The sequence below is a fragment of the Thermobia domestica genome, chromosome 18, assembly GCF_964235325.1.
Source record: "Thermobia domestica chromosome 18, izTheDome1.hap1.1, whole genome shotgun sequence".
Taxonomy (NCBI): domain Eukaryota; kingdom Metazoa; phylum Arthropoda; class Insecta; order Zygentoma; family Lepismatidae; genus Thermobia; species Thermobia domestica.
Window position 1 is genome coordinate 137947275 of NC_137471.1, and position 253022 is coordinate 138200296.

General features: G+C 35.8%; 2 protein-coding genes and 1 long non-coding RNA gene across 7 annotated transcripts; 2 read left to right on the top strand and 1 right to left on the bottom strand.

Moving 5' to 3' along the window:
- Nucleotides 1-7660: 7660 nt before the first annotated feature.
- Nucleotides 7661-155832, bottom strand: LOC145676012 (uncharacterized). 4 transcript variants are annotated; one of them, XR_014129262.1, is made up of 2 exons: nt 155509-155832; nt 7661-7902 (listed from the first exon to the last, which is right to left on the bottom strand). It is a non-coding gene; the product is annotated as an uncharacterized LOC145676012 (long non-coding RNA). The 4 variants fall into 4 exon arrangements; XR_014129265.1 differs by lacking the exon at nt 155509-155832 and adding an exon at nt 116734-116802; XR_014129264.1 differs by lacking the exon at nt 155509-155832 and adding an exon at nt 44082-44141.
- LOC145676011 (uncharacterized) lies at nt 116734-240806 on the top strand. 2 transcript variants are annotated; one of them, XM_081746850.1, is made up of 3 exons: nt 116734-116801; nt 228424-228724; nt 237497-240806. In XM_081746850.1, exons 2-3 carry the CDS (start codon nt 228468-228470, stop codon nt 238299-238301), a joined length of 1062 nt encoding a protein of 353 aa, XP_081602976.1. In that variant the 5' UTR covers nt 116734-116801; nt 228424-228467; the 3' UTR covers nt 238302-240806. The 2 variants fall into 2 exon arrangements, with proteins under 2 accessions (XP_081602976.1, XP_081602975.1); XM_081746849.1 differs by lacking the exon at nt 116734-116801 and having other exon boundaries at nt 227963-228724.
- On the top strand, nt 215520-216107 carry LOC145675270 (zinc finger MYM-type protein 1-like). Its single transcript, XM_081745654.1, has one exon. The coding sequence runs from the start codon at nt 215520-215522 to the stop codon at nt 216105-216107; it is 588 nt and encodes a 195-aa protein (XP_081601780.1).
- Nucleotides 240807-253022: the final 12216 nt, after the last annotated feature.

Below are 253022 nucleotides of genomic sequence, written 5' to 3' on the forward strand. Positions count from 1 at the left end.
TGAATCTGCTCCGAATTTCTTCGACGGAGATATCGAGAACTTCGCAGAATAATCTTTTCAGCTCCTTCACGTCTTCCTTTCCCTTCTCCAAATTTATGCCTTCCAAATCAACAACCGAATCAGCTAAGCGACTGGGCAGTGTGCATTTGCGTTTCAATGGTTGCTGAATCGAAGTGTTTAAGGCATATGCCTTCATTGCATCATGAAGGATATTTTCAAATATTCTTTCGTCTTGCCGGCAAGACCTGAGCTGTTTCGTTACCGATCCTATTAACTTCACAGCGACATCAATGTCCAAATCTCTTCTTTGTAACAGTGCGTTTGTCGGTTTTAGATATCCCTGAACACGAGCTCAGTAAGGGAACAGAAAGTCTTAGTAGAGATCTGATGTAGTAAACCGGTAGCTTCAACTTTCATTGAGGCGTGTTCTTCACGGGAAGTTTGAATTGCCATCAGTGCACTTAATATGTAAAACCTGTCGTCATTAATTACAGTCACTGTGTCAAGATGTCCAGTCCAACGTTGTTCCAACAATCGCTTTAAACTCCTTCCTGCGTAATCTGCTGCAACGCGCCTTTTCTGAAAAAGTAATATAGTTGTTGACAAATATCAAAGAACTCTTTCAGTCCAGGAATTGTGTCAATGGCTCTACAATAACTAAATGTAATTGGTAATTGAAACAGTGAACAAACAAAATGTTCCTCTTCAAATCCTCAGACAAAAGAGTTTGCACTCCATTTTTCTGTCCACTCATGACAGGTGCTCCATTGTAGCACTGTGCTATTATCGTGTCGGTTTTGAATTCTACTTTTCTTAAACAATCTAAAATGGTGTTCTTAATGCTGGCAGCGTCTTGTTTGTCCAACTTCAGTATAGCTACGCATCTTTCTTGCACTTTAAAATTCACAAGGTACCTAATTGCGACAGACAAATCTTCGATTCGTTGCTTGTCTCTGGTTTCCTCTGCAAGTAATGAACAAAATATACTTTCGTTTGCTTCATTTCCTATTTTCCTGTTAACAGATTCTGCCATGAAATGAATTATCTCATTCTGAATATCCCGACTAGTGTATGTTGCATTGGCAGGGATAGTTTTGACAATTTCTGCTAATTTCGGATCTTTACGAATACTAAATTCAAACAAATTGAAGAACAAACCACTTGATTGTTTTCCGAGTTACTCACACCTAGAATCTCTCCTAAAGGACAACTGATTCACAGCTAAGAATTGAATAACTTCCATCACACTTTTCACATAGTACCTATTATTCATAACTACATCACTACCACCTTTTTCACGACCGTTTCGCCCGAGTCCACACGTTTACGTTGCTCCAAGTAGCAAGCCACAGCGAGCCTATGAGTTTCAGAATCGGTGTGACGAGAAAATCCTTATTTTTCTCGGTTGCATACTTCCAGTTTCTGAAACCATTCTGTACAAATGAGGGATCACTGTTTCTTGACGGATATTTCCGGCATAGGAAGCAAAGGACAGCATCTAACATAACAAAATACTCGAGCCAATCCTATGTTTTGTACCATATTGGACGAAATCGTCGAATTGAACCAGAAATGCTGGAACCTGGAAAATTTGCAAGATGCGGCTGAGCGGGTTTTGTATCGCCAAGGTCTGATACATGGTGGAAATCAACATCAACATGGTGGAAATCAGATATTTGACGTTTAGTTTCTTCTTGACCTTCTATACATGTTGATACAGATGACCCTGCTTCTGAATTAGTTTCATTTTCGATAATTTTTGCACCAAAAAACGACTTTATGGATGCCTACTTCATATTTATGGCGTTATAATAGTCAGTAGAGTAATTAGAAACGTCTGGCTAGGTACATTTGCCTGTAGTTCATTTTCTACTGGTTTTGTTTCTTCTGGAAATTCGCTAAGCACTCTGCTACTTATTATTGCGCACGATTATAATGGTGTGTGACAAAATCTTTTTAAAATAATAGGTTCTGTATTCTGCTGCCGTCTTGACTTTTTTCTCTGAGTGCATATAAGGAATTAATGTTCTCTTCGTTCCGTATATTTGTAAACAAATCGTGAAACAAATGGTTCGGGGCCACTCAGAAAACACAAAGTGAGCCGATGCAAACTGCTATTTAGAAACATTTTACAATCATTTATTTATTTTCGTGGGTGCTCCCCGCAAAGACTCAAATCACGTGAAAAACAGCATTGTTGCCGCTTTTACAATAAACAAAACTTCCGAATTCCCCACTGATTTCTTTTGTATCTGACTATTCTAGAGACGCATGTACGTTTTCTCCAGACATCATAGTTTCGGTACCAGTTTCATATATGAGACATGCGTTTTCCTTGCGCTGTAAGGAACATGGACATGTTGCATGTTTTACAAGTTAATTACAGGCACACGTGGGACATGTACAGTCAAGTCGCCAAAACAAACGTTTTTTGCCTGCAATGTTACACATGCACAAGCCAGGCACCCACATTCATGTAACATAGCCTGTTTTTGGGTCAATTTTCATATGAGTATTCTTTGGAAGGGCATGTTGTCCAACGCCTTGAATGATGTCGTGGTTGTGATTCTTCAAACTCTTGGAAAGAGGAAAAGTAATACATGGCAGATTATTGAGTATATCTAGCAATAAGAACAACTGTTGTTTTTCGTAGAAATATACGCCACGTTCAATTTCATTTGTTAGTAGTAGTAAATGCGCGCTAAGTTCAATTTTATTTAGTAAATGAAATCACAAGATTTTCCTATTTGGGATTTGCTGAAACAATTTGAAACTTCTGGACAACGTCCTTTTTAGAGTTGAAAAAAATATTTTAGAGCGGGCAAAAAATATTTTAGAGCGGGCATTGCCCGCTCTAGCCCCTCCCTGGCTACGGGCCTGTTGTGGTAATAAAGAACTAAAACAAACTTCTGGGAACTTTCCCTATCCTCCTCGTACTATATACTGGGTGTATCAAAAATTTGGGGCTATAGGCCAACTCTGTTACGAGCAAAGATTCTACAGCAAAATTGAAAGAGAGAAGTTGTTGGAAATCGATAGTTTTTAACCTAAAGTACTGATGTCTTTTCAATCAGCTAGTCATTTGGACTCCGCGCTGGTAATGCACTTCCCTTGTTAAAGGAGAAAGGAACGTTTCCAGTTCAGCAAACTATTCAAACAGAAAGTAAGAGCACGAAAAAATGATAGACGGAAGTGAACATTGTTATGTGAGAGAACCTACAACACCTCGACACCGTTACGCAACAAGGTTGTATTGTCGGTATGGTGAGAGGCCAAGACGTAAAGACTGCTGAACTGGCAACGTTAATGTTACATTTCACATAGGGTGCCTTACCAGTGTGAAGCACAAATGGCTGGCCATTTTAGATTTGGAAGAATTAGAATATTTTACATTGAAAACCAATTTCCATCACTCTCCTCTTTTCCCATTTTTAGTATCTTTACTTATAACAGAATTGGCCTATGTACCCGGACTTTTCACACACTCTGTATCTTCATGAACAAAAAGAAAATGATCTAACCACCCTATTCTACTCTACTAACCCAGTGAACCTAATAAAATCTGCGTTTTAGTAGGACACTGAGACTAAAAACATAGTATTTAGATCAAGACATAATAAAAATAATATTGTTTTCATCAAGAAACACATGTACGATGCATAGCAGGGGCATACCCACGGGCGCGGGGTCAATCGGGTTCGGACCCCCCTAAAACTTGCTGATTCAATATATATTTGTTCATTTTCTCAATAAAAACTATACTTGTTTAAGAGGAAAACGACTGATGTAGAATGAAAATTTGATTTTACACTTCATCTGTACTCTTTCTCTTATAAAAACAATCTAGTTCTATTATCTTTTTCCTGAAAACAAAGGTGGAAATATTTTACAATTACTTATCGCCTTTTCTGGTGCAGAATAATAACCATTCAATACTACATAGACGTACTGGCTTGTAGTATTCGACCGACCGCACAAAAGCTTGGACCCCACCCAGCAAAAATTTCTGGGTGCGCACCTGGTGCATAGGATGGAGCTTGGAAATCTAATAGGGAAGCAAATTAGGGAGGACAAACAACGAGAAGCTGCAATGGGAAAAATAATTCCAGATTTACAAGGAATTCTCGGATAGCATGCTTTCTAGTGAAAACACATGCCACGACAGGAGTTCGGCGTTCTCGGATGATGGTGTCCATCGTTGGTGACGCACATCAGCAGGTGAAAGCGTAACACCTATCCACCATATTAAATGTGGGTATTTCACCTATTAAAAAGCCAGTCCGAGAAGCCGAACCCCTGTTGTGACATGGAGTTCCCACCAGAAAGCATGTTATCGAAGAACTCTCCGTTAGTATCGGTAGGCTGTCATACCGCATAACCTTAGAAACGGAGGTAAATAACAACTGTGATTTGATTAGTTTCCTACAGGTAAGATCGACTAACGACTCATTTTTTGTTTTTGTAGTGAGTTACACGTACGTATCTGTGGCAGGTTGCCAACTTTTCTTAATTAAAAATCGGGACGGAACAATTGCTGTTGGAGCCCCCCCCCCCCAGAAACGACTACATGTACGGCGAATCGTTGAAAACAATAATCAGCTGAATAACAAGAACCTGAATGAATGCATCACCTTATTTTCCCAACCACTGCTCATCACTAGTTATAAGCAATATATGCAACAAATTCAAACCAAAACAACTGCAATTTATTTAATAAAAACAAAGTTTAGAGAGAAAACTATGTAGATTTTTTTTCATCACAAATGAGCGTATAACACTGTTAAGGAATTACTGACAAAAAGTATTACTAAAATCCAGCGGCGTAGCATAAGGGAACGCCTGTATGCCCGGCATCCCCTGTTAATAAGAAAAAATACATATTTCATTGTATATAAATTGTTTGCTTGTAATTATCACAATTATTTCCACTGCAATCTTCTGGATGTCCTCTCTCACCTTACTTTGACAAATGGAACCTACGCATGCGCGTCACTCAGATGCACATTTTCTGTCTTTCCTCCTGTCGTATGCTATGTTCCTTGGGCATCCAGGCCTACTGCAAGCAACGTAGTTTTCGTCTGCTTTCTGTCGAATGCGCATGCCCAGCTACTACTATCTTCATCCCTTGCAACTCTACATTTTGCTTTAGATATACGCTGGCGTATTCAAGTATTTCCAACTCTATATATCTTGAACTAAGCTATAGTTTCTGTACAGAATGTACGAGCGCTAACATCAAGGAGATAGAACAAAACAAAAATGGTTAATTCAATGCCTTTTTGAAGCATGCCGGTTATGTAAATAATAGTTTAAAAATAGCTATGCTTTAATCGTAATTAAATGCATCGTAAATGTAATCATAATTAAAGGCAAACTATTCATCTTCATCATAAATACATAGTATGTCCAGTGGCGTGACCAGAAACTCTTTGAGGGAGCTCACACACACAAGCATAAATATAAAGCATTCTGTAGAATCACGGTCACCGATCTGGTAGACCAAGAAAGCCAGTACTCCTCGCCCCTCGTAAGGACTGCTTGGGACCTTCAGTCACTGGCACATATCCCAGGCAGATGAGGAGGACATGTCTCCTCCAATCTTGGAACAGGGGGACTGTCCCCCCCAACTATCCGATTTGAAATTGTGATGATTTGTATCCAACAGCCACGAAGAAAAGCAAGATGAAATTGATGTCCCTTGACTTGTTTTATTTTTAAAAAAGATTCGTATTCTTTAATATTTCATTGACATTAATTATTGTTAGTCTATTTGCAGCTACTTGTTTAATTCCTGTAACGATTCCTATAATGCTATTGTGATCATCATAATTTTGCTCAAATAAGAGTATTGTTGCGCCATACATAGTTGATTTTCTTTCATAGTTTTGGGGAAGTCATTATTTATATTATTACAGAGCAAGTGTCCTAAAATTTTAATGTGGATCATTGTGGATGCGTAAATAGAAACATATCAATTATAAATATGCATGTATTCAGATTTCAGAATGTGTTCACGGTACTGATACGTATCACAATTTCATCTACATTGCCTGGTATATAAAATACAACAGATTTACCTCAGAAATCAGATTCATCTATGTTAATATGAATCTCATCTCCCCTCCTCCCGGAATAAGCCTCAAATATGCCCTCCTCCCTCAAATTTGCCTTCCTCCCAATGTTGAAGACAACTCTGCTCCTTTGATTCTCCACAGCATTGTTTTTCAACTTCATAAATATTTTGAACATCGCTTAAAAAAAATGGGAACGGTCTTACACAGAAACAGGCCCCAGAGTTGGTTTAAGTGCTTTCTATTTGCATCTTCAAATGATATACGTATACACTCAGGTCCATATTCACGAGTGGGCGTCTGAGTTCCGGACTCAAGATGACAAATTTCTAGGGGCGACTTTTTAAAGAACGAGATTGAAGTATGGTATGCGGAGAAAGAAGCTGCCCACGAGAAAGAAATAAAGGGAACTATACTAGAAACAATGTTCATACAACAGCGGGGCTGAGTTTTCTTGTCACACGGTAGTGGTAAGAAGGAGCTGAGACAATTGCTTATTGGCTTCTAACGTAATCCACGCATTCGCTTCTGTATACCCCATTAGGCCACTAATTAGGGGGGCCTCCCCCCTAAATTTTTTAATAACCCTATATTTACCATCGGTATAGCTATGTATTGCTGATTTTAGTAGTATTGTATCGAACAAATGACTAACTTTGGCATCCCCATTTCGGAATACCACGCTACGCTACTGCTAAAATCAAGTCTTATTCTTTGACTATTACAACAAATTCAAACCAAAACAATTGTAATTTATTTAAAATAAACAACGTTTAAAAAGAGAACTAAATAGAATGTTTGGTTTTCACCACAAACACAGGAGTTCCTTTAAAGAATGATTGAAACAGACTATCAACTAAATAAGTCTTTTCTTTGGCTATTCCCTTTGGTAAACTATTAAAAATGCAAAACAAAAACTTCGTGTTCTTTTGCAGAATTTATCATTTCTTAAAAATTTACTTTTCGGTTCTCCTAGTAGCCTTGATCAATTTCTTGTTGTTCTTAGAAGATGAGATAAAATCAGCACAAGACATGTCCAAGTTTAGAGCTCCTCCATGGCTAAGCGGTTCGCGTACGCGCCTTTGGTGTGGGAGAGCCGGGTTCGATTCCCGGCGGCAGCTCATGTAATTCGGATTCCACGTTTATCAGTAGGTTCACATCTCATATAGCCTCGCTGCTGAACGGGACGTTAAACCCTAATTCAACTCAACTCACCTCATGTCCGAGTTTAAAGTAATGAGTAGCTCAGCTTGAAGTCGACAGAACAGCGGTTCCGAACATTTGTCCGGAATATGAGTCAAAATGCAAATTTATGGAATTGATTCTATACATAAAAGTATGCGTGGAAGAGAATAAGTTATTTCTTTGTAAAACTGGCCGCGTAAAATATTAGTTAACTTTAAAAATTGATAAATCGGGACAATGTGCTCCCGACGAGTGTCTGGTCGGTTCAGTCCCGACAGAATTGGGACAGTTGGCAAGCCTGATCTGTGGCTTCCTCAACCCATAGTTATAAATTCTGCAACTACGACAACTAAAGTTCAGAACTATGTTTGATAGGCATTAAAAACATGAATCCATGATTACATTTTCAAATTATTTATTCCGGTGTAATGGACGTTAGTACACATTTATGGGGAAACATAATATATACATGGATGGTAATAACAGTTCTCTTATGAAGCCGCAACTCTCCTGTGAATGATGTTAATGCACAGCTTCCAGATGTGTAGACTGCGAAAGACGCAGAACACGACAACGACTCCTTGTATTTCTTTATGTCCCCATTGTGTATACTCACGTTCTCATTACGTGTTTATCCATCACGGTCCTGAAATACAGAGAATGGAAACATTAATTCTAAATCAACTTGTTCACTAACAGTGTTAACAAACATGATTTTTTTAAACTTTAATTAAGAACATTATTAGTGCTTAAGGAAAGAAAATAAAATATTCAAAGACGTACAGAATTGTAACTCAATAAGAAAATAAACATAATAAAATTATGTTATGTATAACTTTAAACGTTTTTGTGTAAAATTTTAATGAATTTTCGTTTTGAATTTGCTTCAAAGAAAGATTTGAATTGTTACAAAATTTTCATCTTTTTAGCTTCCGGCGCAAGCATACAGAAGCTTATAGTTTCATTCCAGGTGCATATAGAGTTTAATTCCGGGAGCTTATATAATACAGAGCAGGATCCAGGATGTGATCAAGGTAGGGGCTAAACCATAGTTTGCCGCTTTATCCAGTGTAAAGCAGGATTGAAGCCCATTTTATCCAGTGTATACCTGAGCGTCAAGGGAGGAGGACTATAGCCCCTATAGCCCCCCTTGGATATGCGCCTGTATATATATATATATATATATATATATATATATATATATATATATATATATATATATATATATATATATATATATGGGGAGTGGTACTTTTTTCTCGGTAACTACTGGGCGGATTTGAACCAAATTTGATGGAAAAGTAGTAGAAGGCCAAATCACTTTTTAAAAAAAATTTTAGTATCCGGGCTCGTCCAGGGACACGCTCGGATAGGATCGGCTCGATTTGCCTTGCATGTAATACTTTTATTTCTCGATAATTGTTGACCGAATATGAACAAAATTTGGTAAGTATTTCATGGCCTAAGAAATAAAAATCGCTAAAAAGAGGGGAAAATGCGCCCGCGATGTACATGAATCGGGAAGTTTGCGCCCCGCGAGATGAAAGAACCTGTTCGAGTTCACCCACTGCCCGGAGGAAGCGGACATTACTGTCTCGTAACTTTAAAATGATGGTTTTTTGTTACTATTTGGAATAAGTGATTATAGGAGATTGCTTATTGTTATACTCGGTAGTAGGATAATATTATTTTGATGCATTTTGATAATTTAATGAAGGTACATAAAGAAAGGTTATGACAATAATATGTAGTACATAAAAAAGGTCATGACAATAATATAGAAGTTACAGATTAACAAAATGTGCCTGTCACGGAGAAGACCTCCATGCACGAACTTCTTATGCGTTGTTTCTCGGCATAATTAATAAGTACTATCAAAAGGTTATAGCGGTACAGGCTGAGGTCCATCCTGATGAGGTTCTAATGGTCGACTCTGTCTGTTCTGACTTACTGCCAATGAATGACCAAAAACTGACCCATTGTTTACAATTTCTTACGTTTATATACTCTGTTTTTGGCTTTTCACCTATATGCAGTTCCTTATTTTGTTTTTATTTATTTGGACATTTTCACTTTCATTTTTAGCTTTCATTTTCTTGAAAGTTCGTTTACGGAACCTCATCCTGTTTGTTTCTTTTATATTTTTAATTTTGGAAGTTTTAATACACATTGAGATGAAATTATATTACATTTCCTCTTCTGGGAAAAAAATTAAATGAACCAAGTGCTTTTTAAAGTCATTGGTTACTAGTATGCTCTCTCCTTACTTTAGATATAAATATATTTTTAATACACATTGGAGTGTTCAACACTATATATCGCCTGCCTGTGGAACACTGTACGAAGCGAGGAGCACTGAAAGTGTACTGTAAGAACAAAATGAAATGCATCTCAATCAACTTCGTACTTGGAGAGGCATGGTTTTTCACCTGTAATGAAAATATATAAAAAAAAGTACACTAAAACAAAACTTCAATACACAACACTATATGCTGGATATCAAACCAGTCCATTTTATTAAGAATGAGTGTTCCTTGAAGAATTTTCCACTGAACCAGTCACTGAAAAAATCTGCGATGGTAAGAACCAATCTTTTCGTGCATGGCAGGGAACAATATCAGTTTTAAGCCTGCTGTCTACTGTCAATTTACACTTCGCACGAACAATGTCTAAGCATCGTAACTATGCTGAGTATGGTAGTCCCAAAAGACAATGGAGGCACAGGGAAGAATGAATCCATGTATGTCCTCGAACCAAGACCATAAGCAGGATCCTGGAAACGCCCGCTGGAAGGTAACAGGTGTCTTCCAGATATGAAGAAAAGGAGCCAGGACTGGAGATGCATACACACAGCAATGCAAGATGGAGACTTCTTACTGGAACGTCGTTTTCTTGTGAGGTCCACATGAATGATGTGCTGGACGACGACCTCAACTATAACTGGAAGTGGTTGTTAAGTACAGCTGTAAGGATGTTACATCTGCTGCGATGAACTTGGGTTTTTTGGTGGTAATGGGGAACTAGACACCATGTTGCAACAATTCCTGAATTGGTGTGTTCTGTGGCGATGAACATCAGCTTAACAACTGGAGTAGTAGTATCTGCTGCGATGAACTTTTACTTGGTGTGTACCTTAGGAACTAGACGGTTACTCAACTGCAGCATGAAGAGGGGTTGCATCTGCGGCCATGAACATTTTCTGGTTATGCGCCTGGTAGACAGGACTGCGGCTTCACTGCAGCTTGAATAGTGGTTGCGTCGGCTGCGATGAACTTTTGCTGGTTGTACACCTGGCGGACAGGACTGCGTCACTGCAGCTTCAAGGTAGTTTCGTCTGCTGCGATGAACTTGGCTGATGTATGGGAATAGGTAGAGATCCCAACGCCTTCTGGAAGCTGGACGTCTGGCTGGCCATAGCGTCTTCTGGTAGCAGGAACGGCATCATAGATGGTATCAGGCAGAGGTTGTAATAAAGGGTAAGGTGTAAGGGATGGAGTGCTATCTTTTGTGGGAGTAAGGACTTTCAAGCTTTATTTAGTTAATATTAGCACTGGTTAGAAAGAGGAAAATTTAAATGGAGATACCTAATATGAAATGTAGTGTTCACAATCCGTGAGATTTTTTTTTATTTTGAATGTTTGTATAAGCAAATAATAAACACAACGTAACTTAGCACACGATGAAGATCTGCTGAAAATTTCGATGTCTTGTAGTAGTGGGATGATTTATTGATTTATTAATATATTTTTGTTATAATATGAAATGTAAACAATTGTACGTTATGCTAACGACGTCACACCGACAGTGTGAAAGTGAAAGTGGTGCTAACCTTTCACTATTCTAGCATCTATGTGAGTAACGGAATGCAGAGCAATGAGTGATCTGAGAGGTAGGGGAGGGGGGGTTGTATGCAAGCAATGAGGGAGTATTTGGGAGTTCCTGCGCGAGGGGAGAGTGGTAGTGTTGTAGCAGCAGAGGAAAGCAGGTCATCGTGCCGTGGTGGGGAGAGAAATGTGAATTATGGAATGCTAGAGTCAGGGTGCTGAATGCAAGAGAGATTGCGTGTGAGCTGTGATGCATGGTTTAGAATCGACAACAAGAAGGGAGGGTTTGGTTATTGCAGGGAGTATTTTAGCGAAAAGTAGGGAGAGCGGACTCTTAAGGATTGCTGCGTTTTTTGTTTTTTGTTTTTTAAGAAAAAGAAAAATAAATGAATTGGGAGTTTGTAAAACGCGAAATGAATTTATTTGGAAATACTTGTCTATTTTAATTATATGGGTATATTGTATTGTCATTTGTTTGTATATGAGAATGCCATTTGACAACGGAATTTCCAAGGATTTTATGATTTAAGAAATCGCTTGTATTTCAGAACGAATTCCGGATCCTGGGGTTCTGGTGGTGGGATATACAATTTTAATCTTTCTTTTGCTATCGGTTTTTGACTATTATCAATTTCCACTAAATAGGAATTTGCATCTAGCTGTTGAATGATTTTATAAGGGCCATGAAAGGCGGGCAAAAGTGTGTCTGACTCTCCTGTTTTCCTATGAATTCTTTTGATTAAAACTAACTGTTGTGGGTAAAAGACAGTAGGAATCTTATAAGACTCAACTTTTTGTTTCATGTTTTCAAAATGTTCGTTTCGTTTATAATTAACCAGGGAACGTAATTCTAGAAGTTCAGCCAGTTGGGTTTGATTGTCTAAGTCTTCACGGGGAATATTGAGTAATTGATCGATGGGGAAGGTGGGGGATAGTCCAAAGACCAGTTGAAATGCTGAGACGCCAAGTTGCGTTAAGGGAGTCTGGTTACAACTGGCGGTGGCCTTTTGAAGATGATCAGTCCAATGGGTTTGATCCGATCGTGTCAAAAACCTAAGCGATTGTTGTAAATTTTGAATTTTTACTTCCACTTTTCCAATGGAGCGATGAGCAGCAGGGAGACAGTACTTAATTTCAATGTTCAATGCTTGTAAAAATTGCTTTGTCTTTAAGGCGGTGTGAGCAGAGACCTGGTCACAATAAATTACTTGGGGAGTTCCCAGTGGAATGATGATGTCGTTCATGAGAAACTCAATGAATGTATTAGCTGTGACATTAGCTACTGCCTTCGTTATGGCAAACGATGTCGCAGCATCAATGGCGACATAAAAGTAATTTTTTCCATCATGACTGGTGGGTAATTTCCCACAAGCATCTATGTAGAAGGCCTGGAATAAAGTTTGAACGGATGTTCGTTTTTGTATAAGCCCGTCGATATCTAGCACAGTCAAGACAACCACGTATTTTTGCATACAACCACGGTTTCAAATTAGGAATAAAATATCTTGAACGTATTAACAAGTACGTCTTCTGAAAACCTGGATGTATTGTAGAAGATGTATGCAATTCTTCAAATATCGTGTCTTTCAATTTACTCGGGATGCATAATAATGCTCGATGACTGTTATTGTAAAAGTAACGACGATGTAAAATGTTATCTTTGAAGAAGAATTGTTTGTTCCACGTGGTGTACTTGGGATGTTGTTTGTCATCTACTTGTAAGACATGAATAATTTTTGAAAAGAACTTATCCTGCCTTTGTAACTCAGCAATATCCGTGTCTTTAGTGAGGACCAACAGTTGAAAGGAGTGGGATTCTGGTTCAACTAGGTGTAAGTCCTGACTATCAAATTCGAGAGGTTGTCGTGACAATAGGTCAGCTATACAATTTTGTGAACTCTTAATTAAGGCTAATTTAAATTGAAATTGAAAAATAAAATCTGTCCATCGTAAAAGTTTTGGGGATAGGTTCGCAGTGTCTCTAAGAGCTAACAAGGCTGAATTATCCGTTAATATTGTGAATGGGGCTCCTAATAAATACTTTCTAAACTTTTGCAAGGAATAGTAAATGGAAAATAACTCTTGTTCATATATAGGTAGTGGTTTAACGCGAGCGGGATGGCGCGCGGATACATAGGCGACGGGGCGCCAAATGGTAGAATCGTTGCGGTTTTGCATTAATACTGAACCGATTCCCAGTGAACTGCTATCAGCCATTAGTAAATGCTCTGTATTTTCAGTTGAAAATATTTCTAATATTGGTTCCTGCGTAATAGCTGTTTTAATTTTCTCATACGCCAATGTCATCTCATCCGTCCAATGGAGTTTTCGTGAATTCCCTTTTAGCGCATTATAAAGGGGTGCTGCCATTAATGACAGGTTTGCGTAAAAGTTTCTGTAGTAATTTACCATTGCCAAGAAGGATTTCAATTGTTTGACCGTAGTCGGACGTGGCAAAGCTAGAATGGCTTTAGTTTTTGCAGGGTTGGGTTTTATTTTACCGTTTGAAATGACACGACCCAAAAATTCGACCTCTTGCACCCCAAAGACAGATTTCTTTAAACTGAAAAGTAATGAATATGTTTCTGCCAGGGTGAGTATTTTGTCTAATGAGTCTAAGAGGTCCTCAAATGTTCGTCCGATACTAAGGAAATCATCGACATACAATACCAATTGCGACTGTGGAATGTGTTGAAAAATGTCTTTTAATACACACCTAAGATTTAAGGTGGAATTGGAGTGTCCTTGTGGCATTTTTGTTAAACAATACTGCGAATGTGGTAAGTCAAGATCTCGAACTGAAAATGCTGTAGCATCTTGATCTTCCTTAGACAAGTTCAATTGAAAGAAGGAAGATACAAGATCCAAAGATGCCATAAAGGATGCATGACTAAGTTGGTCTAGCGTGTCAGTGACACCGCTCATTGCATCAGAAATTCTAGCCGATTTTTTACATGAAACTCTGAGGTCCAAAACTAGCCGAATATTCGTCGCTGTTTGGTTTGGGAACTGCAAGCAAGTTATTTTGGTATGGACTGTCTGACTTACGTATCACCCCATTATTAATAAGCTGTATAACTTTCTCGCGCACCTTGTCTCGCAATTTATGCGGAATGACGAACTGGGGATTTTTAAATGGTACTCTATCTATTAAGTCTAAAGATACTTCGTAAGCATCGATAGAGGAAAAATCAGTATCAATCCACTGAAAGCAAGTGACATGTCTACTAAGAAGATCTAAAAGTCGCTGTTTCTGATGGGGGAGAAGAGCTTCATTGATTCTGAATTTACTTAAGTCTATATATGGTTTTATTTTCTCCAAACGCTCTGTTTTTCTTTTTTCTACCTGCTCTGGTGTTGGGTCGTAAAGTTTCCTAACTGTGTGCACTTTCACTTTGTTTTCGTCTGGTGAGAAGAAAGTGCCCGAAGCTATTACTGTGTTTCGTTTAAATTTAACATAACGGGATGTTAAGTTAACTAATGGAATACACAAGTTTGAGGAATGAAGGATAACATGAGCCGTATAGCATTTTTGAAGTTCTTTAAAATTTGGCTGGTTTATGTAAAAAGTAGTATGCGCGTTCCGAGTAGGGGATAACTAAGGTACAAAACGCATTTCACCCGGTGGAATAACCGTGCTATATCTAGTTTTAAATGCTAATTTAACCCTGTTAACAAGAGTTGGAGATAGAGTAGCAGTTTGCGTACTATTTCGGGGGTGAGAGGGGCAAATGCCAAACTGTGAAGTGTGAGAATTTGTTTGTCATAGTCTATATGAGCCCTATGATCTTGTAAAAACTGACTCGAAAGAAGCAAAGGAATGGATGTTATTGGGGATACTCGAAACAAAAGAGTAAAGGAGTGGTTACCTAACAATACCCTTAATGTTACAGCTTTCGTTAGTTCTAGCTCAATATCAGATATCCCAGTAAGTGTCGTTTTCAGAAAAAATGGTTTTACAGTTGGAGGTAGTAAAGATTCAGAAATGAGATTCACTTCTGAGCCACTGTCAAGGAGTATTGGGTACGTTTTACCTTCTATCTGACCATTTATCATTGGTAAATGTCTATGAAATCTTAATGGAACCTGTACTGTCACCTGTTTAGCAGACAACTTCTGGGAGGAGGGAGAAGTTTGAGAAGGAGAGGAATCTGGGATGGGGGATGAAGAAGAATGAGGAGGGGCATTATCAGGATGGATCCCTGTAGGACAGGTACTCGGAGGTAGAGGTGGGGGAACTGCTCAGGGAAGTGATGTAACCGCTAAAGAATTGTAGGAAGGTGAAGGAACGTTACTCGAAAGAGATTTTATAGGAGTAGGAACTCTAGGGAGATGGGAAGGGACTGGTAAGGTAGGTACTGGAACTTCCGAACTGGAAAGGTTCCGGAACTGAATGTGTAGGTGGCGGTACTGACGGTACTGAAGGAACTGAGGAGAAGGGTTTCAGTTCTGAGGGAAACAATGGTGTAGGTGCCGGTACGAAGGGGACTGAAGGTAAAGGTGCCGGTACTACAGGGTGAGAGGCTGTCGGTGCCGGTACTGAAGGTTGTGAGTCTGTCGGTTCCGCTACTGAAGGGAGTGAGGGGGCTAGGGCCCCCGCTTTTACTCGGTTTTTTTGCTCAAAATTTTGTGAGACATGGGAGGGAACCTGATTCCCATAGAAGGAAGGGGAGGGAAAAGGAGTAAAGGGATAAAACGGAGGGTACTGAGGTAAGAATACTGGGTTCATTGCATAAGGATAAGCTGGGGAAGGTAAATGAAACTGTTGCTGTGAACCACGTTTGTTACGATTTCAACCGCGTGAACCACGATGCGGAGGTTGCTTGTTACGCGATTGTGAATTTGGTGATTGGTTTTGGCTTGTAGAAACACTGGTTACTGTTTGTATCGTGGATTGGGTTCGATCCTGGTATCCACAGGTAGAACATGTATGATTGCACTGACGATTTGCCGACGGTGATCTGTGCCGATTGCTGGATGCCGAAGGAGATCTATGCGGCGTGGAAGACCTCTCACGGTTGTGTGACTTGCTTCTAGACCTTGAAAAAGGGGAGGGTTCACTGGTGGCAAAAGCCACTGTAGGAGTTCTACTCTCAGCATTTTGGATTGTGTTGTGTAAAAGCGTGAGTGAATCTAATTTTGAAATTATTGTCTGTAAAGCGTCTTCCGAAGGTGCTACTGAGCTAACAGGAGATTTAACAGGTGTTTCTAACACAGGGGATTATAACAATTTTGGGCCAAGAGTTCAGCCCTTTGTAAAATTTCTGCCTGCGCCACTAAGGCATCAAATGATGCAATTGAACGCTGAGCGAAATCCACAATATACTTTGGTAACAACCCACTAACAATATCAGAAAGAAGCTCCGTAAAGGTTAATTCGCGAGGAAGTTGCTTACTTAAATATTGCTTCGCATATATGTATGACAAAAGAGATTCGTCCGGTAATTGAACCCTTGACCTATATTTATCTATCACTGTGAGCTGAGGATCTGAACTCGAAAACTGCTCTAAAAAGGCTTTCTTGAGATCTGTCCAATTTAAGTTAAGTGTACATCTTTTGACTTAAACCAGTACAGCGGTGTGTTTGACAAACAAAGAGGAAATATCTGCACCTTTTTCTGATCTGACCAATTTGATAATACACCCAAACGCTCAAATGACTGTATGAATTTTTCAGCAGATTCTCCTGGAAGGCCTGAGAAAATTTCTAATGTTGTAGGAACAGGAGAAACAGTTATAGGTTGATTTGCCATTGCGGTATTTCTAGCCCGTGGCATTATACAAACAAACAAAACAAAACTTAAGAGAAAGCTCGTGAACACTATACACAGTATGATAATAGGAATTAAATGAATGAAATCTACAGAGTGCTAATATTGTTAACCAAATGTAGCTATAAATTACGCAAAGAAAACAAAACACAAGAAGTTCATTTTTGTGCAATTCGCCTAATATTTGGGAGCCATGTCTCGTAACTTTAAAATAATGGTTTTTGTTGCTATTTGGAATAAGTGATTATAGGAGATTGCTTATTGTTATACTCGGTAGTAGGATAATATTATTTTGATGCATTTTGATAATTTAATGAAGGTACATAAAGAAAGGTTATGACAATAATGTGTAGTACATAAAAAAAGGTCATGACAATAATATAGAAGTTACAGATTAACAAAATGTGCCTGTCACGGAGAAGACCTCCATGCACGAACTTCTTATGCGTTGTTTCTCGGCATAATTTATAAGTACTTACAGAAGGTTATAGCGGTACAGGCTGAGGTCCATCCTGATGAGGTTCTAATGGTCGACTCTGTCTGTTCTGACTTACTGCCAATGAATGACCAAAAACTGACCCATTGTTTACAATTTCATACGTTTATATACTCTGTTTTTGGCTTTTCACCTATATGCAGTTCCTTATTTTGTTTTTATTTATTTGGACATTTTCACTTTCATTTTTAGCTTTCATTTTCTTGAAAGTTCGTTTACGGAACCTCATCCTGTTTGTTTCTTTTATATTTTTAATTTTGGAAGTTTTAATACACATTGAGATGAAATTATATTACATTTCCTCTTCTGGGAAAAAAATTAAATGAACCAAGTGCTTTTTAAAGTCATTGGTTACTTGTATGCTCTCTCCTTACTTTAGATATAAATATATTTTTAATACACATTGAGATGAAATTATATTACATTACAGAGTAAAGAATTATCCCCCAGAGCCGTGCCACCTGCGATTTATTTTCATTGGCTGATTGTGATAGCTTGAAACTACATAAGAAGAGAATAAACCTCAATGATAAGCCCAATGAACACAACGGATTAATGCAACGGTGTGTTTGAAGTGAATAACTGCAGCAAGTAAACATACTGTATATAGGACGATTTTCTTGATAATATTACTGTAATAATTTTACATTCACTTTATATTTACTTTTCTATATTTTGTGTCCTAAAAAGCCAAACAACTTACAATGATTGTGGACAGATATCTGGGAAGAGTCAAACAGCCTTATGTAGATTAAATTACACTCACATGTTTAGTTTAGTATACGTATGATATTAACATATGTATATTAATTTATATATATATATATATATATATATATATATATATATATATATATACACTGCCGGTCAAAAGTTTCCGGACAGGCGCTTCAACTTACATTTTTATGAGCTAATCAATATATATTCGATAGGGAAAGCAACCAATTCGAAATATTTTGTTTGTGTAAGTCTGTGTAATGTCTCAGGAGGATAACAGACTTTTTCCGTTTTTCTAACATGTTTACATGTAGTAAAAAAGAAAGATTATTAAATTATTGTAAAGTCGGCTATTATTTTAATTAAAAATAACGTGATCAGGATCATGAAATAACTTTGCCTGATCGAAGTATGGTTAAAAGTTAGAAATTAATTCCTTTTTATAGTTACCCCTGGAGTATAATTCCTTATTATTCACGCCTTATCAGACATAAATAATGTCAGGAATTTACATTATTAGTGAACCATATTATAAGATACCGTACAGTGAAGTTTTGAACAGTGTTTGTGTGGATGATTTTGCCTCTTGTGAGGGTTTGTTGCCGTTATTGTTAGAAATGACGCACAAAGGTAAGATATTAAATGAAGAAGTACACGTTGGCATCATTGCGCCTTATAATATGGGCTTTTCTATTCGTCAAATACCTTTCAAACTGAAATAGACTCCATCTACTTTTAGTGATTCCATAAAGCGTTTTCAGCAAAGACGAAGGAACGTGGACAAAAATTGAACTGGAAGGTGTAGTATTACGTCACGTACGAAAAATCGTATTATTTTATTGTTTGGCAAAAGAAATTTGAAACTTACTGTAGCGGAACTCCAATCAGAATTTCATCGTAGTCACCCTACAAACATTTCAGTTATTACTGTGAATCGACATTTGAGTGTAACTACACTCTGGGTAAGAGTTGGTGTGCAGAAACCATCGCTGATTCAGTGGAAACAAGTAACAGAGGCTCCAATGGACCCTGAAGAACAAAAAATTGACAACAAAGCAGTAGAAACGCATATTATGGAGTGATGAGTCAAAATTTCAAGTTTGTGGCCAACGACATAGAGTTTATGTTCGAAGATCTGTTACAGAAAAGATGTGTCCTAACTCTGTAACCCCGATTATTAAAAATGGAGGAGTTTCTGTGATACTTTCGAGGTGTTTCGCAAGTTCTGGAGTTGGTTGGATTCACAAAATACAAGGAAATCTGGACAAAAATGGTTATCATTCCGTTTCAAGCAGCCATATTATTCCCTCAGAATTTGATTTGATTTATCATCTTCGTAGCTTTTGCCTTCCTGCTGAATAATAAAAGAACACTTACGACTTCCTTTCCAATAAATTAAAGAAGTGTTTACCCGGTTGGTCTCCACAAAATATCATGCTTGACTTTGAAGAGGCGTGTATTTTTGCGCTTGTTTCCAACTTTCCGGATTGTACGATTTAGGGTTGTAATTTTCATTTGAGCCAATGCTTGTGGCGTAAAGTGCAAAAACTTTGCATCTGTGTACAAAGAAAATGAAAATGAAGAGATATCCGCATGTGAAGCACTTTGGTTATTATTTCCCGGGAATACTTTGTAATGCCAATAGAAGATTAAGTTAAGATTACTTTGTGAACGAATGGATGCAAAATGTGAATGTGCTGATCAATGTCTGGAACTGCGAAGGTGTACGGCATCGAGCAAATAATGCCGTTGATGGGTGGAACAACAAGCTCAAGAGCAGAATTAACTTGCACCCGAATTTCTGAATTTAGGACAGAATGGCAGGAGGACAAAATGGCAACCGACGGAATGGCAGGAGAACAAAATGGCCGCGGACGAAATGGCAGAAGGACAGAATGGCAGGAATTAATTTGGCAAAAATTATAACTCCTAGGGCTCGTATTTTTAGGTTTCTCCTATTGTGTTTGCTAGTAGGTAACAGTTCTTGATTTAGTCATTTCTGTCTCGAATGTCCAAAGCATATACAGTAAATACAGCTAAATTGAACCAAGAGCGTAAAAGAGGGTAAATATCAGTTATCCAAACTTAACTTTAAACTTAACTTAACAACAAATCTTAACTTTTTTCTTAAATTTATTTCTTTGTAACCTTCTTCTAATTGATATCTTGGTCTTATAACAATTCTAACTACAATGAAATATAGATTGAAAGGAAACAAGGTACGTACAAAACTGAAAAAATGGTTACTATTTATTCTTCAATACTAATACATATCATAGTGCAGACCTATAAAATTCCTTTACAGTTACAGGAATGACACTTTTTTTACAATTTCTTATAACATATCCTTAAATTATAAAAACAGCTTGTAGTTGTAAAAATGACTAATTAGGTTCATCTTTCTTAATTCTCAATAATAACGGATATCGTAGAACAGACTATAACGGACAATCTGCAGTCGTCAGAATGACCAATTACTTACATCGTCATTAATTTTATATAACAAAACTAGCCTTTGGCTAGCTGGGGGCTCTGCCCCCAGACCCCAGGTTTGCTCGACCTACGGCTTCGTATTTCTTATCTATCAACCTTTGCATCAACAATGAATTTCGTGAATTTGCTCTTCGTATTTCCTGAATCTGCCCATTCGGGGGCTTCGCCCACACACACTATCTTTGCTCGGCCTACGGCCTCGCATCTCTTAAACCCATAATTCTATCGTTTCTTTTCCTATTTCAACTATCTAAAAGATAAGATTTTGTATCCCAAGAAAACGTCCGTTTAAATAACATGGGAAAATTCTTCATCCCCTCTTTAGACCCTCTAAAAATTAAAAATATTCACTTTTGGCAATTTTCCTGGGGTTAGTTCCGGAAACCTACAATCATGCCAAATTTGATCATTGTAGCCCTACAGGAAGTGCTCAATGATTCATGTCAGCTCATGTAGTTTTATATATAGTTAGGATAGGATATATCGTAATATAGACTATAAGTAGGGATGGTACCGAGACCGAGACGGACTTTTATATACCGAGACGAGACCAAGACGGACTTTTACATACCGAGACGAGACCAAGACTGAGACAGACCTCTATAAATCGAGACGAGACCGAGACGAGACCATGGTCTGTCTCGAAAGTATCGGTCTCGTCTCGAATATTGATAGTTATTTTGCCTTTACTCAAAATTTGCTTCGTTGCTGTAGGAGATAATATGGGAACGGTTGACTGATGTATCTGCACAGTGGCGTATTTAGGGGGTAGGTATCGGGCTCAAGCCCCTCCCGGAATAAATTTGTAATCATTTTTTGCAATGCAAGTACAATACAAATGTTCGTTACCCGTTCCTGAAGTCTCTCCCGAAACAAAATCCACTGCTGTTGTATATAATCTTCTCCCTCCCTCTCTCTCTCTCTCTCTCTTTCTCTGTCTATATATATATATATATATATATATATAGAGAGAGAGAGAGAGAGAGAGAGAGAGAAAAAAATATATAGGGTGGCCTATTTTAATCTTTCCACGGAAATATCTCGAAAACGGTTGAACATAAATGAACTGAACAAGAACTAAAATAAGAAATACTATGGGGCAGATCGAATGACGATGTCATGGTGCCCCCAGGGCCGGGCCGCTCTTCAAGGAAGCCCGGGGCCCAACTTTAAAATCTTAAATGGAAATATGGGTCGAGTGACACCTCGTTTGATAGGTCTTTAAAAACTAAAAAGCGATGTGGCAAAAGATTTTTCATATCGGTCACCGTATTCAAAATAACCCCCAAGATATGTTACCTGCATCAGATGAAGGTCCAGTAGCACTAATATGAAAACGGTTGAACATAAATGAACCAAACAAAAATTCAAGTATTAAATTCACGTGGCAAATCGAATGATGTTGTCGCGGTGACCCCAACAGCCGCCTGGGCCGGCTTTCATGGGGGCCCAGGCCCAACTTAGAAATTCTAAACGAAAATATGGGTCAAGTGATACCTCGTTCGATAGATCTTCATACGCTAAACAGCGTTGTGGCAAAAGATTGTTCATATGGGTCAGCGTTTTCAAAATGGCCGCCAAGACATGGTTCCTGTATCAGATAAAACGTCCAGTACCACTAATATGAAAACGGTTGAAGATAACGGATGAACAGAATAAAACTCCTATAGGAAATCACAGAGGGTATTTATCATTCCAGGACTCGAAAATGTTGCAACAGAGGAGAAGATGCCTAGAGGAAAAGTGCCATAATGCAAAGGAGGAAATCTAGTCCCTAGAAAATCATAGTTCCAACGTCCTCCGTAAGTGGGTGAAGAGGGACGAGAAGAAACGGTGAAATTGCAAATGAGAACCTTAGTGTTTGCAAATGGTATCTACACAACAAAACTATCTGAAATGTAATCTTATAACAGATAGCTGTCTTTTTTTAAGTAGGTAAAATTCTTGTTAAATGTTAATTTCCATTTTGATTGCAGGCAATGATTTGTGCAAAAATAAATCAACTGAAATGCGAAACCAATTTGACGAACAATGCAATTTTAGAACAATGTGTACAAATGTTGGTTTTGCTCGAAAGTCGTCTGCACAATATTGGTTCATTACTTCATTACAGTACCAGTCACTTATACACCTAAGTGTTTCAGACAAACCATACCTATTGCAAGTAAAAGTGGTGTTCTCATTTGAGATTTTACCATTCATTTCCGCTTCACCCACTTACGGAGGGAGATCGGAAAGATAATTTTCTAAGAATTATATTTCCTCTTTAGCATTATCTCACTTATACTTTAATAATCTTTTTCTACGTTGGAATGATAAATACCTTCTGCGATTTCCTATACGAGTTTTATCCTGTTCATTTATCTCCAACCGTTTTCATATTAATGGTACTGGTGTTTTATCTAATACAGGCACCATGTCTTGGCTGCCATTTTGAATACGGTAACCGATATCAAAAATCTTTTACCACAACACTTTTTAGTTTATAAAAATCTATCGAACGAGATATCACTTGACCCATGTTTCTTTCATTGAGAATTTTGAAATTGGGCCCTGGGCTCCCATGAAAGGCGGCCCTGGGGGTCACCACGACATCATCTGACGTGCTTTATGTCATTTTCCTGTTTCACTTTTTGTTCTGTTCTTTGTCACAACTCTGTTTTGGTGTTTGAAGGTCTATCGAACAAGGTATCACTTGCCCCATGTTTCCATTTAAAATTTGAAAGTAGGGCCCTGTGCCCCCATGAAGGGCGGCCCTTGGGGACACCGTGACAACACCATTCGATGTGCCCCATGGCTTTCTTATTTGAACTTTTGTTTGGTTCATTTATGTTCAACCGTTTTCATATTAGTGCTACTGGACAATTAACTGATACAAGTAATATAATTATCTCGGCTGCCATTTTGAAAACGGTGACAGATATAAAAAAATCATTTTCCACATTCCTTTTCAATTTTTAAAGATCTATCGAACGAGGTGTCACTTGCCCCATGTTTCCGTTTAAAATTTTAAAGTTGGGCTCCGGGTGCCTTTGAAGAGCGACCCTGGGGGACACCATGACATCACCATTCGATTTGACCCATAGTATTTCCTATTTGAGTTTTTGTTCAATTTATTTATGTTCAACCGTTTTCGAGATATTTCCATGGAAAGATTAAAATGGGCCACAATGTAATATATACAGGTGCGGATCCAGGATATGATCAAGGGAGGGGCTAAACCATACTTTGCCTCTTTCTCCAGTGTAAAGCGGGATTTAAGCTTATTTTATTCAGTGTATACCTGAACGTTAAGGGGGGATATAGCCCCTATAGCCCTTCCCTTGGATCCGCGCATATATATAAACAAGCAGTGTTACCAAGGCAAAATAAAGTTATATTTTCTCAAACTGCACTACGTAAGGTATTACCTATTTCTAATTTAGATATTAAATAAAACCACAATACCACAAAAGCACAATACCACAATACTGGTTTATATTATTCAGTGTAACAAAGGACAACACAGTATCACTAACATCAACATTTTGGAGATGACTAATAACTCAAATAGCATAGACGGTGCAATGCGCATCATTTCTATCTTAGTTGAGTTGAGTTGATTTTAGTTTAGCGTCCCTTTTAGCAGCGAGGCTATATGAGACGTGGACCTACTGATTAACGTGGAATCCGAACCACATGAGCTCCCGCCGGGAATCGAACCCGGGTCTCCCATTTCTATCTTAGCGTCAAATACAATGATCATGGTATAATGTATTTCGAATGAATGAAGGAACAAAGTTACAAGAAATGAAAAATTTAATTTTTTCTAAGGACGTTACTTCAAAAACGTGCTGACATATCACGTCTCATCATATAGATGCTTCCAAAAGACTTAAGTGATCATAATGTCATTTACAAGAATTGTTATTTCAAACCGTTTCAGAGATAGCAAACACGCGGATAGTGATTGTTTTGTTGCTTAAAATAACGCATTTGTATTGTTTTTATAATGATTGTTATTTTGGTTTGCTTCTATAACATTACAACAATAGTTTCTGGTTGTTTTAATTAAAACAATTTGCAGTTCCATTATTTTAAACAGTGTTGCCAACTTAAATAAATTGCTAAATATTATTCTAAATATAGTGCAAACAATGTAACTAAGCTGCTAAATATTTTAATAACACGTAATTTGCTTTACGGTGTAAGAATGGTTTCAAAAGACGACGTTTTTCATAGTCTGTGGACTATTTATAATGTTAGTCAAAGTTTTCGTTCCAGCAATACATGTAAATGCAAATTGTAACGGAAATTAAATGTAACTGATAACTTTTCAGTAACACTAGTTGTTCCCCTAAGCCTTAGGCCTGATGTACTACCCTGAGCAAAATATATGACGCGTCTCTTTATTTTGAAATTTTTTGAAAATGTCTCTGTTTTCTTTATATGTTCAAAATTTCGGAAGGTTTCCCCAGCAGGACAGGTTAATAACAAACCCGTTTTTAATATTTGTGTTAAATATTAGCTTAAAATAAATAAATTAGAAGCAAAAAACATTAAATCGACAGAAATCTCGAGAATTACCAACTCTGCTAAAGTGGGAAATTTTCAAGAACGCGAGGGAATTCTGCAGTTCAACACGAAGGAGCGACATCTATGTCACTGAGAGAAATGTGGATAAAATCTACAAACGAAACTTTTAACGAAATATTTCTAATATGTCTTATTTCGTGCATTATCTGCAAACTCCAAATATATGAATATATGCCAAATATTAACGTAAAGATAGAGCAAAAAGTGGAAATTGTCTATGGAAAAGGACGAATTGGTAGCGCGACCGTAATGAAAAATCGTCTTTACCGTAGAACAGGGTCAGTTCACATAAGAAAACAAATAGCTCAGTTAGTTAAAGCAACTAGTCTGTATGCCGAAGGTAGCGGGTTCAATCCAGATGGAAGTGACGTTGTCATTTTTATTATTATGGTTATTTTATTTATTTTTTTATGTGGGAAAGAATCAAATTGTAACATATGGGCAAAATTCATGACGATACCAAAAAAAGAAAAAAAATGTCGTTATCGCACTTGCATTAGCATCCCTAATTTTGTTTGCAAAAAGTTTAGTAATTATTTCCCCTGTGCTCACTGCTCACTATACGTAATGCTCGCTGGCGCGTTGTTTCCCAGTAAATGTTAATCCTAATTTGGAGAATTTTATAAAGTTTCACAATATTTCTCACTAGATAGTCTTCTATCTACTTGTTTGGATATTTTGATAACAGATTTCCCTATTAAATGTTTAATTTTCCCTAGATGTTTAATTACGGAAAAGTTTTACAATGTATTTGTATTAAATTGAAATTGTTTTGAATTTACCACATGAGATAAGTAGCTCGAAGGAGGAAAACTCAAGTAATTGATATTCTACGTAAAAGCTACCTATTGTAGAATGATGATACTTCTTACCTTCAGCACATAATCTTCACGTTAGAGAGTCAGACAGAAAAAGTTCTGGTTTTTCCTCCCTATGACCACCCATCTTAAACCTCTACATTCCATTGTTCGTCTCACAAAATTTCGGTGCTCCAAAAACATTCATATAATAATAATAATAATAATAATAATAATAATAATAATAATAATAATAATAATAATAATAATAATAATAATAATCCTGAATATGCCATCCTTACATAATGTAAGGATATCTTAGTTTCTTAGTTTAAATCGTAGATATCTTAGTCTAAAGTGCTTTTTTAGTAATTATTTGAACAACCATGTAGGAGGGGGTACGGCGTTTTATTTTGCCCCTCTCATTTCAGTACCATTCCAACAGAAAGTAATTTCTCATAAGCAGGGTAGACAAAATGAATAAGAAATATATTTACAGCATCCTCTCCCCTTTCATGATTGGAATATCACGTAGCATTTTTTTATTCTACCAAAGATGGCCCTGTGCGGTTAGGGGTAGGTAACTAAAGAAACACCTAATATATAGCGCCCCTTGATTGTAATATTACCGCTTCTTTATTTGTACGAGGGAGCCCCAACAAGGTGATAAAAAGAATAGGAAAAACGTCTATTGAATCCAGTGGCAGATCCAGCACAAACTTCTGGGAGGGGGGGGGTAGTGAAAGATTCTTTTGATGATGTGAAGCTGTCACAAATTACCACTTAACTAAACTAAACATAATAGTGGGGTGAACTGGAACCCAGTTAGTTTAAATTGATGTAAAAGTTTAATTTTTGGCTTCATATTAAAGTTTTGGTTTCAAATGAAAATTTCAGTCCCAGTGGTCAAGGATCAAATCTCGTGGGGCTCTTCAGTGTAGGCTAATACGGGCCCCTTATGAGAAAAGGCAAAAATATTAAAATGTTTCTAACGTTCGAATTTTTCGTCTATTTTAAAGAATTGTTGGGCTTCGTATTAAAGTGTTGGTTCCAAATGGCAATTTCAGTCCGATGGAGAATGATCAAATCCTGGAGTCGGGGGGGCTCATCAGTATAGTATGCTACGGCTCCATTATGGGAAAAGGCAAAAATATGAAAATGCTTATAACTTTCGAATTTTTCGTCTATTTTAAAGAAATTATTGGCTTCATACAGTATTAAAGTCTTGGCTTCAAATGACAATTTCAGTCCTTGTGGACTTTTATCAAATCTCGGAGGGCTCTTTGGTGTAGGGGTTTCGGCTTCTTTATGGGACAAGATTCACGTAATTGATATTGCAAAATTGTTTTGTATACATTAGTGTAAACTTGCACCATTTGGATAATTTTACCTCTTATATTTTGCAGATTTCAAATTCCAAGCATAGTTACTTCTCAAAGCTAAAAGGCACTTACTAGTTTCATTAAAAGGAAATGTCTTTTATGAAAAGTTGTCATGGAGTAGACGAACGAACAGGCACCCAAACATTGGTTGAGTCGGACGGTTGAAACTCGTTAAGCTCACTTCGTTTATTATTATTATTATTATTATTATTATTATTATTATTATTATTATTATTATTATTATTATTATTATTATTATATTAATAATAATAATAATAATAATAATAATAATAATAATAATAATAATAATAATAATAATAGAGCATTCATGGGGTCCGTGGCTCGACTCCACTTCACGCCAAGTGAAATTTGAGGTAGACAAATACCGTGTGCATGGGTATGGGTTTTCTTGGAATTTTCCATTTTCCTCCCACTTTCTTCATTTCATCATTTCATACATCATCATTCTCCCTTAGTGTAGGTGCATAATCGTGCAACGTTAAACTAGATATTCCATTTAATTTTAATTTCAATAATAATAATAAACAATTAATTCAACTGAAAGAACTGTAATTTATGTTGACGGCAATTATCATAAATATGCAACCATTATAAAAACAATGCTTTGAGTAGAAAGATAATCCTTCCCAAGTGTTAACGAATGCGCACGAGGTAAAACATGTCTCGAGAAAGAGACGAGACGCGCTTTGTGACTTCCAAGACAAGGCGAGGCAAATGCTTTGGACACGAGATGATAGCTTTTAAAATGTCTCGTCTTGTCTGGAATGTCTCGAAAACAAAAGTCCAAGTTTTAAAATTATTTTTAAAGATCTATTCTCTCAAAAGTAGCTCTCTGCCTTAAAATTAATAACGGCATTTGTGATTTTTAAAAAAATAAGCAATGTCTAAAGTTAATAGTTAACTTTTCGAAAAGAAGCTTCATTAAGGGTGAACCTGAAAGATGTCCACAAACTTCGGGAGATGATTCGTGACATCAAAAGGAGACAAATAGCCCTCTTGCAGTTTTCGAGTTCAGCTTCGTTGTCGAGATACAGGGTTGCCAACTGGTCGTGTTTGAGAAACTCACTGGAAATAAATTCAACTCCAAGAATAAGCTACTACAGGTCAATTGACTTATACCATGCTGCAAGGTTAAATATTTGTTTATGAAGTGTGTACAAAATTTGCCAGGGTCCTTTCTGAGAACATCGTCGAGAAAAAGTCACCTCCAAGAATAAACTACCCCTCGTAAATTTTTCTAAGAGAAATATCTGATACTCCAATATAGGGTTGTTAATTAAATATTGATTAATGAAAAATAAACAAAATTGTGAAAACCATTTTTGAGAAAATAGCTTTTTTCGATTTTCGGCTGTTAGTAAACCACACTTATTTTAGGCGGTAGGAAAAAATGGGAAAATCTCCTGTAGGAATACTATGTAAACCCTAAGTTTAAAATTTGGTGTAGATACGTTGAACGGTATGGCCTCTAGGCGAGCGCACAGAAAAGTGTACCGAACGGACGGACCGGAAGGACGGGTATCGAAAAATCATATTTCCGGTATGTAGACGCCATGAAGTATGTAAATCCGTTGAAATCTGAATTTGATATACTATTTTCACAATCACCATATTTTCTTCTCTCTTTTGTCGCTCGAAAAAGAAAAGCCTGAGTTTACCACAAAAAGCTAGGGTGTTTACCAAAAAATATTCAATTACAGGGCCACCGCACTAAACTTTTTCAATTCAATTTCTTAACTGTGTTAGGCCGCAGTTGTTGCTGAAGTGTGTATTTGGATAATACGGGAAAAAAATATCGTATTATTCAAATACATCGAATGTCAGATTATCGAATAAAAAACTTCGATTGAAGAAAATCCACACTACAAAACTAACTCACACTTTGAGCACATTTTCATTAGACATATAATAGAGCAATTAATGCAATAATTGTTTATGAAATATGAAAAAATCAAATGAGTCATTTTCGAGAAAGTCGTTCAAAAAGAACACGTCAGAAGTAACCTACCTCTTGTGAATTGCTTCGAACAATGATTTAAGATATACTTTTGCTTATTAATGAAATATTTATTTGCGAAATTTGAACAAAATCGCCTGTCGTTCGAGAAAATTGTTGGGAAAAACCTTGACCCCCAAAATAATCTATCCGTCGTAATTGTTTTTCATAGAAATGACTTATACTAAAATATAGGGTTATTAATGAAATATTTATTTATGAATTATCAATAAAATTGTCCACGTAAGTTTTGAGAAAATCGTGAGGGAAAAATAACTCCCCGAATAAACTATCTCTTGAGGATTCTTTCAGGGCAAGCGAGTTATTCCATATTATTAGGTTTTTAATGAAATATTTATTTCTGAGTACGAACAAAATTGCTTGATTCATTTTAGAGAAAACCGTGGAGGAAAAACACCCCCAAGAGTAAACTACCCCTCGTATATTTTTTTCAGGACAAACGAGTTTTGCCATATTGTTCGGTTATTAACGAAATATGTATTTAGGAAATATGAATAAACTCTTTTGAGTCATTTTTGAGAAAATCACCCAGACAACACAGTCCACCAAGAATAAACTACCCCTCGCATTTTTTTAGGACAAACGAGTTATTTATGCCATATTGTTAAGTTATTAATGAAATATTTATTTATGAAATATGAACGAAAACACTTGAGTCCATTTTGAGAAAATCACTGAGAAAAAAACACCCCTAAGTATAAACTACCCCTTGTAGATTTTTCTCAGATGAATGCCTTATACCACAAAATAGGGTTGCTAATTAAATATTGATTTATAAAAAAAGAAAGAAAACAAGATCGTTAGAGCCAGTTATGAGAAAAAATATTTTTTCTATTTTCATCGTACAGGAAACTGCCCTTGTTTTGGGAGTAGGAGGGAAATAAAAGAAACTATAGGAAATACTATGAAAATATTAAACTAAAATTTGGTGCAGATAAGTTGAACGGTTGGCCTCTAGGCGAGTGCACAGAAAAGTGTAGCGAACGGACGGACGAGCAGATGGGCATGTATCAAAAAGTAACTTTTTCGGTGTTAGGGGCTATAATACGTGTAAAATTCGTTGAAATCTCAAATTTGATTTTTTTTCGATCACCATACTTTCTTCTCTCATTTGTCACTTCAAAGTAAAAGGAACTCAGAACTACAGATAAGAGACACCTACTTTTACACATAGACATTCATTGATTTCAAACTGTTTTAGTTTGTCATTTCACTTCCAATTGAAAGGTTTTACCATGACTAACGGCATACCAATGACGAGACGGAAGTTTTGAGGAAGTAAATGCATTCAGAAGTCTAGACTACATTACGCCTATCAGCCTGTTTTTACTTCTGCAATTGTTGACAGTTGTAATTTCGTCCAAACGCTACATGAAATAATTCTTGGTTGACGTCATTGTGTTACTATTTTAGTATTGTTCTCTTCAGACTTGGTTGAAGTTTGGTCTTAACGGTTATACATTTTTTCTTTCTTATTTCATCGTTACACATAAGAATAAAATGTTCTGGTGAGTGGATAAATTCGAACCTACGAACATTGAGTTTTCATTCTTCCAACACATTACCAATGGACCAAGCTTTGTCTTCACGTTAACGCACGGTTACAGGGTTTATTACGATTTAAATAAAATGGCTGGCTGTTAGAGTTTCCTGCCCCAATATTTCGATAAAAATTTTCATTGCTTCGTAGATACGTAGAGCAATGTTTAGGTACACATTTTAGGATAGTGCATTTTAGTGTATATAATAATTTCATGCCAGATAAAAGCTAGATAAGTTTTGATAAAATGTTTCATATGTAGTTCTCAATAATAGGCTTGCTGTTCGGGGTGAAGTTTCAAGGTTCAGCATTGACTAGCAGTTTTTGCTATTAATATCCCTTCTAACAATATTGGCAGTGGACAAAAGTTAGCCCGTGTTGAAGCTTTTTGCTCCTAATTTAATTATTTTACTTTATTATTTAACGAATATATTGAAAATTGTCAGGAGGCACATATACAGTAATTTATTTCGGAAGGGGCCCGACTTCAATATTAGGATAAATTATAATAAAATTTTAAAAGATAATTCCAAAAATTAGGCTAAATTTACAGAAAAGTTGGGATTTCAGAGGGGGTCCGGACCCCCTGTACCCACCCCTAAATGCGTCCTTGTTTGTCAGTAACGTTTCCTCATTTTGAAACCCTCAAAAACTTCGGATATACAAAGGGAAAAGAGTTATTTTCGATAAAATATCATTTCAAGGAGACGCGACAGTTTTATTGCACATGGTGGTATCCAACGTTCACAAGGGCAAGAATTCCTTCCCTTTTATTCTTTTGCTATTGTGCTCTATCGAAAGGTTAGGTTTGTAAAATATTACTCTTACAAACAAGCGTGATTGGCAGATAGGAATACTGAACAGAACTCCACAGAAATGCATGCTGAACTTACGTTTATAGCTACTCTTTGGTGATTTGGCCTCAAGGTCAATCGAGTGGTAATTCAGTTCCGTCTCTGTTCTTGAGCCATGTTCGTATTACTTCGAACAGTTTTGCTAATGAAAAGCATGCCTCGTAATATAACAGACTTCTTTCGCGTAAGAAATCGAAACTCAGTTGGTCACAGCAAATTTTGTTACCTAACCATAACGGCCTAGAGTCGTCTTCAGTAGAATAAAAAATGTTACGTGATATTCCATTCACGAAGGAGGAAAGATTACTTTAAATATATTTCTTATTCATTTTGTCTACTCTGCTTGTCAGAAATTATATACTTTCTGTTGGGACGGTGCTGAAAAGAGAGGGGGGAAATAAAACTTCGTGCCCCCTCATACATTTTAAATTTTGTTACATGGTTGCGCAAATTATTACTAAAGAAAGCACTTTAAACCAAGATATCTAAAGTTACATTATGTAAGGGTGGCATATTCAGGAATAATAATAATAATAATAATAATAATAATAATAATAATAATAATAATAATAATAATAATAATAATAATAATAATAATAATAAATGTCTTTGGAGATCCGAAATTATGTGACACGAATCATTACATGTAGAGCTTTAAGATGAGTGGTCATAGGAGAGGAAAAAACAGTTTTTTTCTCTGTCTGACCAACGTAAAGATTATGTGCTGAAGTTAAGAAGCATAATAATTCTACAATAGGTTGCGTTTACGTAGAATATCAGTTACTTCAGTTCTCCTCCTTCGGGCTACTTACCTCATGTGGTAAATTCAAAACAATTTCAATTTAAGACAAATACATGTAAAACTTTTCTGTAATTAAATATATATAGGGGAAATTAAACATTTAATAGGGAAATCTGTTATCAAAGTGTCCAAAAAAGTAGATAGAAGACTATCAAGCGAGAAACATTGTGAAAATTTATAAAATTCTCCAAATTAGAATTAACATTTACTGGAAAACATTCGTTATGCACCAGTGAGCATGTAGTGAGTAGCGAGCACAGGGGAAATTATTACGAAACTGTTTGCAAACAAAAATTAGAGACACTAATGCAAGTGCGAGAACGGCATTTTTTTTTTGGTATCGTCATGAGTTTTACACATATGTTACAATTTGATTTTTTCCCACATAAAAAATAAATAAAATAACCACAGTAATAAAAATTACAACGGTAATTCCATGGGGTTCGAACCCAATACTTTCGGCATACAGACTAGTTGCTTTAACTAACTGAGCTACTTGTTTTCTTACGTGAACTGAACCTGTTCTACGGTAAAGACGATTTTCCATTACGATTGTGCTAAGAATTCGTCTTTTTCCATAGGTAATTTCCACTATTTGCTCTATCTAAACGTTAATACTTAGCATAGATTCATATTTGGAGTTCGCTGATAATGCATGTAATAAGACACATTAGAAATGTTTTGTTAAAAGTTTCGTTTGTAGATCTAATCCACGTCTCTCTCAATGACATAGATGTCGCTGCTTCGTGTTGAAATGCAGAATTCCCTCGTGTTCTTGAAAATTTCCCACTTTAGCAGAGTTGGTAATTCTCGAGATTTCTGTCGATTTAATGTTTTTTGCTTCTAATTTATTTATTTTAAGCTAATATCTAACACAAATATTAAAAACGGGTTTGTTATTAACCTGTCCTGCTGGGGAAACCTTCCGAAATTTCGAACATATAAAGAAAATGGAGATATTTTCAAAAAACTTCAGAATAAAGAGACGCGTCATTTATTTTGCTCATGGTAGTACAGTAAACCATGGTTAATTAAAAGTTCTAAATACACCCTAGTTACATTTCACTTGTTTTAGTTTGACCACCAACCACCTCAAACTCGATAAATACCATTAGCTACATGCAATTATTCTAGGACTTACAGTTAGTAATACACATTGTGTTCATTTTTGGTTTGGTTTGTTTTAGTTTAACGTCCCATGATTATGCTAGGGCGTCTAAAGGAGGCGTGGAGCTAATGATTATAATGGAAACCAAACCACTTCGGTCATTCAACTGTACCCCCACCGGAAATCGAATTCGGGACCACGCGAACCGAAGTCAAGCGTGCTAGCCGCTAGACCAAATGGAGGTCCTAACATTGTGTTAATTTAAATCATTGAGTCAGTGTTGCCAGATTCAAAGATCAAAAAGTGGCGTGTCTGTGCTCCTAAAGTAGCGGATTTGAACTATTTGTAGGCCAAATATATACAGTAGAAATGAATTATTTGGCAACTAATGACTAGTACTAATTGAATAATTTTTAACATGGGCTGGAAAATGTGCTGGACGTATTGCAAAAAATTATGATTGATAAACAAAAACAATTCTAGACAGGATACCACGAAATAAAAACAGCCTAGGAAACGTCCTTATACAAGAAGGTTTGACGAAATCAAGAACAACTGGGGAGTAACCTGAAAAAGAATTGCTCAAGATGGATAGGTATGAAGACTTGGAAAGACCTTCATCCAGCAGTGGATTGAGAATGGTTGATTATGATTATGGCTATGATTTTATTATATCTGGACTTCAGAGGCAAACTAAACTAAGTCATAATTTCGTAATTTTACAAGAGAAGCGAAAAACCAGTTCCTTAAGTAAGACCTAGATATACTGTTTTCAAACTATACTTACATGTTAGTAGTTACAAAATAGTAGAATGCTTTTAGACTTAGGGTACATTGTTACACCACTAGAAAGAACATAGTCTATTAAAAAAATATTGTTAACTCAATTTCGACCAAAAATTGACTTAGCATAGTCTACCTCTAAAGTTCATGTATAGCCTATGTATAACTTTTACTAGGTAAGGTAGGGTGAAAACAGATCCAAAATTTAACGAAATTCGTACAGCGAAAACCAAATTTGATCTTTCATATTGCAGCAAAATTACGAAAATTAATACTAAAGAAAACTAAAATGTTAAGAATCACTTGTTTTGCCGGGATAGAGAAAATAGATACATATATATCTCGAATTACCTATATACTTACATAATATGTATGTCCATGTTTCGCAAATTTCAGCGTAATGAGCACATGAGTAGTTTTCTCGAATAAAGATCACATGCACCGCTGAGAAAAATGAAATGAAATCTTTGAGTTTTACTGTACATCCCTCGCTTATGCCGGTTAGGCTAAAGGAGACGGTAATGATGAGTAATGAATGAAATGGTGGAATGAAGAAAGTGGGAAGAAACGGAATAACCCCGAGGAAACCCACGCACACGGTGTTTGTCCACCACAAAGTTCACTTGGCGGGGATTGGGCGAGGAAACCCGGGACCCAAAGCACCAGAGGTGAACGCTCTACCACTGAGCCACCGCGGCCCCATGCACCGCTGAGAACTCAGGAATAAGCTTTATCCATGTTACGGCACTGGATATATGCTTATATAATACATTACGACCTTATAATCTTGTATACGAAACAGAATGTACTTAAAGTGAGACCCGAACTATACGAAACATAAGACTTTGAACCTAACTTGTTTGGTGATCCAACCCGAGACTACAGATAGCAAAGATGAGTGCCGTAGCTCCCACCATAAGGCTAAGGAAGTGCCTGTTTTAAAGTGTCAATTAAACACTGAGATGTGAAACGGTAATAAAGCATTTGATCAATTTGAAACAAAATATATTGTAGTAATAATTACTCTATTTGTCAAGAAAATGAATGTTATATACTCTTTTTTAAAATGACAATCAAAACAGTGTGTTTTGGATAATAACTGAGAGATTGTAAAATTTCAATTTCGGTACGATTAAATACATTCGTGCTGCTATGTGTTGCGTTATCCTTTAGGAGGTATTGAAGAATTCTGATTCAAAGGAAGGAGATAAACTATTGTACATATAGTACTGGAGTTAATTTAATATAGTTTAACTGTATAGGCAGTACTGAGGCTATATGAGACAAAGTCTATTGCTGAAAGTGAAATATGGGTTACTATTAGGGTTTTATCTCAGGTATGTTCAGGGGTGTAGGCAGCAGGTTTGTGTAGGGGGCCCTCGTTTTTGAGGGGGGTCAGCTACAATGTACAAAGCCAAAAAAATGTATTGCTGCTAGTGTTTTTGAGGCCCGAAAGAAAGGAAAATTTTGGATTCCTTCTGGAAAACTAAAAACACTATTTTAGCTTATGATGATGATGATGATGATTATTATTATTATTATTATTATTATTATTATTATTATTATTATTATTATTATTATTATTATTATTATCCATAAATTATATTCAAGATAGTTTTTATTATGCTTAATCAAGAACTACTGCCCGGGACCAAACGCTATACTTTTGAGCATAACTATCAAGGTAACCAAGAAAGTTCTGTCCCTCTGTCCCTTTTCGTTGAGGTCTGTGTTCAATTGGACCTCACACCGTGAGTTGAATGCGAGTGGAGATAAGGCGAACGTCAATTGTTGGTGTGGGTATATCCAACATACTACCTGGTTGTGGCAATTCAGACACACCGTGAACTTGCGTAAAGACAGGGAGAACATGGGACATAAACAGAGCGTCATAAGAGCATGTATGCTGAACGAGTTCAAATGGAGGTCAAACGCCTCTGTAGCGGGACAGAAGATATGCAGGCCTTTGGTGAGGGTATAGTGACGACGCGGACATTGCATCGATGGTTTAACAAGTTTAAGGACGATGACGAAACATCCGAAAACACCACGTGCCAGAATACCAACACATGTACAAAGAGGAACTGGGGCTACAATTCAGTGTGTGGAGAAACCATTCGGCAGCACATCCATCAACTTGTGAAGCACTACAAGTTGGGTAAATGGGTCTCACATATTTTGACTCCGGGCCAGAAGGCAACGCGGCAGTCGCCTGTGTTTATTTACTGTTTCGGAGCCATTTCTGAACAGGGCGTTGACATGTGATAAAAAGTGTGTCCTATACGAAGCTCCACGGCGCCGTCATCATTGGTTAGCATCCCATAAACCGATTTCAAAACAGCCGAAACCAGCACTGTACCAGAAGAAGGTCCTTCTGTGTGTTTGGTGCATCGTGCATCGGGAACTGCTATCAACTGGTCAGAGTATCAATGCAATTGTGTAGTGTCAGCAATTGAGCTCTGCTCAACAAAAACTCAAAACTCTGGAACCATCACTTCTGAATTGCAAATGGATCCTCGTTTAAGGAACAACGCTAAGTCCCACGTGGCTAGGATGACTCAGGACACCATTTTCCGCCTTGGATGGGAAACAATATTGCAACCACTATATTCCCCGGGTATTGCACCGTCCGATTATCACCTGTTCCATTCTTTGGACAATCACCTTAGAGGACGACAGTTCAAATCCCTAGTAAAAGTCCAAAATGCACCTAATACTTTCTTCGTTTCAGGGCCCACCAAGTTCTACCGCGATGGATTCCATGGCCTTCCGGAACGTTTTCAGAAGGTTGTCGATGTTGACGGGCACTATTTTTGATCTTCCAGGTTAGGTGACATATCGATGTTCGAAGGTGGTGGGTAAAAAAGCAACAAAACTTTTCTTGGTTACCTTCATATTTAAATTTAAGACCTTGTATACAGAACCTATCTACACAAGATTGATTTTCTTTGAAACTTCACTTAATTTCTTTACGGTTTCCTGACAAAACTATTTATTTATTATTCGTGACTAAAAAAATCATAATTATTTTATTACACTGAGTAGAAATAAAAGGGAGAGCGAATGAAATCCAAATTGAATAAAAACATTGTTTCTCACCAAATTTTCCATCCTCTTTGTCTTTTAAAACACTTGTTAAAGCATATAAAAATATACTGTACATACAAATCAGTTTAGTACTTTTATTTTATGGCTGTATTTGTAGTACCTTGTTAAAACGTTTGTCTTTAAACTGTCAAATATAAATCGCAGTAAATTGTGTAATCTGCTGTCACAAAAAAGTATCCTATTTTTCGATCAGTATAAGGAAGATACAGTATACTATTTTTCGATCGGTATGGAAAAACAATATTTCTCCATACTATTTTACCATAAATTATTAATTGTCAATAAACTTTGTTACTTTTAAATGAATGAAGCGAGATAATTTTTCTATGATGTTACAAAAACTGGTCATTTGGGGGGCCAGGAAACCATTTGGGGGCCTGACCCCAATGCCCCCCCTTGGCTACACCCCTGGGTATGTTATACCCACTGATGATTGAACCCGGAACACACACATGGAAAGCATTAGCGCTAGCAAATTAGCTACGAAGAAGTACATCATGCCATAAACTGTCAAGAATGATGGCAAAAAGTAAGAACCGGAAACGACAGACTACGATAATAATATTTTCACAATTTTAATTTCATGCTATTTATTTCGAGACTTTCGAGACGAGACCCGAGACGAGACCGAGACTTGGACTTCGAGACCGAGCCCGAGATCGAGACAAGCATCTCTTGACCGAGACGAGACCGAGACCGAGACGGCGATTTATGACTCGAGACGAGATCGAGACCGAGACCGCTACTTATCAACCGAGACGAGACCGAGACTGTACAAAGTCTCGTCTCGTATCGTCTCGATACCATCCCTAATCTATAAGCACACTTTGCAGTCGTAAGAATGACTAGTTACTTACAGTGTCTTAAACATCCTATAATACATATCCTAGGATACACTGTAAAAACAAGTGCTGTCGATTTTTTGTGACATTTGCGGTTTTCGGTTTTTGAGAAAACCGGTTTTCTGAAAACCGAAACCGTAAATACGGTTTTTAAAGCCGAAACCACAAATACGGTTTTTAAAACCGAAACAGCAAAAGCGGTTTTCGGTTTTTTCAAAAACCGATTTCGACAACACTAGTAAAAACCCTCTGCGCTCGTAAGAATGACTAAAACATAGTCCTTAATTTTATATAACAAAATATACCATAATATAGACCATAAACACACTTTGCATTCGTAAGAATGACTAATTACATACCAAACAGGCCCGTATCCAGGGGGTCTAGGGGGCCGCCCCCCCTAAATTTTTGCAGCCCCCTAAAATTTTCACGGTAGGCTTGCAAATGAAGTATAATATAGTGATGAACTATAATATGGTTGGATCGTCCCCACCCCCAAAACCTAGAATTCAAATTATACCTCCTGCCATTTCGTCCGCCTGTCATTTTGTACCCTGCCATTTCGTCCTCTGCCATTTTGTCCTCCTGCCATTATGTCCCCTGCCATTCTGTCCGCTCCCCGAATTTCTATGTGCTTTTAAAATCACTGAAACAGGAAGCTGAACACAGTGCTTTGCATTATGATAGGATTTTTCCCGGTTTGGAAGCGGGGAGAAGAGGAAAAGGTATATGTACGACTAGACAACAGAGTTGAAAAAAAAAGTGCACAGATATAAAACAAGTTCGCTCAAAGATATTGTTCAATGTCTGAGAAATCTAGCCTACATCCAAAGAATTGGAGTGAAAATGAGGAAACAATATAAACAATTTTGCAAATTTGCCTATCCTAATGACGCAGCTGCAAAGCCACGTCCTAATCTACTACCCACGTGAAAGCCACGTCACAAAGGCAGCGTTGTGTTATGTAAAATTACATTGAAGTTATTTATTTAAATTGGGACACATAAGTCTGAATTGCCTGACTTAAGTTACATTAAATAAATTAAATTGTTTTTTAATAAATAAAGTCAATTATATAAGTTGCGTTAAAAATTAATCACTATCTGTAACGCAATAATACAAAATGTTCTTCAGCCATTTGTAATTTTAAAGTCATAAATTAATTTTCGTTTCTGTATCAGTATTATAAATATACAATGTCATTTTAGGAAGAATATTGGTTGTAAGTAGGGTGAACGTCATAACAAAATCGTAACATAGAGTCTTATGCAGAGTCGTTGTGACGTATGATTAGCGTCATACTAAAAGTCTGACTACTGCAGGAAACATATATTAGTCGAACTCTTTAGTATGGCACCAATCACGCGTTAGAACGACTCTGTATAAGGCTTATAAGGCCTTATGCAGAGTCATTTTGCATAAGGCGGATAATGTCTTGATTACGTGCTTCATGATTAGGTATTATTTCTAAAGTAGCATTACACAGAATAATTAAACTGAAGTTCAACTGCCTTTTGTTTTTACAATTATTATTTTTACAATTACTATTGACTTTTCTAGTATATTCATGACATCAACGGCGCCGACTTTCCAAAATTTATGTGGGTGCATATCAATGGCAGGATGTGTTATCCAATATGTTTACAGGGAAGTCTCGATATTTGATTGATTTATATTTAGTTAACATCTTTTTATGAACACTGTCATACAGGGTTGTGTTGTGATAAAGTAAAATTTATCGGTACTATAAAGACAAGTTGGGGCTGCCCTAGCTCAATCGGTAACACAGCTGACTTAAATATAAGACAAAGGGGTTCAAACTCAGGTCCAAACTAAAAAATAATTTGTGAGGGTACCGGAGCCCCGGAGCCCCGGAGCACCCACGTAGTCGGCGCGCATGCATAACATTAATTGCTCTTCCACTGCACATTAAATTTGGAATCGTATCGTTCAAGACGAAGTGCATATGGAATCATAAAATCAATCACGTGACAGATACACTCGAATTGTCACATCGATTTTGCTCCATGCACTCATTTTCATGAAGTGTCAGTATACCAGGTATCTCAAAAAATATATACATTGTTTAATTACGAATAACTCTCACATAGACTGACGGGAATGTCTCACTTTTGATAGCTGCAGTTCTGTTATTACATTGCGTCTCGATATTGGTTTCATCATTTACTTCTTGCGTAGGTGGCGTGAGTGAGGCAACTGGGCTGCAAGGAGGCGGTCGCATTCGTAAGAAGGTGGTCTTGAGGTGATGCATGAAGTACAAAACGATCAGTGAGATGCAACAATGTCGGAACGAATTTGGAACACAACCACCGACAAGTTTAACAATTGCCCGAATTCGTGATAAATTTGAAGCCACCGGTTGTGTTACAGGTGTGCTCAAAACCCGTTCTGGACGATCTGAACTATGTTAGAATTCACTCGCTCACCACAGAAGTCTATGAGACAATGTGTCCGTTGAACCGGTATTAGTCATACAACACGTCACCGGGACGGGAGGTTCTATTTCCAGAAAGATGGTGCCCCATCATACTTCCACTATATTGTGAGGAAGTTTCAAGATGAAAATTTACCCGAACGAGAGATAGGTTTGAAGAGGAGTTTTCGCGTATCCCCCAAGTTCCCTACACCTCATTCCTCTAGATTTTTATTTATGGGGTGCTGTCAAGAACGTTCATTATGGACAAGAGCCTGGCACACTGCACGACTTACAATAGGCCATCGAACGTTCCTGTACAAATATCGAACTTTCCACGTTGCAGTCAGTAGTTCATGAGCAGTTCGGTGGCATCGCCAGTGTATTGATGCTAACGGTTATCACTTTGAACATATAAATAATTAATATCAGTTCTCAATCACGCATTGCAAAGCAATAACGGAACACATTTGAGAGTTGTTCACAATTAAACAGTATATACATTTTTTCAGTCATTATGTAGTAAATCCAGCTTATTAACAAATAGCAGAATAAAAAGAAAATCTGAAAACATAAATAATCACAGGAAATATGACAAATTTATCGAAATTAGAGTAATTCAGAAAGGCCATATTGGAGTTTCGGAACAAATAATAGTATGTACAGTAAAATATAGACATCAAACAAGCATAAGATAAATATAGAAGTGAACAAAACATAATCATAAACATGCAGGAAATTTTTATATCTAACAGAAACAGAGAACAAGGCAATAAATTAAAATAACAGACATTTAAATGAAACAAATATATGTTAACTAACTAACTAACTAACTCTATGGCCTATGGAACCCGGAGGTTCAGTGCCGCGTTCACAAAAGCTCTCCACTGACTTCTATCCTTAGCTAATTGGATCCAGTTTCTACTTTGTATTCCTATCTCTGCGAGATCCATCTTAATATTATCCTCCCATCTGCGCCTAGGTCTTCCTAATGGTCGTTTTCCTATGGGTCTACCAGTCAAGACTTTGAAAGCGTTTCTACTTTCTTCCATTCTAGCTACATGACCTGCCCACCTAAGCCTCCTAGACTTGACGACCCTAACAATGTTGGGTAAACCGTATAAACTATGTAACTCCTCGTTATGAAGCTTCCGCCATTCCCCATTCTCCTTCCTCTTGGGTCCGAATATTCTTCTCAGGATCCTGTTCTCAAATACTTTCAATCTATGTTCTTCCCTCAGAGTAAGCGACCATGTTTCGCAACCATACAGAACAACAGGCATGATTATCGTTTTATATATTTTAAGCTTCAAATTCCTCGACAGAATTCGCGACGACAAGAGATTTTGAACCGAATAGTAACACGAATTCCCTGCTTTTAGTCGACATTTAATTTCTTCGTGAATATGATTTTCGTCTGTTAATATTGATCCTAAATATTTGAAAGTATCCACTTTATGAAAAGTATTATTTAATATTTTAACGCCTCCACAATTTGCCGTATTACGGCCCCGACGCACTTCCATGTATTTAGTTTTCTCTGCATTTACTTCTAAACCCATGTCCCTGCAAGCATTTAATAAGATCTCCGCATTTATTTCTACTGTTCTCCTATCATCCCCTATTAAATTTACATCATCAGCATATGCCATAACCTGGTGAATGCCGTTCAACTCTAGGCCCTGGTTGCTATCTTTGATTTTCCTTATGGCGTATTCTAGCACAAAGTTAAATAATAATGGCGACAACGCATCTCCTTGTTTCAGGCCATTTTCGACGTGGAAGCTCGTGGACAAAAACTTTCCTACCCGGACAAATATACGTTAAGTCAATTAAATTATGCTATTAGGGCTATATACCTGAGTTTTACGCTGGTGTGGAAGACTTAAGGATAAAAGTAAGTTTTGCATACTGTGTAACTCTTATGTGGCATAGACCGGTGATACTTGAACCATACAAAGGGACTACTGCTACAGTGTGATACAGGAAACAACAAGAAGAAACATGTGATTAGAACAAAAATATTTTCATACAGAGGCAATAATTTATCCTGAAGTCACTGCGACTCATGATGACCTCTCTCCCCCCGAACATTACAGAAAGAGTAAAATGGTCTTTAGAAGAATGTGTGAAACAACGGAGAGCGATAAATGCTCTGCGATGTGCTCCCATGTTGCGCATAAGGCTAGCAATGAGTTATTGTGGAATGGAGTTTCATTCCGCCACCAGCGCTGTTGACAACTGCTGAATAGTCGGTGCATTTGAATGTTCTACAAGAAGTATCTCTGTAACACCCTATACGTGCTGGATGGGATTCAAGTTGGGGAAGCAGGCGGACCACTCCATTCGCCGAATATCCTCTAATTCCAAGAGCTCCCTCACCTGCACTGTTCGATGCAGTCGTGCATTATCATCCACAAAATGAAATTAGGGCCGACTATATCTCTGTAAAGACGCACGTGGAGAAGGAGTACAGTGTCACAATACAGTTGACAGGTGAGTGTACCGAGTTAGAATATTTGGAGGTCGATATGCCGATGCAAAATTATACCTCCTCACACAACCTGAAACACCAAACCAATCATGTTCGACATTATTCCTGGGTTCATTGCGCATTCGCCAAATGAGTGTACCTCCAGAATCACTAAAACTCAATCTGTTCTCATCAAGAGAACGAAACCCTACTTTTTCTCGGTTCAGTGACTGTGATTGACCACTACATGTCCTTCTCAAAACATTGTCTGTGGTTCATAACGCTTCCCATGGACGTGAAACAATACTGTGGGTAATACGAAATTTCTGGGCCACATTTGGCACACTTCGTGCTTTTTCCATTTTCCCGATGATTCTTCCCCGTGTAAAGTCATCCAAATGTTTCCGGGCCATATTGTTATAACAGCACCGCAATGTACCTCACACACACACTGTATCGTCCCTTTAATCCAACTGCTTCGTGTTAGGGGTCAGACCTATTCGGAGCTACGGTTGTCATACATGTAGGAAACCTCTGGTAATACGTTGTGGACTTTTCATTCATTTCCATCGATTAGGCAATTTTTTTGTTAACTTATCTATCTCGTCCTTAAGGTTTGGACACAAGTGTAGCGACTTGTACCAGCTCAATTCTGGACTGCTACAAATGTACTGCTCTTCTACGTTAGTATACTGATTTCAAGCGTTTGTAGTTGGGATTATAGAAAAATAATTGTAATTGAATGTTAATGTGTTGAATAAATATGTTATAAGTACTCAATAACTTACGTTGCTGCAATTTTTCTCCGATGTGCCGAACAACGAACCAGTGAAGCACTCATATCTTACGAAACTAAAAGATAAAAATAATCAAAATAACGGATTTTTATAGCTCTCATTCAGGAAAGAATCAATTATTATTCCCAACACAACTTAAGAAAGGAAATTATAACTTACTGTATTATTCAAAATGTATGGGCAAATTAATCATTTTGACACTGTTTTTTTATTGCTTATTGTTATCATTGTTATCATTTAGCAAAATAATTAAATAAAATATAATTGTCTTATATTCCTACATTACTGTGATCAGAATCACAAAGTAAGATACGAACTGCGTGGTAACTTTGTATAAACCCAGCAGTAATTGTCTAGCCCACATACAACTAGCAATTTGTTTCCCAGTGTATTGTGGTGCCACGGTAGCTATTCCTAGTATGACGTTTCCTCGCGTGACAATGAAGTTGTGAATGTACGTGTAAGCACGTTTGAAACGCTGGCAGCCCTAGTATGATTGAGAGTAGTAAAAATGGATCGATCTGGAACATATTAGACCATACTAGAACATACTAGAACTCAGGAGCCCCTGGGAAATTGAGCACCCTGAACCGTCGACCCACGGTCTTTTACGACCTCCATTTTAGGGGTGTATTTGTTCCCTTTTATGAGCACTTTTAGGGGGTGTACTCGTTCTCTTTTATGAGCACTTTTTAGGGATGGACTCGTTCCCTTTTATGAGCATATTTTCAAACCCCTATTTTAACATAGCAGAAATTACGAACACATAGAATATAATACTTAAGACTACGAAACATAGCAGGGGCGTACTCGTTTTCAACCCCTTAGCATAAGACTGTGTAACATAGCAGAACTAGTAAAAAGTATGGTTTATTTACCAACCTCTATTTTAACATAGCAGAAATTACGAACACACAGCAGAGCAGAGAATACATAGGACTACGAAACATAGCAGGGGTGTATTCATTCTCTTTTATGATCACTTTTCAACCCCTATTTGAACATAGCAGAACATAGCAAATTCGTTCCACCCATATTTGAACATAGCAGAGCTAATAAAAGAGGATGGCTCATTTTTCAACCCTTATTTTACCATAACAGAAATCACACAGAGACTACGAAACATAGGGAAAGATAGTTCATTTTAGGGGTGTATTCGTTCTCTTTTATGAGTACATTTTAAGGGGTCGACTTGTTCCCTTTTATGATCACTTTTTCAACCTCTATTTTAACATAACGAACATAGCACATAACACATAGCAGACATAAGACTACGGAGGTGTACTCGTTCTCTTTTATGAGCACTTTTCCAACCCCTATTTTAACATGGCAGAACATAGCAAATTCGTTCAACCCCTATTTAAACATAGCAGAAATTACACAGAGACTACGAACACACAACTATTTAACATAGTAAAGCTGTATTCGTTCTCTATTTTAACATAACAGAAATAGCAAAGACTACCAACATAGTAGGGGTGTACTCGTTCCAACCCCTATAGTAAAGATTCTTTTAAGTGGTGAACTTGTTCTAACGCCTATTTGAACATAGCAGAGATTATTTTCTTTTACAAGGAGACAATATTTAAAGATTGCAAAGGAATGCAAACTTCCGTGTTTTGTTATCAGTTACATAATAACTTCCGTCATATGTTGATAATTCTCATTACGTCATTCATCCGGATTTTAAAAACATTGTGCTAGTTTTTTCCTCAACAGACAATACTGATTTAATCGTTTAGTATGTGTTAATCGCTCGCGGTAGACGCATGGTTGCTAGTTGTTTTATAGGATTTACGTGACTCGATGATATCATCCCTATTGCGCAATATTGTGCAATGCAATTACAAAGGTATAAAAGACTGATCGAGGAGTTCTTTTTTTTTAATCAGTTGCTTGTTGGTGTTTAAAGTGTAAACTTCTTATTGGTGAAGTTCTGATTTTTTTTGTGTGTCTATATCAGTGTGCCTTTTTTTAGTTGTCTATAGGTAAGACATCTTATAACTATAATATCATATTATAAAAACTTACTTCTGAACTATTATAGTAACATTGTGTTATTTTAAAAAAATGGCAACGAAAAAGTTAAACCAAATACTATCAATTTACCAACTGATACTCTATTTAATAATAATTTTTAAAAAAATCATTTTAAAATGTGATAGTGTTTTAAATTAGGATAGTGGATGCTTTTTAAATAATAAAAGACTGTTTAGATATATTAAAACAGGAACAAGATAATACATCTTTTAAAGTAAATTTTTCTTTGGCTACAACTTTTGTAAAACCAGTAGATTTAGAAACATGTAGATTCTTTGTAAATAGTGGTAACAAAATTATTTTACCGAGTACAGATGTGAATGCTATAATTGAAAAACTATTTAATAAAAAATTTAGTTGAACAAAAAAACACAGCAATTAAGAAATCGAGGTGGTCTCTATGCTCTCAACCTAACCATCTCTTAGAAATTAAAATCAGTAAATAAAATCCACTGACCGCATCATCTTATATAAAATTGCCTCAATGGATTTTATCTAAAAAATGTGTTTTAAATATTCAAAATAATGATAATAGATGTTTTATGTATTGCATTCTAGCTGCATTACATCCTACAAAAGATAATCCACATCGTGTAAATAATTACATACAATATATTAATACTTTATTACCGTTATTTGAGAAAACGAATATAAAATTCCCTGTTGAAGTAGCACACATAAGCAAATTTGAACATATGTATAATTCCGTATTTAATAAGGAACAAATTTCTATTAATATATATGGCATTGATTATGATAATGAAACAATTTTTCCGTTACGTATAAGCGAAAACACAGCTGTAGGTAAACATATTGATTTATTATATTGTGAAGAAAATTTCAATAGTCATTATTGTCTTATAAAAAATGCCTTATTGAAAATTCATAAAGAAAAAACTTATATAAAATTGCCTCAATGGATTTTATCCACAAAATGTTTTTCAAATTTTGAATATAACGATAATAGATGTTTTATGTATTTCATTCTAGCTGCACTACATCCTGTAAAAGATAATCCACATCGTGTAAATAATTACATACAATATATTAATACTTTATTACCGTTATTTGAAAAAACGAATATAAAATTCCCTGTTGAAGTAGCACACATAAGCAAATTTGAACATATGCATAATTCCGTATTTACTAAGGAACAAATTTCTATTAATATATATGGTGTTAATTATGATAATGAAACAATTTTTCCGTTACGTATAAGCGAAAACACATCTGTAGGTAGACATATTGATTTATTATATTTAAACTCTCATCATTGTTTAATTACAAATGTAAATGGTTTAGTTAGACATCAGTTAGGTACTGATCAAGCATTTATTTTTAGACGATGTTTAGTATTTTTTTATAACAAATCAAAATTAGATGAACATGACAAATTATGTAAAGAACACACTCCAACCAAAATTAGCATGCCGAAACAAGGAGATGTTTTAAAATTTCGTAAACTAAAATTGTTATTAGAAAATGATGTCATAATAGTTGCAGATTTCGAAAGTTTATTAAAACCTATAAATAAACAAATTGGATCCAATACAAAACAAATTCAGTAACATATACCTTGCAGTTTTAGTTATATTGTGTGTTGGAGTAACAAATATATAAAATCAGATCTAGTTATTTATCGTGGGGAAAAGGTATCGATTAATTTTGTCTGCTATGGAGAAGGAATTAAAAAAATAATAAATATATTAGATCAACAAAAACCAATAATACCATTAAATAGTTCTCAGTTACAGGAGTATCATCTATCCACTGAATGCTCTGTTTGCGATAGTAAATATATGAGTAACAATAGAAAAGTTAAACATCATAACCATTTAACTGGGAAATATATTGCCACGGTGTGCAATAATTGTAATTTGCAAATTAAACGTCAGGGTAATTTTATCCCTGTATTCTTCCATAACTTATCTGCCTATGATGCACATTTATTCGTGAAAGAACTAGGTTGCACACCTGGCAATATATCTGTAATTGCTGAAAGCACTGAGAAATGCATCACATTCTCCAAACATTTTAATTTTAATGGTAGACCTATTGAGTTACATTTTGTAGACGTATATAAATTTCTTCTGTACAGTCTCGAAAATTTGGTGTCAAAATTAAAACCTGATCAATTCGTATATACAAAGCAATATTTTTCCGACGATAAGTTTCCTTTAATTCTCCGTAAGAGAATTTATTTTTATGAATACGTAACAAATTTAGATACATTTAAAGAAACTGAATTACCTGGAAGTGAGGCGTTTAATAGCAAATTGAACGGAACACAAATTTCCGAGACCGACTATCAATATGAAAAACTGATTTGGCATGTGTTTAATTGTCAAAATTTAGGTGACTACCATGATCTATATTTAAAATGTGATGTACTTCTCACAGCAGATGTATTGGAAAATTTTCGAAAGACGTGTTTAAATGCTTTTAGTATTGACCCAATTAATTGTTTTACTGCACCTGGTTTGGCATGGCAAGCCATGTTATATAAAACAAAAGTTGAACTTGAACTTTTATCAGATATCAATATGTATATGTTTGTAGAAAAATCGATTCGTGGAGGCATCACAAAAGCTGTATTAAGGTATGCCAAAGCTAATAATCCCTACGTACATGATTTTGATGCGGAAAAAGAAAAATCTTATTTACTGTATATTGACATGAACAATCTGTACGGACTATCAATGATTGATTATTTACCATATGGTGGTTTTTGGTGGGAGGACAAAATTGACAATTGGCAAGACAAGAATAAAATTATCAATTGGCCCACTGATAGTGAATGTTTGTTTTTCTAGAAGTGGACTTAGAGTATCCAAATTATTTACACGAATACCATTCTGATTTTCCGTGTGCTCCCACTAATGAAGTTCCACCGAATGGTAAATACTCAAAATTACTATTAACACTTAAGGGGATCTGCTACCTCTTCGCTTATGTTTCTAACTTTCCATTTGAAAGCATGTAAATTTTAGTATGGTAATTTCTAACAAAGTATTGCAGGTAATGACTTGAAATTTTTAATACATATACACGAGACCCATATAAATCCAACCACGGTCTTCAATTTACGTTACATGCGTTAGATTAATTGCAATATATTCTTCAGTAAGTTTGGCAACAGAGAATAAAAAGTATGCTGCAGAAGAGAGAGGGCTGACCATCTGTTCTAGCTGCTTTTAATGTGATTCTCACTTCTCAGTGGTTAGAATGGTCTGGACTGGAAGAGCCCAAAACCACTTCTTTCTTCCTTTCACGGTTTGTTTGTTTCTTCCACCCCCTGCTGTCACAAGAAGACAACTTGTTTCGGAAAGCATTTTGAATTAGTAGCGAAAAGCCAAACTGAATGACACCACGGACGGATTAAAGGGAGGGGCGGTCACTCCCTCCGAGAACATTTGAATACTTTGAATAATCGGAGTAAGAAACTAGAAATTGCGTAATCTAGTAAGAAAAGTTTGTTGAAGTATACAAATCAAGAAGCATTTTAAGTGTCACAGGATTGTACTCTCATCCCCTCCCCTCCCAATTCCCTTCTGAAGAAGTTCTCTTCTGTTTCTCTGTTCCATATTAGCCTTTACACTTACACTTTCATTATCCAGTATTGATTTTTACCATACCATCTGCAAAGAAGGCGAATAAGGTTTACGAGTCCTTCCTGCCCCCTTTTTTAAAAATTGCTAATTATAATAAAATTTATCGAAAACAATTCATCTCAACGATAAAGACTTATACACATTCATTATTGCAATTTTAAAATAAACTCGCCGCCTGTCGCGTATGCTAGCGATCTAATATACACGAATAGATGAAAAGTTAGTTTGAAGCGTATTGTTTTTCTGTAATTAAGTCCGAATTCATATTTGTTTCTATTGTTGCATCGACAAAAGTGAGCGCTAAATCGATTTAGGCTCGTTGGCCTTTGCAAGGTCCATCAAGATGCAAGGCCGTGAGCAGTCGCCCACCACTTGAAACGCCTCTGCACTAGAGGTCTGCACGTGCTCGGGCCTACAAAGAATGTATCACTTCGAGCTCGGGAGGGGTTCGGGCAGTAGCGTCATTTCAGATTTGGCTTGGGGGGCCAAGACCCCTTGATATATGTAAAATTTCACGTTTTTCACTAATTTACTACTATTCTATTGATAAAATTATATAAATCTCAAACTCGGGGGAGGGGCAAATGCCTCTCCCTGTCCCCCTAAATGACGCCCCTGGGTTCGGGCTGTGAATTTTTAAATATACAACCATATTTCTCGGACTTTTTCGGGCCTAACTTTGTAAATATAGTGTAAAACGATACAAATTGCACCGTTCTTTCTGGAGGACTTTTAAAACACAACTGCAAAATCAAACCTCGAATTGCTGTAAATAAAAATACAATTTTGCATTAATAATTAAGTTTCTGTAATTCGGGCTTATTTCGGGCTCATTTGATTATCACAGAGCTCAGTCCGGGCTCGGGCCTAAATGCTAAGACATATTTTGGACTCGGGTCGGGCCTCACATTGAAAATTCACGGGCCGGGCCCGGGCTGAAAATTCCGGCCCGTGCAGACCTCTGCTCTGCACCCGCACACATTCCTTCCTAGCCCAGAAAATCTCCTCCCCTGCGCATCGTCAATAATGGTAAATTTGTTCCTCGTATATTTGCTTATTACGGTAAGAGAAGTTCAAACCAGAACTCTAAAATTAGTTCGTTCTCTGGGGTAATGTGAGTAATTCAAATTAAGGAAGATATGCGTAATATACAAATGTCAGAAAAACTTGATATCAATTTGAATAACCTTTTACGTAATGTTTATTTTAGAAATAATAAACTTATGCAAGTATATCGAGGCATCTGAAATTTAATGTTAAATAGTGGCGAGTGAGCCAGAAGGGGCGTGCAGTATTCAGTTAGTCAAAGAACTCATATATGTAGCTTGAAAACTAATACTATTTAAACCAATATTGAATTAGACAAATTTGATCACTCTGGCCACAGAGAAGGCGTCACCTTCTATGGCCCGCCCATCGCATGATGGGAATGAAAGACACAGGAAAAAAAGACAAATTTGTAAAAAGTAGGATAACCATAATTGGAAATAGTGTGTATTTTTTAAGGAGGAAACCCAGAAGTACATTCTCGATATAATAATAATAATAATAATAATAATAATAATAATAATAATAATAATAATAATAATAATAATAATATAATCTTTCTCACTTCAATCGTAGGTTGATGCGCAAGAAGGAAATTTTAAAACTTTTCTCTCCCCTGGGTGAGCTGTTTTATAATTTGATAAGGTCTCTTCTTCGTAACTGTATCTATCCCTGGTCGGGCCGCGGTAGGTCAGTGGTAGAGCGTTCACCTCTAATGCATGGCGTCTTTAGTTCGATCTCAGCTCGCACCAAGTGAACTTTGTGGAGGACAAACACCATGTGTGGGGGATTTCTCGGGGGGTCTCCCGTTTCCTTCCACTTTCTGCATTCCAGCATTTCCTTCTTTTCTCAACATCACTAGCTCCTTTAACCTACCAGGCATAACTGTGGGACGTAAAACTTATAGATTTTTCTATCCTTGATCTTCCACTTCCTGGTTTTCCTTCTGCCTTTTCCCCTATAAACACGGTGATCCAATCGGAGTACCGAATAAGATGTCCAAGCATGCTGTTTCTTTTTTTTCCCTATTATCTTCATGATCTGTCGTCCTTCATTAGCTTCCTTTAGTACGTCTTCGTTCCTTTTCCTTATACAGTATTATTATTATTACACAACCACACAAAATAAATAAAAGTTCTGTGCACTGGACCCCAGGGTATTGATTCGATGTATTTTGGTACCCAGAACCCAAATTTCGAAACTCCAGGACGATTGAGCGTGTCAACTTTGTTTTATGGGCGAAGAACGTAAGTGTTGTTTTACGTTTGCTTATGTTTATCGCCCATTTAAAAAAAATATCACGGTCAATCGTCCTGGGGTTTCGAAATTTGGATTCTGGGTACCAAAATATTTTGAATCCCTACCCTGGGGTCTGGTGCACAGAACTTTTATTCTTTTTGTGTAGCTGTGTTATTATTATTATTATTATTAGTAGGAGTAGTAGTAGTAGTAGTAGTAGTAGTAGTAGTATTTTCCATGCGTACATTTTCTCGAAAATATCCTCCCCCTAAGAGATGATCAGCAATTCATTCCTGAATACTACTCAGCTCCTTTTCCTACTAATGACTATTTAGGAGTTTTTTCTTAGCTAAATCTCGTTATATTGTGTCTCCATTGTACGTAGAATAGAATTCGATTGCCAGTGTAAGCTCACAACTTCCGAAGTTGAGTCAACATCGTGAAAGAAATGGAGAACTATCCGAATAAAGTGGTAGCGATCACTGGCCAAGAAAGACGAAAGGATTGTTTGTTGTCATTGCACTGATCACGATCTTCTAGGTTGTGAATGTTTACCAGCTGGCATGTCCAGGCCCCTATGGGCTGTATTGCTGAGTTTAGATTTTAGACTAATAAACAGCTGTCTTTAGAAAATAACCTTGTAACACAAATATCATAGTCATGAGATCCGAACCATAGTGTCAAGTGGTATATATCTCACATGGGTGGTAAAATTTGTCGGGGGGAACGGTGAAAAATGTGGAAACAATTGGATACAATTACTAAGAACATTTTCCTTCTTCCTTCACATGTCTCTTGTTTATGGTCATTTCGTCTTGTGTGATAAGGCGGACTTCAGAACACAAAATTGCAACGCTCCAGATTCCCTCCCCAAATTGTCACGCGGTTCGTATGTCAGTCTTCGAGTTTTTTCAAAGAATGTTACATTATCTGCTATGAGATCTGCAAACGATCTCCATTGTATAACTGCTATCTCTATAGAGGCAGTGGACAAAACTGAGGACAAAGCTGCCCAAAACAAGTTTTTGACAAAAAAAGGAAGAAACAGAGACAACATTTGTTTTTAGCCAGAAGCGTTCATAAATCACTACCACGTGACGCGAAGACTATTAGGGCTAGAGGTTCAGCAGAGAGCTCTCAATTCCTGGAGAAATTCTATCCTCTACGTTGCCAAGTGTAAACGGAAGTATACATTATAATTAATCTAAATTGATCTGGGGCATTAAATCAAAAACAGAAACCATGAACATATAGGTATTCCTGTTGGAAAATATCATGGAAAATTTTGAGACGGTAAGTGCAATATCTTGTTAAATATTCACATAGAAATATCTACGTGTTATCTTATAGGGCTCCTGAAACACTTGCAAGTGGGTAGACATCCCCTTAAATCGAAATCGAATTATATCTTGCATTATAGAGTATTACAATTCTATCTAAAACAAGATTTAATATTGGTTAAATTACATAAAATATTATGGTTTCGTCAATCTAAATGGCTTGCATCTTAGATAGAAGAAAATACTCAGCGTCGTGCAAATGTTAAAATTGAATTTGAAAAAGATTTTTATACGTTATTAAATAATTCTGTATACGGAAAGACAATGGAGAATGTGGGAAAACGCATTGATATAAAATTCATTAATAATGAAAAAAGTGTAAAAAATTAGTAGCGCAAGATCAGTTTCAAAACTGGGTAAAATTAGGAGATAATCTTGCATTATTCCATATGTTAAAAAAATCTGTAACTCTAAATAAACCGATCTATGTAGGAGCTACAGTTTTAGAATTATCAAAATTAGCAATGTATGAATTCCATTATAATATAATGAAACCTCGATATGGAGATAAGATTGGTATTACTTACATGGATACTGGCTCTTTCATTTACTACATTAAAACCGACGATATTTATAAAGATATAAAAGACATGAACGAGAATTTTGATACTTCTAATTATGAGGAAAATCATGCTTTATATAACACAAAAAATAAACACGTTTTGGGTAAAATGAAAGATGAATTAAGAGGAGTTCCTATCATTGAATATGTTGGTTTACGAGCAAAAAATTATGCAATAAAAACTGATGAAAATAAAGAACTGAAAAAATGTAAAGGGATCAAGAAAAATGTAGTTAAAGAACAAATTACGTATGACGATTATAAATCCTGTCTATTTCAAAACGAAACGATTCATAAAACACAATTTGAAATTAAAAGTAAATATCACAATTTAACAACAAATCAGGTAACAAAATTAGCGTGTGATCCGTATAATGACAAAAGAAAAATTTTAAATTGTAATATACACACTATTCCTTGGGGGTATCATAATAAAGATTTAACATGTGTGATTTGTATATTGTAAATATGATATTTTAGTTTTTGTATATATATATATATATATATATATATATATATATATATATATATATATATATATATATATATATATATAGATATAGATATAGATATAGATATAGATATTAGTGTAATAGTATTGATAAACAAAAATATGTCACAATCAGTTCAAGAACAAATTGTTGCAGAATTACATAAAGGTGCAAGATGAAACTATCCTCGAATACCCGTTATAACGAAAGGAATTCATGATTTATGGCAAGCTGATTTAGTTGAAATGAATAGTGGAAAATTGAAAGGTCTAGCAAACATTAATCGAAATTTCAAATATTTATTAACTGTGATAGACACATTCTCTAAATATGCTTGGGCTATTCCTGTGAAAACTAAAACTGGGAAAGAAATTACACAAGCATTTATAACAGTACTGAAAAAAGCTAACAAAAGCCCCAAATTTTTACAAACTTACAGGGGTCGAGAATTTTATAATTCAGAGTTTCAGAAGGCGATGAACCAAAATAACATTAAACATTATTCCACGTACAGTGATGTGAAAGCAAGTATTATTGAAAGATTTAAGATTTAATAGAACATTACGTAATTTCATGTGGAGACCATTTACACTGCAGGGAAATTATAAATGGATTGGCATTCTGCCGGAATTACTAAATAAATATAATAATACTATTCATTCCACTATTAAAATGAAACCTACCGACGCTGAAAAACATCTATTGACAAATATCTATTGCAAAAAGTTTTTTATAATAAAAAAGTAAATTTAAAGTAGGTGAATATGTAAGAATTAGTAAACTTAAGCGTCCTGATATTGTTAGAGGTTTTACACGCAATTAGAGTACAGAAAGTTTTCGAATTGCTAAAGTTTTTTTCACTAATCCTCCAACATATCACTTAGTAGACTCAAATAATAAACCTATTGAATGATTTTACGGACACGAATTACAATTAACGAAATTTCCAAAATCATATTTAATTGAAAAAGTTTTGCGAAAGAAAAATAATAAGGCTTATGTGAAATGGTTAGGTCTGCCAAAAAGTGAAAATTTTTGGATTGCTTTAAAGCATACTCTATTGTAAAAAAAAGAAAAGTCAAGAATTTATAGGTGAAGCATGTCATCATAAGTATTTCTTGTAGATTTTATAATTTTAAAAGGTGAATTTTATATTTTAAATTCTAGCAACACTGTAAATTTTCGTTGCTTAGTTAAATTGTCACCATCATCATGAGGTCTATCAGTATCACAAATAGAAAGTACATTAAATCAAATTTGTTCTTTAACAAACGCTGTGTTTTTATGTAAAAGAGAAAATAAAGCAAAATATTTAAAAACATTATTTAAAATAAGTGTGATATATCTGTAATAGAGAGAGAGAAAAAAATATGGAATGGAAAATTCCTTTTACATGTATGGTAGCAGGTCGTACAGGCTGTGGAAAATCATATTTTGTTAAAACATTTCTTGACCATTATAGTAAGTTATTTAAAAATATTGTATGGTGTTATGGTGAATGGCAGCCGTTGTATGATACTCTTTCAGGCTGCACGTTTGAAGAAGGTTTACCTCAAAATAATGAATTTCAAGCACACGAAGGTCCACATCTTGTAATTATTGATGATTTAATGCGTGAGTGTGACCATCGGATTGTAGATATTTTTACTAAGGGTAGCCATCATAGAAATATAAGTGTAATATTTATAACACAGAATATTTTTCATCAACAAAAAAGGAATGCGGGATATTTCGTTAAATTGTCATTATATTGTTTGTTTTAAAAATCCTAGAGACCAAGCTCAAATTAATTATCTGGCACGACAATTGTATCCAGGTAATAAAAAAATTATTCAAGAAGCATATCAAGATGCAACTTGAATTGCACATGGTTATTTATTTTTTGATTTAAAACAAAATATTCCTGATGAGCAGCGAGTTCGAACAAATATCTTTCCAACAGATTCTTTTAATTATGTTTATGTGCCTGTAAAAAAATAATTGCAATATGCTTTGTATTCTAACAACTATTTATGCTATAATAGCCGTAAAATGATAAGTAAGGAAAATGCACATTTGTTAAAACTTTTAGCAAAGTCAAAACCGAAAGCACGTAAGGCAATTTTACAAAATGCAGATCCTGATTTAATTCGCTCTATTTGCGAATGTTCCTATAACGTATTACAGGGAAATGTTCCATTAAATAAAACAGAGATAAATAAATTTAAAAATATATAAAAAGGAACTGAAATATTTGGTGAAAAATGGTCCGTCATTAGAACAAAAGAAAAAAACGAATAATTATACAAAAAGGTGGTTTTCTTATTGCATTGCTTGCACCTATTTTAGGAGGTATATTATCAAGTTTAATTACGAAATTATGCAAAACGCTCATCAACTTATTTTAATCTCACCAGAAAAATTACATCATTATCAAACGATATCTAATCTTGATGATGAAATGAAAGAAATTTTAAATAATAAAAGTTTAAATGCAGAAGAAAAATGGGTACGATATAGAGAAGTCTTACAAAAATATTTCAATATAATTAAAAAACCGGCAGCAGTTACAACAGCAACTACTACTACTACTATTGATAAATTCTAGGAGGAAGATGAAGAAGAGGAGGAGGAGGATGAAATAATATCTACTCTCCCTGAAATTTGTAAACGTAAAGTAAGAACTTTATTACGTAAATTGAAACAAAATCCTAATATTCAATGAGATGATAATGGAAATGTGAATATTAATAATAAATTAATTCCAGGTGCAAATATAGTGGATTTGATATCCGATTTTATTAGATGTCGTAAGAAAAATATTTCAGTTCCCGGTTGGAAACCTTTTGCTACATTATTAGCAAAAGCCAATATACCCTTAGATTACATTGGTAATCCTCAACGAATAGAATATATTAGAAAACTAACAGAGGACGATGATGATTATGAGAACGAAGAGGATGGTCCTCCACCCCGTAAACGCAAATGGCGTACTTATAAGCAATAATACTAATATTTTATTGTAATCTATTGATATTTTTGAGTATATAGAAAGAAAGATGAATGATCCATACTTTAAATACTATACGCATCAAGCAGGAGGTGGTTATAACGTGTATAAAGGTACAGCATATCAAGAAGGTTATGGCATTGGTAGTTTTCTAGGAGGTTTATTCCGTACTGTATTTCCTTTATTAAAACAAGGTGCAAAAACTGTTGGTAAAGAGTTGATACGTACAGGAATTAATGTAGCAGGAGATGTACTAGATAATAATAGACCTATTGAAGAGTCTTTACAAGATCGGTGGCAAGAAGCTAAAACAAATTTAAAAAACAAAACTCAAAATAAATCAGGTGTTGGTAGGATCTGGAAGAAAAAGAAAGAAAGTTCATTTTACATCAACTGGTTGTGGTGTGAAGCGGATAAAAAGATCCAAAGATATTTTTGATTGATTGATTGATTATGGAGCAAAGTGATAGTTTTTATCTCACACTTCCTAGCAATAGTTCTATGGAATATTTTCCTCAAAATACTCTTGCTAGTTATACTACTAAATTATATCATCCTATTGTATTGGAGAAGGGAGTGTAGGAAACAGCTTTTGTTGAAGTACATTATACAAGTTCATTTCAGAATGTTTCCAAATATACAAATAATATTTATTACCGTATCATGAATACAAAAAGCTGGAACATAACTCAAATCTTACCAGGCCACTATTATCATGTTGATGATATTCTATCTCAAATTAATCATAAAAGTGATATATTAAATTTACAATTAAAAGTTAAAGCATCAGTAAAACGAATTGAGGTTAATAGAGTAATAAAAGATCAAGAGAAGCATATAGAAGTACGCCTATCTCCTGAACTAGCCAGAATACTAGGGTTTGATCATATACAGCAGGAAGATATTGCATTTGTTCATCATGCTCGTTATCCACCTGATTTACAAAAATCGCTACCTACACTTAGGTATATTTACAGTGATATTGTAGAACCACAAATGGTAGGTGACACCATAGCTCCATTGTTACGTATTATAAATACAAATATTACAGATCATGGTATTAATAATGTACATATTTTAACCATACTTACCTTACTGGAGTATATCAAAGCATTCCAGTCAGTAAACCATGACATTTTGCTACAGAAACTTGTACAAAAATTTAGTTTCTCTACTTCAGCTGCTAATTGGGTCCAAAATTACTTATGCGACCGAAAACAGTATGTGGTGGTTGCCAACTTAGTTTCTGGTCAGCGTAACCTCCCTTGTGGGGTTCCTCAAGGTAGTGTTTTAGGGCCTCTTCTTTTCTGCCTTTATATTAATGACTTAGCACAATCTCTAAAACACTGTATCACATGTATGCGGACGATGTTCAATTGTATCTGTCTTCTTCACCAAAACAAATAGATGTATAACAAAGTTGAACGAAGACTTGAGTAATTTGGCTAAATGGTCAGCAAATAATTGTTTGATTATAAATCCAGTCAAATCAAAGTCAATTTTAATTACTTCCAAACGTGCAACGACGTTAATAGATGCTTCATTTGTTCCCAATATAACTTTAAAAGGCGTAAATATTCCCTTCTCTTCCTCTGTGAAAAATCTTGGCGTCATACTTAAATATTTAACTTGGTCCGATCAAATTAACGCATCATGCAAGAAGGCTTTTGGAATTCTTCATTCTCTCAGCAAATTAAAAAACTTTTCTACCAACACAGTTGAAAAAAACTCTTGTTCAAACCCTAGAAGTACCACATTTGGAGTACTGTGACAGCGCCTTAACTGACGCTGATATACATTTACAAAAGCGTTTGCAGCGAGTACAAAATGCTTGTATACGTTTTATTTTTAACTTAAAATTCTCAAATCATGTTACGGCATTCTTTAAAAAGCTGCAATGGCTGAAGATGCAGCAACGGCGAAAATTGCACTCGTTGGTACTGCTGTATAAAACACTTACTTTTACAGAACCTTCCTATATTCTAAAACACCTTAATTTTTTAAGCGATTTCCATGAGAGGGACACAAGATCACGTTTTAATAGCCAACTTGCAATTCCTATTCATAGATCAACTTATTCCTCCAAATCATATATAATTTCAACGTGTCGCGATTGGAATTCTTTGCCAACCTCGGTACGTGAGTCAAAATCTTTAGCATCTTTTAAAAGAGCAGTTTGTAATTTATTGTTATCGAAGCAGGATTGAATGGACACAGAGACAGAAGAGCCAATAGAGAAGCTTGTCATAGAGATATGAAACTCAACATTTATTACATATTGTAACATGTATGCACTTTCGTGTAGCACTATTTGTGTGTGTTATGTTTGTGTGTGTGTTCAAGTGACCGTCTGTTTCTTGTTTTTTTTTACTTTCTAACTTTTTTTCTATTGTTAGGTATATTCTTTGATTTTCCAATTTTGTGTCATGTTTAGGTGGTAGATAAGGCTACATATAGCCTTAACCTCGACATGTAAAATAAGTCGAAATAAATAAATAAATATTTTTGACAATCCTCATTATGTCCCCGTGCAACGCAAACAATTTGATCAAATTATTATTGATTTAAGAGATAGTACAGGTAATCCACTTCCTTTCCAATATGGCAGTGTATGTGTAAAATTACATTTACGTAGACGTAATATGGTATTGTAAATTTTACCATGTGTGAATATTAATAGTAAGAAAAGACAAAAATGCAGTGTGAGTGTATGAAATCAGAATTAGATTTATTTGCTGGTTTACCCACTCAAACCAGTATTATAGGTAATAAAATAGTTCCATATAAGCCTGTGGCTTCAATATCTGATAATGCACCAATAGAATTTGTTGTCCCCGGTCATGGGGATGACTATATGGACTTAACGAACACAATGTTATATATGAAAGGTAAAATTACTAAATCAGATGGTTCTAATTTAACTTCTACCGATAAGAAAATTGGTCCTGTAAATGATTTTCTCAATGCAATGTTCAGTGAAGTGCAATTATATTTGAATAATCAACTTATTTCCTACTCTTCACATACATATCCATATCGATCGTATATTGAAAAACTACTAAATTATAATGCTAATTCTAAATCAACGCATCTTCAAACATCAATGTGGTTTAAAGATACTGCAGGACATATGGACAGTGTGGCCGATGGTAATTTAGGATTTAAACAACGTTTTCTTCTCACTACTTTAAGTCAGTCATTTGAATTATTGGGTTATATTCATGCTGATATTTTCAATCAGGAGAAATTTTTACTGAATGGTGTACAACTGCGTATTAAATTAGTTCCAGCTAAACCTACATCTTGTCTAATGGGTGACGCAGATGCTGATGGAAAAGCTGTAATTACAGATGCAGCATTGCTTGTGAAAAAGGTTGATGTATCACCAGCAGTTAAAATAGCACAAAATAAGGTATTACAAAATCCTAAATTTAGAATAAAATATCCTCTAACAAAAGTGCAGGTGAAGACAGAAACTCTGCCACAAGGAATTATGGATAAAACACTTCCAGATCTGTTTTCAGGCATAGTGCCTAAACGTATTATTATTGGTTTTGTTACTAATGCTGCTTTCAATGGTACTTATCAAACAAATACGTTCAATTTTCAACATTTTAGTATGTCGTTTTTTACACTGTATGTTGATGGAACGCCTATTCCATCAAAACCAATACAACCTGATTTTGATAATAAGCTATATATACAAGCATATTCTACGTTATTTACAGGTTCAGGTATTTATTATTCTAATCAAGGTAATGATATTTCACTTGCCGAACATCCTAATGGTTATACTCTACTGGTGATTGATTTAACTCCCGATTCTAGCGCAAGTGCTGCATTTCATACTAGTCCACAACGGCAAGAAAGTGTACGTTTAGAGGTTCATTTTAAAGAAGCACTGCCATCTCCTGTAACAACAATTACTTACTGCGAATTCTCTTCGGAATTAGAAATTGATTTCCAGAGAAAAATATATATTAATTTTAAAAAATGTTAAACACAATTGAACTTTATGAAGCATTACAACAAACTTTACCTAAAGATAATTTTATTGGTGTATATGCTGCAGATGAGTTACCTTTGTTTATTCATACATTTCCAACCGCCATAATTATAAATACTGATTCTATTGATAAGCCTGGTGAACATTGGGTTGCTGTTTATATATCTAATATGTGTGTGGAAGAGTATTTCGATAGCTATGGTATACCTCCCTATATACATCATATAAGGTTTTTAAAACGAAACTGTCTGTATTATACATGGAATAATAGACGTATTCAAGGTGATTTATCTCAATTTTGTGGACATTACTGTTTTTTATATCTAGCATGTCATGCATCTGGTTATTCACAGCACGATTTCTTAAACAAATTCTCACTTACCACTATTGATGCTAATGATATTATGCTTTATTCATTTATGGGAGTATGATGATGATGGTGTTGTTATTATTTTTTAAACTCCGCGATTGCCGATCCCAAGCCCTGGATGAAAAAGGAGGAGGGTTGGGGGTTGCTACCCCCGTAAAAGAAAATAATCTCTGCTATGTTAATGTTTAAATAGGGGTTGAACGAATTTGCTATGTTCTGCCATGTTAAAATAGGGGTTGGAAAAGTGCTCATAAAAGAGAACGAGTACACCCCCGTAATCTTATGTCTGCTATGTGTTATGTGCTATGTTCGTTATGTTAAAATAGGGGTTGAAAAAGTGATCATAAAAGGGAACGAGTCCACCCCTTAAAATGTACTCATAAAAGAGAACGAATACACCCCTAAAATGAACTATCTTTCCCTATGTTTCGTAGTCTCTGTGTGATTTCTGTTATGGTAAAATAAGGGTTGAAAAATGAGCCATACTCTTTTATTAACTCTGCTATGTTCAAATATGGGTGGAACGAATTTGCTATGTTCTGCTATGTTCAAATAGGGGTTGAAAAGTGATCATAAAAGAGAATGAATACACCCCTGCTATGTTTCGTAGTCCTATGTAATCTCTGCTCTGCTGTGTGTTCGTAATTTCTGCTATGTTAAAATAGGGGTTGGAAAATAAACCATACTCTTCTACTAGTTCTGCTATGTTACATAGTCTTATGCTAAGGGGTTGAAAACGAGTACACCCCTGCTATGTTTCGTAGTCTTAAGTATTATATTCTATGTGTTCGTAATTTCTGCTATGTTAAAATAGGGGTTGGAAAATATGCTCATAAAAGGGAACGAGTCCATCCCTAAAAAGTGCTCATAAAAGAGAACGTGTACACCCCCTAAAAAGTGCTCATAACCAAGACCCTAGGCCAAATAGTAATGACGCAGAATATATATATACATATATATATATATATATATATATATATATATATATATATATATATATAGATAGATAGATAGATAGATAGATAGATAGATAGATAGATAGATAGATATAGATATAGATATATAGATATATAGATATAGATATATTATGATAAAAAGGCCTTGTGTGAAGTTTGATTAGTAGTCTGAAGAAGGAAGTGATATATTTCCGAAACTGTAACATTTCTAATTAATTTATAATAAACATTATAGACAGCCTTGTAAGAAAGTTGTATTTAGTTTATATATATATATATATATATATATATATATATATATATATATATATAATGTACACGAGTCACCTTCAGATTTTCAATTTTTTCTGCCCTTTATTTTGAAGATATCAGATTGAAATTTTGCACACGTATTGTGTTTATAGCAACATATATTTCAAGAGAGTTTCAGATCCCCTACGTGAACCGAGGCCCAGGCGGAGGAGTGCAAAAGTTTTGAAAAATTGTAACGAAACAGCTGTTTGACTGAAAATCTAAAATTTACCTCAAGAAGGCGGAACTTGCTATAAGGTTTAACCACTGTGAGAATGCATCTAGATATTTTTTTTTCACTGATAGAACAGTTCGGGAGATTTTTGGACATGTTAAACAATGATGGAAAATGCATTTTGAAAAATATGTCCAAACACTGATTTATTTATATAGTGAAATGAGGTTTAACTTTTCACGTTCACCTAAAGTTTTGAAAACTGGCTTCTTCTCCATATTAATCTTGAGGCACAATGCTAGTAACGACACCATTCACATAACAAACTGTAGTGATGCCAGTTGAATATAATTTCTCTTCTCCCATGATCAAGTACTTCTCATTATTTTATACAATCGTAAACAAACTGTTATCTACAAAGAGTATAAATCAACTGATTATATTGCATATTCTGGAATTCCACAGGACTCCAACCAAGGCCCGTTATTGTTCCTTTTGTTTATTAACGATCTTCCTGATCATATATTTGTAAGTGACAAATTGCTTTTTGGCGGATGACCTCAAAATATACGGTAGGATAAAGACCATCCATGACTATCTCAATTTACAAGAACATACAGTGCCATTGAAAATATTCCTAACTGGTGTTTTCTTAATAAACTTAGTGTAATCATAGATACATGTAACATTTTATCGTTTACTAGAAACAAAAGTCAAATAGAGTTTAATTATTCAATTAATCAGATCTTACTAAATAGTCTAAATTCAGTCAAAGATCTTGGAATTACATTTCATACGAAACTGACATTTAATAACCTTATAGTGAACATAGTTAATGAATCTCTCAAGATGTTAGGGTTCATAATTAGAACTGGAAAGGAGTTTAACAATATTACCACACTAACAAAAATGTATTATTCCTATGTCCGATCAAAACTGGAATATGCTGCTGTGATCTGGAACGCATCACAACAGCAATACCGACACCAACAGGAAAATGTCCAATCTACATTAATCAAATATTCGGCATACAAGACAAATACAACATCTGTATCCCTACACTTGAGCAAAGGCGAAACATGAGAGATCTGATTTTTCTCCATAAAATAGTACAAAACGAGTTTAATTGTACGGATCTGATATTGACAGTAAATTTTCATGTCCCGACACTTAAAACTCATGCTAATAACTACCAATGTATTATTGACGTCATCAATTTGAAGAATATGCTCTTCTTATAACAAAATGTGTCGAACACAAGGAAACTATTGCAAATTTATTTTGTAATACACCCAGTGGTGCTATTCAGCCGGTTCGCACCGGTTCCCTAAAACCGGTTGTTAAAATATTTCCAGTTCGCAGAACCGTTTGTTATACCTAGACATGAGAGTAAATTTTACCCAGTTATACCTAGGAACAGTAAAATTTAGTTTAACTATCTGTGTTTTTAGAAATTCTTACAGCTACAGGGTTAAACATATGATCTCTCAGAACAAGATATTTCTTAATCTAAAAAGCTCAGATATCAAGAATGAGAACTGGAGTGTACTGGAGAGGGTTATTTACATTTGAAATGCATGCATATCATTATCAACAATTGTTGATCCATTACTGGATTACAGTCTTTCTAACAATTTTTGACACCCATATATTTTGAATAATACGTTTCTAACATATTCGCAGTGTTACCTAATTTCGTCACACCACTTTGTATTAGGATGTTGAATAGGTTACTACTTGTCACTTGTAATATTCAGTAAAAAAAAAAATTGCTTTTGTCCACTTTGTATGGTTTGTTTCCTAAGAGAGTTATATCTATATATCTATCTATCCATTTACTTACTTCTCTCTCTCTCTCTCTCTCTCTCTCTACATGTATATATATATATATATATATATATATATATATATAGAGAGAGAGAGAGAGAGAGAGAGAGAGAACCGGTTTTTAAAAAATTATAATAGCAGCACTGAATACATGAATACTATAATTGGGTTTACGACAAATAAATAAATAATTTCTACTGCTATCTCTAGAAAAATAGAGAGGAAGAAGAAGATTAACTTTCGTCGACCGGTTTGCAATTCACCTTTCCAAATATTTTCTTGCACTAAAACACACTTCAGAAACTTTTCAAAGCCTAATAGTAATGAGACCTCTAGTCTATTGCCAAGGCTTGTAATCGAGCTCTCCTGAAAGTTAGAGTGTGGAGCAAAACGCTCTATATTGCTAATGCTGATCGTGGATAATGGTCTGAGTACCAGCGAATTGGACTGCACTCAACCTGTGGTCTCGGATTCAGAGCCCATGGGAATAGCAAATTACCTCTATAACCTCGGTGTTAGAGAAGGACGTAGAAAATCGAAATCACTTTTGTCTACTGTTCCCTCGTCCACTCTATTATCCACTTTTTTCAAAACTTTACATCTTTATAGCAGGGACATATTCCTAGGAGTATTCAAGAATCCTTACAATGGAACAACCATTTGTTAGCACATTGTTTCTGGGAAATTCGACTTAAAGGTGATCGCCTGACGTCAAGAGCATGAAATTTTGATCTGAAATAACGAAAAAGCCCGGTAATAGAACTGAATTAAAGCACACTCTTTCCACAGATGGTGTGGGACCATGAAAATGTTACTAAGTAACAGACATTTGACTACTAAAATACAATTGTGTTATGAACTGCGATATAGAAACCCAGTTGACCGTTTACTTTCCAACTAAAAAAAAATACACTACCCGATCTACAAGAACATAACCCTTCCAAGGCTCTAAGTCCAATGAACCATCCATCCCTTTTGTTTACACTCATGCATACATTTTGAGACAACTTTAAGTTCAAATAATGTCAGATACTCGTAAGAGTATACCATTATCTTCTACTGATTTTTGTTATGTGTCTTAACCTAGTAGCTGCAAAATTGACTTACAGTGGGATCTCAGTAATGTGCTTGGGATTATCTATGTATTCATATAGGTAATCAAATTCTACACAACTTGTGTTAACTATCTGAATGTTCAGCTGTGTGAGATCGTCTTCAGAAATAATATTTTGATCACCCTGAACAAACTGTATTCCGAGAATTAAGTATTACAGGATTTTCTGGATATTGTCTCGCCATTCCTATAAATGGACATACCTTTTGAAACATTGTTGTATATTATGGTAGCACTCCATTTGTTTCTGCAATGAATAAGTTGCCAAACAAAACAGTTTATCTTTCAACCAACCAAGTGCCGTAAGTCCTGTACAATAGCCCTACCAAAAGCACTGTATAGGACACACACAGAGAAGAGTTATTATGCAAGACTTCCCATACTTGAGATAGGGTAGCTTGGAAGCTAATATTTTAAAATTATACTCTTCAACGGAAAAGGTTTTTTGAAAAGATACTATAGGCCTACAGTATAAAATCTACTGAAATATTTAAGTTTTACGTCCCACGGTTATGCCGGTTAGGCTAAAGGAGACGATGATGATAAGTAATGAATGAAATGGCGGAATGGTGGAAGTGGGGGGAAATGGGAGAACCCCGAGAAAACCCACGAGCACGGTGACTATACAGTATAATCCTTCCCTTAGTGAGAATATGGTTGTCATCTTTCAGAAGCAAATTGGAGGGACATTTTATGAAGCTAATACGGCAGGGGGGATTATTTCCCGTAATATCAGTCTTTTTAGTGAAGATCGAGTCATATTACCTAATTGATAAAAGAAAAGTGTGACAATTTAAATCAGGTACGGTCTATATTATATATAAATATGTAAATTAAAAATATGACTCAATTTAAATAGACAGTTGCCTATATATAGGCGTATTATATTGCGTACCTAAATATATATGCGAAGTAAAAATAGATACAGTTAACATATTATAATACTTCAATGCAATTTTTCTTGTAGAGACATAGTGTTATTTTCAATACGAGATAACATCGTAATAGCGCTAGTGCTTCGCATAAATTACCACCAAACGCTCCATGCACTCAGAAAAGTCCATTATACGAACGGCGGTATATTGTACAAATATACGGTATCCTTATGTTTACTATAGAAATCAGTACGAAGCATACGTTATTCACATCCTACATAGGTACCGTCCTTAGATGTTACATCATGCCGTTGCAGGATGTCTGACATCTAACAGTCATCCGGATGTTAGATATGTATAGGTATGTTACATACGTCAGCTACATGTTACATACGTCCATCTGTCTGTGAGATCCTGACCGGCTATATACAGTATTTTCGTTCGTACGGAAAGTGCGCTTATTCGGAACACTTATACAGAAAGTACGTATAAAATATACTTTTTCAGTTACATATTTGCTGTAGGTTAAGTCCAAAACGTACAGGATTTACACATGTAACCTACGTTTTTATGTATGTCTCAGTGTGGCATAACTAAAGTTTCTCGCTCTTTGCTTACCAAAGTAACTGAATTTTAATCAATAGTCCAGACGTTCAGTTGGACACGTTGCTACTTCCTGCCTGCTTGCCGCTGTTAAGGTTTCCTTTAGTGGCAACTAAATTACAATGTTAACAATGATAGTCACTAACTTGATCAATAATGATGAATATGGGGAAAATTTTTAAGGTTCCGATACAGACACGACGAGTTTAGAAAAATTTCTCTGAAATCAGGCATTTTTCTACGAAATCGGAATGGTTGGTATTCGTAAGTGAGAAAACATCGATATATGTTAGTTTCAAAACCGAAAGTTTCAAATTATAATAAAAAGTCGAAAGATGAACCAGCTATTTACAAGAGTTGTAACGTGAATAGCTTAATAATTCAATACTTACGTATAATGAATAAGAACGCAGTGAGGGCCAAACAGACCAACACTCCAAAAACAATAATGGTCGCGAAATAACACGAAACTCTTTCCAACATCTCAGTTTGATCATCGATGGAGTAGACCACCTTGAAACTCTCAGGACTATCAACTTTTCTCTCCACAACATAATCCTTTTTACCTGTCATAGCCTTTTGCTATATATTGAGAGTATATAATGCGAAAACTTTTTTAAAAAATCCTTATGTAACTGTCATATGGGATATGACGGGATATGACGTGAAGTAGACCTAACATATGCTACTCGTACAAATATCTTAGAAAGACATTGTCAAGTATTGTATTTATATAACCGTTACTGACGATACAAGACCCACAATAAATGTTGCTATGAACCATGAAAATACATTATTTCTATCAAACAATGATCAAAAGCACAGTATATACTCATCATTGCCAATATTTCTAAACCAGAACAAAGAAAAATGGATATCCATTGTTTTAGAATATACCAAGTGATTAGTCTTGTTGAATGTTTTAGTATTACAACATAAACAGAAAAATTATTAAAGTCAGCAAGATTAAGAGTTGAAAATAAAGACATAAGAAACGAATTCAGGTTCTAGCGCTCGTATGAGCATACTTTTCTGTGATGCAACTATATAATATTCATAGACGGATCTAGAATGTAAAAACTAGGGGGGAGCAGCCAGAGTCCAGACTATGATAGGTATATAATGAGTTTTCTGTAAACTTCCAAAAATATACAGTGCCTCAAAAGTCAACTGTCATAGGGTAACTCTGTTATTATCAGAGTTACAATAAAATATAAGAGGGGAAACCGTCTCCAAATATTATGTTTTCAATCTGAAGTGAAGGATTTTTTTGAATCAGACAAGCCGTTTGGGCTATACACTCTTTATGTGCCCAATGTTAAATGAAAATGCAACAAAGGAAACAATGTTTCTCCACGACAAAGTCAGACCATATGTTTACAAATGACTGCACAAAAATTGAAAAAGTTGGAATATGTTCTCTCTATAACAAATTATGTCGAAAATATTATAAAACTGATATACATTCAAGGTCCTGTAAGGGACTTAAAAAATGTAAAACTATGTTGTAATATTTCAACACTCTAATTACGTATCTACCTCTTGTGTTTATAAATAAATAAATAAATACGAAACTTTACCTCAACCAGCTTATTCGCCAAACCTTTCTCCCACTAGTTGCTAATTTATCAAGCACCTGAGTAGTAGTCCCCGGCGTTCGCCCGAATGACTCATCCTCACTCTCTTTTATGACCAGAATTTTTGAAATTTGTTCCCTTTTAGTGCTTTGGTACCTCGATTCTGATTGATGGAGAGAGGTCACGTGACGTTAGGCCCCGCCCACGCGGGAAATTCAAATTTCCAGGTCACGTGGTATGACGTCATGATTCACCCCGCGGGGAAATCCCTCACCAGAGATTTTTGAAATTTGTTCCCTTTTACGGGTAAGATGAGTGCTTTGATATCTCATTCTGATTGGTTGACAGCTGTCACGTGATCTTAGACCCCTGGGATATTTGAAAATTCGTTCCCTTTTACGGTAAGATGAATCCTTTGGTACCACGATGTTGATTGGCTGATAGAGGTCACGTGATCTTAGGCTTTGGGACTTTTTTAAAATTCGTTCCCTTTTATGGGTAAGATGAGTGGTTTGGTACCTTGAATTTGATTGGTTGATAGCGGTCACATGATCTTAGACCCTGGGTTTTGAAATTTGGGTATCCTCTTTGATGAGTACTTTGGTACTACGATACTGATTGGCTGATAGAGGTTACATGATCTTAGACCCGCTACACGGTGAACAGGTTACATGGTATGACGTTATGTTTTAACCTTGCGGGGAAATCCATCACTAATTCGTTTCCTTTTACGGGTAAGATAAGTGCTTTGGTACCTTGATTCTGATTGGATGATAGAGATCACGTGATTTTAGGTCCTAGGATTTTTGAAATTAGGGTGTGTATTTTGGTATCTCGATTCTGATTGGTTGATAGAGGTCACATGATTTTAGACCCGTCACACGGTGAACAGATTACATGGGAATACCCCTCACTCATTAGTTTCCTTTTACAGGTAAGATGAATGTTTTGGTACATCAATTTTGATTGGTTGATAGAAGTCACGTGATCTTAGCCCCCCCCACACCCCCCACCCCACAGCCCATGAGTGAAATATAGAGCGATATGTCGGTGATCACCCTAGACCTGGATTTTAGAATTTAGTTCCCTTTTTATGGTTATGCGTAAAGTTTCCATGAAGGGTTCAACCTCCTCCTTAAATAACCCTTTTTTTTTGGTATCATGATATTGTACTGAAGTTTACATTAAATATTATCATTCTCTTTGACAGATAAGATGATTACCAGCTTTCTTACCTTGATGGAGATCCTGTCCTTGAATTAGTAGCCTATGTCTCTGGAAGTAACAATGGTGAAAGAGGGGGTGTCGCTTGTAGATTTCTTATAACACATTGTTGTGAGTTTAAGCGATTTTTTAAACGCTCAGTAAGCGATTCATTAATGGAAACAGTGTTGCCAGATTTTTCTTACCTAAACTGCTCCGATTCTTTTCGAAACGGTTCCGCAGAGTGCAAGAAATTTTAAACTAAAAATTTTTTCGAGCTAAAAAAAATTCAAAACTAAAAAATTTTCAAACAAAAAATTTTCGAACTAAAAATTTTGAAACAAAAAAGTTTCAAACAAAAAATTTTCGAACTAAAAAAAATTGAAACAAAATTCTGTCGAACTAAAACATTTTTAAAAACAAAAGTTTCGAACTAAAGATGTAAATCACATCTAAAAATTTTCAAATCAAACTTTTTATCGAACTAAACTTTTAAAATTTTCGAACCCAAAAAAAATTCGAACTAAAAAATTAAAAATTTTTCGAAAAAATATTTTAACTAAAAACTTTCGAACTAAATTTTCAAATCAAAATTTTTCGAACTAAAAATTTAAAAAAAAATTTCGAACCAATTTTTAAAAATAAGTTTCGAACTAAAGATGTAAACCGCATTTGAAAATTTTCAAATCAATTTTTTTTGAACTAAATTAAAAACCAAATTTTGGACACTATAAAATTCTTTAATTAATTTTTCGGACAAAATCATTTAAACAAATCTTGGATATATTTTTCACCTTAAAATTTCAAGATTACCATGATTTGAAAATAAGTGTTCAGGGTTTCAAGAAATAATAAAACATATTTTTTTCAACTTCTTGTATTTTAACGAAAGGTATGTGCCCTTCTCATACAATTTTATTAACATAATAAATACAGGATCTAGTTTAATGAATATGTTGGACGTGTCATCATCTTCGAATCTTGTAGACGTATCCTGTAAAGAAAAAGAAACAATGGATTACTTTATGAATTTCTTTTTTTTTCCTGAAACAATAAAAACGAGTCAATATTGGTAAGAGAAATAAAACTTACTCGTAAATGATGTATTTGTTTAGGCTCATCTTCATCCTCGGGTACGAGATGACAGCTTTTCTACCACTGATGGATGTTTATGAACTCTTCTGGGTACTGCATTTTTTTTGGTGTTGCTCCTTTATGGTCAAGATATCCCCTTGGGTACGAGATGACTACATTTCTTCCACTGATGATGGTGTTGGTGGTTTATGATCTCTTGTGGGTACTTCATTTTTTTTCTTGGTGTTGCTGCTTTGTGGTCAAGGAGTGGAAAAAAGGAAAAGGAAAAAGAAATGGCGGCCTTATTGGGTGTTTACAGTTTTTTCTTCTTCATCTTCTTTTTCCAGTTCCATCTTCTGTTTTTTAACATACCCGTACGGAACCGTATCATAGGAATTGAGTTCTTTAAATCGACGTTTTGTGTACTGGATGCTGTACATTTTTTCTTCTTTGTGTGTGACGATGGTATGGTCTTTGTTCCTGCATATTTTATGGGGGATAGTTATGGTGACTTGTCCACGGCATTGATTTGTAATCATTTCTTTTAGCGTGTTGAAATTTAATTGTTGTCCTGCATTGTAGTTTAATGTAAATCCTCTAATTTTACATATGTAGCTGGTGACGTTGGTGTCCGGATTGTATATTTCTAGGCTGTAATTTTTTGGTCCTCCACTGACAAATGTCTTGATGTATGCTCGTGGTCCATAAGACTCCATCTCGTCCGATAAGCATCCCAAGTACGTTGAAGGTTCAATGGTTGGCTCCCCAGGCTTTTCTGTAAATATCACAGAATCCGTGTCGAAATATAAAACACGTTCCTGCAACATTTCCAGGTACTTGTACAGTTCCAGACGTGCCTGACATGTTGTAAATGCACCTAACACGACATTGGTGTTTCGGTTTTGAACAGGCACATGTTCATTGTACTCCCAGAACGCATACAACATCGTATCATTGATGGGTACAATTTGATGGAGTTTAATGTCGGGGGAAGTGAGTTTTTCATAAAATTCTTCCGTCCGATCAATAATTGTGGTCTGGCTAAAGTTTGATCTTTGCGAAAGTTTTCCCCAAAGAGCGTTAACACAAAGCTTAGATAAACTTCTTCGTGCAGGATTATTTTCAATTTTGGTCGGATCCAATGCAATACCTTCACGCTCCAGGACGGTTTGTATGAATTTTGTTTTGTCTTCTTCGGTCACACAGGAACTGGGCCAGCCAGAAGCTTCCATTTTCGATTTCAGAAACGTATTGATATATTCCGTGAACAAGCCACCTGTTTTCGTGATGGGATCATATTGTTCAATGTCATAATCCCAAATTTCAAAAATTTCCACCGGTTGATATCCTAATTCTATTGCCTTCTGTATTTCATATGATACCCATGTTCCAGTGAGGCATCGCTCCTGGTCGTTGTGCGTACACGTTGCTGTAGGGTCTGGGTTCATTTCTTCGGCACACGCAGCACACAGTGGAAAGAGTAGTTTCTTGTTGCATCGGTAAGGCAGGAGACCATGATAAAGATGGCGACTTGGTAATATCGTCATTTTGATCAGACCATTGACTTTATTTATTGATGGTATATTTTCATCACCCTGTAGATAAATTCTAGGATGTCCTACAGGGTATTTAGCACACTTATTGATGTAAGGATAAAGCGAGACAATATCGAAATATTTTATTACTTCTCCTGCTTTTTCGTCGACTTGGTGGTACAATTTCACGCAATTGGTCCTTCCTCCAAAAAAGCTATCTCTTGGATTTAATGGTCTGCGGTTCATGTACGGGTGATTTTTCAGATACGTCGCCATTGCAGGATTTTGTTTTAAGAACTGATTAAATTCGCACTCCCACATTTCATGTACAATGTACCCCAATTCACGCAGTCTTGCATTTTTGCGTTGCGTTCGTTCATAACGGAATTCCATAGTGTCTTCTGGATTGCCATAGATGGGCTGATTACGGCCTGTAGTAATACATACTTTACACCCGTGATAAAAGCAGCCGGCATGCTCGTAGATGTGCTCCTCTAACGTCTCAGGATCTTGGTAGTAACCATCAACATGGAATCCCGCAATAAACACTTCTTTTTGTCGGGCCGCATGTAAGATTTGTTTTCCTTCGCTTTTTTCAATGTAGGCCAGCCATTGCATTGCAGCGATTGATTGGGTACTTCTCCATCGATAGCCATGTGCCGGTAGAATTCCAATAGTGTTGGGTTTAAGGAAATTCCAGCGGAATACTAAATTAGAAGCACTGGCAATCGTGATCGTCTCCAAGAAGGGATTCACTTTGGTTTCTGCTTCAAATGACGTCATAAACGAAACACATGCTTGTCGCAGTACATTGACATCTTGAATACAATACTTGAGAATTTCTTTCTGGAAATCAAACGTGTCATTGCGATGATCGTTGTACCACTGCATGAACTTGTTCCTGTCTTCGACGGCCATTTCATCTGCACCATAATACTTTGTTTCTGGAAGTGGTCCAATATATGATTGATTCTCCTTGGTGTTGAAGAAATGCGGGAAGTAGCCTTTGGTTGCGGGTAAATTGAACGCTTTTGACAATTTGCTTAATGCCATAGGCAAGAAGTTCAAAGAGTCAATGAACGTCAAATTATTCAAGGTTAAACTCAGTATCTTGGTCCCATTTAATATGACGTCAGGTCTCCATTGGCATTGTTCGACCATAGCCTTTAGGATAAAATGTCCATCGTAGCCTTTCGAGTTATGAGCGAGACAGAAAATCCTATTTATATTGGGACGACGTTCCCGCAAGTACTGGAGAAAATTATAAATTGGATCGTCTCCTTGGAAAATATGCTGGCGCTGACCACATGTACTGCAAGACTGCTGGATATTATCGTATTCAACACATGCGTAACATACTTGTTGTGCAACCAATAAATTTGGAACGTGTACATACGTATTATCGCCAATATTCGTGTCCTGCATAGATTCTATATCGTAAAAAATCAATAATGCTTTCTTTGCGTGCATGAGCGAAGGAACACCAGGTTTCAAACATTGGCGATCGGGAAGCATAAAACATTGATGGGATCCTGGAACAATCTTCTTACAAACATTGCAAAAAATCTCATTACAATCATGAATGCGTTGTCCAGTATGCACAAAGGAATAAACTCTGTAGCATCTAGTACATTGCTTCACCATTTTGCATACACGTTCCCCACGATGATATGGAGCATTACGATGATTGTTAAAACATTCCTCGCCATAAAATTGACGATTGCAGTCGTTGCACAGCACTAGCGTTTGATTCTTGTCGCATAGAGGTCTCTGTAAGCATTTGGAGCACGTTATAGGACAATTTTTCACATGTCTGTTACGTTCATTATACTTTTTATGGCACGCTTCACAGTAGAACTTGGTTGCAAAACAAGCAGTTAAAGATTGGATGATGTCAAAATGGCCAGCCAAACAAATCAAATTTATGGGAGTACGATTTTCATCGTTGGGCCCCTCGTACATGATGTCATGACCTGTGAAACTGGTATACACTGTAATTTTATATTCTTTGAGGTATGACTGGAATTGTAGAATTTCATTTACACTGGCACCATGATCCAAATTGACTCCTGCATTTGCACATAGCGCATCGACTTCTTGGTCCACAACATATTTCGATTGGCGTTGATATTGCCAATATCGTTGCACATCTACATTCTTGTATGCCTTCAGTCCAATAGCAATAACAAGGGCGTACGCCAAACACCTTGAGTCTTGATTTTGTACACGTACAATCCCACGCTTGCAACGTAATAATTCTTCATTTTGAAGTACTCCTTGCCGCAAACCGCCGCCGTAGCCACGTGGTATATCCACACGATGGAAATGAACCGTGAATGGTTCGTGCAGGAGAAATGCATTGTTACTTTGTAAAACTCTTTCAAAGGAGGCCCACATCGTTTCCAGTGTCAAGTTTCGGGCTTGGCGAAAACTCACCCAAAATGGCTTATTCGTGTTCCGTGGTGATATTACCGATAAACCAACCATCGCCTCTTCGTCGACATTGGCTAACAAACGGTCCAGCATTGCTTGGAAACTGTTGTGTACGTATTGGATAATATCGGTTCCTACGGGTGGTGCGTTGAATTGAACTTCGAGCATTCTGCCCTCAATGTTAAATCGTCTATAATGACGAGTGATTTCATTACGAACAGTAAAACCCGATTCGGCCATGGTTAATAAAAGGAGAAAACAAACAAACAGGTACGGTAAAACAAATATGTAATGGGAAAAAAGGAATTGACCACCGTGAATTTACTACAAAAGAAAAGAAGAAAGAAAAATCTTAATCACCTGATAAACAGAAAATCATAACATTCATGATAAATTCTTAACTAAGTAATTCATGTAAAGGTCCTGAGTTTGATTCCTGGCGGTGACGTTCAGAATCTCATTATGAAAGCACGTGTACTAGAAATCAAAGTTTTTTTAAAAATAATTATGTTACTGAAATGAGTGTTTTATTGTTGTCAAACTCGAGACCATTACATCAGCATGTAACTGACCTATCATTCTATAGTGATAAAAAGAATGCATGAAATGAATGAATGTTTCATCAGTGCTGAGATGTGACAAGCACGCGTAAGCATTTTTTTTTTCCACTCACAACGACCTTTAAATGATGTGTTTGCAAGTTGAAGAGATTCACCAAGCATTAACGTTATACATACGTAATTATCGAAACAAAATCTGTATAGCGTATTTTTTTTATTGTGACTAAGCGGTTATCGTACATGGTTCGGACGTGGAAGGCCCTGGTTCAATCCTCGGTGGGTTTGCTTTCCACGTCGGGGGCATGTCAAGCCTTTTCTGTAATTTAATATTCTCACGCGTTATCATACATTCTTTTCAAAACTAAGCTAAATGACTGACGTACACACCTCATAATACATAAACGTACATAAATCGTCTATAATGACGAGTGATTTCATTACAAACAGTAAAACCCGATTCGGCCATGGTTAAAAATGAAAACAAACAAACAGATACAATTACGGTAAAACAAATATGTAATGGGAAAAAAGGAATTGTGCAGCGTGAATTTACTACAAAAGAAAAGAAGAAAGAAAAATCTTAATCACCTGATAAACAGGAAATCATAACATTCATGATAAATTCTTAACTAAGTAATTCATGTAAAGGTCCTGAGTTTGATTCCCTTGCGGTGGCGTTCAGAATCTCATTATTAAAGCACGTGTACTAGAAATTAAAGTTTTTTAAAAAAAATAATTATGTTACTGAAATGTGTATTTTATTGCTGTCAAAGTCGAGACCATTGCATCAGCATGTAACTGACCTATCATTCTATAGTGATAAAAAGAATGCATGAAATGAATGAATGTTTCAACAGTACTGAGATGTGATAAAGCACGCGTAAGCATTTTTTCTACTCACAACGACCTTTAAATGATGCGTTTGAAAGTTGAAGAGATTCACCAACCATTAACGTAACACATACGTAATTGTCAAAACAAAATCTGTATAGCGTAAATCTTTTAACCAAATATTCATGCACTCTTTTTTATTTAAGCGGTTAGCGTACATGCTTCGGATGTGGAAGGTCCTGGTTCAATCCTCGGTGGGGTTTGCTTTCACACATCGGATCGCTGTCAAACCTTTTTTGAAATTTAATATTCTCATGCGTTATCATACATTCTTTTCAAAACTAAGCAGTAGTACTCCCCCCCGTATGCCCGAATGACTCATCCTCACTCTCTTTTATGACCAGGGTGAAAGGTCAATGACCTGGCCCAGGGTCAATGACCTAGGGGTACTTAGGACCACCCCCTCTAAATTTTGGCAGGGGTACCTTGGCCCATCCCCTAAATTTTGGCAGGGGTACATAGGACCACCCCCCTTAAATTTTGGAAATTGCCAAATCTAAAAATTTGGTATGGTAGCCTAGGACCATAGTATGTACCCCTATTAGTATTGGGTGTCTATGTCGTTCCCTTTCATGGGTAAAAAATTGCCAAAAATTCAAATTTCGGGGTTTTTTGACCTAATTTATCCCCTTTGATGAGGTATTATTACCCTATATAGTTATATGGACGTATACAGGGGTCCATTCCCTTTCATAAGACATGGGTATATTAATGCACCCCTTGAAAAATTTGGGAGGGGTACCTTGGCCCACCCCTTAAATTTTGGAAATTGCCCAATTTAAACATTGGGTATTATAGTACAGGACCCTAATATCTATTATGATAAATTTGGACGGTCCACCTTGTTTCCTTCTAGGGGTACAAAATTGCCAAAAATATAAACGTAAGCAATACGTTATACCACGTGTTTGGTTTTCGACCTAATTTATCTCCTTGGATGAGGTCCTATTACCTTATATAGTTATATGGTCATGTATAGTGGTCCATTATCTATCATAAAACATGGGTACATTGGTGCACCCCTTGAAAAATTTGGGAAGAGTACCTTGGCCCACCCCTTAAATTTTGGAAATTGCCAAATCTAAAAATTTGGTGTGGTAGCCTAGGACCATAGTATGTACCTCTATCAGTATTGGGTGTCTATGTCGTTCCCTTTCATGGGTAAAAAATTGCCAAAAATTCAAATTTCGGGGGTTTTTGACGTAATTTATCACCTTTGATGAGGTGTTATTACCCTATATAGTTATATGAGCGTATACAGGAGTCTATTATCTTTCATAAGATATGGGTACATTGGTGCACCCCTTTAAAAATTTGGGAGGGGTACCTTGGCCCACCCCTTAAATTTTAGAAATTGCCCAATTTAAACATTGGGTATTATAGTACAGGACCCTAATATGTATTATGATAAATTTGGATGGTCCACCTCGTTCCCTTTTAGGGGTACAAAATTGCCAAAATATAAACGTAAGCAATACGTAGTACCACGTGTTTGGATTTTGGTCGATTTTATCCCCGTTGATGAGGTCCTATTACCTTATATGGTTATATGGGCGTATACAGGTGTCCATTACCTTTCATAAGACATGGGTACATTAATGCACCCCTTGAAAAATTTGGGAGGGGTACTTTGGCCCACCCCTTAAATTTTGGAAATTGACCAATTTAAACATTGGGTATTATAGTACCGGATCCTAACATGTATTATGATAAATTTGGATGGTCCACCTCGTTTCCTTCTAGGGGTACAAAATTGTCAAAATATAAACGTAAGCAATACGTTGTACCACGTGTTTGGTCTTTTGGCCCAATTTATCCTCTTGGATGAGGTTCTATTACCTTATATGGTTATATGGTTATGTATAGGGGTCTATTCCCTATCATAAGACATAGGTACATTTGTGCACTCCTTTAAAAATTTGGGAGGGGTACTTTGGCCCACCCCTTAAATTTTAGAAATTGCTCATTTTATATATTTGGTATTATAGTACTGGACCCTAACATGTATTATGATAAAATTTGGGTGGTCCACCTCGTTCCCTTTTAGGGGTACAAAATTGCCAAAATATAAACGTAAGCAATACGTTGTACCACGTGTTTGGTCTTTTGGCCCAATTTATCCTCTTGGATGAGGTTCTATTACCTTATATGGTTATATGGTTATGCATAGGGGTCTATTCCCTATCATAAGACATAGGTACATTTGTGCACTCCTTTAAAAATTTGGGAGGGGTACTTTGGCCCACCCCTTTAATTTTGGAAATTGCCCCTTTTACATGTTTGGTATTATAGTATAGAACCCTAATATATATATATTACTATAAATTTGGGTGGTTCACCACGTTTCCTTTGATGGGTACGAAATTGCCAAATTTTAGTACAACCACGTGTTTGGTTTCGGCTCAATTTATCCCCTTGGATGAGGTCCTATTACCTTATATGGTTATATGATCATGTATAGGGGTCCATTCCATATCCCCTTAAATTTTGGAAATTTTCCAATTTAAGCATTCGGTATCATAGTACATGACCTCAACATGTATCATTATAAATTTGGGTGGTCCATCTTGTTCCCTTTCATGGGTAAAAATTATTAAAATATAAACATAAGCAATATGTTGTACCATGCGTTTGGTTTTTGGCCCAATTTCTTCCCTTTGATGGGGTTCTATTACCTTATATTGTTATATGGTCATGTATATGGGTTCATTTCCTATCATAAGACATGGGTACTTTGACGCACCCCTTGAAAAATTTGGGAGGGGTATCTTGGCTCATCCACTCGGTTTTAGAAATTGTTTTAATATAAGCATTTGGTATCATAGTACAGGACTTCAATATGTACCACTATAAATTTGGATGGTCCACATCGTTCCCTTTCATGGGTAAAGAACTACCAAAAATCGAATTTCGGAGGTTATTGACACCTATTTAGCACTTTATATGGTTTATTACCTTTATATGTTTATGTTCCCTTTTAAATTTGGGAATTATCAAATAACAAAATTCGGTAAACGTTTTCTAGGACCCGTTGGTATTCCTCTTATGGCCAAATATTCAAAATTTAAATGTTATTGACCGGCTTTATTATTGAATAAGTACAGGATTTATTACTTTTTTCATAAGACACAGGTGTATTTGTGTACCAATCTTAAATTTTGGGAGGGGTACATTTCTTATTGTCATATCAATAATTGGTAATTGTTCTTTGGGTAAATCATTGTGATCACGTGATCAGTTATTGACCTATGATGGGATTAGGAGTCCAGGACATTGGTACATTGAAACTTTGTAGGATAATTTGAGAATGCGTCATTGGTATTGATTATTACAGCCAAATATAAACGTAAGCAAGACGTTGTACCACGTGATTGACCTTGAGTTTTAGAAATCTGATAGCTAACCTTATTGAAACTTATGACTCATAGTCTTAAGGGAATACATGCTACAACACTGGCAAAGTTATTGTTGATGCAATTTGATTGGCTGATCACTATCTTTCCTGCAATCTGATTGGCTGATCACTATCTTTCGTGCAATCTGATTGGTTGATGAGTTTTAAATCTTTACTGTATTCAGTTTTTAAGTTTTGTTTTACATTTAAAAATCTTGTTTTCGTTCAACATTTTACACTCAATGATAAATATGATCAAAACCGTTTATTTGTTAATCGAATAGTTAAAAACCGGATAAAGTTTGACGGTTAACCGTGAAACGTAAAAATTTTTTAGTTTGAAATTTTTTTTTTGCTTGAAACATTTTGTTTGAAAATTCTTGCTTTCAAATTTTTTGTTTGAATTTTTTGTTTCAGAATTTTGTTTGAAATTTTTTTGACAACTTTTGTTTCAAATTTTTTTGTTTAAAATTTTTTTGTTTGAAATTTTTTTCGTTACAAAATTTTGTTTGAAACTTTTCGTTTGAAATTTTTGTTTGAAAAAATTTTTGTTGGAAATTTTTGTTTCAAAATTTTGTTTGAATTCTTTTTTGCTTGAAACATTTTGTTTGAAAATTCTTGCTTTCAAATTTTTTGTTTGAATTTTTTGTTTCAGAATTTTGTTTGAAATTTTTTTTGACAACTTTTGTTTCAAAATTTTTTGTTTAAAATTTTTTTGTTTGAAATTTTTTTCGTTTCAAAATTTTGTTTAAAATTTTTGTTTGAAATTTTTCGTTTCCAAATTTTTTTTGTTTAAATTTGTTTAAGTTTGTGCACTCATTAGTGAAGAACCGAAACTGCTTAAAAGAAAATTTGGTTTGAAATTTTTTCGTTTAAAAAATTTTGTTTCAAAATTTTGGTTTGACATTTTTAAAAGATTGTGCGCTTATTAGTAAAGAACCGGAACTGTTTAGAACAAAAACCTTTGTCAATATTTGTTTTCATGATGCAATAGTACACGTCAGAACATGTGGTTTGTTCTTGAAATGAAAAAACACAATTCATTGAAATGGATCATTTTATTACACTCCACATACATCCATACCAGATAGTGGTTCTGGATATTGTCGATACAATGTATTTTGAACTTCTTGCACTAGTTTGTCTTTAGCATATAATTTTAATTCCAATTGAAGTCTTTTAAGGTCTAATGCAATATCAATTGGTGGAAACTCAATGTCCATTTGATCACAAATAAACTGTTTATCAATACAGGTATGCACCCACGAACGATGTTGACAACCATCACAATATCTAGATACATGTTGTACAATATGCATAACACATTTTTCAAAATAGTACTTTTTCAGGAATATACTTGTTTTGTTGCACACTTCCACTGCATGTTTCACACACTGAAATACGCTGATGAATTTGTTCCATTCAGTTTGTGTTAGATACACCATGTTGCGAGGGACATGAAATGTACTCTTTTTACGTAACAGCACCATCTTCTCTTCGAGGACTGTACGCAGCACCACTTCATGATTTGAGCCTAATGATTTGACTATGGTCACATTTAGCTCATCATGAAAATAATCGTTCATTTGGTCGATTCGTGAACATAAAATTTGCCATTCTTCACAGGTCAGTTGTACACCAAATTGTTCTGCTTTGCCCAATCGAATCACAGGTTCAAATGTTCTAGCACTGATACCAATCATCACATGTTTTGTTTGAAATATATTTATTGGATAATAGCTTGCGAAGATGAATTCTTTATCGTTAGAAGTACACATCTTTCCTCCTGAAAAGCACTTGCTCAAATGATTTCGTGGGATGACACTGTATTGGTTGATTTATAGTTATTGCTGACGTCATTGGTAAGGAATGTGCTGACGTTTAAATTCATGATTTCATCACAGTTGCTGACGTCATGCCGACCAACCAAATTCATACAACTATGTCTGACGTGCTGATTCATGATTTCATCACAATGGCTGACGAATCCGGCTGTGTACTAAATTCAAACTGATGACTTCGACCCAAGAGTCTTTTATAGCATAAAGATACAGATCCAGTATTTAAGAAACGCAGCAGTTCTTCTTGTTTTGATGCCTCCATGGGTAAATATCTTGCTGGTAAAATTATATTCTTATCATTTTCAAGCTTCACTACGATTCTTAATCCAAACTCTGTAGGGATCATTTGGCTAGCTAAGATTCTATAAGGTACATTCTGTTGTAAATCAGTAATCTTGGTAAATGATTTCATCACATCACGTGTGTTTAGAAACTGCAGACAAGTAGCCATGATGACGTTATCATGAATACTAACTCGAACGATGATGCAAAACTGATGACGTTGCGTTATCATGTTCTGACGTGTACTATTGCACCATGTTCTGACGTGTACTATTGCACCACAATGTTGCCAGAGGTTTTTGTTCTAAACAGTTCCGGTTCTTTACTAATGAGTGCACAAACTTTTAAAAATGTCAAAACCAAACTTTGAAACAAAAATTTAGAACAAAAAATCTTTGAAACAAAATTTTGAAACGAAAAAACATTCAAACAAAAAAATTTCAAACGAAAGAAATTCAAACAAAATTTTGAAAAAAAAATTTCAAACAAAATTTTGAAACAAAAAATTTCAAACAAAAATTTTTTCAAACAAAAATTTCAAACGAAAAGTTTCAAACAAAATTTTGTAACGAAAAAAATTTCAAACAAAAAAATTTTAAACAAAAAAATTTGAAACAAAAGTTGTCAAAAAAATTTCAAACAAAATTCTGAAACAAAAAATTCAAACAAAAAATTTGAAAGCAAGAATTTTCAAACAAAATGTTTCAAGCAAAAAAAAAATTTCAAACTAAAAAATTTTTACGTTTCACGGTTAACCGTCAAACTTTATCCGGTTTTTAACTATTCGATTAACAAATAAACGGTTTTGATCATATTTATCATTGAGTGTAAAATGTTGAACGAAAACAAGATTTTTAAATGTAAAACAAAACTTAAAAACTGAATACAGTAAAGATTTAAAACTCATCAACCAATCAGATTGCACGAAAGATAGTGATCAGCCAATCAGATTGCAGGAAAGATAGTGATCAGCCAATCAAATTGCATCAACAATAACTTTGCCAGTGTTGTAGCATGTATTCCCTTAAGACTATGAGTCATAAGTTTCAATAAGGTTAGCTATCAGATTTCTAAAACTCAAGGTCAATCACGTGGTACAACGTCTTGCTTACGTTTATATTTGGCTGTAATAATCAATACCAATGACGCATTCTCAAATTATCCTACAAAGTTTCAATGTACCAATGTCCTGGACTCCTAATCCCATCATAGGTCAATAACTGATCACGTGATCATAATGATTTACCCAAAGAACAATTACCAATTATTGATATGACAATAACAAATGTACCCCCTCCCAAAATTTAAGATTGGTACACAAATACACCTGTGTCTTATGAAAAAAGTAATAAATCCTGTACTTATTCAATAATAAAGCCGGTCAATAACATTTAAATTTTGAATATTTGGCCATAAGAGGAATACCAACGGGTCCTAGAAAACGTTTACCGAATTTTGTTATTTGATAATTCCCAAATTTAAAAGGGAACATAAACATATAAAGGTAATAAACCATATAACGTGCTAAATAGGTGTCAATAACCTCCGAAATTCGATTTTTGGTAGTTCTTTACCCATGAAAGGGAACGATGTGGACCATCCAAATTTATAGTGGTACATATTGAAGTCCTGTACTATGATACCAAATGCTTATATTAAAACAATTTCTAAAACCGAGTGGATGAGTCAAGATACCCCTCCCAAATTTTTCAAGGGGTGCGTCAATGTACCCATGTCTTATGATAGGAAATGAACCCATATACATGACCATATAACAATATAAGGTAATAGAACCCCATCAAAGGGAAGAAATTGGGCCAAAAACCAAACGCATGGTACAACATATTGCTTATGTTTATATTTTAATAATTTTTACCCATGAAAGGGAACAAGATGGACCACCCAAATTTATCATGATACATGTTGAGGTCATGTACTATGATACCGAATGCTTAAATTGGAAAATTTCCAAAATTTAAGGGGATATGGAATGGACCCCTATACATGATCATATAACCATATAAGGTAATAGGACCTCATCCAAGGGGATAAATTGAGCCGAAACCAAACACGTGGTTGTACTAAAATTTGGCAATTTCGTACCCATCAAAGGAAACGTGGTGAACCACCCAAATTTATAGTAATATATATATATTAGGGTTCTATACTATAATACCAAACATGTAAAAGGGGCAATTTCCAAAATTAAAGGGGTGGGCCAAAGTACCCCTCCCAAATTTTTAAAGGAGTGCACAAATGTACCTATGTCTTATGATAGGGAATAGACCCCTATACATAACCATATAACCATATAAGGTAATAGAACCTCATCCAAGAGGATAAATTGGGCCAAAAGACCAAACACGTGGTACAACGTATTGCTTACGTTTATATTTTGGCAATTTTGTACCCCTAAAAGGGAACGAGGTGGACCACCCAAATTTTATCATAATACATGTTAGGGTCCAGTACTATAATACCAAATATATAAAATGAGCAATTTCTAAAATTTAAGGGGTGGGCCAAAGTACCCCTCCCAAATTTTTAAAGGAGTGCACAAATGTACCTATGTCTTATGATAGGGAATAGACCCCTATACATAACCATATAACCATATAAGGTAATAGAACCTCATCCAAGAGGATAAATTGGGCCAAAAGACCAAACACGTGGTACAACGTATTGCTTACGTTTATATTTTGACAATTTTGTACCCCTAGAAGGAAACGAGGTGGACCATCCAAATTTATCATAATACATGTTAGGATCCGGTACTATAATACCCAATGTTTAAATTGGTCAATTTCCAAAATTTAAGGGGTGGGCCAAAGTACCCCTCCCAAATTTTTCAAGGGGTGCATTAATGTACCCATGTCTTATGAAAGGTAATGGACACCTGTATACGCCCATATAACCATATAAGGTAATAGGACCTCATCAACGGGGATAAAATCGACCAAAATCCAAACACGTGGTACTACGTATTGCTTACGTTTATATTTTGGCAATTTTGTACCCCTAAAAGGGAACGAGGTGGACCATCCAAATTTATCATAATACATATTAGGGTCCTGTACTATAATACCCAATGTTTAAATTGGGCAATTTCTAAAATTTAAGGGGTGGGCCAAGGTACCCCTCCCAAATTTTTAAAGGGGTGCACCAATGTACCCATATCTTATGAAAGATAATAGACTCCTGTATACGCTCATATAACTATATAGGGTAATAACACCTCATCAAAGGTGATAAATTACGTCAGAAACCCCCGAAATTTGAATTTTTGGCAATTTTTTACCCATGAAAGGGAACGACATAGACACCCAATACTGATAGAGGTACATACTATGGTCCTAGGCTACCACACCAAATTTTTAGATTTGGCAATTTCCAAAATTTAAGGGGTGGGCCAAGGTACTCTTCCCAAATTTTTCAAGGGGTGCACCAATGTACCCATGTTTTATGATAGATAATGGACCACTATACATGACCATATAACTATATAAGGTAATAGGACCTCATCCAAGGAGATAAATTAGGTCGAAAACCAAACACGTGGTATAACGTATTGCTTACGTTTATATTTTTGGCAATTTTGTACCCCTAGAAGGAAACAAGGTGGACCGTCCAAATTTATCATAATAGATATTAGGGTCCTGTACTATAATACCCAATGTTTAAATTGGGCAATTTCCAAAATTTAAGGGGTGGGCCAAGGTACCCCTCCCAAATTTTTCAAGGGGTGCATTAATATACCCATGTCTTATGAAAGGGAATGGACCCCTGTATACGTCCATATAACTATATAGGGTAATAATACCTCATCAAAGGGGATAAATTAGGTCAAAAAACCCCGAAATTTGAATTTTTGGCAATTTTTTACCCATGAAAGGGAACGACATAGACACCCAATACTAATAGGGGTACATACTATGGTCCTAGGCTACCATACCAAATTTTTAGATTTGGCAATTTCCAAAATTTAAGGGGGGTGGTCCTATGTACCCCTGCCAAAATTTAGGGGATGGGCCAAGGTACCCCTGCCAAAATTTAGAGGGGGTGGTCCTAAGTACCCCTAGGTCATTGACCCTGGGCCAGGTCATTGACCTTTCACCCTGGTCATAAAAGAGAGTGAGGATGAGTCATTCGGGCATACGGGGGGGAGTACTACTTAAGCTAATGGTTGACGTACACACCTCTGGCCCAGGTTCAATCCCGGGCGGTTGCTTGAATATCACGTTAAGCTGAAGGGGACGGTAAAATAAAATAATGGTTTCAAAGGGTATCGAACCATATTATTCTCAGGCATAGTTTCTGAAATTTTGTAATGCATTCTTTTCAAAACTAAGCGCACACATTTTCTGGCCATGGCTCAATTCCCGACTGGAGTTCACATTCAACATTAAGCTGAAGGGACGCTAAACCATATCATTTCTCGTGCTTACTTCTAATGTGTGGGGGTTCCTGATTCGTACTCTCACTTTACCATTCCACTAATTCCTTCATAGTCTAAATATTTCGTACTAAAAGTAAAACAGTGTATTCGTGATCCGCCCACAAATATAAAATAAAAATGATTTTGGAATCTTGTGTGAAAAATAAAATCTCACTGAACTTACCTCAAATTCAATGAACAAAAAGTCGGTGCAGTAAAACTTCTTAATGAAGACACTTTTAAAAAACAAACCTTCTCACTCGATAGTTGAGAGCGATGTAGGATTTGAAAAATGAAATTTAGATTTTTATTTAGGTCGCTGCGAAAACGATGTCATCATCAACCAATCAGAAACGAGGAAATTTATAAAATGACATCACAACGAACCAATCAAAACGCTCGCTGCTTTTGTCATGAATCACGAACCAAAACGATGTGTAACAATCGATCGTGACGTCATTCATGTTTCTCAATAGTATCGCAATTCCGATGCCAATTCCCTTCTGCCAGGATCATGTCACTACTTGTCGTAACTGTGACGACATTTCATTTTCCTCATATTCCATACGAGAATGTCAATGTTTGCTTTTTTCATGAATCATGCTGACACGTTCGTAGTAAAACAAAAGTAATGCGATCCGCTGACGTTTGCATTTTCAATCATATGTACTTCTATGTCTACACACAATGAAGTCTATCAGCATTTTATTTTAATCCATGAACGGAAGCGTTACACTGTCAGATTTATTTTCTTAAAGTATATGTGTATCCTTTTCAAGAACCATGGTTCGAAACCCACCAAGCAGGATTAAAACCGAATTCATTCATAGCTAAACGGTTAGCATACACATCTTTGGTTTGAAAGACCTGAGTTCGATTCCTGGAGAAACATTTCTTAGGATTTTTCTAAAACTTGGTTTAAATTTCTAGTTCGAAAATTTTAAAAGTTTAGTTCGATAAAAAGTTTGATTTGAAAATTTTTAGATGTGATTTACATCTTTCGTTCGAAACTTTTGTTTTTAAAAAATGTTTTAGTTCGACAAAATTTTGTTTCAATTTTTTTTAGTTCGAAATTTTTTTTGGGTTCGAAAATTTTTTGTTTGAAACTTTTTTGTTTCAAAATTTTTAGTTCGAAAATTTTTTGTTTGAAAATTTTTGTTTAAAATTTTTTAGTTCCAAAAAATTTTTAGTTTAAAATTTCTTGCACTCTGCGGAACCGTTTCGAAAAGAATCGGAGCAGTTTAGGTAAGAAAAAATCTGGCAACACTGTTTCCATTAATGAAGCGCTTATGAGCGTTTAAAAAATCGCTTAAACTCACAACAATGCGTTATAAGAAATCTACAAGCGACACCCCTCTTTCACCATTGTTACTTTCCAGAGACATAAGCTACTAATTCAAGGACAGGATCTCCATACGTAAACATATAAGGCGGTCTGTCTCTTCATCAAGGTAAGAAAGCTGGTAATCATCTTATCTGTCAAAGAGAACGATAATATTTAATGTAAACTTCAGTACAATATCATGATACCAAAAAAAGGGTTATTTAAGGAGGAGGTTGAACCCTTCATGGGAACTTTACGCATAACCTTAAAAAGGGAACTAAATTCTAAAATCCAGGTCTAGGGTGATCACCGACATATCGCTCTATATTTCACTCATGGGCTGTGGGGGGGGCTAAGATCATGTGACTTCTATCAACCAATCAAAATTGATGTACCAAAACATTCATCTTACCTGTAAAAGGAAACAAATGAGTGAGGGGGTTTTCCCATGTAATCTCTTCACCGTGTGGCGGGTCTAAAATCATGTGACCTCTATCAACCAATCAGAATCGAGATACCAAAGTATACATCAGAAAGGACACCCTAATTTCAAAAATTCTAGGACCTAAAATCACGTGATCTCTATCATCCAATCAGAATCAAGGTACCAAAGCACTTATCTTACCCGTAAAAGGAAACGAATTAGTGATGGATTTCTCCGCAAGGGTAAAACATGACGTCATACCATGTGACCTGTTCACCGTGTAACGGGTCTAAGATCATGTAACCTCTGTCAGCCAATCAGTATCGTAGTACCAAAGTACTCATCAAAGAGGATACCCAAATTTCAAAACCCAGGGTCTAAGATCATGTGACCGCTATCAACCAATCAAATTCAAGGTACCAAACCACTCATCTTACCCATAAAAGGGAACGAATTTTAAAAAAGTCCCAAAGCCTAAGATCACGTGACCTCTATCAGCCAATCAACATCGTGGTACCAAAGGATTCATCTTACCGTAAAAGGGAACGAATTTTCAAATATCCCAGGGGTCTAGGATCACGTGACAGCTGTCAACCAATCAGAATGAGATATCAAAGCACTCATCTTACCCGTAAAAGGGAACAAATTTCAAAAATCCCTGGTGAGGGATTTCCCCGCGGGGTGAATCATGACGTCATACCACGTGACCTGAAAATTTGAATTTCCCACGTAGGCGGGGCCTAAAGTCACGTGACCTCTCTCAGCCAATCAAAATCGAGATACCAAAGCACTAAAAGGGAACAAAATTCAAAAATTCTGGTCATAAAAGAGTGTGAGGATGAGTCATTCGGGCGAACGCCGGGGACTACTACTCACCTGATACTCTTCTGCAGAGAAAGGTCTCCATTGACCCAGTAGCAGCCCCAAGTGCTTCCGAAGAGTTCACCGGTTCCAGAACTCCAGTTTTATGCTACTTCAACAAACTTGTTTCTTGTTCGCAAAAAATGCTTAAATTCTGTAGTTCTTATTTTGATGATAAAAAAATTCTAATATATATCCAAGAAAGTTCTGTCGCTTTTTCAACCACAACGTTTTGAATATCGAGATGTATTACCTAAGACGTGCCTGGAAGATCAAAAATAATCCCCATCAGCATCGGCCACCTTCTGCTAACGTTCTGGAAGGCCATGAATTCCATCGCGGTTGAACTTGGGGGCCGTGAAGCGAAGAAGGTATCAACTACATCTATTAGTAACTTGAACTGGCGTCCTCTAACGTGATTGTCCAAGGAATAGAGCAAGTGATAATCGCACGATGCAATGTCCGGTCAGCACGGCGAATGCAATAGTGTTTCCCATCCAAGGCGTAGAATGGTGTTCTAGGTCATCCTAGCCACATAGGGCTTGGCGTTGTCCTGTAACAGGAGAACTGCTTTGTGATTCGGAAGTGCTGACTCCAGAGTTTTGAGTTTTTCTTGAACACGGATCAACTGCTGGCAGTATGCAGTTACATTGATGCTCTGGCCAGCTGGTAGCAGTTCCTGATGTACAATGCCGCGAGCAGTCCACCAAAAACACAGAAGGACCTTATTCTGGTGCAGTGTTGTTTCGGCTGTTTTGGAACCGGTTCATGGGATGCTAACAAATAATGACGGCGCCGTGGAGCTTCTTATAGGACTCACATGTCAACACATTGTCCAGAAATGGCTCCATCCTCACACGAAACAGCAAACACAGGTGTTTGCTCGCGTTGCCTTGTGACCCGGAGTTAAATCATGTGGGACCCTTCGACCCAACTTGTAGTGCTACCCAAGTTGATGGAGGTGCTGCCGAATAGTTTCTCCACTCACACTGAATTGTAGTCCCAGTTCTTCACATGTCTGGCCACTGTTCGCCTCAATTGCTGCCTGAATATGTTCATTTTGTACATGTGCTGGTCTTCCGTCACGTGATGCGCCTTCGAGTGTTTCCCCAGACAACACGTACGTGTACGACACATGTGCCCTATCCATGCATAAGCCATACATGTGCACACGTGCATTTGTGTGGATGATGAACACGTACACTCTGTAAAGAAAAAATAGCGACACTTGCTCGGATATGGTTTTTACAATATACATTAACCAATAGGTGTTTTTACATGAATTGCTGATAATATTACAATGCATATTCCTAACCAGCAGTTCATTCTTAATACTTGCGCCGCAGTTTCAGGTTTGTTTATATGCATATAATGAATTTATATGCATATATTAGTAGCTATGTGTGTTTTCAGCAAAACAGCTGTGGGAAGAACTATACATGAAAGTATGAAAGATCAACAATAATAGTACAAAACAAAAAATGTAATTTCTTAAGAGTAAGATATATTGTGTACGAACATTAAGAGATACAATACTTCAAAATAAATTTCGTATGTGGACCATGGGCTTTAGGTAGTGCAGGGAATCCTCGAGGCCTTTTGGTGACAAGGCTATTGCAAAATACAACCTTGATTTCATGGAATCACTCCCGGATTATCTGTTCCGTGAGTTCCATTCTATCCGAGATAGTTGTCTATTGAGTTTTCTGCTCATATTGACCCAAACTTTACAATTGGATTCATATCAGGTGAGTTTGGAGGCCAAATGAGTCTTTGAATAGTCATATTCTTGCATCACGTTTTAACGATTTTCGCTCGGTGACATGAAGCATTAACGTCCTGGAAAACGAAGTAGTCCAATTTTTCTTCAGGAAAGTTATCTTTAGCTTTGTAAGAATTTTACGTACCAGAATTTGAAGACGTTTTTGTGCATCAAATGACTTTTTACTTATATCCATTGTTCTGACGTCTTTGGCGGTGAAGCAAGCCCATACCATCACTCAGTAACTGAATATTTGCATCTCTTAAACAAAATCCGTATCAAGTTCCTCGTTCATTCGTATGCACAACTTCACACCACTATCGTTTCCTTCTATTCTAAACTTTCTTCAACGGAGAACACAACATGCTTCCAGTTGTCATAAGTCCAAGTAGCATATCGCCTCAAAAACCTACGTGTTGAAGTCTTCTGTGTTTTTGTCAGTTTCGACTTTTCAGGCAGTTTTTTCTTCGTAATATCCTCTTGATACAGTTAAGATAATACAGTCGTACGAGTGGCTGCAGTTCCAAGATCATCTCAAATTATAGAAATGATTTTTGGGGAAGTCATTCCTTAATTCTGCAGTGCTATTGATTTTATTTGGCGATCTGCTCTGGGTGATGCAATCTTTTTTCTATTACTGCTGACGAAGGGATGATTTCTTATACTATTTTTGCTTGTGGATTACTCTTTCTGCCGTCGAATGGTGGATTTTGAGTATTCCAACCATCTCCCTTAGAGATGTAACTTAGCTGTGCAAAGCAAGAATTATGTCTTGTTCACGTGGCGACAAGTCACATTTCTTACCCATCATACTTGTTTACAGTCCACATGTAGCAACAATTTCATACAAAAACAACGCTGCACAACAGCAATATTGCCACTTAACACTGTTCAAACAATGACAAAGCAGAGAACAAGCACAAAATGCTAATTACCTGGGCCTACACATCACGAATACAATGCAGAATTCTCACTCCAATAACTTACGAGACGTTCTCAGGTGCCATCTGGTGAGAATATTACTGATACATAAATAATTAATAAGCGCCGTTGTACACCATAAGTGTCACAGATAATGCAAATGAAATATCACACTTATAATTTCCTTCTATTCCTCTTCTAGCCGGCTGCAACTATGGTTTTCTGTGTAAGTTACCTTGAGAATTGAGGTGTCGCTATTTTTTCTTTACAAAGTGTATATAACCAGTGACTAAGTCGTGCATGTGCACATGTGCATTTGCACGGATAAAGCACACATTTATATAACCCGTGCCTAAGCCGTTACGTGCACATGTGTATTTGCGTGGATGAAGCACACATACATAACTCGTGTATGTGCACATGTGCATTTGCGTGGGTTATGCACACGTATATAACCAGTGACTAAGTCGTGCATGTGCACATGTGCATTTGCACGGATAAAGCACACATTTATATAACCCGTGCCTAAGCCATTACGTGCACATGTGTATTTGCGTGGATGAAGCACACGTACAGAACTCGTGCTTAAGCCGTTATGTGCACATGTGCATTTGCATGGATGAAGCACACATTTATATAGCCCGTGCTGTAGCCGTTATGTACACATGTGCATTTGCGTGGATGCAGCGCACGTACATAACCCATGCTTGAGCCGTGCATGCGCACATGTGCATTTGCGAAGATGAAGCACATTTAACTTACCGGTGCTTAAGCCGTTGTGTGCACATGTGTATTTGCACGGCTACTACACGTGTGTATGAGACGTCCATAATACCGTGCAAGTGTATACTTTTACTTTCATTCTTTTACTCTCATTCTCATCAACAATATAAAGTAACCTTCATTTTTGGTAGGTGTCGTGTTTCCTCCAGGCGGTGTTATAGAAACTTTTCGACGAATGACAGCTGAATGATTGTAGAAACTCCGTAACGTCCGCTGAGCTAGGATACAAGATCAACAGGTGACAGCACTGTACTGTTGTAACTCTGTCATACAGTTCATAGGTTTACAAAATTATTTTCGTGATCGATTACAGGAGAATATGTTGCGTTATTTGTTACTTGGCAAACATGTCAAAGATACTAGAGGAGAAGGTCTAAATACGGGCTACCATTTTTATTTTTCGAATATCAATAAAATGTTCTAAGGTATGTAAGAAATAACAAGTCCAAATATGTTGAGAGATGTTAACTTCATAACAGAGTTACAAATATAGTTGAAAATTCCAAGACTAACATTAATACATACAGTTTTCTGAGAGAGGCCATAATGTTAAGTTTAGAAAGTATGGTCTAAATATGGGCTACCTTCGAAATTTGCCACAAAGAACTAAGAAAAATGCTTGAAGGTACAAAATAAGGTGAAAGAATAATTTAGAGGTGATGACTGTCTATTTACAAAAGTCACAGATGTAGTCTTCCGCACCAGCACATTCGTTATGTGCCCACATTGAACACATTATACATCTAACCCATAGCTCCCCTTGTGTATCTTCAGAGAATTTCCTATTGCAGAATATACAATTTGCGTCTTCGTCATGAGGCTATCCCTTGGATGCGCTATGACAACGGATCCTGGAGGACTTCCTTTCATTTACTGACTACTCATGTTCGTTCGCGGAAATATTACCATGGGAGGCACATATTGTCCAGCGGCGTTCATACATGCGCAATGCATCTTTCTCTGTAGAAGTTAGAGCTGCTATTTGTCTTTTATCTTTCCTTCCAATTAGAGACGGGAATTTGTTTTAAACATTTGTTGGGCCATTTATCATAAGCATCTTCGAGCAGACGAAAAAACTGCTGAATATTTTCCTTGTTGAAACCAAAAGCGCGAGCAAAAGACGTTCCATATGGTTTACGAAGCGCAATAACGACGAAGGAAAAGATCAAACCATGATCTTCTAGCCTCTGTGCCCATAAATGGATGTTGAAGACCATTTCGTTATGCCAGTTGCTACGTCATACGTTGCAAGTCGCTCCTGGTGTATCCAAAGAAATTTTGCTCCATGAGTAGATATTCTACCAATTGCTTTTCAAGCTCGTCCTCTAATATAGGTTTTCTTCCTAGTTTTGTCGTTGCAGCTTCAATGAGAGTTAGATTGTTTCTTCCTTAACGTTTGCAGAGTTTTAAGTGGCACATTAAAAATCTTTGCTGCTTTCAGCGTCCCCATGCGTTCTTTTTTCTTACGGCGCTAATAGCACTCGCCATGTCCACATCTTGCTTCCATATCTTTCTCTTGCCTTTTGGAATGTACTTGGGTTTCGATCTTGGCATGCTGAAATAAAAGACATAGTTTGAGAATTTTACAATGATGGTCCAAATATATAGACCTAGCAAGGTAGCCTGTATTTAGACCATTCATAGATTTTGCTTTGTCACGTAACAGTACTCATACACAATATTATTTATCTTTCATTTTCTAGTAACTACAAATGGTATCCCTGCATAATACAACTTACCTGTCACAACTTTTCAAACTGAGTTTTCTTATGGTCAAAAATAATACAAAACACATACTTGATAAAACTTTCAAACGATTGCACACAGGCAAAATACACAAGTTGATCAACCAGACCCAACTGTTCGTCGCAAACTGAATCACGCTACCACCTTCGTCCTTGAATAATGCTTTTACACATTTGTCAGTAGGTTTTAGTACTAGACAAGCATACAGAAGTCTAGAACGCCACCTAGCCCATATTTAGACCACAGCCCGTATTTAGACCTTCTCCTCTACGTAAAGCTTTACTCGTTGCAAATAATAAACTCCAAAAGTAAAATTCTCACTGACACTTATTAGTTGCTTGTGATATACTTTGAAGGTGATGTCTTTGGTGTTACACACAATATTCTCAGAATTCAGGATCGATCATTAATCCATAGACCTGAGACCGACTACTAACGCTCTGCGAGCATCTAATTGTCTTTTTGTTCATTTAGGGAGGATTGTTCTGCTCCAGACAATCGACATCCCCTTGCAGTCTGTATTGCTGACTCAAGTGGGAGCCCGTGGCCATCATCATCATCATCTAATCGTTTCTTCATCTATTGTTGTGGAGGGCCAGTGCTTGCACTGACCGACATCTCCGCGAGGACGTATTGCTTCCTCAAGTGAGAGCCACAGTGGGCTTCCTCTAACTCTTCATTCATACTATTGCCTCGAAACACTTTCATCTGAATTGCATCCTCTGCTAGATTAAATCATCATCATGTCCCCCTCCCCGACGGGAGTGAAGTACAGCCACGAAATCAGGTCACTCTGCTGGTACGAAGACACTAAAGCAGATACCTCTAAGCAGACTGGATCTCGATCTCGCTCACGATCTCCAATTAGGCCCTGCAAGGAATCAGACGCTAAGAAACCAAGACACTATAGCTCTGATGGAGAATGTTCCAATACCTCAGTGACCGCGAGAAACACCGAGATGGACTGGGCTAATGCTTCATCCTCTCCTACTTTGCCAGCTAACAGAGAAACCATGTATAATTTCATCCTAAAGAACTTCGATACCAAGTACCGGACTGCACGCGCCATCTTCATGCAAATCAATAAATATGTTCCGCGCGCTGATGTCCACCAAATCATTCCTACTAGGGATGGAATCATATTGAAATCTCCTAACCCTAACTTTCATATTCATGTTAGGAACAAAGCTACTTATGAAATTTTTGGGCCGCAGGCTGTGTTGACACCTCTCAATCCGAGCCAACGAAAAACACCTCCGCCACCTCGTCGTCCACCACTTTTATCAGTAGTTATCCGAGGCATTGAACCTGAACTCACTGACGACGAGATCTTTGATGAGCTGCGATACGAGGGCTTGGAAATCAAAAAATGTATTAGAATTCGTAACAACAGTGGCCCTACCTACCTTGTGCGTGTTTTGACCAACCAGCAGCAAATAATTGATCATCTTTTAGGTAACGGTGCTTATATATATCGCCGCCGCTACAAGGTAGACCCTTCCCGCACGCCTCCACCTCTTCCAATACGATGCGAGAAATGCCAAACATATAACGATCATTACACCCATAATTGTACAAACACCGTCAAATGTGGATACTGTAGTGGCAATCATCTGACCCGAAATTGTCCCAATTCAAGCGCACCTCCTCAATGCACCACTTGCCCTGAAAAACACCCTACATACAGTTACCGTTGTCGTGCCAAGCCCACACCTGCACCTGATAAACCAGAATTAGTAGCACCCATCAAAACTTCTGATGACAGCACCCCACCTGCAAACTCGCTGACACATCCTGTCACAATAGAAGACCTCTTAAGATTCATAACTCTTACTTTACAGAACATCCTTCCATTTCAGCGCCAGCACGTCCTCAACCAAATCATTCGCTCCGCTAAACTTCTTTACAATCTCACATTACACGCCACATACAGTGGATCCAACGTTCATTTCCAAATTCAACTTATTGAAACGGCTGTTTGAACATGTTCCGTAGTATAAGTGCTATTTCCATACTTTTGGTCCACATCATTATGGCTTACAATTTCTTATTTTTGAACATAAGATCTCTTCTTACGCATCAAGTACTGTTTCAACAACTTCTTCTGGAGGAAAACATCACCGCTTTTGCTCTCAACGAAACATTCCTGGCTCCCTATATACCCTGCTATATTCCTAAATACGTTCTCCACAGACATGATGGACCGAACGGCGCTCGGCTCCATGGAAGTACAGCTCTTGGCTTGCAATCTCGCATTCCCCATCGGTCTATTATTCTACCTCCTGCTTTTCAGTTGCCCGAATACAATGTTGTTCTCTTATATCTCAGGAATCATACTATAGCTTTTGCAACTATCTATGTCAGGCCGAGACAGGATATACCATATCAGTTTTTTCAGTACCTCTCTGACACCTATCGTAAATTCATTATCATGGGAGACATCAATTTTCACAGCCGGCCTCAACACGAAAAACCACGATTTTTGAATTTCCTCACGTTTAATACGACCAGCCACTTCCATGTACTTCCTCAGCCAACTCGACCATCTAGCAATACCACACCTGATGTCGTTATATCCTCTACAACACTCAACTCTCATATCAATATTGACGTTTTAGATTCTTTGGGGAGCGATCACATTCCTATCAAGCTGTCTATTGCTACCAACACTTCTTCACACCATTCCATACCGAAGAGAAAAGTTTATGTATATCATCAGGCCAACTGGCCAGCGTACCAAGAGACCATCACCTCAGCACTTTCTGATACTTTAGAGCTAACATCACAACTTGACCTAGACACTGCCGTTCAGCATCTCACTCAGACCTTACATACGGCCGCTGATCAACACATTCCAACTGCATATATTTCCCCGCACAAACCGAAACTTCCTCCACGATACCTATCTCTCATAACTGCAGCTCGACGTGCCTACAGAGAATACACCCGCAGCCGTAATTTAAAAGCACTTCGCCTTCATAGACAATATCTTCGCATTACTCATAACTACATAATCGCATACAAACGCCTTCACTGGACCAGAACTTGTAATAAACTCAACGAAACATCCCATCCTACCAAATATTGGCGACAGTTCAATCAACTCGTTGGCAAATTTCAAAGGACACCATACACGCTCGTTGTAAACCAGCAAGCACTCTCTTCAGATCAGAACAAGGCCAATACCTTTGCCGCACACTTCCAAAATATATTTACTCCCTTACCTGGCTGGCATACTCCACAACTTTTACTTACAGACATCGATCGGTTATCTGATCCTAACTTACCACATTTGCAACCACACCATAGTCACACTCTGGAACTAAATAATGCACTCACAGTACCCATCCAACCGCCAGACATCCAGTCTACTCTCCTTAAGAAACGAAATACAGCACCAGGCTTCGATGGGCTTACCTATACTCTGATTAAAAACACTCCTCCTGTTGTCTTCACCATCCTAAGCTTTATTTATACATTTATACTCCGTACTGGCTTTTTCCCCATCACTTGGAAGTACTCAAAAGTATTACTCTTTCCTAAACCTAATAAACCACCCTCTGATGTTACTTCTTATCGACCTATACAACGGACGTCCACGTTCAGAAAAATATTTGAACGAATATTAGTGCGTCGTCTCCACGATCACTTACAGACTAACGCTCTTCTACCATTGCATCAAGCTGGATTTCGCCCCAATTTCAGCATTCTGGACTCCCTGTTATGTCTCAGCACCTCTATATACAATTCAATTCAACCAAGGTCATCCATCATGTCTGGTTACATTCGATCTAGAAAAGGCATTCGATAAAGTTTGGCACCAGGGTCTTATATACAAGTTATACTCTTTCCAACTTCCTCTCTCTTACATACGAACTATACACTCCTTTCTCACAGCCCGACTTGCTTACATATCGATCAATGATGCGCTGTCGTTTCCAATATTCCTTAATTCTGGCGTTCCTCAAGGATCTTCTCTCTCTCCCCTGTTGTATTTGTTATATGTCTCAGACTTACCAACCACTCCTGGTATACAACTTTTCCAATTTGCTGACGATACTGCATTTCTTGGTGTCGGACGGACAATTACTGGTATCCAACAACGCCTTCAACAGGCAATCGACACTTTTATTGACTGGTGCAACGTTTGGCGTTTGGCAATCAATGCTACTAAAACGCAAGCTATAGTCTTCTTACCATCTAGACGTCGATCTCGAGTACACCGAAATCCTCATTTATTACGACTTCATGTTGATAACTCACCAGTCACCATCCATAACACTCTTAAGTATCTAGGCATTGTGTTCGATTCCAAGCTTACTTGGACTCCGCACCTTCTCACTGTCATCGAGGAAGCCAAAAACAGACTTAACTTACTGAAACGACTAGTTGGTACCACGTGGGGTCTACATTCAAATCTCCTCCTAAACACTTACAAAGTTTTCATGCGCCCGGTCTTAACTTATGGTCACACAGCTTGGTTGTCAGCTCCTCCTAAGTACTATCGAAAGCTAGCAATACTCGAACGCCATGCATTTCGTTTAGCCTTTCGTATCCAGCTCCCCCACCCAACCCGTCTTCTCTACGACCGTATTCATTTTCCACCGCTCTTATCGCATCTTGAGGCTCTCCGCTTAGAATACATTAAGAAACGCATTGAAACTGCTCATCCAGTATTCCTGAATATTCTCCGCTATGATAGAGACTTTGATACCCCTGCTATTTATTATCCGACACCTTTACAACATCTGATGACCCTGTATCATTTGAACATCGGCCGCGACAACGTCGATCCGGAAGTTTTCGACATTTATCATCCTGGCACAGTTTCATCGCTCATATATCCATCTCATGCACAGTAAATCACCCACTAACAGGGCTGCCATTGTCTTCATTAGTTCCTGAGTCGCCCCAGGAACAGAAGCTAACAGCATTCGTCTTACTAACAATACCCATGTGTTGTGGCGTCATAGCACTTCACCCTCATGACATCTACCACTCCTCCCGTCTTGACTGCCGTCTATTCCTGTGCTTGAGCCCTATGTTTTATAGCTCCTGATGAACCTGAATCACCGCAATACGTTTTGGCATTCTCACTTCATTTCAGGCACCGCAGTTCAAGAACGACTACGACTTATATGTCAGCCAGACGATCTTCCTCAGCATCCATGGCACATGAAGATTGCTCTCAATTAATTGATGCCCATCCCTCTGAGTAAATAAAATAAAATGTTAAATAAAGATGACTAAAACAACACCTAGACCCTCTCATGACAATTGATGCTCCTATACCATTCGACCTCTTCCCGAAGAAAGGGCGCAACCCTTTAAGCGGGTAAACGTAAAAAAAATCTTTGGTGTTATAGATGGTGTTACTGCGTAAGCCACCAAATATATAAACTCTGTTTTTCGTTGCATCTCGAATGTGGTTTTACATCACCTCTGCACTACGAGGAAATCACCTGTGTTCTACATGTAAGTCATCTGGGACTGCGTGTAAATCATCTCTGTCCTACATGTAAATCACCTGGGTACTGCGGGTCAATCGCCTGTGTGCTACGTGTAAATCACCTCTGTCGTACATGTAAATCATCTGGGTACTGCGTGTAAATCACCTATGTGCTACGTGTAAATCACCTCTATCCTACAAGTAAATCATCTCTGTCCTACATGTAAATCACCTGGTTACTGCGTGTAAATTACCTTTGTGCTACATGAAAATCACATGTGTGCTACGTGTAAATCACCGCTGTCCTAAATGTAAATCACCTGTGCACTACATGTAAATCGAATACGTGCTACTTGTAAATCACCTGCGCAGTAGGTGTGAATCACTTGTGCAGGACGTGTAAGTGTGCATTGCACATGTCCTGTGCACGTGAAGATGTTGAATAGGACTTGTGACGTATATGTGCATCACATGTACAGGCGTGCATTTATACAGATGATGCACATGTTGCATCCGTGCAATTGTACATGTACTATAGGGGTACTGTACGTGCATTGTGCTGTCTGGGTCGTCACCTCCTTAAATTTGTTAAATCACCGCTGCAGTATTTGCGTAGTAGAATCACCAAAGATCTGTCATATCTTCCGTCTCGCTGCAGCGGCGTTTAACCCCAGTTTGAAATCGTTCAGCATACACGTTCTTATGACGCTCTGTGGAGGTCCTATATTTACTTTTTATCTTTACTCAAGTTCACGGTGTAACTGAACTGCCATAACCAAGTAGTATTATGTCGGATATACCCACACCAACAACTGACTTTCGCCTTATCTCCATTTGCATTTAACGCAGGGTGTGAGGGCTAATGGAACACAGACCTCCACAAAAAGCGACACAACTTTCTTGGTTACCTATATATATATATATATATATTGTTAGCCTGGTCTACTCTTGTACGAAATGAATGTGGGGATAGTAGCAAGGATGAGAAGACCAAACTAAACTAAGAGAAATATTTGGAATTTCTCTCTCAACATGCCCCTAAAAGTTAGGCAAGTTCTATTTCTACAATATGGCGTCGTGTTTCCTCCGGTCTTAATAATCTGCTGTAATAGCCTAAAGGTGACCAAGAACCATCTGATTGCTGTTGCAGGAGGACCGCTCCAATTGATTTGGTGCAAGCATCTGTGCATAAGCGTAGAGGCTTTCCTGGAACATAGGGTGCTAACAGTGGTGCATCTAGAAGAACTTGTTTTAGTTTTTCAAATACTTTTTGCTTTTCTTCGTCCCGAATAAATTTAGTGTTCTTTCGTGTCATGCGCTGTAAAGGAGCTACTAATTCAGCGTAATCTTTACAAAATCGGCGCACGTAGTTCGTGAGTCCTAAGAAAGATCTTAATTCTTTTTGAGATTTGGGGGGGTTGAAAAGATTTTATCGCTTTGATAGTTTTTTCACTTATCTGGTATCCGCTGTTCGATACGATGTGTCCTAAAGCCAAAACTTTTTCTTGTATAAATTTACATTTTTCCACTGATAGTTTAAGTCCTGCGGTACGCAAACGAACAAAAATCGCCTTTAATATGTCTAGCATATGCTCTTGCGAATTGGACCAAAGGAGGACGTCATCCATGTAACAATTGACATTCTCTGGGTGAACGTTCGCTAAGGTCATTGCCATAATCCTAGAATATATGGCGCCTGCAGAAACAAAGCCTTGGGGAAGCCGCTGGAACTGAAAACTTCCCAAACCAGGAATGTTAAACGATGTATACGGTCTCGATTCTGGTGTAATTGGGATGGTGAAATAAGCAGATTTTATATCAAGGACTGAAAAATAATTATGTCCACTCATCTTTGTCAAAATTTGATGAATTGGAGGTAAAGAAATTGTGTGAAACTCTGCAAATTTGTTCAAAACCCTGGAATCCAAACAGCAACGTAATGAACCATCTGGTTTCTGAATAAATAACATTGGGTTATTGAAAGGACTTTCTGATCTTTCAATAATCTGTTGATCTAGTAAGATGTTGATTTGCTCTCGCACTAGAGGTCGCAGAGCGGCGGGAACTTGATATTGTGGGCGGTGAAACGGAACTTTTGTTTTCAGCTCGATGTGGTGTTCATAGTTCTTAACTTTCCCAATTGTATTTTTATTCCATGCGAAAACATCTGCAAATTCAAAACAAAGATCTTCTAATTGTTTCTTGATTGCGGGATCGGCCTTATCTCCAATTACCAAACGGGATTTATCGAATTCCTTTCTAGCGTTAATTATTTCGTCAATTTCTTCTTTTGTTAAACCCTGTTCTTGTAGATCTTTCTTTGAGATGCATGTTTCTGCTCTCCCTAGAACAGCACCTTGATTCAATACAACTTTCTCACAAGTGAAATTTGTCACTTGTATGACGTCATCCTTTTTTTCAAAAAGAACGCGAGGAAAAATAATTCCCTTTTTTGATTGAAGTTCTAAGTTGGGCTCTAACATCATTTCACTTCCGGACCAAGAATTTTTAAGTTTTACTGGGATGGTAACAGTTGACTTTGGCCAAATGAAACATTTTCGAGGTGTAATAAATACAGGAACTAAACATGCTTTTAAAATATGTGCCGTTTCATTTGAAACGTTCATGGGTTCGATGTTATTTTCAACCTGTGCCGAATTTTTGACTGATCCATTTGTTTTAGTTAAAGGTGGACGACCGAATCTTTGAATACTCATGAGTTTCCTCCCATAATCAATTTGAGCTCTTTGTATACTAAGAAAATCGTTTCCAATTAGTAATTTATTAGGAAACCCATTGATTATGCGAAACAAATGATGAAAATTCTTTCCAGCAATAGTGAATTTTATTATCGCGACTTTATCTATTGTGAGCATATTTTGTGTAATTCCTTTTATTTTCGTTTCTCTGTTAATTATTTTGGCTGTAGGTGGTACAAGATCGTTAGAAATTATTGATATTTGCGATCCAGAATCAATGATTGATTTTACAGATGTTCCGTGAATATTAACTGGTAATAATACCATATTATTTTCGCAACTAATAGAGGCTAAGAGTTCTCTACTTCTATTATTTTTGTTCCCAGTAAATGTGCCTCTGCCATTTACTGTAGATTTTAGTTTAAAAAATTGCAAGAACACTGATGTTGATGTTGGTTTGCATTATTTGGAACAAATGGTTGCGCGTTTGAATTTAATTGAGTGTTGGAATTTCCTTGACATGCGTTGTATTGATGATGATTACAACAAGGTGTTTGATTATTGTATGGCTGATATTGATAATTATTATATGTGGGTCTATTGCCTCTGAAATTTCTACCTTTTTGAAAATTTCTATTATTTCCTCTCTGTCTAGAATTTCTATTTCCAAAGTTATTTCCCGTGTTGTTATAATTTCTATGTCCTTGATTCTTAAAATTTCTACCTTTAAATTGTCTCCTATTATTGTTGTTGTTTCCTCTATTATTATATTGGTCTTGATTTCTCGGCTGATTATTCTTCTGGCTGTAATTACCATTATTCTTTGATTCAGCTAAGGCTACTTGTAATTCTTCTAATTTCTTTTCTAAACTAGCTAGCTGAGTTAAACTCGCGGGTTCTTGTTTAATCTGCTTTTCATCTTTTTTCTTTGAAATTTTCGCCACTAATTCTTCTAAATCTGAGTCATCGTTACTGTCTTGTTTTCTTAATTTATTTAATATTTCTCGAACAGTTTCTTTAGGTTCATTATTTGTACGATTTTTCCTCCTAACTATTTTCACCTTATTTTTCTCTAAGAGTTGTAAATCATTTAGAAATTCATCTAAACTAGCATAAGATTTCGTTCCTACCTTATCAATGTAATAAGGTAATAAACCTGATGCTATAAGACCTATTTTCTTTATATCAGACATTTTGTCATCTAGTCTTTCGGCTAGGGTTAGAATGTCATATGCAAAATTAATTACTGGTTCGTCTTGTCTTTGGAGTCTGTCTCTAATCCGATCTTCGATGTCTACATTAAATGATGAACCTGTGAATTCGTCTATAAGCTGTTTTCTAAGTGTCGCGTAGGGTGTGGTCTCAGTGTTCTTTCTTTTCAAAAATAATTTGACCCATTGACGGCCAATTCCTTTAAATACTGATGGTAATAACGCTTTTCTTTTATTATCGTCATAACCTGCTATGTCACAAGCATCATCAAATTCTTCAAGGAAAGACACTATGTCACTATCATTCGTGAGGTCAAATCTAGGTAATCTACCGTAATCTGAAAATACAGTGACAGCTATTTTCTGTTCTGGTGGTGTACTACCGCCTTGATTTGCCATATTTTCTACTTCAGATTCAATGCTAGGAAATTTCAAAACTCTAGTATTCTTATTTTCTTGTCGCCGTGGGGTTAATATTTTACTAATATTTTCTATACCAACATCAATGTCCTTGATAGCTTTCTTACTTCTAGTCAAAATAGCTTCCGTCATTACCAAACTAAAATTTTACACCATCATTATTCCAGATAATTAATACATAAAATTAAAATCAAAACACGGATCAAGATGTATATGTAGTTCGTGTATGTGTACAATGTAAAAATAAACAATAACCGCGGGTGGGTGGTTGGGTGGGTTAATTGATTCGAAAAAATGAAAAAGTAGACTTTAAAGTATATTCTACCATGGCTTAGTGAGTTAGAAATATGGTCATACTAATTATGTCTAGTTGGCTAATATACAAAATAATTAGGAATTTAGGATCATTTAGCATCTCCAACCATGTTAGCCTGGTCTACTCTTGTACGAAATGAATGTGGGGATAGTAGCAAGGATGAGAAGACCAAACTAAACTAAGAGAAATATTTGGAATTTCTCTCTCAACATGCCCCTAAAAGTTAGGCAAGTGTGTAACATGAGATTTAAGACTAATTTAGTTGTGAACAATGGAAGTGTTATTTAACTCAGAGAAAGACATATTGTTCGATTTGTAACAGTTTATTAGTCAATGAATTTAGTGTTCTGAGATTGACTTGATTTAAATATCTGAAAGGTCATGAGAAAAGAAATTAGGGAAATCTGGCCTTAAGAATATCATACCTGGGTGACTACTGGTCCTATGTTGTCAGGTAATCCCATCTGCAGTTCAGCTCCAAACTTTATAAATCGTCCATGGAAAAATGAGCTTATCACTCGATAGTGTACGCGAATAAAATTTATAAACGAGCTTTCCGAAACTTAGATTAAAGTAACTATCTCAGCTTGTCGCGAATAGATCTCTTAATAACTTCTCATTATCTGAGGTCTTATTAACTCGATTCTTGTTAACTGATTCTTATTCACTGCTTCTTATTAACTCCTTCCTTTTTACTCACTCTCTTTCCAAGGAAACGATTTTATATAATCAAGAAATGAGGTTGCAGACATTGAAGATATTCATGACAACAACAGGCTCCAGATATCACGTGGAATTCTTGAGAAACTCAATTGGGACAAGACATTCTGCTGACCAGAAATCTCTAGAATCCCCAGACACAATCTCTCGGATGATTTAAATTTTGTCAATCCAATAATTTTTAAAAACAAAAAGATACATAATTCTTACAATAACATAAACATTCTGTTCTCAATTTTGAAAATGAAAACGCTGATCCAATTGTAATTGTCTGACAAACGTAATAACTACGAGGTACATTGTATAAATTCTCTCGTTAACATAATGTAACTAGGTTGCTTTATTTGCTTTTTAGTAATGAAATAATAAAGCGTCAGCGAACTAAATGATTTTTCATGACATAATGTTATTCCTAATATTTGTGTGACATGATTTAATGAGTAAAATGATGATGTGAATAAACTTAAATCTAAATGACATAAAATATTGTAACTTTACTAAAATTGAAATCTAAAACCATAATATCTGATAATATTCCATAAATATCCTAAAGTATAATATGACATCTCCTTACATCCTATAACAATATATATGGTGTTTCAAAACAACATCGACAACGTTTGGGAGGTGATTCCTGACACCAAGATAAGACAAAAAGTATGGACCAACCTGGGTGTACAAATGCTTCTTTTCGGAGTTATAGGCTGCCGAAAACATGCAAAAATGATTTTTAAAAGCCCATAGCTCCAATACTATGGGACGTGCCCTAGTCGGATCAAGACTTCACGTAGGAACTGTTATGTACCCTTTCCAAATATCCATGTTTCAGAGTCCTGCGGTACTTCCGCAACAATTTTTATAGATGTAGTTGGTGAGTACTTCAGATTATATGCCCGTAGCCAAACTCCATCTATAAAAATTGTTGCGTGAGAACCTTAGGATTCTGATACATGGATTTTGTTTGTGGCAGTGATGTGGATGAGGGTACAAAGAAGAATTTTATAAAAAGCCTGTAAGAAAGAATAGGAGACCTAAACACAAATGAAAAACAGAGGAAAACAGATTTAAAGAAGTTCTGGACACAATTAAGGAGAAATAGATACAACGAAGAAGATAAGGCCACAAGAGACATAGCAAGAGAGAGAAAGAAAGAGGAAGAAGACAAGAGCAAAAAATGGTTTGGAATAGAAAGCCTAGCCAAAGAAACAGAGAAAATAAAGAGAATGCTTCGGAAAGCAGGAATTAGGACGTACAGGAAAGGAGGAAGCAGAATAATTGAACTAGTCAGAAGAACCAAGAAGAAAGCAATAGCAAACAAAGATCAAAGGTGAGTAATATATAGAGTAGGATGCGTGGAATGTAACAAAATTTACATAGGAGAAACAAAAAAGAAAATGCAAGAAAGGATTAAACAGCACCAGGATGATATAAGATTGAAAAGGGACAACAATGCGATATACAAGCATCAGAAAAAGACAAACTACAGGATAAGGTGGGAAGGAGCAGAGGTCATAGAAGTAGAGAACAGAACTTTGGTGAGAAAATGGAAGGAAGCCAGGGAGATTATGAAGGCAGGGGACAAGGTGATGAATTGGAATGCAGGATTCTCAAAAAATAAAGAGTGGGAGAAGATTCTGCTTAAAGAAGAAGAAATGAAAAGGAAGAAGAAAGAAAGAGGAAAAATTAATAAGGAAAATAAGGATAATTAGAGGACAGAATGTATCCAGCGAAAAAAGTAAACTTTTAATTGGACACGTGTGCAGCTAAAAAGTGAAAGTGAAAGCCACTCAAGTGTTACTTTTTGATGAAGGGGCGGAGCCTAATTAAAAGTTGATCTCCGGAGAGTATATAAGTGATGACCAACTCCCAAGCAGCCAGAAGGAGTGGAAGTCTGATGAAGACACAGTTATTGTGTTGAAACTGTTACATTATACTATTTTTTACATATTATCACATAGCCTTGCTAAGTATGTTATTGTGTATTAGTACAAAATAGAAACAAGGCCTGATAAAATAGTTATGAGAATAAATCTGGGCTTAATTGGCATCAGGAGAGTCACTATTCACCTTAACGACGCTGAAACCAATGTATTGGACATTAATATCTATCACCTTCGATTATTCCACTCTTACCTCATGACGATGGGCCCGAATTAGAACTTAGAAAGGTTGAGAGTATCCCTATTCGTCCGAACTGTCTTTAAACTTATGGATTGGATACTAGTATATATATTTTTGATATCCCTTCCGCGATGATTTAATTGGCATCGGGGCTTTTACAATTCATGTTAGTGACCCCAAAATGGATTGGACATTGATATCAATATCTTTCGATTATTTTTTTAATGTTAACACCTTCTCAATCCACCCCTCACCCCCATAATTGGAATAAAATGCCATTATTTATTCCACTGACTCCCAAAACTTGGGTCAGCACACTAATATCGGTTGGTTTCGGTTATTTTTACGTCATCCCTTTAGCCCTTGCCGAAAACCTACTAAGAACTTAAGTTAGTCCAGGGTTCACTTATGTACGGAAAATCATCAAAATCGACCCAGCGATCCTAAGAGTGAACAAAAATGGTAATATTCATTTGTGTTCATGTGTAGATGATGAGTTTAGAAATATACGACTGAAAAATTAATATCTGCTAAATACTTCTAAATACCTTTGTATAGAAATACCTTTGCTTAAGCAATTCAAATTTAATCTTTCGTTTGTTTGAGCTAGTTACCATGGTACTGAAATACTGAGCTAGTTAAAGAATGGACCTTCTTCGCTTTTTTCGTGGTTGGACAAACGAATAGGTCACACAAATTTATTCCTTCGTCCGTTTAAGTATTACAAAATGATATAAAATTTTGAGTCTGGTTAGTACAAAAAGGTATAGACATTCTGAGCTAGTTAAAATGTCATTTCTCGTTGGTGAAAAATTGAATTGGTCACCCAAATTTATCCCTTCGCTTCTTTAAATAGTACAACATGGTCAAGAAATTCTGAGCTAGTTAAAAAGGCATTGCTCGTTGGTGCAAAATTGAGTAGACCACTCAAATGTGTAGCTTCGTTTTGTTTGAGTAGCCCATGCTGAGCTAGTTACAATTGTCTTTCTTCGTTTTTTATTCCTTTATTTGTGTAGCACAAAAATTATTAGTTAGTTGAATGGTATTTCCTTGCTTTTTTGTTTGGTACAAATTTATCCCTTCGTTTGTTTAAATATTACAAAAAGGTATAAAATTCTAAGCCAGTTAAAAATGGTAATTCTTCGCTTTTTTATCGATGCTACAAAAGGAAATAGGACAACCCAATAAATTTATTATTTTTTTAAATGGCACAAAAAGTATAGAATGCTGAGCTTATTAAAATGATTCTTCTTCGCTTTTCTGGTCAGTACCTTTGTTTACTTGATTAGTTCTTTCCTCTTTCTGCTTGGTAAAAAACTAAATAATCCATCCAAATATATTTCTTCATTTATTTGAGTATTACAAATGATATAAAATTCTGAGGTAGTTAAAATGGTCCGTGTTCGCTTGCTCAAATTTATCCCTCTGTTTGTTTAAATAGTAAAACATGGCCTGGAAGTTCTGAGCTAGTTACAAATGAGATTTTCCCGTTGGTACAAAATTCACTAGGCCACTCAAATGTGTTTGAGTAGCTCAAATGGTATGTCAAGCTGAGCCAGTTAAAATGGTCTTTCTTCGCTTTTTGTGGTTATTACAAATTTATTCCTTTGTATAATTGTGTAGCTTTTTTCTGTTTGGTACAAATTTAACCCTTCGTTTGTTTAAATATTACAAAAAGGCATAAAAATCTAAGCCTGTTATAAATAGTTCTTCTTCGCTTTTTTCTCGTTGGTACAAAAGGAAATAGGACATCCATATTTAAATGGCAAAAAAGGTATAAAAAGCTGAGCTACTTAAAATGGTTCTACTTTGCTTTTCTTCGAATGAGTACAAAAACTTAGACTACTCATGTTATCCTCAGTTTTTTAATGGTACAAAAAAGTATAAAATGCTAATCTAGTTAAAATGGCCCTTCTGATTGGTACAAAAATAAAATAGACCACTGAAATTTGTTCCCTCTATTATTTGAATAGCACAAAAAGGTATAAAATGCTCAGCTAGTTAAAATGACCCTTCTTTGATTTTCTTCTGATTGGTCCAAAAATAAAATAGATTATCCAAATTTATTCTTTCGTTTATTTGGGTAGTACAAAATTGTACAAAAATATTGAACTAGTTAAAATGGACCTTCTTCACTTTTTCTGGTTCGTACAAAGCTAAATACTCCATCCAAATTTGAGTATTACAAAATGATATGAAATTCTGAGTTATGATCTTCTTCGCTTTGTTCTTTCTTGTTACAAAATTGAAAAGCTCACTCAAAAGTTATCCCTTCGTTTGTTTAAATAGTACAAAATGGTCTTTTTTTCGCTTTTTCTGGTTAGTTTTTAAATTCAGTTTTTTCGTTTATTTGAATAACCCAAAAAGGTTCAGAAATTCCGAGGTAGTTAAAATGGCGTTGTTTTAATTTTTCTCATTAATACAAAAGTTAATAAGGCACTAAAATTTATTACTTCTTCACTTTTTTCTGCTTGGTGCAAAATTTATCCGTTGCTTCGTTTACGAATTATTCGGGTTTAAATAGTTGACCTTTGACCTCGATGGTAAGTAGTTTTGGGACATGTAGTTGTTGGTGACCGATTACTAAATGTGCAACACCACCTCAATATTTGGTTTCATTTTCGAGTTATTAGGTTTTAAGTATTTTAACCTTTGACCTCGACGGTCAGTAGTTGATGACCAATTACTAAATGTGGAAACAGCACCTTAACATTTGGCCTAATTTTCGAGTGATTGGGTTTTAAGTATTTTGACCTTTGACCTCGATGGTCAACACTTTTGGGACATGTGGTAGTTCATGGTCGATTATAAATTTGGAAACAGCACCTCAATATGAGGCTCCGTTTTCGAGTTCTGATCTTTGACCTCGATGGTCGGTATTTTTGGGTCATGTGGTAGTTGATGACCAATTACTAAATGTGGAAACAGCACCTCAATATGTGCCTCCGTTTTCGAGTTTTTGACCTTTGTCCTCGATGGTCAGTATTTTTGGAACATGTAGTTGCTGGTGACCAATTACTAAATGTGGAAACACCACCTCAATATGTTGCTTCGTTTACGAGTGATTGGGTTTTAAGTGTCATACAAAGGGTGTATCCCACATAAACTATAAGACCCAGGTAGAAATAAATATGATATTCGTAATCAGCATCTCCGAAAGCCCCTATATACCGAGTTTCATCCAAATCGGTTAAAATTGTCATAGAAAGGGCGTATCCCACATAAACTATAAGAAAGCTCCTCCGTGGCTAAGCGGTTAGCGTACGCGCCTTTGGCGTGGGAGGCCCGGGTTCGATTCCCGGCGGGAGCTCATGTGGTTCGGATTCCACGTTAATCAGTAGGTCCACGTCTCATATAGCCTCGCTGCTGAACGGGACGTTAAACTCAAAATCAAATCAAATCAAAATAAACTATAAGACCCAGGTAAAAATAAATATGATATTCGTAATCAGTATGTCCGAAAAACCCCATATGCCGAGTTTCATCCAAATTGGTTAAAATTGTAATAGAAAGGGCGTATACCACATAAACTATAAGAACCAGGTAAAAATAGAAATGGTATTCGTGATCAGCATGTCCGAAAACTCCCATATACCAAGTTTTATCCAAATCGGTTCAAAGGTCGTATCGAATCGGTAATGTAAATGTTTCTGCACATGCGTGTTATTTCTACTAAATTGGATTTGGCATACGCAACCAAGTTTGTGTGTGTGTGTGTGTGTTTAGTCAGAACCGGAAGTGGGGGTAACAAGTGTGTATACTATGTTATTTAGGGAATGAAAAATAGGTCATAGTCTTTTACGACCTACTCGTTGCACGTAGTCTGCTCCGAGGGTGGAAACAGCACCTTAATACGTGGCTCCATTTTCGATTTTGACCTTTGACCTCAATGGTCATTATTTTTGGAACTTGTGCTCTTTGATGATCAATTACTAAATGTGGCTTCGTTTACGAGTTTGACCTTTGTTCACGATGGTCAGTAGTTTGGGGACATGCTTGTGTCATTTCTGCTATGTTAAATTAGGGGTTGGGAACGAAATCTGTGGTACGTTAAAATAGGGGTGGAGATTGTGTTCATAATGTTATGTAATTTCTATGTTAAAATAGGGGGTTGAACGAATACAACCCTGCTATGTTAAATAGTTGTGTGTTCGTAATCTTATGTACACCCACTTTGCTATGTTACATAGGTATTCATTGTCCGCTATGTTTATAGTTAAAATAGGGGTTGAAAAATGCTCATATAAGGGAATGAATACACCCCTGCTATGTGATCGTAGTCTTATGTAATTTCTGCTATGTTAAAATAGGGGTTGGAAAATAAGCCATACTCTTTTACTTGTTCTGCTATGTTTAAATAGGGGTGGAACGAATACAGCCCTAAAAGTGCTTATAAAAGGAAACGAATAAAGTATTCGTACTCTTCTTTCCCTGTAAAAAATGTGGTCGTAAAAGGCTACAAAAAGTTACTAGATCTGGTTACAAAAATTATCGGAAACCTGGTACAAAAAACACCCCCAAGTGTCCCCTCCCTACTGGTAATGGACGCTTGGACGCTATTAAAGGAAAAGCGCCGGGGAAAGTTGACATGAGGTGTCTTGTTCTTGCAGGACAATGCTCCCGTCCACAAGGCTGAGAGAACAAGAGATTTTCTGAGGGACCTCGGGTTTCAGTACATTGACCACCCACCTTACTCGCCAGATCTTGCCCCTTCTGATTATTATCTGTTTCCAAAACTCAAAACAGCACCGAAAGGACAGAAATTTCACAGTGATAAAGAGGTGATAACAGCTGCGGAACAGGTTTTTGCAGACCTTGAGAAATCTTTTTTTTTTTTTTTTTTTTTTTTTTGGAGGGGTTGGAGAAGTTGCAGCATCGAAGTGCCAAGTGTGTTGACCTTCGAGGGGACTATGTTGAATAGCCTCACACTTTAATGCCTGCACCTCAAGTCCTTCTGGGTCGGACCGAGAACTTATCAGCCTCGTACATTCAGGCTGTCATAAGGAGGTCAGACAAATGCCAAGAAGCAAGTGAAAATGTATATTTTTAAGTTTCCTTATTCAATTATTATTTTTTATTTTTTATTTATTTATTTTTTTCAAGTTTGAAATTCCTGCCGAACCGCGTATGCTGCTTCGCAGTGATACTTACGAGTAATTTTGGCAGTGATACTTTTCCATAGAAGTTCTTTAAGTTTTTAAATAGAGAAGAAACAAAAAAATTAAAAATCCTATAACTATCGCCATCAATTTTACGATTATCGGTCATCGATGATGGTGATGTGACCGGTGTCGCTAACCTTAACGGTTAAGTTGCTGTGTCTACCCACGTTTATCAGTGATAAAATAAATAAATATGCCGGCGGTTATTAATGCCGGCGGCAGTTATAAATATGTTATGCCCGGCGGTTCACAAAGCTTGGACGATCTTGACAAAAAAAAAAAAAGTATTGGTGTAGAGCTCAGTGTAGAGCGCTCATGCCTGATGCGCACATAGTTCGATCTCAGCTTGCCACAAGTAGGCTTTGTGGTTGACAAATACCGGTGTGATTCGGTTTTCTCGGAGTTCTCCCGTTTTCTCACACAATCTTCTTCATTATCATCATCACCGTATCCCTTAGTTTCGGAGCATAACCATGGGACGTTAAAATCGAACTATAATAATACACTTCTACATCGTAATTACTTATAATACATTTTATTTCTTTCTCGTATGTAAGTGTTTGGCGTAAACAATATTCATAACCCGGATGCTAAAGCAGTTACAATAGTTTTGTACACATTCAGATACATCTGTAGACAACAGTCTATAACAAGAGAAAAAGAAAACCCGTGCTTTAATCTTTGAACGTCTGGCTAAGCATTGACATTGGCGGAACGTGACTAGAACCATACTCAATTAGCTGACTACAATAAGACAGCGGAGATTAAACAGAATTCGAATGAATCAAGCGATATAAATTCGGAGGTGTTGCAGTCTCGAAATTGAAACTCCAGAAGCTATGAAATCACTCTTATAATATAATAAGTTACATAAAATGAAGCACTCAGAAGCAGAGATTATTTCATAAGATTTCCTGCCGGGGGAGAAAGACTTTCAATACACAGGTAGGCAGTGTTGTTATTCTATTTTTTTTAAAAAAAAACGGTTATATGTATGTAGACAAAGGCAAATTTATTACTGGATACCACAAGTGACAAGTACAGACCTACACAGCATCCTAATACAAGGTAGTGTGACGAAATTATACAGCACTGCAAATATATTGAAAACGAATTATCCAAGATAGATATTTGTCAAAAAGTATTAGAAAGATCTTAATCCAGCAATGGATCAATAATTATTCATAATGGTATGTAATGCATTTTAAACATAAATAACCCTGACCACTACTTTCATGTGATTCCAATTTTCATTCTTGATATCTGAGCATTTGAGATTAAGAAATAAACGCTTATACCTTGTTCTGAGACATCATATGTTTCAAACCTTGTAGTTGTAAGATTTTTAAAAACAAAGATAGTTAAAGTAAAATTTACTGTTCCCGGGTATGGTATATCTGGGTAAAATTTACTGTTATGCCTGGGTATAACAAACGGTTTTGCGAACTGGGAATATTTTAACAACCGGTTCTAGCGAACCGGTGCGAACCGCCTGAATACTACCACTGCAGGTAGGTGGTAAAATAGCTGCAAAAAATTATTAATCTACGTTAAGCATAATCGGAGATATGCCTCGGGGGAAATTTCGTACCTCGAGACGATAATCTCCCGAGCCCATCACCTGAAATTATCACTGTTCACAAGAATAGTAATATGGGTAAGCTGGAGTTATGAAAGGTTTCTTGAGTTTTAATAAACTTGACAAAGGAGGAAAACAAGAATTTTAGGAATGATCCAAAAAATGGATCAAAAAATCTTGGCCAATAATTAGATGTTGGATCAGGAGCCACAAAATTTTTGAACGGCCTCTAAATCGAGTTTCCGTATATTTTACGGAATAAGCACATCATACTGAGTTTAGTGCCAATTTTGGTTTGGTTAAACTATATGCAGTTCTCCAGATATAAGACGTACAAGAAAACGTTTGGTTGAATAAAGTATATTGGATTTTTTGATCAGGAGCCACAAAATTTTTGAATGAACCCTAAATCGAGATTCGTATTTTTTACGGAATAACCGCCACCATACTGAGTTAAGTGGTAGTTTTGGTGTGACTACAATGTATGTAGTTACTGAGATATGAGGCGTAGAAGAAAATTAGTAATTGAATGAAAAAAATCGGATATTTGGATCAGGGGCCATAAAAATTATGGATGGCACCTAAATCGAGTTTTAGTATTTTTTATGGAATAAGCGCATCATACTGAGTTAAGTGGTAGGTTTGGTTTGGCTGCACTATATGTAGCTCTCCAGATATAAGGCATTCAAGAACATGTTGCCAAATGTAATTGACCAATCATCATTATAAATGTTCTGCTATTATTGGCATTTCACTTAAACTTCCATGCACCACGGTCCTAAGGTGATCAATGATCTTTGCATTAACGTCGCAATTTTCTGTTTTAATAGTCTTTATGTTCCCTCCTTATTTTTCCTTCCACATCATCTTTAACATGTCAATAAGGATACAATTTCTTCAGCCAATGTTCCAACCAGTTTCTTTCCCTACATCTAAATGTGTTATTTTCTCGCCTTCTCTCCTGATATTTCTTCATTTTCTGTTCGACTCATCTTTTTAACTTCTTCTCCAGAGTTTCGTTGCGATTATGTGTATCCGTCTTCGGCGCGTGAGATTTGGATTTTGATTCCCGGTGGAAGCTCGTATGGTTGGGATCTCTGAGAACCATAACCTTGGTACTGAAATGGACGTTAAACTCTTGAAAAATACTACATTACTTTAATGTGATACTGAAAAAGAGATTACAAAATTAAGACATCATTTCAGTAGGAGGTAGAATGATGAAGTATATACGGTTTGCAGATGATATGGCGCTTGTGGCAGAATTTGAAGAGAAAATCAACAAGATGTTAGAAAACTTGAGAAAGAACTGTGAGGAATATGGGATGACATTAATGGTAGAAAGACAAAAGCCATTGTGATTGGAACGAAGCGGTCGGTGTCAAATTTAGAAATAAGAGGGGAGAAAATGGAACAGGTGACTATTTTTGAATACCTGGGTAGTATTATTAATAATGATATGAAGGGTGAACGTGGAATAAAGGCAAGGATAGGAATGGAGAAAGAAGTCTTTAGGAGAAAGAGAAGACTATTTCGAGGGATCTTGAATAAAGTATTTTGAAAAGAAGACTCATAAAATGCTTCGTATGGAGTATTGTACTGTATAGGTCAGAAACAAGAACATTACGCAAAAATGATGGGGAACGACCGGAAGCTTACAAAATGTTGGTGTGGAGAAGAATGGAGCAAATTAGCTGGGTCGAGCGGAAAACGAATGAGACTGTGTTACAAATGGTGGGGGAGAAAAGAACAATTTTAGATATTATTAAGAAGAGGAAAAGAAACTGGTTGGGATATTGGCTAAAAAGGAAGTGTATTATGAGGGACGTGCTAGAAGATATGGCGGCAGGAAAGAGAGGAAAAAGGCGAAGGAGACTACAATTAATGGAGATATCAAAATAAAAAAATCGTACATGAAGACGAAGAAGTTAGCGGAAGACCGTGGAGCATGGAAGCTTTTCAGTTGCAGCAAGTGACTGCAAATAATGACAGAATACCATGATGATAATAATGATGATGAATTTAATATGTGAGCTTACATATTTTACTTTCTAAGAATATTTTACAAGACTTTTTTTTAAATGATGTATCAAGTCCATCCTTGAGCTTAATTAGAGGTTAATCTTACTGTGAAGATGATGGTCTATGCTTTTTTATTACGGAAATGTATGAAATATAGGTCCCAACATTTGACTCTAACAAGAAAACTACGCTACCAAATACAAGCATTCTAAAGAGAATACTTCTCTAAATAAATCAACAGGATAAAAAAGGGCAAGTATTCAAGATTCTGAACTACTAATTACCACAAATTAACAACAAAGATGATAGTACAGGATAAGATTAGAAAAATTGCTTATACAATAGTGTGATTGAATACTTACATGAGCGTCGTTGCTGGGTCCTTCGGCCAGAGACCCACGGGCAAAATATTTGTAATATACTGCGTACACAGCGAACAAAACAAAATAATTAGATAAATTTGTAACATAAATTACTACCTTAATGTTACTTTTATTTATATTTACTTGTTACTAATGAATGTAATTATCATGGAAGTGGGTGCCCTCCCCGTCGGTCTCGTGACAAGCGCGTGCGATTTTCGTGTATGTGGTGCCAGATTGAAATTTTTGACCTTTGGAGCCTTTGAAATTTTAACTGTACTCGATATATATGAATCGCTTTAAAAAAACATGTAAAAAAACGATGTTTTGAGCCAAATGAGAAAAATTGTATTACACACTATAGTTTATCCAAAAACGTCTATTTATTTATAATGTATTTATAAGTAAACAACGGCTTGGCAGGTGCAGATATCTCACAAAATGTGTATCTACGCGTAGAAGACACAATAGTTTTGGTAACTTAACGTCTGACAAAACTTGATATGTGTCGTTTTACACAAAAAGGAAAGAAAAAATAAAGAAAGAAAAGGAAAGAATAGATTCATAATGGTTTGCGTCCATGTCCTCTTAACTAATACCTATAAAAAAGTAAAATTAGCAAAACATTAGAAACAACAAGTGTGAAGTGCCTTATGCTGAAGGCAGCTTCTTAGTGAAAAGGTGGTGGAGTGACGAGGGAATTATAAAATGAATTTAAATATAAATGAAAATACTAATTAATGCTCTTAAATTATGCAAATCCCTATTTGGAGTTTAAGTGATCTCCTGCTGGAGCCGCCACTACCACACTTATTACCTTATGAGCATGAGAAAACTAAGTAAAACAAAATAACATCTCAGGGTTTTATTAAATATCTCAGGGATTTTGTTACCACAGCTATGGTCTCTGCCGCTACTTGTAAAGGGTATGGTAATTCAATAAGGTTAATAAAAAGAAAAAAACAAAAATTCAAATGAACAGGTAGCAGCCTGTTTGTTTACCCTTCACACTCATAGCTGGGTAGTTTGGTTCTATGGGGCGAAACCTTCCTGGGCCCCATTCAGGAAGGTGGTCAGAAATACTGGAGTTAAAGGAGTTAATGTTTCCTTAACTCTCCATCCTGAAAAGAAAACATCAGAATCAGCAATTAGGGTACTCACCACACAGGAAAACAGAAACCCTCTCGCTACTGGTAGTTGATATGATTTATTTTCCAGACTGACTGGTAACTAAGGTTATGTCACAGGAACACACACTGACTGCATTTAATAACAAAACACTTTCTTACTGATATTTAGAACGATAATTACTTTCATTGGTGCACCACTAACACACTGAAATTGATATTATATATTGCACTTGATATTCACCACACGACTTTGATAAAATTTATATAGATTAAAACAATAGACACTGGAGATCTCACTGACCTCCACAAATTTACACAAATAAATCAAACAGAATATTTCTCCTCCTTGTAAAGAGTTTATAGTCTCTTACAATTCCTTAATGAGGTGAGGAGTAGAGGAAATTATTTTTAAAAAATAACAAATTCAAATCATATCAAAGTTTTGTCGCACAGTTCAATTTTCGGTGATGTGACGAATAAAAGTCCACTTCTTTGGGAGTCTCAGTTCACACTTGAAGGGACGTTGAAATGTTTATAGGAGGATAACACTCGCAGGATGCTAATAGTTCATGATGTTATCATGTTCATGAAAAACGAACAAGTTTCTGGTAGTTGTTGAAGTAAATCAGTGGGATGACGTCAAACTAGTCGAACCCTGCACTAACGTACTTAACAGCACAAAACAAACATGGTCTTGGTTGGTCTCCTTCGTAAAAGTTCAGGAGGGCCCTGTCATTTAACTGGGACAGGCCAATAGATCCTTGGTGAAACTGGTATGTAAACTACTAGATCACTTTACGTCGAGATTAAACTGTAGTGGCAAAGCACTATGTGAAAGTTAATTTAACCGTGTTACACTTCTGAGTCTAGTAAATACATGGCCATTATAGCCAAAGTTCTGGCTTACGATGAAAAATGACAATACACTGCCAAATAACGAAGTGTGAGAGAATTAGAATGCTTGTCGCACAGTTTCTTTTTCCACTTCTAAAATATCTCTCACATGTTAACTTGTGTGTATGAACAATCACTTGGTGAATATGACTTTTACACTCGATTCACGGTACATGTAATATCATATACAGGTATCAACAGAACTTCCTGGGAGCCGGACGTGCTACACCGTCCTGGGATCTAAAAGCAACTAAAACCACAATGTCACAATTTCCTTCCAAACTTCGGTCATTTCTTGGAAATCCAGCTACTCGCTCTTCCAAGAAACAGTAACAGGAAGTTTTGATAGCCGGAGGCTAAAACGTGGGTGGTCCGTCCAGCCAACAACGCTCAGGACAGCCAAACTGCACCGCACAGAACAAACCACATGTGACAGGTGCTGCCACCACTGCACCAAGCGGCAGTTTAAAAAGTTCCTGGCCAAAACAGTTGTCCATGACAGCAACTATGTAAACAACACTTCTTTCGTTCATAATAACTATATACAGAATAGAAACATGATTATACAAACATAACGATATAATAATATACACAGAACATAATTATACATAGATACACAGATGACACAAAGTATTTTCAGCGTAGGGAATCTTTTTTCCATGGCATCCCTATACGCTTCTGCTAATTCCGGCTGCCATCTTACCAAGAAAGAGAGAGAGGGAAACATCTGTTGTTATGAGCAAATTTTGAAAATGCACACAAGATCTAAATGTCTTGGACGTAGGGAAACACGATGACAAATCAAATCATGAATTTTAGCGGACTTTCCAAGATCTTGTGAGCGTAATACGATAGTATTAGTAAATTACACATGAAAATAATCAAAATAAAATACAAAATTTCAAACATGCAGTGCATTTTGCAGTGATCCGTCATTGCCTACACTACAACTAAAATTTTCTAAAATATAATTTCTCTTACTAAAATGTTAATTCTTCATTTTATTCAATTTATTCAATGTTTATGTTATTATTTCAATATTTTTTCATTATTTATTAAGATTTCATGAACTGCAAAAGCGAATGGCGCTATAGAAATAAATTGCGACATAAGAAGAAGAAGAAAAAATAATATAGAATCGAAAATAAAAATCATCTATATACTGAATTTAAAACAAGTCAACGTAGGAATTTAATCAAAACTTCTGAGGAATTTAGATTTATTTTGCCATTAAGACTATCTACGATTGTATATGTATATTCATAGGGCTAAAGATTAGACAGCTTTATAAAGTAAAATCGACTTCAAGGTATTGTAAATGCTACTCATTCTTCTTATTTATATATCTAGTGAGATGATAATAACAAAAATGATGTATCATTAAAGGAGTCACCGGTTCGGGGAGTGGAATCTTCATTTCTTTCCTTAATCTGCTATCCACTCATAAAATGACATAAATTATATATATATATATATATATATACTCATCTCGGTCAACATATCAGCTAAATTTACTGTGACTGAATACCTTGTTCAACTATAATAGTTACCTACATTTTGAAATTTTGTTTAGTATAGTCTGCTGTTAAACTGATGACACTGACAAAGATTGTGGCATACAAATTTAACTAATTTCAGTTGCTTAACTATGGTAATATGCACGTAAGAATTCAAGTCTAAATATGCATTATAGCGTTAACGATCGATATGGCTGCTTCTTATGCATGTTTCTGTTGATTTTTGCATTCTGTTTTTCAGTAGTCCCATTCTTACATCAGCGTATCATTGGAGTTAGCTGCGTTAACCTGTAATACAATATTAAGAAATTCGATTAATAGAAGGATACGGCGAGATATAAATAAATAAATAAATAAATAAATAAATAAAGGAATATATACATATATGTAATTAAGTACTGCGAAGATATATAAAATACAGTTGATAATAATAAATGATTTGTTAAAAGATGAATAATAGAATATTATATAAAGAAGGAAGGTATATAAATGGTAATTAAATAAATAATGCTTACATGTCGTGGTTAAACAGCTATACCGTACAGACGATGGGATAACTGAAAAGAAGATGAAATTATTAATAAATGTGGTTACGAATATATATGCAACAGGACGTATTATATATATTACTAATTGTACATAATTATACGAAGCATCCAGTAATATTCTAGGAAACATAGACCAAGCTATAAAAATGCTACTGCGTGCAATAAGCCCACAATCTGTCCTACTTAGCCATATTTATATATATATAAATTACTGTTGTCACTCACCTACTACTTACTACAATACTTACTTTATTGGACATGATATTAATCTTGTGTGTTTCATGTTTTATTATGTTCATGAATAATCGAAGGCAATATAAAATTACACAAAATTCAGTCATATTATTTTAATACTAATTGTATGTTTACTGTTTTACTTTTGAATTAATTAGCTAATAAATAACATATGATAAGTTTATCTGTATGAAGTAATCCAAATATGTTCACTGTCGGCATTTATCTTCGCGACCAAGTTCCTGGACAACATACTTTTAATTTTCCGTGGCGATCGCTGCGGTGGCGACTAAGAACACTGGGCCAAATTAGATTAGTTTCACCTTAAACCCACGCTATGGACAGGTGAACTGAAAGAAAATGAAACGTCAACGTTGCGCGCAAAATTTGAGGGTTTAGTACAATTTCGGAAAAAGTAGAAAAAGGTCCGTCGGCTGACGATAACCGTCACCGCTTGGATGATGCATCGAGCTCGAGAGGTGAGACATTCTTTTAAAAGGTGTGAAAAGCACACGTATAGAAATTGAAAAACTATCATTTTGATGCTAAAAATTTTATGACTTTTTACACAAAGCATAGAGTGCGTCGCTCAAGTAATTTCCACCTAGGGATTCTATACAGAGGAAGTTTCCAGCATACTTCCTATACCATTATTTCTGTCCTTCCATGTTTACCTAGACTTTTCTTCTCCCTCACAGTAACCAACCATTTCCAACAGACTTTCAGCTCAGAAAGCTGTCGCCAAGAAAAAAATCTCTGTTCTAGCTCTCTCTGCATCGTGAAGCTCAAGACTTCGTTATACGAAGTAACTAACTATAATATAATTCTTCTTATATTCTTATATGCCGAATATGTAAATCCAATGATGCATGTAGTTATATACATCCTACTTCCCGTTAATGAGATGCACGCGAATACCTAATGAGATTCATAAATCTATGAAAAATGTACATACATGAATATAAATAAATATCAAAAGAATATTAATACTACCGTATTGCGCTCTGTGTTTACCCAATAGTTATCATAAATTATTACATAATATGCAAATGAAAGCTATTTAAAAAGCAATTAATTTATTCACAAATTACCATTTTAATAAGGAAATGTGCACTCATCTGCATTTTGATATGCAGATGAAGCAGAGGGCACTCGGCTTCACACACAAGTCGGCTGAGGAACGTTCGATTAATCAGTCAAGTAGATTACCCTACAACACAAATGTCCCGGTTGCGGGGAATTAAATATATATATATATATATATATATATATATATATATATATATATATATATATATATATATATATAAGAACGCTAACCTCTGTTGAGACAGAGCCTGATTCAAATCTCGGCTACGCGAGTTAGTAATATACTATATCGTTTCCTTTGTTTTTTCTACGAACTTTCGAGTTTCCCCCTACATTCTTATTTCACCAATACAAGTGTTCCATAATACTTTGTGCCTAAGAAGATAAAGAGGATCCCAATTAATTTTCAATCAGAGATTTTAACTTTTTTTATCCAGTAGTAAAGTTACACAAAATAGAACCTAAAATTTAATGAAAGATCCGATCAGCATTTGCTACCAATAGAAATCTAACGTAATAGATAATGCGTCCGCGTCATGTCTATTAGGTAGTCCTTCTCGCTGGTATACTGACAAGAGCGAGCACCTATGGTGTATGGGGTTCTTTGTCAAAGTTGGGTGAGTTACTTGTAAAAATGTAACGCGTTACAAGTTACTTTACTTTCTCTTAAAATGTAACGCGTTAATAACGCGTTACTTTCCCCCAAAAAAGTAACTTACTTTACTTCGAAAGTAACGCGTTACTTTTAGGTCCGAAACTTTAAATATGAGAAAAAATATTACTTCAATTTTCCGTACTACTGTTACTCCCGCTACCATTATTATTATTATTATTATTATTATTATTATTATTATTATTATTATTATTATTATTATTATTATTATTATTATTATTGCATGTTCTGAATCGCTTTATGTAAATGCAAGGACAAATTTTTACTTGATGTATGAACATTTTCATATAGTGTAATATTGATAAGATGCCATACTGTGTTACTCGTAGAGATGGGCACGAGCGAGTTCGAGCGAGTTTTCTGTGAATCTCGATTCGACTAGAAACAGCCATCTTTGAGCTCGACCCGAGAACTCAGCTTGAAAAATTTCCTCCAACTAGACTCGAATTGGGGTCGAATTTCGAGTCGAGTTGAGCCAAATCTGGTGTGTAGTTTCGAGTACATTCTTCAAGTATATTAAATAGACAATATAATTATTATCAATGACACTACTACTACTACAACTTTTATTATTATTATTATTATTATTATTATTATTATTATTATTATTATTATTATTATTATTATTATTATTATTATTATTTATAACAACACTGTATGTAAACATGAAAGATAGACGGTTTGTATTTGAATACTATAAAACTAGTTGATTGTCAACCTCGGTAGTCGTAAAATCTAGGAGTCAAGGACATTGTTCACGAGCTTCTGAATTTGGGTTGAGAGTCTAGATTGAGTATTCGGGCTCGAGCCAAACACTGTTAAAAGTTATAGGGCACCGGCCAAATATCTTCAAAACTGCTCGGCCCGGGTTTAGAATTGTCAACGACTCGAGCAGCTCGGCTCACAGCTCAGTCACTATCGACCCGAACCGAGAAGTGAGCCGAGCCAACAGCTCACCCAGCCGACTCGGCTAGAGCCCTCTGCTCAGTTGAGCCGAATCGAGCAGAAAGCTCATCCCTACCAAGCCAGCTCGAGCCATCGTCTCAGTTGAGCCGAGCAGAGCTGAGCTTGTTATAAAAAAAATCTTGTGGTCTCGCTATCGAAACGAGACGAGATGCGAGCAGTGTCCCTTCTCGTGAGCAACACAAAGTATTCCATATTACTGCTTAGCTTACATTTCTCATGGCTTTCGCTTTCCAGTGTAACCAGGCCATGATTTCAAGACGAGTTAAAACGAACGAGCCATTTATCAAACTCGACTGGACTCGAAACTCGACTTGAATTCGAGTCGAGCCGAGTTATAGCTTGACTCGTGCCCATCCCTATACGTTACTAAAATAGTTGCTTATCATTATTCTGCTAAGCTAACTATATAATAATAACAATGTTGTTATGTAAAATTAAAAATACAGAATGTAGGAAAACATTACACTACAACTAATAAAATGAGAACACACGAACTGGGGGTGAATCAAAACTTGCCAGTAACTCTAAAAACGATACATGCTTTTTAAACCTAGTTTCAAACTCTATAATCAACGGGACTCTAGGATAAAGAAACTGATCTGAAAGAACTCCAATATTATTTACCATCAGTAAACTATTTTCTAGTAATAAAGTAGACCTGCTCATCAGAACACAGTTTATTCATATTAATCCCTTACCGTATATCGTTAATTATGGCATCCTAGTTGTTGATAAATATTTCCCGCCTGGGCACTTCAGACACTTTACTTTTAAATTCTGTCCACCATCATAATCAGCTCTTAAGAAAAAATATTATTTCAAATATTCGAACAGTAAAATATTTTCCTTTTCCATCTTTATAAAAACAACACCAATCAAAGTAAAATAGAGTACCGGTATCATTGCACTGCTAGTTCACTCACTGAAAGTATTGATTTGGAGTTGTCAAAATCTACGACAAAATCTTCCAGGTGCCTGCAATCAGTACGCGTGATTTACCGAAGGCTGTCCTCATCTCCCAAAAGCAGCAAGTGGCAATACGAACTTACCTGTTTCTCTGTGTGTCGGTAACTGTCGGTCACTGGCATATGTAGTTGATGCTTGAGTGTTTCATTCTGAAAAACTCACTTACAGGAAAGAAACATTTGTTTCCCCTCAAAAAAGAATACTCATTGTAGTTACTCATCCGAAATGTAACGCGAAAAAAGTAACGCAAACTAGGTACGTTACTTAAAAATTTGTAACGCGTTACCGTTACAGTTACTTTGGAAAAAAAAAGTTACGCGTTACTAGGAAACGTTACTTAAAAAGTAACGCGTTACTTGCGTTACGATACTTCCCAAGACTGTTCTTTGTTCGATTTCCAGTAAGAGGAACCGCAGTGGCACAGTGGTACAGCGTTCACCTCTGATGTGTGAGGTTTCTTGTTTGATCCAACTTCACGCCAAGTAGGTTCTGTAGTGGACGATTATCGTGTATGTGGGCGTTCTCGGGATTCTCCTACTTTCTCCTAAATTCTTCGTTCCATTATTTCGTATATTATCATCATCACCGTCTCCCTTAGAATCAAAACATAATCACAGGACACTAAATTGTAAAATAAGTCCTATATTTATGCAGTGACGTATTATAACGAATTTACCAAAAGGTAGTCGTCAACCTGGTTCGATCGATGATATATGAATCTCAAGTGGTAGTAATAATTTGCATGTAAAAATATCTTTAATAATTATACATATTATTATTCTCACCTTTTCTATCAAAATTATAAAGTCGATGAACGGTATCCAATGGTTTATTAGTTGATACACTTTTATGTATTTTTTATTCAAATTGTCATGCACACATACAAGATGATTAGGTATCCATAAAAAACTACCTAGCAACTAACTACATAACACTATCCCATAATATCTCTTACAGATATTAAAAACATTCTTCTTTTGTTAATATTAAATTAACATTCTATTAAGTATAGTGCACATGTATGAGCACTTTCTGCCCAAGGTACAGGTAATTATTAAACTATCCAAAGTATTTCGTTATATAAAATGTCGCCCGACAATTGGACTGAATATAAAAGTCATAAGCGAGCTTGGCTTTTATCTTCAAGAACCACTGGTCCGTTTACAATAATGGTTTTACATTACATATGTCCATCACATTTTGATCGCCCCTCGTATGTATCTTCATTACATATTATAGATATAGATACATTTATAACAAATCTTTCACTTCATTAATACTTCTTTTTCATTACATTAATTATATTTATTTCATTATCATTCATTACATTATTATTATATTTTATTATTAAAATGTCGTCGCCCATTTATTTAATCTTTGAAGGGTGCGAAGTCAAAATCGTAAGAAACAAACCTGAGTTACCATTATCCAGGGCGCATTATATAATAATTATATTAGGTGATATTTTAAAATAAACATTGGATCAATAAGGCATCAAAATATAGAAGAATCTCATTCAAGATAGTCGTTGAATAATTAACTTAATAGAATGAATCTTACACTTAACATAATCTTTGGCAGTTAAATTTTCAACACAAGTCAATCTAATATAAATAACCTTTGCTTTTAATCATTTATGAATCGAATTATAATTCTTCACATTAACAAGAGAGAATTAAAATCATTTGAAAATTAACTTTCCAGTCTATCTAAAACTATATCTAAGCACTTCAAGTATTCATAAGAGTCGTTTTCATTATCAACATTAACTCATAAAATTGAAAATAAAAGTTCACAAGAATCTATAACTGATATGGGTTTAACCTAATTTCATTAACGGTAATCAGCTTACATTCGTACTTGCATATGATTCTAATAAAGTACATTGTACTGCACAATCATGATTAGGTTCCACAACATGTTGTACATGTATTTCATCGTGATTCTGATTTTGATACGAAGTGCCATCTCTTGACCTCCAATTACGTCTATCCATGTAGCTTGTTGTATTCCTGTAATTTCGCCATACATTCCGTCTATTTTTAAACCTGTTTTGATTATATGATCTAACATAAGGATTGCTACGATTAATTAGGTTAGGCGTATTCCCTACGTAACTTTGCCTATTTTGCTCGTTTTGATTGCTAGAATTTACTCGGCTTAGGTTGTGTTTCGTATCATTCACACTTCGGATATTTAGATTCCGAACAGGTACAAAATGATCTGAATTATTTTTACTTTTACCTACACCTGCTTGTTGATTCATAGCATGGTATTGGGTTTCATAGCATTGGACAAGCATTAATAAATGGTTGAAACTCATACACTGTGTAGAGAACAAGATCTGTTGTAACTTAAATGGGAGCAAATTTCGAATCGATGCTATTATTCTAGATTCCGATTGCAAGGGATTAACGACCTTTAATTCGTTGTATGTATTTACAACAAACTCTACAACAGATTTGTGCAAACGAGGATTGAAATGTTGATTTCTAATGGTGGCATCTCGATTTGCAAGCAAAAAGTCATTTTCATAATTCGCGATCAATGCCGCTTTGAATTTCTCATATGTATTGATGTGATCGCGTACTGCTTTAAACCATAAAGAACATGGTGGGAGTAATACATGAGGGATTAATTTCATATATTGTGATCTATCTATACTCATTATATTGCATTCGTCTTGAAATTTTTCCAGGAAAGAAGTAGCGTTTTCATTACATTTACCACTGAATTTACTCATAGCCCGTATTTCACTCATCTTAACACTTAACTTTACCTTTCTTTTCTCATTCCGTGTACTTATTGGGTGACAAATCCTATCCATGACGTGATGTGTCGTTGCACTATCCCTTTTCCGCCCATCTGTCCTCTTCGGATGAATTTCTTCCAAAATAATATCCTCATCAGACACAGGGGAAGGCGAAGTCATCTCTGGTGAGTGGGGAAACTCCAAGCGCTCACTACCCATATTATTGTGGTATGTGTTGTCCTTAACCTGTAGCGTCCTAATTTCTTCCTGTAGAGTAGCTATCAATTGCGTATTTGCACGTATGTTGTTAGAATTATTGATGACCTGAATCTTTTGCTGTTGAACAGAAGATTCTATTACTTCTAAATCCTTTTTTACATCACTGATTTCTTGGATTTGGTGGTTGTGCTTATCTTGACAATCCTCAGATATTTTTTTTAACTTTTCCTCGAACTGCGAGGAGATGTGATTCATCGCCTGGACAATTGACTGTTTCGTTTCATCTGACTTCTGTTCCATCTTCTGTTCTATCGTCTGCTTCAATTCCTCGTATTGCTTATTGGATTCTTCAGACTTCTGTTCTATCTTCTGTTCTATCGTCTGCTTCAGTTCGACCAAATTTTGTTTCATGGCTTCAAAATCGTCCTTTCGACATTGTTCTTGCCGCTGTAAGGTTAGCAAGATTCGTTCTTCGAATGTCATTCCTGGTGCTACCCTATGTTCACCGTTATCACCATCATTAGATTCATTTTCCATTGCCTCACCGTTCATTTTTCTTATAATTATTTTACCACTTCTCAGTCTTGTAAAATTTGAATTCATAAACTTTATTACAAAAGTAAATTCACCCTTACTATGCTTCGGGATATGAATTTATGAAAAGATCCCGGGTGAGGTAAACCAAAATTTTTATAACGAATTTACCAAAAGGTAGTCGTCAACCTGGTTCGATCGATGATATATGAATCTCAAGTGGTAGTAATAATTTGCATGTAAAAATATCTTTAATAATTATACATATTATTATTCTCACCTTTTCTATCAAAATTATAAAGTCGATGAACGGTATCCAATGGTTTATTAGTTGATACACTTTTATGTATTTTTTATTCAAATTGTCAATCACACATACAAGATGATTAGGTATCCATAAAAAACTACCTAGCAACTAACTACATAACACTATCCCATAATATCTCTTACAGATATTAAAAACATTCTTCTTTTGTTAATATTAAATTAACATTCTATTAAGTATAGTGCACATGTATGAGCACTTTCTGCCCAAGGTACAGGTAATTATTAAACTATCCAAAGTATTTCGTTATAGTATTCATGTTAGCAGAAGGAAAAAGGACCATGTCTTAAAGTTCTTTCTCTCAATATGACTACAAATCTCTAATATACCCCGATATATTGTGCATCTATTGTCTCCAATGAAACTCCTTCGCGGCTATACGGTTAGCGTCCCGCTTTTGGCACAGGAGAAAGGGTTCCTTTCTCGGTTGGATGTCATGTGGTTCGAACCCCTCATTAAGTTGTAGGCTCACGTCTCCTTTAGCTAGGTTTGCCAATTTTTAAAAATGGAAATACCGGACATCCTCCTGGAGTACGTATACTCTTAAGATTGTGACAGCATAACTCGCCAAAAACCTGAACAACCTAAAGGTTACTTCGCATAAAATTGGGCGATTCGGAGTTTTAATTTAATAACTTTAGTTACTTTTAAAGCGTTTATTAAACTTACTTATTCCAGTTTTGGTTGAGTCGTCACATGTATTTTTTGTAGTCTACCATCAATAATACATCGTATTTAAAACAGAAGAGCAAATATAGTTGGTAATATAATTATGACATGTACAAAATACACTTGAAAAATAAGTCTTACCAGCTTCGCTCTCGCTGGTAATGTCTCATAATGACTACATACTTTTACTGGACCAGAAGCAATATTTAATTGGAAAATGTAGGTGAGCATGAAGCAGTGCTAGCTGCGCTCTTGAAAATGTATTTTTGTTGACCTTTTAGCAGTAAATACCTCTTCAAATATGCCAGGTTCAGCCAAAAATAGGTCAAATTGGCATCACTCCTACCTTGCAAACGATATCACAACTGCAACGGAACAACGAATTCGTTGCGGAATTGAATTGTGCTATGACCATGACCAACTGGTTGTCAAATGCGGTTCATTTTAGAATTCAGGTCCAACTAAATGTACTTAACACGGATTTTAAAAAATAATCTGAATAGAACAGAGAATAGGACTAGTAAGAGGAAAGATTACCGGACATTTAATGTCCGGCTTTGAGGTCGTACCAGACACTGGACAAGGTCTAAACCCGAACTGTTCGGTAAAATACCGAATGGTTGCCAGTCGTATCTTTAGCCTCGTTCCTGAAACGAAAGCTAACTCCAATTGAAGCAGCCAACCAATATAATTGAAAAAATACCAAAGAAGCACTAATTTTGCTACTAATCAAATAAAAATCTAATCGAACAGTATAAATGAACTACGTAGACCTGTCGAACAAAATCTAAATACTTAAGTGCATTAATTCAAGAAACGGAAGAAAACTTATAAAATCAAATCGTTGTCGAGTAAAATCCCTTTTAAAAAATGCACAAAGTCAAATACGCAAAATTACGCAAGAAAAAAGTGAAATTTACGCATTTGATATACAAGAGCTCCTATTCTGAAAATATCCTGGATAGGCTGATATCCGACCGTGAATAATGAACCCGCAAATAAATATATATGGAGTATGAGACTTAATGCAGATGAAACAGTACTATTTTTTAAATCATATTCAAAATTAACCCAAATTCCTGCTATAAAGGAAGTTAATACAGACAATTGTGATAACACATCTCCCCGTAACATTAGTATTATTAAAACAAATTTAGCATAACCCCCGTAGTAAAACTAGAATCAGGGGCCTGCATATAAAGAAAAAGGGATTTGGACTCTTTTAAATATTGAGGCTAAAATAATTAAAAGAATGAGAAGTTCTCTCTTCTTTTCTTTCTTAAAGTCAGTTAAAAATAATTACTACTTCTCAATAAAGATAATTACTACTATTTTTAACTAAAATTATAATTTCAGCTACCATACATTAATATTACCATCAAGTAAGAGCCAATAAAACTGCTACATACCCAATATCACTGCAAAAATATAAATCACTGTTTGGTTATTTTTAGAAACGACATTTCTTCATTGTTTACAATGTCCAAAAATGTCCTAAAGTGTTCCATTAGAGAACAAGAAATATTTAGATTGCCTCCTAGCAGTGGTTAATAGACTGTCCTAAGGAGGTTCAAAATGTAACTCATCTTCTGGTGTGTTTGAATAAGTTCCATCCAGAAACAACTTGTAAATCTGTAAATGGTAATGTGTAAACTGCCTCTAACACTGTTTAAGTAATTTATGTGCCCGTATACTCATTTAACATATCAGAATAACATTTAAAACACAGTTCTGACCATGAATTATATTAAAACTGAATGAATGGTATTAATATGAAATTAATAACTATACTTTTTTTTGTTACAGTTTCAAGAACCAGTAATGGACTGCAAAGGTAACTATTTTGAACTACTAGAAGAAAAATTAAGAGAGATAATGGATGAAATCAGAGAAGAGCAAGAGACATACAGAACTAAGAACACGAAAGAATTGAAGAAGAAGCTAGATCAGATTAAGTGGAATCAAGAGAACATGTTAATGTTTAGTGTAGATGTTAAAGCCATGTTAACAAGTATAAAAAGAGATTTATGTTTTAAGGGCGATAGAAGAAGAAATGGAAGGGAAAGTTAGAGGTCAATGGGGAAAAAAAGTTATAAGAGCGCTTAAGACGTTACGGGAAAATAGCTACTGTATAATTGGAGAAAGACTAGTAAGGATAAAAGAAGGTCTAAGCATTGGATCCAAGCTGAGTCCAGTTTTAGCGGAAATAGTGATGAACAAGTGAGAGAAAACAGTGGCAAAAGAAGCAAAGGGAAAGTTAATCTTCTTTAGCAGGTATGTAGATGATTGTTTAGGCATATGGACAGGGAATAGAGATCAACTTGAGAAATATGTTGAAATCATAGAAGACGAAGAAAAAGGTATAAGGTTAGAATTAGAGGTAGAAGAAAACAAATCGATCAATTTTATGGATATGAAGATAGAGGAACAAGGTGAGAAAGTAATTACCAGTTGATATCAGAAAACGTGTTGGGCAGGAATTTATTGTCACTGGAAAAGTGATGTAGACAAAGCAACTAAGAAGAACTTCATTAGGAACATGGAAAGGAGGATAGAGAACATCAATAGTGAAGAAGAGGGAAGGAAGAAAGATTTGGAAAAGTTCTATAAACAACTTAAAAGTAATGGATATAAGATAGAACAGATAAAGGGAAAGAGAAAAGAAGAAATTATAAAAAAAAGAAGAGGAAGAAAATAAGAAGTGGTATAGGGTACCAAATGAAATATATACATTTTCGGAGGGTGCAAAACTCGTAAAAGACACTGCTGTCTTAATTTTTCAATACGAATTAGTGGTGTTCTAACTTAATGGTAATTCGGGATTTTGAATCTGAAATTCCTCATTAACTTTGAGGGTACAACATGAAATATCTTCATTTTTTGAGGGTGCAGAACTAGTAGAAGACGCTGGTGTTCTTAATTTTTCAGTACAAATTAGTGGCGTTCAAAGTTAATGGTAATTCGACATTTTAAATTTTAAATTTCTCGGTAACTGTGAGAGTATAGAATGAAACATTCGATTTTCTGAGGGTGCAAAACGTACTCTACCTTATATCAGGTTGAAACTTAAATTTCACTTCTGTGGCATATCTCGAATTTTGAAATGTTACTTTTTAGGTTTTTGTGATGGTACAGAATTTTTGAAAGATGGAGCAAAACGGTGCAAAACTAGGACACGATGTACTGTTAAATCTTGAAAATGAGTTGGTGGCTGAAATTCCATTAACTTGGAACACGATTTTGGATTTTGAATTTTTCAGTAATGGTGAGGGTACATTTTTTTTTAATCCAGGTGCAAAACGGTGCAAAATGAGTGGGAAACAATCGAATATAAAACAGTGAAGTTTGGGATGGTGGCGTTGGAAGTTAATGGACATTTGTTCAAGACCATTCAAGACAATTTTGTGAGAAATACGCCAGCACTGACTCTTTTTTGTCTTGAATTCAATAGTTTCGTTCAAGAGATTCCCTTTCGATCCTGTTCTAAACAATCCAATTCAAGAGCATTCAATAGCCAATCAGCGCTCGAGTTGAGTGCAGGAAAATACAAAACAACTATGATGGCATCGTAAGACAAAGCGGCAGTTGTTGAATAAATATCTTTATCATTACTCTTTTCCGTAAATGTCTGATGTTCAAAGTGTGCATTATAATAATAAATGGATGCTAATATCTGGGCTGGAGATAATATGTTCGCAAAGTGAAGTACCCTGGAAATGATTATGTGTTATCATATTATAAGATATGCATTTATTTTATTACGGAATCACACGTAGTATTTCAAAAGTTATTTTTTAAGGTAGGAGTTGCTTTCATGTGCGCAGATTAATTTTACGAGCGCTTTCCCGCAAGGTACAAATACGCATCCAAACATGCAGCATAAACGAAAGTGCATTTTAAAAAACACTAAAATCGAGAATGTTATTTAGCAGTGTCAGGGCAGGAGAATAGAAGGGGCCCACTTGAGAGTACGTTTGTAGGGAGCAGGCGCGTCATCGACAGAGGTTATAGTGTAAGAAACATCAGAATAATGCATAAATAAGAATAGAGCAAAAAACCCTTGACATTGTATTCATCATTTGAACTCAACTATTGCCCCTGTAATGATTTGATACTGGTAACATTAAATTTATAAACATAAAATATTGGTTTCCTACATTATACAGGCATGTTCCAGTAGCGAAAATTTTATCCCAAACAATCCTCTTTCATACACACTCACACATTTTAACAGGAAAGTTACTATTCGTTTAACGGGCTATTATTAATTAGTACCAGATATGGGATAGGTTTGTGAAGAAAGTCTGATGCTGATATGAGCGCTAAGTCCAGTAGCTGAAAAAATATTATCGTTGCTTCGTTTGATTTCCTCTTTTCAGCCTTTTCTTTAAACAGTCTTCGATGCCATAGCATAAATAACATCAAAAGGCAGTCATTGCCTAGTGCTACACACTATTTTGGGAAACCAGTTCGATTGTACCATCAGTTCGCCAGTTGAAGAATCAGATTTTTAAAAAGCTTAGTACAGGGAACGATTTTATACCTAAGCAGCACTTAACTCTTTTAATTTAAGCTAACCTAACCCGCATTAAATGTAAAAGGGAGAAGATAATTAGTGAAAATTAGATGGGGTAGCTACAAAATCAATTGACCTGTTTTCTATTTTTTTTCATATAATCCATTAATTCTCTGTAAATTGGGGGGGATTCAGATGCAGACAGCATATATATGAAAATTTTAAGACAAATTGCATTCAAATTATGCCAAATATTGTATATTCACAAATACAGTGAGGGGTCTCTCATGAGCTTTTGGGGGGCCGGGCCTCCCTTGGCTATTCGTGCGCAGGTCTGAACTAAATCAGTAAGCAGTTTCGCTTTCATTTGTTTCCAAGCGCGTCATTTAGGGGGGCAGGAGGGGGAAATTGCCCCCCAAGAGTTTGAGGATTACATATACTTTAATCGATTAACACTTATACTATTAATACATATTAATACATATACGATTAGTACATATACAATAATTACATATACTAATATACTAGTACAAAACGTGAACATCTTATGTCAATGGTGCTCTTGCCCCCCTCAAGCAAAGTCTGAAATGACGCCCCTGTTTGTTTCCATAGTTTCAGCCACTTGTTTTGGACTGCCACCTATCAACAAGTATATAAAACATGATTGAATACCTCTATGATTGTGTAAAAGTTGTTTCAATTCATTCGAGACTCTTGTTCAAGTGTCTTGAACAATAAATTTGAGGTATTAAATGGTCTTGTTCAAGCTTTCTTTGATCGTCTAAAGCAGCATTACGGCAGACAGTTAGCGTACACACCTTTCGCGTGTGAGATATGGGTTCAATTCCCGAAGTAAGATCATGAGGTTCGGATTCCATTAAGCAGTAAGTCCACGTCTCATATAGTTTTGCTGCTGAAAGGGGCGCTGAACTCAAAATCAAAATGATCTCTTACGGCAGATCCTATTGACAACTGCCAGGAGGTATTCTAGACACTTTTATTCATTGACAAAACACTTCAGGTCATTTTAAACAATAAACAGAAAAGAATCTCTTCTAAAATATATTCAAACACTGATTTATTTTTTGCAATGAAATTAGAAAGGGGAATTAATATGCCATCATTATAACAATGACCACTCTTGATAATGAATTACTAAAAAATAAATTACTATCCCTAATCCATTTCGTCCAAGCGAAATATAGGGCCGAAATAAGATTGAGAGAAACAGTTAATAACACCAAACATTAAAACTAATATAATAAAACAATTGATATCCGGAACAGTCCCTGCATTTTTATATCTGGAATAAATTACAATCCTAAAAATATGTAGACAAGCCAAATCTTCTAAATATGATCACTGGCGCAAATCCCGGGGGATGAGGGAGATATGTCCCCTCCAATCTTGGAACTGAGGGGACTGTCCTCCCCAATAACCCTATTTGATTTTTTTTTTTTTGGAGAAGTATGATGATTTGTGTCCGATTGCCACAAAAGAAAGTCAGACGAAATTGATGTCTCCCCCAAAATAAGCTTCAAATCTTTCCGCTTTCCAATGTTGAATATAACTCTGCTCCCCTGATCCTCCACAGCATTGTTTTTTTCGAGCTTCTTTGTGGCTAAGCGGTTAGCGTATGCACCATTGGCGTGGAAGACCCGGGTTTGATTCCCAGTGGGAGCTCATGTGGTTCGGATTCCACGTTAATCAGTAGGTCCCTCTCATACAGTCTCACTGCTAAAAGCATGGTTGCCAATCGTCCCGATTCCGTCGGGACTGCACCAATTTCTGCCTTATTTGTCCCGCGTCCCGACATGACACTCGTCGGGATGCATATTGTCCCGATTTATCGATTTTCAAAGTTAATTAATATTTTACTGGGTCATTTTCACAAAGGAATAAGTTATTCTTTTACACACGCAGTTTTATATATAGAATCAATTTAAGAAATTTGTGTTTTATTTATGTTAAACAAATAGGCCGGGACTGGCCTAGGTGGCTAGGCGGCGATCGCCACCCAAATAGGGGCCAAATCAAAAGTTGGCCAAATGAAAATTTTAATAAAGAGAGAAAGTTAGGAGGAAGAGAAAATACTGGAAAACGTGTGCGACAACTAATATTCTTGTGAACAGTCACTGCGGTAATCTGCATACTCAAGTTCTTTGAGAGTTTCATTAAAATTTTGTTGCGACTCAGTCCCCTTAACGTAAGAATGGGCCACGTCAGTTTAGAGTCATGCCGGTAAAAGCAAAAATAATAGTGAAGTCCAACATGCGGAATATAAAAGGGAGTCGAAAGTATAGTGGCCTGACAATATAATTCTTGAAAGTTTAGTTTCTTGGCCTAGAAAAAAATAACAATTTGAAATCCAATAGAGGGAGATCTGAAATGGCTTTTATAATTGAAGAGTTGATTTGCATAAGGTCTAATGTCCAAAATGAGCGAAAATGACTATTTGCTTGCCGTTTTGGGATTTTGGGAAGGACCTCATCTGTGGAAAAAAGCTGAAGTGAATATCTGCCAACCTTATGACTCTCCTTCACAAATACTACCTAGGTAGATATCATTGCTGTAATACATGTAGATTTCCTGCAACAGAAAATTCGTTCTCCTGCAAAATTTTTTTATAAAAATGGACTTGAGGCCATATCCAACTCAAGCCTTCATTTATGATATCATGGCGTCGCGCCGTTGCTTCTGTAGCAAGATCCCGTGTTTTTGGTTGTGTTGAATCATTCGTGAATGTTTGCTTTCAGCTTTCAGTAGTTGCTAATTTTATCAGCCAAGAAGTCGATTCGTGGTCAGTTATTCAGTCATATTGTGAGGTAGTAGGCCCTATATGTCCTTATTGTGTCGCATCGAAAATAACCGTGAGAACGGAGGTTAATGCTATTGTAATGGGTGGATTATAAATTCGTACTTCTTGAATTTACAGCATTGATAAGTGAAAAATTAGTAAATTCTTTATACGTAGGTATTTCTTTTAAATAAAAGTGGCTGCTGTTGAATCCGATTTCACAGTTTTCGTTGTGTACTCATATACTACAATCGCTATTACAATAAGAACTGGTTATACACATAAATTTGGAATACAATACTTAAATCGAAATAAAAATTCATTACACCATTTTCTGGTACCAATATTAAGATTTACTATTGATACTGTAATTTCTTTCCTGATTTTTTATTACGACGCAACCATAGTAGTTAATTCCATTACGACCACCCTGTAGGCCTATATGTGAACACGATATGCATAAATACACCCAATCTGGGTAACTGACATATTTCGTGGACCACAAGTGCTTACTGATATTCACTGTAAAAATAAAACACGATTTAAACACATATAGTGCAGATGTTGAGAGGAAAATTGATGAAATAGTGTTAATAAAGTGTTCTTCGCGTATCCAAAAGCGTTAATTCTCAATAAAAAAAAGTATCTATTTAAAACACATTTAACTATTTAAAACACTTCTCGGCAAGCAGTTCGAAAACAAAGTGAAGAAATACATTTTGCACATACATCTGATACATACTTGGACAACACTGAAACGTCATATTTTTACGTTACTTTAGAATTCTGGCTGGTATCGCCAGCTTGGAACGTGACATCCTAGGCTACGGGAAGCCAGTTTGAAAAAAAAAACAACTATTTATCTTAAGATGTATCCGTAACCGACGTTAAGGGAAAAGGAAAGGAAAGAAAAAAATGGGTCGCCGATATTATTCCTTTCTTACGCTGTAATTCATAGACCAGTAAACACAACGCTATTTAACTCCATATTCTTGCACACTAATGACATCGTCGATAATGAGGAAGAAGAGGAAAAAGAAAAAATCATTCAGGACAACACCACATATCTTGCAACTCTGTTTATTTAACTCTAATGTAATAACGTATAATATTGAAACTCTCATTAGCATCAATGAACACGGACAGCTAGACTCAGTTGGAGAAACAAAGAAAAAAATCGTATGTATTCAGTCTCAAAAGATTCCAAACTTCTAGCGCCAACACAACTAAAATATGAGTAACAACAATGTTTGAACAGTATCCTTAATACCAATAGAAGAGTTGTTTACATTTTCAGCTAAATATTAGAGCATAATACTCAGTAGGTTACTTCATAGAGAGGAATTACCAATTTCATTACTGTTTACAAACATCTCACAGCAGAGGGAGTAAGCGTGTGGCTGTGTCGACTAACCTTCCTCTCTAAACGCATAACATTTCCACTACTTCTACAACCGGCCGGTAAGAGGGCATTCCCTCGACATAACTTGTCATTAACAGCGGCGGTAACAATCACATATTGCAGAAACATTATAGGAAGTACAAGACCAACCAATAATTTGACTCTACCCCTGACATTGTCACATCCAATGTGAGTGTTATTGTATGCCCACCATCTTTGACGTGCCTTACTAAACTAGTAAGCAACATTGTAGCTGAAATATAACATAACATGGAGACAACTCGGAGATTTACATGAATTTTGTCGTGTGGCAACTTAATACTTGGATTGTGAGATATATATATGTATATATTAGACAACACGGAATGCCCCCTACTGGACAGACATGAGCTAGCCATCGCTAATCAACCTTCGCTTTATCAAATACTCGAGGAAAAACAGACAATACGGAGCGCCCACTACTGGACGAATATGAGCTAGAGGGTGGCGAGTGATACGTTATACATTTACACAACTAGGAAAATGATTTCGTTCAAAGCAAGAGAGAAATGGTGCTGATATCAGACTACCCCGCTGGCGTATGATTCGACTTACTGGATAGAGACTCACTTTCGTTTACCCGGACATGTTACGGACAAGATTTACTTTAGACAATATTATAGACATTGTAGAAATGATGCACACAATATGTAAATACACTGAGGAACCAAGAATTAATAAATGCATGTTGTTGTTTGCTTATAAACGATCTGTAACAATAGAATGAACACACGAAGGTAATAATATGACGTTTAAATATTGTGATCAGATGCGACTTGGACGAATTTATAAACGGTGGACAAATTTCTTTCACAACTTCCTGGACGACATCACTTTCTTCACAGGACGGATTAAAGAATAGTAAACATAGTTACCTGGAAACAGTGACCAAAGCTCACCCAACCTTATTCCCACTCTACGAGTAGGAACACTGCAGAAACATTGTGGGACAATGTCCTAGGGTGGCGACCAGTCCCGATGACTTCTCCAACCTCACCATATAGCAGTCATGACCATAACTTCGGCACAGGTTGACCAAGAGGTGACATCTCCTTAGTTAATGCCAAACAAGCACATTTCACCACTACTTTCACCAGGTAGACAGAAGTTTGCTGCAAAGTTGCTGCAACACTCGTGTTCGCAACAGCGACCACAGTCCAGGAACGTTTAAATTCCACAGAAGCAGGCGTGACCAATAACAATAACATAGGACGGAGTCCCTTATTAAGGAATCTGATGACACAGAATCACTACGTCAAAGGACGAGGCTATACACGATTGAATGTGGTCCTAGAGACAAAGCTTGAAAAGACTACTAAACTTCAACTCTCATCACAGCAGTGATTAACGAGTGTTACACCAATCCCAGTAATATGTCAGACACACACACGCTGAGCGGGTTTAAATGAATTCCTTAAGATTCACTACATGTTCACTCCTCCAGCATACTGTTCGACTACAGCAATGCTTAAAAGGGCGTTGATAATAAAAAGGACGATCGCTTACTGCACAATTCGCAGTAAATTTATGTCCAAAGACATAAATCAATTATGCCTCCCTCTAAACTTCCGCCATGTTTTCGTTACAAGAAGCTAAGAAAAAGGGGGGGCACGCTCCGCAGCCCGCTCGCTCCTGATTGGTCGCTCCATACTGCGCATCAGAGCGTAGTATTGAAACGACAACTTTAATAATATATATATATATATATATATATATATATATATATATATATATATATATATATATATATATATGACTAGGTGGAAATAAAAATTATATAAATAAACGTTTATGTACTTACGTTAATAATTAATCTCTCTGTTTAAACGAAACGCGAAATTTCAAATTATTTCAAACAGTCAGATCTATCCTCAAAAGCCGCTCAACGCAAACCATAGACATACAAAGAAAAGTAGCATACTGCGGCTACACACACTAGTCCAATTGTCAACCATCTTGAATCCTTCATGAGAGTCGAGAATTGAGAAAATATAGAAGGAAATAACATTAACTAAAAGCTGATTAAACATTTCCACAAATAATCTCTTTGAGAAAATGTAACGCTCAAAGAGGAACGTTACATCCACCCAGGGGACAAGAAAAAATTTTTTTGAACACTATATATATATATATATATTAGTTAAAGACAAACGAAAAAAAATAATTATGCGGATAATTCCGAAGAAGTTCATCTCTCCGTTCTTTGGAGCAGTTGAATTTCTTCAAGTTGTGAAAATTTTGTGTTCCCACACTTTCCCCAGTGAGAGTATGCAAAATTGCTGAGTTTTTCAGAACCTTTCTGGCTAAGAAAGGGCCCGAGAAACATTTCATATATTTAGCAAATTCTCCTTTAACTGAAGAGGAAAGATGGTGAAGTTTAACCATTACAAGGTGTCCTTCTTCTAACTTAACCTCCTTTCCTGTTCGTTTCAAAGATTTCTTAGTTTTATTAGTAACTTTAGGATACAATGTGATATAACGATCTTGGGTAGGTGTTTTCTCTAGAACACCAGGCCAAGGAAAATTCTTTTTAAATGCTTCAATAGCAGAATAGGATAAAAACAGCTTTGCAGGCGTACAATTAATACTACTACATAATGAATAATTAAGAAGTTCCTGACATCGTTTAAGTGCAGTACTCCGCCTAGAATGATTACTATGACACTCTAAACGAATAATTCGGTTGAGTTCTTTATGGCTCCTTTCCGCCAAGCCATTCGAAGAAGGGGAATAACTGGACTTTAATATTGATTTCATATTATGTTCCTTGCAATAGTCCTGCCAGGGACGCGAAACGAACTGTGAACCTTTGTCTGAGACAATGGCATTAGGATAGGGAAATAAATAAAAATAATTCCTTTCTAACACTGAAATTATACCCTTAACATGAGCAGTCTTCAAAGGAAAGAAACAAACAAACCTAGAATAAATATCGATAATAGATAAAATATAATAACAACCATTACTAACTGGGAGCTTCCCAACGAGGTCCACGGCTAGACGGTCGTGAGGTTGACTAGCTTCTACATGAATTTCCTCTTTAAGTATTACCTGATTAGCGAACTTTGTCTCAGCACAATCGAGACAATCTCTGATATACTGTCGAACTGACAATCTTTGTTTCTTCCAGTAAAATAAAGAACGACATAAAGACACACATTTCCTAGCCCCAAAATGACCACGTGAATGGACTATTCCAATTATTTCCTTTACTAACTCTTGAGGAATAACCAAAAGCCATTGGTTCGAATTCCTATGCTTAAAATATAACAAACCTTGATAACAAGTGACATGTTCTGGAGAACTATCCAATAAAGACCTTAACTTAATACAAAAGTCATCGTACTTCTGCTTTTCCCTGACTTTCTCCAGGTTGAAAAGAGACGAATCTTGAACAGACAAGAAATTGACATGATACTCTTCTAACTTGGAAGGCACTTCCGCTGGATTCCTACTCAATGTATCCGCTACAAAATTTAGACTCCCAGGACAATGCTCGAAGACAAGATCAAACCTTTGTAATTTAAGAAGCATACGAGTCGTCCTAGTATCTAAGTTCTTCATAGAAAAAGAATGAGTGACGGCAGCATTATCCGTATGGATATACGTAGTTCTTCCAAGAATATATTGTGAAAAACGTTCACACAAAAATAAAACAGAGAGCAATTCCAACTGAAAAGAAGACAATGAAAGTTCATGAGGTTTGACTCTACGACTAACGTAGGCAATGACATTTGGATGATCGGACCCATCAGGGTACTGTGCTAGAAAACCAGCCAAATTCTCCGAACAAGCATCCGAATGGATGTGGAACGGCAAATTGCAATCAGGTCCCAACGCTGGCGGATTACTGACGATTTCCCGCAATTTATAAAAGAGATCCAAAACTTCAGGAGTGAGTTTGTACTTAACATCCTTCTTAATGAGATTGTACAACGGAGAAGTAAGAGTCGAATAATTGGGAATAAACCGCTGTCGCCATCCCAATAATCCTAGAAATTGACGCATCTTTTTCTTGTTTTTTGGGACGGGATAGCAACGGATTGGCTCATTATGACGTGGGTCAACTTTAACAGTTTGACCACTAATGACATGTCCTAGGAAGTTCACTTCCGTCAGAAGGAAGCAAAACTTCCGGAAATTTAGGGAAAATATCCACGCTCAAAAATTTCGAACACACGCTCTAAATGGGCGAAATGTTCGTCTAGAGAAGTACTAGAGATTAAAATATCATCCAGAAACAAAGTGACAAAATCTTTAGTACTTTGATCGAAGTAACTATGCATTACGCTCTGAAAAATGGCGGGCGCACTCTTGCTTCCTTGAGGCAAGACCAACATTACGTACTGGTGTCCTTTACAAACAAAACTCGTACAGGGGTATGACGAAGGATGGAGACCTACGCCATAGTATCCTGACGAACAGTCAAACTTTGAAAAATATTGCCCTTTCGCTACACGGTTCAATATATCACCTATTGGTTCCACTTGAGCCTTAGGAGCCCGGACACGGTGATTCAGCAGGCGAAAATCGATTACAGGCCTAACAGCACCAGACGCCTTGCGAACACAATGCATGGGGTTCCGGTACGGTGAGGTCTGTTCACGGGCTATGCCTAATTCAATCCATTTCTGTAATTGTGGCTCAAATTCCATTTCCATGGATTTTGGCACAGAATAATACGGTCCTACGACAGGTTCTTCGTCAGTTAATTCTATCTTGTACAAAGGCGTTCGTATCCTACGAGGATACTCGCAGAAAATATTACGATATCGGAGTAACAAATTATATAAACGTTGCTTAACGTTAGTATCTAAATCTTCTCGAGATGAGATGTAGCCCTGAATTTCAGTTTCCGAAAGGTTAGATTCAGGAACTATATGCACATCTGACACAGAAAGGACAGCTGAATTTTCTACTGGAGGAGAAACCTCTAAAGTATTAACATCAGAACACGAAAGTTCGGAAGGAAGTAATTCCTGCTTATCGAATGGCCATTCAGTCCTCCCGATCTCAACCTTGTTTGAAGACAAAGATACCATAAGAATACTAGGTTGATCAGCGAGCTCCTCCGTGGCTAAGCGGTTAGCGTACGCGCCTTTGGCGTGGGAGACCCGGGTTCGATTCCCGGCGGGAGCTCATGTGGTTCGGATTCCACGTTAATCAGTAGGTCCACGTCTCATATAGCCTCGCTGCTGAACGGGACGTAAAACTCAAAATCAATCAATCAAACTAGGTTGATCAGTCGAAATCACGACAAGACTACCAGCATTATCACGCAATCTGATTTCCCTTCTCTCCCTGTCGATAACAGCTTTAAATTTGTCTAAAAATGGACAACCCAAAATAAGAACAGTTCGAAGATACTTTATAACAAACAACGGAATATCGAATAAATGACCCTGAATATTTAAACTAAATATCTGGACACCTTGAACTGAAAATCCTTCTGTACCAGCAAAGCCACCCAATGACAAACCAGTATATGGTCGTAATTTAACAGATGAGAATTTTAATTTTAACTGTTTCCAAATATTCCAGTCCAAAAGACATAGATTTGACCCACAGTCAATAGTACAGGTTTATTGGACTCCTCCAATGTTCCCTTTGACAACAGGGGAAGAAGAAAAATAATAGTCGGGCTTTTCTTTTTCTTCATCCTCCTCGACTACAAAGTTTACGTTAAATGACATAACATTATTTCTCTCGTTATTGTTTACATCTCCAGATAATGACTCGACCAAGACATTATAAGTTTTGACATTAGTTTCAGAATCATTATCTACGGGGACTGGAGAGATACAGCAGTCGTTTCCCCCCGTGTTCGGAAAAGACTGCAACCTTAGTTTTCCGAAGTAGAAGAAAGTTGATCTTCCCTCGGATTGGAAGATGCCTCATCTCGTCTCCTATCATTATTTTGATATCTTCCATTACGTCCTCGATTTCTTCCACGATAACGGTTTCTACCATTTCCTCGATATCGATTATTATACTGATAATTATTACTATTGTTATTATTGTTATTGTTATTCCTACCTTCAGTCTGAGCATAGCTTAAAAATTCAGTTTGACAGCTACTGTCAACATGTTCTGAATTACGATTGATAATTTTAGCTTGCTTAGCGAATACTTTCTTTGTCGGAGGCCTAACTTCATGTATAGAAGTATCCTCAATCCCAGATAATAATGCTACTTTACTCATTAATTCAACAACACTTATTATATTGCTGAACAAACAGCAAACCCATATCCCTAGGCGGTAAACAATTCAAAATTAATTCCACAAGTTCCGAAGTACTCGGGGTTTCACATATATTATAGTAACTTTCAACTACAAACCAAACGTAGTCTAACAATGAAGCAAACTTTGTCTTATCATAGCGCAAAGATTGCAACGACTTCTTCTGTGCACGCTCTATCTGAGGCGAACAGTACTGATTCTTAAAAAGACGCACAAAGTCTTGATAAGTTTTGATTTCGGGAGCTACTTAGCTATACCAAGCAAACGCGGCTCGCACCATACAATGTTCTACGACCCGTAATTTGTCTCCATCAGTAAGTGAATACATACTTAAACATTTCTCAAGATCCCTCAAAAACTTCCTTGGGGCTCCAGGTTTGATATCCCCAGAATACGAAGGAAAAGATTGTAAATCTTTCTGCTTAATCGCAAAAGGCAATTAACTTGGTGTTATACCACTGAAGGTGGCAACACTGTTTCGCGGTACCGGATTATTCGGTTCAATGGTAGTGCGAAAAACACTAGGATCATAACTAGGCTTTAAATAGCTAGTATTAAACACCGGTGGGCTATTCCCAACATGAGAAGTGATCCCTCTCGACATTGACCATGTGACAGTGTCAGTAGTACGAGTACTATTACTTACATTATTACTATAATAAACAGAAGAATTAACATAAGGAACAACATTTAAAGCACTAGCAATCACTTTAGTTTCAATAGGACTTGCTGGAAACTCATATTTAATATCTGGTTCTGATTGCACAAACACAGGTTTACTTGAATAACTAGTAACAAACACATTGCGTTCAGCAGACGTACTAACAATAGTATTAACAGCCAAATTATCCCTTAACTCAGAAAACGACACAGGAGGGTCAGCACTAATACAAGGACGTCTACAAGGAACACCTTCCTTACTCAGGCTCCCACACTCAACTGACGTAAATTTCGGTTTTTGTAATTTATCTACTTTGTTAGTTAGGGTTAACACTTCAGCAAAAAGTTTAGATTGACTAGTATTGCACCCCTCTAATTCAATTTTTACTTCATCATTTTCATTTTCAAGTTTTTTTATTCTATCAAAAACAACCTTTAATGATTTATGATGAGATTCAGCCTCATTTTCAATAGAATCAACACGAGATTCCACAGATTTAACACACGACTTAACAGACTCAATACATAACTTATTATTCTCAATACATGACTTATCCTCAATACACGACTTATTACTGTCAACTTCTACCTTAATGTTATCTAACTGCACTTGCAAATCCTTTTGATTAACAGTTAAAGAACTGCAAAGATTTTCTACACTACCTATTCTTTCATCAATTTTATTAATTGTAGTGGAAAGGTTATGTACATTTTCAACAATGCACTCCTGAATTCTAACATTGTTAGCTTCGTTACTCTCTTTAACTTTCTGCTCAACGCTTTCTATTTTACTGTTAATATTAGCATTACTTTCTTCTATCTTTCTATTAGTATTAGCATTACTTTCTTCTATCATTCTATTAGTATTAGCATTACTTTCTTCTATCTTGCTCAATACAAGAGCGAACATTTCACCAAGTTCACTCATCCGCTCCGTCCCTTTTTCGCTACCTTGCGGGGACTTAGGCGAAGAAAAATGTTTGGGAGGTGATTCATTCTCACGCTCCGACACTTCAGGAGAAGTATGTGCGTCACATTTAGGACAAACCCAAGCAAAAGAATCTGAGCTAACAGCTTCGAAAACACTAGAAGTATCTTTTAACTTAACACAAACAAAATGTGACCATTCGTGACAGCTGTCACAAGATATACCACGTTTCTTATCAGAATCAATTTGTTCCACGGCAGCAAGAGGCTCGCTACAACAAACGCAAATAATATCATCTCCATTAGGAGGAAGATCCCTCGACTCAGCCGACATCCTACTCACTTACTTGTAACTCTAATAAACATAAACATATGTGAGCTCCATCCAGTATATCTCATCAACACCAACGCGACAGTCCGTATCACTCATTTCTTCCCGCATAACACGACAACAACCAAATAGTGTAACATTTTTAGATAATAAAATAATCCTACAGCTGGGTTCGACAACTTGAAACGTCATATTTTTACGTTACTTTAGAATTCTGGCTGGTATCGCCAGCTTGGAACGTGACATCCTAGGCTACGGGAAGCCAGTTTGAAAAAAACAACTATTTATCTTAAGATGTATCCGTAACCGACGTTAAGGGAAAAGGAAAGGAAAGAAAAAAATGGGTCGCTGATATTATTCCTTTCTTACGCTGTAATTCATAGACCAGTAAACACAACGTTACTTAACTCCATATTCTTGCACACTAATGACATCGTCGATAATGAGGAAGAAGAGGAAAGAGAAAAAAAAGAAAAAATCATTCAGGACTACACCACATATCTTGCAACTCTGTTTATTTAACTCTCCTGTAATAACGTATAATATTGAAACTCTCATTAGCACCAATGAACACGGACAGCTAGACTCAGTTGGAGAAACAAAGAAAAAAATCGTATGTATTCAGTCTCAAAAGATTCCAAACTTCTAGCGCCAACACAACTAAAATATGAGTAACAACAATGTTTGAACAGTATCCTCAATAACAATAGAAGAGTTGTTTACATTTTCAGCTAAATATTAGAGCATAATACTCAGTAGGTTACTTCATAGAGAGGAATTACCAATTTCATTACTGTTTACAAACATCTCACAGCAGAGGGAGTAAGCGTGTGGCTGTGTCGACTAACCTTCCTCTCTAAACGCATAACATTTCCACTACTTCTACAACCGGCCGGTAAGAGGGCATTCCCTCGACATAACTTGTCATTAACAGCGGCGGTAACAATCACATATTGCAGAAACATTATAGGAAGTACAAGACCAACCAATAATTTGACTCTACCCCTGACATTGTCACATCCAATGTGAGTGTTATTGTATGCCCACCATCTTTGACGTGCCTTACTAAACTAGTAAGCAACATTGTAGCTGAAATATAACATAACATGGAGACAACTCGGAGATTTACATGAATTTTGTCGTGTCGCGACTTAATACTTGGATTGTGAGATATATGTATATATTAGACAATACGGAATGCCCGCTACTGGACAGACATGAGCTAGCCATCGCTAATCAACCTTCGCTTTATCAAATAAATACTCGAGGAAAAACAGACAATACGGAGCGCCCACTACTGGACGAACATGAGCTAGATGGTGGCGAGTGATACGTTATACATTTACACAACTAGGAAAATGATTTCGTTCAAAGCAAGAGAGAAATGGTGCTGATATCAGACTACCCCGCTGGCGTATGATTCGACTTACTGGATAGAGACTCACTTTCGTTTACCCGGACATGTTACGGACAAGATTTACTTTAGACAATATTATAGACATTGTAGAATTGATGCACACAATATGTAAATTCACTGAGGAACCAAGAATTAATAAATGCATGTTGTTGTTTGCTTATAAACGATCTGTAACAATAGAATGAACACACGAAGGTAATAATATGACGTTTAAATATTGTGATCAGGTGCGACTTGGACGAATTTATAAACGGTGGACAAATTTCTTTCACAACTTCCTGGACGACATCACTTTCTTCACAGGACGGAATAAAGAATAGTAAACATAGTTACCTGGAAACAGTGACCAAAGCTCACCCAACCTTATTCCCACTCTACGAGTAGGAACACTGCAGAAACATTGTGGGACAATGTCCTAGGGTGGCGACCAGTCCCGATGACTTCTCCAACCTCACCATATAGCAGTCATGACCATAACTTCGGCACAGGTTGACCAAGAGGTGACATCTCCTTAGTTAATGCCAAACAAGCACATTTCACCACTACTTTCACCAGGTAGACAGAAGTTTGCTGCAAAGCTGCTGCAACACTCGTGTTCGCAACAGCGACCGCAGTCCAGGAACGTTTAAATTCCACAGAAGCAGGCGTGACCAATAACAAATAACATAGGACGGAGTCCCTTATTAAGGAATCTGATGACACAGAATCACTACGTCAAAGGACGAGGCTATACACGATTAAATGTGGTCCTAGAGACAAAGCTTGAAAAGACTACTAAACTTCAACTCTCATCACAGCAGTGATTAACGAGTGTCACACTAATCCCAGTAATATGTCAGACACACACACGCTGAGCGGGTTAGGTGAATTCCTTATGATTCACTACATGTTCACTCCTCCAGCATACTGTTCGACTACAGCAATGCTTAAAAGGGCGTTGATATTAAAAAGGACGATCGCTTACTGCACAATTCGCAGTAAATTTATGTCCAAAGACATAAATCAATTATGCCTCCCTCTAAACTTCCGCCATGTTTTCGTTACAAGAAGCTAAGACAAAGGGGGGGCACGCTCCGCAGCCCGCTCGCTCCTGATTGGTCGCTCCATACTGCACATCAGAGCGTAGTATTGAAACGACAACTTTAATAATAAAATATATATATGACTAGGTAGAAATAAAAATTATATAAATAAACGTTTATGTACTTACGTTTATAATTAATCTCTCTGTTTAAACGAAACGCGAAATTTCAAATTATTTCAAACAGTCAGAGCTATCCTCAAAAGCCGCTCAACGCAAACCATAGACATACAAAGAAAAGTAGCATACTGCGGCTACACACACTACTCCAATTGTCGAACATCTTGAATTCTTCATGAGAGTCGAGAATTGAGAAAATATAGAAGGAAATAGCATTAACTAAGAGCTGATTAAACATTTCCACAAATAATCTCTTTGAGAAAATGTAACGCTCAAAGAGGAACGTTACAACACAGTATCTAAAAGTGGTGTATATGTGTAATCTGGAGCTGTTCAAAAAGTGTCAGTAATGTGTAAAGTACCAAACTGTGTCTAAAAGTAGTTTCCTTATTTTTTGCAGTGTTCATGTCCTTATGAGAAAATTTTGTCGTGCTTGTTCCGGAGGGTATAACACTCTAAAAAATATTCCGGCTACATGCGGGGGGTGCTGTTTTGCAACTTACCGTATTCCTTGTTTACGAATACTGAAACCGGCAGTGCTGACTATAATTAATTTGTCCGTAGTTCTTTATCAACAAATTACAAATCTCAGCCATCCTAAGGCGATATTTTAAAAAATGTTAATGATTAATATCTGTGTTGTTCTCTGAAGTATCGGTACATAACATATACTCTGATCCTATACTATATTTATGGTATAATGTACGGTGTGACTACTAAAGAAATGTGTGCTTTATCTAAGATAATAGTATGCTTTTATTGTTTGAAAACAATGAGCAATTGGGGTAGTGGTGGTTCGGAGATTTATAATTCGGGGGGTTCGGGGATTTAGAACACAATATATCAGCCACTGGAGCCAACTAGCAGCTAGTCTGACCCTGTAAACAAATTTCAGTTGTTTTGATTTGAATTTGTTGCATATATTGCTTATACTTAGTGATGAGCAGTGGGTGGGAAAATAAAAAAAAATAAGGTGCCGCATTCATTCAGATTCGTGTTTTTAGCTGACATTATTTACATTTTTTCAGTGACTCGCTGTACATATAGTCGTCTCCAGGGAGGGGGAAACCTCCAATACCGATTGCCTCGTCCTGATTTTTTCTTAACAAAAGTTGGCAACCTTGGCTAAAAGGAACGTTAAACTCAAAATCAACTCAAGCATTGTTTTTGAACTTCATAAATATTTTGAACATCGTTTAAAAAATTATGGGAATGGACTTACATAGCCCACCCCCCAATATTGAAGACAAATTTGTGCCGCTGAACAGAATAACAACTCTTCCACTGAATTGTATGGTGGCTCACTCATAGAATGTTCACCTCTTGTGCAAACAGTTCCTCGTTCGATTCCAGACCGTGTTTCTTTTGGACAACACCGCGTCCGTAGGTTTTCTTAAAGTTCTGCCGTTTCCTCCACATTCTCATTCCACCAATAGTTTCATTCATTCATTCTCAGTATTAATTCATTTATTTTAACCAAAAAGGCATTGTCCTGAGGACTTTAGGTGGGACAAGGCGGCGCGCGACTGCTTCCCAGTATTGTAAGTTAGAATATAAAACTCTTAGGGTCTATTTTCGGTATACAATAAATAAATAAAATAACTGCTCCACAAAAACAAATCTGACTTTAGCCTCGTCCTAAAGAAAGCAGAAATGGGGTCGTTACTGCATGGGACGCAGGCTTGCCAACCATAAGATAATTTAAGCCTTAATCCTATATAGCTACGATAATAGGTGAACATAAATAACTTTAGGATACATCTTTTGGCAGTTTTTGAATGTGTAAATAATTGTAGATGTGCATTAATTATAAAACACATATATTGAGGTTTTTAACCCTTTCCGGATCCTGGTATTTTGGGCTATTTTTAGACTTTCAGTCAAGCAGCTACTGCATCGTCACTATTTATCCTAGGATCATGGTTCATACCTCATTCTCTTCAGAATAGAGCAGGCTTTCAAATGGGATCACTTCCATGCCCATACCATATACCAGGAGATAGAAATTGATGTCAAAGGGAAAATTTTGATGGGAAAATTTTTTTGTCCAACTTTGGGCCCCTCTGGCCCCCCCTTGTGTGAACGTAGAGACCTCCAAAAAATCTGATGAATAGTACTTGGTAAACTAAATGTGTGTACCAGATTTCAAGTTTCTATCTTGAATAGTAAGAGCGGGAGAAATTTTATCAGGAATTCCCACCATGCCCAAAACAACCGCAAAACACCATGATCTCAGGGAAAAAATTTCCTGAGACATCCCTAATTACCCTAGGGTCATGTTTCGCCCATCATTCTCTTCAGAACAGAACTGCCTTTCAGACGGTATGACTCACGTGTCTCTATCATGTATGTAAAGGGGCAAAGTTCCCAAAAAGGGATTTTTTGGTCTAAAAATCCCTTTTTTCAACTTTTGCCCCTCTGGACCCCCCTGTTTTTACGCAGAAATCGAAAAATACTTCTGATAAATACTACTCGGTGGACTGAATGTTTGTGCAAAATTTCAATCTTCTACGTGAAAAAATAGGCCCGCCAGAAAAAATTTCCCTACCATGCCCCACTTTTACCCTATACAGAAGTATATTTGGATAAAAATTCACTGAGAGGGCCCTAATTACCCTAGAATAATAAGTCGACCGTCGTTCTCTTCAGAATGGAACTGCCTTTCAGACGGTATGACTCACGTGGTTCTATCATGTATGTGAGGCGGGAAAATGACGAAAAACAGAATTTTTGGGGTAAAAATATACCTTTTTTTAACCCTTTGCCCCTCTGGATTCCCCCCTGTTTTAACACTGACATCGGAGCAAAAAATCTGGTAAATACTACTCGGTGGACTGAATGTTTGTACAAAATTTCAATCTTCTACGTTCAAAAATAAGCCCGCCCAAAAATATATATACCGACAATGCCCCATTTTTCCCTATATAGAAGTATATTTTCTAAAAATTCCCTGAGACATCCCTAATTACCCTAGGATAATAATTCGACCGTCGTTCTCTTCAGAATGGAACAGCCTTTCAGACGGTATGACTCACGTGGTCCTATCATGTATGTAAGGCGGGAAAATAACGAAAAACAGGATTTTTGGGGTAAAAGACCCCTTTTTTTACCTTTGCCCATCTGTTTCCCCCCTGTTTTAAAACTGACATCGGAACAAAAAATCTGGTAAATACTACTCGGTGGACTGAATGTTTGTGCAAAATTTCAATCTTCTACGTAGAAAAATAAGCCCGCCAAAAATATTGAACATAGGCTTAGAAAATGAGAAAAGAAAGTTTTGACTTATGACGTCATCACCTCCTATGTCTGGACGCAGGACGGTCTGAAACCATACGTAATGTCTTCTACAAGGCCTCTGGACTTGGAAAACAAAAAAAAAACCGGACTAAAAAGCTCAAATAGAAGAGAAATAACGCAATGTACCATGAAAAATGCGTATGGTACAAAATTGTACCATGGGATCCGGAAAGGGTTAATAGTCATTCCCGCTAAAATAAACCCATAATGATTTGAGAATTGGCAAATGGCAATTCTTCCATTCTTTAAGTTCAGTTAGGCTTAAAAGGAGACGGAAATATTGTTGTTGAGAGTAGTATCAATAAGGGCTTAAAAAATGGTGTGGACAGTAACGCCGAATATGAGTTCGAAACTGAAACCTACTAGGCATCTTCATTATGTATTATCATAGGCGCAAATCGGTCTTCAACATCGGGGGAAACGGGTGAGACCGTTCACATAATGTTATTTTTAAGCGATGTTCAAAACATTTATGAAGTTGAACAACAATGATGTGGAGGATCAGAGGAGCCGAGCAGTATTTCTTCCAGACATGTTTTTGGGGGGCTCTGAGAGTGCCCCCCCGGACGAGACCAAAATATTGCGTGTGCACCGCCGGAATATTTTTTTCTGAAAGAACGACTGGAGCAGAGTTGTCTTCAACATTGGGAGATGGTCACATTTCAGGCTTATTCTGAGGGAGGAGGAAACGACCCTCATATTACAGTAGATGAATCTGATTTATGGGGTGAACCTGTTCTATATTATGCAGTTTTATATTATACAGCAGGGGCATTAATATCATCTCTTTTTCTTTGTGGTAGCCGGACAAAAATAATCAAAATCCCCAAAACAAGACATTTCAAATCGGATTATTGGGGGAGAGTCCACCCAGTTTCGAAAATATAGGAGACGTAACCCCTCATCCCCCGGGGTTTGCACCAGTGTGTATTATACAGTGGCGGATCTAGGCCAGAGCCCGGGGGCTATCCCCCCAGTTTTTTCCAAAAAAAAGAATTTATTATTTATATATTTTTGAAAGTTTATATATACCTATCATAGTCTGGGAACTGGCTGCCCCCCAGTTTTTACCTTCTAGATCCGCCACTGGTATTATAGCTATTACTAGTAGAATTATATTTGTTTCTACAATTATTACGTACATAACGAACATATGATACCGGTAATTTTAAAGACGAAAATCGATAATTTTATTCACTGAGGTTGGCAACTCTGATGGGACATAAAACTAGAAATTTTATTTCATTCCTCCAACTAAATTCCAACGTCATCAAGCAAATAACCTATTTTATCGTGTATAATGCACTGTTTTGCGCTCAAAGTGTTGATCCTTAAATAATTAAGAGATCCGTATACAAATTTCCGGTAATATAAGTTATCATGCATCCGAATTCCAACGATAGCAATTATTGTTGTTATAAGTGTAAACATACAAATAGCAACGCATTGTTAACCGCACTTTGATTATTACAGGAACCGCCGACTTTATTGAAAATTGAGCCAAAAGTGGGCAATTTCTCTTTGTACACTTTACTCAGGGACTAAGTCTACATTAGCTGACATTTTACAATAGTTGTTGGAGAATGCCGAAGCAATTTTCATATACGGAGAGTTTTAATCTAAAAGCTATTAAATATGCTAAAGAGTATGTCAATTTGCAATGTTTTATCCACACATGTTGAAAAAAAGGAAAATGAAATCTCACAGTTTTACGTCTCACGTTTATGCCGGCTAGGCTAAAGGAGACGATGATGATTAGAAATGAAAGGAATGGTGGAATGAAGAAAGTGGGAGGAAACGGAAGAACCCACAGAAAACCCACGCACAGGGTGCTACAACCCACTACAAAGTTCACTTGGCGCGAGCTGGGATCAAACCAGGGATCCCATGCACCAGAGGTGAACACTCTTACCACACATGTTGATGGAGGGAGGATTCTCCCTCCCCCCAAGTTCTAGAATTTCTCCTAATTTTTTCGAAGATATAGGCGTAGCATGTAGTTGATGAATGGTCTCCCCCTAGAGGTTTTGATCCCCGCCCCCGAAATCGAAGAGACTTGATAAATCACTGATGATAATAGTACTGCCGGAAGACATTTTGGTCTTCGTTCCTCCCACTGAGAATGTTATCAGATTGAAGAGGAAACAGAGAAAAAAATCTTCAGATAAGAGAGAAGGCAAGAAATTAATACACACACACACCAAAAACGATTTTAAAAAATCGTAAAATTTGCTCAAAATCTTGGTGCTCATTGCACATCAAAATACCGTAAATACTTTGAACATATTTCTAATCTCTGAAGCAAGCAGAAAGAAACACGTGATATTAGTGTAAGTCCCCTATTTTCCTTTTCGCAATGGAATATCAAACTAAATTTAACCAATGATAAGGCCTATATTATTCCTCACACTAGAAAAATTAGAAAAATTGCCGTAGGTCAAACTTAGTGCCTTACGTCCAGCTGTTGAAAAAAAAAAAACTCAGTAACATTTCCTCTCCTCTTTGGTTGGTATCCTAAATGGATATAACATGCCTCATCTCATGACTTTTCATTATGTTAAAAAAAAAATCCTCCCAAAGAAATTAATTTTTCTTGACCTCTTGTTTTTTTTTTTTTTTAATATTCAAAATAACCTGTCCTATCATAGTTCATGAGTTCACATACCTATAATACAAAAAGTTATTACGATCAACGAAGTTGGATTATACTGCGACATATCATATACTTCTAAACCGAAAAACCATCTCCTCCTTTCCAGTGTCCTACATATTGAACATCAAAAATTGAAAAATACTTTTGCAATATGTAGGATACATTAGAGAGAAATAAAAAAAATCCCCGTGGCAAATATGCTTCTTTTCCCCACTGATCCAACAGTTACGTCACCCGCTAGTAATAAATAAAACATTTCCTAACCTCCTATGAGTTGAAAACACAAATCTCCAAATAAGATACGGATATTACTTATGGCAATGAGGATTTTAAGTGGTAGTACTCTGGGTGGGAAAATTCTACCCGAAGCACTTCTCAGATTGTGCTCAGTCTAGATTATCTGTGTCTCCCTACCACTACTTCCACCCCCCGTTTACTCTTATCCTCCCGGAGAAATCAAAAATCATCATTGCACAGTGGTATTTTGTCTTTGTATGTATATGCCAGGGATGAATATGCTAGGGTTCATCGGTGCGGGTGATTTTTTAATATCACTATTACAATACCGAAGGTAAGTAAATGATTTCTATTGTGAGATGTGGGCTAGTAGTCTTTTTCTTGGGCTAGTAAAATATTGTTGCTTATATGCATCCCTGGAATATGCGGAATATGGAAAATGCAATTAGGAAACCATAATTTGTTAATAACTTTAGAAAGCTCCGATACAACACTTCACATGCTATAACATACAAAAAGAGAAAAAAAACGAAGTACTTACGCATAAAACATGCCACCCCGAGTAATATGAACAAAATCATGGAGAAAATCAAGGCCTTCGTAAATCGCGACTTTGACAAGCAGGATTTTGGCTCCTGACGATTACTTGTCAGAGTCTTTCCCTTGGCGAATGCAGGAAATTTCCGTTCCCGCTTCATATACTCGTTCAGTCCAGACTCCACTCCTAAATAAAGAGTCATTCCAGATATACGGGACACAATCCTGTCCTTCTTGGGTGTAGCCATTATAGTTTCTTTGTTGTGAGCTATACTAACGCCCAGCACACACCAACACCAATCCCGCAGAACTGAAGAAGAACGCGCGAATCTTGTGTTATATACACCCGGGATTACTTACCACAGCGGATATGACGTATGAAGCCACGTAATATCAACTAACTACTGGCGTCAAACTAGAATGTTCTCGAGAAGCAAGAAAATCTATTAAATTGACAATTTAAAGTACCAGAAATTTACGTTATCAAGCTGTTAGATATGGTTACTTTAAAATTATTTAACTACTCTTGAATTGTTAGAAAACCAATGCTACTTAATACAGTCAATAGCGTTGAGTAGAAATCAACCTTCCCGCTCCCGTAAATTTTAATGGAGAGCTTTATGATCTACAGAGACACCTGGTGACGAGTCTCAGAACACTTCCAACTCTTAACGCCAGCGTTGCCAGGCTCAAAACTCAATACCCGTACACAAAACAAAAATGAACCGTTTTATGTTTCGGAACACTACTATAAAATTTCTTCAGAAATCACTTTACTTTTGAAACATTTATAGTGTTTAACTGTATCTCGACATGTTTTATTATTTTGCTTTGAAATTATACCAGATGAAGTAAAAGTATTAGAGCAGTAATCAAAATGGTATAACCTTCATCCTTCAAAGGGGTGTCGTCACTATTTGTTGAATGCATTTCTGTGTTCGAACTACACAGAGCACAAGGCAATTTGGTATACAGCTTAATTTATTTCGGGATGGTGTAATATTGTCATATATGGATCCAATATATATACACACACTAATTGGTTGTAATACTTGCATCCAATGTCAAGATAATAAGTTTATTTCGGTTTCTCACATTTACCACTACATTTATTTTACTGAACAACGAAAGTGGGGGTCAGAGACAAAGCATCACTACCACTGGGTACCAGCGAGTTGTGGACAAGTAGTCATTGAGAATTAGAAAACATGACAAAAGATAGCAACTTTCCGCCTTATGCAGAGTCGTTTTGACGTATGATTAGTGTCTTACTAAAGGCCTGACTACTGCAGGAAACATATGTTAGTCGAACTCTTTAGTAGAGGACAAATCATTCGTCAAAACGATTCTGCATAAGGCTCTTTTTGTTTAAAAATAAAATATTGCTGCTAAATTTCAGCAAGACCAGGGGCGGCGAATAGGGGGCAAGAAGGGCAGTTGCCCCCACTTTTTTGAAGTGAAGTTAATGTATATAGTTTCATTTGGAAATGTAAAGTTCTTGTATGTATTACTGGTTCATACAAAAAAATGTGCTATATAATATTTGCTGTTCCGTGACTAGGTATTAGTTAGTGTCTTCCCGTGGAGTTAAGAAAGCTACAGAAATTGCGTTCTAATTGCAATTCAAAGTAGTTAATATTGCAATTGCGTATTCTTTAAATGTCGTAGTATATGCTTCTAGTATTTACTGTCTTTCATTTTCTAACAGTAATAACATACATTTAATGGCATTATGAAATTAAAAGTATAAATTGTTCATTAATCCGCAGTTTCAATATAATTTCTACAAAATAAGCCTCATTATTCATTACTATGATTTTAAAAAATGAAATGAAATCTTTAAGTTTTACGTCCGACGGTTATGCCGGTTAGGCTAAAGAAGACGGTGATGATGAGTAATGAATAAAATGGTGGAATGAACAAAGTGGGAGGAAACGGTGTTTGTCCACTACAAGGTTCACTTGATGGGGGCTGGGATCGAACCCGGGACCCCAAGCACAAGAGGTGAACGCTCTTCCACTGAGCCACCGCGACCCCTACTATAATTGGTATTATCAGGTCTATTTATTTGTTTTGCAAATTGATTATTAATAAATCTGATCACACAATTTTCCAGACAGAATTTTAAGATGTTCATGAGCAAGGAATAAAATCTCTTCTTATACCTTTGTTGTTTAAGAGTACAAAGGGCTAGTACCTACTTGCGTTGCTCTTGTCAATTTACTTAATATAATATGAAATACGATATACGTATTTTAACTGAAAAAGACAGTATCCTATTAGTTAGACAACCTTTCGTCAAACCAAGTGTTAGAAACAACCACTAAAATTAACATTGACATACAAATATTAAAATCATGTCTTGCCCCCCCCCCCACTTTTAACGTCCAATAGCCGCCACTGAGCAAGACGGTACGTTCATTTCCAGTAAAGTCAAGGAATCGGACTGTACACCGTACGACAAGAGCAAATTAAGATACTAGTACGGTCAATATATTTGGCATCATGTTTGGCAAATCTGGTCGACACGAACGCTCTAAGGAGAAACGATAACGCCATTATGTAATTACAAATAATAAATTAGTCCAAGATATTGCCTCAAGCCTATCAAGAAGTAATTGCTGAAAAATTACAATTCTTTTACGATTTGCGTATAAATACGGCTTACGGATGCGTAGAACAGTTAAGAAAGGCAAACCAACCTTTGCTAGGTGGCCATTGAAAGAAAAATACTATTTAACGGAGTCAGACAGGACGAAGCTGGTGGGTCCATGTGGTAGCGCGGGAGGCGGAAGTCCGAAGAGACCAGGAGCTCCTGTGATGGTAGGTGTGCGCGCAATCGAAGATAGTGGGAAAAAGTTGATTTTGACAATGATACGAGTTTCAATAGCATTTGTTATGGTTTCATACTAGTAACGCTGCACTTGTAAACATAAAATAAAGGTCCTGCACACTGTGCAGAAATATGCTACAGGTGGAAAATAGCATCTAATAGAGCCATCTTTCATACGCACTCACTTATTTTATCCATCGTGAAGCACTTGTAATTATTTTACACTAGTAACCTTACACTTGTAAACCTAAAATATAGATGTATTACTTTGTATTTAATTCTGATGCCTGCTGAATCTAAAATAGAATGCACCAAAACAAAACCTGCACCCGTTAGTAACGTGGTAAGTGTTATGATTTGACCTGTTAAAAATAAGCTATTATTTTGTGCTAAGTAAAGGTTTTGCTGCTCCTAGTCTGTGCGCTTTAAATACCATTGTTGCTTTACCTTCAGTGTGAGCGGTCCCGGGTTCGATTCCCGGTGGGGGCACTTGATCGAAAAACTACACAAAGCTTTTTAATGCGAACCATCCTGAATGAGGTTTCCTTATTCATACTAGGCAAACGCCTGGGTGGTACCTAACATAGATCCTAGGCTCCTTCCTTCCTTCCTCAATTCTTTCTTTCTATCCTTTCAGTGTGCTCGCCGAGGGACGTAATACCTCAAAAACGTGCCGTCTAACATGCCCTTTGATGCCGAAAGCCCAGAAATCTAAATCCTAAATCTAAATTCTCACTTTTAGTAGCTACCTAACACAAGTTGGTTAGTGCTTTTTGTAGCTATTTACTGTTAGCTTTTATGGCACTTCTCTATACTTGTACCGATAACAGCTAAGAATTTTTAAAGTAAATCTGCATCCAATAATGCAAGTCCGTCCTTCTGCAAGAGTAAAACTGTCGTTGAAAGACATGGATACATTACTAATAAAACTCCAACTGACCAAAACAGTATATCTATTTTAAAATTATATGTTTGTGTTATAGTTATGGCTATGTAACATAGCCTTCCTCATTATAATGGATACTTAGATAATATAGATAATGGTTACGTTATGATTCTACGTATGTGTACCTAAACTGGGACTGCACGGTTTCCACTTCCTAATGACTATCCTACTAAAGAACTTGTCAATTTTACGAGATAATGTTAATTAAAAAATCATATCATTTTTTCATTATTTAATGATTTTTAATACATTGTATAGTGCAAGTTTATAATAGACCGTCATAAAAATGGCAATTTTATGGTAAAAAAGAGTTTGCTATCTATAGATGAAAGTAGATTAATATGATATTGATTTCCACTGGTGGAACATTTTGCAAAATGAAGGTAAGCATTTTAATATGAATGTTAATAAGTGGTATACTGCGGTTATGATGAGTGACTCCATATGAAAGACGACTGTGTAATATATTAATTTCACCAGCGGAGTCTTTCTCTATAACATAATGAAGTATATTTTATGTTTACAAATTTAGAGTTATCACTGTGGAACCATGACAAGTGCTTAAACCTACACAAAGATTCTCTACTGAAAATTCTATCATCAAAGTACACGTATACTATGCTTCTAAATACTGTTTTCTTAATATAAATTCCCTTATCCAACACCATTTTCTTTTCTTTTTTCTTGTCACTGCTATTTAATTTCGTCCCTTAATTCTTCTGCTATAACACCGCAAGTTGTAACAATTACTTTTTGCTTGGACATCTTTAAAATTGGCAGTCGATTTCCAATCGACCAGAGGAGAGCGAGTCGACAAGCAGCATTCAATTTCGGTTGAAACAATTGAACACATCCATCGATCTGATTCGGCCTTGTTGATTATATTTAGTCGCAAATGCAAGGAGTCGATTTAGCCGTGCGACTAAATCGACCAAGTGTAAACACCCCATTACAGTGCAATTAGAATTCTAACCGAATTCTTGCACAAAGAACGTAAGAATTTCCACTGGGTAATATTTTCCTTCTCTTTTTGTGTTACGTTGTTTTTTGTATGTATTGTCATCGGTGATTTTCCTGTAATGCTACAGTTTTCATGCGATTTCAAACTTGTAATCTTTCCGGAGAAGCTTTGGCATGTCGCGTAAATGTTTTTACTTCTGTGTCAGTAGTTTATTAATTTGTACTGTAATCTGAAGTAATCCTGTCATTGCTCTCAACAGTCAAAACCAACAACTACTACTAGTAGTACTATAATAATAATAATAATAATAATAATAATAATAATAATAATAATAATAATAATAATAATAATAATAAATAATAAATAATAATAATAATAATAATAATAATAATAATAATAATAATAATAATAATAATAATAATAATAATAATAATAATAAATAATGCCAACAATGGTTAAAGTAATTTATTGACGTTAACTAGGAAGAATAATCTTTTAAGACGTGCCTGAAGTTGGCCCCCTCACTTGTCCCAAATTACACCAAACGTCGCGCATCGTTAGTGCATCGTTAGTGCACTAAGAACTAACGTTAGTGCTATCGAGTTTACGAGTTGTTGAAGATTTTGGTGCGAGGCCTAACTCCATATTAAATTATTCTCCCGCCCATCCTTATGAAGACAGATTTTCACCAAACTTATCATACCGTTAGTGCATCATTAGTGCACTAAAACACACTAAGAGTTAACGTTAATGTTACCATATTTTGGGATTTATTTGAGATTTATGGTGGGGGTCAACTTCAGAAATATTAAATTCCATGCAAATTGATGTAGAAACATGGGGCTAATGGCAACTGTTAGACCATCGTTAGTACACTTAAACGCACTTAACATTGTTAGTGTTACCACATTTTGGATTTTTTGCAAGATTTTTGGTGGGACACAACTTCAGAATTATCAATTCCATACAAACTGTTAGTGTTTTCTAGAAGCACTAACAGTAAGAATGCACTAACGAATTGCACTACATTTTTCGTTATCGCTTGAAGTGGGACAAGTTCAAGCTGACCACCAAAGATATTTTACTTGTAGCACCTACACTAACGAAGCACTAACGTTAGGGGTTGGTGCACAAAGAATCACTAACGATTGCACCAGAAAATATCATTATTGCCTTGAATTTTGCGGACATTTGATACAGTGAAAAATTCTCCATAAATTTCTTATGTGAGTTTCGTGACATGTAATTCGTCATAACTACACTAATAGTGAAGCATTAACGAACTTTAGTGTTTTCTAGGAGCACTATTTCCTTTAGTACTTAAAGTTGGAGCCAAGTTCACGCTGGCCCCCAAAGGTTTTCTAACTGTAGCACTTACACCAATCAAGTACTAGCGTTAGGTGTTGGCGCCGTAAGAAGCACTAAGGATGCACTAACGAATGACACTAATTTTTTCGTTAGTGTCTGAAGTGGCTGGGGCAGCGTGAACTTGGCCTCCCAAAAGGTTTCTATTTGTAGCACATACACTAATGAAGAACTAACTTTAGTCGTTGATGCAATAAGAAGCACTAACGATTCACTAACGATTGACATTAAATTTATCGTTAATGCACCATGTGGGAGCCAAGTTCGTGGACGTCGTAAGTGCTTTATTAGTGTAGGTGCTACCAGTAAAAATCTTTTGTGGGAACAAGTTCACGCTGGCCCAGCCACTTAAAGCACTAACGAAAAATTATTGCCTTCGTTAATGCATCGTTAGTGCTCCTAGATATCACTAGCAGTTTTGATAGTGCTTCAGTATTAATGCAGTGGTCAATTACATATCATGAAACTCACAAAAGAAATTTATGGGGAATTTTTCATTGCGTCAAATTTCCGCCAAATTCAAAAGCACTAATGACCTCTTCTAGTGCAATCGTTAGTACATCGATAGTACTTTTTGTGCACAAACTCCTAACGTTAGTGCTCTATTAGTGTAGGTGCTACAAGGAAAATATCTTTGGTGATCAGCGTGAACCCGATCCCCACTTCAAGCATTAACGAAAAAATTAATGCTATTCATTAGTATAAAAAATTAGTGTTATTATACATCGTTAGTACTTGTAGAACACACTAACAGTTTGTATGGAATTTGATATTTCTGAAGTTGTACACCCACCAACAATCTTGAATAAATCCCAAAATGTGATAACACTGACGTTAGTGCTTAGTGCGTGTACTAATGATGAACTAACGGTTGCTGTTAACCCCAAGTTCCTACGTATATCTGTATGGAATGTGATATTTCATATCCCTCCCCAAAATCTTGAATAAATCCCAAAATATGGTAACAAAACGTTAGTGCATAGTGCGTTTAAATGCACTAATGATACACTAACTATTGCCGTTAACTCCATGTTTCTACGTTAATTTTATGGAATGTGATATTTCATATCCCTCACCCCAAATCTTAAATACATCACAAAATGTGGTAACAATAACATTAGTGCTTAATGCGTTTTAGTATAATAATGGTGCACTAATGATGTGATAGGTTTGGTGCAGATCTGTCTGCATATTAATGGGTATTCAATCTTAAATAAAAAATAACAACTGCAATAACTCGTAATTCGTGCGCTAACGTGCATTAACGATACACTAACGATGTGCGATATTTGGCGTAGTTTGAGAGAAATGGGGAGGCCAATTTCAGGCACGTTCTTTTAGGTTATCAAATGCATCTCATATTTGCCACATGGTGATTGTTGTTTTTATTTTCTCAAATAAAGTTTAACAGGACTAAATCATGTAATAAAATATATGGATTCACAAGAACTAAGAAAGTTATTTCATTTTTGCTTTTTAAAAATGATTCGTCTGTATACGTTCTTAACCCACTCCTTTTCCTGTCTTCCAATTGGACCATGGCTTATTCAACTAGATACAGATGCTTAACTAAGCCTGATGTCTTCTGCTACATATGTGGCTGTACCAAACTTCCCCTCAAAACCGAAATATAACATCGTTTGTCAAGGTTTATATATAAAAGTAATCTTATATTATCCTGGAAAGTTTATTTGCAACATACACTATATTTCTAGGTACGTGAAGATGCTACAATCCATTTTCTTTTTGGTATAAATTGTTAATAAATCGTGAACAAAGGAAATTTTTTTTGTAAACAATCGTGAACAAACGATGAACAAACGATCTGCATGGTTTATTTTCGATTTCTGAAAATGGGTTCTGCTGCGTGAAGTTGGCACCGCCCATTTTGTTTTTCGTATAAATTGTTTATAAATCGTGAACAAAGGAAATTTTTTTGTAAACAATCGTGAACAAACGATGAACAAACGATCTGCATGGTTTATTTTCGATTTCTGAAAATGGGTTCTGCTGCGTGAAGTTGGCACCGCCCATTTTGTTTTTCGTATAACTTGTTTAAAAATCGTGAACAAACGAATTTTTTTGGGAACAATCGTGAACAAACGATGATAAAACGATCTGCATGGTTTATTTTCGATTTCTGAAAATGGGTTCTGCTGCGTGAAGTTGGCACCGCCCATTTTGTTTTTCGTATAAATTGTTTATAAATCGTGAACAAAGGAAATTTTTTTGTAAGCAATCGTGAACAAACGATGAACAAACGATCTGCATGGTTTATTTTCGATTTCTGAAAATGGGTTCTGCTGCGTGAAGTTGGCACCGCCCATTTTGTTTTTCGTATAACTTGTTTAAAAATCGTGAACAAACGAAAATTTTTTGGTGAACAATCGTGAACAAACGATGAACAAACGATCTGCATGGTTGATTTTCGATTTCCAATAATTTTCAGGTACGTGAAATTGGCACCGCCCATTTTGTTTTTCGTATAAATTGTTTATAAATCGTGAACAAACGAAAATTTTATGTGAACAATCGTGAACAAACGATGAACAAACGATCTGCATGGTTTATTTTCGATTTCTGAAAATGGGTTCTGCTGCGTGAAGTTGGCACCGCCCATTTTGTTTTTCGTATAAATTGTTTATAAATCGTGAACAAACGAAATTTTTTTGTAAACAATCGTGAACAAACGATGAACAAACGATCTGCATGGTTTATTTTCGATTTCTGAAAATGGGTTCTGCTGCGTGAAGTTGGCACCGCCCATTTTGTTTTTCGTATAAATTGTTTATAAATCGTGAACAAAGGAAATTTTTTTGTAAACAATCGTGAACAAACGATGAACAAACGATCTGCATGGTTTATTTTCGATTTCTGAAAATGGGTTCTGCTGCGTGAAGTTGGCACCGCCCATTTTGTTTTTCGTATAACTTGTTTAAAAATCGTGAACAAACGAAAATTTTTTGGTGAACAATCGTGAACAAACGATGAACAAACGATCTGCATGGTTGATTTTCGATTTTTGAAAATGGGTTCTGCTGCGTGAAGTTGGCACCGCCCGTTTTGTTTTTGGTATAAATTGTTTATAAATCGTGAACAAACGAAAATTTTATGTGAACAATCGTGAACAAACGATGAACAAACGATCTGCATGGTTTATTTTCGATTTTTGAAAATGGGTTCTGCTGCGTGAAGTTGGCACCGCCCGTTTTGTTTTTGGTATAAATTGTTTATAAATCGTGAACAAACGAAAATTTTATCTGAACAATCGTGAACAAACGATGAACAAACGATCTGCATGGTTTATTTTCAATTTCCGAAAATGGGTTCTGCCAGGTTCACGCACATTACCGCATACGTTAAACCTATACTGTGAGACAATATGTATGCCTATAAAGAAATAAGCATAAATCTTTCACACTTTCCTAAAAATCTGTAATTTTCAATACTTGTTGCAAGTACATGTGCGTAGCACAAAGCCACAAATAAGGCATATCGCAAATCAGAAAGGAAATATGTCGTATTTCTGACAGATATAGGCTATTACTGACAAATGATAACTATATTATAAGATTTCACAAGTACTATTTTTAAAAGTTTTATAAATTCAATTGTCTACGTATTAGAATTTTTAATTTCAAAGATGAGTTGAAAAAGAAAATCGCGAATACGTATTTCGATGCAAAGCTTCACGAATGCATGTACTGCCAGCTTGTGGTACACCCATGTATATACATATATGCAGCCGCGGATCCAGGATATGATCAAGGGAGGAGCTAAAACAATAGTTTGTCGCTTTTATCCAGTGTAAATAAAGTAGAATTGAAGCCCATTTTATCCAGTGTATACCTGAACGTCAGTTGAGTTGAGTTGAATTTCAGTTTAGCGTCCCTTTCAGCAGCGAGGCTATGTGAGACGTGGACCTACTGATTAACGTGGAATCCGAACCACATGAGCTCCCGCCGGGAATCGAACCCGGGTCTCCCGCGCCAAAGGCGCGTACGCTAACCACTTAGCCACGGAGGAGCCCACCTGAACGTCAGGGAGAGACTAAAACCAATATAGACCTCCCCCTTGGATCCGCGCAAGGAAATATGCATACACGAGTACAAGAAATGAAACCCAACAAAATAATGCTATATATGCTACACACATCACTGCTCGCGCTCAACGAATAGTGACATTGTTATACTATTGAAAGTCATATACCTATGGCTTCGAACTCGCGTGGGTTGAAGACACGTAAGCCATTGAAAGTCATGGTTAAAGGGCCAAATGAAACGCTTTCAGTGTTTTGCAGAGCTGTAGTTGCAGGTATATGCCATATATCAGCCTCTTCTTAATTTTTTATATTTTAGTATTTTATACCTTCAGCTTCAAGCCATATAGCCCTTTTCTTTTGTTTATATTTATTTATTTATTTATTTATTTCATTGGATCATGACGTTATGTATTGGTTTTTCATTGTCCCACTACGAGTAGTAATGCTGAAAACGGAAATTTCTCTTTGGGGTGGCGATGATTTTAATTAAAAATCAGGGTTATAAAAATTCTTAACCATGTTATTTATTCAGCGTATGAAACTTTGTACTCCTATATAAACTTATTCTAAAGAAGTGGGCATATATCACACCGTTTTCGGTAATTCTGTCACAACGTTTCCCAAAATTCCGCTTATAACGAGAGAAGAGAGGCAATTTCTATTTTTTTTCTTCTTGAGTATAAAAAATGACTTTGTTAAGGACATGATAGGGAACTTTGTTATAATAATGTTGGTGAACCTATCCCATTATGTATATAAGTTTGTTTAAAAAACACAAAAGAAAATTAGCTATTCTTGTTATAACAGAATACGATAAATAATTTGATAAAAGTGCAACATATTTTTAATATCGAGGATATTTTCCTGTATCCTTGTATACCAAATAATACACAAATTTGGATTGAATTGACTCCAGATGCTGTACGTATTTTTGTGCACTAGGATCTCATATTATTGATACGTATTCTAGTTTGAGACGTACCCCCATGCTCAAAAAAAAAATGCGCGTATATTGTAAGTCACGATTTTTTGCGTTTATTCCATTTTCCTTACTTTTATGGATAAAATTCTATTATTAGTAAGTGGAGATAATAAAAAGCAATCCATCTAAAGAGATATTTCCAAGTAATATAACAAAAAAATAAAAATATAAGCAGAAAACAAAATTATGCTCCGTTTTGTGTATACTGGCAACAATGCTTTCGAGGGATTTTTGCAGTAGCACAGCCAGTGGTGAAAATTTTCCGGAAAATTCTGAAACGGAAAATTTTCCGGGAAAATTTTCCGATCATAAAAACATACTCCATTTATTCCTATATACCCTATTGTTGTTCAGCCGTGATGTGAGGTGGAAAATTTTCTTCTATACTTTTCCGGAAAATTTTCCGTTCTTAACAAATATCAGTGATTAAGTAACAGTTCCTCAGTATTCATAAAATTAATTGAAATCATGTATAGAAATGTTAAAAAGTGAAAGATCGTTTAAAGAATCTGAAAATTTTCATGGCTCAGACAATTTTCAGTACTATGTAGGAACAAGTGAAACAATTTTTCATGAATCGAAGAATTGTCTGTCCTGTACAGCGATGAAAATTTTCCGGAAAATTTTGAAACGGAAAATTTTCCGATTTATAAAAACAAACTCCACTTATTCCTATATACCCTATCGTTGTTTAGCCGTGATGTGAGGTGGAAAATTTTCTTCTATATTCTTCCGGAAAATTTTCCGTTCTTAACAAATATCAGTGATCAAGTAACAGTTCCTCAGTATTCATAAAATTGATTGAAATCATGTATAAAAATGTTAAAAAGTGAAAGATCGTTTAAAGAATCTGAATTTTCATGGCTCACACAATTTTCAGTACTATGTAGGAACAAGTGAAACAATGTTTTTCATAAATCGAAATATTTTGTGTCTTGTATGGAAAAATTGAAGAAATTTTTTATGAGTCGGAAAATTTTCATCATTTTGAAGCAAAAAGTAAAACAACTTTTTGTGAATCGGAAAGTGTTATTGCTCTGTAGAAACAAATGTAAGGAATTTTCATGAATCGGAAAATTTTCATCACGTTTGTAACCATTTCCCCTCTCCACCCCCACAACCCACCCAAGACAAAATTGAATAAATCCAAACATGTATTGGAAAGCAGGCTGTAAGGCCAGAGAGACAAAACAGCCACACATCTGGATGAGTTATTTAACTTCCCGAGAATCTAATTTAGTTTCTGGCCAAAATACATACATGAATTTTATATACTATAGAGGTTATACTGCTGATTTTTAGAAATATTAAAAAAAGTCAAAAATTAACAATTGTACATATAATCTTTAATTATCAAAAATATTCAACAAGACACTAAACGCAATTTAGTTTTGTCAACTCTAAGTTGTGGATATGTAATATTTTTAGTTTTGTTCAAAATTACCTTAACCACGAGGACACAATAGTCCTTCTTCTTTTTGTTACAATAATGGCGTCAGCCAAAAGATAAAAAAAATGACAAATAATTATAATTATTATGTATGAAAAATATATGAACTAATACTCGGAATATTCACATAAATATATGTATATATTTTAAACTTATCTGCAATACGTATATTACTGGCAAGACTCGATTATACTGTCACAAAACTATAGATAATTGATGAGTTATAAAAAATGAAGTTAACTCACCAGGCAATTACGTCAACTGAAGTAGCTGAGAAATTTTACATGGCGAGCCAGCAAACTCCCAGCATGCTCCAGTTGATAACAAGTGAGAAATTAAATTCGTAAAACAAAACTACAATACCGTGAAGTAAAAATAATAACCAAAACAAGGGAACAATAACATAATAATAATAATAATAATATTTTATAAATGACTAGATTCTGAATACATTACATATCACCCTCCTCCGTCTGAAAAAGTTCAGGTGATCAGGCTGAACTTTTTCAAACCCAGAATGATACCAACCTTATTCAGAAAATAGACCATTAAACCATATAAACCATAAATATATATATACAGTAAATGAAACAACTGCCAAATATATACAAATGAAATATGTATTACATATAGGTGATTTTGACGTTTTTGAGGCCACAAAAACAAATTATAAACTGCAATTAACACAACAAAACCAGAGAAACATTTATATGTGAATTTTATATATATCTAGTAGTCATGCCAGACCTTCTTAAACCTTAAGGATCATTAACATGCATCCGAGGTAAGTAGCGTTTTAATAACGATACATGATAAGGAAACTTCCTATTTTGAGATTCATTGAATAACAAAGCTGTATTTTTACTCAAAAACGACTCAATAACCACGGGCCCAACCCATAAGGGCGACAAGGATTTATTAATCGCATCTTTCTTAGACGACAGAATATGAGAGCGATACAGCACTTTATCCCCTTCTGAAAATGTTACTGGAGTTACTCGTTTATTATAAATACGTCTTCGTTCATTCCATACTTTTTCCATATTGTGAAATACCTTAGACCAAATATCCTTGGCATCTTGAGCTACAATATCGTTATCAGAAATATCCCACCTAGCCATTAAGGGATCAATGGGTTCTCTTCCCATATACAAACGAAACGGGCTATATTTAAGTTCTGAATGAACTGCCGCATTAATGCCAAATTGTAATTCTTTCAAATAACTCGACCACTTGTCTTGTTTGTCATGAAAATAACTTCTGATAGCCGTTTTCAAAACCTGCACGTACCGTTCCACGGCGTTTCCACCAGGAAAATAGGGTGAACTACGTATGTGCTTAATACCTAAGCCATGCAGGAAAGACCTAAAGGTATAACTTGTGAAATAAGAAGCCCTGTCCGTAGTGAGAGAAAAGGCGAAACCAAATTTACAAAAAATGTTATATAATTCGCGTGTAATAATAGTGCTATTGGCCTTCCGCAATGGAACTAAATGCAAAAAACGTGTACAGTTATCAAGTACCAATAACACATAAGAATAGCCAGAACTAGTTGGAAGAGGACCAGCCAAATCGGCAAATAGATGCCCATTAGGAATCTTATTATATTTAGATATTAATTCCCCTTGAGGTTTGGCTAGTCTAGGTTTCGATATTTGACAAGTATGGCAAGTGGTTACAAAAGACTTGATATCAGCCATCATATTCGGCCAAGTGAAAAGCCTACGAATTTTACATAAAGTTTTAAAATAACCAATATGATTGCCCGTTAGCTGAAATTCGTGATAGTAACTCATGATCATACTTCTCAAACACAAAGGTAACAATATTTTATACTGAACATTACGAGCTTTAGTTCGCTGGTAAAGAATACCATTTTCTATTCTATAATCACCCAACTTATTTCCATTATTAACCACTTGTTGATATATGTCTTTCGTATCAGATTCAGTTTTTTGATAATTCCTAATATCGCCATAGGCTAGAGGCAAATCTCGCAAACTACATATAAAATTCTTAGCATAAACATCTTCATCCAGTGGTTCATCTAACACATCATACAAATTGGTGTCATATATACGGGTGAGAAAATCCGGTATTAAATTCTGTCCCGAGGTAATATGTTCAATTTTAAAATTGAACTCAAAAAGTCTTTGAATTATGTTACCATAACGAGATACTTTCTTAGGATTGCGTAACATATGTACCAAACTCATATTGTCAGTAAGGATAGTAAATTCATTTACCAAGAACTGCTGAAATCTAATCACCGCATTAAAAATACTAAGCAGTTCCAGTTCAAAAATTGTACGATTAGCGTCAGCCTCCTTTAAACGTTTAGAGTAGAAAGCAATAGGGAGCATTGAACCATCAGTTGTCTTTTGTGAGATTGTCGCAGCCAGGCATTTTAGAGATGCATCTGCCTGAAGATAAAATCTCTTATTAAAATCAGGAACCTTTAATATTATATTTTCTTCAAAGGCTTCCTTTATTCTTTTAAAAGCATCAACCTGCCTAGGCCCCCACTCAAATTTTTTCTTAGGAGATTTTAACTCCGTAATAGGAGACATTATTTCCGCATAATTAGGACAATGTTTCGCATAATACCCCAGAGCTCCCAATAATTTCTGAACCCCTCTTCTACAACGGGGGGGGTGGCAATCGACGGATCGCCTCAATACGCTCAGGGAGTAATGAAACATTACCATCAGAAAACAAGAAACCCAAATACTGAATAGAAGTTTGAAACAGCTTACACTTTTGAGGCGAGACCGTTATCCCTCTAGAACGCAATCTAGAAAATACCTCAAGCAACAAATTCTTGTGAGATTCTACATCAGAAGAAGTTAGGACAATATCGTCAATATAGAAATCAACACCCTTTCCTTTTAGATCAAACAGCACATCATACAAAACACGAGTAATTGCTTGACTTCCTATCTTTATTCCCATAGGGATTCTATTCCACACATAGGTTTTTCCCTCAAAAGCAAAGGCCGTGTAGGCCCTACTACTTTCTGCAAGGACAATTTGATGAAAACTCCGTTTGGCATCAATATGTGATATTATCTTAGCGTTAGCTAGTGAAGCCATACACTCTTCTACATTAGGACAGATCATATTGTCACCCATTAAATGCTCATTTAATTTCGCGTAATTTAAAACTACTCTACCTTCACCTTTAGAATTTTTAACAATGAAACAAGGAGATCGGTAATCAGAATTCGCTTCTTGAATGACCCCATTACGCTTATATTCTTCTATAAATTTTCTCATCTCATTTCTGAGAGCTTTCGACAATGGATATTGTTTTTCACAAACAACTGTGTTATCCTTTAATTTTAAGTGATATTCAAAATTGGTAACCTTACCTATTTTATCTGTTAGAACTTCCTTAAATTCATCACACATATATTGAACAAACGAGCTTAATGTAGGATTTGAAACAAGCAACTTTTTATCAACACCATTTATAATACTATTCATATCAACACTACTAGCCAAAGTGGCTGCGTTATCTAAACTACAACAGTACATTTCATATTCCACTGGTTCAATGTCTGGCACAAACAGGTGTATAGGAAAACAGCTGTTATTTTTATTTTGTCTTTTTGTTGATAAACTTTCATTTTTCGCTGGCAAATGATAAGCACTCGCTGAACGTGTGGACTCTCGATTGTCATAATTATTAATAGATAAAGACCTCACCTGCTGATTTTGAGTGTCAGTGGCGTATCTTACCGGGACATCTACCTCACCAGAAACGCCAGAAATCAGGTTCCCCTCAGATAGCCGAGAATGTAAATCCTTCCACTGTGCCCCAGCAACAGAATAAACAGTTGTAGCCTTAGATCGACGATCCTCTGGATTGTTAAACTTTCGAACAGCGCAGGAAGTATCTGAGGTGACAGCATCCCCAAAAAGAGCGTGTATTGGGTGCCCTTCATCGACAGACTTCCTGCAAGTAGAATCAAAGGCACCAGTATCCATGTTGGAAAAAGATCCAGGGGAGGGTGGGGGGAGTTGAGTTGTTATTCCAGTAAGTAGGGGAATAGACAGTTGATAACGTTGAAGTTTCAAAGATTTACTCTTAAAGTCCATGTAGCACTGAGCATCATTCAAAAATTCCAAACCCAATAAAACAGGAAATTCAAGTTCTGGATAGACAAATGAGCGCACACTAATAAGTTTGTTTTGTATCTTAAAACTGAATCGCACACACTTGTCTAACACAAGTTCGGTATTATTAACTGCCTTTCCTTTAAATGTTTTAGGAATAATTTTTAAGTTCATTTTTGTTTTCAAAAACTGAAACACCGCATTATTTATTAAATTAATAGAAGATGCTGAGTCTATACAAGCATGATATTGTCTATTAAACAGCTTAAGAAAAACATAAACACCTCTATTAGTCTCTTGTGAAATGGTACTGAAGCGTCCCTGGCCTTCGTTATTATAGGAATGTCCTTTTGTGTTCATAGAATTAAAGGAAGACGAAGGCAAGCGCGCAGCACTATCTTTATTGTGAAAAGTTCTACCACCTTTTGGAGAAAAATAATGCCCCGATCTAGATTTATGAAACGAGGGGGAAGCACTATCAGTAGCAGTTCTCGTAGAAGACGATGTGGGTTGAAACGAATTATTGAATTGCAGAGAATAAAGTTCATGCTTCATATACTGTTCCAATAATTGTTCAAAGTCTCTCATAGATTTAGGCATTCCAGCATAGAATAATTTCTCCCTAACACTGGGAGTAACACCCGAAGCAATTGCACGCAATATACTTTCTTCACCCACTGTAAGATCTAAAATTTTTACACTAGTACACACCCTCTTTACATAATCCTTAATACGTTGACGTGGAGCTTGGGGACGATAAAAGTTAGTAACCATAAGGTGATGTTGAGCACAGTCAGAAATTAACTGCCGAACAACGTGCCTACATACAGGGTCCCAAGCGCTAGCTAAAGAACAGGCTTCAGTAAAAATATCACTAAGAGGATTTCTCATCCTGGATCTCACTGCCAACATTAAACATTCAAAAGGAAAAATGTTCAACTCGTCCAATTCACTCAATTGGACTAAAAAGGCATACAATTGGTCGGGCACTGTGCCATCGCACATCGGAAGTTGATGCACATACATATCAATAAGTTTCAATTGTACATTTTGTTCTAATTTGCTATGAGGGATTGAACACGAACTCTCATTCATATGAGGTAACGTTTGTCCACCTTCCATATGTTTACTAGTCCCACTATCACCTCCTGACACAAAATCAGTTTGAGTAACTTGTGACTTCGCCTCGGGTTTTGAACCCCATACCTTTCCGAAACGAGTAAGATGCAAGTCTTTATCTTCTTCCGATTCTGACATGAATTATTACAAATATTTGTTGACAAAACAAATAAATGAAGTTTGTAAGACCTTAACAGAATATAACTGTCCTTTTTTTCTTCCTATTAAATAATAGCACGTACCTGTATTCGTAAGTTCAAGGCTACACACCAGCAATCTACACCTGTTGTTTATAATCCAATTGATAACACGAGAAACAGACAGGTTTCTTTCACTATCAAGCAAATACAAGTAATAGCAAAGACTAAATGCCCCCGAGCTACTTCGATTAAAGGCCAGAAACAAAAACATACGAGAGTGAGTTGGCGTAATCTATTGTATGTAACCATTTCCCCTCTCCACCCCCACAACCCACCCAAGACAAAATTGAATAAATCCAAACATGTATTGGAAAGCAGGCTGTAAGGCCAGAGAGACAAAACAGCCACACATCTGGATGAGTTATTTAACTTCCCGAGAATCTAATTTAGTTTCTGGCCAAAATACATACATGAATTTTATATACTATAGAGGTTATACTGCTGATTTTTAGAAATATTAAAAAAAGTCAAAAATTAACAATTGTACATATAATCTTTAATTATCAAAAATATTCAACAAGACACTAAACGCAATTTAGTTTTGTCAACTCTAAGTTGTGGATATGTAATATTTTTAGTTTTGTTCAAAATTACCTTAACCACGAGGACACAATAGTCCTTCTTCTTTTTGTTACAATAATGGCGTCAGCCAAAAGATAAAAAAAATGACAAATAATTATAATTATTATGTATGAAAAATATATGAACTAATACTCGGAATATTCACATAAATATATGTATATATTTTAAACTTATCTGCAATACGTATATTACTGGCAAGACTCGATTATACTGTCACAAAACTATAGATAATTGATGAGTTATAAAAAATGAAGTTAACTCACCAGGCAATTACGTCAACTGAAGTAGCTGAGAAATTTTACATGGCGAGCCAGCAAACTCCCAGCATGCTCCAGTTGATAACAAGTGAGAAATTAAATTCGTAAAACAAAACTACAATACCGTGAAGTAAAAATAATAACCAAAACAAGGGAACAATAACATAATAATAATAATAATAATATTTTATAAATGACTAGATTCTGAATACATTACACGTTGTAGAAACAAGTGAAAACACTTTTCATAATCCGGACACTTTTGGATATGTATAGTGATGTTAGGTGAAAAATTTTCCACTATATTTAACTGCGCATTGAGATATACAATTCCTGTAGAGGAAAATTAGACAGCAACAAATTATAATTTTTCAATTAGATTTTGGGAACCAGAAAATTTTCTAATATTTCAAGTTAGGAAGTAAAAATTTATATAGTGTTTCTCTCTCTCTCTATTATATCTACTTATTTATAAATGTTGCAGAATGTAAATCTATAAATGTAGTAAAGCTATGAGAAAACCGTCTTATGCGTATTAAACTGACGAAATATAATATTGTAAGATCAAAGGTGGATTCTGAGGGAGGAACACATTGAAGTTTTTGAAACATTCTTGAAATGAAGAATCGTTACATTTTCACTTCATGAAACTTTGTAATACAATACTTATTACCAATAAATTCTACGGCTAAACAACGATGTAGGAATAAGTGGAGTATCTTTTTATGAATCGGAAAACATTCATGATTTTAATAAATTGAAATTTTAAATAATAGAATTGGATATTTGTACTCTAGGAGCTCAGGTTCTCTGCACTTTGCACACACACACACACACACACAGAGAGAGAGAGAGAGAGAGAGAGAGAGAGAGAGAGGGGATTTGAATTGAGTTGATTTTGAGTTTAACGTCCCTTTCAGCAGCGAGACTATATAAGACGGGACCAACTGATTAACGTGAAATCCGAACTACATGAGCTCCCACTGGAAATCGAAGCCAGGTCTTCCATGCCAAAGGCGCGTATGCTAACCGCTTAGCAACGAAAGAGCTCGCAGATGAAGAGAGAGAGAGAAACACTGTGTAAAAGTTTACTTCCCAACTTGAAATATTAGAAAATTTTCCGGATCCCGAAAGCTAGTTGGAAAATTATAATTTGTTGCTGACTAACTTTCCTCTACAGAAATTCAATTTTGTAGCTGAATGTGCAGTTAAATATAGTGGAAAATTTTCCACCTAACATTACTATACGTAATAAGTAGGTATATTTCGATATGTATCCAAGCTTCGCAGGCAGGGGGTCGCCCCCAGACAATGGGTAGAGAGTTTAGTTGTATAGAAATACACTATTGTTTAAATGACATATGATGTCAGGTAATGGTTGGTGTACTATTGTATGTATAGGACTTACACAAAAGAGAATAATACAAGATGTCAAAGTTGTAAAGATAAATGATTAGTAAAAGAAAAGGAAAAGCATTGGAAACTTGTTGAACAATGGTAGATTGTTATAAAAATAATATAGTGCACAATACATTGTAGTTGCATGAAAAGAATATTAAATAAAAGAAATTGAATAATAAAAGAGAAACCTCGCATCTGTATGCTTGTTGAACAATAGCGGATTGTTATAAAGAAAAAGAAAAGACTTTTAAGCCGGCTCCGGAAAGGCGGACGCGGCACGGGAATGCGCGGGGCGCGAACGGAAAATATCCGCGGGCGCGGGCGCGGGCGCGTGACGTCATTGGAAATTTTTATTTAAATATTGGTTTTAAAATAGACATGTATAGTTTTGTTAGCAATGGAGAACCGTCAGTTTGTAGAAGGCGTTGATGTGAAGCATAAGTTAGACGTTGAGAATGAATATCCAGATTTTCCGGATTCTACAATTAATGAAAATGAATTAGAAAGATATGAAAATGACAATATAAAAGTTTATACATATGATAGTGAAGAGGGATTAGATAATGAAGTGTATGAATTTTCGGATGATAACTCCGATTTTGAGGTGGAATCAAATGACGAAGTGGTATCAAATGTGGGTACGCCGCCATGTTCACCAGCTTTATCGGAATTAAGTTGGAACTGTGAATGTGGTGTTAACTATGTGAACTGTGTTAGAGAATGCATTGTGAAATGGAATCCAAATGATGATTTGATATGTTATGCATGTTATTGGCACGATACATGTGAATGGTCTCATGAATGTTTTTATTGTAATGAAGTCATTTTAGACATTCGAGTTTGGTCTGTGTTGGTGAATCCGCGTGTACAGGAGGAATTGTTTGAGATTTATGCAGAAACACATACAGTTATTATACCATTAACAAGAGATTATTTTAATATTACATATGGTGAACTATCAGTGGATGTGAATGTGCGAAAAGAACTTTTAAGTATTTTTCTTGAAAAAAACAGATCGAACGAGAATAGTGAAGTGTGTTAAGAAAACGTACTGTACATAATGTATTCCGAAAATAATTTTTGTGTATCATGTAGTGAAGAACATATTAGTGAAGCTTGTGTTTTAAAAACTATAAGTGCATACTTACAGTTTAATAATATTTCTTGTGAACAATGTTTGCTGCATCTTGCACATCAATGTTCATTTCTTCATGATATTGGAACTTTTGCTGTAGAACATTTATCCAACGACATAACTTTTATTGATTTATTTGAAGTGTTTGAAGAACATCATAGTGAGATTTCAAGTATAAACTTTATACGCAAAGCGCGTAATTGTTTAAAGAACACTAAATTTGTTGGACAAATTATACCGTTTTTCTTAGAACGTAAACATAAAATTTCACCATGTGTTAATGGATACATTATTGACATACAAGATTTTAAGATTTCGAATAATGAATTTATTATACGTGAATTTTGTTTAACTGCGTGTGTTGATACAGTAAATTTACATTGTTTAATAAAATCACCAGTAGAATACAATGTATTTCCGTTAGGTTGTCAAAAACAAATTGAATGGTTAACATTAAACTTACACCGATTAACTTGGAATGATAAATGCGGTTATACTGTATTACACATACGTAACCTTATATATCAACTTTGTAAACAAGATGCAATCTTTTATTGTAAAGGTGCAGAAAAAACACTTTGGATTAAAAATATTTTTGCACTAGCTAATGTTATTGATTTGGAAAGTAAACAGTGTCCACCATTAAACACACTGCATGCAAACGTATTTAATGATTATTGTACTTTTCATGAACAAAATATTAAACTTGACAAACAATCAGGATGTGCATTCCGTAATGCTCAACAATTATGTTATTGGTGGAAGTTTCAACGTACTACAACATTAACTAATGCATTTGCAAAGTTATAAAAAAGGATATGTTATGTTCTATAAATAAAAATACAAGATTTTAAATTGTAAATAAAAAATTTATTAAACTAATCTACTTGTTTTTCTTTTTCATTATATTGGTTACATGACTGAATACAATTTTATCATTTTGTTTAAGATTATTTTTTCTGAATACAATATGATGCAGAGAGTATAACACAAATCGTCCACACAAGATTGAATTATCATCTTGATATGCGGACCTATTTGTAAAATATATTTTACAATTTTTATTTAAAAAAGTTTTTATTCCTTTTGGAAATGGTAATGCTAGGCTATCGAAATAGTACCCTCTTTGATTTTCATCAATGAATACACACACCTAATGTGTGCCACCTGAAGATGAATTGCTTAAATTTATAAGTCCAGCCGGTGGTTGCACAGTTTTTGGTATTCTATCAATAGGATAAATGCCATGCACATTTGCACCAGTAAGTTTATCACGAAGTAACACTTTCATTAAATCATCCGTGTACATAACTTTTGTTTTTTAAAATTTACATCACTTCACTTCACTTCACTTTACATCACTTTATACGCGTATATGTTGGAAGACCTAGTGGGGTATATGAAATATTCTCATAAAACGAAATAACATGTTTAAAATATTAATGCCAGATTTTTTATAACTTTTCCAATAACAATGAATGGTGCTAACGCATGGAAAATACTTTTGACAAACTTCATAGTATGATAGCTTGCAGTCTTTGAATAATCAAGCAAAAATATTACAATATAAAATGTTTAACACACTTTGTACCAGTAGGGCACATGTAAATGATATGCTTAGAAGTGAACAGTTATACTTCTTTTATTAAAATGATAATTTTAAAAAGTATTATCAGTATATATATTTCTATCTTTATCAATTTGAATTAAAGAATCAAACTGGGCGTATACAATACATGTTATAGGTTCAGTTCAATTTTCAGAAAGGGAAACTTTAACATTCACAGGTGCATCATTCACAAGGTCCTACGTACAATCATCTAATGTTGCTGTAGATGATAGAGTAAATGCATAAAGAGTATAGCCGTGTGAATATTCTTCACGAGTAATAGTATGTGCATTATCTTTATAATATAAACAAGTACCGGAAAACAGAGAATGGTAATATAGAAGGTACAAATTGTTTTTAAAATCGGGGGTGAGGGGACTGGGAGGAAAAGATTTTGATGCAACTTGTAGCTGCAGTTTGTTAAAGTGTTGAAAATGAAATGGATTTAGTTCAGATGTTCCATTAAATGCCGAATTGGAAACAAATCCGATAACAACACCTTTAGGTACGTTACCCAGGAAAATATTATCAAGATTGTATGAATTAACGTTTGCAGGAATAGTATACGATCTTGTTAGTACTCTTGTAAGGGGATCTTTTGTTGTTTCATGAATCATATTAGTATTGATTTCCATTGCGAAATGAGGTGCAACATCAATGCGACGTATATGAAAAGTAACATCTTCAAGTTTTACTTTATAAGAAGTATTTGCAGGAGACAATAAACAAAAAGCATCTTTACTACGATGTAATTTTATACGAAGACCTACTTTATTTACAAGTGCTCTTGGTAATCCAGTAATATCTGTATACAGACGCCCATATATTTCAAACGATTTACTATTTTTAATATAATTAGCACGTTGTTGAAAACCTACATTAGGATTACCTATGGTATCAAATTGTTTAGCAGTATCTTTATACCACATACCTAATTTCAAATGTGTATCAGAAGCATCACGGAAATAATTTAATAATGTTTCGAGGTTTGCACGATAAGGATAAAATCCTGATGAAGAAGTAATTAATTTATCATTTAATGAAATGTCAATTTGACTAAATAATGAATGTAGGAAATTACTTGTTGGTGCTACAACATCAGTGTCAACTAATGGTGCGTTATTAGGTTTTGTAATTTTACAACGTACGTAAGATAAGATAAAGATAAAGATATGCAGTATGAATAAATTCTCCTGTTTCACCGGGAATAAAAAATGCAATAGGCCCACCAGAACTTAATGTTGAAATTGGACGATATTCAACATTAAACGAAGATTCAATTGCAGTTTGTGTCATTCGAGTACTAAATAAACCGAAATCGTTGGTACAGCATTCCACACTGCTTGAATTAAGTAGTGCCATTATGAAAATATATCTGTAACACGACTTATTTTTCTTTTTACTTTTCTTTTGCTTTTGTTTGTACGCTTACGTTTTGTTGGAGGTCCAAAACGAACAATTGCCGGAGCTTTACGCTTGCGTGAAAGTCTCTTACCACTTCAGTTAATAACTGGCCAACTTTGTTAACAGCTTTCGTCTTTAATGTTTCACCAGCTTCTTTTACACGTGCATGAACAGATTCTTTAAATGGTTTATCTTCTAATACATCACACGCTACTTGTATTGCCGTTTGTAATGCTTGTCGGCCTAAAGTTTTTGCACCCTGTTTAAGAAATGGTAATGTAAAACGAAATAATCCTTGGAAGAAACTACCTATACCATGTCCCCGTTGATATACAGGTCCTGAAAAGTATGGGATACCATGTAAGTAATGTCGTCTAAACTTCATTTTTTAAAATATAATTAATTAATTAGTTAATTTTTATTAGGAGAGCGCTTAAAATAAAGTGTAACGCTTAGTTTCCCAGAACGAAATGGCAAATTTCGTCCTGCATGGTCTTTTAAAAGCATTTCAATACAGTTAAATGAAAACTTTGCAAGTGGAAGATAATGAATATCTTGAAATGTTAATTTTTGCACTTTACCGTATTTTACATTTGATATTGTTGCAATACGTAATAAAGGTGCTTTTCTATCACATAAAAACTGATATTGTATGATATCAGTATAAATAAAAATTTGATGTGGATATCCAATATCAACATATAGATGTTTAACTCCGCGTTTATACAAAACAAGATCTTTATGTTGACGAAGTCTTAATTGCATTGCTAATGTAGGTGATAATAAGGCAGATTCAACACGATCACTACAATCTACATGTACAATATTTCATACAGAAAATTTTATGTCTTTTGATACTTTATTTAATACATCAATGATATGATGTACGGAGTGATATCATCCACTTACAATTTTACTTTTTTGTGCTTCTTCATTTTTTATTTTATACCATATAACATTTTCCCCATCGTTAACATTATAACATGTTAAAGGAAAATGTAATTCAATTAAACCTACATACCAATCGGTTTCTGATAATTGAATATTATTTTTAGTTGACTAATAAAATGTGATGGACTATTTGTAGGATATACATCAGTACTTACGTTCGATACAAGTGTAATGTAAAAACTATTATCAATACTTTCAGATATCATTTTCGTTTAAAGTGAAGTGTTAAGTTTGAAGTTCCAAATTCAAATGGCAATTTTAAACCGTGCTCATCTTTTAAGTTTACTTTAATCGTGTTAAAATAAGATTTTACAACTTTATCATATTGTGGTGTGTGAAATAGAAAATATTTTACATCTCCGTGCTCAATATTATATGCACTAACTTTACGAAGTAGTGCTCCAATATCTTCTTGTTGTTTTACAACATCAACACAAACAATAAAAACGTTTGGTATATTATATTCTAAATTGCATGGAAATTTTGCACGTGTTACGGATGCAACATCTTCATTAACTGGTTTTGCAAAAACAGCATCTGTAAACTCGGTTGTATTTTCATTTATAAATCCAAGTAAATGTTGTAATCCACGTGTCATTGCAATAACAAAAAATCTTTCAATTTTAAGGAAGGTTTAATTCCAACTTGATTTTTATTTTTAAAATATGCTAACATGCGTAATTCTTCAGGAATCATATCTAAAATGGATGGAATAGTAGTATAGTATCCTGGTGTAACATCAACGTGTGCAATTTCAAGTTCATCATTAACGATGGTTTCAATTATATTTTTTTCATTTTTACGAACATTATAAAAACTAAACGGAACATTAAGTTGTGTTAAGGCAACATACCATTCTCCTTCACTTAAATGAATAGGTTGTGCTAACTTTACGGTAAATGAGGAGGTTGTATTATTAGTACAAATTTCACTACTAGCATTTGAAGGAAGAGTAACATAGAAATCATGTTCTATCATTGAACTCATTTTGAAGATTGAACAGAATTTGTTTTAATCCAAGAATTCATACTTGATGGATATCCCAAACACTTTACATACATCATATCTTTCTTTCGTTTTAGTACTTTCTCAATTAAAAATGTTTTGTTTGAATTTACATTTACTTTTTGTAATTCTTCTGTGTAAAATATCCCTTTAATTTCATCATCATTCCAATCTTTTAATTTATATGTAATAGGATTTGTTGGAATTCATTTATCAACAATAAAAATTTCTTGTGACCATTTTGGTAAATATCCCTTTTCTAATTTATGTTTATGTGTACTAACAAGAACATAATCACCAGGATGAAATTTACATGTTAATTTCTTTTTATTCATTTTATCACCGTACAACGTCTTCCAAACTTGATCAACATTAGAATGATTTACATCTGCTGGTGCCATTTTAATACTACTATGGTACGAATGATTTTAATTTTTTACAAATTGATCTAACACATCTAAATAACGATATGTATTTTTATGCAGTAAAATGTTCTTATATACCGTTCAGCTAATGCACATTTAATTTCTGAATGCACACTATAATGATTAATTTCGTATTCTTTAAATAAACCGTTTACATATCGATTATAAAATTCTGTACCTAAATCCGTTTGTACATTAAACACAGGTAGTTTAAATTTTTTTAAAATTTTTTGATTGCTTTTGCCATTTCAAGACCTGTTTTTGTTTTCAAGGGAACACAATACGCATACCGTGAAAAATATCAATCCAACATAATATATATTTATAATTTTTGTTATACGTGGCAATATTTTGCATATCTGCTAAATCCATTTGTAATGTTTCATTTGGTGCACTAACATAATATTGTTTACGTTCAAACACTTTACGTGCTGGTGCATGTAATGTATATGCATCTTGAGATGCTAACCAATTTTTAATTTTCTTTTTTAATAATTTTGTTTTTTCCTGTAATGTTTTAATACTTGATAAAGAAGCAGGATTCGTATAATCATAATATAATTTTGTCAATTTTACCATTTTTATTTACATTTTATATTCTTTCCAATTTTTAAATATATTTGCTACTAGTGTTGGACTTTGTGATCTTTTAACTTTGCTATGTGATTTTACTATCGGAGTAGAAATAAATTCCCGTGGTACATTAAAATCATCCAATAAATTTTTAAATTCGTGAATACCTATAGGATTTCTTGAATATTTACGTGTACGAACATCATTTATTAAATCAATAATATTAGAATCTGGTATTATTTTTCCTTCAATACGTACTGTTCCTAATTGATCCCAATGTTTTTTTCAGAACTTGTTAACTGTTTTAATAATAGATCTGTTTTCGTTGTGTTTTTGGTACTGATTGTAAAGTGTCCGATATAAAGGGTAAAGTAGACTTATTTTTTCTTCTTCAGATGATGATGTTTCACGAACACCTTTTTCAATAATAGATAAAGTAATTGGATTTTGTGAAACTGCTGAAGTATAATTTAAATATTGTAATGCTTGCTGATACAATTTCCATTTTTCATCAATACTAATCTTACGACGTTGTAAAATACTATTCATTTCTTCATCTAAACGCGATTGATGTGAATCTATTGATTTCATATTTGCATGCATTTGTTGCATAGCATTTTCAGGAACTAATATCATTTTACGAAATTCCGACATACTTATCTTCCAAACAAACTACTTGCTACTTCACCAAGTAATGGTCCTAAGATTAGTGGTAAAAATGCACTACCTTTCTGTAATAAAATTTTCCTTTTCTTATAAAGTGCTGTACGTTGTACAGATAAAGCATGCAAGATCTTTTTATATCTACGTAAACGTTGCTTCTGACGCGAATTCAACGGAATTTCCTTTTATTGTGTTTTTAACAACTTGTGAAATAGTACGTATTAAATCACCAGATGCATGTCGTATGATTTGTTTTCGCTTCGCGCTTTTGCATTTGACAAAGCACGGAGAGTATCAAAGTGTTGTTTCACCTTGAACATCTTGAACTAAACTAAACGTAAACGACTGAATTACTGTCTTTTACATTTGCATATACATGCAGTGTTTCATTAGGAAAAATATTTGAACGTAATCGTAATGCATCATTTGTTTTTTGAGTTAAGTCAAATAACAAATAAGTGTGAGGTTCAAGTGTCACATCTTCGAACACATTCACAACTTGTTTACTATATCGGGGCACAATTTGTCTTGCTAAATATTGTATTTGTAATTTATACTATTGTTATTTATACGATTTTTAAATACTATAATATAATGTGCATTTAAACTTATATCACGAGCATGTTTTCCTTTTGGAAATAAATTTTGAACAATAAATATTACTGTTAATTTTTTATGATGTGCATATTTTGTAAATAAGTTTGCAACATCACCATTGGTTTCAGACATTAAGTCGTCTAATATTAATAATGAATTTTGTTGTATTTCAAAATTATTCATATCTGGAATTCCTTCTATAAAACGAATTTCTGAACTTGCATCTAAATTTGGTATGACTGCACCATAACAGCAAACAATTTCATTAAATTTCATAGTAAACATTTGATCACGTCCATTTAATAATCGACTTACAAAACATGTTTTGCCTGCACGTGAAGGACCGGCAATTAAAATGGTTGATGGATGTTGAAACTTTAACGTCTTGTATTAAACTGAATGCATACAATAGATACTTTACTATATATACAAACATTCACACACACACACACAATTAACAAAATAAAGACAATGTGTTCTTACAACTTTTCATAAAAAGGAAAATATAAAAATAAATTAAAACCAAGTTAACAATAAATTAAAAATAAATATTAAAACTTCAAATGACTAGAATCACAGCATAGCTGTTTTTAGAGTATGCTTTGGCCTACAATTTATTTACAAGTTTACAGCAATTTTTAATCTTTTCACAATCAAATTTAACAACGAGTTTGTGTAACAAACGAACCAATAAATAAATAAACGAGTTTGCACAGCAAACCATGAAATAAATAAAATACTGACACTACAAATGTTCTGTTAAAAATAAATAAATAAAACTAATCACTTATAAGCCAAGCTAAAATTATCATTGTACATAACCATTAGGTAAACTTCTTGTCTTTGATACTGCTTCGTCACTTCGTATATCGTCAATACGTTTACGTTTTTTGTTTACCTTTTGGTGTGTTTTTGTCCCTTTACGTGAAAAGATAGTGAAGCCCTGTTTTCGCACAATGCTATTTGGATTTTCTATAGTTGTAGAATTAATATCTCCTGTCACTAATCCATAGAAACTCTCAAAGTTTATTCTCCGAATTTTGTAATTCCCCGAATTTTGAAAATATTTCGAAATTCCCCTGAGGCATTTTAAGCCGCATACCAGTACTGTAGTTTTTTGGCCCTAAGCCTATAAACGTTACAAACTCCCACCTTTCTTCAATTTCATCAGTGAAATCACCCAAATAGTTTCCAAGCTTTAACCGAGGTTCCCTATCTTTTTTACACGTAAACATAATACTGCCTGTGTCACAATAAATTACGTCATCAGGTCCTACAGTCACAAGTAAGTCATATAATTGTAGCCTGGCCCATGAAGTAATAAAACCAGCAAGCACGACATTGGAAAATTGTAAAGGTACATTTTCAGTTTCCAAGTCTTTATATGTGAGAATAAGATGTTCCTCACCAACTGTACGATGAATACTTTAGGAGTTACCTCCATTTTAAATACACTATACGGAAAAATCTTACTTTTTTCCATTAGCGACATCTATATAACAACCAATGTCAGTACTATACTGGATTTTGTGCGTTTAGCTTCAAAAGTTACGGTATAGTGTTATTTTTACAAACGGCAATGCCTCGTACGTTTACCGACAAAAATATTTTGTCGTTTCCCGTGTTGGCTAATCAAGTTTTTTTACTTTTTCCCGTCATATTTTATTTCTTCGTATACATTTCCCGTACGTGCTTCAAACATGCAAGAGGACAGTCTGTGTTAGGTAAGTAACACCTTTTTAAAATTTGTATAATCTCCATGTGCTTTGCAGTAGTAGCCATAGCCGTATAATGTAGCATTACATAGGCATATATCATACTCAAAACTTAATTTTTCCCCCTTTCAAATGGCAAAAAATATCTTTAAACTAACGCTAAATAGTTAAATATAATCACTTAAAACCATTTACATATCCTTCAATCTTAGCTTACTCTCAATAAGCCGCCCACATAATGATATTCTGCATACGCCACTATTCTCAACAAACAAACATTCCTTTCGTTAATAATAATTCAACTCAATCATTTGCTTTTCGTTTTTAAAAAATATATCTTAAACTTCAATCTCCAAAACAAGTTTTCTTCCCCTACTTTTGTTGCTTCTTCCATTGGAATGCCATAAAACCCATCCACTTTCACCTACAATTAAAGTCGGCTCAAAGCGTGGGTAACAAGCCTACCCATTCACGTTAGATTTCTCTCTCCACCTCTCTCTCTCTTTCCTTCAAAATACCAACACAAATTCGCCCGCCTCCCCTCTGCGTTCATATTCTACCTTGCAGCAAAACCAAACTTTTTCCTTTTTTCCTCTCTTTCTCTCACTCACTCTCTCTTGCCTTCCATAGTCGTTTGCAATGCCACGCAACCTTGTTTCTCGGTGTTTCAAATTGTAACTAAACCATTTTTCCAACCCTCATAGCTTTCATTCACTCATTTTAAACTATGTTCTACGCCTAGCAAGTTTTATATACATATATATATTCTCTCGACCTCTCTTTCTCTGTTAACTCACAAACAATTCCTTCTATAAAACTCCAGAAAATACTTCAATCATTTCCCCTTTTCTTATTTCATTCTTAAATTCGTGGCAGGAAAATCTCAATGTCTTTTTCGTTCATAACAGCGTTTACAAGGTACAGTTCTCCAATAAATAAAAGCAAAAAACAAGTCATTTTAATTCATTTAAATACATTAAAATCACAGTTCAATATTTTTTATCATATTTGTTTATATAAATGGTAAATTTTAACTTACCTTTACTCCTAGTACTTTTCGAATTTATTCGCCAAAAAATCACAGTTACACGAAAATACACAAGCCAACTTTCCACAAAACCAAAATCACAGTACTTAATTTCATCTTATTTCAAACTCCGGTATATATACCTTAACCTACGTGCTTTCATGCACACACAAACACATCTGTTTCTGTGCATTCCGTTTTTTCACAAAACAACTACAATGGCTATTCTTAAAAGTTAACAAGGATCTTTTCTACATAAAAGGGCTCTTTATTTCTTTTTTCTTACCATCAGGGTAGGTGGGATGCTAAATGCCACATTGCCACATTTATCTGTCTAACAAGTGAAAAGATTTTTTTTCATCTATTTCAAATGTTTTCTTTTCTTAAAAAAAGGGGTGCATTCAGGTCACAAAATCGTAACATAGAGGTGCTCAAAGATATCATAACGTTCTCTCTCCCCAACAATAAATGTCACATACGTTTTCTCATCGATTGTATACACTAAGGTCTAACAATATAAGGCGGTCTCCAGCAATGTGCACTACTGTGTAGCTTCCGCTCTCCATTCCAATAACTTTCAAAAACTGACATCTAACATTTGACCAGGTGTTTCTAAAAATCTCTGTCCATCACATTAATGAGTGGTATTTTTTTCTTAAACTTGACATTTTTTGTTCTCTATTCATTCTCCATAAGGTGCAGGTCACAAGCCAATTAAACAGAGTTCCTTTACTCAGAAAGAACATTACACTTCACCCCCGACCACCCAAAATACCTAACAACTGCCTGTCTTTCCTTTCTTTACATGTCGTCAAAGGTTTTTTTTTCTACATGTCCTCAGCCTCCCACTATCACTTAGCTATCATTCTATGCCATTTAAACAATATTCTATTGTCTACATTTACGCTGTTTCTAAATAGATATAACTAAGTTATGTGACAAATACATAAAAAGGCTATTCTGCCCCCTACAACTACAGCATTCATCCTAAGCTATCTGTCAATTTCAAATGACAATATCTTCTATTGTATTAATCCTAGAAAAATGAAAATTATGTGCCAGTTAGATAATACTTCTCTGTTTCAAATACAAAAAGTCTTTTATCTCCAATCCTTTATTTCTAGACCACACACGTTGGATACATTTTGGAATATACCTACTATAATATCCAAAATTGTCCGGCTTATGAAAAGTTTTTTCCACTTGTTTCTACATAGTGATGAAAATTTTCCGATCTCTGAAAATTCCTTTCACTTGTTTCTACAGAGCAATAAAACTTTCCGATTCACAAAAAGTTGTTTTACTTTTTGCTTCAAAATAATGAAAAGTTTCCGACTCAGAAAAAGTTCTTCAATTTTTCCATATAAGACAGAAAATATTTCGATTTATAAAAAATTGTTTCACTTGTTCCTACATAGTACTGAAAATTGTCTTAGCCATGAAAATTTTCAGATTCTTTAAACGATCTTTCACTTTTTTTACATTTCTGTACATGAATTCAACCAATTTTATGATTGCTGAGGAATTGTTACTTGATTACTGACATTTTTAGAACGGAAAATTTTCCGGAAAAATATAGTGGAAAATTTTCCACCTCACATCACTAAGCACAGCACGATTACGCAGAAAATTTCAGAATTTGCAGTCAGGGGGTTGAATCAAGGAACTGAAAGGTGGACTAAAATATTGCATTTATTCGTTTAAACCTAGTGTCTAGATTGCCAAATATAAATTAGCTTCTGTAACCAAGATGTCGTAAGGAAATCTAGAGACAAACAGGGAAACTCTTGTCTTGAGGTTGGAAGTGACATGCACCATTGCTATTAGCATTTATTTGTTAAGAACAAGAGAACAAGCAAAAAGTAGTTTTTGTGGTTAGGTAGGTAGCGTGGCGGGTCTTATACTATTATGACACCATATATATTAAATATAGTAAAGAAATAACTTATTGATATTTTCCTTTATTGACGTACAGGGTGTGATTGAAAAGTACCGGAACTTTTTTTAGAACAACAGGTTTATTGAACTTTTTTACAAAAAACTGTTAAAATTCTTCAAAATACATTCCTTTTGCGTCAATACAACGCCGGTAGCGGTCTTTCCAGTGTTCAAAACAATTTTTGTAGTCGTTTTCCGGAATGGTGTAAGCTCCGCGGTTACACTCTTTTGTATCGCATCAACAGACGCGAAACGCTTTCCCTTCATCTTCCCTTTGATGCGAGGGAACAAAAAAAGTCTGGGCGAGACAAGTCTGGACTATAGGGAGTGGGAAAGCACTGGGATGTCACGCTTGGCCAGGTAGGACTAATTTTCACTCGCAGTTTTTTTTGCTCCTCGGTCAACACCTTGGGGACCAGTTTGGCGCACACCTTCCGCATGTTCAATTCTTCAATCACAATTTTTTGCACTGCATAGTATGTCAAATTAAGTTCTTCGCTGATCTCCCGGAGGGTTGTCCGACGTTCCAGGTTCAGGTATTCGCGAGTAGTGAAAAAATGATCGATCTGGCTCAGCGTTTAACAACTCACAAGCCCCTGGGAAAATGACCACCGTGCACCGTGAGCCCACGGTCTTTTACGACCTCCATTTAGGGGTGTATTCGTTCTCTTTTATGACCACTTTTTAGGGGTGTACTCATTCTCTTTTACGACCTCCTCCATTTTAAGGGGGTGTACTCGTTTTCAACCCCTACGAACACATAACACTACGTACCACACAGCACAACAGATAATACATGACGTATTTTCCAACCCCTATTTTAAGATAACAGAAATTACGAACACATAGAAGAGCAGATAACACATAACATAGTAGGGGTGAACTCGTTCCCTTTTTCAACCCCTATTTTAACATAGCAGAAATGACATAAGCATGTCCTCAAACTACTGACCATTGTGAACGAAGGTCAAACTAAGAAACGAAACAACATATCGAGGTGCTGTTTCCACATCAAGGTCGAAAACAGAGCCACATTTAGCAATAGGTCATCAGGTACTACATGTCCCAAAATTAGTGGTCATCGAGGTCAAAGACCAAAATACTTAAAACCAAATAACTCTTAAATGGATCCACATATTGAGGTGCTGTTTCCACATTTAGTAATCGGTCACCAACTACTACATGTTAAAAAAGTACTGATCATCGAGGTCAAAGGTCAACATACTTAAAACCTAATAACTCGAAAACGGAGCCAAATATCGAAGTGGTGTTGGTCATCAACTACTACAAGTTCCAAAATACTAATCATCGAGGTCAAAGGTCAACATACTTAAAACCTAATAACACGAAAACTGAGCCAAATATCGAAGTGGTGTTGGTCATCAACTACTACAAGTTCCAAAATAATGACCATCGAGGTCAAAGGTCAACATACTTAAAACCAAATAACTCTTAAGTGGATCCACATATTGAGGTGCTGTTTCCACATTTAGTAATAATATTGCTGAGATTCGGATATTATATTAAATCGTTCCATTTTTGCTGTTTATCTAACTTTTAGAATATTGTAAAATCGTTAATGCTTGCTGTCTTCCAACTATAGAACACCAATTAGTGTTTTTTCTAATAACCTATTATTCTTAACGTTCAACAATTATTCACTGTAAAGCAATGCTTATAGAATTCTTTTCTCGGAAAAATCAGCTGTTGGCATGAAAAAGTAATTGGGGCTGTTCCCACTATAGAACACCAATTAGTGTTTTTTCTAATAACCTATTATTCACTGTAACGCTATATTGAAAGCAAAATTCTTCTCGGAAAAAATCAGGTGTTTGCAAGAAAAATTAATTGGGGCTGTTCCCACTATAGAACACCAAGAAGTGTTTTTCCCAATAACGTATTTTTCCTAACATTTTTAGTGATATTTTCTAAACCTGAAAATAGAAAAAAGCAAATTATTATTACATTTCTTACATTACAAAATCGCATATTAGGCGTGGAGCTACGGTGTCACCCACCATTTGTGGTTCTACAATATCACTGTAAATATACATAAGTGTAGGTACCGCTTTTTGTAAATCAGGTGGATAACGAACATGATGAACAAGTGCAATATCTTCCTGCTGTATATGATCAAAACCTAGTATTCGGGCTAGTTCAGGAGATAGGCGTACTTCTATATGCTTCTCTTGATCTTTTATTACTCTATTAACCTCAATTCGTTTCACTGATGCTTTGACTTTTAAATGTAAATTTAATATATCACTTTTATGATTAATTTGAGATAGAATATCATCAACATGATAATAGTGGCCTGGTAAGATTTGAGTTATGTTCCAGTTTTTTGTAGTAATGAGACGATAATAAATATTATTTGTATATTTGGAAACATTCTGAAATGAACTTGTATAATGCACTTCAACAACAGCTGTTTCCCACACTCCCTTCTCCAGTACAATAGGTTGATATAATTTAGTAGTATAACAAGCAAGAGTATTTTGAGGAAAATATTCCATAGAACTATTGCTAGGAAGTGTGAGATAAAAACTATCACTTTGCTCCATAATTAATCAATCAAAAATATCTTTGGATCTTTTTATCCGTTTCACACCAGCACCACTAAAATGAACTTTCTTTCTTTTTCTTCTTCCAGATCCTTCCAACACCTGATTTAATTTATTTTGAGCTTTATTTTTTAAATTTGTTTTAGCTTCTTGCCATCGATCATGCAAAGACTCTTCAATAGGTCTATTATTATCTAGTACATCTCCTGCTACATTAATTCCTGTACGTATCAATTCTTTACCAACAGTTTTTGCACCTTGTTTTAATAAAGGAAATACAGTACGAAATAAACCTCCTAGAAAACTACCAATGCCATAACCTTCTTGATATGCTGTACCTCTATACACGTTATAATTACCTCCTGCTTGATGTATGTAATAATTAAGGTAGGGCTCATTCATCTTTCTATATACTTAAAAATATCAATAGATTACAATAGAATATTATTATTATTGCTTATAAGTACACCATTTGCGTTTACGGGGTGGAGGACCATCCTCTTCGTCTTCTTCGTCTTCTGTTAGTTTTCTAATATAATCTATTCGTTGAGGATTACCAATGTACTCTAAGGGTATATTGGCTTTTGCTAATAATGCAGCAAAAGGTTTCCAGCCGGGAACTGAAATATTTTTCTTACGACATCTAACAAAATCGGATATCAAATCCACTATATTTGCACCTGGAATTAATTTATTATTAATATTCACATTTCCATTATCGTCCCATTGAATATTTGGATTTTGTTTCAATTTACGTAATAAAGGTCTCGCTTTACGTTTACAAATTTCAGGGAGAGTAGATATTATTTCATCATCCTCCTCCTCCTCCTCCTCGTCCTCTTCTTGCTCCGTAGTAGTTGTTGCTGTTGTTGTAACTGCTGCCGGTTTTTGAATTATATTTAAATATTTTTGTAAGACTTCTCTATATTTTGTCCATTTTTCTTCTGCATTTAAACTTTTATTATTTAAAATTTCTTTCATTTCATCAAGATTAGATATCGTTTGATAATGATGTAATTTTTCTGGTGAGATTAAAATAAGTTTTTGTGCGTTTTGCATAATTATTTAATTAAACTAGATAGTATACCTCCAATAATAGGTGCAAGCAAAGCAGTAAGAAAACCACCTTTTTGTATAATTATTCGTTTTTTCTTTTGTTTTAATGACGGACCTTTTTTCACCAAATATCTCAGTTCCTTTTTATATTTTTTTAGCTTATTTATCTCTGTTTTATTTAATGGAACATTTCCCTGTAATACGTTATAGGAACATTCACAAATAGAGCGAATTAAATCAGGATCTGCATTTTGTAAAATTGCCTTACGTGCTTTCGGTTTTGACTTTGCTAAAAGTTTTAACAAATGTGCATTTTCCTTACTAATCATTTTTACGGCTATTAAAGCACAAATAGTTGTTAGAATATAAACCATATTACAATTATTATTTTTTACAGGTACATAAACATAATTAAAAGAATCTGTTGGAAAGATATTTGTTCGAACTCGCTGCTCATCAGGAGTATTTTGTTTTAAATCAAAGAGTAAATAACCATGTGCAATTCGAGTTGCATCTTGATATGCTTCTTGAATAAATTTTGTATTACCTGGATACAATTGTCGTGCGAGATAATTAATTTGAGCTTGGTCTCTAGGATTTTTAAAACAAACAATATAATGACAATTTAACGAAATATCCCGCATTCCTTTTTGTTGATGAAAAATATTCTGTGTGATAAATATTACACTTATATTTCTATGATGGCTACCCTTAGTAAAAATATCTACAATCCGATGGTCACACTCACGCATTAAATCATCTATAATGACAAGATGTGGACCCTCATGTGCTTGAAATTCATTATTTTGAGGTAAACCTTCTTTAAACGTACAGTTTGAAAGAGTATCATACAACGGTTGCCATTCACCATAACACCATACAATATTTTTAAATAACTTACTATAATGGTCAAGAAATGTTTTAACAAAATATGATTTTCCACATCCTGTAGGACCTGCTACCATACATGTAAAAGGAATTTTCCATTCCATCTCTATTACAGATATATTGCTAGAATTTAAAATACTTGTGACGACATGCTTCACCTATAAATTCTTGACTTCTCTTTTTTTACAATATAGTATGTTTTAAATCAATCCAAGAATTTTCACTTTTTGGCAGACCTAACCATTTCACATAGGCCTTATTATTTTTCTTTCGCAAAACTTCTTCAATTAAATATGTTTTTGGAAATTTCGTTAATTGTAATTCGTGTCCGTAAAATCTTCCTTCAATAGGTTTATTATTTGAGTCTACTAAGTGATATGTCGGAGGATTAGTGAAGAAAACTTTAGCAATTCGAAAAATTTCTGTACTCCAATTGCGTGTAAAACCTCTATCAAAACCAGGACGCTTAAGTTTACTAATTCTTACATATTCACCTATCTTAAATTTACTTTTTCTTTTTATCACAGAAAACTTTTTGCAATAGATGCTTGTCAATAGATGTTTTTCATTTTCTTTTTTAATAGCGTCGATAGGTTTCATTTTAATAGTGGAATGAATAGTATTATTATAATTATGTAGTAATTCCGGCAGAATGCCAATCCATTTATAATTTCCCTGCAGTGTAAATTTTCTCCACATTAAATTACGTAATGATCTATTAACTCTTTCAATAATACTTGCTTTCACATCACTGTACGTGGAATAATGTTTAATGTTATTTTGGTTCATCGCCTTCTGAAACTCTGAGTTATAAAATTCTCGACCCCTGTCAGTTTGTAAAAATTTAGGGCTTTTGTTTGCTTTTCTCATTACTGTTATAAATGCTTGTGTAATTTCTTTCCCAGTTTTATTTTTCACAGGAATAACCCAAGCATATTTAGAGAATGTATCTATCACAGTTAATAAATATTTGAAATGTCGATTAATTTTTGCTAGACCTTTCAATTTTCCACTATTCATTTCAACTAAATCAGCTTGCCATAAATCATGAATCCCTTTCGTTATAACAGGTATTCGAGGATAGTTTCGTCTTGCACTTTTATGTAATTCTGCAACTATTTGTTCTCGAACTGATTTGACATTTTTTTAATACTAATATATCCAAAAAAAAATATATCATATTTATAATATACAAATCGTACATTTTACATTTTTATTATAATACCCCCAAGGAACAGTGTGTATATTACAATTTAAAATTTTTCTTTTGTCATCATACGGATCTAACGCTAATTTTGTTACCTGATTTGTTGTTAAATTATGGTATTTACTTTTAATTTCAAATTGTGTTTTATGGATCGTTTCGTTTTTAAATATACATAATTTATAATCGTCAAACGTAATTTGTTCTTTAACTATATTTTTCTTGATCCCTTTACATTTTTTCAATTCTTTATTTTCACCAGTTTTTATTGCATAAGTTTTGGCTCGTAGGCCTACATACTCAATCATAGGAACTCCACCTAATTCGTCTTTCATTTTACCCAAAACGTGTTTATTTTGTGTGCTATATAAAGAATTATTTTCAGGAAAATTTGAGGTGTCAAAATACTCATTCATATCTTTTATATCGTTATAAATATTGTTAGTTTTAATATGGTAAATAAAAGAGTCAATATCCATATATGCAATTCTAATATTATCTCTATATCGCGGTTTCATTATATTATAATGAAAGTTATATAGTGCTAATTTTGATAATTCTAAAACTGTTGCTCCTACGTAAATTGGTTTATTAAGGGTTACCGATTTTTTTACCATATGAAACAATGCCAAATTATCATCCAATTTTACCCAATTTTGAAACTGATTTTGCGCTACTAATTTTTTACACTTTTTTTCATTGTTAATTAATTTTATATCAATTCGTTTTCGTACATTCTCCATTGTCTTTCCGTATACAGAATTATTTAATAACTTATAGAAATCTTTTTCAAATTCAATTGTAGCATTTGCACGGCATTGAGTATTTTCTTGAATATAAGATGCAAGCCATTTAGATTGACGAAACCATAATATTTTATGTACTTTTACCAATATTAAACCTTGTTTTAGATAAAATTGTAATACTCTATAATGCAAGATATAATTCGATTTCGATTTAAGTGTCAATAGTAATTTTGAATATTTACCATTCGGTGGAACTTCATTAGTTGGAGCACACGGAAAATCAGAATGGTATTCGTGTAAATAATTTGGATACTCTAAGTCCACTTCTAGAAAAAATCCCCATTCACTATCCGTGGGCCAATTGATAATTTTATGTTTGTCTTGCCAATTGTCAATTTTATCCTCCCACCGAAAACCACCGTATGGTAAATAGTCAATCATTGATAGTCCGTACAGATTGTTCATGTCAATATACAGTAAATAAGATTTTTCTTTTTCCGCATCAAAATCATGTACGTAAGGATTATTAGCTTTGGCATACCTTAACACAGATTGAGTAATACCTCCGCGAATCGATTTTTCTACAAACATATACATATTGATATCTGATAAAAGTTCAAGTTCAATTTTTGTTCTATATAACATGGCTTGCCATGCCAACCCAGGTGCAGTAAAACAATTAATCGGATCAATACAAAAAGCATTTAAACATGTCTTTCTAAAATTCTCCAACACATCTGCTGTGAGAAGTACATCACATTTTAAATATAGATCGTGGTAGTCCCCTAAATTTTCACATTTAAACACACGCCAAATCAGTTTTGCATATTGATAATCAGTCTCGGAAATTTGTGTTCCATTCAATTTGCTACTAAACGCCTCTCTTCCAGGAAATTCAGTTTCTTTAAATGTATCTAAATTTGTTATGTATTCATAAAAATAAATCCCCTTACGGAGAATTAAAGGAAACTTTTCATCGGAAAGATATTGCTTTGTATAGACAAATTGCTCAGGTTTTAATTTTGACACCAAATTTTCGAGACTATACGGTAGGAATTTAAATAAGTCTACAAAACGTAACTCGATAGGTCTACCATTAAAATTAAAGTGCTTAGAGAATGTTATGTATTTCTCAGTGCTTTCAGCAATTACCGAAATATTTCCAGGGGTGCAACCTAATTCTTTCACAAATAAATGTGCATCATACCGAGACAAATTATGGAAGAAGACAGGGATAAAATTACTTTGACGTTTAATTTGTAAATTACAATTGCTGCACACCGTGGCAATAAATTGACCAGTTAAATGGTTATGATGTTTAACTTTTCTATTGTTACTCGTATATATACTATCGCAAACCGAGCATTCAGTGGATAGGTTAAACTCCTGTAACTGAGAACTATTTAATGGTATTAATGGTTTTTGTTGATCTAATATGTTTATGATTTTTCTTAATTCATTCTCCATAGCAGACATAAACTTCATCGATACATTTTCTCCCCGATAAATAACTAAATCTGATTTCATATAGTTGTTACTCCAACATACAATATAAGCAAAACTGCATGGTATATGTTGGTGAATTTGTATTGTATGAGATCCACTTTGTTTATTTATAGGTTTTAATAAACTTTCCATATCTGCAATTATTATCACATCATTCTGTAATAACAATTTCAATTTTCGAAATTTTAAAACTTCTCCTTGTTTCGGCATGTTAATTTTGGTTGGAGTGTGTTCTTTACATAATTTGTCATGTTCATCTAATTTTGATTTGTTATAAAAAGATATTAAACATCGTCTACAAATAAATGTTTGATGGCTACCTAACTGATGTCTAACTAAACCATTTAAATTTGTAATTAAACAATAATGAGAGTTTAAATATAATAAATCTATATGTTTACCTACAGCTGTGTTTTCGCTTATACGTAACGGGAAAATAGTTTCATGATCATAATTAATGCCATATATATTAATGGAAATGTGTTACGTAGGAAATACAGAATTATACATATGTTCAAATTTGCTTATGTGTTTTATTTCAACGGGAAACTTTATATTGGTTTTTTCAAATAATGGTAATAAAGTATTAATATATTGTATGTAATTATTCACACGATATGGATTATCTTTTGTGGGATGCAACGCAGCTAGAATGCAGTACATAAAACATCTATTATCGTTATTTTCAATATTTAAAACACATTTTGTTGATAAAATCCATTGAGGCAATTTTACATAAGTTTTCTCTTTATGACTCTTCAATAACGCATTGAGATTTTTTATTAGACAATAATGACTGTTGCAATTTTCTTCACAATACAGTAAATCTATACGTTTATCTACAGCTGTGTTTTCGATTATACGTAACGGGAAAATAGTTTCATGATCATAATTAATGCCATATATATTAATGGAAATTTGTTCCTTAGGAAATACAGAATTATACATATATTCAAATTTGCTTATGTGTTCTATTTCAACGGGAAACTTTATATTGGTTTTTTCAAATAATGGTAATAAAGTATTAATATATTGTATGCAATTATTTACACGATATGGATTATTTTTGCGGGATGCAACGCAGCTAGAATGCAGTACATAAAACATCTATTATCGTTATTTTGAATATTTAAAACACAATTCTTTTTGGATAAAATCCATTGAGGTAACTTTATAAAAGAAGAAGCGGAAAGAGGATCATATTTACTGATTTTAATTTCTAAGTGATGGTTTGGTTCAGAACATAAAGACCACCCTGATTTCTTAATTGCTCTATTTTCTTGTTCAACTAAAATTTTATTAAATAGTTTTTCTATTATAGAATTCACATCTGTACTCGGTAAAATAATTTCGTTACCACTATTTACAAAGAATCGACATGTTTCTAAATCTACTGGTTTTACAAAAGTTGCAGCCAAAGAAAAATTTACTTTAAATGCTGAATTATCTTGTTCCTGTTTTAATATATCTAAACAGTCTTTTCTTTTATTCTTTAGAAAACATCCACTATCCTCATTTAAATCAGTATCACATTTTAAAATATTTTTTTTAAAATTATTATTAAACAGAGTATCAGAATTGATAGTATTTGATTTAACCTTTTTTGTTGCCATTGTTTTAAAACTAACTCTTCAAAGTTACTATAATAATTTTGAACTGAGTTTTTATAATATAATATTATTATAAAATGTCTTACTTACAAAAGAAAACAAAACCACACTATTAATAAACCACACTAATAATATAAACGCACACACACAAAAAATATCTGAACTTTACGCTTCACACGGTAAACATGAAGTGATTACAAAAAAACATGTCGGTCAGTCTTTTATACCTGTCTGACCGCATTGCGTAATATTGCCCAATAGTATGAGTCATCCTCGGGGATTCCCCTCTTTTTTATACCTTTGTGATTGATTACATTACGTTCAGCGATTCCTATCGTTGAATGACGACAAGTTATTGTCTGTTAAAGAGAAAACTAGGTCAATGTTTTTTAAAATCCGGATGAATGACGTAATGAGAATTATCTACATATTGCGAAAGTTATTATGTAACTGATAACAAAACACGGAAGTTTCGCATTCCTGTACAATCTTTAAATAATCTCTGCTATGTTCAAATATAGGTTAAAACAAGTTCACTCCTTAAAAGAATCTTTGCTATAGGGTTCGAATGTATTATCTGTTCAAATAAGGGTTGAAAAATGAGAACGAGTACACCCTTAAAATGAAGGATGTTATGTGTTCGTGCCCCTTTGCTATGTTCTTTGTCTGCTATGTTGAAAAAGTGCTCATAAAAGAGAACGAGTATACCCCTAAAATGGAGGTCGTAAAAGACCGTGGGTTCACGGTGTAAGGTGCTCAATTTCCCAGGGGCTCCTGAGTTGGCCAATGCTGAGCCAGTTATGTGGTTTACGCCTAATATGCGATTTTTGAATGTAAGAAATGTAATAATAATTTGCTTTTTCTATTTTCAGGTTTAGAAAATATCACTAAAAATGTTAGGAAGAATACGTTATTGGGAAAAACACTTCTTGGTGTTCTATAGTGGGAACAGCCCCAATTAATTTTTCTTGCAAACACCTGATTTTTTCCGAGAAGAATTTTGCTTTCAATATAGCGTTACAGTGAATAATTGTTGATCGTTAAGAATAATAGGTTATTAGAAAAAACACTAGTTGGTGTTCTATAGTGGGAGCAGCCCCAATTACTTTTTCATGCCAACAGCTGATTTTTCCGAGAAAAGAATTCTATAAGCATTGCTTTACAGTGAATAATTGTTGAACGTTAAGAATAATAGGTTATTAGAAAAAACACTAATTGGTGTTCTATAGTTGGAAGACAGCAAGCATTAACGATTTTACAATATTCTAAAAGTTAGATAAACAGCAAAAATGGAGCGATTTAATATAATATCCGAATCTCAGCAATATTATTACTAAATGTGGAAACAGCACCTCAATATGTGGATCCACTTAAGAGTTATTTGGTTTTAAGTATGTTGACCTTTGACCTCGATGGTCATTATTTTGGAACTTGTAGTAGTTGATGACCAACACCACTTCGATATTTGGCTCAGTTTTCGTGTTATTAGGTTTTAAGTATGTTGACCTTTGACCTCGATGATTAGTATTTTGGAACTTGTAGTAGTTGATGACCAACACCACTTCGATATTTGGCTCCGTTTTCGAGTTATTAGGTTTTAAGTATGTTGACCTTTGACCTCGATGATCAGTACTTTTTTAACATGTAGTAGTTGGTGACCGATTACTAAATGTGGAAACAGCACCTCAATATGTGGATCCATTTAAGAGTTATTTGGTTTTAAGTATTTTGGTCTTTGACCTCGATGACCACTAATTTTGGGACATGTAGTACCTGATGACCTATTGCTAAATGTGGCTCTGTTTTCGACCTTGATGTGGAAACAGCACCTCGACATGTTGTTTCGTTTCTTAGTTTGACCTTTGTTCACAATGGTCAGTAGTTTGAGGACATGCTTATGTCATTTCTGCTATGTTAAAATAGGGGTTGAAAAAGGGAACGAGTTCACCCCTACTATGTTATGTGTTATCTGCTCTTCTATGTGCTCGTAATTTCTGTTATCTTAAAATAGGGGTTGGAAAATACGTCATGTATTATCTGTTGTGCTGTGTGGTACGTAGTGTTATGTGTTCGTAGGGGTTGAAAACGAGTACACCCCCTTAAAATGGAGGAGGTCGTAAAAGAGAATGAGTACACCCCTAAAAAGTGGTCATAAAAGAGAACGAATACACCCCTAAATGGAGGTCGTAAAAGACCGTGGGCTCACGGTGCACGGTGGTCATTTTCCCAGGGGCTTGTGAGTTGTTAAACGCTGAGCCAGATCGATCATTTTTTCACTACTTTCGCGAACTCGGTCGACGTTTTCATCGGTTTTCGACGTCGACGGCCTCCCAGAGCGTGGTTCGTCATCGGCGTCCTCCCGGCCTTCCCTGAAGGCCTTGTGAAACTCAAAATTCCGAGTACAGGACATCACATCTTCCCCAAAGGCTTCCTTGAGCAGGTCCTGGGTCTCGGTGAACGTCTTTTTTAGTTTGACACAAAACTTGATGTCGTAGCATTGGTCAATCTTTGACTCCATTTTCGGCGCTCAAAAAACGTGACCAACAACCAAAACGACGTTCGCGCGGACAGCGATGCTTTCTCAACCGCTGCTCGCAGCGCACTGGGCTAAGTTCCGCTTGAAAGAGGAAGGTCCCGCGCACATTTTCCCCCACCCCTCACATTTTTCGAACGCCAGGGAGCCGCGCGGCGGGAAAAGTTCCGGTACTTTTCAATCACACATTGTATTTATCCAGGATTAGAGTACTATTGTTAATAGCTATTGTTTTCAGTTTGTGCTATTGTATAGCTTTTTCTCTCATCCTCTTTTCTTGGAAAAAGAACAATTTTGTGTCCAACAAAGTGTGAAGGATATATACAGACAGAAAAAGACATCTTAGTATCAAACGTGATTTATCGTGATGAATTGGACAAGTTTGCCTTTATTACAAAAACTATAGCGAATTATTGAAGTTGGTTACTCTTATCTTTTAGCTAATATATATATATATATCCTATATTTTACGAGAATATACTTTATAAGGCAAGTTGTGCCATCATACCCACAAATTTAGCTAGGGGCTGAAAGAATTTTTATACAAATATTTTACAGCGTTAGGTGCGTGAAACACCAATACACCATAGTCTCGCTTATCCGGCCTTCGTTTATTCCATATACCGTACTATCTGATATCTCATTGCAGATAAGAGAAAAAAGCTTCAATCGGCAAGAAAAATTGCAAGTTGTGATCTTAATCTATTTTTGATGCTCTGAAGTCTATCGCCTAGTGCGCCCGTCTACATCATGACTCTTATGTCTATCATTCAGTGCAGACATGTATCTAGGTTTTCTTTTCGGAGGGGGCCCAACACGAATCCTAGTAACCACGTACGAGGGCTATCCAGAAAGTAGATTACGTTTTGGAATAAAAAATCAACAAAGTATAGGAAACAAATTTTATTATATACAGATGAAAGCCACACACAAATACTACTTTTCGACATAGTCACCATTCAAATTAAGGCATTTATCGTAGCGATGTACGAGCTTGGAAATTCCTTCGTCGAAAAATTCGGCCGCCTGCGACTTCAACCACTTCGTTACCTCTTCTTGCAGCTGTTCGTCGTCATCAAAACGCTGCATAGCCAGCCACTTCTTCATTGCTGGGAATAGGTGGAAGTCGCTCGGTGCCAGGTCGGGACTGTACGGCGGATGAGGAAACAACTCCCACTGAAAAGATTCAAGAACTTCACGCGTGACATTTGCCGTGTGGGGCCGGGCGTTGTCGTGAATCAACAAGATCTTAGAGCTCAACATTCCTCTGCGCTTGTTTTGAATTGCTCTTCTGAGGTTTTGCAGAGTTTGGCAATACCTTTGAGCGTTTATTGTAGTGCCTCTTTCCAGGAAGTCCACCAAAATCACACCTTTTCTGTCCCAAAAAACAGTCGCCATCATCTTCCTTGCCGACATTGTTTGCATGCATTTCTTGGGTATTTGGGGAGAACCTGTGTGCCCCCACTGCATTGATTGCAATTTCGTTTCACAGTTCACGTGTTTCACCCATGTTTCGTCACCAGTAACGATGCGATCGAGTAAAGAGTCACCATCCTTATTGTAGGCGTCCAAAAAGTGCAACGCTGCAGCCATTCGCTGATTTTTGTGGTCCTCTGTCAAGATTTTTGGAATCCATCTTGCACAAAACTTGTGGTAACCAAGCTTTTCGCTGATGATTTCGTGCAACAAACTTCGCGAAATTTGTGGAAAACTGAAAGAAAGTTCCGTTATTGTGAACTTTCGATTTTCACGGACTTTAACATCGACTTTTTCGACAAGTTCGGCAGTCACTTTGCTGGGTCTCCCACTTCGATCTTCGTCGTGAACATTGGTTCGGCCATTTTTAAATCTTATGACCCACTGTCGCACTCCACCTTCAGTGATAATGTTGTCCCCATACACTTCACACAGCTGCCGATAGATTTCTATCGGTTTACAGTTTTTTGCTGTCAGAAACCTTATTACTGCACGCACCTCGCAGCTCGCGGGATTTTCAATTAACGCAGACATTTCAAACCGTCACAGTATCTTAACGGAGCACAGCACGAAACTCTCACTAGCACGGCTAGATGCCGACTGAGCTGCGCAACGCTCTGACCCCAAGATGGCCGCGCTAGCCCCGCCCCTAGCGGACACAGACGAAACCGTAATCTACTTTCTGGATAGCCCTCGTAATTCTAATGTTTCAAAAATATCAATACTACTATCACTACTACTACTACTACTAATAATAATAATAATAATAATAATAATAATAATAATAATAATAATTATTATTATTATTATTATTATTATTATTATTATTATTATTATTATGCAACAGTTCTGTACTTCTCTTAAACTTTTTCGTACTTTTCATTTATAAACCTGTTTACTTTGAACAAACTGCACCGTAGCACAACAAAAATCAAACATATTTTCGAGAAACATACTATAACTACGGAAAACTGTCTGCTACATATATCACATAACAAAAATAGCAAGAAGGCAATGAGTGTATCGTTCTTACATATTAAAGTTATAAACAGGACAGAAACGAAATGTTAATCCTATTTAAAAGTGTTGTTTAACTCCATCTGTGATCAATGGCATTACGGTATGTTCTTAGAATTATAACAAGAGAACAACACATTTTTCTTTCATTTCTCTATTTTCTCAAAGTTTGGACATTGACTCAAAGTAAACTGATACAAAAGAACCTCAAAAGGGTAAAAGCAAATTTATTAAAATATGCTTGAGTTTTGGAAGGGGACAGCCCCCAGGACCTCACACTGGATTCAGTGTAGTGCATTAATTTGTTATAAAACATGATTATTAGATGCGTAATATGAAAAATTGTATCATAGTTTTACTTTTAATAGGTCGTTTCTTAACACATTCATATTATCCGGCGTTCTGCCTGCCTTTTTATGTCGGATAAGCGAAACTCTACTGCATTTCCAAAGATAGCATATACGTGAACTAGAATTGTATCGTCCTAGAACAGATAATAGTGTGAAATGCTTATATTAAAAGGCTGGAATTTAAAAAAGCATAAGTACTGTTTTGGTAGCGTGAGAACAAATTAAGAACAATTCAATATATTTCCTAGGATTCAGATTATCATCTTGTGTGTCGATGTGTATTCTGTTTTAAACACGGTTTTAAAAGTCATACCCTTCGCAATATTCCTAAGGAAATCGATGGAAAAACTCCCATCTGCTTCTTGTAGCAAAGTGGCTTAAGTGCACAGTCCGATTCCCACGTCATAGTATAGATAACAAATCGTCGTATAAAAGGAATGTTAAATAAACCAAACTAAATCAATCACTCACTCAAACAAATCATACAATATTAGGAAGATATCAAGGATATATTATTTAAAAGAGGTTGGAACGGCTAAAATGTCCATATTAAATGAGTCACTCTCAAAGGTAGAAAATGAAAACCTTGCCAAGAAGTTACTGAAATATCACAAAAGCCAGTAATCGATGGGGGAGATTAGGATATTATTGTGAGTAGAGAAGGCTTTTTATACTTCAAATCATAGATAGTATACATAATCGTTTGAGGAATTATATTGAAGTGCATATCGTTGCTGTGTCTTTAAAAAAATGTGCAGTTTTTGCTCAAAGTATGATTTTTACAGATGTAGGTGCCGTTTGGTATTAAGCATATACCTACAACCGTGCTGACCGCACACCACCCCAAAGTCGTGAGTGCCACAAATTTTCTCCTACGCCTTGACACTATAAGGGCTGTTGCATTCAGAGAAAGAGAGAGATATAACTTAAGTTCATTGCACTTATATGCGTTGATAAATGTTAACTCATGTTTATAAATTATATAAATGATCATTTCGTTTTCTGTTTATTATTATTATTATTATTATTGTTATTATTATTATTATTATTATTATTATTATTATTATTATTATTATTATTATTATTATTATTATTATTATTGTACATTTCTTAACACTTTGACTATCATGTGTATGAAATTTCATACACACGACTTTCCCGTGCAGCGTTGCGTGTGTGATTTTCCATACACAAACAATATATTCCAAGTCTGTTGTGTTCATTTGTAATGTAGGGAACATCTAGCATTTTTACGGGAGATATTGACAATTCCACGTTTATTTAAGGTTGCTAGCAATACCTGGTTTCCATAGTAACAGAGCAAGTCGTAGGGGTTTTAGAGTGTGAGCCTTATTTGAAATGTGAGCAGGGAAAATGTTGCATCTAACAATTACAGTTGACGATTATGTTGCATCTTCGTTCATTCGACCTTTTGAAATAAAGATGTATCTAAGAGTGATCCGACCGATGTGCAAAAGTTGTTGCCACCAGGCGGCAGTTCTAACCGGCGCAGCAGACGATTGAAAGCATCATAGAAAGGATTAAAATATTATTATTATTATTATTATTATTATTATTATTATTATTATTATTATTATTATTATTTATATATTTACTATTTCGATTATTTCTTACTGCTTTGTTATTCTATTTTTTTAATTTTATATCGTGTTTGTATCATACACAAATTAATCCGTCATTGTGAACTCATCTTCTTTCATTTCGCAACAACCTTTCAAACGATGCGCTACTAACCCCCCCTTGCCTTCGAAACTTTTGAGTTGGACACCACGTGAGACTTGCGGGAGCCCTGGGACAAGACGTTTTCACTGTAAATCGTTGTACTTTGAAAACAATGGAACATGTGCTTTCCTGTTCTCACATTTGTCCCACCATTTCCGTTTTATAGTGGTAGCCATGGACTTTTCACTTCAGTTTTTGTTTACATTTTGACCCGTCTCCATTTTGCATAGGGTTAGGGAGTCGAGACTTACCATCTTCTTTCATTTCACAAGCGCTTTCAAATGATGTGCTACTCAACCCCCCTTGCCATTTGAAACTTTTGAGTTGGACCCCGTTGGACCCCGTCTGGAACCCAAAGTTGTCTTCCATATAGTTTGAACATAAAATCGCATTTAACAGAAAGTGACGATGTCCGTTTGGATAATAAGAAAATAAATTTAATTTGATGATTCACATATCGGAGATTTTTCTGGTATTTTGCTATGCTGTAAACTAACATTTATATTACATTTTAAAATAACTGAGCGACTCGGGGGAAGACAATGGTAGGCGCCACTTTCGGTGAAAGTACGTTATTGGGTAGAATACGTTGAGATCGAACCACAGAACAATATATATATATATATTGTTTCGGGAAGGTACTTGCAGATGGCAGGTGAAGTTTGTTCGGTATGTGTCACTGCATTTAATTCTATGGGAATGTTGTACTTTCTTTTCCAGTTCATTGGAAAGATAGAAAATGTAATTTATCATTCTTTTCTCCCGAGCCATTTAATTATAATAGTGCTCCATTAATTTTACCTTATCGCAAATAATTCGAAGGCGAAATAATAAATATGACTTTATACAATAAAAAGTTACTTACTTATTTAATAAAAGTAATGCGATTCCGTAAGAAGTTATATTATAGACTCTAAATTCTCTAGAGGATAAAACGTTGTCCGTGAACCTACCCCTACCTACACCCGTAGTTATTTTAAAACATATGCCAAAAATTAGAACCCGATTAGCGCTGACGACCTGTAATGTTTTTAAAAAATCTACTGTCCCAGAAACTTCAAAAGAAAATTCTGGATGGGGCTAGGCTCATACTAACACTCCCTCAATCTAATGAGATGAAACTCATGCACAAAGCAAGTGTCAAATTATGAAATGAAATGAAATCTCTAAGTTTTACGTCCAACCGATATGCCGGTTAGGCTAAAGGAGACGTTGACGATGAGGAATGAATTAAATAGTGGAATGAAGAAAGTGGGAGAAAACGCGAGAACCCCGAGGAAACCCAAGCACACAGTATTTGTCCACCACAAAGTTCACTTGGCTCTAGCTGGGATCAAACCAAGGACCCCATGCACCAGAAGTGAACGCTCTACCACTAAGCCATCGTGGCCCCAAGTGTTAAATTAGTGCTGTAGATACCGTACTATCTTTTTTTGTTTGTTTTTTGACTTTTGTGTAACGGTACAATTTTTAAAACATTACAGTTCATCAGCACTAATTGGACACTAACTTTTGGAATATGTTTCAAATTAGTGCTCGTGTGCGCGGGACCAGGTTCACGTGAAGATAGCTCAACCCACTTTTAATAATAATGTAGCACTAATGTTGTAACTATGCCAAAAATTAGTGCTGATGATGAAGACGGAATTGTGAATGGGGAAGTTGCTGACTTGAACTGAAATCTTTTAATTATGATAATTTAGCCAAATATGAAAAAAATGAATTTTGGAAATTCTTGCTTCATATGTATGTTTTAGGATTAACTAATTCATATCGGACTTCCGAAGAGAAACATCAAAACAACTTAATGGCCGTGTCTGTAGCGACATCTCCCAGTCACGACCCCTCTTCAGTTTTATTAGAAAGAGGAAAAGAAAGAGTGAGAAAGAAGAGAAGAAGGGAAGAGAAAGGAGGAAAATAGAAAGAGGAAAAGGTGAAAGAAAGAAGGAACTAGAGATAAAGGATTACTGGATAATGATGGAAATATGATAAAGAAACTTGAATAGTTATTAAAAGGTGATTCATATGTGAATGTTGTTACTTGAGGATCAATTCTTAAGCGATCCCGAAGAGATACATGTTCCCTCATACTTTTCCGATCTGGATCCAGGCAACTGCACAAGTGGGAGTTGCCCTAACCCAGCCCAGGTGACGAGAAGTTTTAATTTAACTGTTTGTATATTATTTCGAAATGTTAAATAACATGTATCCAGTATTTGAATATTCATAACGGAGATCGAATACACAGTTGAACCAGCCAAGAAAAAAATCTAAAGTAATGTATATATTCTTCACAAATATAAGTTTTGAGATTTCTGAAAAGACCGTCGTTATTCAGATTCATCCTGTTATTTTGGCTTTTCTTATCTTATCTCTCTTATCTGAAAACGGGACATTACCTCCCTTATATCAACACGATGGTGCCCCTCCGCATTATAAAAATTGTGTTCATGAATATTTGGATGTGCTATTTCTCAACTAGTAAATCGGTAGACGTAGTGCTGTGGAGTGGCCGCCACATCCTGTGACCTCACTTCCCTAGATCTTCCCTGTGACCTTTTTATCTTCGGGGACATCTCAAGTACATTGTGTGTTCAGTGAAAATTCGGAATATTGACCACTGAAGGAATATATAACAAACGCATGTGCAAGCATGTATGAAAAAACTTTGAGCAAGATTTTCGATGAATGTAAAAAAGAAAACAATGACTAACAATTCAACGGAATGGACAAGACCTCGAATTAATCGCGAGAAATATGTGGTATGTAACTAATGTTGTGGAAACCAAAACTCAGTCATAACTTTGTTATGGTAAACGATAAAGCAAAAGCAAACACAGCATTGAATTCCTGAGAAAATTTTAGATGAAAACAAGGTATCAACATATGATTTCCATTTAAGAAAATAAAAGTCAATTCTAAATAGCGGGTTTTAAGATGGCAGCTATCGACATCACATGTTCTAGTAGCTTTTCTCCCATCTGTACTACAGTGTTAGTTTTGCAGTTCTATTAAAATTCTGTCTTTTATTTGGGTGTTTCCACATTTTTTGGACCACCCTATACTAATATTAAATACTAGTAAATAATTGGTAGAGTTGATTTTGAGTTTAACGTCCCATTGAGCAGCGAGGCTATATGAAACGTGAACCTACTGATTAACGTGGAATCCGAACCATATGAGCTGCCGCCGGGAATCGAACCCGGGTCTCCCATGCCAAAAGCGCGCACGCTAACCGCTTAGCCGTGATGGAACTGTCGTAAATAATTGGTGTTTTATATTACGTTTTATGTGCACTCATACATCAAAGTGTGCGTAATTGCGACTGCCCTTGTGCATCGGTCTTTTGCTCCCCTTCCTGGAACCAATCTTCCCCCCTACCTCCCCCACATACACACCTAGGAAAAGATCTTCCCGGCGTCCCTGGTTTTGTCTTTTGTTTATTACCACACAAACAGGACAAAATTACCGTTTTATCAAGTGTTAAACATTCACAATATTTTGTGATTGAAGAGCTCGTTTTCCTTTTGAAAGGATTATGCACTTTAGAGAAAATTTAAAACTAAATGAATAAACTTAAACTCTATTATTATGGTATAGATAATTTATGTACAATTTTTACCTTTTTTTCGAAACGTTTCTCAGAAGTTTAATTTCCTTTTGAATGGCAAGCGATAGAGTATAATTATAGGTTTTGTTCCTGTTAGATTGTGTAGAGAAAGATATCTTTTGAAGAATTAATTTTGAATGCTGAAGGTTTTAAAATATCTGATTTTTTTTTTAATTATGGTCACTAAAACTGAAATATTTTTAAATGTCTCAAAATTTCCTACGTAGAAAAGACATGGAAAAATCTTCAGTTTCTTCAGCGCCATAATTTAGATTTTTTCTGGGGGAGCAACCATTAATACGTGGGCCTAAAAAAAAATTTTCCTAATTCTTGGCGCCCCTTTTTCCATCTTTCTTCTACTCTTTAAGACCCCCCCCCCCCGGAGCCTGTGGGCCCTTCCGCACAGCAAGGTCTTCGGAGCTGTTAGTTACTCCCCTGGGACCGTTCCATACATGACGAATTAATTAAGGGAACAATATTGACAAATCTCAAAGCCATACGAATAAATTTTATTACTAGGGCCCCAATACATACCGAAATGGGACCACGATTCATTTTTGTTTTATTTACCTTTTGTGTGCTGTTTTGTTTATGTAATGTAGTGAACCTGTTTGATGCTTCATTTATGGTTTCGTGTTCCTATCACAATTATATGGAATAAGAAAATTTTGTCTTAAAATGGGCCCCCCTTGAACGGAGGGAAGCTTCCCTGGGGGGCAGTTGCCCCCCTGCTCCTCTACAAGTTACGGCCATGAGTTCGTTTAAACAAGCCGTTTTTTTCTCCAAGCCCTTGCATCTCTATCAATAAGATGCTGTTCTGATTTCACGCCTAAGATGTATGAAATTGGAACATCTATTTCATTACAGGGTCGAAACATACAAAAGTGATGGTACGGAAATGGTTTGTTCTCTCACGACATGTAACAGGAAACATGTGACGTTAAATTTGTTCAAAATATGGGAGATTTTTGGTTTGTTAAAAAGAGGATATTCTAAGGAAGCCATTGCTACTGAGTAGAGTATATTACAACATAGGGGACTAACTAACTAACTAACTCTATGGCCTATGGAACCCGGAGGTTCAGTGCCGCGTTCACAAAAGCTCTCCACTGACTTCTATCTTTAGCTAACTGCATCCAGTTTCTACATTGTATTCCTATCTCTGAGAGATCCATCTTAATATTGTCCTCTCATCTGCGCCTAGGTCTTCCTAATGATCGTTTTCCGATTGGTCTTCCAGTCAAGACTTTGAAAGCGTTTATACTTTCTTCCATTCTAGCTACATGACCCGCCCACCTAAGCCTCCTAGATTTGACGACCCTAACAATGTTGGGTAAACCATATAAATTATGTAGTTCCTGGTTATGAAGTTTCCGCCATTCCCCATTCCCGTTCCTCTTGGGTCCGAATATTCTTCTCAGGATCTTGTTCTCAAATACTTTCAGTCTATGTTCTTCCGTCAGAGTAAGTGACCATGTTTCGCAGCCATACAGAACAACAGGCATGATTATCGTTTTGTATATTTTAAGCTTCAAATTCCTCGACAGAATTCGCGACAACAAGAGATTTTGAACCGAACATAGGGTGAATGTAAATTCAAATAAAATTTTAAACGCATTTAGTAGTCTACCACTTTTCCTACTTCAGCACCCTCCTATACAAGATATGTCCAGATTAGTGAAGTAGTGTTATATTTCATTTTATAATTCTCTTTTGTTTTTATATTAGTTAGTATTTCTGACCCTCGTCAGCTATATGTTATATACGTCCATTTGTATCTGAGATCCTGACCGCCTACATTGTTTCATACAGAAAGTACGTATAGATGGAACACTTATACAGAAAGTATTATAAAACATGCGTTTTCAGTTATACGTCTGCTGTACGTTAAGTAAAAAAAAAATACAGGAATTACGAATGTAACCTATCTTTTTAAGTACGCCACCTACATTTTTTTCTCAGTGTAGCTATTTCAAGCACACAGTTAACGCTCTCTGCTGACCTGTAGAAGCTATATTGCTCACTTCGACTAAGCGACCTCGTGGTGGAGATCTACCTAACTATACCTCTTGAATAGAAAGATATTTTTTAATATTTTTTCCAGAAAAAAAATATTGGCAAGAAAAGCTCATTATTGTTCGAATAATGAATTAACGAAATCGGGAACATCATTTTGATTCAAATGATATTTATTGTTCATTCGGGAAACACAAAAACTCAAGAACTACGGTACCTGGTGGATCGCCATCAGTTTTTGCCAGAAGGTAGAGCGTCAAAAGTAAGAAAACGAGTTCCTTGATGGGAGTTATAGTCATTCGGGGGAATATGCACATATTAAGCTTTTGGATCACGTATTACCAAGTGTAAATAGTTCTTCAGCGTGAAAAGTTCAGACGATATAGAGTAGACTTTCCTTTATTGTTATGTATACACTACTCCAAAAGTGCATTACCACCTGCAATTCTCCTTTTCCTGCAATAGCAGGCAACCCAAAAAGCTCGGCGGTTGGGTTGGTTCCGAATTCGAAAGGCGCTGGACGAAACCTCAATTTTGTAATAAATATATCAGTGTGGCAAACTGCAAATTAGGGAATAAAACAAACTGTTAAAAATGACAATAATATTATCGTGACGGAGATGGATGACATCAAAAGTTACAAAATGATCTTACTTAAGCAGTTCAAACAAGATGAATGGCAAGAAACATATATCAGAGGAAAGCATTTCTCTCCTCACCTACCAAAAAAGGAATCTCATAAAAAAGAAAAAGTTACATAAAGTTACGTATATAATATAAAAGCCCCACTCTATATTGTGAAAGTTGACACCCGAAACGCAAGAACAACTGAACCAAAGTCAATGAAATTGTGCACAGATATTGTAGACGTAAAAGGAGGGAATATAAGTTTCGTATTTTCCTGGAAAAAACGACTGGGTGGGGCACGAACCCCTCCAAACCTTTGATCACGAAATATCAAAACTGCTAGTAACAGTACGTCAGAAGTGTGTAAAAGACATGAAGAATTGCAACGGAACTTTTTGTATTGAAAATTCGCAAAAACTAAAGGAATACGGGCTTTTTAAATTGTCTGCGGAAAAACGGATTTAGGGGCAAAAGGTCCCACCCAAAATTTTGAAACTTAACGTCCGAAAGGCAACAAGAAGTGAACCGAAGTGAACGAAATTAAGCGCAGATGTTGCAAACGTAACATGAGGATACGAGTTTTGTATTTTCTTCGAAAAAACGGTTGGGTGGGGCGCGGACCCCTCCAAACCTTTGATCACGGAAAATCAAATGTGCTGGTAACAGCATGTCAGATGTGTGTAAAGGACATGAAGAATTTAATCAAACTGCGTGTATGGACAATACGCAAAAATTAAAAGAAAACATTTATTTAAATTTTCTGTGAAAAAACGGTTTTTAGGGGGAAAAGCTCAAACCCAAAATTTTGAAAGTTGATGCCCGAAATGCAAAAGGAAGTGAACCGAAGTGAATGAAATTGTGCACAGATATTGTAGACAAAACGGGGAATCCGCGTTTCGTATTTTCCTGGAAAGAACGTTTGAGTGGGGCACCGATCCCTCCAAACTTTTGATTACGAAAAGTGAAAAGTGCTAGTAAAAGTATGTCAGTCAGATGTGTGTAAAGGACATGAAATATTGAAACGAAACTTCTTGTATGGATAATACACAAAAAATAAAGGAAAACAGGATTTTCTATGTTCTTCGCAAAGAGAGTTTTAGGGGCAAACCTCAAAATTTTGAAATTTGATGCCCGAAAGGTAAGAAGAAGTGAACCGAAGTGAAAGAAATTTTTCACAGGTATTGTAGATATAAAATGTGGGAATACGAGTTTAGTATTTTTCTGGAAGAAACGATTCGGTGGGGCATTAACCCCTCCAAACCTTTGATCACGGAATATCAAAAGTGCTAGTAACCGTATCTGAGATGTGTGTAAAGGACATGAAGAATTGCAACGAAACTTTATGTATGGACAAAAAAATAAATGAATATTGTTTTTTATTTCCCGCGGAGAAACTGTTTTAGAGGGAAAAAGCTCCCACCCAAAATTTTGGAAGTTGACGCTCGAAAGGCAGAAGAAAAAATGAAATCTTTGAGTTTTACGTCCCACGATTATGCCGGTTAGACTAAAGGGTACGGTGATGATGAGTAATAAATGAAATGGTGGAATGAAGAAAGTGGGAGGAAACGAGAACCCCGAGAAAACCCACGCACACGGTGTTTGTTCACCACAGGGTTTACTTGGCGGGGCTGGGATCGAACTCGGGACCCCAAGCACCAGAGGTGAACTCTAGCACTGAGCCATCGCAGCCCCTGAAAGGCAGAAGTAAACCGAAGTGAATAAAAATTTCACAGATATTGCATACGTAAAATGAGGATACGAGTTTCGTATTTTCTTGGAAAAAACGGCCGCGTGGGGCACGGACCTCTCCAAACATTTGACCACGAAAAATAAAAATTTCTAGTAACAATATGTCAAATGTGTGTAAAGGACATGAAGAATTGCAACGAAACTTTGTGTATGAACAACACGCAAAAAATAAAAGAATACGTTTTTTAATGTTCTGCAGGAAAACGGTTTTAGGGGCAAAAGAACCCACCCCAAAAGTTTGAAATTTGACGCCGGAAAGGCAAGAAGAAGTGAACCGAAGTGAATGAAATTTTGCACACATATTGTGAAAATAAAATGTGGGAATACTAGTTCAGTATTTCCGGAAAAAAAAGTGTTAGGTGGGGCACGGACCCCTCCAAACATTTGCTCAGGAAATATCAAAAGTGCTAGTAACAGTATATCAGATTTGTGTAAAGGACATGAAGAATCCCAATGAAACTTTATGTACGGGCAGGCCCGTAGCCAGGGAGGGGCTAGAGCGGGCAATGCCCGCTCTAAAATATTTTTTGCCCGCTCTAAAAAGGACGTTGTCCAGAAGTTTCAAATTGTTTCAGCAAATCCCAAATCTCTTTTTATCTTATTTTATTTACTAAATAAAATTGACTTAGCGTGCATTTACTACTACTAACAAATGAAATTGACCGTGGCGTATAGTTCTACGAAAAACAACAGTTATTCTTGTTGCTAGATATACTCAATAATTTCCCATGTATTACTTTTCCTCATTCCAAGAGTTTGAAGAATCACAACCACGACAAGCATTCAAGGCGTTGGACAAGATGCCCTTCCAAAGAATACCCATATGAAAATTGACCCGAAAACAGGCTATGTTACATGAATGTGAGTGCCTGGCTTGTGCATGTGTAACATTGCAGGTAAAAAACATTTATTTTGCCGACTTGACAGTACATGTCCCACGTGTGCGTGTAATTAACGTGTAAAACATGCAACATGTCCATGTTCCTTACAGTGCAAGGAAAACGCATGTCTCATATATGAAACTGGTACCGAAACTGTGATGTCTGGAGAAAACGTACATGCGCCTCTAGAATAGTCAGATGCAAAAAAGTCAGTGTGGAATTCGGAAGTTTTGTTTATTGTAAAAGCGGCAACAATGCTGTTTTTCACGTGATTTGAGTCTTTGCGGAGTGCACCCACAAAAATAAATCAATGATTGTAAAATGTTTCTAAACAGCAGATTGCATCGGCTTACTTTGTGTTTTCTGTGTGGCCCCGAACCATTTGTTTCATGATTTGTTTACAAATATACGGAATGAAGAGTACGTTAATTCCTTATATGCACTCAGAGAAAAAAATCAAGACGGCTGCAGAACACCGAACATATTAGTTTAAAAATATTTTGTCACACCCCATTATAATTGCGCGCAATAATAAGTAGCAGAGTGCGTAGCGAATTTCCAGAGGAAAAAAAATAGAAAATGAACTACAGGCAAATGTACCTCGCCAGATGTTTCCAATTACTCTACTGACTATTATAATGCCATAAATATGAAGAAGTCATCCATCAAGTCATTTTTTGGTGCAAAAGTTACGGAAATGAAACTAATTCAGAAGCAGGGTAATCTGTATCAACATGTGTAGAAGGTCAAGAAGAAACTAAACGTCAAACATCTGATTTCCATGTTGTTGGTGATTATTTCCATCATGTATCAGACCTTGGCGATACAAAATCCGCTTAGCCGCATCTTGCAAATTTTCCAGGTTCCAGCATTTCTGGTTCAATTTCGTTTTCGTTCAATATGGTACAAAACGTGGGATTGGCTCGAGTATTCTGTTATGTTAGATGCTGCCTTTTGCTTCCTATGCCGGAAATATCCGTCAAGAAACTGTGATCCCTCATTTGTGCAGAATGGTTTCAGAGACTGGAAGCATGCAACCGAGAGAAATAAGGGATTTTTCAAGCCGATTCTGAAACTCATAGGCACGCTGTGGCTTGCTACTTGCAGCAACGGAAACGTGAGGACTCGGGCGAAACGGTCATGAAGAAGGTATGTAGTGATGTAATTATGAATAATAGGTACTATGTGAAAAGTGTGATGGAAGTTATTCAATTCTTGGCTGCGAATCAGTTGTCCTTTAGGGCAGATTCTGGGTGTGAGCAACTCGGAAAACAATCAAGTGGTTTATTCTTAATTTTGTTTGAATTTAGTATTCGTAAAGATCCGAAATTAGCAGATATTGTCAAAACTATCCCTGCTAATGCAACATACACTAATCCGGATATTCAGAATGAGATAATTTATTTCATGGCAGAATCTGTTAAGAGGAAAATAGTAAATGAAGCAAACGAAAGTACATTTTGCTCATTACTTGCAGATGAAACCAGAGACAAGCAACGAATCGAAGATTTGTCTGTCGCAATTAGGTACCTTATGAATTTTAAAGTGCAAGAAAGATGCGTAGCTATTCTCAAGTTGGATAAACAAGACGCTGCCAGCATTAAGAACGCAATTTTAGATTGTTTTAGAAAATTAGAATCCAAAACCGACACGATAATAGCACAGTGCTACGATGGAGCACCTGTCATGCGTGGACAGAAAATATGGAATGCAAGTTCTTTTGTCTGAGGATTTGAAGAGGAACATTTTGTTTGTTCACTGTTTCAATCACCAATTACATTTAGTTATTTGTAGATCCATTGACACAATTCCTGAGCTGAAAGAGTTCTTTAATATTTGTCAAGAACTATATTACTTTCTCAGAAAAGGATGCATTGCAGCAGATTACGCAGGAAGGAGTTTAAAGCGATAGTTGGAACAACATTGGACTGGACATCTTGACACAGTGACTGTAATTCATGACGACAGGTTTCACATATTAAGTGCACTGATGGCAATTCAAACTTCCCGTGAAGAACACGCCTCAATGAAAGTTGAAGCTACCGGTTTACTACATCAGATCTCCGCTAAGACTTTCTGTTTCCTTACTCGGCTCATGTTCAGGGTTCTTGGATATCTAAAACCGACAAACACACTGCTACAAAGAAGAGATTTGGACATTGATGCCGCTGTGAAGTTAATAGGATCGGTGACGGAACAGCTGTTCTTGCCGGCAAGACGAAGGAATATTTGAAAATATCCTTCACGATGCAATGAAGTCATGTGCCTTAAACACTTCGATTCAGCAACCATTGAAACGCAAATGCACACTCCCCAGTCGCTTAACTGATTCGGTTGTTGACTTGGAAGGCATAAATTTGGAGAAGGGAAAGGAAGACGAGAAGGAGCTAAAAAGATTATTCTGCAAAGTTCTCGATATCTCCGTCGAAGAAATTCGGAACAGATTCAGTGAGACAGGGACAGCTGTGATTGGTGCCATTCACCACTTACTGAGCGAGAAAAGAAATGAAGAAAATTTGAAACCTGTGTGTGATGTAAAGTACAAAGACCTGCATTGCAAAGTGCTTCAGAATTTGAAGCAGGAGATAGATCTAGCAAATCGACTGATCAACAAGACATCATCTCTGGAAGAGCTCACAAAATCAATTGGAAAATATGGCGAGGCTTTCCCGGGTCTAAAGATGCTTACTGAAGCTGCTCTAATTATTCCGTCTTCTATGTCTACGGTCGAAAACTGCTCACCTTCGACCTCAACGTCTGTCTACGGGACATGAAAGAAAATCGGACCTCGTTCTCCTGGCTTACAACAAAGATATTCAACGTGCACTAGATCTAGACCAGCTTGCAATTGAATTTGCGAAGTGCTGACGTAAACTCCTTTTGATGTAATTACTTACATAAGGACTGTAAAAAATATTTATTTTACTTATGTCAGGGTTGTTTCTTAATTTTTATACATAAAAATATTCCATAATCTACTTGTAATAAAATTGTTGTAGTTCCAAAATACTATAATTTAGATAAGAGTTAATAAATGTTCCTACAGTAAATTATTTTTTACTTTAGTACTACTTAGTGTATTAAAATATATATTGAATTATATACCATCATTTTAACAAAAAATGTTAATGATGATATTTGATAGTCGTGGATTTGGTACTGTAATATTTATCAGCATAATAAAGTGTTTCAACTTTCTTATAGATTCCATAAATAATAAATAAATATATAAATGAACATAGACATTGACAACGACAAGCGCCTCAAGGAACAAAAGCTATATATATATATATATATATATATATATATATATATATATTAGAGAAAGAAAGAGTTTTGTGTTCCTTGAGGTCCCTGCCATTGCCCCCTCAGTATTCATCATTGCCCACCCTAAGCAATCAGGCTGGCTACGGGCCTGTGTACGGGCAATACGCAAAAAATGTAGAAGAGTTTTTTCTGCGGCAAAACGGTTTTAGGGGCAAAAGCTCTCAGACAAAATTATGAAAGTTGACGCCGGAAAGGGAAAAAGAAGTGAACCGAAGTGAATCAAATTGTGCACGGACATTGTAGACATAAAACGAGGGAATATGAGTTTGCTATTTTCCTGGAGAAAAGGGGTGGGTGGGCACGGACCCTCCCTAACGTTTGATCACAAAATATCGAAAGTGCTATTATGTCAGATGTGTGTCAAGGACATAAAGAATTGCAACATAACTTTGTGTATGGACAATACGCAAAACGTAAACGAATACAGGTTTTTCTAAGTTCTGCAGGAAAACGGTTTTAGGGGCAAAAGCTCCCACCCTAAAGTTTGAAAGTTGAGCTCGAAAGGCAAAAAGAAGTAAACCGAAGTGAGTGCAAATGTGCACATATATTGTAGATATAAAATGAGGATACGGGTTTCATATTTTCCTGGAAAAAATGGTCGTGTGGGGCACGAACTCCTCCAAACCTTTGATAACAAAAAATTAAAATGCTAATAACAGTATGTAGAAAGTGTATAAAGGACATGAAGAATTGCAATGAAATTTTTGTATGGATAATACGCCAGAAATAAAGCAATACGGATTCTTTTATGTTCTGCTGAAAAATGGTATTAAGGGGGAAATGCTCCCACACAAAATTTTGAGTGCTGACGTCCGAAAGGCAAAAAGAAAAATGAACCGAATGAATGAATTTCTACATAGATATTGTAGACGTAAAATGAGGGAATACGGTTTCCTATTTTCCTGGAAAAAAGGGTTGGGTGCTGCATGGACACCTCAAAACCTGTGATCACCAAATTTTAAAAGTGCTACCAACAGTATGTCAGATGTGTGGAAACAACATGAAGAATTCCAACATAACTTTGTGTATTAACAATACGCAAAAGAATGAATACTTTTTTTGTTCTGCGGAAAAACGGTTTCAGGGGCAAAAGCCACCAGCCGAAATTTTAAAAGTTGACGTCCGAAAGGCAAGAAGAAGTGAGCCGAAGTGAATGAAGTTGTGCACAGATATTGCAGACGTGTAATGAAAATACGAGTTTTGTACTTTCCTGGGAAAAAAAAGTAGGGTAGTGCACATGATGATGGTGTCAGTGAAAGATGTAATAATCAGGTGAAAAAACCGTGTTGTAGCAAAGCGTCGAAAATTCAAAACAAATGTAACAGGAAAGCTAAAGCTAGGTTAATCAGACGAACTGGTGTTAGATGGTTGAAACATCTGGTTACAGTACCAATGTGTAATCATACAGGGAAAATGAAATACCAGTTCGATCAGAAAAGTAAATGCAGTGTTTCATTCAAAATCAGGTAGAAAATTTCCTGCAATAAAATTTTGAAAGGAAAAAAATAAGGTGAACGAAATTACAAAATACGTGGAAATCGCAACTTTGTGAAGCAATGTGGTAAGTCAAAAGTTAAAATTTCTGCTAGTATACAATTTTATGTCATCATTATTGACGGTGAATGGGCTGTGAAGTGGTCGTGATTCTTTGAAAAACTAGTTCAGTAATACTAGACGTCATCGACGTTCGTTTCTATTGTTTTTGACATTTTAATTGTTTTATTTTAATGGAAAACACATAAAAACTCATTAGTGTGTATATTACATATAAAGGAATATTTTCCCTCAATATTTTGGTGTTGTTCTTCGTGATTAATAGGCGTAGGAAGACAGACGCTTTGTCCTAAAAGTGGGAAGATTAGCATTCAAGCGGCACCATGAAGAAAATTAGGAAGCGTTTGGGACGATACTGAAGAAAATCCGTAAAAAAATTGATAATCCTTGACGTTGTGGCGAAATGTATTGAATATATAATCTTTTGAGTTAGTGTAGCTTATGGAATTAATATTTTAGTGAGAACTAACGTATGTATGGGAAATAATACAATTTAGTTCGAAACCACAAGAACGCTCATCGTGAATATCAATTGTAATGGCAGCGTATAATGAATGAGTCAACGAAAAAAATCGAGTGTAAACAATATATGTGATTATACATTCTGAATATTCACTATGTACCAATACGGTCAATTAACATAACTAATCTCTTTAGTAAATAACCCTAATATTAATGAAAGTATAGTAAAACATTCGCAGAAACACAAGCATATTGGAGTTAATCTGAATTTATTGGATTACAAGTAATTTCACAGTAAATCCTGCAAAGAGGAAGCGTGAGACAACATAATCCGCATGTAGGGATGAATTCGTAATCGCCGCATTAAGAAGACAAAGCTGCTAGAAATTCTTCTAAACAGAATTACTCCAAGTTCCCCCCTGAATCCCCTGTAATTGAAGTTTAGTGCAGTGATGTATTCACTGAACCAACGTGTGCCAAGTGGTAGTGTATCACCAATCTTAAAATAAGCCAGCAATGATATATTATAGCATTTTCAATTAATCTTTCGTCATTTTTATATTTTTTACTGTACATATATCAATATGGGCTAAAAGGTTTTAAAAATAAATCGAAGCAAGTTTATCAATAGAAATATATTTAAAAAGGGTGCACATAAGTAAATATAGTATGTGAATTACTTTTGATCAAATAAAATTTATCTTATGTATTTGTTTTGTTTCCAGTTATCTTTTCCGAGTCTCTTGCATGAATCATTACAGGAATTGTTGGTATTATGTACACGTATTTTTGTACACTCTGTAAGTATAAAGATTGGCGTGTCAAGGATGGTGGGTACGCGCGAGCGCGACCTCAGCTTGATTTGTTTTGGTTTGTGATTTAATTAGGAGGCTTGCATGATTTTTACTCTAACCACTACCACCTGCAGAGTGAAGTACTTGTTTGTTCTAACCACTAAGACCCCTTGCCGAACAGAAACGGACGAGAATCGAACCCAGTCGGGTTATAACGTAATCCAGTTGGTATGCATTGCTGAGCAAAATGTGTACGCACCAGCTGTAGACACCGAACTCAAAACATGTTAGTAAGTATACAGCTAAAGGAAGTTGCTTGCAAGTGTCAGGTTGTCTAAAAATATCGAGGCTTTGTAGGGTAGAATTGAGAGTATGTTAGTTGTGATTAGAAAATAGTATGAACCATATTTGCACCAGTTTAGTCAATGACTTATGTCATTTCTTCGGCAACACCATAATCCCGTTGCTAGAGACCTTCTGTAGTTTCTGGTCAAAAATTGTGACACACGGTTTCAACAGATTTCTTTTTAAATCTTAAGTTACACTGCTCAAGGCATTTTCCAGACATCGAAACAGACAATAGTCTAACAGTGCCATGTCCGTGCTATATGGTAGCAACAAAGATTTCCGCCAGTTGGTGTGTGTGTGGCTTTAGGCTTTCTACGCTTGCTGTATTAAACACGTGCTTTCATACAGTTTGCCTTTTGTTGTACTTGCATGCAATATTTTAGATGATTCGCAGAGCGTTATAGCATCACTGGTTTGTTCATTAGCTTATTGGTTTGCTGCAAGCGTAAAACTCTTGAGTCAAGCTTGAATGGAACACTGAATGCAAGGTTGCACTTATGTAACTTTGTTACTGGAATCTAGTTTGTGGTATGCTTGCACGCTTTCCAACCAAGCCGGATGCAAGCTTACCGATTTCCAATGCAAGCTTACAGTATGCAGTTTGGAAGTTGTCTCTGCTCGTATGGTCATCTATTCTGAACCGAGTTCTCTCAGTTTCTAACAGGTCAAGTATGTAAGCGTACTAATGATGTTAGCCTGGTTTACCACACTCTTGCTGTTGATAAGTTCCAGCCGTTTAATTTGAATTCCTAGGCACACTCGCATTAAGTGTCGACAATTCAGCTCCGAGTCTGTCGTTCTGCCCGACATCATCAGTTCGTGGTGCAAGATACTCTTTCAATTCCACCAAACGCACAGCTTAATCTACCGTGGTGATGTGTAAGCTTTGCCAGAGATTGTAGAACTTCTGGTCTCTTCGACTTTAACGTTTCAGTAAGATTTTCAGATAAAATTTAATCGTGTATACTTCTTTGAGTCAGCTCATATGCCACTAAAGTGTCGTGCTCTTTTTTCTACCTAGCTTTATCCAAATGACTTATTACTATTTGATGATGGATATTATGTCATTGGTAATGTCATTAGTGCCGATCATATTTCTGGACTTTTCTCAGAATATCATCCACTTTTTCTGTGGTTGGTCGCTCACAGAGAGTTGCATTCTGGACATCAAACTTTCTGGAACGAAAGCGACTGAATTGTGTTTTTGCTGTTTATTAACGTATCTTGTTCATAAACAACATTAATTTCTTTGCAGGCCTTCGCAGCATTTACATCTTTATCGCAATAAAATCGTAAGATGTAATGCAGCTTTGCCGAAAGCACACATATTTTCACGACATATCTTACGTCTGAATGCGAGAATTTCGATACATTTTCCATATACCTGCTTCAACCATCGGCTAACGAAGGATGTTAAGCCTCACTCGCTGAGACTTATATACCCTGAGATTTAGGATACTCACACCATCTTTTGTGCAAAAGGCTCACTACTTTTGAACTACCTGATAGTGAAAAAATGCCTCTGTTGCATCTTAGGACTTGAGATTCATAACAGCAAATTATTTTAGGTCTTCCCTTGGCCCTTTATCAATGCATTTTCTACTACTATACCGCTCACTAAAACGTTTCTATAGGAGGAAATGGGAGTACCCCGAGAAAACCCACGGACACGATGTTCTTTCCGACAAGGTTACTTGGTCGGGGATGGAACCAAGGACCCTATGCACCAGAGCTAAGTGCTCTACCGCTGTGTTTTCCTGCCCTCATAGCCATGTTCTAGTGATCAATGTAGTAGAAGAATAAACATTGATATGTGGCTCCAGGAGTGCCTGAAGTACATTGCTTAATAAATCTCAAGTGATGTAATGCAAAGTAGATTCAATTTTCTAATACTTAATTTTTTGAAAATATGAAATTCTATGTATCATATTATTTTTGTACTCAAAATGTGAATTATATCTTTTTCATTCTTTTCAGGGAGTGAGGAGTTTCGGAATGGATACCATGGACAGTATTGCATGTATCTCAATAACATGCGTGACAGCAGTTTTCCAAAAGAGTACTTTAAAAGAAAGTTGGAAGAAGATTGGATGCGGTGTCCTCTACTCTGTGACTATGAGTACCCGTGTAGAACACTCACACCCATCGTTTTCCTGCCCTCATAGCCATGTTCTAGTGATCAATGTAGTAGAAGAATAAACATTGATATGTGGCTCCAGGAGTGCCTGAAGTACATTGCTTAATAAATCTCAAGTGATGTAATGCAAAGTAGATTCAATTTTCTAATACTTAATTTTTTGAAAATATGAAATTCTATGTATCATATTATTTTTGTACTCAAAATGTGAATTATATCTTTTTCATTCTTTTCAGGGAGTGAGGAGTTTCGGAATGGATACCATGGACAGTATTGCATGTATCTCAATAACATGCGTGACAGCAGTTTTCCAAAAGAGTACTTTAAAAGAAAGTTGGAAGAAGATTGGATGCGGTGTCCTCTACTCTGTGACTATGAGTACCCGTGTAGAACACTCACACCCATCGTTAAGTCCGAGAGAGAGAGGCTTAGTGGAGATATAAATAATTATTCACAAGAGGACAACAAATGTAGCTGTGTGATTATTTGGAATGTGAAAAGTAAATATTCGGGTTTGAAGAAGGAATTGTCCGTATTAGTAGAACCAGTAATTGTAAAGTTTTACATTGTACTAACTTTATAGACTGAAATTGATTTAAACTAGTCGCACAGTAAAACAATACGCTTATTGAAAAAATATTAACGTGTAACAGATTCGCACTCTTGGCTTCATAGCAAAATATATTATTGTACATTAATTACAACTTAGTAGTGGTGATGATAATGATGAGGCCATAGAAATTGAACGTTTTATGTGAAATATGTTTGGATTGTAAAATAAAAAAAGAATTTAAAATATTAGTCTATCGAAATGTATGTAAATGTTATTTTGAATCTTCGAAGTTTGACCTTTTAAATGGCATTATTTTATTTGATTGTATTGCATTTTTAGTATTCTCCCTCTATGCTTCTATCCGGTCGGCTAAGTAAGACGATGAGAAAAAAACATAATGTGAAATAAATGGTCAGAGGCATTACATGATATGCATATTATATCCTGTAGTTGCTTTAGCTGGCTTTAACATGTTAGACGGCTTTATATTATTCATACTACTCTTAGGAGAGTGAAATTCTAAATATATATCACAGGCTATCATTAACTACTACTCTCTGGAATTGTCCATATAGATATCAATATAGGTTTTTTTCATATAAATATTTTGAGTTTTTGTTGTATGTCATATATGGTGGATGCATTAAGAGCACAAAAGAATCAAGTACTTTGGTTTTTGTTCCTTTTAGATGCAATTCATGTTTGAGATATTTAATTGAAGTTCCTTTCATTGTTTATATATTCATATGAAGATATTGTAAATAACTTTTGAATAAAAAATTTTGGTTCTAACCATGTACATAAAAGCACCTACAAACAGGTTTCTCACTTTCTCAGCTTTCTGAAGACTTGATTCCGTTGTGCTCTGAAAGCCTCATGATATTCGTAAGAGATCACCAAAAAGCCAATAAATTTGTTCATGATTTATTATCATAATGATTTGTTTTGGTTAGCGCATGTCCATAACAAAGGTTAAATGATGGCACAAGAAAGTTCACTGATTATCTCCTGATATGTTCTGCTCTCTTATTTTTTGAGTATTGTGCATCTATTGTGTGCAAATTTATAATATGCATGCATATATACTTAGCTATATAGCATGAAGACGTCAAGAGCGAAAATAACGCACACGACTGCAAGATGCCCAGAAGTGTTTTATTATTATTATTATTATATCTAGTTCAATTTAAAGCAAAGGGAATTTAAGGAACTGAGCTCGGGTGTAATCCTAGGAGTAGGCGAGATGATAGTGGTAGGTTTATGTGGAAAATAACAAGAGTTTGAGAAACACACCCATAACCTGTGGTAGGTGGTCCCAACCAGTAGCTTTGAGTCACAATCGCGTAGGAATGGATCGCACTGCATAAAACCGTTTTTACGATATCAGATGACACATGCTTAAAATGAAGAAGGGGTCCAGTATTTGGATTGATTTCCAGGTGAAATCAGTCACGTCACAACAAAAGAGTATGCAGAATAGTTACTTCACTCAGGCGACATAGCTGAAAAGTAATAGCGAAGAACTGACACAGCAAATACAAACACTATGTACAAAGTAATCTTCACAGAAGGAGCAATTGTGGACTGTCAAGGATGAAGTGCTTTTCATTCTTTTCGGAGGTGCTGTTACAGGCTTACAACCTGAAACGTGTCAAGCTAGAAAGGAACATCAATATTAAGAGAAATTATATAGGTCACTTGTAACCATAGAAACGGTTCACTGCTTCCAATTGTAATCAAAACTAGCTTGTAGTGGCCACCTTTAACAAATTAGTATTTTTCGACAACTTGCACGCGTATACCCACCACCACCGCTAACGTGCCTCTTCTCTATGGACACACACGAGTTGGTGAATAGCACCCTAGTAATATATATATATATATATATATATATATATATATATATATATAACAGTTATAAGATATTTGCATCAAATTTTGCCGTTTTCAATAGACGTCAGTGTGTCTCCTCTCTCTGACTTGAATTTCTGAAGAGGTACTCGAACTTCTTTTACATGTGAATTCACGCATGAATTTCTAGAAATAGGCAGGAAGAAAAGTCGTGTGTGGCAATGTTACATGCAAAATTTAAAAAAGAACAGAAAAGACATGCAAATATTGTGAACATACATATTTAAACTCAGATGTTGACAAAATGGTGGGGTATCTGTGTTCTGGCAGTTACCCAACCTAATTTGTTTTATAACATTTAAAAATGTAATCCGCCTTATGCAGAGTCGTTTTGACAAATGATTAGCGTCATGCCAGACGCCCCTACTTCTGCAGGAAGCATATGTAAGTCGAACGCTTTAGTATGGTACTAATCACACGCCAGAAGTACTCTGCATATGGCCCAGTTTTCTTTATCATCTGTGACGAGTGTCGATATGTGTATGATCATTTCTAATTCATTTTCGTACTCATTGATAATTAAATTGCATCAAAGTGTTGCAAATGACTCATCTTCTGCTCCAACTGATATTTGATTCTTAAATCTGCGCCTTAGTTTGTCTTTTAACAGATCACTTACATGAAGGAGGTTAATGCCAGCAGCCCGCCCCATTTTTTCCATACTAACCTAACACTGATTCGAGTTTACTACAACACACTGACCCGCCAGACTGATCATCACTCAGCACCTATAACGAGGAATTTAACTGCTAGTGTTTCGAAGGATAGGTCGGCGGAAAACGAGTTTTACACGGGAATTACTTATCATACAGTGTTTAGTACTTAGTCCTGTATATGTATACCAAGTTTTATGCCGATCCTCGCGTTCGAAGTGAAACACGTCCCTTGCTAGAAAAAAAATCATATGACTAGTTATATAAAGTACAGTCAACGAATTTTATTTTTTTTAACCTCCAAATTATTTAAAACCTAGAAGTATATCATAATAAATGAAAATAAAGTAATTTGTCATACTTTTCTTATAATTTGGAAAATAAAATAAAGAAATGGAAATAAATTCCTTTCCGGAAATTGATATGCAAGAGAACAACCCGTGAATATTCCCGTTTATTATTTTCCTTTCCACCGGAAATATTCCCACTGCCTATCACTACTCTTGAATGAGTTGACATTGGTAAAAGTTAACATTTTACGAATACAATAAACGAAAAAAATAACTAGTGCAATTTAATTTACGGTGGAAAACAATAATGATATCAAAACAAAAGTACAAAGAAAACAAACCAACCACTTTTCGTTCATTGGTACGCATATCATTATTATTATTATTATTATTATTATTATTATTAATAATAATAATAATAATAATAATAATAATAATAATAATAATAATAATAATAATAATAGTAGTAGTATAAAGTCAGTGGTAGCTCATGCCTTCAACAAGTATACAACAGTGGCTTTAAACACATTATAAATTTCCAATGGTCTTTGTTAGGTGGGGCTTTATATTTGTGAAGAAGAACTAATTTTTTTAATAAGCAATTATTCTGTATCATATTAAAACCTGATCGTATATTTGATTGCAAGTACCGTCTATAATTGCCGAGAGAGTATCCTTGAAATATCGCGTAGAGTGGCCGTTATGGCGAGTGCATCGTGCTTTGTGTGTCCTGTGATGACAAGAGTTGTGTGGGGTTTTCTATACATATTTACTACACTTACACACTTTTTTTCCCTTTACACGTTCATACATTCTTTTCTTTTTTCTACACTTTTCCCAGTCATTTTACACTCTTCACTTTTCTCTACCTCTTCTTCTGTTGAACTTGGCCTTCAGCCCCCTTTATCCGTTCGAAATTCTCTCCTTATTCTGACCTTTTCCTGTTGTACCATACTTCTCTCCAATAAAGTCACAGAAGAAACAATCAAAGAGAAAGCGCAGGAAAAGTGTTATGAAGAAGTTGTCAAGAAGAGCAGTTTGAAAGGAATATACACATATAAAAGGCGTTATGAGAAAATAAATTATATGAACAATGATTTACGAAGCATTTTACTTTTCAAAACCAGGTCAGGGAGCCTTGAAACAGGGGCAAGATTGAAAAAATTTAAAGAAGTGAACGAAAAATGTCGATTATGTTTTAAAGAAGATGAGACATTAGAACACTTATTGTTAAAATGTGAAGAAACCCTAAAAATCAGGGAAAAATGGAAATGGATCGATGAAATGAAAAAGGAAGAACATTTGGTTAAATTAGCTTGGAGGCTAGGCTTTAATGTAAATGCAAGGGAACTAAGCGAGAAAGAAATAGAAAAAAAAAACAAATAACTTATTGAATTTTGGTGGAAAAAGAAAATGGAAAAAACTTAAATGAAAATAGAGCAGTACTTACTTTCTCTCTTTCTTTTTTTCAGGAACCTAACTTCCGAAGAGAAGGAAGGAAAATACCTTGAACCTGAACCTGAACCTGAAATTTGACTTTTTCCTGATTGCGACACTTCTTTTTTTTTTCACGTATTTTCGCTTTATCATACTTACTACTTTCTATCTGTTTTATGACTTTGTACACATCTTGTTACATTTTATCATTTTTCAACTATCCTAATTTTTACATCTTACACGTTTAATTACCTTTCTAAATTGCCGATATTCTTGTTCAATACAGTGATAATGATACTATACAAAACTTTTGTAATGCTTACTACAAACAAACAATCAATTGCCGAGAGAGCAATTGTGGGTGATGAAGAAGAATAAGAGGAAGAAGAAGAACATTGGAAATATAAAGTTGCTTTTGTGAACGTACTTGTAAATCATTTCATTAACACTGGCAACGTAAAATATAAGGGGAGTATAAGAACAGTGTTAAATTCTTATTATATTTCAATTCACAATGGCTGGTAAGGCGTCTGTTAAGTTGGAATTGATGTGCAAAGAAGAAATTGCTTATGACTTACCTCATGAAGATCCGCTCGAAGGGAAAGGGTGGACATACGAACTAATGAATGACAACAAAGAGTTAATATTATCTACAACGGAAGGAGAGGTATCAGTGGACAAGGATACAGCTATGTGCTCTTTGGATGTGAAACTAAACGTTGATAGGGTGAAACCAGAATTAGCAGTAGAAGAAGATCCTGCATTTGAAAGTAATATAGAAACGCTAAGAAAAATAGTGGTTCAGGAGGCTTGCGCGTGGTATTCTAATGACTCCCAACAATTAACAACAAAAAGTTTAAATTCAGTTTGGCCAGAAAGGTAATGTTCAATTTTTCATTAACTAATTGGCTCAGATTGATAATACGGTTACATAGTTTCGGAAATTTTGTTGCTTAAAAGCAATACTTCACGAGAAATATTTAGGTATGGGAGATATGAACGTAAGTTAGTAGCCTACAATTTGGAAATGACATGGCACACATAGACTAGCTGTATACCAAATAAAAATAATAATAAGATTGATACCATCCATGCAATTCTTATGTAGTTCATATCTTGATAAAATAATTATTTCTTTATTCTTGGTTACACATTTCTCACTAATTGTTGCACATATTTAAAATATGGGTGCTCGACGATATTGTTTTATTTATATAGAGACTTATATAAAACAACAAATAATGAGAATGGTAATTATCCTAAAATTTTACAAATGTAAACCTGTAATGTATTATATTCGAACATAAACTATGGACGTTTGTGACTTTATTTAGGATTTAGCTCAAATGGGTCTAGCCTGATTTTTCCGGCGGGCTTCGAAAGACATAAGTAAAATACAAGATAAAGAATATTTTAACCAACAATGGATGTTCATTATTTGTAGAGGTCCACACATCAGTCCATTTCATAGCTGCACTCATTTTTTCAAGGAAGTCGACTTTTTACGTTCCCAGGAATCTTTTTTAGGGTATGGACCTGCATTTCTCAATATGGTATCACTTTCGGGGCTTGGTGAACGTACATGATATATGAATTATTGTAAAAACAACGCTAACCAGCATGTGCTAGATGGCCGGTAAAAATAAGATTGCTATGCAGATTAGGGCATTACGCAGAATGTGGGTAAACAAGGATAACGCAAAATTCTGTATTTAAGATGACTTACATGTCTTATGTGTTGAATGTGTTCTTGTACGTTCCTAAGTATTTTATAGGTAACATCCTGAAATGCTTTCTTTGCTTGTATATTTGTGTTCCAAAGTAACACAATACATTAGGGACGTAACTTCTTAATTATGTGGATCCCTTCATTCCCAAACATTTTCATAGTTTCGTGTTATGATTTGCCACACTGAATTTTGATACTTCATTTCGCTTACAGTGGTTACTAGCTACCTTAACAAGGGGTTACTTTGCACATCGGGCATTACTTCCCACAAAATATGAAAAGAGTTTCACAGTCATCTGTAGGTAAAACCATGAACTGTATACACGAAGTTTCTACTACCCTCTACGATAGAACATGTAACTTTATTTTGGCGTTAATGTTGGGGGTCAGTATCAGTTCTAATTACAGGGAGGGTTTGTTGTTGTAGTGGTATGGAAAGCAGTTACTGTAAATACCGCCAAATTTTAAAAGAAATTCTGTCAATGTTAAGTCAGTTTCGTAGTATTATACAACGTAAGTTGCATTATACAACGTAACTAATAACCGTTTGAACATTTTAATACAAATAAATTAGTTAAACGGCGGTTAAGCCCTACGGAGCGCCATTCTGTGCGTACAGATTAATGAATTGGTTCCTAAAACCAACGGTGCTGACAATCTCTTACAGTTGAAGCTTGCAGGGTCCTTGACGATTCGAATGAATCTCTTCTACCCTAAGACCTTACATACCACCCTGGTTGCATGCCTTCGTCATTCAAGTCATGACACATCAGGGTTAATTTCCCAACCCTTATTGGGCTGTCAACATTCAGGCCTTGAGGAGGTATTTTAAGAAAATAAATATAATGAAAAGGACGACAAGAAATACACCCTGGGAGGAGATTTAATGCTACAGCCCCGCATTTCATCAATTTTTTAATCATTAGTATTACTTCAGGCCCGCTTGTACCTACAAAATTGGTAGGTTTACAAATGTAACCTCTTAAAGAGCGCTAGCTAATACTTATGTGTGGCTTACTGGCAATTGCACTTATGTTTATCGAGAATAAAGTCACATCCGAGAGCATTTGTCACATTAGTGAAACACAAGATAACAGTAATATTAACTTCTTCATTAAACATTAATGTTGTTCAGGGCCTACTCGTACGTAGCAATCTTAATATGTTCTCATAACATAAACCTTAATTTTACCATATACTGCCTAACTGACGTAGGCACTCCGTACTATCGATACATCGTAGTATCCTGTGTTTATCTAGTAAAGGATACCGTGGAATGGTAAACGGTCTTCCCTTTTTCTTTTTCTCGAGACCGGTTTATGATTCCCGGCACAACCAAACAAGAGTTATTTTCAAACATCAAAAAGAATAACATTTAATTTACTTTCTCTAAATCCAAATCAAAACTCTAATTATTTTCTATAAATCCAAATCAAAACTAAGTATTATATCAAAATCTAAAACCCGAACATCGATTTTATTATCGGTACTATTATACTTTTCTCTAATTATGCTAAACATTAAAAGTTAGAGCAAAATTTTGAAATTTTAGTCAATATCAAATCTGCACATTAGCTGGGACCCAACCAGGCGTCACACTGGTTTCATCACTTTAATTTTATAACGAAAGTAGTGATGTCCTTAGGGGATGAATTATATTTTAACTTTCAACTCTTCTTAACTTATAATATCGCTTTCTCTGAAGTCAATTAACTTCAGGTATCATTAGTCACATTGAATGCACATTGACTTTTCATAGTAGACGGCATATATATATATATATATCGAACGACGAACAACTTTATCAAATACAACGTTATTGTCAATTACTTTCAATATTATACTGAATTGTGTTTAACTTACAGTATTTTCACAGCGATTTAATCTTACATTACAAAGTTCGCATATTTTCTCATTATACAACCACAACACCAGATGAAAAAATTCACTATCTGAAGAGCACATTTTTTTAATTACCCGAAATTTTAACTTTATGATTAATTGTAGTTATTACTAGTACTTCTCTAATTATGTTCGTAATTATCTCTAATTGCCTAACATGTCTCTAAATGCTTGATTGTATGGGGACAGCTAAATGTTAATATAAACATAAAGGAGAATGATTAAAAACTCAAACAAAATTTGATAATAAAATTTTATTATGAAGTATGGTTCCCAAAACTGGAAAGACCTGAAAAAAAAATGCAAAACTTAAACATCCTAATAAGAATTCGATACTAAAAATCCGCATCCAAAACGGGATAGCCATACTTTTCAAAAGTGGTGCGGTATTATTACAATTTCAAAGTCCGAAATCACGTTCTAAATCAATTACCTGTTTAAAACCTCCAATGCTGTCTTTCCTCTCCTTTCAACATTCATCTTTCATCTCCAAGAGCTGTAAGGAAACCATAAAACATGACATCTGAGTGAACGTACCTGATTGTAGAGCGATATTGATGGTTTCTTGGACTGGGGCGTCAGTGACGGTAGGCACACACTTTGATTCTGAAAAGTAATCTTCGAAATTCGGGGAAATAATCAAATAAATAAACAATAATCCTTTTTTCATTCTCTAAAAGTTTAAAAGTTCAATTTCGGTATTTCTGTTTTCTCATCTCTTCCGGGGTTTAGCCCGAGTTCGGGTGAAGTTCACGCTTTTTTTTTTTTTGTGCTAAGATTTTAATTTTCCATCTGTGCCGGTTACGCTTGTAAGCTGTAATTTAACACGTTTACGTGTACATTTCCAGTTAGTTTGTTTAATTTGCGGAACTTTTCTCCTTTTTACAGCGCATTTACTAAATTTGCACGTAATGACACGCCTTCCTTTACGACGATTGGATTTACGCTGCATTGCGATACCTGTCATAAATTCCTTTTTATGTTTGCGCTTACTATTACTATATTTTGCCATGTAGTTTACTATACAATGTTTGTACGTGTTTTCGCTTAAGCTTTTTAGTGCTCTTCGGAGTCGATGTATACTTCTTCCGCATGCTTGACTCGAAATAACCTCGCCTACAGCTCGACTTTAATTTGCATGCAGTTCGTCTTTGACCGAGGTTAGTTCGTTCCGAATTACGCTTACCAAGGCATTTTCCTTTTATTCTCAAATTATTTCCTACTGCACGCCTAATGCGTGGTTGTGCGTGCTGAGAATACGCTGTACGTGGAGGTCGACGAACATTGTTATCATCACGAGCAATCAACTTGTCTACCTTTTGAGTAGCACTACACTTAAATTTTCGCTCTTTACAATTTCGCAATAGTGAAGTACTACCTTGAAAATTCAAACATTTCGGCAACTGAAAATTAATAAATGTTGCATGTGATGTACTGATATGATCACGTCTGCTCATTTTAATTCTACTGATTATGCTCCTCGAAATCGAGTTTATGTTAATAATGTATTACGAAAACTCAACTGGGTATCATTGGCCATCTTATTTTTCTTCTTAACCGTGGTGATACATTTCGGTTCTATAACGGAAATATACTTTCGACTGCGTGTGCTTTTTTGGAAGTGTTACTTTTACGCTTGTTTACGGTGAACATTTCCGACCGATATATTATGTACGAGACGTTCACTACTTAAAACACAATTCGCTTGGCGGGTCTATTGTGAATATGAAGTGGTTTCCTTCTACAATACTCAAAGCTGAAAAAAGTCGGAATGGATTTGCAGCACTAAAGTGCAACTTACGTTAGACATACACTGTTACAAAGACAAATTTGAATTTGTTAAGTCGCGCAAAAGCATTTCCTGCGACACAAAACCGACAACACTGTAACTTCGTTATCACACAAAATCATCAATTAAACTCTCAAGCCTTCCCTGGCTTCTTCGAGAGGGCGGATACGCGCAACCTCAACGCTACCCTTATCGTGTGTGAAACATCGGTATCCCTTGCCGGCAAAACAATTACATTAGAAACAATTGTCTACTGGTACGCGTAACGATTTTTGTTTTTCGCTATCTCTACACTGCATATTTCCTTTTCCTGACTGTAATCGACTTTCTGGTTTATTTGGCACATATCTTTCACAACGTGGGCCGGCTCGACTTCAAAAGTATTTACGGTTTCTTTTTCGCCTTGCACTGTTTTATTTTTTTGGTTTGCCTACACTCAACCTGTGCCATTCGCATGTATTCATAGAACACAGTGAGACCTTTCTTTCATTCCGCTTCACTATTTTTAAACTCAGCAGTTACTGAATCAACATGATTGGCCGCGTTAACTAATTCAGACTGTACTTCAGTTAAGGAGTTATTGGCTACTTTGATATCATTACGTAAATTGTCTGCTTCGGCATTCGATTCGCTCTTTCCTACGCTCCGAATCGTTTCTGCTACAGACTGTTGGAGTTCACCTACTGATTCATCTATTTTTTGTCCTAGACATCCAATATTCATTACCATTTTTGAGCAATGGTTTGTAATTGTTTCTCTAATTCCTCTGTCAACATTGCTTGAAATTGTTCTAAAACACTAGCCTCCATATTGATATGAATTACGAGCAATTAATTCAAAGTACAAAAATATAAATGTCTGAGTTTAATACGAAAATAAGAAACATGCACTTAAAACATGAAACACTAAGAATTTTGATATTACGACCATTAACAACCAATCCTTCTTTTCATAACCCAGTTTTCACTTTGCGAAGTGCTACAATATAAAATTAACACAGATATAAACTAGTACCATATATAAAACATTTTCTTTAACTATTCTATCAGGCCTTGATTCCATTTTGTACTAATACACAATAACACACTGAGCAAGGCCATGTGATATGTAAAAAACAGTATCACGTGACAATTTCAACACAATAACTGTGTCTTCATTAGACTTCCACTCCTTCTGGATGCTGGGAGTTGATCATCACTTATATATACTGTCCGGAGATCAACTTTTAATTAGGCTCCGCCTCTTCTTTAAAAAGTAACACTTGTCTGGCTTTCACTTTCACTTTTTCCGCTGGATGCGTTCTGTCCTCTAATTATCCTAATTTTCCTTGTTATTTTGTTTCTCTTTCTTTCTTTTTATTCCTTCTTCTTTAAGCAGAATCTCCCACTCCTTATTTATCGAGAATCCTGCATTCCAGTTTATCACCTTGCCTCCTGCCTTGATAATCTCTCTGGCTTCCTTCCATTTTCTCACCAAAGTTCTGTTCTCTACTTCTATGACCTCTGCTCCTTCCCACCCTATCCTGTGGTTTGTATCTTTCTGATGCTTGTATATCGCATTGTTGTCCATTTTCAATCTTACATCATCCTGGCGCTGTTTAATCCTTTTCTGCATTTTTTTTGTTTCTCCTATGTAAATTTTGTTACACTCCTCGCATCCTACTCTATATATTACTCCCCCTTGATCTTTGTTCGCTATTACTTTTCTCTTTGTTCTTCTGACTAGTTCAGTTATTCTGCTTCCTCTTTTCCTGTACGTCCTAATTCCTGCTTTCCGAAACATTCTCTATATGTTCTCTGTTTGTTTGTACAGTTATTGTGTTGAAACTGTCACGTGATACTGTTTTTTTTTTTTTTTTTTTTTACATATTATCACATAGCCTTGCTCAGTGTGTTATTGTGTATTAGTATTAAAACATTTACTCTTATTCATAAATGCACATGAAGGTGCATAGTGTAAAACATGTATGTGTGTGTGTATACTCAATCAGCTGTTTGCTATCCACTCATATCTACATAGAATTAAAAATCAACAAGAAAAATTTTTATGAGCTACATTAGTCTCTCTGTCGCTCTCAAGGTAAAAACATATTTACTTACGTGAAAAATCTACATTACTTACTTCTTGTTTTTATCTATCCCTCTGCTTTATTTTTAATTAATTGTGTTCGCCGAGGATCTGATGGAAATTGACTGTCGACACTAGGCTAACCAGATTCAAACCTCAACACGTTATCTGCATAACTAATGATATTGTAAAAGCAGTTGTAGGAAGATTACTATAATTTAATCCGGAAAAGGGTCGCCATGTGGTTGAAATCGTCTTTCTTGGTAGTTGTTAGATTCTTGTAAATATAATCGTAACCTTCACATTGATTTTCGTCTTTTTCCCAAGATTTGTCACTTGTTTATTGCGTTCATCCCAGCTTTGCTACGGCAGTGGGACGTAATATTGAGGTCTCAAATATTCAGTAATAATAATAATAATAATAATAATAATAATACTATAGGTAAGAAATTCCGTATGAGGACACATTGTATTAAAGCCTGTAAAATAACCCGTAGCGTAAGCCATAAGTTACAAAATAGTCGGGATTGGAGAGAAGTGTCAGGACCAACAGCACATACCCTCTCGATACGTTCCTACAATTAGCTACATGTTATAACGGAAATTTTCCCTATAACTAGCTAAATGTTATAACGGAAAGTTTCGAGGTAATTTTCGTATAGAAAGTACGAATTCTGAACTCACAAGAGCCATAAATAAATTTGTTTTTAAGTAATGATTATGCCGGCTAAGCTACAGAAGATGTCGAAGGGGTTTAGGTGAAAGGGGTTCCGTACCTTCATGAGACACCTCTACAGCTACTCAAATTTAAACGAAAGATTTCCGCTAATATTTCGTGTAGAATATATTCTACTGTACGTTTCCAGGAAAATAACTCTAAAAAAAAAGAACTGAATATAATTGAACACTAAAGCTTGTAATAAACTATCTTGTGAAGTTTGCAGATGTAATTATAAAAGCTTTGCTACAAAAATATATACACAGACCATAATTCAGTGAGCTCTGAAATACAAACTAACAAAATGAGGTATAAGATTAAGTCTACAGAGCAATTATTGCTTAAAGATTGGCATACACTATTTCGAGAATCGAGATAAGGTGAGAAATGTTTACGATAATTATCCTCTCGTCTCGATTCTCATCTCCAAAGCATGACGATAGTGTGAGTTAACCTTGTCCCGTCTTGAATTAAAATATTTCATCCCGATTTTGTTTGGTTTGTTTTAGAATCGAGACGAGAAATTCGTCTTTCAATGGGCAACATTACACAAAACCAAAATTTTTTTTTTTTTTTTGCCTAATATCACGTTTCTGCTTGTAATGGTACGACCTGAGCAATAATAAGTTTTTAATTTTTAAATATTCTTCGAGATAATTGTTATTATTATTAGTATTATTCCTGAAAATTTGATAGTTCAAGTGCTGAAACAAACGAGTATTCAAATATTTGAATGTAATGAAGCGTGTGTTATCTCCGATCTATTTCCATCAAAATTCCTAAAGTAAAAAAAAAAAGAAATTCTTTACGTGTATTCGGTCGAAGAACCTCGAGAGTACTGGTCAAACCCCTAGACCACTGAACCACGATCACTACGCTGTAAATGATTCGTCTTTTTCTTGTTACTTTAAGTTTCTCTGCCTCAGCTTGGAAGTTGTATGTATTTTTTTTTTTTTAATTCGTTTCAAAACGCCTTTCGTGTTCCTCTTATGATGATATAAGTGAATGATCTTCGGTACAGTTTCTATTAATACGTTGAGTTGTTCTTAAACCTTTGGATCGCAAGTTGTTTTTTTCTCCACATGAAACTACAGATGAGACAGATTTAATTCTCATACTGTGTATTTGTGTCAAGGCAGCCGACAATACCTGGTCATAGACTTATGTCCGCCACGATATAAATGATAGTTCAATTTGATATAGTGAAACAAACTACAGCCACTTATTTTGAGACGTGTTAAGGGTGACTTGGTGACTGATATGGTGATTTGACGTGATATGGTGACTTCTCAGTGGTACTCCATTTCATATTTCTACAATATTTAATGTAATAAAACATGTAATATAGCGTAACTTTATCATGTAATATAGCGAATGATTACATTTTTTGTTGCTACTTAATCATTATCTCCATTCACATTTAATTGTTTGTTGAATTTCTTACAGGGGCGATAACATCTTAGAAGGGAATACGTTTACTACATTAAATGAAGCCATTTCTCATTCTTATGAGGAATCTGATAGTTCGACGCAGTTTGGCAAAGGATTTCATCGATCACGTTTGACAAGAAATATGGTGACACAGGAAAGTGAAAAGCGTCATACGTACCAAAAGAGTGATAAACGCTCTAGTCAAAGTTCAACTATGTCAAGTGGTGAGTTAGTGCATACAGGTGAAAAATCTCAAAAGTGTGGAGTATGTGGAATTGAATTTAGAGTATGTTCAAGTTTGGCTACGCACATGGTGATTCATACAGGAGGAAAACTACACACGTGCCAAGAGTGTGGTAAGGTATTTAATCGACGTTCGACTTTCACTAGACACATGTCAATCCACACAGGAGAAAAACCTCACACATGCGAAGAGTGTGGTAAGGCATTTAATCAACGTTCGATTTTGGCTACGCACATGGTGATTCATACTGGAGGAAAACTACACACGTGCCAAGACTGTGGCAAGGCATTTAATCGACGTTCGACTTTCGCTAGACACATGTCAATCCACACAGGAGAAAAACCTCACACGTGCGAAGAGTGTGGTAAGGCATTTAAACAACGTTCGATTTTGGCTACGCACATGGTGATTCATACTGGAGGAAAACTACACACGTGCCAAGAGTGTGGCAAGGCATTTAATCGACGTTCGACTTTCGCTAGACACATGTCAATCCACACGGGAGAAAAACCTTACCGTGCGAAGAGTGTGGTAAGGCGTTTAATCAACGTTCGATTTTGGCTACACACATGTTAATCCACACAGGAGAAAGACCTTACACGTGCCAAGAGTGTGGGAAGGCATTTAATCAACGTTCAGCTCTGGCTAATCATATGTTAATCCACACAGGAGAAAAACCTCACACGTGCCAAGAGTGTGGTAAGGCATTTAATCGACGTTCAAACTTAGCTACACACATGATAATCCATACAGGAGAAAAACCTCACACATGCGAAGAGTGTGGTAACGCATTTAAACAGCGTTCAGCTCTGGCTAATCACATGTTAATCCACACAGGAGAAAAACGTTACACGTGCCAAGAGTGTAATAAGGCATTTAATCGACGTTCAACTTTGGCAAATCACGTGATAATCCATACAGGAGAAAAACCTCACACGTGCCGAGAGTGTGGTAAGGCATTTAATCGAATTTCAAGTTTGGATACACACACGTTAATTCACAAAGCAAAATCTCACACGTGTCAAGAGTGTGGTAAGCCATTTACTCGCCGTACGAATCTGGCTACACACATGTTAATCCACACAGGAGAAAAACCTCACACGTGCCAAGAGTGTGGTAAGGCATTTAATCGAAGTTCAAATTTGACTACCCACATGTTAATTCACTCAGGAGCAAAACCTCACACATGCGAAGAGTGTGGTAAGGCATTCAATCAACGTTCAACTCTGGCTACACACATGCTAATACACAGGAGTAATAGCTCAGATATGCCAAGAGTGTGGTAAGGCACTTAATCAAAGTTCAAATTGGGTACACACATCTCAATCCACACAGTAACAAAATCTCACCTTGCAAAAATCCTGAAATAGAATTTATTCAACGTCCATACGTGCTGATCCACCACAGGACCAAAACCTCACACATGAGAGGTGTAGAAGACGATATAGTCTACGCTCATACCTTGCAATGCAGTTGAACTCAAGTCAATCACCAAAAAGATGCAAAGAGCGTAGGAAGGCATTTACTCAAGGTTCACATATTGCAAATTAAATGATAATCCACAAAGGACAAAAATCTCACACGTGCGGAGAGTTTATATGAGATGTCGCATTCTGTTGGAGGAATAGAGATGATGTAATCTAAGCTGTTATTTTTACGCGTGCTATGGAAATTGTACTATCCCAAATTAAGTGCTTGAGCAGAATAGTCGACAAAGGGAAGCCATTTGTGTCTGACATCCCATGTTTACTGTAGATCCATATCTAAGCTCAAGTTATAGTCACCAAAATGAGCAACTTTGTCACCTGACAACATCTGGAAATGATTCGTGGCATCTTTCAAGTAAACTTTGAGCACTGTTCCTATATGGTCTGCAGAAACACCCGACGAAGGTTCTTTTTGGAGAGACTTACCTTTGCTCAAATAGTTTCACACTCACTTACGAGATCATTCTGTGCTCTGCTGCCCCATTAATTTTAATACTACAAACAATCCGCCTCTATGGTCTTGTGATCTTATTTCTATGTAGAGAATTGGTTGAGAATGACATTCCATTGTTCCTTATCGATATTTTCAGACATGTTTCGCTCACCACTAAACAGCCATATTTACTCATAAAATTGTAAAATTGTTTGTAACGCTTTGTACATTTTTGTAGTATAGTATAAAGGTGGTTTTCTGTTCACTGCACTTTCGAGCAGCATTCTTCTGTACATCTTAAACGCAGAATATAAAGCACCTGATTTGGCAAAATTCTCTAGCGTGGGATCACGTTGTCCAAGTCACTCTCACTCTTTTCTTGCCATCTGAGTTGAACATTGTAAATTATTTTAATTGAGTGTTCTCTACCAATAAATGATAACGATATTTCACTGCATCTCCAACTATCAAACGCAGACTCTAGCCGTAACCTTACTACTGGGTTCACAATGGAAATGATAAAGCACAGAGATAGCACAAATATTTTCCCCGAAGCAGTAGCACGAACTTTAGCTTTTCTGCGGTTTGATGCCGTCTTTTTGTATTTTATGTATAGACGATCCTAAGTACATACAAAGATTTCTTACTGCCAAACTTAACATACAGATTTACAGTGTGGATAGCTTCATTATTCAAAATCTATAAAAAACTGTTGACCCTCTAACCAAAAGTTTTCCACATACCTTTCATTGTCCGATTACCTAGTCCCACTCTGGAGCTATACCAATGCATAACTTGCCCATATTACAGTACTATATCGAAAAAGTAAATCTCACCTATATCAATAAACGCTTCCAAACTCAGCACCCTTTATTCATGCAATATATACTACCTCACCTTAGACCCCACACCAAATCGCCATCAGCATACTCCTTGTCCCTAAGGTTTACTCTCTGTCAGTACACTTTACCCTCGTGAGATTCATTGTTCTTAACCGTAGAGTGGTAAGGTAAAAAAAAAAAAAAATATATGAATGGGAACATTTTGCCACCTGGACCCAGCAACATTTTTGTCTGATAACATGTGAAATAGAACTTAAATTTGTATTATATTTACAATATTAAATACAAACACCAGACAGTGGATACGCTTTAAGCGAAACTGTACATTTTTATTGAGGCAATATCTTTCTTGTTAAAATTAAGTTCGATAATTATGTGACTATTTTATTGCTTAAATACTGGCACTGAAAATAAAACATTTATTAACTAGATAGAAGTAAACCAGGATTTCTCCTAATAGCAGTATATTACACATAGGGAAATTCACGTTTCAATTCTGCAGCATTCTCCATACATCATTTTTGCGTGACTTAGGCAAATCCACTTACAGCACTTTTGGCAAAATATCTGCTCCTACTGTGTTTATACATGTAACATCGTCCTCGCTTTCCTACTTGAGGAGGTACACGAGCATCTGTTTCTAGAGTCAATCCGAAAAACCTTGCTGTGTTCGCTGAATGTATAACATTACTATTAGTCGGTTCCACATTTTAGAAGTGATAAAATCACGTTATTTGCCATCGTGTAGTGTTTCTTTCTTCGTCATATTCAGTAGGTATCTGGTTTACTATGTCCACCCCACCTTTAGTATCGTTGTAAAATGTAACGATATCTGGCTTCCTGTTATCTCTGGTACTCTCATCTAATTTGACGTGATTGTGCATACTTGAGATCAGCACTAAACACCGATTTTTCTTAGATGCATACGAACCAATGGTGCAGTTCTAACGAAAACCAAATTCACTACTGTATTCTTTCCTCCGTTTGGCATTCACAAACGCGGGAGCAACTCTTTCTTGTTTTTACGAATTGTCCCTATAATCGTTAACTTATTGTCTCATTCCATTGATTTAACCAAATTGCAGCTTGTAAACCGATTATTGTAAAAAGGTCTCTTTGCAAGATGAACCATGAATCTGTTGACACAATCTCCACTACTTCCTCCGGTTTGTTATCTATCTGGAACGGGCCTTCTGGTTGTGTCCTTACATACACTTCTATATTTGTTGTGTAGTATAATGTTTCACCAACAAGACTAAAAATTTTAATTCCATATTTTGGAGGTCTTTTAGGCATATAAATACAAAATCCACATCTTTCCCGGAAACCGACAAGTGTCTCACCCAAAGTTGCTAACATACCAATTAAGAAAACTGTTGTTGCAGTTGTTTACAAATAATTCTCAAAAAGTCACGAATTGGGGTTAATCTGGGGCTGAAGGTTATATCTGATTATGTTATTCATTAGCATCTTCCACTCTTTCATCCATCATATCCTGCACAGTAATCACTTTCTGCTCAGTTTGGCTTCTCCGGTTCCCATCATCACATAGAGATGACCCTATGCCGAAGACACATTCATTTGTCTGATTAACAATACACATGTGTTAACTTGTGCTTCGCACCGCCCCTCATTCTCCATCCTCGTTATCCCTTTACACATTTTTTATTTTCTCTAATTGTATTGTATTTATATTGAATCAAACTGTCTATATTAAGTTGTCTGTTATATATGTTTACTTACATTATAATGCTAAGGATCAAAGTTCCATACGCCCTTTTTTTTTTTTGTTGTTGTTGTTGTTGTTATACCGTATAATTGTAAAATTTCGATACAGCACAGATCTCCACTTACACTTTGTAAATAAATTCTTTTCCATCACTCACGTTACAGAGGGCGTAAACTTCTCATAAGTTGCTAGCCACTTTGGTTTGCCGGTAAAACGTAGTGCATTCACATACTTTCTCAGCTGGCGCACATGTAGTGAGGCGTAGCTGCCAAGTCTACACTCTGTTTATTGCACTCATGTGCAAGCACAGTGATGCTAATTCATTAACAGGTGACAGGTTGCAAGAAATTGAGTTTTCACGAGCGTAATTTGGCTGGAGTACACAAGTAGTATAGTTTTTGATCATTTTTATTCTTATTCTGTTCTCATCACATAGTTTTGGATACTGTTTCAGTTCGGTTATCTTACCGCATATGATAATTGACGATAGAAAGTCTTTCATACATCCTTTGAAGATAAAATTGCCGGGGTGGCTCAGTTGTAAAGCGTTCACCTCTGATGCATAGGGTCTCGGGTCCAAACCCTGCTCCCGCCAAGTTAACTTTGTGGTGGACAAACACCGTGTGCTTGGGTTTCCTCGGAGTTCTCCAGTTTCCTCCCACTTTCTTCATTCCACAATTTCATTCATTGCTCATCATCACTCCCTTCCTTAGCCTAGCCGGAATATCTGTGGGACGTAAAACTCAAAATTTCATTTCGTTTATTAGTTTGGAGATAAACGAGATGCAGAGAAATCGACGAGACAGAGCATACACTGAACCAAGTTCCCAAGAGTTCTCGTTCTCCAATCAGTGGCAACCACTAAGCATCATCAACGAGTTCACCACCATCTAAGAAGCATACAAATGCACATAGCATCTCGAGCTCCGACTCTGACTCCAACCAGCTTATCCTCCTCTGCAGCCTGTCTACAGCTTGCTACAGCAAAACTACAATCCAAAGTACTTTAGTTCGAAGGTTTTACTTCTCTAACTTCTCCAGTATCGCCAACGCAAATATATTTCGCAAATGGTAGAAACAAAAAATGGATTCATCATTAAATCACAGTCGGCTAACTTCGCAAAATAATTCGTGACAATCCAGTTTTGAAATGTTCAGGAAAACTGCAACTTTAACTTCGCTCAACAACATCCGATACTAGCAACCTCAGCCACATACCATGTCAAAAATAGTACGAGGGGTCCCTCTATCTATAATACTTGATATATAGGCTGAACTTCCTGAAGTGGGATACACCTTTAAAAATGCATCCGTATTCGGAACAATCAGGGATCAACGTACATAGTTCGAATTCTGAGAACATCACAGGATACTATCAACGACCTTTTGCATAAACAAATCTTAATTTTCAAGAAGGACGGCGATTTGAACAATCCTGCTCATTACGACCAATTCCTCTCCCAGGTAAACGCTGTCAAGAATACAAAGTACATCCTACTAACAGGTGCAACCTATGAACCTGTTATCCTACAAAGAGGTGCACACTTTTCCTCATCCTATGAAAACTGTCCGAATCTGCAACAAGTTCCAATCTGCAAAATTGGTATCAATTCCCGCCTCCGACATACAGCTACAAGTGCAAGTCTCGGCTTGCTCCAGAAGAATTCAGGCCGAAACTTGTAGTACCACTATTGACTCATTATGTTGAAAATCGAAAAGGTGAGACTTCGAAAGACTAATCAATTTCTTTATATTCATAAACTATTAGCATTTGTCACCCACACTCTTCAAAATGTTCATCTTTTGCACAACCATTAATATTAAAACACGTTCAGCACGCAGCTCGCAACATTCTTCACCTCGATTTTCATGACACTTACAGTGGTTCTTACGTGCACTTTCATGTATCTCCACCCGAAACAACTATTTAACTTCATAGTGATCATGTATCTAGTTATTTGACTATGACTTTTATTTCTATTTCTCAACATTCTCTGGTACTTACCTCATAAACTCATATTTTAACAACTATTACACGAGGAACAATTTGACACATTACTTATCAGTAAAACGCATCTCACTCCCAAACTTAATTGCAAATTTACCGGCTATCAACTCATTCCACACGATAAGAAGCATCCGGCTCGATGCGCCACTAGCGGCGTTACAATACTATTTTATCCTTACACATGTAATATTTTCCATAAGTAGAAGCTTTGCTTTATATATACTTAAACACAAACAAAATATTTGCTGAGCAAAACAATATATTCACATAAAAATATTACATACGTGTTACAGTTTCTCCAACTAACATTTTGGCTTCATCAGACACTATGAGATACATGAGAAACGTGCAGTCCTATATGCACACAAGAGCTGAGATATCTTGCTTCTGATTGGCTCCTGGCAGCAGCCAATCCCCTTCAAGCATTCTAATTCGTATTTCCCTATACCGAGGCTTCCTATCTTTTGTAAATTACACACACACATCAAAAGGACGATCTTAGCACAACTAATCTAAACTAACAAATAAATAATTAAATAATATTATAAATATATATAAATACACATAAATAAATATATAAATAAACAGATAAACATACAATTACTCATACGCTTAAAAAGACGACACACACATACAGAATATGCTAGTGGTGGGCACAGAAACCGGTTTCCGGTTTTTAGAAAAACCGAAACCACTTTTCAAAAAACCGGTTTTCTAAAAAAACGGTTTCGGTTTTCTTCAAAAAACGGTTTCGGTTTTCTCCAATTCCGGTTCGGTTTTCATCGAAACCGGTTTCGGTTTTCTGCAAAACCGGTTCTTGTATTCTTCAGAAACCGGTACGGTTTTTTTACTGAAACCGATTTCGGTTTTCTTCAAAGCCGGTTCAGTTTTTCATCAAAACCTGTATCAGTTTTTCCAAAACTGGTTCTATTTCTGACCAGAATAGTTCTTCGTTGTTCTCCGGAACCCATTTCCTTTCCACACACAGTTTTATGCGTTTTCCAGAACAGTTTTGAGTTTTAGTTTTTACTAAAACCATTGCGATGTTTACCGAAGCCGGTTTGGTTCCTTGAGAATCTACATATGTTTTAGATCTTCAAATCGGCTTAGTTTTCAATCAAAATTGGCTTCCGTTTTCATCAAGAACTACCTTTGAGCTTCTACTTAAATCCAGTTTGAACTTTCATCAAAACCAAGTTGGGATTTTTGTTATAAGGGTACTTTATTATTAATATTATTATTATTAATAATAATTACGCTTAAAAACATGTTTTTCCTTTCATTCAATATTCACTCTTCTGTAAATTTCTAGTTGTTTCGAATACAATTACCTTCCTTATTATCAATAGATTTTCAGAACCTGGATTTATTTTAATTAGACTAGCTTAACCTGCACTCTCTACACAGCGCATCATTCACATATGAGCATGAATCTCCTTGTCATTCCTCACAACATATATACATGTCCCCTTATAGACACAAATGAAAGACGTCTTGATAAAAATCGGCAAGGGGTACCACAAAGGAGAGATTTTTTTGATTATTTTTTCAATATCTCGAACCGTTTGCAAGATTGAGCCTACTTCTGGTTGGAATTTCTAATTCATGTATGATCAGTGCTTTCTTTCTTCTTGCATGCAGTATGTAATAAGTAAATACATTACATACACAATTTATTACAATGCCACTGATATATGGTGTTCATTAGCAAAACATTCTAAATATTAAATATTCTCCTTCACTCGAGAAATAGTTTTCTTTGATTTTCATTATCAATTGGTCATGAAACAAACGCCTGAGAAATATACAACCACTGTATACAAACATGTTGTGTTGGAGTGTATAACTTATAGAATGTGTTATTTTTTAAAATGTCAACACTTCCAGTGTACCCTAAAAAATGTATTAAAGAAATTATGGCCACGTTTTTTAAATATTCAATTGGAACTGGGCCAATCTACACAAAATTTGGAATCGACTAGCAAAAATGGCACGATTCTAGCACTTGTGGCTTTCGAGATCTCATTGTCAAAAGGATTGGAGACAAACATATAAACTTTTCTTTGCACAAAAACATAAAAACCTAGCATTTTAATATATAGATATTTATAGTCACAAGTGATAAATTTAATGGGGAAAATACTGAAATGAAACACTATGCCTTGTATGATAGAGTTGCGTAATATTATGTAGTAGAGAGAAGAAATGGTAATACTAGTACAAAAATTGCTTGATTTATTGTCTTCACGAATAAAGACAGACGGAGGCATTCCTACGGAGGCTCATCTACCGCCTTTTCAAAAATTACTGTGTATTGTTTCTTTGAAACAGCTCTTTCTTAGTACCGTCGTTCAATTAATCTACTATAGCAAACTTTTTGGCTTGTTTGAGAACTGGATACCGAAAGTCCGGATAAGTATTTACCAGTAAGAAATTGAAATGTATGTAGGCCTATTGGTGTTCATTTCCTGGACTCAGAGTACAAAATTATTGTGTAAATCAATTTTTTCAAGCGCTCTGAGCCCTCATTCACTAGCGGTTTTCGAGCTCGACACAACGTAATATTTGCGTTTAGTTTGCGGTAATGAAAATAAGCATTAATAAATAGCTTTTTTCAGTTTTGTATTGTGCTGATGTACGCACATTTTGCTTTGCATGAACACAAATCGCTACCACACAGTGGTCTCATGCAGTGACACACATCACAAATGGAGTGTTATGTCAAAGCTTCGGATTTTTAAGGATGATTCTATTTCATTCCTGTGCAGTTAATGGAGAAATTTGGTGTCTTCTTTACAGGTCAAGTTGCTATGATCAAAAATACAAGAATTTTAAACCATCTAAAATGTTCTAGTTTGGGGGTCATAAAAAGGGGTAAAAGTGGATCTGAAAAGGTAGGAGGACGGTAGGTAGCAGCATGACGTCACGCTTGTTCCCCCTTCCTATCTTTGTCCATTGTATTTTTTTAGGAACTGGGCGACGCCTACATGTTTTTTCGAAGTGGGGACGGAGTCCCCCCGCGTTTAGAATCTATACCCTAAGTTGCCGTTTATATATATATATACATATATATATATATATATATATATATATATATATATATATATATATATATATACAGTGGCGGATCCAGGATATGATCAAGGCAGGGGCTAAACCATATTTTTCCATTTTATCAAGTGTAAAGCAGAATTCAAGCCCATTTTATCCAGTGTATACCTGAGCGTCAAGAGGGGGGCTATAGCCCTCCCCTTGAATCCGCCACTGTATATATATATATATAGATAGATAGATAAACGCACGAAATATTGATATAGCCTCTCATCGTCAAACTGTTTTGAACAATGGAATAACAAGGCTCCCTCTACGCGGTATGTTCTTCCTCATATAGGTGTTATATTCTCCATTAGTGTGATTCTAGGAAAGTGAAGTGCATTTGATTTTATAAATAGGAAAATTAAAAATAATAAATAAGTAAAATAAAAATATTAGGTTCATTGTAGTTCTAAACTGGCTATGATATGCTATACCACCAGTTACAGTATCAGATTTAAGTTCTTGGGGACACAATTGAAGGGTGGATACATTTTATTTGAGGGGGGTTATACTGAAAAGGTTAATTTCACATTATTTGCGCAATATTAATATATACTACCAGTCTGGGGTGCAGGTATAGCCTACGGGTAGCGCCCGCCTCCTTGGCCCCCTTTGGCAATGTTACTTGTACAGTAAGAGACACTTCTGGATGGTACAGCCATATGGAGAGTTACGGCAAGAGTGCTCCACCAGTTGAGTCCAAAGAATTGCCGGGAAGTATTGCAACCGAATTAGCTATAAAAGAAGGCGGGTGGCATAATCGCCAGGCACTGAAAAATCCCGTACCCTTGGGTGAAATTCCCACTACCCTCTACAGCATCATTTCTCCAAAATGAGATGAATCTTAGACGTTTAGTTCTTATGCCAAACATACTATTTGATATTCGTCCTATTCGTGAAGATAAAGTGCAACAAAAAAATGAAAGTCCAATCCTGTTGCTATTGTAATGAACTCTCTTTAAGCCGTTTGATCTGAAATGACTTTGCAGAACCTGAATAAATATTCTGTCACTTCAGGGGGGATGTAAGAAGAGCGAATGCTCCCCTCCTACAGTATGAAAACATATACTTTTAATCAAATGCTTAGCGAGAGTGAGCCCATTGGTATAGCACTTTTATGATTTGAAATCTTGCTCCCAAGCCATCTTATGTGATAACTGACAACATAGGTGAACGGGAGATGCAAATATGATGAAGGAGAAATACACTCACATGTGCAAATTCAGAATTGGAAACAAAATGATCGGATAGCATCCATATTTTGTCGAAAATTTTAATTTTGTAAGTAGACAAGTAAAAGCTCACCCGAACCTGAGAGCATCCCATTATCAATTGTTCAATTCAAGTGGACAACTCAGTTGAGAGCGTCAGATGATTAGGGAGGGAGAGAAGCATCTTAAGATATGGGGAACAAACAATGAAAAAAAACCCACCAACTTCCCTCGACCGGGCTCGAACCCTAACCCCTATGATTACCAATCCACGCCTTTGCTCACTCACCCACCGAGCCACACAGAACGACAGCCAGTCATACGTCAGGAGAAAACGTTCGTTACGACCAGTGATTTATTTGTAGGAGGAAGCTAGGCAAATTCTCCGTCTCTAGTTTTTCTTTCCTTGGGACTAACTTAATTACTGTTGTCCCAGCCTGGGAAGAATATTTTCCACCTCTCTAGAAAATTTCCTAACAATTTGCATACATTTTTAGCAACACAAAACATTTATTCAGCGCTGTTCTGCATTATTATACTTACACAAACGAATTATTTCCAATTCTATGAATTCCCGTACCAAGTAAACAGAAGTACTGAGTATGAAATTCTATATCTCGCGAGTAGTTTTGCAGAAAATACCTAAACTAAATTTTCTATTTGTTACAGGGGTAAGCACACACGCGGGGCTTAGGAAGCAGATTGTGCCCATAAGATTTGTTTTGGTCAGTAAGGGACATAAATTTACAATCAAATGGCAAAATCACACGTTTAATTATACCGTAATTATACTTTTAAGAGCGCCAAATGCGTAGAACGAATGCATTCTTTTTGGCTTGGAAGAATAAAATTATAGCTGAAGGTGAAAGTGAACAGCCTGATTATGAAAAGGAACAATGGATGCTACCAAGCAGTGGCGTAGCCAGGAGGTCTGGAACCCCCGACATTTGTAAAAGTTGTTAATATGAGGCCTAAGATTGCGGTTTTATTCAAACTTTTCCCCGGGTTGAACCCCCGGACACACCCCAAATGAATATTTAGCCAGCGGCCCTCCTGAAATCAACTCCTGACTATGCCCCTGCTACCAAGTGATATATTCTCTGTCACATAAGAAAATGTATGTTTTCCGTGGGATACTATCTTTTGCCCCTTACTATGACAATGAAATCGCTACACATTCCTTGCTACCACATCGCGATTTAATTAAATGTTTTAAAAGTTTTTAAAGCTCAGTCCCTAACCAAATCGATAACTGCATGATCTATCTCTTTGCAGTTCACCCAACACACTATAGAAATATCGTAAAACTTAATAAAAGAAGAGAAAGTTCTTTCATAGCGTGCTTATGATTATTGCCAAATATTTATAGCGTAGATGGGCCGTGTATCTTATTTCGTAGTTCATTGGATCCGTGCAGAATTCTCATTCCCGCGGCCCGTGTTCGAATCTTCATTCCACTATTTTTTTATTTTTTTTTATTGATCAGGTAGGACTCCAGTAGAAAGAAACATATGGTTACAATTCAAGGTGTGATTCGATATTCTGCAAGTATTTAATTATTTATTTCTTGTCAAGCAAAAAAATGAAGTAGAATTTTACAAGCGTAAATCTTCTAGATTTGAATGTTAATAGAAACTATGAATAAGATTACAGCTGAAAATAAATTGAATTCTCTTCAATTGTAGTCCATAATCAGCTATGGTCAAGGAAATGGATTTCATCTGTTTTGTGTGTGATCAGCACATTGACTTCCATCATCCATATTTCTGGAATTAATATCACTAATTTTTTTTTTATATATATATATAAAATTCTCATTATTTAGTCCTTAACAAAACAGAGATTATTGCTCAAATTGTCACTATGTCAGTACATTTCATTATATCAAGAAATGAAACTAATATATATATATATATAAGGATGGTGATCAGTAAAATGGAAACACCTCTAGTTGGCAACACGTCAGATGTATGGGTTGGCAGTGGTGTCGTGGCGCCCGCAGCGCCGGACCGCTGCTGGCGGTGTGTTAGGTCGGTCTTCATACTACGTCAGGCGCAGTGGAACAGCAGTGTCCAGTGGCTGCAGCAGACGGAGGTAGTGTAAAATGGGAGACCTCTCAGATTTTCAAAGAGGGCAAATTGTTGGTGCGCGGTTATGTGGAGTGAGTGTGACGGCAGTGGCTACTGCGTTAGATGTATCGCGTGGGACAGTGTCGAAGGAGATGACGGCCTACAGAACACACGGGGAAACCACATCGGGGAAGCGGAACAGTGGGCGGAAGAAAATCATGAGTGACAGGTCACGCCGGGTATTAAAGCGCATTGTCACGCAGAACCGTCGTGCCACTGCGGAGCAAGTGACGGAGGAACTCAATCAGCACCTCCCCCGCCCTGTTTCGACAATCACAGTCCGCCGCGAATTACATGACATGAACTTACGGGGTCGTGTTGCATGGGCCAAACCGCTCATCAGGGACCATAACGCTTTCGCACGTCGCAAATGGTGCCGCAACCATGCAATTTGGACCGTTGAGGACTGGAAAGGTATGATATGGTCGGATGAGTCATCCTTCACCCTATTCCCAACCACGGACCGTGTTTATGTGTGGAGAACGCCCAAAGAAGCTTATGATCTGCAGTGTCTCCGCCCAACTGTGAAACATGGCGGCGGCTCGGTGATGCTGTGGGCCGCAATATCATGGTTTTCTTTGGGTCCTGTGGTTGCACTTAGCGGACGAATCACTGCCAACGATTATGTCGCAATTTTATGAGACCACTGCATCCTATGGTCCGGATGTTGTTCCCGGACAATGACGCCATCTTCCGGGATGATAATGCACCCATTCACACAGCTGTCGTTGTTGCAGTGTAGTTTGAGGAACATCGGGATGAAGTTCAACACCTCCCCTGGCCCGCCCAATCCCCAGATCTCAACATAATTGAACATCTGTGGTCCGTCTTGGAAACACGACTCCGGCGACGATTTCCACCTCCATCCTCTCTCACAGAACTGGCTGATGCCCTGCACGAGGAATGGTGTAAAATTCCACTTGCTACCATTCACGACCTCTATGCCTCCATCCCACGTCGCATCAAGGCTGTTCTGAAGGCGAAAGGTGGCCCGACACCATATTAATCTGGTAAGTTGCAATTTCGTTCAGGTGTTTCCATTTTTCTGACCACCATCTGTATGTATTTTATTTATTTATTTACTAAAATATTTACGATACAGCCAAAAGATCATTATTTTTGTAAAATGTTTATTATTTTCATGAAGCAGAGTGAATATTCTACTCTGATTTAAAACTATCACTTACTACTAATTAACAACTAATAGTTTATGTTTATTATTTCTGACCATTTTCTACAAATTTCTTGCAGAGACTATTCGGAGTAAATGTTTTACTTAGTTTAGTCATATTTTATTTTAATATATTTTAAATATATTTTATTTTATTCTTTTTGTTTAATAAATATAATTATATTTTTCTTTCTTTTTCTATGGGAATTAACAATTCTCATTTTTTCTTTTTATTATGGAAACTAGGAAAAATATTCTGAACCATTTTAAAGCACTTAACGCCAAGGCGTAGATAATTATGCTATTTTATTTCGTTATCTGAGTGATATATGAGATATATTTTTCTTTCTCATATATAGGAGAATTGACCTTTCCGTTTAGTCTCCTAAGGAAATTAGAAAAATGGATATTCATAACAGCATTGGTTTCAAACACTTAATGTCAAGGAGCAGATAGACTATTTTATTTTGTTCTCTCCATGAAATAAGCATACCTTTTTCTTTCTTTCTTCATGGTGGCCCTTAAGACTTACCAAGTAGATAGCCAGTAGTTTGCCTGAAGGCATAACGTCGCGTAGCAAACAACTCGGTTCGACACGTGCCACTATGCGTACACCTTGTATCAAAAAGGTTGAGCGCATTTTTTATTGCTGTTTCGAGGCAAAAATTTTCTAAGTCCAACTTCGGGTATCTTCGGAAAAAAGTAAACCAGGTTCGAACCTCCAAGCCAACCTTTGCAATTGGGAAAAAGTTTGCAGATGTGTTTTTCTTCTTTTAAATGTATTAAGACTTGTTACCAAGTGTATAAAAAAGCAACATTGATTGAAATACTTAATGATATAATATTTCGAAACTTTGTATTAATGTCAGCACATGCTTGCTTGTCATTTTGCTCTCCATACTTAATGGAATATTTAGATACGTAAACGAATCTTTCCATATGTAAAAGAATGCTGAAAGTTAAGCAGTAGCGTAGCTAGAATTTCTTAGGGGGGGCCAATGAAGAGCCCAAGAAAATTTTGAGGGGGCCATCTCCAAATATATCATATATATATACATATATACATATATATATATATATATATATATATATATATATATATATATATATATATATATATATATATATATATATATATATATATATGCGTGTGTGTGTGTTTGTTTGTTTTCAAGGTAAATGTTTGCATTT

Coding starts and splice junctions, on each gene's coding strand:
- LOC145676011 (XM_081746849.1), top strand. CDS start 228,360: ATGGCTGGTAAGGCGTCTGTTAAGTTGGAATTGATGTGCAAAGAAGAA. Junction 228,725..237,496: donor AATTCAGTTTGGCCAGAAAG/GTAATGTTCAAT, acceptor AATTTCTTACAG/GGGCGATAACATCTTAGAAG.
- LOC145675270 (XM_081745654.1), top strand. CDS start 215,520: ATGAAGAAGGTATGTAGTGATGTAATTATGAATAATAGGTACTATGTG.